At 43.8% G+C, this 288,358-nt stretch overlaps 1 protein-coding gene and 1 pseudogene across 2 annotated transcripts; both read left to right on the top strand.

Annotated features, from left to right (window-relative positions):
• The first annotated feature begins 107,398 nt into the window (after positions 1-107,398).
• On the top strand, positions 107,399-245,646 carry NEK7 (NIMA related kinase 7). Of its 2 annotated transcripts, XM_070384680.1 has the most exons (10): positions 107,399-107,678; positions 163,243-163,327; positions 178,655-178,795; positions 186,053-186,115; positions 187,549-187,659; positions 208,494-208,602; positions 209,485-209,592; positions 225,048-225,142; positions 229,175-229,288; positions 242,753-245,646. In XM_070384680.1, exons 2-10 carry the CDS (start codon positions 163,271-163,273, stop codon positions 242,861-242,863), a joined length of 909 nt encoding a protein of 302 aa, XP_070240781.1. In that variant the 5' UTR covers positions 107,399-107,678; positions 163,243-163,270; the 3' UTR covers positions 242,864-245,646. The 2 variants fall into 2 exon arrangements, with proteins under 2 accessions (XP_070240781.1, XP_070240782.1); XM_070384681.1 differs by lacking the exon at positions 178,655-178,795.
• A 14,762-nt stretch (positions 245,647-260,408) lies between these two features.
• On the top strand, positions 260,409-261,557 carry LOC102270775 (6-pyruvoyl tetrahydrobiopterin synthase-like; annotated as a pseudogene).
• The last annotated feature ends 26,801 nt before the right edge of the window (positions 261,558-288,358 follow it).

Raw genomic sequence — 288,358 nt, 5'->3', positions numbered from 1 at the left:
GCTGAAGCTCCAATACTTTGGCCACCTGATGGGAAGAACTGACTCATCGGAAAAGACCCTGATGCTGGGAAAGATTGAAGGCAAAAGGAGAAAGGAGTGACAGAGGATGAAATGCTTAGATAGCATGGCTGACTCAATGAACATGAATTCCAGCCAATTCTGGAAGATAGTGGAGGACAGAGGAGCCTGGTATGCTGCGGTCCATGCAGTTGCAAAGAGTAGGACACGACTTAGCGATTGAACAACAATGAAGAAAATAGGCAATGAAGGGAAACAGAGAAAATGAAATGGATGGACATCCATTAAAACCATATGGATGGAAGTTATTATGCCCCAGCGAGGAAAACCAGAACCAAAACCAACAGAAAAGCCTCATAGAATTTATGGTAAAATGTGACACAGTAGGATCATGCCATTTAGGGTTGTATGATAGAGAGGTTTTGGTTTCTCAATTGTAAGCTTGATGAGGTTGGGGCAGTGCCCATATTGGCTCACGGTATTACATCTAGGACCTACTGCAAATTAATAACTATTTGATGAATGAATAAGTGACCTGTAGAGTCAAAAGCTGTAGTCTCAACTCTGCTTAGCCTTCATCATGAGTTATGAAGAGCATGGAGACAGGGAAGCTTCCAGAGTAGCTCAGTGTGGGGAGGAAACTTGTTACTCTTTGTATTTCTGTCCTTTGCAGGAATCCTTCAATTTGTCTATCACTTCATGGCAAATAGATGGGGAAACAATGGAAACAGTGACAGACTTTCTTTTCTTGGGCTCCAAAATCACTGCAGATGGTTACTGCAGGCATGAAATTAAAAGATGCTTGCTCTTTGGAAGAAAAGCTATGGCAAACCTAGACAGCATATTAAAAAGCAGAGACATTACTTTGCCAACAAAGGTCCATCTAGTCAAAATTATGGATTTCTCAATAGTCATGTATGGATGTGAGAGCTGGATCATAAAGAAATCTGAGAGCCGAAGAATTGATGCTTTTGAACTGTGGTGTTGCAAAGGACTCTTGAGAGTCCCTTGGACTGCAAGGAGATAAAACCAGTCAACCCTAAAGGAAATGAGTCCTGAATATTCATTGGAAGGACTGATGCTGAAGCTGAAGCTCCAATACTTTGGCCACCTGATGTGAAGAACTGACTCATTGGAAAAGATCCTGATGCTGGGAAAGATTGAAGGTGGGAGGAGAAGGGGATGACAGAGGAAGAGATGGTTGGATGGCATCATTGACTCAATGGGCATGAGTTTGAATGAACTCTGGGAGATAGTGAAGGACAGGGAGGCCTGGCGTGCTACATTCCATGGAGTTGCAAAGAGTTGGACATGACTGAGCGACTGAACTGAACTGTCCTTTGCAGTGCTTTTCTTATTTGCATTCTTTTTTCCATGTCTTCAACCCTCTTACTCCTTTTTTTACATTAAAGGTATTTGCAAATGCTCGCAAAAGTATTGGTCTAAGGAAAACAACTTTCAAGATCCATGCATTGAATAGATTTCTGATAGTATGAACATGCACTTGGAATAATTAATTTTTTTAGATGTGTATAGCACTTTTACACTAGAGAATATTGCTTTGGTTTGAGAATTTTCACATTTTCTGTAAATAGAAAAAAATAATGATTTTCCTTTGTGGCAAGGACTTGAAAAAAAAATTATTCCCAAATAGGTCTCATTAAGACAACAAAATCAGCATATGTCCCAAGAGCTTCTCTGCACCATCTTGCAGGAATTCCATCTGTTTTTGACTTGGTGTAACAGTGAAAGCAATCTTTTAAGTTAATGCCTAGCAACAAGGTGATTTAGCAGACATGTTAAAACAATATGTTTTTATAAAGCTTCACTTGTCAGATTGGAGTTTGACTAAGAAAAATGGTCAAGGAAGATCTGGCCATTAAAACTAATGTTTACCTTTACAATGACTCTCTGTAACAGGAAAGGAAAGAGCCATCATAAACAGATGATTTAAAATGGAGAACACGTTCCTAAATGCTCATTTCATGTGAAATGGCCCCACACTTAAATTTATTGTCAGTGAAATCATGAGATGGGGCTCACTTGTGCTCCTGGTACTGTGCTCGATTCAAAGAATAATGTCTTGAACTTCCTCTTCTTTTTTGACCTCTTTCCATAAAGCATAACGGTGACTAAGCACCGACAAAGTCTATCACCATTTTTCAAGCCAACGGAGCATTTAATATAAACAAAGCTTGCAATTCTCTGCCGGTCTATGGGTGAAACCTTGCCAGAGTGTTTTATTATTGGCTCATGTTTGAAGGTAATCATTATTTTCTGCCTTCAAAATTATCTTAGTGAGTGCTATAAATTTAAGATATGCAAATATAGAGCAAACAGGTACTTATCTGCAAAGCAAAGTGGAGCCTGACAAGTGGAATAAGATTTATTACATAAATCATTTCTCAATTCACAAAAGGATTTAAGGCAGAGTGTTCACATATCTGGCTTGAAAATGAAAGAAATAATGCCCACATTGCTTTTTTTCCAAAAGAGGTAAGGATCAAATGACCTGTGTCAAGCAGTATGCAAATGCCAGATATCGTTATAATATCTGTAATTAAATAATACTAAATAAATAAAGCTAAATGTCTTCAAGTTTTTTTAATATGGACCATTTTTAAGTCTTTATTGAATTTATTACAATATTGCTTCTGTCTTATGTTTTGGTTTTTTGGCTGCGAAGTATGCGGGATCTTAGTTCCCCATCCAGGGATTGAACCTGTACTCCCTGCATTGGAAGGTGAAGTCTTAACCGCCAGAGCACCAGAGAAGTCCCCAGAAGTCTCTTAACTGGATTAGTTTACCTCATCAAGCCCAGAACCAAGTCCACCTGGTTTAGGTGTATCAAGGGAATTTTGGAGTGTTGGGGTATCAGCGTTTAGTTGAGGAATTAGATGAGGACTTCATTTAGTTGGATGAGCTTAGCTCAAAGTATCAGAAATCGTCAGCTCAGACTGACTAAAAACAGCAGGCTACTTGTTATTTTACAAAACAAATGGTCCAGAGTCACTGCATGAGTGTCCAGGGTCTTCCTCGCCATTCATTTTCCTGCCCGCCCTGAGAGCCTCACATGCCATCACATGCAATGGAAAAAAGGGGAGGATCTCCTGCTGCCTGTTTATAAGGAGCGAGGACTCTTTCCTCAAAGCCCCAGCCGACTTCCCAGCCTGTCTCCTGACAAGAAAAATGCTGTCACACACCCACTCAGTGTCAACGAGGAGAGGGCTCCGTGCCTGGCTCGACAAGCCCAACTCCACGCCGGATGTGGGTCAGGGCCCTTGAATGCCATGGGGAGCCTGTCGGAAAGGAAGGGGTGGGAATGAACACCACTAACTAACCAACTGTGGTGTTGGAGAGTCAGAGTCCCTTCTGCAAGGAGACCCAACCAGTCCATCCTAAAGGAAATGAATCCTGAATATTCACTGGAAGGATTGATGCCGAAGCTGAAACTCCAATACTTTGGCCACCTGATTCGAAGAGCTGACTCATTGGAAACAACCCTGATGCTGGGAAAGATTGCAGATGGGAGGAGAAGGGGATGACAGAGGATGAGATGGTTGGATGGCGTCTTGGACTCAATGGATGTGAGCTTCAGCAAGCTCCGGGAGTTGGTGATGGACCGAGAAGCCTGGCGGTCTTCCAGGGAAAGTGAAATGGGAGTTTCTTGTTTTTATTAACACAAACAGTGTTGCTGGTGGCCAATTGCTGAGATATTAGTTAAGGATTTCTCAGGGTCTCTTGAATTTCCTTAGAGTCAAGTGACGACTTCTCCAACTGCTCCCAGCATCGTGCTATGTTCAAGGCAGTAAAGGAGCAGGTGCTGGTCAGGTTTGCTTCTGTTTATAAGAATAAAGAACAAATGCTTTTTTAAACTCCCCAGCAGATGAGCCGTTATATCTTACTGGCCAGAACATCTCCTAGTTTTAAGGAAAATAGGGAAATTGGTATTTATCCTGTTACAGCAAAGGTGTAAGGAGAAACAGCAGCTGCCACCCCAAATCCGCCTCTTTGGTGTAAGGATGATCATAAGCTGGTTGTTTTTGAGAAATGGCAGACACAGATGAAGCTCTGAGAACTGAGCAGAAGGTAGCCTTTTTTCTATTTATGAGGGAAGTTCCCATCGTAAGTGTGCTTTTCTCTATCAGGAACTGGAGGGTGACTAGAACTCTAGAACTCTTATCCTTGGAGAAGGCACTGACTTAAATTTGCATAATGACCACATTCTTGCTTACTATTCTCTTCTGGGTCACACCTCCCCTAACAGGACTTCCTCTCAAACAGCATCCTTCTTTTATCCTTAGCTGGAGATGGTATTTAAGGGGAAGGCTTGGGCCATTTGGGAGAGTTCCTCATCCTTCCTGGGTCTCTCCCACATGTATAAGAGGTATACAATGACATGTACACCTATATATATATATTGGAAAAGACCCTGATGCTGGAGAAGATTGAAGGCAGAAGGAGAAGATTGAAGGCAGAAAGAGAAGAGGGTGGCAGAGGATGAGATGGTTGGATGGCATCACTGACTCAACGGACATGAGTTTGAACTCCGGGAGATAGTGAAGGACAGGGAAGCCTGGTATGCTGCAATCCATGGGGTCACAGAGTCAGACATGACTTAGCCACTGAACAACAACAACAATATGTGTTATTAAGCTTCTGTTTATCTCCTACTAATCTATTTTCTATTGGGGGGGGGGTCTCAGTCAAGAACATAGAAGGGTAGAGAGGAAATTATTTTTCCTCCCCTGCAGTGACAAAGTAGGAGGGGTTGAAATGTCTTGCTAGAAGAGGCTGAAACTAGATTCTGCCTTACGGTTAAAACTGAGGTTCTTGGGACCACCCTGGCAGTCCAGTGGCTAAGACTTTGCCTTCCAATGCAAAGGGTGTAGGTTTGATCCCTGGTCAGGAAGCTAAGATCTCACATACCTCAGGGCCAAAAACCCAAAACATAAAACAGATGCAATATTATAACACTCAATACAAGACTTTAAAAATGGCCCACATCAAAAAATCTTAAAAAAAAAAAAATCCTGAGATTCTTGTTATGGAATTAGCATCCTGAGTCCTATATATCAAGGCTAGAACCAGTCCCAAATTTTCAGTTTCATGTAAGTATTGACCACAGAAATCCCTTGTAAATGTTAGAGTTTTGTCTTCATCACTTGAGATGCCCACCAGAAGACCATCTCTCTATGTGGCAAATAACAAAAAATAATCACATCAAAGGGCTTCTCCTTGTCAGGAGAGTTCTTCAATGTGAAGAACTGGTAATGAGCTGGAATTTTACCCTACTTGCAGGGGATCAATTAGCCTGCCATTCACATGAAAATTCTGGGTCAGAGACCAAGGAATTTCTTACAGCAGCAACCACATTCCTGCTCCAGTGCCCTGAACCTCAGTTCCCACTGAGTGAAGAAAGTCAGATGACGCCTACATACTCCATGGTTTGGAATAGGACTTTATGGAACCAGAATCTTCTATACTGCAGAGTGAATCTGCCTGGCCTTTGCCCCCGTGGGAAGCATTATCTCTGCCTTCCAAAGAGGCTTGTTGGGAAGCATCCTTGAAATGTCAGTCTGAAACAAAAGCTCACAAGACATGTGGAAATATAAGAAACTCAAGGGAAATTGTCAACAGACTCGAGTCCATCATATATAGCCCTGTCTGTTCACTCTACTCTAATTGGCCTGAACCACTGCTGTTATAAGAATGAGCAGAATTGGCATGCAGAAGGCATATCAGTTTTGGAAGCTCACTAACTCTTTTTTTAAAATCTTTATTTTATATTGGACTATAGTTGGTTTTCCAACATAAAATAAAGATTTAAAAAAACCAAAACTATAGTTGATCTGGGCTTCCCAGGTGGCACTAGGTAAAGAACCAGTCTGCCAGTGCAGGAGACCTAAGGGATGTGGGTTTGATTCCTGGGTGGAGAAGATCCCCTGGAGGAGGGTGAGGCAACCCGCTCCAGTATTCTTGTCTGGAGAATCCCATGGACAGAGGAGCCTGGCAGGTTGTGCTCCTTAGGGTCGCACAGAGTGGGACACAACTGAAGGGACTTGGCACACATAGTTGGTTTACAATGTTGTGTTAGTTTCAAGTATACAGAAGGTGATTCAGTTGTGTGTGTGTGTGTGTGTGTGTGTGTGTTAGTCGCTCAGTCATGTCCTAGTGATCCCATGGACTGTAGCCTGCCAGGCTCCTCTGTCCATGGATTCTCCAGGCAAGAAAAGTGGGTAGCCATTCCCTTCTCCAGGGGACCATCCCGACCCAGGGATCAAACCCAGGTCTCCTGCATTGCAGGTGGATTCTTCACCCTCTGAGCCACCAGGGAAGCCCAAATTCAATTCTACATATACATACGTCTATTCTTTTACAAATTCTTTTCCCATTTAGGTGGAGTATTAAGCAAGATCCTTGTGCTATAGAGTAGGTCCTTGTTGGTTATCCATTTTAAATATAAAGGTGTGTCTATATCAATCCCAAACTCCTGAGTTATCCCTGCCCCCCCCCCATCTTTCCCCTTTGGTAACCATAAGTTTGTTTTCTAACTCGGTGGGAAGCTTGCTAACTCTTGTTTTAATGCATCCCAGGATGTTCATGTGCTTCCGTGCCCACCCCCTTCTTACCTCCCCGTCCTTCCAAGCACCCTGCTCCACGGCTCTCATCATGTCCACAGGCACTTTCACGAGCACCGGGGAAAGCTTTCCTTTCAAACTTGTATACTGAATAGGTTATTTGACAGAAAGACAAAAAGTTCTCACCTGGGTGAAGAGCATAAAAGGGACACTATAGGTAATGAGTAAGATGCAGATGAAATCTTCTGGTCACTGGGAGGTGAGAAACCACCAATTCTGTAAAAAGACGGTGAATGGTTTGGGGCAGGCCATGTAGGCCTGACTCAGATGGGTTGTGGATGAACCTGATTATAAAAGCTTCCCAGTGGGTCGCCTTCAGGTGAAAAGCATGGCTGCCCACCGACTAATAGTGGTTCTGGGGGCCTTCACTGGGGGCCCGGCGGTTAAGAATCCACCTTGCAATGCAGGGGACATAGTTCAATCCCTAGTCAGGGAGCTAAGATTCCACACGAAACAACGGGCCCGCCTGCCACAGCTAGAGAGTCCGTGGGCTGCAAGGGAAGATCCTGCATGTTGCAACTAAGACCCGATGCAGCTAAATTAATAAATAGGAAAAAGAAACCTTCCAAAAATAATGATATTGGATTTCTGTTGAAAGCATCATATGTTACCAGCTGGATAGGATTTTTTTTCCCTAAAGGCTGGAAATAAGTTTCAAAAAGTTAAATGGACTTCATTTCATTACAAGTACAGGCCAAATACTTTGTTAGTGATAACACCTGTGGTGAAAGAAAGTGATCCATTTATCCTTAAGATATTAACACAAGGAAGATCCTACAGGTTATACTGTAGAGAAGACCTTTGAAGATTTTTCTGAAGCATGTACGAAAAGCTGGCTAAAGAGCTTCCTCTAGAAATTTCAACAGTGCCAGAAGTTTAGGGTACTAGGGGAGCCAGGTGAACTGAGCTGAGGGCGGGCTCTGTGACATTGTTCAGGACTGAGGATTTAGTGGGAGCTCACCAACCAGTCTATCACGGTTCACGGTCAACTGCAAGGCCTTAACCAAACACTGGATCTGAATCCTGGTGTCCAAGCCCCTGGGATTTATCAGGAATCACGCATGGGAGAAGAGCGGTGCCTCTTCCAGGATTTTATGGGTGGCTTCCCGCTGTGGCCCCGGATGTCTGGGGCCTCACAGGTAGCTTTTCCACACAAAGTGGTCCAGGGTCTTGCTCTGAACGGCCATCTAGGAGAGGGCTTCCCTAAGGCTGCTGACTGATCTGACCTTGAGTATTGCTCTTTACAGCCGAGTCTCTTTCCTTCCTGCCCTCTCTGCCCTGCACACCTCTCTTTCCACCCCACGCTTCTGCCTCTGCTGGCTTTCCCTTGCTTGGACAGCCCAGCAGTCTTCTTTTCATCAGCAGAAGCCTACTTTTTTTTTTTAACCAACCTCAGACTCCCATTTCTACCTCCAGGACGTTCCTTACTGTGTCTTCCTCAGCATCGTGGTTACAATTTACTGCGTTATCAGCTCACATTTTCCTGTTGCTGCCGTTGGCACTTCTATCTGTTCTCTCTCTCCCCCACGACAAAGCCTCCGTGCCTATTATCATGCTATGAACTTAACATTTAAAAATCTTTTCCTTGCAAAGTGGATGCCTTTTAAGTCCACCAAGAGCCAGGAGGTGAGCCCCATAGCAAAAAAAAAAAAAAAAAGCCAGTCACCCCTCTGAGATCAACAGAGCATCTGAGCACAGCATCACCTTTGTGTGAGTCCTGCCCCCTGCTGTCTGCCAACAGCAGGGAGGTTGGGTGGAGCTCGGAGAAGAAAGGAAACTTAAAAGGCAGTTTCTTTGAAATATTCTTAGGGGGCATTCCACTTTTTTTCTCATTTTTTTTTTTTATCATTGAGTTTTTGGTGCTGGGTCAATGCCACCTATTTCAGGGCGGTGCTGTCCACAAGGGCAACAGACTGCAATGGCTTTTTTTTCTGGAACAATGTTCATATCTGCTCAGAAATGAAACTCTCTCACCTGCACTGCCTAGAAGGCGAAGGGAGAGAGAGATGTCTGTGAGCAACCCTGGGTGTAAAGAGAGGAGGAGAGAGCAAAATGTATTTGTTCCTCAGAGCGAGAGACCAAGGGAGAAGGTGTGCGTCAAGGTGTCATTCTCCAACTGGAGGTACAGAAGAATCATATATGGAGCATCAGTGCAAAAGCATACTGCCTGCCATGTGTGTGTGCTGAGATGCTTCATTGCGTCCGACTCTTTGTGACACTAAGAACCATAGCCCGCCAGGCCCCTCCGTCCATGGGCTTCTCCAGGCAAGAACACTGGAGTGGGTGGCCATGCCCTCCTCTAGGGCATCTTCCCAACCCAGGGATTGAACCAGGGTCTCTTACATCTCCTGCATTGGCAGGCAGGCTCTTTATCTCTGGTGTCACCTGGGCAGCCCCATTGCCTGCCATACTGGTCAACAAAGACCACGGCAGCCATCAAGCCACCATATTACAGTTGCCCCTACAGAGAGGCCTGAGGGAACTCAGAATGGGACCAGATGTCAGTCATCAAGGCAGCAGCCACTGCGGCCACACCCCCCAATCCTCCAAGTGCACCCTCAGAAGACTCGGGATGAGAAAGCGTGTGGCACTGGCCCCAGAAGGCTGAGGTGTACACCAAAGACATGGCCTCACTGAGCCCAGACTCTCGCATCTTCCCGTTTATAGAAAAGCACTAAATTCTTTAATTTGAGATGTGTGGCTTTTCTTAATTAATAGCAATCCTTTGCAGTTCCAACCACCTGGCGTTCGTCGCAAAAACTCCTACATAGGCTGGCTCCCCTCTCTGCCTCACTGCAGCATCCTCTCGGAGCTAGCTGAGATGCTGCGTCTCGAGCTTAAGTCCTCAGTTTTGTCTGCCAGATAAAACATAATCCTCAACTTTTAGGTTGTGCGTTTTCTTTCAGTCGACAGGAGCTTATGAAAAAAATTCCAGAGCCTCAACCAAGACCCGTCATGTAAGTGTATGTCGGGAGGGGTCAAGGTCAGGGTGGGGGAGGGGGTGAGAGGGAGAGCAGGAGTCCACACTTTTAAGAAAAATCCGGAGCTTTCTGGTGCTCTGTGATGACCTGGAGGGCTGGGATGGGGAAGGAGCTGGGAGGGAGGGGATTTATATTTATATGTGGCTGATTCACTTTGTTGAACAGCAGAAACTAACACAGCATGGCAAAGCAACTAGACTCCAATAAAAAAAGTGACCAAATGCCAACTCTGCATAATTAGTAGAAAGAAAAAGAAAAATCAGGAGATTTTTATCCAGAGAGTCTGAAGACCACATTTTAAGAAGTAGCATGATTTCTGGAGGCAGGTAAAGCTAGTTTAGTCACCTTCTAGCAGCACAGACACCACACGGAGCCTCAGTTTTCTGTCAAAGGAAAATAATATCAGCTCAGCTCACGCAGATGTTAGGAAGTTTAAAGCATGCCTCCTGCGTGGTTGGGGCACCTTTGGAAATATTACGGTTGTGACATTTTAGAAAAGGTAACACATGGACCTATCTGAAATAATCCTCTGTTTGAAGTGAGGAGACCTGGCAGAATCTGTTTCACATGGACATGTGTGTACAGAAAACTTCCAAACGTCTGGTCTTTCCTTTTTCTGTTTGTAGGGAGGCAAAAGCATGACAAATCCAACCGGGGGTGGGGGGCAGTTGGGGGAGATAATCTGCTTATTGTAAGCATCTCCGTCCGCTGTTTTTTCTTATTCTTCTTACTTTTCATGGAAATAATAGAGCTGAGAATTAGTTTCAAACTCAAACAGTGAAAACGCCCAACGTCATACTGGTTCTGAACAGGGGTTTCTTTAATAATGTAGAATTAAGGGGCTATTCTGGAAGGCCATAGAAGTCCTCTAAGAAAGCTAAATCCCAAAAGTGAAAAAAGCTATCACAAACCATCCTGCTTCTTTAGGAGCCAATTGTTACCTGACTTTATATGAGCTTTTAGATCCACAATAATGCCGCGTGATGGGACGCTCCTATGTGAAACCCAGCACTTGGAAAACTGGTCATTCGAAAAACATTGAGATTCTTTAGAAAAATAAGACGAGTTTAACATCAAATTCTCAGTTGTCCTAGTACATTTATATGACAATTTCCCAAAACCCAGTTTGTAACATATTCCCATGGACATTGCTTTTATAAAACAGCATAACTGATTTAGTTTTACAGTTTAGACAGTCCCGTGAATAACAAAAGTGTTAGTTGCTCAGTTGTGTCTGAATCTTTGCAACCGCAGGGACTGTAGCCCATCAGTCTCCTTTGACCATGGAATTCTCCAGACAAGAATACTGGAGTGGGTGGCCATTCCCTTCTCCAGGGGAACTTCCTGACCCAGGGATCAAACCTAGGTCTTCTGCATTGCATGCAGATTCTTTTACCATCTGAGCTACCAGGGCAATCTCTTGAATGACAAAACTCATTTTAATTCTGTCAGACAAAGTGATATTTTCTTTTATTTTCTATCTCTTGCTATATCCTTGCAGTTTCAAATACTTGTCATTTTTCTTTATTTCGTCTTGAGCTTCCGTATTGGTTGTCTTAGGCTGAGGGACAGTAATCTTCATAGGAAGCCACTGAATTCCTTGGGTCATTTTGTTTAGCTTCCTGGACCTTTTAAAAATAAAGTGATAGAATGTCATACCTTCATTTTGTTTTCTAGTGCATTTTGACAAAATCTTTTCCTGACAGATTATTTCTTAAATGCTGAAAAGCACCAACTACATTTATTTCAGAAGTTAGACTATAAATAGCAAAGATGAATTAACAGCACTTGATTGTGTATTTTCAGAACCTGCTTTCTTAGAAAAGATGAATTAACAGCACTCGATTGTGTATTTTCAGAACCTGCTTTCTTAGAAAAACATTCAGCCTGCAAACTGAATTGAATGTAAATGCATATGCTCAGAATATTCACATCGAAAAAGATCCTCAAAGGTCATCTGAGCCCTATTTTTATAGGAAAAATAGTTTTTAAATGCCAGTGTATCATTTTGGCCATTATTTATTTTTTTAAGCCTCACTGTTTACAGACCTCTTAGCCAGCCTCACTATTAACAGTAATTCCCTACCAAGAGAGTTAAACAGTTTTTGGACATCCCCAAACTGTCACTTCCTTTGCATTGTTTCATGTTATGAATTGTCAGAGATACGTTTTCTCTGTTTACTAACTGTATCTGATATTTAGATATTCTGACAGCAGATGTCATTTACCTTCACCAGTGTTTACACAGCTATTTAAGTAAGTAAAATATAATTTAAGTAACAAATATCAAGATAGCTTAGTGATGAGAGGTAAAACATTATTTAAAATGTTTTAAAAATAGCCTTTTTCTTATTTTAAAAGTAATACGTGTTCATTTTGGGAAGTTAGCATAAGGCACAGAGAAGAAAATAAGTTTACAAGAATAATTCCACTATCCTAAAAAACTCATACTTTATTAGCTTGATGTATATATATACACACACACATACATACAAGTACATACAAGTGTATATAATTTATCTACACATATATAATATGAACATATAGAAATATATCTATCCAATATTTTTGTGTATTTGTGCATGCACTAAATATACTTTTGACTTTAAAAGGTTGATACATGTGCATCTTGAATTATTGATAAACATTAAAAAAATTTACAGTGGAATATGGTTTTAGATACTAGTACCTAAATTTAAATAATGAAGGTCAGTCCTGAATTTTCCCCATTATAATATGGAATTAAATTCTTGACTAAGGGTCAGATGTCTATTTTATTGTATAAATAATTCCAAGTATTGTGTTAAAACCAACTAGAAAAAAGACTGCATCCATACACTGGTCATCATAGAATTTTCTGGTGCATCTCTGTTTAATGTAAGAAGAGATATTGTAGGTTGATTTTGCTTAATAAAGCATTATCACTAGATAAAGTTCTTATTCATATAATGTATTAATAGCCACAAATGGGCAGGTAAAATGAACACCTACATTAGAAATACAACATTCAAGAAAGATCCTTTAGATCTTAGAAAGATTTCATGGGTGTTAGAGATTTAGGGTCATTTGTTCTTTTTAATAAAAATCATTGAGTAAGTTGATTTTACTCACTTTTTTCTCATTACCATTTTTTTAAATTAAAAATAAAGTCCCTTGAAACATTTGATACCAGATTTTTCCCCCCTACATTACCTGGACAATCACATTATTTTTCTGTGCTAAGATATTAGAATAACATTGAGAGTGAAAACTGCCTATAACTTCTTTGCTCCACCACTTAAGTCTTCACGTTACTGAAAATTTCTGTCCTCTTTAGGGAAGGATCTCACTGCTTCTATAAACCTGTATCTCAACAGTCAGACACCCCTACAGCTTATGTTTGTCTTCTTCTCGGCCTGAGGAAACCATGATGTTTTCTGACAGATTCCCAGGTCAGATTCCAGCTGGCTTTTTCATCCTCCCCCTGTTTCCCCAGCTCTCTTCTGTACTTCTTTGCTGAAACATAATTCAGGAATAGGCTGGTTGTGGAGGTTCCTGAAGAGGCTTCTAGAGCTCCAGGCAAGGCTGGACTGAGAACAGCTGTATCACGCCCTCATCGCCACCTTTCCAGCCCACTCCCGTCCTTAGATACCCAGATGCTGGCTGGTGGAGGCTGGTGCTTGGTGAACAATGGCGCTCAAATGCAGGGGAGGAGGGGCTTAGATACTGAGGGATGGCAAAACCGTATATTCCGTTTCCCTTTGCTCCAGAGTTTCTTTTCTTGAGAGAAAATACAGGATCCTTTTGACAAGGAAGCTGTGAACTATCTCTGAAAGCAAAGTGCATATAAGACAAAATTTCCAGCCTGAGCTGGAGCTGTGATGGTGGCTCAGAGTGAGCTGTTCAGAAGAGAGTCCTAAGGATGAACACTGAAATAATGTTACAAATGCATTTAGGAAGTGTGCGTATGGTGACTGCGGGCATGAAATTAAAAGACGCTTGCTCCTTGGAAGAAAAGCTATGACAAACCTAGACAGCATATTAAAAAGCAGAGACATCACTTTGCCAGCAAAGGTCTATATAGTTCAAGCTATGGTTTTTCCAGTGGTCATGTATGGATGTGAGAGCTGGACCATAAAGAAGTCTGAGTGCCCAAGAATTGATGCTTTTGAACTGTGGTGTTGGAGAAGACTCTTGGAAGTTCCTTGGACTGCAAGGAGATCAAACCAGTCCATCCTAAAGGAAATCAACCCTGAATATTTACTGAAAGGACTGACACTGAAGCAGAAGCTCCAATACTTTGACCACCCAATGCAAAGAGCTGACTCATTGGAAAAGACCCTGATGCTGGGAAAGATTGAAGGCGGGAGGAGAAGGGGAAGACAGAGGATGAGATGGCTGGATGGCATCACCCACTCCATGGACATGAGTTTGAGCAAGCTCCCGAAGTTGGTGATGGACAGAGAAGCCTGGTGTGCTGCAATCCATGGGGTCACAAGAGTCGGACATGACTGAGCGACTGAACTGAACTGAATTGACTGAACAACAACAGGAAGTGGAGGATCTGGAGGACATCTGAGGAGAGTCTAGCTGACTGTTCACATAGAACGGATTTGGGGTCGCATCTTTGTAAACAGAACACCGTCACATCTGAGGAGGACATCTGAGGAGAGTCTAGCTGACTGTTCACATAGAACGGATTTGGGGTCACATCTTTGTAAACAGAACAGTCACTGTAGCTGCAAGCTGAATCATCGTCCTAAGCGTGGAGGAGAATTGAACTCATTTAATCACCGGTCTGTCAGAACTGAACCAGTTTTCCCAGCTCATGTCGGTAGAAGCTTTGTTTGGTGGTGTTGGGATTAGAGCTGTGTCTCCTGTTTCTTTGTGTGTTGCCTTCTTCAAGATTATTCTGTATTCATCTAGGAAGGAATTGTGCTGCTTATAACTTTTCTCCCTGTTTTCCCTTATTGCATTTGTCCAGATTCTCAAAGCATTAACCCGCTGCTGATCCAGTGTAGTCCGAAGTGATCTCTTTCATTGTCTACATAACACAGTGGTTATACTTGGTGATTTTCACGTAAGACAGACTCAGACCATCGAGCTGTCTGTCCCTCTTCGTAGTTATGTGGCCCTGAGGGAGTTAGCTTCCCTCTCTGTGCTCACTTCTCACATCTGTAACATGTGGGTAGCAAGACCACCTCACTTACAGGGCTGCCTCACATGTGTCACACGTGATGACACATGTGTCACACTTGATAACACATGCGTGTGTCAGACGTGATAACACATGTGTGTCACACATGATAACACATGCACTCTACATTGTGCGGCCTTACCATGTGATTCATCATTAGTGTCTCTGACGTTTTGTTTCGTGCCGCATGGCCACGTGAATTATTTCTTAAGTAGGAATTAAAAACAAGAGTAATAATTTAAAAACCCCATGCTTCACGTTTTATGCTGCTTCTGCTCAGTCACCTAGTTGGGTCTCACTCTTTGTGACCCCACGGACTGTAACCCTCGAGGCTCCTCTCTGTCCCCAGGATTTCCCAGGTGAGAATACTGGAGGGGGTTGCCATTTCCTCTTCCAGGGGATCTTCCTGATCCAGGGATTGAATCTGAGTCTCCTTCATTGGCAGGCAGATTCTTTATCACTGTGTCACCTGGTGAAAAACCCAAACGAACTTTCTGGCCAACCCTTTGAAACCTGCTGTGACATCTTAAATTGCTGGTGAGAGTTTGTCCCACTTGTGAGTTGAAGGGGTGTCAGTGCAGAGCAGGCAACGTGGATCTATAACCTCACGGAAGGACTTCCCTGGTGGTCTAGTGGTTAAGACTTCGCCTTCTGATACAGCGGGTATGGGTTCCACCCCTGGGTGGGGAGCTAAGATCCCACATACCTTAGGGCCAAAAAACCGAAACAGGAGACAGAAGCAATAGTGTAACAAATTCCATAAAGACTTTAGAAGTGCTCCACTTGAAAAAAATCTGAAAACAAAACAAATAAACGAAAACCTCACGAAGAGTCTGTAAACCTTCAGCGGATCCCAGACAGGCAAGCTAGGTGAGGTGTAGGTATCTCACAGAACCAGACTCAAACCATAAATCCCCACGTAGCTGCAGAGGTTTCCACAAAGTGGCATTCCATGCAGCCGGCAGCAGATATGATGTAAAGAGCCATCAGACGTTAGGAGGCCCCTCCCCTGAAGGACATAAACAAAGTGAGTTGGGAAACAAAACAGAAAGCCTGCCTGATAATCCTTAGCCACACACTGCGTCATGAAGGGCATCTTAGTTCAAGTGCAGGAAGGGTTGCCAAAAACGCTGAAGGCAGGCTGGCTGAGCCAAATTAGAGCAGAGTAGAAAATTTGTCATACCTTTGTAATTCACACGGCAGCCCATGCAGGCCAACCACAAGCCGGCCAGATGTTGGCCATCTGACTCTTTATGGCTGTGGTCTGTTTTTCCTTTAAAGCCCCCTTTCCTCTCTGTGTTCCCAGACACTTGGCATTTCTCTTGAAGTGCAACCCAAGTTGAATAATGAAGAATTAGCCCTCTTCTCCATTTTCAGGACAACATCTCTTTAAGAGAAATAGCTTGAAAGCTACAACATCCTTGATTGAATGTACATCACAGCAAGGAAATTCAGTCAAGTGACTGATAGTCTTGGAGTCAAACAGGCCTGGAGCAGAACCCTGGATCTGTCACTTCTGGGCAGTGTGAGCTCAGGCTTGAGATTTAATCTGTCTATGCCGTAGTTTCTTCCACAGTAAAATGGAGATAATACTAGTAATAATAGTAATGCCTATCACATAGGATTAAATTACATATTGCAAACAATAGCCATTATACTTGGTGCACTGTAAGCCTTCAATAAATATTAGTTGTTGTTGTTGTTCAGTCGCTAAGTCATGACTGACTCTTTGCCACCCCATGGACGGAAGCACACACACCAAGCTACCCGGTCCTCACCATCTCCTGGAGTTTGTTTAAATTCCTGTCCATTGAGTCAGTGATGCCATCCAACCATCTCATCGTCTGTCGTCCCCTTTCCCTCCTGTCTTCAATCTTTCCCACCATCAGGGGCTTTTCCAATGAGTTAACTCTTTGGATCAGGTGGCCAAAGTATTGAAGCTTCATCTTCAGCATCAGTCTTTCAAATGAATATTCAAGGTTGATTTCCCTCAGGATTGACTGGTTTGATCTCCTTGCTGCCCAAGGGACTCCCAGGAGTCTTCTCCAACACTGCAATTCAAAAGCATCAATTCTTTGGCCCTCAGTCTTCTTTATGGTCCAACTTTCACATCCGTACACGACTACTGGAAAAACCATAGCTTTGACTACATGACCCTTGTCAGAAAAGTGATGTCTCTGTCTTTTAATATGCTGTCTAGCTTTGTCACAGCTTTGCCTCCAAGGAGCAAGTGTCTTTTAATTTCATGTCTGCAGTCACTGTCCACAGTAATTTTGGAGCCCAAGAAAAGAAAATCTGTCACTGTTTCCATTTCTCCTCTTCTGTTTGCCATGAAGGGATTGGATGCCATGAACCTCATGACCCAGGAATAATCTCCTCCATTCTCCATGAAGACAATGATGACTTGGAAAATGGAAGGAAGACCCTACACTCTTCCTGTTGGTGAGAGAGCTGAAGTGAAGGCCAAAAGCTGGGCTGACAGAGTCATGGGTCAGAGTTAGTTTATGCAGAATGGGTCGTTTCATAATTTTGAATTTATTCTCATGTGTTAAAAAGTGGTGAATGTAAATCAGAAAACTCAGCTGCTGTTTAGAGCAAGCTTTCCCCTCACCACAGAAAGTGGAGCTCTCCTTAAGCATGATGCACCGGTGTAAGCAGTTTCGAGAGAGCTTGGGAGCAAGCTGGAGGTGTTTTCAGGGCAGGAAGGGAGTCTCCTACTTCGGTGATGTTGACTGTTGAACGTTGACACCTCTCCATGGGTAGCCTAAGGTCTGATGGCGCAGAGAATGATCCTACCTAGGGACATGGGGCAAGCAGCAGCCGTGATTGTTTCAGGGAGCAGAAAAACAGTGCACGTATAATGTGCTGTGCTGAGAAACATTTGCAGCTAATCACAAAAAATATAACATTCTTCCATACATTTTAAAATCTGTGGGCAGGGAAAAATGAATGCTAATCATCAGCATTACGTAAGGGCTCTTCTAGAAAATTCTGACTTCCTAACGCTGTCCCTGGAGGTGGGGCTCGAGAGAAGCCCAGCACGACCTAGTCAGGGAACACCCCAGGCTGCCTCGTGCTGTCTGCTCCATAGGCTCTCTGTCTTTATCTGGACTTCCTCGGGGCGTCTTCTAAAAATATATTTGCGTTTATTCATTTAGCTGTGCCGAGTCTTAGTTGTGCGCACGGGATCTTCGATCTTTTTGCAGCAGGCGGGATCTGTAGTTGTGGCATGCAAACTTAGTTGCTGTGTGTGGGATCTAGCTCCCTGATCAGGGATTGAACCCAAACCCCCTGCACAGGGAGCGTGGAGTCTGAGCCACTGGGCCACCAGGAAAGTCTCTTTCATGGAGTCTTACACCAAGCTTAGCTCAGTTGGTGAAGAATCTGCCTGCAATGCAGGAGACCCCAGTTCGATTCCTGGGTCGGGAAGATCTGCTGGAGAAGGGATAGGCTACCCACTCTAGTCTTCTTGGGCTCCCCTTGTGGCTCAGCTGGTAAAGAATCTTCCTGCAGTGAGGGAAACCTGGGTTTGACCCCTAGGTTGGGAAGATCCCCCGGAGAAGGGAAAAGCTACCCACTCCAGCATTCTGGCCTGGAGAATTCCATGGGCTGTATAGTCCATGGGGTCACAAAGAGTCAGATACAACTGAGTGACTTTCACTTTTAAACCAAGCTATCTGTGAGTCCAGATTTGCATGTGTCATTAGAACAAGTGATGATTGAGGTCTCGGAGTCGGAATGTGATTTTGAGGACCATGGGAGACCTGTTTTTCTCCTCAGGTGGTGTGAAATAAAGTTCCTCAGGTTCACTCAATAAATAGTTGTCAAGCATTTCCTCTGTGTCACACACTGTTCTATGTGCTCATGATATGCAGAGAATACAATAGAAAAACATCCTTGTTCTCCCAGTGCTGACATTTTGGGGACAGGAAGACATGCTAAAAATAAATACATAGAATGTATGAAAATTTGTTGTTTAGTCACTTAGTCGTGCTCTTTTTTACGCCATGGACTGCAGCACACCAGGCTTCCTTGTCCTTCACTATCTACCAGAGTTCACTCAAACTCATGTCCATTGGGTCAGTGAAGCCATCCAGCCATCTCATCCTCTGTCCTCTCCTTCTCCTGCCCTCAATCTTTCCCAGCATCAGGGTCTTTCCCAATGAAATAAGGATATGAAAAAAGTTCAGGGAGATGGTGAGTCCAAAATGTGTGTGTATGTGTGTGAATGTGCGATATGGATTTTGAGTAGGGTGGAGATTGCCTCCCTGAGATTATAAATATTTGAGTGAAGACAGAGGAGGTGGGGAGCTAGCAGAGCCGATGCTTGGTGGAAGGCCATCCTAGGCAGAAGACGCATCCAGTGAGAAGGTCCAGAGACCAGCCTACTGGTTTCCATGGCTGTGATAACAAAGGACCACAGACTTGTTGGTTTAAGACAACAGATATGTATTCTAATTATTCTGGAGGCCTGGCATCCAACATCAGTATTGATGGGCTGAAATCCAAGGGTGGGCAGGGCTGTGCTTCCTCCAGAGGCTTCAGAGGAGAAGCTTTCTTGCTTCTTCCAGCTTCGGGGGTGGGGCGAGGTTGGCCTTCTATGCTTCAGCTGTGTCACTCTCATCCTGAGTCCAGCATCTTCAAATCTCCCCCTGCTCCTCCTCCAATTGCCTTCTCTTTGTGTGTCGGCCCAATCTCCCTCTTAAAAGACTACATGTGATGGCATGTGATTGCCTTTGAGGCTCACCTGGCTTTCCCAGGGTCATCTTCTCATCTCCAAATCCTTAATCACATGGGTCATGACTTTGCCATATAAGGTCACATCCATAGGTTCCAAAGACCCAAATATCTCTGAGGCTATTTTTCACTCTGTCACAACATGGATGTGCTCCTTGTATTTGAGGAACAGTAAGAAGGTCGGTGTAGATGGCGCAGAATAAGCAAAAAGAGAGGATTAAGGGATGGGACCCAAGAGGCAGTAGGTCTTACGAGGGCTGTAGGCCATTGTAAAGACCTGTCCTTCCGCTTCAAGTGAGGCAGAGAGACATTAGACCTTTTGAGCCAAGCAGTGACATGAAATGACTTATGTCACAGGATGATCATTTTGGCTGCTGGGTTGAGAGTGGTCTGTAGTGGGGGCAAAGACAGAAGCAGGAAGGTCAGTTGGGGGTTTTTTAGGAAATAATCCAGGCAGAAGATGATGGTGGCTGGGATCAAGCTGATGAGAAAAATTGGAATTGGAGTATATTTTGAAGGTAGACCTTGGAGGACTTGCTGATGAATCACATGTGGGGTGTGAGTGAAAGGGGGGAGTCTAGGATGATTTCCAGATTTGTGGCCGGAGAAACTTCAAGGACGGAATTGCCATTAACTGAGGTGGGAAGTGCTGTGGGAGGGCTGGTTTGGAGGAGACCAGGAACTGGTTCCGGACATGTTAAATTTGAAAGGTCTCTTATAGTTCTAAGAGGAAGTCTAAGGGAGAAATGCAGGCTAAAGATATCGGTTTGGGGTCACAGTTATTCCCTTTCTTTGGGCATCCTAGTTACCAAGCCCACAGAATTTTCAGCAAGTGCACAGTAGCGGAGACGGTCTTGGTGACGTCACTGGACAAGAACATTATTAACACCAGGAAATGTGCTCATGTAGCCATCAGAACGGTTCATGATCGTGTGTTTCTTCCAAATTTGAATAAGGTGTTTGTCATCATGCAAAGAAAAATCAAGCACTCTAGACAGTGCACCTGATAAACACATTTCTGGCCAAGCCAAAAAAAGATGAATTTGGTGCTCATGAGCATGTATATGGTGCTGACAAGTAGGAGACAGATGAGTTTCCCAAGCCAGTTAATGAAAAACTGTGATGCAAAAACTGAGGCCTGGGGCATCCTGTGAGGTTGAAAGGTTGCGGAGGAACTGGCAAGTAAGACTGAGAAGGTGCCCTGGGTGTGATGGGAAGGAAGAGTGGTGTTCAGACAGACAAGCAAACAGAAGCTTTCAAGGAGGAAGTGTTGACTGCGCCCAAAGCTCTTAGACGTGAAGTAAGATGGAGTGATTAGAGAAGAGAAGAGGACAGGCTTGCAGAGATGGGGACACCCAATCAACCTTTGAGAATTTGCTACAAACAGGAGAGGAGACACAGTGGGCTCACTGGGGAGAGAAGTGGGATTCTTTGAAGTTTTTCCCAAAGATCTTTACTGATGATGAGAATGACCTAATATAGAAGGACACATGCATGACACGGGATAGGAGAGAGAAGGAATGGAGTCCAGCGTGGAAGCAGGCGGCATGGCTCCCAGGCAAGTGGTAATACAAGGAAACAAAGATGCTGGGAGGTGGCGGGGGCGGGTAAGGAAATTCTCACTGCTTCCGTTGTTACTTCTCTGAAACAGCAAGTCACCAGCTGAGAGTGAGCGTAAGAGAGCCGGTGTTGGAGTTAGAGATAATTATGAGATAATTATCTGGGAGATCAAAGTGAACGCATTAGGGATGTGTGAGTGTCGCCAGCAGCATATGGACCTTCATGAGCTTCATTGTCTTCAAAGACATAAAATTCAGAGTCCATGTGTGGTTGGTCTCCTGTCACTTCATCAAGAGAGCCATAGGTGTGGGTTCACAGGGAGGTGGATAGAACCTTCCATCATTAGAGCTGTGATTTGGACAAGCCATCATCTAACTGAAGAAACCAGCATGGAGTTGAGGGTGAATGCAAAGCAAATGATGCTGGTAATTGACCACTGGGTGAAGACTAGATGGGAGGGGAGTGAGGACATGAGAAGGTGAAGTTACCCTGGAAAGGTGGGCTCGATGGCATTGTAGGTGGTGCTGTGGAAGGCTGTAAAATTGAGGTTGTAGAGGGAGACAGAAGGCTGATTGCAAAAAGTGGCCCTGATTTTCTGTTCCTTCTTAGATCCAGGCTTCCCCTCCCACCAAGAGGAGTATTCCAGCCTCTTCTTTTTTTGGCTGGGTGGGGGGTGGGTGGTCAGCTTTATTGTAAAATAACTGACCAATAAAATTGTAAGATATTTAAAGTCTACTTGTGGGGATTTGATATACACTGTAAAAGATTCCTATCATCTAGTTAATGAACACACCCATCACCTCACATGTTTATCTTTTGGGGTGTGTAATATTTAAATTCTCAGCAAATTTCAGTTATGTAATATCATGTTATTAAATATAGTTGCCATGTTTTACATCAGATCTCCATTTTCTGGTAGCTCAGCTGGTTAAGAATCCACCTGCAATGCAGGAGACTTGGGTTCGATCCTGGGTTGGGAAGATCCCCTGGAGAAGGGAAAGGCTCCCCACTCCAGTATTCTGGCCTGGAGAATTCCACGTATAGTCTATGCGGTCACAAAGAGTAGGACATAACTTTCACTTTCACTCAGACCTTACTCTCCTCCCACCCCCTCCAAGCCCCTGGAAGCCACTTTCCTACTCTCTGTTTCTGAGTTTGACTTTTAGATTTTACATATGAGTGGTACTTTGCAGTACTTGCCCTTCCCTGACTTATTTTACTCAGCATCATATCTTCAAGGTCCTTCCATGTTGTTGCAAATGACAGGATTTCCTTCTTTCTCATGGCTAAACAATATTCCGTTGTATACACATTCCACATCTTCTTTATCTGTTCATCTGCTGATGGACGTTTAGCTGGTTTCCACAGCGAGGCTATGGTGAACAATGCTGCAGTGAGCATAGGAGTGCAGGTATCTTGTACATCTGGATTCATCCCTTTGGATATAAGCCCAGATGTGGGATTGTTGGATCATATGACAGTTCAGCATTGCATCACTGGTCATGACAGAGGTGGCGTGGAGCATGAGGTGGTGGAAGGAGAAAAGTTCAAGAAGCTGATCTTCTACGTGGATTTAAATCTCCCACAATGAAGGCATGAGTTGTGTGAGAATGTAGCAATGAGCCAGGAGCTAAAATCAACAAGAAATGAGAGCGATTACAGAGTCAGGGAGCCTGACACAAGGAAGGAAGAGGCTGGGGGAGTCTGGTGATGTGAGATTCAAAGCTGGGAAGTTCTTTATGGGAGAAAAGGAGAAAGTTCTGGGAGGACTCATGAAAAACAGTGAGGAAAACAACTCTTGGCCCAGTGGTGGTAGAAGGACTGTGGGAGAAAACCCAGCACCACTCGAGAAGGCTGCAGGGCAAACTGTGTCCTCAGGAACAAACAAGAAAATGAAGGAAACATTGGGAGAAGAGGGGACCATACCAGGGATTTTCCCCATGGCGGGCTGGTAAAGCCAGAGGCACAGTGAGAGAATTTTAGGAGCTGGAAGGGGGTGGGAGGTCATTGTACCTCACACCGAGGATCCGTAGAACCTGGTGAGGACTGTGGCTTAGGAGATGAGAGGTGGCCTGAAACTTTGGTGACGACTGACCTCAACCGGAGTGACGAGGGAGACCATACATCCCCATGTTCCTTGGGCAGTCTTGGCTTGTGCCTATTGTCGCAAAGTCCTTTCCAATGTAGATCTGACCTGGATAAGTTCTCTGATTAGGATAATTCATGTGGGTCTTTTAATAGATTAAGGGCATTATAACTTCAGCCCCCATGAGGCAGATGATGATGGTGGAGCCATGAGTGCTGGTGGGGAAAAAAAAAAGTGAATTCCCACATCCTTTAGATGGAGCTGAAGATAACTGGGATGGTCTCACGCCAAGTAGGAGGGAGTTCCCTCTTAATCCAAACTAGGGGAGTAGTCAAGGGTTAAAAGTGAAGTTGAACATGACTATATATATGAGTATTTATGTTTGTATATGGAGAAGGAAATGGCAATCCACTCCAGCATTCTTGCCTAGAGAATCCTGTGGACAGAGGAGCCTGGTGGGCTGCTGTCCATAGGGTTGCACAGAGTTAGACATGACTCAAGCAACTTAGCATGCATGCATGCATTGGAGAAGGAAATGGCAACCCACTCCGGGGTTCTTGCCTGGAGAATCCCAGGGACAGAGGAGCCTGGCGGGCTGCCGTCTATGGGGCCGCACAGAGTCGGACACGACTGAAGCGACTTAGCAGCAGCAGCAGTTGACGTACAGCAAGCTGTGCGTAGTTAACACCTACAGTTTGACATGCTGCGCCACAGTGCTGTGGACTGAGTTGTGTCCCTTTCTGATCCATACACTGACATCTTTTTTTTTCTTTTCCATTATGGTTTATCACAGGATATTGAATATAGTTCCTTGTGCTTATACAGTAGGACCTAGTTTAGCCATGCTAAATATAATAGTTTACATCTGCTAATCCCAAACTCTCACTCTCTCCTTCCCCAAACCCCCTCTCTCTTGGCGACCCCAAGTCTGATCTCTAGGTCCGTGAGTCTGTTTTTTGTTTTGTGAAAAGTGAAAGTAACACTGAAAGTCGCTCAGTCGTGTCTGACTCTGCAACGCTGTAAAAGAATGAAGAAGCAAAGCACAGACCATGATAAAGTCCTCAGTGTTAGACCTCTAATTGTACAGATAGAGTATGTGGTTCTAGGGCTTGCCCGTGTCTCAATGGGACCCATAAATGCATCAGGCATTATCTACCAATTAGAGGGTTTGTGTTTCTAATTGAAAGTGTGCACTGAATGTCAGGATGAGCAGAGAGAATTAAAATAAAACAGTAATTCTGAAGGGCCAAAAAATTAGCAAAACTCAATGGATATTTTAAAAGCCTGCATTTTCGTCTCCTGAGATCAAAAAGTATAGGGTGCAAATAGATACATGTAAATATTTTAAATAAAATAATAGTTATTATGGTGATAGAGTTCCATTAAAACATAAGGGGGTTATATACAACAGAATATTACAAGTTATTTAGGAAAAGGTACCAATTATTATAAATTAGTGGCTGTTCTTGGGAGAAGGCAATGGCACCCCACTCCAGTACTCTTGCCTGGAAAATCTCATGGATGGAGGAGCCTGGTGGGCTGCAGTCCATGGGGTCGAGACTGAGAGACTTCCCTTTCACTTTTCACTTTCACGCATTGGAGAGGGAAATGGCAACCCACTCCAGTGTTCTTGCCTGGAGAATCCCAGGGACGGCGGAGCCTGGTGGGCTGCAGTCTATGGGGTCGCACAGAGTTGGGCACGACTGAAATGACTTAGCAGCAGTGGCTGTTCTTTCTAATGTAGCAATGATACAAACTCAGAGTCAGCAGGACTGGGAGTCCACTTTCCTTTTCTGATCATAAGGATGGTTTCTCTTTAGCCATCTGTGTCCTCCTACCTGATTCTTTTATAATCAGCAGTATTTGTTTACAGATGGCTGAGTGGGATTTGGGTGGAATTTGTGGTCCCAAGAGAAATCTCTTTATACCTCTGTCTTGTTTAATAAGTCTCATATTATGACTTTGTTGTCTTTAATAATGGGCTCTGAGAATTAAAAAGCTCACGGACATGCTATTGAAATACCAATGGCGTTTTTCACAGAACTAGAAGTAATAATCCTAAGATTGTATGGAATCACAAAAGATCTTGAAAAGTGAAAGGAATATTAATAAAGAACAAGCTGGAGGTTTCATGCTCCCTGATTGCAAGCTATACTACAAAACTACAGTAATCTGAGTAGTATGGTACTGGCATAGATAGATCATAGATCAATGGATCAGAATAGAGTCCAAAAATGAATCCATGTTTATACAATCAATTAATCTACAACAAAAGAGCCTAGAATATACAGTAGGGGGAAGATAGTCTCTTTGGTAAGTGGTGCTGGGAAAACTGGATAGCTTACATGGAAAACAGCAAAAAGCAACTGAGCTTCTTTCTCATACCATATACAAAAATAAATTCAAAATGGATTAAAGACTTAACTGTACAACCTATAACCATGAAACATCTGTAAGAAAACATAGGCAGTGCTTTCTTTGACACTGATCTTAGCAATAGTTTTTTATCTGTCCCTCAGACAAGGACCATCAGAAGGAAAATTAAACAGATGTACCGAACCAAATTAAAACACTTTTGCACAGTGAATAAAACAATCAACAAAATGAAAAGGCAACCTGTTGAAGGGGAGAAGATATTTGCAAATGATATAGCTAACAACTTAATATCCAAAATACATAAAGAACTCAATATTTTAAAAAGGCAAAGGATCTGAAGAGACATTTTCCCAAAGAAGACATACAGATGGTCAACATACTCAAAAATGATGCTCAACATCACTAATCATCAGAAAATGCAAATCAAAACCACAATGAGATATCACCTCATACCTGTCAGGATGGCTATTATCAGAGAGGCAAGAAAAAACAAGAGTTGGTGAGAATGTGGAGAAGAGGGAACCCTCATGCACTGTTGGGATTGTAAGTTGGAACAACCACTATGGAAAAAAAGATTGAGATTTCCTTAAAAAACATTAAAAATAGAATGATCATACAATCCAGAAATTCCAATTATGGGTAGTTCCCAAAGAAGATGAAAACATGAATTCAAAAAGATATTGTCCTCACTATGTTCATAGCAGCATTATTTACAATAGGCAAGATATGGAAGCAAACTAAGGGTCCATCCACAGGTGAATAGATAAAGAAATAAAGAAGGTACATATATACGTATGTATGTATGTAAAACCTAATCTCTGACTGCATTGAATTCACATGTCTCTTACCAGCTTTTTAAAAATGGACATAATTCACGTATGTGCTATGTGATGTTCAGTTAACTCTGTGGTGTGGTGCGTGCACACTCAGTCGTATCTGACTTTTTGTGACCCCATGGACTGTAGCCCGCTAGGCTCCTCTGCCCATGGAATTTTCCAGGCAAGAAATGCTGGAGTGGGTTGCCATTTCCTCCTCCAGGGGATCTTCTTGACCCAGGGATCTCACCTGCATCCCCTGCGTTGCAGGCAGATTCTTTACTGCTGAGCCACCAGGGAAGCCCATAAAGAAAACAATGTATAATAAACAAATTGGTATTTAGAGGTATAAATGATTGGGCACACGTACACTGCAGTGTTGCAACTCCCCAGGAAGACAGAAGGAAGAAGCCGGTCCTGGCACTCGTGGGCAGCATCACCACACATGGTAGAGATGTGTCCTGATGAGCTGGGTGTCCTGTTCACATCTGTCTGCTATAAACAGCAGTTGCACCCACGGATGGTGCATGATGTACCAAAGCAGAAATCACATCTTTATAAAGTTGGAAATAAGACTGTAATACACTTTTTCTTTAGTATATATTATGATAATAACATATGTGGAAAATTCAGTTTATATGAAAGCTCTGAAAAGAAAGAAAACAAGCCTACACAAAAGACATACGATATCAAGACCAGTAACATTTGACTGGAAAGTGGGGTGTTTTCTGGATCCACCATTTCTTTGGAAGGAAAAATCCCTGCCACCCATCCATCAGAATTTTTTTGCATTTGCCTGTGGGCTATGCAAGACCTTGAGAAAGGAGTTAAGTTCAAGATGATTATAAAATCAAAAGGTTAAAGTTTTGTTTTGTTTTGTGTTTTAATGAACACAGGGTGATTTTTGAGTATGTGGATCATTCAAATGTTGTTTGTTTCTTTGAAATGGATCATACTCTGTGGTTCCACTGAAGGGCATAATACAGTTTTGTATTTTTTTGGAAATAAGCTTTAACGGCAATATATAATTTTCCTTCGAAAACCAACTTCCTATTTATGGTTTTGTATTTTAATTACTACAAGTTAATGTCTGATTTTTTTTTTAACATAAAATAGAGGGAAAAGGTAACATTAACCCCAGAGGATGGCTAAGATAGGTTTTTCTTTTTTCAATCTTTTGTGCCACAAATAAAGGAGAATGATTTACTACCCTGGGGGAAGAATCTGAAAATAAAAGTAAACGAAGCACTAAAAGCATTACTTTTTAGCACTTCTGTGGAAGTGGCTCTTGCTTTCCCAGTTAGACTGGCCTCCTCTTCGTCTCCCTGGGCGTCACGTAGCTTCCTCCTCTGGCCGAGAGTGGTGGGATGTGTCTCCCAGGGCGGCTTGTGGGCAGCCCTGGCCCTCAGTCCCTGCTCTGTAGGTGCTTAATTGGCTCAGCGAGAATAACTCAAGGTGAATTCTCCCAGAGCTGAGACTCCTGTTACAGTAGCCTCAGTGACACCTTTTAACGCTTGTGGTATTTTTCTCCTCCTATTTCAAAAGTGCTCAGGGATTTGCAGGATTGTGCATGGAACTCACCTCCGACTATGCTCATAAACTTTTTTATAGGACAGTATAAAACATTTAGGGCTTCTCAGGTAACGCTAGTGGTAAAGACCTCGCTTGTCACTGCAGGAGGTGTAAGAGAGAGACCCAGGTTCCATCCCTAGGTTGGGAAGATCCCCTGGAGGAGGACATGGCAACCCACTCCAGCATTCTTGCCTGGAGAATCCCGTGGACAGAGGAGCCTGGCGGGCTACAGTCTATGGGGTCACAAAGAGTCGGACACGACTGAAGTGACTTAGCATGCAGGCAGGCACAGGACATTTAAAAGCTCTACTCTTCTTCTTATGTAATTTATTTTTAAGTTTATTTCCTTTCCTGCAATATAGCCATCTAATACATATGTTTTCTTCTGAAATATATCCATCTAATATATATAAACTATGTATATAGATTTACGTGTCAGTCAGTTCAGTTCAGTCGCTCAGTCGTGTCCAACTGTTTGCGACCCCATGAATCGCAGCACGCCAGGCCTCCCTGTCCATCACCAACTCCTGGAGTTTACTCAAACTCATGGCCATCGAGTTTGTGATGCCATCCAGCCATCTCATCCTCTGTCATCCCCTTCTCCTCCTGCCCCCAATCCCACCCAGGGTCTTTTCCAATGAGTCAACTCTTCGCATGAGGTGGCCAAAGTATTGGAGTTTCAGCTTCAGCATCAGTCCTTCTAATGAACACTCAGGACTGATCTCCTTTAGGATGGACTGGTTGGATCTCCTTTCAGTGCAAGGGGCTCTCAAGAGTCTTCAACACCACAGTTCAAAAGCATCAATTCTTCCGTGTGTATCCACCCCTAATTATGCAAATTCTGTTATTATTTAGAATGAGATATATTTTGAGTATTTCAAGGCACTTAAAACATTTGACCTACAATTAAGTAAGTATTAAAAGAAACACAGAAGATCTTTCCCCCTTGTTCCAAGAAGCGGCACCTGCTGCCTTTCAGAACGAGGAGTATCCAAGTGCGGCTACTGACAAGAGTTTATCACTTTCCAGCTTCACATTATTTATTACTGACTCGTTTGGTGTCAGTCTCCCCAACGTGCATGTGGGCTCCAAGAATGAGACTTCATCTTTCTTTCTTTTCTGTCTGCACCAGGCGGCATGTGGGACCTCAGTTCCCCAACCAGGGCTGAACTTGCGCCCCTCGCAGTGAAAGCACAGAGTCTCAGCCGCTGGACCGCCAGGGAAATCCCCATCTCTCTTTTTCTTACTGTATCTGGGGAACCTAGAATGATTCCTGGCCCGTTTGTCAAATGACTAAATAAAAGAGTAAATTTTTTAGATATCCTTTATGCAGTGCCTTACTTTTTCTCATGTTATAAATATGTAAAATAACATTTTCCTCACAAGATATTATACAGATAAGGTGATGAAAATATTGGTTCCCTTTATTCTCCTCTAAGGAGTGGTTCTCCAAGTTGGTGATATCAACCCTGTGGAAGACATTTTGGAAATCTGGGGCCGGGGGAAGCTTTGGGTTATCACAGGGAGACACCAGCAGCACCCATTGGGCATTTCCAGGGAAGCCAGACGTCCCTCCTGGGAGAACCTCTCACCCTAAAAATGACCCCACGTCTTGCGTGACAGATAGGTCACAGTTCTGTATATAGTTACCAAAGCTAGAATCCAATCCAATTTTACAAATAAAAACAAAGTTTTTATACCTAATACAGTATTTTTACAAGTGCAACAATCATGAAAGTCAAAGGAAGACTGAAATTTTTAAAAATAACGATTTTCAATAGAGATCTCAGGAGTTACCATTGTGGTACTTTTGCTGGCAAATGGCTAAAAACAATAAGATCTCTAAACAATAAGATCTAAAATGAAAAATCTAAAATCTCCCTTCTCTAAAATCTCCCTTCTCCTACCGTTAGTCCCATACCTAAAGGAACTCCTTTTGAACAATTTCTGCTCTTTAGGTCTTTTATAATTATAATTGCCATTTTACACAAAGTAAACTTTACATCAACTTTCAGACAATATTTATTATTTAATACCACATTCTTTTCCTCTTCCTCATCTTCTATTTTGCTATCAATAGTTATTATTTTTACGTTAACAAAGTTTGTAATAGGTATTCTGTATTGTACATCTTCCACATTTGTTTGTTTTGCTATGGGCTTCTTCTTAATATCATTTGAAGTATATTTACATTGTGACCTAAATATTATACACTGGAGAAATAACTGATGTGAGTGGACAGGTAAAGAAAAAAATACAATTTTGTATTATCAATCCTCTGCTATTTCAGGCGTATAGAAATATTATTTTATCAGCTTCTCTTGCTGCTCTCTTTTCTGTATCTCATGCTTACTGGGTGCTCTCTTATGTTTTCCTAGAGTATCTGCATGCACTTTTTCATATGGCTGCATGGACTATGGTTTTCTTTTAGTCTGCTTTACAAATTGCCAAATATCTTTATATCTTTTTCTACTTCCTCTCTTAGAGTTGATAGTTTCTAATAATATCATCTCAAATGGGGAGAGGAAATTATTTCATAGTGTTCTACCACTCACAGCTGCTGAAGAGAAGTCTGGTATCCATTTCTTTGTAAGATACCAGATCTTCCACTCTGGAAGCTTTCTTGATTTGTATCTTTTTTATTAGACATTTTCTTCCTGCACGAAGATTATATGCGATTGTTGTTGTTATTGTTGTTTAGTTGCTCAGTCGTGTCCGACTCTTTGTGGCCCCATGGACTGTAGACGACCAGGCTCCTCTGTCCATGGGATTCTCCAGGCAAGAATACTGGAGAGGGTTGTCATTTCCTCCTCCAGGTGACCTTCCTGACTTAGGGATCGAGTCTCATATATCTCCTGCACTGGTAGTCAGGTTCTTCACCACTAGTGGCACCTGGGCAGCTCATAAGGCTTCATTCAGTTCAGTCACTCAGTCGTGTCTAACTCTTTGTGACCCCATGGACTGCAGCACACCATGCTTCCCTGTCTATAGCCAACTCCCAGAGTTTACTCAAACTTATGTCCATTGAGTCGGTGCTGCCATCCAGCCATCTCATCCTCTGTCATCCCCTTCTCCTCCCACCTTCAATCTTTCCCAGCAACAGGATCTTTTCAAATCAGTCAGTTCTTTGCATCAGGTGCCAAAGTATTGGAGTTTCAGCTTCAGCATCAGTGCTTCCAATGAATATTCAAGACTGATCTCCTTTAGGATGGACTGGTTGGGTCTCCTTGCTGTCCAAGGGGCTCTCAAGAGTCTTCTCCAACACCACAGTTCAAAAGCATCAATTTTTTGGTGCTCAGCTTTCTTTATAGTCCAATTCTCAGATCCATACATGGCTACTGGAAAAACCATAGCTTTGACTAAATGAATCTTTGTTGGTAATATCTCTACTCTTTACTATGCTGTCTAGGTTGGTCATAGCTTTTCTTCCAAGGAGCAAGTGTCTTTTAATTTCATGGCTGCAGTCACCATCTGCAGTGATTTTGGAGGCCCCCAAAATAAAGTCTGTCTCTGTTTCCACTGTTTCCCCATCTATTTGTCATGAAGTGATAGGACCAGATGCCATGACCTTAGTTTTTTGAATGTTGAATTTTAAGCCAACTTTTTCACTCTCCTCTTTCACTTTCATCAAGAGCCTCTTTAATTCTTTGCTTCTGCCATAAGGGTGGTGTCATCGCTATATCTGAGGTTATTGATATTTATCCTGGCAGTCTTGATTCCAGATTGTGCTTCATCCAGCCCAGCGTTTCTCATGATGTACTCTGCATAGAAGTTAAATAAGCAGGGTGACAATATACAGCCTTGACGTACTCCTTTTCCTATTTGGAACCAGTCTGTTGTTCCATGTCCGATTCTAACTGTTGCTTCCTGACCTGCATACACATTTCTCAAAAGGCAAGTCAGGTGGTCTGGTATTCCTATCTCTTTAAGAATTTTCCAAAGTTTGTTGTGGTCCACACAGTCAAAAGCTTTGGCTTAGTCAATAAAGCAGAAGGAGATATTTTTCTGGAACTCTCTTGCTTTTTTGACTAGACCATTCAGGTATGACCTAAATCAAACCCCTTATGATTATACAGTGGAAGTGAGAAATAGATTTAAGGGATTAGATCTGATAGGCACAGTGCCTGAAGAACTATGGACAGAGGGAGATTCAAGACATTGTACAGGAGACAGGGATCAAGACCATCCCCAGGGAAAAGAAATGCAGAAAAGCAAAATGGCTGTCTGAGGAGGCCTTACAAATAGCTGTGAAAAGTAGAGAGGCAAAAAGCAAAGGAGAAAAGGAAAGATATTCCCATTTGAATGCAGAGTTCCAAAGAATAGCAAGGAGAGATAAGAAAGCCTTCTTCAGCAATCAATGCAAAGAAATAGAGGAAAACAACAGAATGGGAAAGACTAAAGATCTCTTCAAGAAAATTAGAGATACCAAGGGAACATTTCATGCAAAGATGGGCACAATAAAGGACAGAAATGGTATGGACCTTACAGAAGCAGAAGATATTAAGAAGAGGTGGCAAGAATACACAGAAGAACTGTACAAAAAAGATCTTCAAGACTCAGATAATCACGATGGTGTGATCACTGACCTAGAGCCAGACATCCTGGAATGTGAAGTCAAGTGGGCCTTAGAAAGCATCCCTATGAACAAAGCTACTGGAGGTGATGGAATTCCAGTTGAGCTATTTCAAATCCTGAAAGATGATGCTGTGAAAGTGCTTCACTCAATATGCTAGCAAATTTGGAAAACTCAGCAGTGGCCACAGGACTGGGAAAGGTCAGTTTTCAGTCCAATCCCAAAGAGAGGCAATGCCAAAGAATGCTCAGACTACCGCACAATCGCACTCATCTCACATGCTAGTAAAATAATGTTCAAAATTCGCCAAGCCAGGCTTCAGCAATACGTGAACTGTGAACTTCCAGATGTTCAAGCTGGTTTTAGAAAAGGCAGAGGAACCAGAGATCAAGTTGCCAACATCCGCTGGATCACTGAAAAAGCAAGAGAGTTCCAGAAAAAACATATACTTCTGCTTTATTGACTATGCAAAGCCTTTGACTGTGTGGATCACAATAAACTGTGGAAAATTCTGAAAGAGATGGGAATACCAGACCACCTGACCTGCCTCTTGAGAAATTTGTATGCAGGCCAGGAAGCAACAGTTAGAACTGGACATGGAACAACAGACTGGTTCCAAATAGGAAAAGGAGTACGTCAAGGCTGTATATTGTCACCCTGCTTATTTAACTTCTATGCAGAGTACATCATGAGAAACGCTGGGCTGGAAGAAGCACAAGCTGGAATCAAGATTGCCAGGAGAAATATCAATAACCTCAGATATGCAGATGACACCACCCTTATGGCAGAAAGTGAAGAGGAACTTAAAAGCCTCTTGATGAAAGTGGAAGTGGAGAGTGAAAAAGTTGGCCTAAAGCTCAACATTCAGAAAACGAAGATCATGGCATCTGGTCCCATCACTTCATGGGAAATAGATAGGGAAACAGTGGAAACAGTGTCAGACTTTATTTTTTGGGGCTCCAAAATCACTGCAGATTGTGATTGGAGCCATGAAATTAAAAGACGCTTACTCCTTGAAAGGAAAGTTGTGACCAACCTAGATAGCATATTGAAAAGCAGAGACATTACTTTGCCAACCAAAGTCCACCTAGTCAAGGCTATGGTTTTTCCAGTAGTCATGTATGGATGTGAGAGTTGGACTGTGAAGAAAGCTGAGTGCCGAAGAATTGATGCTTTTGAACTGTGGTGTTGGAGAAGACTCTTGAGAGTCCCTTGGACTGCAAAGAGATCCAACCAGTCCTTTCTGAAGGAGATCAGCCCTGGGATTTCTTTGGAAGGAATGACGCTAAAGCTGAAACTCCAGTACTTTGGCCACCTCATGCGAAGAGTTGACTCATTGGAAAAGACTCTGATGCTGGGAGGGATTGGGGGCAGGAGGAGAAGGGGATGACAAAGGATGAGATGGCTGGATGGCATCACTGACTCAATGGACTTGTGTTTGAGTAAACTCTAGGAGTTGGTGATGGACAGGGAGGCCTAGCGTGATGTGATTCATGGGGTCACAAAGAGTTGGACATGACTGAGAGACTGAACTGAACTGAACTGAACAGATATTGGCAATTTGATCTCTGGCTCATCTGCCTTTTCTAAATCCAGCTTGAATATCTGGAAGTTCACAGTTCATGTACTGTTGAAGTGAACTCCCCAAGTCAGTAGGTGCCCAGTATGCTACTGGAGATTAGTGCAGAAATAACTCCAGAAAGAATGAAGAGATGGAGCCAAAGCAAAAACAACACCCAGTTGTGGATGTGACTGGTGATGGAAGTAAAATCCGATACTGTGAAGAGCAATACTTCATAGGAACCTGGAATGTTGGGTCCATGAGTGAAGGAAAATTGGAGGTGGTCAAACAGGAGACGGCAAGAGTGAGCACTGACGTTTTAGGAATCAGAACTAAGATGGACTGGAATGGGTGACTTTAACTCAGATAACCATTATATCTCCTATTGTGGGCAAGAATCCCTTAAAAGAAATGGAGCAACCATCACAGTCAAGAAGAGTCTGAAATGCAGTTGTTGGATACAATCTCAAAAATTACAGAATGATCTCTGTTCATTTCCAAGGCAAACCATTCAATATCACAGTAATCCAAGTCTATGCCCTGACGAGTAATGCTGAAGAAGCTAAAGTTGAACGGTGCTATGAAGACCTACAAGACCTTCTAGAACTAACACCCCCAAAAAAGATGTCCTTTTCATTATAGGGGGCTGGAATGCAAAAGTAGGAAGTCAAGAAATACCTGGAGTAACAAGCAAATTTGGCCTTGGAGTACTGAATGAAGCAGGAGAAAGGCTAGTAGAGTTTTGCCAAGAGAACACACTGGTTATAGCAAACACCCTCTTCCAACAACACAAGAGAAGACTCTACACATGCACGTCACCAGATGGTCAACACCGAAATCAGATTGATTATATTCTATGCAGCCAAAGATGGAGAGGCTTCATAAGGAGATGTAAACTGAGAGTTAAACTTCAGCAGCTACATGCGTGCATGTTTATAGATATACGTTTGGCTGATTATGCAAAGATGATGTGACTGGACAAGAGAGCGATACAGACACAGACGTGAGTGTCCCAGGTATGAGGAGCAATGCCCACACCTGACCTGACTCATGGGACTCAACCTCATCAACATCCGGAAGTAGATGGATCAGCTGATGGAGCCCTCGATCTGAGTCCTGGTTCTTGAACACAAATGACACTACAGGGACGTTTTCAGGATATAATTTTATTTCAAAATCTGGTGAGCTTCAAGGCAGACTTAAAGGAAAAAAGGAAAAAATGTTGGGGAAAGAGAAACAGGCCCTCTTGGCGGGCTCTGTTCTAACAAACACACATTAACTTGAAATGTGGGCTATGCTGATCCAAATGTTCTGAAAACATGAGAGGTGGGAAGGAGAACTGTGATGGGTTTGGGGTTGATAATCTGCAGCAAAGGCTGTGCTGAAGGCAAAGGCGACCCCTGATAGGAGGAGCCTGGGAGCTCAGTGAGGCGGGAAGGAAAAAGTACACAGAACCCATCCCCAGTCACAGTTTTGACTAGAACCTTCCCTAATGTGTTCAACAGTGTAAATCGTGGTTCCTTTTATTTTCTCAGCATGTTATTATTCCCCTGCATCAGTGTCTATTTTAAAGTCTTTGCTAAAAACTCTGCTAAAGTTATAAAATAATAAAGTTCAAAGCAAAAGAAAGAATGAACCGTTTTACTGTATTTACATGTACAGTCACACTTGGTGTTTATAATTCCACATGGACTTGTGAAAGGCTTAATATTTGCTGTATGTAGAAGTCCATGATTACTCGAGTGTTACTTCTCTCTGCTGCCAACATAAAAAGGATCCAACCATATTTGTAAAACAAACAAATAAATGTTACTCTTATAGAAGTAAAGGGAACAAACACCATGTAATGACAAAAAATACAGCTTCTACAAAGAAAACCAAAAAGGACCCAAACATACATGAGGTGTTATTTATACTCTATATTATTTATACTCTACAAGAATGTAGCATACATTTCTTAATGGCTTTTATTCAAAATCTCATGAGACCCTTTATTTTATCCACATGCCTTCTTCCTGCCTTCTTTTTCTTTTTTTAAAAAATATAAATTTATTTATTCTAATTGGAGGTTAATTACTTTACAGTATTTATTGGTTTTGCCATACGTCAACATGGATCTGCCTGCCTTCTTTTCCTTCCTTCCTTCCTTCCAAGATGAAAGACCTGATACTCTTCATCAGTGTGATCTGACTTTTCTTTTCTTAGAAGACTAAAGGAGAAACCTTAAAACAGCCTTAAAATTACTCACAGGACTCAAGGCGCATTGAACACAATCGTTTGAAGCACATTATTCATCCTTAAGTCTTGATAATGTGATGCTTTGTGTGTGTGTGATTTGTGTGCAAGTTGTGTTAATTATACATCATGTTTAGAAAAATACTCTTTTTGTTGAACAGTGTAAATGTCAGTCTCATTAGCTATCATTATTACCTGTCAGAAAGAAGATGCTTTCCATGAATGATAATTTCCCTCTAGAGTTCTGAGGGAACAAGTGTAAAAATTGTTTTTTATGTGTTCTTATTTTCAGTGTCAGTAACCTTGCCTCATTCTTTCAAAGTGTTTTCAAACCAAACTCTGAATTTGAAAAAGAAATAAATTGGCCTGATTATAAGCTACTTGGAGAAGGAAATGGCAACCCACTCCAGTATTCTTGCCTGGAGAATCCCATGGACAGAGGAGCCTGATGGGCTACAGTCCCTGGGCTTACAAAGAGTTGGACATGACTGAGCAACTAACACTTAGCTACTAGCTTGAACTAGTTCAGATTGACTCATGGCCTTATAAGGGAGCAGCAGTCTTATTATGGTAGGTCCTCCTCTCTTGGGCAACTTCATACTAATAATGGTAACTAAAAAATAGAGTCAGCTACCACATCCTCAGCTTTCACATCTGAAGATTCAACCAACGGAAATTTTGAAATTTCAACCCATGATTGGTTGAATCCATGGATGTGAAACTTGTGGATACTGAAGGCCAAGTGTATTCATTGTTCTAAGCCACTTAAAAAAGTAACTAATTAATCAATTTCATTAATGTTTATTGGCATACAGTTGCTTTACAATCTTGTATTCGTTTCTGCTGTACAGCAGATGAGTCGGCTATATGTATACACATATCCCTCTTTTGTGGATTTCCTTCCCATCTAGACCACCACAGAGCACTGAGGGGAGCTCCCTTCTGTGCTGTGCTGTAGCGTCGGTTCTCATTAGTCATCTATTTTATACTTAGGGGTGTATACTCATCAGTCCCAATCTCCCAGTTCATCCCAGCCCCCCAGACCTCTTGATAACTTTAAGTTTGTTCTCTACATCTGTGACTCTATTTCTTCTTTGCAAATAAGGGACTTGGGTGTCCGTAAACTGCCAGGGTCCAGCCCCGGCTGATCCAGGGTATTCGAAGGAGAGACGGCGTAGGCGACCTACTTATTTAAATATTTATCAAAGATATAAAGAGTAATAGAATGAGGATAGCTCAATGAGGAAATTCAGTGGAGAAAAGAGGCTGAATAAAATTCCAAAGCAAGGAATTTACGTCACCTACGAAGGCGGCAGGCGTCCTCCCATTCTCCTGAAGGAGAGGAGACACTAAGGCCTCCCCTGTCAGATCTTAGAAGCCCAGGCAAAATTAGTAGGCTTGACGAGCTTCCCCGCCTCAGAGGAAAAACTCAGCCAGAAGGTGAAAGAAAGAACGACATGGGGAGACCAAGTTTCGGTGAACAAGGCCTGCACTTTATTTTTCAAAGTAGTTTTTATACCTTAAGTTATGCATAGGGGATAATGGGGGAAGGGGTAGAGTCATGCAGTAAGCCAGGCTTTCTTCCTGCAAACTTATCATATGCAAAAGTTTAGGTGATTTGCATCATCTTCTGGCCCGGAGGCCTGTTAACATTTTAAGACCCTTTCTTCAGAAAACTTATTTTTCTCTAAAGGTGATTAGGCAGGCGCCACCCTCCAAAAGCATTAAAGTTGCATTCCTATAGGGCAAAGGTGTGGTGGGCTGTAACAAGAAACAGAATTAACTCAAGGGTCCAAGGTTACAAACATTAAAGCTACTACTTACACCAATTATATTAATCAATACACTGCCAGGGACACAGCAGGTAAGGGATATGGAGACTTAGCAGCAAACATTGGCCCAACAAGTGAAAAACCCTTCACCAATACAATTTCTAATCAATCTTTTAACTGCTCAAAGGACTCTGTATTTAGACAGTTTAGAACATCTCATGCCTCTCACAGTTGGGAGGCTCTGAGCAATCACATGTGGCCGGAAAAACCTATTCAGGCAGGCTAGAGGATTTCCAAAGGAGTTTGTAGGTTGAAACACTATCACACCCAGGAACTTCATTAACTGGAGCTATAAGTTAACTCTTTTTTCAGAGAGAGGTAGTGGGGGACAGCCCCCTGTAAAGTCAGAGGTGTAGGTGAGAGCACAAAGCAGAAAGTAGGCAGACTCTGGTTTTGGGGGTAGATGCTCGAGAATTTCCCGGGGGACTCCTGAGGCTCGATCCCGCCTTTGCGTATGCCGAGCCTCCTTCCTCGTGACCTTTGCCACGGGTGGAGTTCCTCACGCTGGCTCCCGGCAGTGATAGAATTCCAGCTGAGCTATTCCAGATCCTGAAAGATTATGCTGTGAAGGTGCTGCACTCAATATGCAATATGCTGGGAGATGGCTCCCGGCAGTAAACTATGGTGTTTGTTTGAGCTCCTAGAACCAATACCCTGCAGAAGTCAAGGGAGGCATGTAGTCTGAAAAGTGAAGGTAGAGGGGACTACAATCTCTGGTTTCATCCTGATTATCTCAAAGTACTAATTTTAGCTTGACTGATCTTTCTTTGGACCACTTCCAACTGGGCAGTCCCTATTCGGTCTAAATGTCAACGGGCTCTTGATAAGATATGCTTATTAAAAGGGCTTCCCTAGTGGATCAGATGGTAAAGAATCTGCCTGCAATACAAGAGACCTGGGTTCGATCCCTGGGTTGGGAAGAAACGGACAGCCCCAAATGATGGTATATAAGCTCCTCCAGTGTTCCAGTATTACCCCTGAAGCAGAGTTCCGAAGGATTTTCTGCTTTTCAAACAATTTACACATCCATTGTCTGTTTCTTTTGACCCCTAAAATACTATGCTTTGTAAGGATCAGCAAGTCCTAGATATTATCTACTTAAAGTCCACATTTTATGGTTCCACTGAGACCCAAAGAAGAAATAATTTGCCCAAGCTTGTTATTCCAGTTATTAGCAGAGAAAGTGCATTTTGAATGTTGCATATTTGATACACGGCAGTTTAGAAACATTTGCTGAATCATACTACTAGTCTTTTTGAAAACTTGGATACACCCCAAAGGCACAGAAAAGGTGGGGCCATCAATGAGATTTCATGAGTTAATGGTAAAACCAGGACTGAAAGCTTCGTCATAGTTCATTTTCTTTTCCTCCTCTCTCTCTCTGAACCTGCCATATAATTGAAAATCTAGATTCAAAAGAATATTTTCAAGGATAGAGCTTCTATCAGCTGTTGAGTGGGACCTGGGACAGAACAGCAACAGAACATGGAGCACTGGTTCTCCCTGAGGAATGCAGAACACCCAGGAAAGAAGGAACGTTATTTAGGAACTGTTCTGTAAGAGCTCTGACTACCTTGTTAGGACACTGTAATCTGACTGTAATGCCCGGTGGAATCTGCCAAGGGCAGGCATATCTACTTTAAAAAGTGAAACGGTTTCTAGGACTTTATCAATATGACAAAGAGTTTTCATTAAAAATGACTGAAACCACATATAAGATGGGTGATAAAATGCTCACTAATTATTTAAGTGGTATGCTGCAAATTTTAAACAACATGCAGGCAAAAGACAATGGGACTCTAGGGTAAATTTTCAGTCTTTTTAAGTGAATCAGGCAAAGCAATTAGCCTGATATATTGAATTGGCCAAAAAGTTTATTTGGGTTTTCCATGAACATCTTATGGAAAAACCTGAATGAACTTGTTGGCCAACCAATAGTTGTGAGACTCGCTCCTCTCCCTGGTTGATTGGAGACTTTCTGCATTTATGATTTCGTTCTGCATTCTTTCCTGTCTCCCGTCTCATGTTGATCTGTACCACGTTGGCCATTTCTCCGGAGGAGGGCTGACAAAGTGTTTATTGCTGGCTGTTCTCAGCCTGTGCTAGCGATTTTTCAGGCCAGACTTCAATCAGAAAATGGTAAGCAGTGCTGGCGGATGGGGGTGGTGGAGATTTAGCTGGCTGAGTGATTTTCCTGCTCCCTCTCGGGGTCAGCACCTTCAGCTCCCGCTCCCCCAGCACTGTAGCTTGACTAGGACTGTCACTGTTTCACTGGGACCCCCGCGCCCCAGTCCTGCCCTGAGCCTGGACTTGTGGGTTGGATCTGGGGAAGCAAATATCTCGCCCCACTGGCCAGAGGTTCAGAGAGGAGCATGTGAGCCGGGTTGGAAGAAGGAGAGCTCTCCTGGGTCTTTCGCTAAAATACAGAGAGGTCTGTCCTGCTTGCCGTTGGGGATCATGTAAGGAGAAGATGTGACCTGGATCCTGCATGCACCCATCTTCCCAACTCCAGGGCGGCCACTGATTCTTAAGGCGATTTTGTATAAATTTGAATGAAGTACACTTTCTCTTGGGCTTCCCCGGTGACTCAGCAGGAAAAGAATCAGCCTGCAATGCAGGAGTTGCAGGAGATGCAGGTTCTACCCCTGGGTCAGGAAGACCCCCCTGGAGGAGGGCATGGCAACCCACTCCAGTATTCTTGCCTGGAGAATCCCACGGACAGAGGAGCCTGGTGGGCTACATCCATGGGGTCGCAAAGACCCCTTCAGTCCTTCAGACAGGACTGAAGTGACTTAGCATGCACACACACTTTCTCTTAGAAAAGCTTTTTATGGTGGGTACATTATTTCTCCATAATAGGAACTAGAACAGATGTACTATTCTGTTCAAGTAAATGAAATGAAATTATTGAACATAAAATAAGAAAAATTTAGAATATTTAATCACAACAAAAAGGAACCCAAAGTTACTATAATATGAAAATTTTAAAACCTTTATACATTTTGCTCTTTGGGAAATCAAATTCTTATGCTGTTTGCTCCAATATCTGTTTTTTCTTAAGATGTTGTAGGCATTGAGATAGTTTTTAATATTTCTTAACCTTAAAAAGCAATATTCTCCAGTGGCATCTGAAGTGGGTAAACAATTTAAGGTCCTTTTTTCAATGTCAAGGCTGTACCGAGCCATTAATTGATTTTAAGGGAAAATGTTTATGTAGTTACAATGGTTCAAGCCATGATTTTGTTCAGTATGACATATCTTTCTTATGATGGTGATATTTCTATATCCAATATAGAAAAAAAATGGATTTTGAGACAATTTTGAAATATAGACGCACTTGACCAAGGAGTTCACAGTCAAAAATGGTCTTTTTACTCTCTTCCTCTCATATTCAGATTGGATAAGTTGGTATCAGTGTCAAGAGGCTGCAATTTGTTTATAAGCACCATTGTTTGACTTTTCTTCACAAATGTATTAACCCCTTGATGCCTTCAAGAAAATCAGATGTATTGAATTTGATGTTTGCATGCTGCCTGGTTAATTCTGAGCAATAAACTTAGAAAGGAAATACTTGAAAGTGCTACTTTGACTTGTTTTCCAGAACAGATACCTTCACTGATAACATCATAGTTTCTAAAAGTAGCGCGTCTCACTGCCAGCTGGTGTTTTGGTGTCGCGGTAGTGTCAGCTTGATTATCTCGTAGCATCGTCGATAAACGTTTCAAGTTCTGTTTACCCTTTAATGTTTCACTGAAGCTGAAAAATAGTCAGATAGCTCTTGGATAATATAAAATGCGGTGGTATCAACAAAGAAGTTACCTGAGGCTTTCATAATCAGACTTACATAATGTGCACTCACAAGTAACAAACAATGCCTAAACACTCTTTTCTGAGGACCTGCCTTTACACTCCTTTTTGATATCCATGCATAGTTGTGACACTAGTGTGCATGCTGGGCTTTTCAGAATAATTTTATCTAGATGAAATTTTCAAAAGTATTCTTCTGAAAATGCATATAATTCTTTTGGATCCATATGTATATGGGACTAAATATTTGTATTTTAGACATCTGCAAAAATCTAACAATGATTTTTTAAAGTCTACATGGCTTCCATGAACATTGGAGCTGTAAGAATTGAGAAATAATGCAAATTACTTTGTGTCACACAAAATAATTGTGATCATTGCATCTACTATAATTTTAATAATTTGGTTTTATATTTTACTTCCCAGGAGGTATATTATTCAATGTTGATATTTGTATTCTATGTAAATATTCTACTATATTATTATCAGTCATTGCTATTGTTATTACTGTTTAGTCACTAAGTCATGTCTGACTCTTTGCAACCTCATGGACTGTAGCACACCAGGCTCCTTTGTCCATGGGATTTCCCAGGGAAGAATATTGGGGTGGGTTGCCATTTCCTTTTCCAGGGGATCTTCCTGACCCAGGGATCGAACCCATATCTCTTGTATTGGCAGGAAGATTTTTTTTTTTTTTTTAACCACTGAGCCACCTGGGAAGCCCTCAGTCATTGCCTTGGTTTCTGCCAGATATAGACCATTCCCATTATTAGCCTCATATAGTCTCCTGGGTGGTTCTCTGAACACCATGATTGTCTTCCCCAAAATGGAATCGTGTGTATTATGAGTTGGACAGTGTGAAGCTCCCCTCATTAACTGCATGCAGCACAAATAATCACCTATTGTTTAGATCAGACACCACTTCAGAATCCTCCACCACTGCACCCATTCTTGTTCTTCAAATTATTTTTTTGTAGTCCCAAAGAATTTTTTTAAACATAAATGTAATACAGAATCTTTTGAGATAAACTAAAGTAATTAGGTGCATATGGTGACTGCGCCCATGAAACTAAAAGACGCTTACTCCTTGGAAGGAAAGTTATGACCAACCTAGATGGCATATTAAAAAGCAGAGACATTACTTTGCCAACAAAGGTCCTTCTAGTCAAGGCTATGGTTTTTCCAGGAGTCATGTATGGATGTGAGAGTTGGGCTACAAAGAAAGCTGAGCATTGAAGAATTGATGCTTTTGAACTTTGGTGTTGGAGAAGACTCTTGAGAGTCCCTTGGACTGCAAGGAGATCCAACCAGTCCATCCTGAAGGAAAGCAGTCCTGAATATTCATTGGAAGGACTGATGCTGAAGCTGAAACTCTAATACTTTGGCCACCTGAGGTGAAGAACTAACTCATTTGAAAAGACCCTCATGCTGGGAAAGATTGAAGGTGGGAGGAGAAGGGGACGACAGAGGATGAGACGGTTGGATGGCATCACCGACTCAATGGACATGAGTTTGAGTGAACACCGGAGTTGGTGATGGGCAGGGAAGCCTGGCGTGCTGCAGTCCATGGGGTCGCAAAGAGTTGGACATGATTAAGTGACTGAACTGAACTGAACTGAAAGTAATTAGAAGATAGGGTTATTTATAACCACTTTGATATTTTTTGTGTGTAGTTCTCCCAAATATTCTACTTGTAGCATCATTTTATAAAGGTTCAATTTTTTATTTGAACCTTTAGTATTATATAATAGCCAAATTGTATGGCCTGTACCTACTTAGCAGAAAACACATTTTGTTTAATAAGATTTTGCTTTAAAAATTTGTTTTGTTTTAAATCGTAGGTTTTGGTTGACATGGACGCAGAAGTGAAATTTCTATCTTCTTTCTGTAGACAGCATATGTCTAGGCTACATTTTGTTCAAAGTAGTAATTACAGAATTTTCCTTTTATTATAGATTTGCACCTAGAATTTTTGCCATATGTATTCAATATTCCAAATATTTCAAAATTTTACTTCTCTGGTAGCTTTTTGTGTTCTGTTTTCTGATCTTAAATTCAAAAAACACAGTTTTTCTGGTATCTGGAGAAAAATAATGTAATGGTTATTATTTTATTTAAAAATTTGTAATATTTTAAGATAATTACATATAAGCAGTTAAATTTTGTATGAGTGGCTTTTCTGTAATAACAAATAGCAACTTCTGTAATTATTAGATTATATGTAATATGGTCAATTGATATCCAAATAATACCTTGTGAGTTATTGGTGACTATTATTATTATATGGTTTGGAGTATAAGGACAGATTTAAGTGGATGTGTAAACTGAGAACTCATAAATGCTATTCTAACATTGTAGACAACAGACGGATGATAGAAACTGCAACTTGAAAAATGCAGTTCACCCCGTGTGCTCATCCTTCAACAAGAGATCTTTTTAAAAAGTTGAGATGTTTGCCAACCAATAGATCAGCCTAAAAATCAAAGAGGTGCACTTTGTTTAGGAGCACAGGGAATTTTAGATGTTGTTAGATCAACTAGTTTTTTTATTATTAATTCCAGTTTTATAAGTCAAAGTAAAATGGCGTGCGTTTACCCATATTGGAACAATATACTTCACTGCCATCTGCCAAAGAATTCTCATCATAAATACAGAAGCTGTCCACTGTCCACCTTAGAGTCAACAAAACTATAATCATAGAAATAAGGGGTCTATGATGTAACTAGTTCACATTAGATAAGTGGCCTTGTGCAGTGTGAAACTTGAACAACCATACATGACAGCCTTGTCCCAACCCCTTGGAGAAAATAAGTCTGTTAGCACCTGAGCTCTTTCAGTATTCATGACGGGTAAGCTACATTTGACATCTTCATTGTGGCATGATTTTGCAGGACTAAAAAAAAGAATTCTTGGCGATGTTCAGCTCTGGAAGTTGTACCTATGCTACTCTGCCTTGGAAACACAAAGTCCGTAAGCTGGCAAGCTTTTCTGTAATCATTGTAACCTGAAAAAATTTGAATTTTCAAACTTTGTTTTGAGGGGAACTCTTTTCCTTCCCTTTTTCTATTTGTGAACAAATTAGAGGTGCTTTGGAATAGAGGAAAATTCTGCTCTTTGCTTGGGTGTGTCCTAGAGTCCAAGGTTCAAGCACTGGCCCTTCTGCACCTATTAGGTGCCATTCATTTGTCATTCCCTTCATTTCAGGTCTGGGTGTGAGTGGGCAGAACCTTCCAGAGGACCCCTCCTGGTGAGGGTCCTGCTTCGGAGAAAGCAAATCTGATCTGAGGAGAGCTGCCAGGTCAGTTTCCTATGAATGGAACAATTTGTTGAAATGACATTTGCTGAATAAAATCTGATCATATATTTTTGCTCAGATGAGACATTAATGTAAAAAATACATATGTATATAGAACGAGATGGTTGGATGGCACCTCTGAGTCAATGGACATGAATATGAACAAACTCTGGGAGATAGTGAAGGACAGGGAAGCCTGCTGTTATACAGTCCATGGTGTCACAAAGAGTCAGACATGACTGAGTGACTGAACAACAGCAGTATATAATATACATATAAATGGTAGGTATACACTCTAAGCAATGAGGTGTTATTTACTGCACAAACGTACGGCACACCAGGCTAGTAAAGAGAGATCAGGTACCCAACCAATGGTTCTTGTTCTCGTCTGCAGTCGAAACCTTCTGGGACCCACATTCAAGGCAGGGAGACTTTCTCCAGAGAGGTGTGGTCAGTCGGTCTGCTCTTGTGCTCGGGAAGCTGTATGTTTTTAGAACCACAGAGAGGGCACTGATATTCATCCTGGAGACTGGGTTTGCTTTTTCCCAAGATTCTTCCAACTTGTTTTTGTCCCGTATCACAGACCAGTCTGCCTCTAAAAGCAATCATTCAATTCCCAAATGTTTACCATGTACATATTGTCAGCAGAATTATAGGAAATACAAATACGGATAAGATCCAGTTTTGAAGGAGGTTAGATTGGTAAAGAATCCACCTGCAATGCGGGAGACCTGGATTCAATCCCTGGGTTGGGAAGATGCTCTGGAGGAGGGCATGACAACCCACTCCAGTATTCTTGGCTGGAGAATCCCCATGGACAGAGGAGCCTGGCGGGCTGCAGTCCATAGGGTTGCAAAGAGTTGGATACAACTGAGCGACTAAGCACCCAGAATCTAGGAGGAGAGATAAAAACCCTGAAAACGGCAAGACTACAGGCAAAATCAGTTCCCTCCCAGGAAATCGGAGGCGCTTCTCCAAGTCCTGGATGTTTTATTCTCCATGTAGCGTCATTGGCAGGGCTCCCGAGCTGACGTTCAGAGATGAAGGAGCAAGTGAGTTATCATGCGCAGGGAAAGGAAATTGAACACAAGGATTCTTTGTCGTTAGGAACAGGTAGGAATAATTCCTACCTTGAATTAATGTAAATAGAGCTCTGTTTTAGGATTTAAGATTTCATTGACGCTTACTATAGACCCTTTCCATTATTGTTGTAACCTGAAAAAAACCTGTGGGTCTACCGTCCACATTATTTTAAAATATAAAAGTGCTGTTTTTCTGAATTGATCTATAATTTATAAGGAACATCATTATAATTACAAAGACGTATTGTTATTCTGCATTCATCGCGTGAGAATGGTCGCTTAATGCTTATGGTAATGCCGTCCCTATTTCTCCACAATTGATGTATCACTTGCCTGACCCAACTTCCCCACACACCATTGTTCTGCATTCTCCACACCCCTCACTTCACAGAGGAATGTTAATAATGGGATATGTTATTCAGCTTTTCATTTACATCCTCTGCGATGCCATGCTGTATAATTAATCACCATCACAAATGTTCTCTTGTCTATGCTTTATCCATATACACTCTTTCTGGGTCACTGAACTAATAAAGCCACATATTCTAAGCATCTTTGCAAATCGCAGCCTATGGCTATGAGGTAGTTAGTAAAATGCATAAGGTAAGCTTTGATTTGCAAGGTATTTTCCATCAGTTAAATACAGGGTATCTTTTCCAATGATGCATGTGCTAATATTAATAGAATCCACAGTAACAACCTGTGTTATGCTTAATAAATACTAGTGTTTCGTAGCTTTTAAATATTTATAAAATTGTTTTAAAATAAAGTTGGAGGAAAGATGAGACTCACCCCGTGCTCTTTTCCTCCAAATAAGGAAACAAGTTGAATATTACTTCTTAGTAGAAAATTTTATCTGGCTGAAGGTCAAGTAACCCACCAGGTGTTAAGAAAACCACGCTTGAGAGGATTTGTCTGGTGGTCCAGTGGTTAAGACTCTGTACTTCCAATGCAGGAGATACAGGTTTGATCCTTGGGTGGGAAACTAAGATCCTACATATTGCAAGGGTGTCCAAAAATTAAAAAAAAAAAAAAAAGAGAGAGAGCGAGCCACGCTTGAAAGATTTCAAGTGAGCTCTCTTCCCTCCAGTTGCATTTCTCTGGGTCTGTAGAACAGATGGATTTCTCAGGAGGTGGGTTACAAAGTAAGTGCGTTTTCTTACGTTTCTTTTGGAGAGTTGAATCTAGGGAGCACCCCCAGAGACTTGGGCCCCTCTAATCCTTTTTCCGCCATTAGTGACACTGACTATAATCTGGGCAAGAGTTTGTTATCTTCCAGCTAAGAGGGAAGAGCTACAGGTATGATACCCAGGATACAACCCAGGTCCAAAAATGTTAATGCTCGAGCAAGGCTGTTGTCAGTGTCAGAGGCATCAGATCAGAGTCAGCAACAAGGGTCAGAGTTTCAGGCTAGACAGAGGCAACAGAAAAATTGACGTTAGCAACATAGCTTGTCTGAGTGAGGTTTTCTGATTCACTCACTCACTCATTCTTTCATTCAGCCAACATCTACGATCACCTGTTCTGTGCATGGTCCTTCTCTGAGCGGAACTGAAGTTGAGGGGTGTGGGGGGCGGGGTGCAGGCAGGCGACATCCCGCAAGGTGCTTTTTGACTTGATTAGAAGCGTGACGGGAGCTCTCTGTTAGTCTGGTGCTCTAGAGAAGGAGAGCCTAAGGGCTGAGGGAACATGGGCTCCAAGAAGCAGAGATGGAGATGAGCTTAAAGGATGAACAGGAATTATTAGAATAGAAAAACTCACAGAAACATGAAAGCTCGGAAGCTGGACCCAGGACGGTTACGGCGGGAGGCCAGGGAGCAGGGAGGGGGAGTGTCAGGTTAGCACACCGCAGTGTGGGGCCCAGAGACTGGGAAATGAGGCCGAATCTAAACCCCAGACTTGCCTTTTCCTGGGGCTGCCCTGGTGGCTAGGTGGTAAAGAATCCGCCTGCAGTGCAGGAGACCTGGGTTCAATCCCTGGGTCAGGAAGATCCCCTGGAGAAGGGAATGGCAGCGCCCTCCAGTTCTCTTGCCTGGGGAAATCCCATGGACAGAGGAGCCTGGTGGGCCACAGCCCATGGGGTCGCAGAGATTCGGACATGCAAAGAGTCGGACACTAAGCACACACGCGGCTACGCTGTCGCGAACACGTCAACCCGAGCCTCAGTTTCTTTAACTGTCACAGGTAAACGATGCAAAGAAAAATATATGATAGGCGTAACAATACTGCAGTGGGATTGGGAGAACTAATTTTAGAGTTTTGCTGTTATGAAATTTATGACTTCATCCACATAACTGCCTGCCAGTGATTCGGAGATCCTTTCAGTTATGTTTTTGATTTGTTATGACTTATGCCCCAAAGTTAAAATTGTGATATCAATTTTCTATGTAATCAGGATTCCCATTAACACTGTCCATATGCATTCCATAGCATAGCATTTTGTAATGAATTTAGTCTAGGTTTCCCACCCCAGAAGATATTTTCCTGTGGCAATTTATGGAGTAACTAAATTTGAAAGCAAAAAGAATGTATCTCAGAAGAAATGGATTGACTTTGTCACTAGGGGGAGACCTAGCCAGGTTTTGAAACTGCCCCAACTTTCAGAAGAATTCTTTTCTTTCCTTGGTGATCGTGAGGAGAAGCGATGAGGTGGGAAAAGGCTTTGACAAAACTTGACCGTCCCTACAGGAGGATCGGGGGTTTTCTTTCTCTCTTCCCTTTTCTTCTTTTTCCCGCCTGTAACTGTTATGGCAATCCACTCCAGTATTCTTGCACGAAAAAAATCCCATGGACAGAGGAGCCTGGTGGGCTACAGTCCATGGGGTCACAAAGAGTCTGACACAACAGCACACACAAGCCCATGGCAACTGCTTTCTACATGGTGGATAATAAACCTTAGGGGACACAGATGCTCAGACAGCCTAGAAACAGCAGGTTAAGCCAAGACTTGTGGTGGGGCAAGGGGCCATTGCGTCCTTTCACAGGAGCCTCTGGGAGGGAGGGACGTTTAGTAAGCACCAGGATTTCTCACTGGCATTTTCAGTGACCATAGTCTGTGTTTATGCATCCTTGCACACTCTTTTCTATTATATATATTTTCTGTTAACTACATTTCTCGCTTCATCTTGAGCCATAAGCACTTCTGAAGAAGAAGGATGGGGAGATCTGGACCCTTTTGCAGAAGGAAAAAGCCAAGGAGTGCTGGGAGGAGAAAGGCATCTCACAGGTAACCTCCACGGACTAATTACCTGAGAAGCCAGCTCACAAGAGGGTGATACTCTTTAACGAAGAGACAGCAGGCTTAGACGGGAGTGGCACACCTGTTTACCTTTTACTTCTCTTCAGTCTATCAGTGTGTCTCATGTATAGAGGCTACTTGGAATAAAGCAGCAGACTTCTATTTAAGAAAATTCAAAGTATAAACATGAAATATAGTTAGTTATGAGGCTGGTTTAAAAAATAATTTTGGATACATAGTCACTATTAAATGCTTCGAATTGTACAGTGTATAAGTATCAACCTCTAGATTTCTTACCCAAGTGATAATTTATATTCAGCAACGTGGCATTTGCCTTACTGAGCACCTTTTCTGAAGTCCACGAGTCCCACTAGCATAAAGTTCAGGAGATTCAAATTATATTATGTACGGTTGAGTTAGGGGTCACTAGGAAACCAATGAAAATATTTTAAAAGAGTATTTTTTCTGATTATAAGAACAAGTGTACGGTAAAGAAATTTAAAATCATCTGTCGTTTTTTTTCAGGAAGTGATCACCACTGCTGGCATGTGGGGTTATTTCTTTTTCTCTCTTAGTCCGTAATGTTCTTTTTACAAAGTTGAATCTTGTTGTATGTACACTTTTGATTCTGATCATTTCTTTTCCCCAGAGAACAAGGTTCGTGGCTTCTACGCTCATCACTGTCTACGAATGGAGCACGTTTCTTGTTCTTCTTTGAAATACAAAGTCATTACAGAGTGTTTTGTAACTACATGGTAGTTCAGCCTTTTCCCTTATCATTAGAAATGACTGTAACTCTCCCTGGAATAGTGACAAGATGTTTCATGGCATGGATACATCACAATTTATTTACCAGTTTCCTTATTGTTAGATGTTTAGTTATTTCCAATAAATAATCCTGTAATAAAGGTTCATGAAATGTTAGCAACATTTTACTGTATTTAATAAGGATGATTTACATTGAAACCACAAAGCTATTTTTAAGTATAGTGAGATTAAATGATTATATCTTACAATAACAACTATAAGCCACTAACAGTGGAGCTACTAGAAGCTGAAGAGTTTCTGTGACATGTGACGATTCCTTAAAACCCTTTTCATCTCGAGAATTGAATATGGGCACCACATCAGATGGTGAGTGCCTTCATATTAAAACATGTAACGTAGAATGGGGCTTCCCTGGTGGCTGATCACCTCTTACACTTAAGAGTGTTTACACTGTATCAAGCACACTGCTAAGTGTTCTCACTCACATGAATTCTTAATCATTAAAATAACCCCATGACCATCCACATCTCTTCAAATGACCCAATTTTGTTCCTTTTAACGGCCGAGTAATAGTCCATTGTATATATGTACCACATCTTCTTTATCTGTTCATCTGTTGATGGATATGTAGGTGCCTCCATGTCCTGGCTATTGCAAATAGTGCTGCAGTGAATGTTGGGGTGCCTGTATCTTTCTGAATTACGATTTTCTCAGGGTATATGTTCAGCAGTGGAATTCCTGCATCAAATGGTATAATCTAGGAAAATGTTGCAGATGAACCTATTTGCAGGGCAGGAATAGAGGGGAGACATGGAGAAGGGACCTGTGAACATGAGGTGGGGGGTTTGGGAGTGAACTGGGAGATTTGGATTGCCATGTGTGTACTACCACGAGTAAAACAGCTGGTGGCAAGCTGCTGCAGGGCACAAGGAGCGCGGCTTGGTGCTCTGTGATGGCCTCGAGGGGTGGGGGGAGGAGAGGGGGAGGCTCGAGAGGGAGGGGGTTATATATATTTATAGCTGATTCACTTTGCCATATAACAGAAACTAATACAATATTGGAAAGCAACTATACTCCAATAAAATATGTTAATTAATTTAAAAAGTAATCCTATAGGGTATAGAATATTTTATTATTATTTAATAAATAATGCCTCCTGGGTATGGCTTCTGTAAGGATTAAATGAGTTAATACACTTATGAAATGAACCAGTACACAAAAATAAATATCATTTAACTACATATGCAAGTGGTACACAGGAAGAGGTCTAGATGAATCTATACTAAACTGCTAACCATGTTTATTGCCTGGGTGAGCGAAAGGGGGCTGATCCTGGAGGTAAAAGTCAAAGCGCACTTTGGGCTTATCATTAATCTTTAGTTTTTTCCTGAAAGAATGTCATCATGTTCTATTGATTTAATTGAAATTAATTTTAAAATATAACTATTTATATGACAAGAGAATTGTTTCTATTCTCGAGCTTTACAATCATACTTGAAGGCTTTGGAGTTTACTAGCTCCTCATTAGTTGTAGGAAAAGGATAACTGTAGAAAAATTTAAACTCCCAATTTTAGGTCTCTGAAAATTAAAGTCAGTAAAATTAATGAAGAAAATACCTCCAAATGAGTATGCTATTCTATGTCAAGAGCAAAAAAGGATTGTTTGCAACACTCTTTATATTCAGTTTTTACAGCAATTTGTGTCAGATGTCATTGACCCAGTAGTATAAGAGAATTTTGTTTTTAGGGAATTCCTTATGCCTTCCACAGATACTGCGTATTGAGCACTTACTCTGTCCCAGGGACTGTTTCAGTGAATCAGATAGCAAAGTCCTGCCTTCATATAAAGCTGGGGAGAGGAGTAATCAGTCAATTAGTCAGAGTACTCATGTCAGCTTGTGATCCGCTCTGAAGAAAGAAAAGGGTAAAGAGAATGATGTTGAAACTGAAACTCCAATACTTTGGCCACCTGATGCAAAGACCTGACTCATTGGAAAAGACCCTGATGCTGGGAAAAGTTGAGGATGGGAGGAGAAGGGGACGACAGAGGATGAAATGGTTGGATGGCATCACCGACTCAATCGACATGAGTTTGGGTGGACTCCAGAAGTTGGTGATGGACAGCGAGGCCTGGCGTGCTGTGGTCCACTGGGTAGAAAAGAGTAGGACGTAACTGAGCAACTGAACTGAATTGAAAGAGAATGAATGATGAGCCGGGTTGAGGGGGGAGGGCCGGGCGTGAACCACTTGACATCCAGCGGTCAGAAGATGGGGAGGCAGCTGAGCCGCGGCCCGAATGAGCTGAGGGCTGGAGTCCAGGAACGGCTGGACGAGGAGCGGTGCAGACAGAGGGGGCCATGAGTGCAAGATCTTCGGGTGGGAGCCTGCAGGACACGAAGAGTCCTGTGGTGTAGAAGAGCAGGAAGCAGTGTGTGGGGCTGAGCACAGTGTGCAGGAGAGCAGAGAAGAATCCAGAGACACAGTGATGTGGACTGCAGGTGGGGGGACAATGACTTCAGAGGCAGCCCTTCAGGAACTCCCTGCAATGAGCAGGTTGGGGTCTCTGGCTGCCTGTGCAGAGACGGGGCTTGGGGATGTAAAATATTTATTAGGGATCAACATCCCTAATAAATGCAGGAAGGAGAAGGCTGGGGGTGGGGCTTATAAATCTCAAGGAGCCGATGCCTTGCCCTGTTCAGTCACCAGGTCTGTGTATGACTGGGCAAGGGTGGCCACGGAGAGGCTGCTGCCAAAGATGTGGGTGGGTGGTCTCCAGGGCGACCACATGAGGGCATTTATTAATGTGCTCTGCATGCGTGCGTACATGAGTGCTCGGTGGCTTCAGTCGTGTGTGACTCTTTGCAACCCCATGGACTGCAGCCCACAAGACTCCTTTCTCCATGGGATTGCCCAAGCGAGGATTCTGGAGTGGGTTGCCATGCCCTTCTCCAGGGGATCTTCCCAACCCAGGAATGGAACCCAGGTCTCTGGTATTGCAAGCAGATTCTTTACTGTAGGAACCACGAGGGAAGTGCCAGTGTACTATAGGAATGGGTTAAGATTTTTAAGATCATAAGTATTGAAAGTTTCCTTGATAAAGGTGAATGGCCAAGCCCGATTGGTATAAAAACTTCTTAAAATAAGAATGGGTTGATGTTTCCTTGCCATGGTAAAAATATTTACCTATCTCAAGCTAAAATCCAAAGTAACAGTTTTTAATGAAGTATTAGAAGAAATCTCTATTAAAGCCAGGATGCCTGCTACCACCAGAATTATTTGGCGGTTCTCTGGAAATTCAGTCCAATGCAGTTAGAACAGAGAAAGAATGGAAACGTTAAATAAAGGAAAGAAGAGGCAATAGTATCATTGCTTGTGTGTGATGTGATTTTTTAACCTAGAAAACCCAAGGAAAGGGAAAAACCATCTTTAAAAATTGAGAAAATTCAGTAAGGAAGTTGTTTATCAATTAATACTATAAAATTGAGTAGCTTTCCTGTATGTGAGAAGTTATTTTTTTTCTGTAGAGAGCCAGGCTAGTGAGTATTTTAAGTTTGTGGTCCTACGGTTTGTGTTGCGACTAGTCACCTCTGCATTCGCAGCACAGAAACAGCCATGCGTGCATGCATGCTAGGTCTCTTCGGTTGTGTCCAACTTTTTGTGACCCTCATGGACTGTGGCCCGCCAGGCTCCTCTGTCCATGGGATTCTCCAGGCAAGAATACCGGAGTGGGTACCCATGCCCTTCTCCAGGGGATCTTCCCGACCCAGTGATTGAGCCCGTGTCTCCTGTATTGCAGGCGGATTCTTTCGTGTCTGACCCACCAGGGAAGACCGTGTTCCGGTGAAACTTAATTTAAAAAACAGGCAGAAGTCCAGATTTACACCGGGCTGGTCATTTGCTGACCCCTGCTATAGTCATGGGGGCTTCCCAGGTGGCTCGGGGATAAAGAATCCTCCTGCAATGCAGGAGATGCAGGAGACATGGGTTCCAACCCTGGGTTGGGGCGAGCCTCTAGAGGAGGAAATGACAACCTGCTCCAGGATTCTTGCCTGAAAAATCTCATGGACAGAGGAGCCTGGCGGTCTACAGTCCAGGGGGTTGCAAAGAGTTGGGTACAACCGAACAACTGAGCACACACCTCTAGAACTGGACAGCACTGTTTGTTATGTTTTTAAATTTCTGAATAGTGAAAAATCATATCCCCTCGATTTTTAATTGCTAATATTTGATATTAAGAGAGAAGTTGGACATTTTTTCCTTCTGCTCACTGACCATAGTTACTTTTTCCTAAATGGCTTTTTTATACCCCATTTTAAATTCATTTGGTTGCTCTCTTTCTTACTGGTTTATGCAAGCTCTGAATTAAAGAATTTATCTCTGGGTCTGTTATTTTCCTTGCAAAACAGGTAATGGTTTCCCAGCGTGTATAAAGAAATTATTTATTTTTCCTTGATGAGCTTGAGATTTTGTGTACGTCTTAGAAATGCCAACCCTTTATATCACGCAGGTCTCGGCAAAAAATATCACCTCCTGTGAGGCTTTTCCTAGTTGTCAGCCTAAAATAGGTAGTATTTCCCTCGTTATGTCAATAAGGAGACAAAGAGAAAGTAACTGGCCCAAGATCACAAAGCTCATAGGTAGCTGTACCTTGAGCCAGAATTTAAGCTCAACATCGTCTAACCCCCAAGGCTGTATTACTGTATTATCTCATCCCATCCTTTCAATGCCCACCTACAAGGTGGTAGGACTCCATTTTAGGGTTGGAAGAGCCATTTAACTCTTCTGACTTTCTGCGCAGAGTCATTTAGGATAGATCATGAAGGATACACAGATTCCTAGCTGTGAACATTTCATGCTTATGTGATGCTCATCGACCAGCAGTTACTTCTCTTGGAGAAATTCTCCGAGTTATTTTCTTATGATGTGTAGAATCTCCTTTACAATTCTGACATGCATTAACACACTGCCAACTTTGGTACCCATCATAGATGTTACACAGTGTTATGTGTAATGATTATTATTATTTGCCTTAGAAAGGCTATGATTCCTAGCTGGATTTAATAATTAATCCCCCTAAGTATAGTATTTATTATTCTGAACCTTATGTAGCAGCAGAACCATGATTTTCAGTCATTAAGAGTTTCTATGAAACTCTTTGGGAATGAATTTTCAGATTTGGGGAAAACAAAAGCCTGATTAATGGCATGTGCCTGCTAAATGTCACGAAAACAAAACATATGCTCCCTGCCAGTAAATCAAAATTACTGGTAGTCCTAGAAGAATGCATAATCAGAAGAGCAGGTGATATGTTAACTAATGTTTTATATTTGAGGCATATAAGATGAATTATTCATCTTTACTGACCACAGAAATCCGATTATGTGAGTTTAAAGGTTGAGGCTTAAGCAGGTCTAATTTGTAACTTAACAGTTCATTGTTGATATGCACAAGCAGCTAATAATACTCTATTAGCTCTTATTTCAAATAAAATGATAGGAGAATGAGGATTTGATAAGTTAGGATAATGCCAAGTATATTTATTGCTATTAGTCATCACACAGCATTTCTAAATTATTTCCCTTCAGATTAGTGTGTGTGTGTGTGTGTGTGCGTGTGCGCGCGTGTGTTATTTGCTCAGTCATGTCTGACTCTCTGTGACCCCATGGACTGTAACCCACCAGGCTCCTCTGTCCCTGGAATTTTCCAGCCAGAATACTAGAGTGGGTTGCCATGCCCTTCTCCAGGGGATCTTCCCAACCCAGGGATCTCCCCATGTCTCTTATGTCTCCTGCATTGGCAGGCGGGTTCTTTACTACTAGCGCCACCTGGGAGGCTTCCCTGGTGGCTCAGTTGGTAAAGAATCTGCCTGCAGTGCAGGAAACCCTAGTTCGATTCCTGGGTTGGGAAGATCCTCTGGAGAAGGCATAGGCTACCCACTCCAGCATTCCTGGGCTTCCCTGGTGGCTCAGTTGGTAAAGAATCCAGCTGCAATGTGGGAGAACTGGGTTCAATCCCTGGGTTAGGAAGATCCCCTGGAGACGGGAAAGGCTACCCACTCCAGTATCCTGACCTGGAGAATTCACAAAGAGTCGGACATGACTGAGTGACTTTCACTTCACTTCACTTCCACCTGGGAAGCCCCGACCTGTGCCGTGATTTTACTAAATTGACCTATATCCTGCCTTCAGAAAAAAATTGTTCGGTCACGAAGTTGTGTCCAACTCTTTGCAGCTCCATGAACTGCAGCGCTCCAGGCCTCCCTGTAACAACAGAAAAAAATTACGCAAGAATTTTCTTCCACTGATTTATTTAAAAAATTAATAAAACTAAGATAATAAAAATGGAGACACATGTAGAATATATTTTAATTGTGTATTAAATCTGCTGAGCAACTCCAATTGGACTCAGACTATTTCTGTCCTGATTATTTTGGACAAAAGCTATCAGGGCCTGTATTTAGATCACAAGCTATGCAAGGAAGGAATGGATTGTGGTGTTTTTGTATTTCCTTCTGTTTTCTGGCTGAAAAATTGACAGTGAGCCTTCATGGCATGAAACGCTTAACTATAACCCATGGCAACGCGACAGGGACCACTGGAGGCTGCAGATGTGGTTGTAATTATATGAGAACGTTCTGGCACGTTTTCTCTTTGTAGCATGGAAGTGTAACCTTAGAGATGGAGCCAGGGCTGCTGAAATGAGTTCAGGATCTGAAAAAAATTTCACTTCTCCCCCAGTGTTTAATTGAGGTTCAGATCCTCTTGCAGCCCCAGTTATTTGTCCTGAATTCCCTCAACCTGCTCAGCCCTAAATATGCCAGGAAAGCTAAGCATGGTTCAAATAAAGATATGATTTCATGATTTCAAGACCACTCACCAGCTTTTTGTTGTATTCGTCCTTTTTTTAAAAAAAAATTTTTTATTTATCTTTTTATTTGGCAATGCTGTGTCTCCACTGTTACTCGGGGTACGCTCTAGTTGCGGTGCGTGGGTTTCTCATTGCAGGGGCTTCTCTTGTGGCGGAACATGTCTTCAGTAGGTGAGGATCATGGGCCCGGTAGTTGCTGTTCCCAGACTCTAGAGCACAGGCTCAGTAGTTGTGGCTCACGGGCTCAGCTCTCCCTCGGCATGGGGGATCTTCCCGGATCAGGGATCGAACTCCTGTCTCTGCACCAGCAGGCTGATTCTCTACTGCTGAGCCACCAGGGAAGTGCTTTGTTGTATTCTTTCCTTTTTTAAAGTTCTGCAAAGGGCTTTAAAAGATGGAGTTTTTTAAAAAAATAGTCAGACGGGTACTAGGTATAACTTCTGTTCCAATCAGTTCGGTTCAGTCGCTCAGTCATGTCCAGCTCTTTGCAACCCCATGGACTGCAGCAAGCCAGGCTTCCTTGTCCATCACCAACTCCCAGAGTTTATTCAAACTCATGTCCATCAAGTTGGTGATGCCATCCAACTATCTCATCCTCTGTCATCCCCTTCTTTTCCTGCCTTCCATCTTTCCCAGCATCAGGGTCTTTTCCAATGAATCAGTTCTTCGCATCAGGTAGCCAAAGTATTGGAGCTTCAGCTTCAGCATCAGTCCTTCCAATGAATATTCAGGACTTATTTCCTTTAGGATGGACTGGTTGGATCTCCTTGCCGTACAAGGGGCTCTTAAGAGTCTTCTCCAGCACCACAGTTCAAAAGAATCAATTCTTTGGTACTCAGCTTTCTTTATGGTCAAACTCTCACATCCAAACATGACTACTGGAAAAACCACAGCTTTGACTAGATAACCTTTGTCAGCAAAGTAATGTCTCTGCTTTTTAATATGCTGTCTAGTTTGGTTATAGCTTTTCTTCCAAAGAGCAAGCATCTTTTAATTTCATGGCTGCAGTCACCATCTGCAATGGTTTTGGAGCCCAAGAAAATAAAGTCTTTCACTTTTTCCATTGTTTCCCCACCTATTTGTCATGAAGTGATAGACAAAGTGATGGATTCGTTTTTCAAATGTTGAATTTTGAGCCAGATTTTTCACTCTCCTCTTTCATGTTCATCAAGAGGCTCTTTAGTCCCTATTCACTTTCTGTCATTAGGGTGGTGTCAACTGCATATCTGAGGTCATTAGTATTTCTCCAGGCACTCTTGATTCCAACTTGTGCTTCATCCAGCCCAGCATTTCACATGATGTACTCTGCATATAAGTTTTATAAGTAAGGTGTTCCAATGGTCCCCACAAAACTTCAAGAAACAAAAGGATTCTGAAAATGCCCATTTGGAAATCACATTAACTGCTAATTGCAGCTCTTGTCATTGTAACCAAGGATATGGTGTCACTGTACAATTTCTGTTTTCTAGCCTCTGTCCTTTCTGGTTGAAGACACTCTCTGGTATCTTTTCTAGGGTAACTACCTGAATGTCTCAGGATGAAACAGGCAAAAGACCATATCTCTCTTTTCTCTCTGAGATGTGGGGGACCATCCAAAGAGTGGTCCCCCGAATTACAAAGGGAGCTGGGGTCTCTTTGTATCCTCAGGTGGAGAAGGGGACGGCTTGGTCCTGATTCTTCATCTTCAAAGGAGGTACTGAGACTGCGAACTGCAGAAAAGCCTTGAGTTTCCTGACCACACTGAAGCAATCCTGAACGCATCGTCTGCTGGTTGTCCCTAGGATTTTTGAGTCTGAGGACAGTGGCACTAGCCCATGAGAGATGAAATGAGAAATTTTACAGTATAAAACTATAAACTAAGCTAGCAGCACAAACGTGGAGCCTGTTTAAGACTTTTCCACTTGAGCCCAGGGATCCACATTGGCAGGCACTGGTGGAGACCGGTGACTCAGTCACTGTTTGTTTAAATAAAAACTTAAATAAAAAATTGTGAATGTATTCTTTGGGTAATTATATTTAGCACATGCCTAAATCTTGAGACTTAGGTCATAAGCCACTAGTTCAACCATCTGTCTGACCCTGTTCCACATTATGGTCTTAAAGCTGCCTGCCAGACCTGTTAGTAAAGATAATAAAATTTAAAAAAATCTGAGCTGGAGGGGCCTTACAGTTTGATGCTAAAACTGAACATTGCTTGACTCATCAAGATATTATAAACATCTGTGAATTCAGTGCAAGATCTCAGCGGAACTTAGAAATATGTACAAAGAAAAGGTTTAACAGCCTCCTAAGCTCTGAAAAATTATTCATGTTGGTGAAATTATGCTTTGGGCAAATGCTCTGTCTTCTCCTTTCTGATTCACTGACAATTTTAGCACTTTGGCTCAAAGCAGTCACACAGCACCGCTTAACCACATTTCCAAACTGTTTTAACTTTTGCTATAACTTTCAATCTAGCTTTAAGCTCAGTGATGCCAGGAAGTAGGAGGCAGTCCAAAGCACTGAAAACAGCAAGGAAATAGATACTAAAAGAAAGCTAATAAAGAAAACACCTGTGATGTGTTTAGGCTAAGTCAAGCATAAAACAACACCTCTGGAAAGATCAGAAAAAAATATGTTCAGTGCCTCAAAACTCATCAGCAATCAAATCTGTAAAACCGTCTGAAGTCCCAGATGCTGCTGCTGAGGGCATGGCGTTGTCTAAGAGGAGTGTTGAATCAAGCAGAGTCTGGGAGTTCCGCCTTGCACTTTCCGTGGCACCAGCCACGCCAAGGTGGATGGGCTTGTTACGTACAGACAGAGCAACACTGACCTCATAATCAGAGAGACAGCTCCCCTGATGGGAAGAACCCTGGAGAACATCTGAAATCAACCCCTGTCCCCACTGCAGTTAACCAGCTCCCACTCCATGAGGGGTTGAGGTGTAGCTTTTCTGTTAAAATTACACCTTTGTCCATTTCTCCCATAGTTGAAGAGGTTTTGCTTTAGGCATTTTGGTGCAATGCCATTTGTTAGCCAGAAGTCTATGGCATTGATATGTGAGCAGAAAATCGTATCTTTTTTATGATAACCACGTCCACAGTGTAAAGATTACAAGAAGGGATGCAGAGAAGTTAAATTGCCCAACATCAGAGAGAGATGGAGAAACAGATGCAAAATTAGATACAACTTTGCTTTCCTCGGGAGAAGGCAATGGCACCCCACTCCAGTACTTTTGCCTGGAAAATCCCATGGACGGAGGAACCTGGTAGGCTGCAGTCCATGAGGTCACTAGAGTCGGACACGACTGAGCGAATTCACTTTGACTTTTCACTTTCATGCATTGGAGAAGGAAATGGCAACCCACTCCAGTGTTCTTGCCTGGAGAACCTCAGGGACGGGGAAGTCTGGTGGGCTGCCGTCTCTGTGGTCGCACAGTTGGACACGACTGAAGTGACTTAGCAGCAGCAGTAGCAGTTGCTTTCCTCACTGTGGCCTGGAGCTTTTTGCTTCTTGTGCCACGTGACTTTGGGTCTTACATGGTTGCCACATGGAAATATCTGCTCTGTACGTCACTTGATGCAAAGTGCTGTTACTCTGTAAATAATGAGAGCTGAAAAGGGAGAATTTCTAAGTGGTCTTGGGTTCTGGCACACGCAAACAAAAATGGAATTACATTTTTTCAGAAGAGAGAAGGCAAGCCTAACCTTGGTTTCCAAAGAATGGCATAAATGCTGGGTGAATGGAAAAACAAAATGCAATTGTGGAAGAGGCAACGCAGAGCGTGGAGGTCGAGGAGCTGAGTTCCTGTCTGGCTCTGTTACTTCTCACGCGGCCAGCCAGCGTGGCCTGGGGGGACTGAGTCCGGTCAGTGACGTTGGAGAACCTCTCAGCGGGCACCCCCTGACCAATGATGTTTCTCATTGTCAACCAGAGTCCATGCTTGGCGCTAAGGTGTAGAGGGCCAAATTCAATATGTTCTGGCTAAATTACCTTAGAAAACCAGGCTCTCGGGCATTCTGAGTGGGTCTCAAACAGGAATAGGCAGAGTTCTTTGTTTACTTTTTCATTTTAAGAATCTATATGAAGTGAAATGAACACACATCACATACCCTTTACAGCCTCAGATATATTCACCACCTTGTGGAGCCATTACCACCATCCCCAGAACTTTTCATCTTGTGAAACCAAAATGCCACAACCGGACACGTCCCACTCCCCACCCCACCCACTGCCCCGGCACTGACGTCCACTTTGGCCTGTGAGTTGTCGCCTCCAGGGCCTCCACTGGAGTGAAACCCTGCCGTGCTTGCCAGTGCGCCAATGGGTCATTTGGAAGAGCTGGCTTTCAGTCTGAAGCTCTAGACAGGGTTCTTTAAAACAATATGGTCCTTGTTTCTGACCATGAGGTTCCAGGATACTCTTTTTAAAAAGATATTTTTATTGAAATATGGCTGATTTACAATTTTGCAGTGTTGTGTTAGTTCCAGGTATATAGCAAAGATTTTCAGATTTTTAGGTTCTTTTCCATCACAGGTTACTACAAGTTTCTGAGCCTACTTCCCAAAAAGCTAGTCTGTCTTGACTGCTCTTCTAACCCCAACTGATGAGCATTCTCCAGACATTTTGCTGCGTGTTCACATGTATACATACAATGTACACATATATGCAGAAAGATGTGTGTATAGAAATAGCCAAGAGACTTTGATATCAGCACTCTGATAAAATAATAGGGTTAATTACAAATGAAATGTAAAATCTTACCTGAGGGTCAGTTTTAAGTTCACCTTGCCCCTCCCCACCAGTTCCAAATAACTTGAGAGCCAGTGCAGACATAAGTGCAAAAAGCCCGCTATTGCTCTCTGCAGCAGATGTTGAGACATGATCTTGTTTGGAGCACATACACGAGTTAGCTCATGGTGTGATCCTAGACTCGGGAAGGCAGCCTGGGTAAAGTCCTGGGCAGGATCCGGTCTGGACTGATTAGGCCTCCTGGTGGCAGGGCCTGAGAGATGGAGCAGCTGATTAAAGAGGCTCATTCTATGGAGGGCTGCCCCGGGGGCTCAGACGGTAAAGAATCCACCTGCAAGGCACAAGACTCAGGCTCGATCCCTGGTTCAGGAAGATCTCCTGGAAGAGGAAATGGCAACCCACTCAGTTTTCTTGCCTGGGGAACCCCTTGGACAGAGGAGCCTGGCGGGCTATAGTCCATGGGGTCACAAGGGGTCAAACACAACTTAGCAACGGAGACCACCCAAGTTCCACTGATCCAGCCCTCATCCAGGAACCCCGTATTCACACCAAGCCACTTAGATGTTCTGTCTCCTCAATAAACGTCTTTAAGGGGGACAAAATGAACTCAACACCTATTGGCAGGCCAATCAAGATTTAGTGTTTTAAAATATGAAATACATTTTCCAGTTCATATCCTTCCCACTTGAGTTCTGCTGGCATCAGCCAATTCTCCCAGAAGATGATTGATCCTGAAGAAATTATCGCTGAGATCTGAGATGGAGTGGAGGATCCCGTCTTGACCAGCAGACACATGTCAGGCAGCCCTTGTTCTTGCCCAAATGTCATTTCTTCGGGATTATACAGTCTGCTCCATTTTCCAGCACAATACAGCACAGTTCGGGGAAGATACTGTGGTAGGGGCCAGAGATTCCAGGTGACCCCGGGAGCAGGTGAGAGAGAGCCTACCTGTGTGTCGTGAGAGAAAGGTTTGGAGGGAGTTGGAGAAGGGCCTCGCCTGGCTGGGCAGCCGTGTAGTTCCTCCAGCATCAGGGATTAATCATCAAGAAGCCCTCTCCAGGGACTCAGACGCAGTGGTGTCGTAAGAAAGGGAACTTCGATTTCCTGGCTCAGGCGTGAGCTGCATGAACCTTTCATTCATGGGAGGAGAAAGTGGACAACGAAAGCGTAAGGTGTAGCTTCCCCCGGGACCTCGAGATTGGCGTCCCAGACCAGTCTGCTGAGCTGCTGTCATCAGAGCCAGCCCACGGGTGGCTAGGAAAAATTTCATCTCTTTTGATTCATTCCAAGATGGCAATCTTATGTATATACTTTAAAAGCGCCTATAAAACGGTGTCCTTATTTTGGCCTCATAATTAAGTCATAATAGAAGGCTGCACTGCTTTACAAGGCAATATCCTAGTTCCTAAGTGGGTAAGAGACGCAGATGCTTGCCAAAAATTGTAATTTATTCTGACAAGGACACGCCACCCCTGCTCCCACCCTGTTCTTGATGAGAGAAACAGGTCTGGGCTTGCTCAGAAAGAGTTAAAATGAAACCCACGTGGGATTAAAGTAAAAAAAAGTGTAGCCGAGGCTGTTGGCGAGAGCAGAGTTAAACTGGAGCTGCCATTGGAGCAGGCGTTTGGATCATTTTGAAGAGGAGTTCTGGGTTAGAAAACAAAGGTTGTCTGGCTGTCGGCACTTGGTGTGTGACCAGTCCATTCCTGGCCTCCGGCAAACCACAGGAGCCATGTGAAGGTACCCCATCTCACGGAAAGAAAAGTGAAATGTGTTTTCATTTTTCCTCCATAAAAATAATTTTTAAAGTACAGTTTGGTTTCCAGACGGTTTTAAGAGCTAAAAGGCTCATGAGGTGGGGGTTGGGGGAGGTTAGGAATGGTCGTAACATTTAAATGTGCAAAAAGTTACCTTAATTTGGGGGACTTGCAGGAATTGTATATTTGATATCAGTTTATTTTCAGATCAATGCCTTAATTCTTAAAATATTCACATTCTGCAGAGCCCGGATACAACTAAATTATAAAATAAGATGTTTGAAAAGCATTTGTTTCCAGAAAATATGGTCCCAAAGGCCCATATTTTAGTAAACTTAACTTTAGAAGACCTGCTCCAAGCAATTAAACCTATGAAACTTAACAAAACCCAGGAATAAGGCTGCCTTCAGCTATACACTTAGAAATAAAAGATTTCCCCTAAAAACTTGCTTTATCTTATTCTGTTCTTGAAAACTATTCTTTAAATATTCTTCTGCATTAAAGACATGCAAAGTAAAATGATTCTAAAATGAGCTCAAGTGTATCTAAAGGAAAATGAATCCATCATTATTTGCACCCTTTCTCCTGGAAGAAGAGACGAGGCGACGTAAAAACAGAAAACAGTGGGAGGAATTCATTCCATGGCCTCAGAAATTGTGTGCATTTTCCCGGTAGCTTTTCATTACCAACAAGCACAATTCTAAATCATGTATATATTTTTCTCATTTGGAAAAAGAATGCATAAGTGAACTGTTGCCGAAAGTAAAATATTTGCACCTCTGAAAGTGGCTCTCAGAAAAGGTTAGTAAATCTAAGAACCCAAGGAGAGGTAGAAAGAATCTCAAAATGTCATTGACTTATTTATGTCTTCCAAGTGCATGACTGAGAAAATAACTGGCAGCTCTGCACACACCCGGGCATTCCCTAGAGTTCTCGGTTATCTACTGCTGCGTAACAAACACCCCTCCCCCCTCCCCCGCAAACATAGTGACTTAGAGCCGTGACAATGCTTTCTCACAGTTCTGCGGGTTAGCTGGTCTCACCTGGGCTCCTTCGCTTGGTTCCATCTGTTTCCTGTTCTCAGCTGGCACAGTTGGGACCCTTCTTGCAAGTCATTCCCTGTCCTGGAATTCTCCACGCCATGGTGGCCTAGAGGAGCACTCCAAGAGACTCAGGCTGGACATGATGAGGCCTTTGAAGACCTGGGCTCCGGAATTTGGCAGCACCGCATGGGTCACATTCTATCGGTCTTAGCAAGTCACAAATAGAGCCCAGATTCAAGAGTGTAGGGAAATAGACTCACCTCTGGGTAAGAGAGGCGCTCCCCAGGTGGCATTCCTGGTAAAGAATCCACCTGCCAATGTAGGAGGTTTGATCCCTGGGTCAGGAAGATCCCCTGGAGGAGGAAATAGCGACCCCCTCCGGTATTCTTGCCTGGAAAATTCCATGGACAGAGGAGCCTGGAGGGCTACAGTCCACAGGGTGGCAGAGAGTCGCACATGACTGAGCTAAGCACACTGGATAAGAGAAGTGACAAAGACAATGGTGAGGTCTGATACACTGGCATGGAGGGATCTGTGGTCACTGATTTCAGGCTGCTAACAAAGCCCCATAGACTGGGGACTTGTGGTCAACAGAAGCGTATTTCTCATAGTCTTGGAGGCTGAGAAGTCCAAAATCAAGATGCTGGCGGATTCAGTGTCTGGTGAGGGACCGTTTCCTGGCTGTTTATCTTTTGTCTGTAGCCTCACGTGGAGGAGGAGACAGAGGACCTTCCTTAGACTTCTTTGATAAGGGCTCTGCCCTCATGACCTAATCATTGTCCAAAGACTCCATCCCCTGTCACTCTCTCCCAAAGGCCCTATTCCTGCCGTCTCACTGGATATCAAGTTTTCAGCATATGCATTTTGGAAGGACATGGACATGCATTCTGTAGGCACCATCTGCCACGTGTGACTTGCAAGGTTTAGTATCAGGTCAGGCATTATAAGTGAGCCCCTTTTTTGACTAAATAGATGCTAATGGACTTGGAAACAAATTCATTGGTATTTTCCCCACCAGTGTCCACTGAGAGCTGAAGTATCTTGGCCCAGAAAGTGTCTGGCACACTGTATAGCTAACTAGCTGAATAAACAGGAGAGGCATTCAACGAAGAAAAGACATAGGGGTAAAGTTCAAGTCCTTTCCTGATAAATGCATGTATCAGAAAAAAAGCCCATGGCTTTCTTGAGGAGGCAGTGCAGTTGTTTGGACACTTCCACACTCAGAGTCGGACTCTACGCCCTTTCACATTTTCCTGTCAAAGCACAGTGTGTGCACGAGTGCTCAGTCACTCAGGTGTGTCCGGCTCTGTAGCCCACCAGACTCCTCTGTCCATGGGGTTCTCCAGGCAAGAGTACTGAAGTGGGTTGCCATTTCTTCCCCCAGGGGATCTTCCTGACTTAGGGATTGAACTTGCGCCTCCTATGACTCCTGCATTGGCAGGTGGATTAAAATTTTTTTTTTTTTTTTTTGCCACTGAGCCCCCTGGGAAGCCCGTCAAAGCACAGTGACAAATGGTAATTTTTGGTACATAGTAGCAGCTGTTTTCTGCTTGTGTGTGTGTGTGTTTGTGTGTAAAATGAAGAGCTGAGTTGTAGTATTTCCTGATGCCTGAAGGCTGCAGGAATCCAGATTTCTCAGCACACTCCTATTTGCAGAATACCTGAGTTGAGAAATTCTGAATGACTGAATGTGGCCCTGGTCACGTCACCTGCCCTGTCTCTGAAACAATAAAGCCAACACCCTTCCCTGCTTCCTCACAGGTTGTTAGGAGGATGAAATTACAGTACAGCGAATTTGCATGATAATATCCTAGACCTCCCGGAGTCTAAAGGTGGAAATGGCATCAGTAGGACAGAAGTATTTTTCTCAAATGAATGAAACTGTTGATGGAATGATGATCGTAACTCTCCCATTCTGACACCAATATATTTACTGTTTTGTCTTATGTAGCCCCAAAGCGACACACATCTGAAAGGAATGCCTGGTACAGTAGATGAATGTTCAGCGATTACAACCAATGGTCTCTTGTTGCACAGTGTCCAGCCAGTCCCTGACAGAAAGAGCCACATAGGTTTGAATGAAAAAACACAGAGCTGAACATTACAGAGACATCGTGCCACTAGGGTTGAGTCCCAGTAATAACTTCTATGAGCGAAATGGTTATGTGCCATGGCAAATGAAATCTGGTTTACATTTTATTTTACCCATATGACTTCTCTTTTCTGCTATTACTTTAATAAATGTAAGAGGATGACCAGAAATGTACATGTGTTTGCCGGCCAATGTGCCCTCCGAGAGAAGCTCATGTGAGCCTGCAGAGCAGTCCCAGAACCTGCCAGCCCCGGGCGGCTCTGGGATCCTTGGTTCACAGCCCGCTTAGATTCAGCATGCATCAGCCCAGCTTGGAAACACAGCCCTTCATGAGCATACCTGAAAACCAAACCGAACCTGCTGAACCAACCATTTAGAAAGTTGAGAAATTTCACACAAAAAAGAATGCAGTCCTTCCTCAGCTTGCTGTCTTCTCGCACTTTTTGTCCTCTCGTTTTCTTCCTCCCTTTACAGGAAACACAGGAATGCTCCCGTCCTTGTACGCAGGAGAGCAGTTCCACCCACGTGGAGGACATGCCAGGTCTCCAAATCCCAGGGGAATTTTTAGAATCAATTTTCCCAACAAAGGTTTCTCCCTAAAATAACCCCTGTGCTAGTTGATAAGTGAATAAAAATATCTCCACACTTTAGCATAATTTTATCCCAAGTTTCCACTGCCTGAGCTGATGTCTAGGTTCTGTTTTATTCACTGACAGTCCTAATGACATTAATAGGAGAGAAAATTAAATTGGGGATGATGCTCTTTTAAAATGTAAGATTGTCATCCAGCAACTTGTCTACATGTCCAAACTCTGCAGTTGTCCTGCAGAAACGGTCCCCTTCCTCCCCCACAGCTCTTCTTTCTCAAGCCTTGAATGCGGGCATCCTTCCTAAATCATACACAAGACAGAGGTCAGGGTGCTTCAGTGCCTGAACCTGATGCTCCTCCATTGAAAAACTTCTGAGCATCGAGTCCCATGCACCTGCTGGTCTTAGAGGAAGAGGCTTCCCTCCTCCAACTCACAGCTGATTCCTCCAGCTGCTCTCTTAATTTCACCAGGTCCTTTGTTCATCAGGATTATTGCATCCATTTCCCTTCTGACATAGTCAGCCTCTCTGTTTCAGCTGTTTCTCCTAAAATGCTCATTCAACTCCATGCACTGTAGTTCTCTCTCTCTCTTTTAGACTAATATTTTTGTTTTTTTTTTTACTGAAGTATAGTTGATGTACAATGTGGTGTTAATTTCTTCTCTACAGCAAAAATTATTGAGTTATATGTTTATGTGCATGCTTACTAAGTCGCTTCAGTCGTGTCCGACTCTTTGCAACCCTATGGACTGTAGCCCGCTAAGCTCCTCTGTCTGTGGGATTCTCTAGGCAAGCATACTGGAGTGGGTTGCCATTCCCTTCTCCAGGGGATCTTCCCCACCCAGGGATCAACCCCGGGCTTCCTGCCTTGCAGTCAGATTCTTTACCATCTGAGCCATCAGAGAAGCTCATATCCTACTCTTCAACCAAAACCAGTTTCTTCCCAGTACGTGACTTTCCCAGTGGCCTTCTTCAATGGCAGCCTTTGATTCTGTTATGCTAGGAATATTCCCTTATGCGTTCCCTTAGTGACTAACTTGCTTTTGAAGGCTGACACCAGACCCTGGCTTTCTCACCTTCTTGAAACTTTCCTGCTCCTGTAATACTTGGGCCATCAGGTGAACCCCTGCCCTCACCCCAGCTCCTCTCTGGCCCCAAGAACCCTTTGCTCCCCACCCCTCACTGCACCCCTCCACCATCCAGCGATGGCTCTGCCCTCGGGCTCACTGGCCTTTCTCCACCTGTCTGGTCTCTATCCTGAGTGAGGTCAGCAACCATTCGAGTGAGTCAGCTCACATCCTTGGTCTTCTCATCTCCAATCACCTGCTCTTCTGCCCCAGGTCAACTGGCCAGAGGCGTGGTCTAGCCCAGACTTCTCAGAGTGTGGTCCGGGGACGGGCTGCACCAGGACGGTCTAGGAGGCTTGATGAAAATAGATTCCAAAACCAACTAGTTCTGTTGGTTTAAAATGGAATAACATTTTCGGAGAAAAGGCCCTGGGATCATGCATTTTAACAGTCTTCCCACGTGATTCTTAGGCAAAGGGACTTTGAGGTCCACTGCGTGAACCTTGGTTCTCATCAGAAATGACCCCACAATTTGAGGTAATGACTCAGATCACATTCTTTCACTAGAATCTCCTGTCTGTCCAGATAATTTTCTCAACTGTTCTCACTGCAACTGCTCTTTATTGAATGAGGCTTCTCCTTTTGCTTTCTTTCTCAAGTGCTACCTTCAGATTTCTCTTTTCTCTCTCTTTAGCTTAGATTTTTATTAGTAATAATGATAGCAAGGACTTCCATGGTTCTCCAGGGGTTAAGCCTTGCAGTGCAGGGGACACAGGTTCGATCCCTGGTCAGGAAATTAAGATCCCACATACCACTGAGCAACCAAGCACTCAAGCCACAACCAGGAAAGACCGTGTGCTTCAACAAAGCCTGGACACAGCCAAATAAATAAGTAAGTATTTAATTGGGCTCTTCTGTCCCTGGCCCAAGGATCCTAGACTTGAACGTCTGTTTCCTTCATCCAGTTAAGGAAGTTTTTAGTTGAAAGTCTCCTACTGGTATTATATTCCTGTCGACTTCTCCCTTCGTGTCTGTTAATATTCACTTTATATATATAGATGCTCCTATGTTGGGTGCAAAATTAAACAAACGAGACTACTTTAAACTAAAATCTTTTGCATAGAGAAGAAAATCATCAACAGAACTGAAAGCCTCCCTAGTGAGTAAGAGAAGATATTTGCAAACAATATATTTGATAAGGGCTTAATATTGAAAATATACAAGAACTCACACAACTCAGTGTAAGAAAGCAATCTGATTAAAAAATGGTCAGAGGATGTGAATAGACATTGTTTTCAAGTTATACAGAAGTCCAGCAGACTTAAGAAAAGATGCTCAACATCTCTAACCATCGGGGAAATGCAAATCGAAAGCACAATATCGCCTCACGCCTGTCAGAATGGTTATTATCAGAAAGACAGCAAAAAACGCTGGTGAGGATGTGGAGCAAAGAGAACCCTCACCCGTCTTGGCGGGAATGGAAATTGGGCGCAGCCAGTATGAAAAATTGTATGGAGGGTCCTGAAAAAATTAAACTAGAGCTATCACATGGTCCAGCAATCCCACTTCTGGGTATTTATGTCAGAGAAAACAAAAACACTAATTTGAGTAGATACAGGCAGCCCGGTGCTCATAGCAGCATGATTTACAACCGCCAAAATATGGAAGCAACCTCAGTGTCCATCAACAGACGAGTGGATAAAGAAAGGGCTATGTACAAACTATAAGCCAAAAAAAAAAAAAAAATCTAAAGAGGCATTCAAGCAACTCTCAAAATTTCCTAAGGGTCTGCCATATACTGGGCATGGTTCCAGCCACTAGGGGCAGAGATAAAATTCACAGACAGGATTTGTGTGACCTATAAACTGGACTAAGATTTCGTTTTAGAGGATTCATCCCATTTCAAAATTAACTCAAGTATATAAACTTACATATTTAAAGAATACAACCAGCAAGTGCAACCATGAAGAGAAGATGCTGCTACTATATATCAGTTTTATTACAGTTGAACCGCTTTCAATGAAATGTGAGCTGTCTTAATGATATTCATACTGAGCAGCTCACTGCAATGGTCCATGTAGATCTTTGAGAATTTCCTTGGGTTATTTTTATTTGCTCAGAAGTATGCTGGCTAGCTTCTTGAAACAAATCTGTCTTAAAAAAATAAATGTTTAGATAGAAAACATAGAAGGCTGATTTTTTAAACTGAAGCTTTCTTTCTAAATGATTTATATGGATAAACGAATGTGTAGCCTTGTAAACTCTTGGGAGTTGAGGAATTGAGCATGAATATTAGTGCTTTCACTATAAACTAGCTGCAAAAAAAGGGAAGCACTATTTAAAAAAAATATGTTAGATATAAGAAAAGAAGACCTATTCCTTTCAATTCAGGGTAAACACAGGAGTGTGATTTAGCCATCTTTACCTGAACCATAGGGTTTTCTCCCTAGAAGTTTTGCTACTCTGTATCATTTTTTTCTAATTTGACTTCCTCCTTTACTCTTTTTTTCAGTTTTTAGAACATATTCCCCAACAAAATAAATAATTAAACTATGGATGAACTGTCAAAAGGGAACATTATTTTAATGCAACATTAACATTTTGGTAATTAACATGGAAGTTAATGCATTTAGCAGATGTAACAACATTAGACTTGTAAATTTTAATTAAAGCTAATGGCTCATGATGGCTGTAGGGAGCAGGCCTCCTCTCTAGATACTGAAAACATGTCTAATGTGATTAGAAATACTAATTGTAGAAAAAAGGATAGTACCGGCAGTGACTATTCTTCATTTCTTACAAAAGCATCAACTTGAAAGTCCTTCCAAATGAGGAAACTGGCAAGCAAAGAGAAGTTAATAGAAGAGGTGATGATAATATTTAAGGCAGTGAGTCACAACATACAGGTTGTTTTTGTGTATTTCCCTTTCTCTGTGAACCTACCTGAGATTATCCGCGCCCCCTCCCCCACCGCAAAAAGCAATGAAGATATTTGCTTATTTTAAACTAGGGACAAATATGTCATCTTCAATTCAGAGAGCTGAAGTTTCTAGTGGAAGTTTGTCATCCAAAACTATATTCAGGTGGCTCAGTCTAGATTTTTGGAAATAAGAGAGTCAGTTACTTCTAGTGTCAAACAAAAAACCCGTGCATTATAATTTTGATAGAATGATGAAAATGGTGTCTGATGCACAGCCACACTTATTAACCAGTCAAAAGTGTATCTAATATTTAAATTTAGGACTTCCCTGGCGATCCAGCGGCTAAGACTCCGTGCTTCCACTGCAGATGGCACGGTATCAGTCCCTGGTCGGGCATATCCTGCATGCCCCTCAGTGTGGCCAAAAATAAATAAATAGAAAATGTAGAATGACTATCCAAATTCCATGCCAGTGATTGGTGCTCAATATATAGATAACAAATCTGCCTATTTACCAGCGGGGCTCAAGATTCCTTTAATGCTTCCCAGCACCTTCCTTTCCACTAAGGCATCATTACTTATGGTTACTGATTCTAGACAATTAATATACTGCATTTCTTCAGCTCCAAGACAAACCTTTTTAATTTACTAGACTGTAAGTGTGTCTTGCTAAAACCATACTTGACAAAAGCAGGAACTCCATAAATATTAGGTGAATGAACGGAAACATTTAATTCTCTGAAATTTAAATAAATTTACAATTTCTATCTACATTTCATACAGTTTATTAATTATATTATATACATTAAGATTTTATATATACAATGATTACAGCTTTCTTGTTTGGTCCCCAAAAGCTGTCTTACTCTTTTTTTTTTTTTTTCTAATTTTATTTTATTTTTAAACTTTACATAATTGTATTAGTTTTGCCAAATATCAAAATGAATCCGCCACAGGTATACATGTGTTCCCCATCCTGAACCCTCCTCCTCCTCCCTCCCCATACCATCCCTCTGGGTCGTCCCAGTGCACTAGCCCCAAGCATCCAGTATCGTGCATCGAACCTGGACTGGCAACTCGTTTCTTACATGATATTTTACATGTTTCAATGCCATTCTCCCAAATCTTCCCACCCTCTCCCTCTCCCACAGAGTCCATAAGACTGTTCTATACATCAGTGTCTGTTTTGCTGTCTCGTACACCGGGTTATTGTTACCATCTTTCTAAATTCCATATATATGCGTTAGTATACTGTATTTATGTTTTTCCTTCTGGCTTACTTCACTCTGTATAATAGGCTCCAGTTTCATCCACCTCATTAGAACTGATTCAAATGTATTCTTTTTAATGGCTGAGTAATACTCCATTGTGTATATGTACCACAGCTTTCTTATCCATTCATCTGCTGATGGACATCTAGGTTGCTTCCATGTCCTGGCTATTATAAACAGTGCTGTGATGAACATTGGGGTACACGTGTCTCTTTCCCTTCTGGTCTTAAAATCTAGTGTCTTACAGTGGGTGGTGAAGGATAGGAAGTATAGAAAGTTAAGTGTTTCCATAACTAAATATTCTTTTGAGAATGAACTCTTCAAATAGTAAATTGGGCCCTGTACACAAGCAACTCTGAGTGAAACACTTTTACATGTCTTCACTGAGGGTGAAAAACTCAACTCAAAATATGGAGGACTCAACAGGATGAGCTGTAAATACCAAACCTGGAGGCAGGAGTTGCACCAAGGCATCCCGGTCTCTGAGACATAAGAGCTCACTCGTGTGTGTGTGTGTGTGTACACGCACACTCAGTCGTGTCCGTCTCTTTGCAACCCCATGGACTGTAGCCCACCAGGCTCCTCTGTCCAGTATTCTTGCTGGAGTGGGTTGCCATTTCCTGCTCCAGGGGATCTTCCTGACCCAGGGATCGAACCCATGTCTCTGGCATCTCCTGCATTGCAGGTGGATTCTTTAGGGCTGAGCCACCTGGGAAGCTCTCAAGGTTTACTCCTCACTGTTAAATCCCTCGTGGTGCAAAGTGTTGAGCTGCTCAGCGTGAAAACCTCTTCCATTCCTTACTTGTGATGGTGGTGTGGTCCAGATTGCAGAAATTACAGATTAAACAGAGACCATTTCAACTTCTTTTCACACTCCATTTTTGGCTTGGTTTCCAACCTAGTTGTAGACAGGCTAATTTGCAGGGCTATTGAGAAGTGGTAGCCCCGAGGTTTATTGTATATTATAAACCTAATGGAATGTTGGGAATGAAACCTTGCTTTCCAATCGGTTTCTCCAGGAGTCTTTAAACTACTTTTTAAAAATGACGAGAACTTGGAGCACCACAGAATCTGCTGGCAAGTGACCAGAGAACGTCTCACATTTCCACACATAAAACGTGGATTATGTAATATATTCGTTATGGATTTTAAGCCACTTTCAATAATAACAGTGACCCCCTAGGTCAGGTATTTTCTGGGTAATTACTAACTAGCTGGGTTAGCCATCCAAATCTCATAAAATACTGTTAGGATGATTTTATGTTTTTATAATCCAGAAAGGTCAACCAGTGAAATGAGGTCGTTCTCTGTTTTTTTCCTAGTGGTGAATATGAGCTTACACCTCACTTTAATCTCACTTGTTTTGTAAATCATGGACTCTTACCATCATTAGCCTCAGAAAAATATGATTCCGAAAATTTAAATATTTGAAAACACAGAGAAGGTAAATGATAAATTTACTGGTGGGAAGGAATTTTAATTCAAAACATGATCCATTGACCAATTCAGTACAGACATAGTGATTTTTCCAAGCCACCAATGTTTAAGTCTCCCCAAACTTCCGAACCTTCAGAGTGCTAATAACATATCAGGCTGGGAAATAATTTTACACCAGAATTGCCAGATATAAGGAATATAAACACAGATGCCCTACTAAATTTGAATTTCCAATAAATAAAGAACAGTTTCCTTTTTAGTCTAAGTATTGCATAAGACAATGGCTTCCCTGTTGGCTCAGACCAGAAAGAATCTGCCTGCAATGTGGGAGACCCAGTTTCGATCCCTGGGTGAAGATGCCCTAGAGAAGGGAATGGCAATCCATTCTAGTATTCTTGCCTGGAGATTTCCATGGATAGAGGAGCCTGGAGGGCTACTGTCCATGGGGTCGCAGAGTCGGACACGACTGAGTGACCAACTCTGACATAAGACACACTGAAATATTATGTGCTGCTTACCTGAAGTTTACATCCAAGTGGGCATCCTGGGCTGCTTCTGGCCACACCTCCTCATCCGGATTCCTGTGTCTCTCATCTCTGGCCTCTTAGCACTGGTTCATCCCCCAGGGGCAGGAGTCCAGGTGGGGTGCTTGTGGCTGGGGCATGAGGTGCTCTGGACGGTGATCTTCTCGTCTTTTCTCCTCCCAGACCCGCCAGACCACTGTTCGCACTGTCCTGGCTCCGCCCCATGTCTGCTCGGGCCTGTTTTTTGGCACGGACTTTGATGTCCTCTCTTCCCAGAGATTCAGGCAGCAAGTAAGAATAAACCCCTGCTCAGGACACCAAATCTGTCTCTAATGACACCCTTTCAGCCTTGCCAACCACAGGGCGAAAGATGCTTCAGAATTCCTGACCCCGAGACCACTCTACCTCCAATTCATTTCCCTCTCCTTTATCTCCAGGCTCCCGCCTCCAATTATGGGCTATCCAGACCGCCCCCCCACCCATCACCCCCACAACACATATATTTTTGTGAGGCATTAAATTACTCCCTCATCAAGCTTTGTCTCCCTGATGGCTTTTTTTTTTAATCCTTTTTTTTTAAAAATAAATTTATTTATTTTAATTGGAGGCTAATTACTTTACAATATTGCATTGGTTCCCTGATGGCTTGATCGCCTTCCTTTTGAGCTGGAAAATCTGGCTTGGCTGGGTTTTCTGACACAGACTCAGACCTATTGTACTTCTCAAACTGAAAACCTGACTACTGAATTTTTGTCTGCTTTCCCCTTTTATCTGCTTTGTGGCCCAGGTTGCCTATGGTTGAATGGGAGGGAAACCACAAGGAACAAAAAATGACTGTTGTACAATTTCACTTTACTGTGCAGCTACTCTTACAGTGTGATTTTTGGCTCCAGGTTTTTTCTCAAACCCTTCCATATCTTCAGATTGAATGCATGGTCTTCTCTATCAACCTACCAGCCGTCCAGTTATCTGAGTGACCTCACGAAAGTGCTTAGCTTTCAGTGTTCCTCCTTATTTGTAAAATGGAACATGTTAGGGAAGAGTTATTTAATATTCTGTCAAGTAACTCTCATGTGCTATGTAATATGCAGTATTTCATTACACACAATATCAAATACAACCATGCCTAGCCTACAAAGATGCCCACTTGAAATACAGTACAAGGCAGGCCTTTGAAATACAGAAAATGCTTGCAGGCTCCCTCAGTTCAGTTCAATCGCTCAGTCATGTCTGACTCTTTGCGACCCCATGAATCGCAGCACACCAGGCCTCCCTGTCCATCACCAACTCCCGGAGTTCACTCAGACCCACGTCCATCAAGTCAGTGATGCCATCCAGCCATCTCATCCTCTGTCATCCCCTTCTCCTCTTGCCCCCAATCCCTCCCAGCATCAGAGTCTTTGCCAATGAGTCAACTCTTCGCATGAGGTGGCCAAAATACTGGAGTTTCAGCTTTAGCATCATTCCTTCCAAAGAAATCCCAGGGCTGATCTCCTTCAGAATGGACTGGTTGGATCTCCGTGCAGTCCAAGGGACTCTCAAGAGTCTTCTCCAACACCACAGTTCAAAAGCATCAATTCTTCGGCACTCAGCCTCCCTAATCCTTTATAATAAAGTGTGTGATTCTGTATGGTGATGAGATTACATTACGTTGTGAGCAGTCACAGATTTTCAACATTATAAGGAATCTGATCATGTATTTGGTCAAATTTCCTCATTTCAAAACAATGCAGCTGTATTTTAAAAACATTTTAAATTGGAGTCTGATTGCTTTGCAATGTGTTGGTTTCTGTTGTACAACGAAGTGAGTCAGCTGTAAGTGTACACGTGTCTCCTCCCTCTTGAGCGAGCCTTCCTTCCAGCCCCACACCGTCCACCCCCAGGTCATCGCAGAGCTCCAGGCTGAGCGCCTGGTGCTGGAGCTCCAGGCTGAGGTCATCGCGCCTGGTGCTGGAGCAGCGTCCCAGGTCATCAGCTCTGAGCGCCTGGTGCAGCACGTCCAGCTCTCTATTTTCCACACGGTCGTGCATTTACGTTCATGCTACCCTCCCAGTTGCTCCTCCGTCTCCTTTGTTGTTCAGTTGCTAAGTTGTGTTGCCATGGACTGCAGCACGCCAAGCTTACCTGTCCTTCGTTGTCTCCCGGAGCTTGCGCAAACTCACGTCCATTGAGTCAGTAAAGCCATCTAACCATCTCATCCTCTGCCGCCCCTTCTCCACTCGCCCTCAATCTTTCCCAGCATCAGGGTCTTTTCCAATGAGTCAGCTCTTTGCATCAGGCGGCCAAAGGTTTGGTGCTTCAGCTTCATCAGTCCTTCCAACAAAAATTCAGGGTTGATTTCCCTCTCTTTCTCCCTCGCTTAATCAGTATGGTCAGATATATATTGTGCACTGTGTATAAAATAGGTAACTAATGAGAGCCCACTGTATACCACAGGGAACTCTGCTCAATGCTCTGTGGTGGCCTAGATGGGAAGGAAATCCAAAAAAGAGGGGACTTATGTATATGGATGGCTGATTCACTTTACTATACAGCAGAAACTAACACAATATTGTAAGGCAACTTTATGCCCATAAAATTAATTTTTAAAAAAGAGAGATACATTCGGGAAGTTCCAGAAATACTGCCCCTTCCTTTAAAAACATGTACTTTTAATTTTCATCAAGCTCATCAATTGTCAATGGAATCTGTCAACGTTTAGATCAGTAAATCTAAAGAAAAATATTAATTTTTCTAAGATTGAATATATGTTTGCAGAAAGTACACATCTATTTCCCTCTTAGCTTATAAAAATCTCATCTAAAAATTTAAAACCAGGGCAGAACAAATGGATTCTATGATTAAAACGTCTGTCAATGATTAATAATGATGGAAAATACACATATAATTTTATAAATAATCAAAGAACTCTTAGTTAAAACAAGGACATGACTCTTTAGTTTTTTCCTTCCAAACTGGCAAGTATTAGCACAATTAAAGTCAACATTGTAGGTGGGAAATATCGAAGTGAATCAGACACAAAAATCTTGCTCAAAAATTTGAGCATAAACCATTGGCATTATCCTAATCTTCCATTTCTTTTCTCCTCAGCAGGGATATTTACCCTCCTGGCTTCATTTACCATTTTACACCCTGTTTCAAAACTATTTATCACCTACATGTTCAAACCCATATAATCAACTGCCAGCCAGACATCCTGGGACGTGAAGTCAAGTGGGCCTTAGGAAGCATCACTACGAACAAAGCTAGTGGAGGTGATGGAATTCCAGTTGAGCTATTTCAAATCCTGAAAGATGATGCTGTGAAAGTGCTACACTCAACATGCCAGCACATTTGGAAAACTCAGCAGTGGCCACAGGACTGGAAAAAGTCAGTTTTCATTCCAATCCCAAAGAAAGGCAATGCCAAAGAATGCTCAAACTACCACACAATTGCACTCATCTCACATGCTAGTAAAGTAATGCTCAAAATTCTCCAAGCCAGGCTTCAGCAATACGTGAACCATGAACTTCCTGATGTTCAAGCTGGTTTTAGAAAAGGCAGAGGAACCAGAGATCAAATTGCCAACATCTGCTGGATCATGGAAAAAGCAAGAGAGTTCCAGAAAAACATCTATTTCTGCTTTATTGACTATGCCAAAGCCTTTGACTGTGTGGATCACAATAAACTGTGGAAAGTTCTGAAAGAGATGGGAATACCAGAACACCTGATCTGCCTCTTGAGAAATCTGTATGCAGGTCAGGAAGCAACAGTTAGAACTGGACATGGAACAACAGACTGGTTACAAATAGGAAAAGGAGTACGTCAAGGCTGTATATTGTCACCCTGCTTATTTAACTTCTATGCAGAGTACATCATGAGAAACGCTGGGCTGGAAGAAGCACAAGCTGGAATCAAGATTGCCAGGGGAAATATCAATAACCTCAGATATGCAGATGACACCACCCTATGGCAGAAAGTGAAGAGGAACTCAAAAGCCTCTTGATGAAAGTGAAAGAGGAGAGTGAAAAAGCTGGCTTAAAGCTCAACATTCAGAAAACGAAGATCATGGCATCTGGTCCCATCACTTCATGGCAAATAGATGGGGAAACAGTGGAAACAGTGTCAGACTTTATTTTTCTGGGCTCCAAAATCACTACAGATGGTGACTGCAGCCATGAAATTAAAAGATGCTTACTCCTTGGAAAGAAAGTTATGACCAACCTAGATAGCATATTCAAAAGCAGAGACATTACTTTGCCAACAAAGGTCTGTTTAATCAAGGCTATGGTTTTTCCTGTGGTCATGTATGGATGTGAGAGTTGGACTGTGAAGAAGGCTGAGCGCCGAAGAATTGATGCTTTTGAACTGTGGTGTTGGAGAGACTCTTGAGAGTCCCTTGGACTGCAAGGAGATCCAACCAGTCCATTCTGAAGGAGATCAGCCCTGGGATTTCTTTGGAAGGAATGATGCTAAAGCTGAAACTCCAGTACTTTGGCCACCTCATGTGAAGAGTTGACTCATTGGCAAAGACTCTGATGCTGGGAGGGATTGGGGGCAGGAGGAGAAGGGGATGACAGAGGATGAGATGGCTGGATGGCATCACTGACTCGACGGACGTGAGTCTGAGTGAACTCCAGGAGTTGGTGATGGACAGGGAGGCCTGGCGTGCTACGATTCATGGGGTTGCAAAAAGTCAGACACGACTGAGAGACTGAACTGAACTGAATGACTCACAATTACTGCAAATTCAGTACCACAGTGGGATCAGCCCACGTATTTGTTGTTGCTGTTGTTGTTGTTTAGTCCCCAAGTTGTGTCCGACTGTTTGTGACCCCATGAACTGTGGCCCACCAGGGTCCCCGTCCATGGAATTTCCCAAGGAAGAATGCTGGCGTGGGTTGCCATTTCCTTCTCCAGGCAATGCATGTATGTTGTTCTATAATTTTCTTTTCTTTACTTGCCCTTTCAGTGTGGGTGTTTTATTTTTCATGATGGTACATTTATATCATTAAAAGTAAGTATATCTCAGGACTTCAGTGGCAGTGCAGGGTTAAGACTTTGCCCTTCGATTCAGGGGGTGTGGGTTCAGTACCTGGTCAGAGAACTAAGATCCCACGTGTCCCAGGGCCAAAACAACAAAACAAAAAACAGAAGCAATATTGTAAACAATTTCAATGAAGACTTTAGAAATAGTCCATATAGAAACACTTTAAAACAATAATGAAAATATCTCAGCCCACTTGTGTCCCTTTTTGCTCTCCAGCTCTTCTCTGATCAGGCCATCATCACAGGTAGCCTGAAGTTTTGCAAGACCTTCCCTTACTGATGTCCTTGCACTTCTCTTGGACACTTTCAATCTTTTCTTCCCCTAGTTAGCCAAAGCTGCCTCGTAAAAAAATACTAAATTTAGCTCTCCCGTGACATGAACGCGCTGGTGGTCCCTGGGGAAAGTTTGAATTTTATTCCAAATGAGAAGGGACGCCATTGAAGAGATTCAGGCGGGAAAGGCACGCGTGCGACTCTCTCTTTTCAAGGTTGCTTTGACAGCTGTGTGGAAATGGATGAGAGGGCTTTAGCTGTGATTCAGATGCAGTGTGATGGAGGCTGGGGCTATGGTAAAGGCAGCAATGAGAGGGGGACAAGTTCTTGAAACAGCTCAAAGGTTTGTTTGTTTGTTTTTTAATGTGCACCATTTTTAAAGTCTTTGTTGAATTTGTTAAAATATTGCTTCTGTTTTTTTGTGTGTGTTATGATTTTGGGGGCACAAGGCATGTGGGATCTTAGCTGCCGAACTAGGGATCAAGCCTGCACCCCCAACACTGGAAGGTGCGCCCTCATCAGTGGATCACCAGGGCAGTCGCTCTCATAGGTTTAATTGACAAGCAGTTCTGATCGATTGGATGTGGGAAGTTAGGGAGAGACTGCAGTGGAGAATTATGGGAGGTGGGGAAAGGAATTAGTTTAAGAAAGCAGAAGTTTCATTTGGGGTATATTAATTGGGTCATGCCTCTAATACAGCAACCCCCACCCTTTTGGCACCAGGAACCGCTTTTAGGAAAGACAATTTTTCTATGGGAGTGGGGTAGCGGGGGTGGTGTCAGGATGATTCGGGTCCATTACACTTATCGTGTACTTTATTTTATTATTACTACATCAGCTCCGCCTCAGATGATCAGGCATCAGGTCCCGGAGTTTGGGGGCCCCTCATCTAGTACAGTCAACTAGAGATTCGTGTAGTAGACACTTGTCCACATAAATTTGGATCACAGTGGAGGAGTTTGGCCTAATCAAATGAACTTGGGACTCCACGTATTTAGAGCCCTAAAGATGGAAGATGGGGAAGATCGTTAGAGCCGTGGATGCAGAAATGGATCTGAGGGATTGCTACATGTAGAGACTGAATGATGAAGGCCTGTTAGTCACTCGGTCTCGTCCAACTCTTTGGGACCGCAAGGACGGTAGCCTGCCAGGCTCCTCTGTCCATGGGATTCTCCAGAAAAGAACACTGGAGTGAGTTGTCATTCCTTTTCCCAGGAGATCTTCCTGACCCAGGGATCGAACCTGCGTCTCCTGCATGGCTGGCAGATTCTTTACCAGCTGAGCCACCAGGGGAGCCGCATAATGAAGGAGGAGGCAGCAGAGGAGACCAAGAAGGGGCTGTCAGAGGGAGGAAAAAAGTGCTGCGAGATGGTTAAGTAAACTGAGGGGGGAAAAGCACCCGTGGCCTGGCAGCGCAGCGGTCAGGGCGAGTTTCCGGGTGAGGTGTTAGTACTAAGGAGGGAAAGCACCCGTGGCCTGGCAGCGCAGCTGTCAGGGCGAGTTTCCATGTGAGGTGTTAGTGCTGTTAATACTCTTTAACCATCGTAACGAGTGAGTCTCCAGCCTAAATGCCTTCTGTGTCTTCTCCTCAGCTCCATGGTGCGGTTCAAAACCCTTCCCGCGTCTCTTAAATCCCTCCCCTCCGGCCAGAGTCCTGTCTCCCGACGGGTCTCTGCAGCCACCCTGGCTGCTCTGCGTGGAGCGGGCCGTGCCCTCTCTCCTATCAAGGCCCTCACATGGGTTTGAACAACACCAGTTTCTCGACTGTAATCAGATGAGAAGCAGCATTCCATGGTGGTTAAGAAGGCAGACTTCCGTTACCCCCAGACTCCTAATTTTCCCTTCCCCCTTTCCCCTTCGTGTGTTTGCTTAGATGACACTGCTTTACCTAAAATAGGGAAACAACAGGGGCCTACTCATGGCACGGGGAACTTCTTTCAGTATCATAATAACCTACAATGGAAACGAATCTGAACAGGAACACATCTGCGTATGTGCATCCCTGAATCGCATCGCTGCACACCTGAATCCTGGTAAACCTTCAGAAAGAAGAAAAGAACGGCGCCTGAGAGTCAGCCCGCCAGACCTGGATCCTAGCTTGTGTTTGTGCACGTGTGTGATCTTAGAAAGTGCCTTTTCTCAAGTTCCCTCAGTTCTTTTTGTCCTTCAGGAAAATGGGGACAGTAAGAAAGCGAGAGTGAGGGATAAGTTGGGAGGTTGGGATTGACACGTACGCACTACTCTGTGTAAAACAGATAACTAAGAAGATCCTACCGTGCAGCATAAGAACCTGCTCAGTGCTCTGTGCTGACCCAAATGGGAAAAGAATCTAAAACAAAGAGTGAATATAGGTGTACGTATAACTAATTCCCTTTGCTGGAGAGCAGAAATGAATACAACATTGTAAATCAACTATACTCCAACAAAAATCTGAAAAATTGACTTCCTTTCTACCTCTTTGCCTACCCGACTCCTGGTCCCAGACAACCATTCATCTGCCTTCTGATACCCTACATTCGTTTTGCCTCTCCTAGAATTTCACGTAAATGGAATCACACAGTACTTTTCTGGGTCTGACTACATGTATTTCTCATGTTGCTTTTAAGATTCATCCATGCTGTTTAAGGTGTATGCAGTTTGTCCTTTTTATTGAAGGTTAGTATTCCATTACTGATAAACCATAATTTATCTATTCACTGGTTGAGGGAGATTTGGGGTTGTTTCTAATTTCTAGCTTTTACAAGTAAAGCTGCTGTGAGCATATAGCCAGGACATGGAAGCAACCTAGATGTCCATCAACAGATGAATGGATAAGAAAGCTGTGGCACATATACACAATGGAGTATTACTCAGCCATTAAAAAGAATACATTTGAATCAGTTCTAATGAGGTGGATGAAACTGGAGCCCATTATGCAGAGTGAAGTAAGCCAGAAAGAAAAACACCAATACAGTATACTAACGCATATATATGGAATTTAGAAAGATGGTAACAATAATCATGTATACGAGACAGCAAAAGAGACACTGATGCATAGAACAGTCTTTCAGACTCTGTGGGAGAGGGAGACGGTGGGAAGATTTGGGAGAATGGCATTGAAACATGTAAAATATCATATATGGAACGAGTCGCCAGTCCAGGTTCGATGCACGATACTGGATGCTTGGGGCTGGTGCACTGGGATGACCCAGAGGGATGGTATGGGGAGGGAGGAGGGAGGAGGGTTCAGGATGGGGAACACATGTATACCTGTGGCGGATTCATTTCGATATTTGGCAAAACCAATACAATATTGTAAAGTTTAAAAAAAAAAAGCAAGTATCATGAGAAAGATCAAAGTATCACAGGACCACAAATGATGTGGGGGTGTCCAGTCAGATTCTGAGGGTTAAGGAGCTGTGCAGTGCCCACTGGATGTGCATCTTACTAGCAAGTAACTGTGATTATTTAAGAATAAAATAAAAACATTACTTGTACTTTCAAAGTACACATATAATTTTTTTTCAAGTGGCTACTAAGCTGAATTAGGACATAAATACTAAACGGTTAAGATTTAATTACTTAGTGAAGTGAATCAGCAAGTGGTGTTTGTTTGATTTTTGTTGGTTTTTCAAGTTTTTTTGGGGGGGAGTTTGGGGTTTTGGTTTGTTTCTCATTTGCCAAGGTGCTTGTAAGAAAAAATTGCTGATACCCTTAAGGGCACCACAAAACGAGAAAATTTGGATATTCCTATTTATGGCATGCCCAGCGGAACACACCCTGATGCTGGGAAAGACAGGGCAGGAGAAGAAGAGGGTGTCAGAGGATGAGATGGTTGGATGGCATCATCAACTCAATGGACATGAGTCTGAGTAAACTCCAGAAAACGATGAAGGACAGGGAAGCCTGCAGTGCTGCAGTCCATGGGATCGCAGAGTCGGACACGAGTTAGCGACTGAACAGCAACAATCTGATACCAGCATCAGAACTGAGGATCAGTGCTCTTGACAATCTGGATTTTGACAAGCCTGAATCTACTTCGTCTCCAGGTAAATTCGTCTATTTGTTCAGCTGATACTGAAAACTCACTGTAAAGTGTAAAGTACTCAGAGGTGCTCACTGATGAATGATTCAAGACTTCCTTCCGAGTAGCCTTTATATCCTCCTGCACAAACATATTTCTTACAAATGAACTCTTAACTTAAAAGATCTTCCTTCTGTGCAACACGTAAAAATGCTCTGTCCCTGAAGAGAGCGTGAGAACTACTATTAATTCTACCACATTACCATTTTCTCCTTCCCCAAATTATACAGATTTATCAATAATTCAAGAAAGCATCCTGTGGGATGTACTAGACAATCGGAAGCTGTCAGAGCAACAGCGTTAGACGGCAGCTGGCTGACTTTTGGGCTAAGAAGGCAGGCTGGCCCTTCACTAGTAGGATCACTGTCCTTCACCTTTAAGAAAGACCCACTGGACGTGATGGGAAACCAGGAAGGAGAATTTTAACTTCAGAAACAATCTTATCCCACAGGATAAACACTCCTGGGAAAGTTCTACTGGCCTATTTTTCCTTTTACTTTTCTTTAAACTGAATCATATGCTAGCATTTTAAACAGGGAGACTCCAAGGACCAGAGCGAAGTGATGAAAATTTAATACCAGAAAATTCTAAAGTGATTATCTAAAGAATTATTGTGAATTTACATCATCGCCAGAAATGTGACACCACTGCCAAAGCATGCCAAGGAGGCATTGAAACAATTCAGACCCTCAATGGGTTCAAAGTTCCTTGCTGGAAGTTCTGTATGATTCCCAAGTTTATTATGATTTTTTTTTTTAACTGGAGAATAATTGCCTTACAGTGTTGTGAGGTTTCTGCCATACATATACATGCATCCCTTCCCACCCAACCCTCCCTCCCCCGACCCCATGTCCCCACTCTGGGCTAAGCTGCTTGCATCAGCTGAACCGAGATGGATGGACCTAGGGTCTGTCATACAGAGTGAAGTCAGAAAGAGAAAAATAAATATCGTATATTAATGCAGGTATATGGAATCTAGAAAAAATGGTGCAGGTGAACCTATTTGCAGGACAGGAATAGAGAAAGGGGCATAGGGAATGGACTTGTGGACACAGCACCGGGAGCGGAGGGTGGGATGTGCTGAGAGAACAGCATTGCAACGTATGATTTCTTTTGGTGAAACAGATTTGAATTTAGAGAAAAATGCAGGAAAAAACCACAATGTAGACATTCTCTCCTATTTTCTCCATTCTTCCCCCAGTAGGCTTTGAATTACTGGATTGTCGGGAAGACGGCAAAAGGAGGAGAGGGGAGAGGAAAAGGAAAGAGAACAAGAGAAGTGTGTAAGTGTGTTTAGAGATGGGGCCTAGAAGGAGGCGATTCGTGTAGAGGAAGACTGTGACATAGAAAACAAACTTATACTTACCAAAGGGAAAGGAGGGGAGGGATAAATCAGGAGTTTGGGATCAACATATGGACACTACTATATATAAAATAAATAATCAACAAGGATCTATTATATAGCACAGGGAACTAAGTATTTTGTGATAACATATAAGGAAAAAGAAACTGTATATATATATATATGTATACATATACATATATGTACATATATATTTAGAGCTTCTCAGGTGGCGCTAGTGGTAAAGAACCCTCCTGCCACTGCAGGAGACGCAAGAGACATGGGTTTGATCCCTGGGTCGGGAAGATCCCCTGGAGGAGGAAATGGCAATCCACTCCAGTATTCTTGCCTGGAAAATCCCATGGACAGAGCAGGCTGGTGGGCTATGGTCCACAGGGTCACAAAGAGTCAGACGCGACTGAAGCAACTCAGCAGAGCACAGCACACACGCATGTATGTATATGTACATCTGACTCACTTTGCTGTACACCTGAAACTAACACATTATAAATCAAATATACTTCAATCAAAGAAGAAAAGGCTGTGAGGATGGGCCTTCATCCAATCTGACTTCAGTTTGGTCTCTCAGTCATGTCCAGCTCTTTGTGACCCCATGGGCTGCAGCACGCCAGGCTCCTCTGTCTTCCTCTGTCTGCCAGAGTTTGCTCAGATTCACGTCCATTGAGTCGGTGATGCCATCCAACCATCTCATCCTCTGTCGTCCCCTTCTCCTCCCGCCTTCAGTCTTGCCCAGCATTAGGGTTTTCTCCAATGAGTCAGTTCTTCACATCAGGTGGCCAAAGCATTGATGGCCAATCTGACCTGTGTTCCTATAAAAAGAAGAAAATACCCACAAGAGGAGCCACCTAGAGCATCTGTGCACAGAAAGAAAGGACCATGAGAGGATGGCCATCCACAAGCCAGGGAGAGGCCTCTGTGGGAACCGGCCCCAGCACCCTGCTGGCGTCTTGACCTTGGACTTCCCGCCCTCAGAGCTCTGAGAAAATAAACTGCTGTTGTTTAATCCATCCAGTCTCTGGTATTTTATATGGCAGCCCTTGCCAATGAATTTGACATCTTAGAATGTAACGGTGGGTGGGGTACATTTGAAGTCTTACAATACTACTGAACCATTTTTCAGTCTGTTATAGAAGCCTTAAACAAACAGAGGAGATTCAGTTTCTTTCTTAAGGAATCAAAATGAAGCTTGGTTTTTTAAGAGTTATTATAAAAAAGTTATCAGTCTTGTTCACTGATGAGAATGCTGAATAGAATTTTGGAAGAGAAATGATAATTTTTCTACTTGCTTTTGTTTTAAATCTCTATGAAAAAACAGTGCTCTGAAAATTCCAGTGGTATATGATTTTTCTTAAATCCTTTAACAAGTACAGTGTTTTTTTGAGATACGCCCAATTTGCAGTGAAGGTTAGTCATTAAATTTGAGTTTGGTCTTTTAGCTATGTCCAGTTAAATTTTATAGAAATCTCTGATAGCTCTTTTCAATTTCATGACTTTCTCTGGCTTTGTATTTGCACAACATGTCCTAGTTTATATAAATCTTATTGGTTTTGGTGGTATTCTCCCAAGAAATGATACCCTTAGAAAAGAAAAACATATTTAGAGCCCTTTGTCTGTGGAGTCCTTATATCTATCTCAATAATGAAAAGAATTTAAATAAATTTGTATTTTGTAATTGACAAAAACATAAATGAAGTCCTTAAAAATGTTAAGGTCACATGAAGATATTATGAAGTATTAAGTGTTCCAAAAGAAGAAAATAAATGCTTTCTCATTTCTCTAACCAAATATTTGGTTCATAATGTAAGCTTTGTAAAATCTTGAATCAAATATTGTAATTCCTATGGATTTTATGTCAATGTTTTTCTACTGAGAATTCACTGGAGACCACTATGCTTAGTAATACCTTTCTCTGTTAATGTAAATTCTATATTTGACAAGGGGCCTGAAACCTGGGCTGTCCTCCTGAATCGTTTGTCAGGGAGGACTGTAAACAAGAAGAAGAGTTAACTCAGTGAGGTTTTCCTATAAATATTTTCGAGAATTACAGTAGGTCCAAGCCGTTAAGACTGCTAATACCAATTTTTTCTCTTATTAAAATCAGCTCTCTTTCTCCAAAACCTCTCTCCCAGTCATTCATCATCATGACAGCATGATCAGAAATAGGAGAACTGATCACACGCGCTCCCCTGAGGCAGGTGGTAACACAGCTCATTAATTGGGCAAGTGGGACAGATTGGAGAGTAATGCGGCTTCCTTGTCCCCCAAGTCAGTCAGCTGATGCTCACTGAGCACCAGATGATAACCAGGTAAGAGATGTGCTGTGCCAAGAGCAACGTGAAGCCATACTGTGTAGCAGGGATGGCATTCTTATACATTTCTTATCAGAGTGTCATCCTGCCTAATGGATAATAGAGCTCCCGAGTTAATGCAAACAACCGAGATTAACTGCTGCTATCGTTTAAAGCACGAACTTGAAACCCAATAATTACCCTTCTAGGATCAGTATTGAGTTTCAGTTATGCACAAGGGTATATACCATCTTCACAGCATACTTTTCAGATCCTGCACTCCCATTTACAGACACATCTTATAAATTCCATGTATATCTTTGAGTTGCCAGGAAATAAAGAAACTGTCTTTACGATTTGATTAGTATGTCCTATTGCAAAAAAAACTTAGAAATGCAATTCTTAGCCCCTGTTTTGCCTTGTCAAATTCAGCATTACTCTACCTGTAATTTACAAAAATTCCCTTTAGAGTGCCGCATGTGCTACTATTACCTTTTCAGAGTTGGTAAGAGCCATCTGTCATTATTTCAAAGGCAACCCCCTTGCCCCAGCCCTCGCTCGTGAACCATCATTACATATTTGGGACTCACACAAGGCAAATCAAAGAGTAGGAATGTAAAAATAAGTGTAATGTTAAAATTTGATGAAGCTAAGAGAATTGGCTTATATTCATAAGAGATGGGTATATTCATTGTTTGCTTGAAATTTGTCATAATAAAAATAAAAAATTTGGGAAGATATTTTGACCAAAAGAATATAGAAGTTACTTCACTACTTTTAGTGTCTATGGTTTTTTACTTCTCTTTTATTCAGTTTGGGCTGCACTAACAAAGTACCTTGATGAAAGTGAAAGAGGAGAGTGAAAAAGTTGGCTTAAAGCTCAACATTCAGAAAATGAAGATCATGGCATCCGGTCCCATCACTTCATGGCAAATAGATGGGGAAACAGTGGAAACAGTGTCAGACTTTATTTTTGGGGGCTCCAGAATCACTGCAGATGGTGACTGCAGCCATGAAATTAAAAGACGCCTACTCCTTGGAAGGAAAGTTAGGACCAACCTAGATAGCATATTCAAAAGCAGAGACATTACTTTGCCAACAAAGGTCCGTCTAGTCAAGGCTATGGTTTTTCCAGTGGTCATGTATGGATGTGAGAGCTGGACTGTGAAGAAAGCTGAGCACCGAAGAATTGATGCTTTTGAACTGTGGTGTTGGAGAAGACTCTTGAGAGTCCCTTGGACTGCAAGGAGATCCAACCAGTCCTTTCTGAAGAAGATCAGCCCTGGGATTTCTTTGGAAGGAATGACGCTAAAGCTGAAACTCCAGTACTTTGGCCACCTCATGCAGAGAGTTGACTCATTGGAAAAGACTCTGATGCTGGGAGGGATTGGGTGCAGGAGGAGAAGGGGATGACAGAGGATGAGATGGCTGGATGGCATCATCAACTCGATGAACGTGAGTTTGAGTGAACTCCAGGAGTTGGTGATGGACAGGGAGGCCTGGTGTGCTGCGATTCACGGGGTCGCAAAGAGTTGGACACAACTGAGCGACTGAACTGAACTGAACTGAATGAAGTACCATGGGCTATGTATGTGTGTGCTCAGTCGTTCAGTTGTGTCCGACTCTTTGGACTTTTTATGACCCTGTGGACTGTAGCCCATCAGATTCCTTGTCCATGGGATTCTCCAGGCAAGAATACTGGAGTGGGTTGCCATTTCCTGCTCCAGGGGATCTTCCTCATCCAGGGATCAAACCTGTGATTCTGGCGTCTCCTGCATTGGCAGGCAGGTTCTTTACTGCTGAGCCACCTGGGAAGCCATGGTGGGCTGAGTGGCTTATCAACCACAGCAACTTAATGCTTGAAGTTCTAGAGGATGGAATACTGAGGGCAGGTGCCAGCAGCATCAGGTTCTGGTGAGAACCTCTTCCAGGCAGTAGACAGACAACTTTGTGTTACATCCTCACACTGATTAGAAAGAGAGACTCCAGGTTCTCTATCCCCTTAGAAGGCAGCAGTTCATCACAGCTCCTCCTCCAGGACCTCATCCAAACCTAGTTACCTTCCAAAGACCCTGCCTCCAAACACCATCACACTGGGAATCTGGCTTCAACATATGAGCGCTGGAGAAACACACAAACATTCGGCCCATGTTAACTTCTTATTGTCTATTCTATCTCCTACTAATAAGAGAAATATAATGGATTTTTCATTATTTAAATTTTTAACGCGCCATTATATTTTCCTTTTAACTGGTTGTACTAAAGACATAAATTTTTGTCAAAGTGTTACATGCACATGACTGTTTAAAAATCAAAGAATTCAGAAAGGTTTAAAAGCCACAGAGCTCTGCCCTACTTTTTCTCCCAGTCCCATCTTGCAGACATGACCACTTTGAAATGTTTCTACTTTATCTCTTGGGCTTCAAAGATGGCTCAGTGGGTGAAGAATCTGATGGCATTTCAGGAGCTGCAGGAGGCATGGGTTCGATCCCTGGGTCAGGAAGATCCCCAGGGGGAGGTCATGGCAACCCACTCCAGTATTCTTGCCTGGGAAATCCCATAGACAGAGGAGCCTGGCAGGCTACAGTCCAAAGGGTCAAGGAGTGTTGCTCAAAACTGAGCATGCACGCATTCATTCATTATCTCTTCTTGTAGTTACAGCTGTAATTCTAAATAATATATGCTGATATTTCTTGATTGATCCATTTTAGGGTCTATTTATCAGCTTTCTGCTCTGATAAACAAGAATTTAGGTAAATTAACATCCGCCAAACATTCCCTACAATTTTAGAGCGATTATTCTTTCATCCATCTATTGATTTACTCAGAATGGCTTATTATTTCCCTATTCCAGGAAGCTTTTTTAGGGGCCTGGAAACATCAGCTAATAAAAGAGAGACAATAACTGCCTTTCTTGAGACAGAAAATAAACAGCATCATTAAGTAAATGATACATAGTATGTTAGAAGGTGATCAGAGCTGCAAAGAAAAGGTAATTGGGTGAAACAGGGTGAGACTAGGAGGTCTGCGGGAGGGTGGTCTTGAAGGTAAGAGAGACACCAGGGGCTGCAGACACCTGAGGGGTGAGCATTCAGGGCCAGCGCTGCCGCTCATGTTGGGTGAAGGACAAGAGAGGATGACGTCACGGGGTGGGGAGAGCAGCAGATATGAAGGGCCTTAGACTTTCTCTCTGGGTCACCTGCAAAGTCTCTGCGTGGCTTTGAGCGGAGACATAACAGCATCTTTCTTCCACCTTGAAAGGAATTCTCTGGCTGTGGGTCTGAATATTCTCTAAAGGGACAAAGAATGAAGCAGAGGGACCAGCTGGGAAGCTATTTTAGTCATTTAGGGCAGAGGCTGGTTAGTGGTGGAGGACGCGAGCAGGGAAGGTGTTTAGGAGGAGTCGTTTTCTGCACAGAATTTGAGGGACGACCAACAGAATTTCCTAATGAATCGGATTCAGGTTGTGAGAACAAGGGAGGAATAAATAATGCAATGAGTTTAGTCTCTCTTTAAGTTATTCTTGCAACTTGAAAGAATAGGCTTTTATGCCATGTTTCATCAGCGTAGTAGACGTCGGTCATCACCTCCGGTGACCTTTGAAATATCATATTTGGGGGGAGAGCAACGTGGCAATTCCCTCTTCATGCTAAGTGATGTTCCCTGGTGGCTGTGATAGCACGTGACCTAGTCTCAGCCAATCAGACGCACCTGCTCAGTCTCGGTTACAGGTGAGCAAAGTGAGGGAGAAGAAACAGCCTCTTCCTAGCCCGCACACGTGCAGTGTGTGGAAGACACTGGATGCCTGCTGACGGCAGTGGTAGTGGTGGTTTTGGGTCTGTGTGATCGAGTTCCTGGCACCGACTGGTAGTCGGTTGAGAGGCAGAGGCAGGTCCTTCCAGTGTTGAGTGGAGGCACTGAAGGTTTTATCATCCATCAGACCTGCTCTGCAACATGTTTTTTGGATATTACTTTTAGAAACAGCTCTGAGTCTGTCTTTTTTTTAGCTTTTCCAAAGCTAAACTCCTATTTTTAGCTTTCCAATACGATTTTAGTGATCTCCTTTCTTCTTAGTAAAGTCAGAGTCACCTTCCTTGGCTTGCATCTGACACCCTTGATGAATGCCGGCAACTAGACATGTTATTTTTTCACTCCAGATTTTCTAAGATGAGGATACTGGTACCCATGTCTTTCCTACCAGATGAACTCTCCACCTTCCCACTGCAGTCATCTGAACTTGAACTTGTAGAGAATCAAGGTGGATAACATTTATGATTTGGCACTTGAACCATAACTAAATCTTTTGTCCGTAAGTTAATTCTAGAAGTTATGTCAATGAAACTTAAACTTTATGGTTTCACCATATAAATCTTATTTATTTCAAATCCAGTTATTGCAGCATAACTACCTTCTGTCCACCCTAAAGGACATCAGCCCTGGGTGTTCATTGGAAGGACTGATGTTGAAACTGAAACACCAATAACTTTGCCCACCTGATGCGAAGAGCTGACTCATTTGAAAAGACCCTGACGCTGGGAAAGATTGAAGGCAGGAGGAGAAGGGGACGACAGAGGATGAGATGGTTGGATGGTATCACTGACTCAATGGACATGAGTTTGGGTAAACTCCGGGAGTTGATGATGGACAGGGAGGCCTGGTGTGCTGCAGTTCATGGGGTCACAAAGAGTCGAACATGACTGAGTGACTGAACTGAACTACCCTCTGTATCTTTTTTATTTATCCTTGAGTGTCTTGTTGTCACTGTTTGCTTCTTCTACTGTCAGCATTTATTTCTTTCTTCAGATCATCCAATACATTAAATCTAGGCGTATGATCAAATCTCTGGATGCTGTATTTTCTCCTTTATTTTTCAGTTGCTAAGACATGTCTGACTCTTTGCGGCCCCATGGACTGTAGCAAGCCAGGCTTCCCTGTCCTTTACTATCTCCCAGAGTTTGCTCAGATTCTCATCCACTGAGTCAGTGATGCTATCTAACTATCTCATCCTCTGCTGCCACTTCTTCTTTTGCCTTCTCTTTCCCAGCATCAGGGTCTTCTCCAATGAGTTGGCTCTTCCCTTCAGGTGACCAAAGTATTGGAGCTTCAGCTTCAGCATCAGTCCTTTCAATGAATATTCAGGGTTGATTTTCTTTAGGACTGACTGTTTTGATCTCCTTGCTGACCACAGGACTCTCAAAAGTCTTCTCCAGCACCACAGTTAAAAAGCATCAGTTCTTTGGCACTCAGCCTTCTTCATGGTCCAGCTCTCATCTTCAAGCTTTGGCTCCCATCAGGATTAACTGTCACCTGAGCCTGCTGTAAAGCTGTTTCCCAGACTTTCTTTCACCACTTTCCTTTGTTATATCCACTAATTCTTGCATTCTCTGTCCTTGCCTCAACTTTTTGTGTAATTCCCTGATTTTTAGGAGTATACTCTCAAATAATTCCATAAGAAAGGCCATGTGGGAGATAATTTTCTAAATCCCTACATGTCTGAATAGATATTTTTATTTTGCCCTTGTAATTGGTTGACTTTTTCTGGATGTAAGAGTACAGATTATAAGTAATTTTTCTTTGAGATTTTGAAAGCATGATTCGATTAACTTTTTAGCATCTACAATCTGAGGCCCTAGAATTCTCATTCTTTTGAATGTGACTTTTTGAGTGTGTGTGTGTGCACCTGTGTATTTCTTTGGGATTTTCCTGAGACAATACAATGACAAGTAAATAAAGGAGAATCTTTTTCTTGGATGTTAAAGGCAAACCTCCAATATAGCTATTCATAATAAAATTTTTGGTCTTGAAACCATGACTTAGTTTACAGCCTCAGAGGGTCCTTCCTGAGACAATTCACATTGAGTATATTATTTAAATGAAATAGTTGCCATTGAATTTAGAATTTGAAAAGCTAAGATTAGAAGTGATTATTTTGATAACTCTGATATAATAATTGAATAATAATCATTCCTCATGATGACTTGAGGAATAAAAAGAAATATTAAGTTAGAAACACAATGAAATATCTACACACCTGTTAAGTGAAAGTGAAAGTGAAGTCGCTCAGTCGTGTCCGATTCTTTTCGACCTGTGGACTGTAGCCCACCAAACTCCTCTGTCCATGGGATTCTCCAGGCAAGAATACTGGAGTGGGTTGCCATTTCCTTCTCCAACACACCTGTTAAAGGGGCCACAAATAAAAAAGACTAGAATACAAAATGTTGGTTTGGTTGTGGAGCATCTGGAATGCTTATTCACTGCTATTGGGAAGCACCAAAGGGTACAAGCTGTGAGATCCCATTTAATGAGAAAATCCAGAACAGGTAACGCTAATATAGGATGATGCAAATCAACCAGAATGAGAGGAATTGACTGGAAGGGGGCAGGAAGGAACTTTCTGAGGTGATGAAGGGTATACTTTGATTACACACTTCAGTTATATTTGTCAAAAATTATCAGTGTGTACGATGGGCATGAGTTTGAGTAAGCTCCGGGAGTTGGTGATGGACAGGAGGCCTGGCTTGCTGTAGTCCATGGGGTCGATAAGAGTTGGACCTGACTGAGCAACTGAACTGAACTGAACTGATCAATTCATATTTTATCTTTTACTCTATATAATCATACCTCAATATTGACTGTTAAAAAGGAAATATTACATAAATTAGTTCATAACTATTTCTTAAAGTAGAAAGCGATAATATCCAATATTTTATTCATTTAATTGACATGTAGTTAATTTACAATACGTTAGTTTCACTATGGCAGCATAGTGATTTGGTTTTATATTTATATATAGTCTTTTAAAGATTCTTTCCTTGGACTTCACTGGCGATCCAGTGGCTAAGACTGTGCTACCAGTGCAGGGGGGTGGGGTTCACTTCCTGGTCAGGGAACCAGATCCCACATGCTGCAGCAAGGAGCTCGCATGCCAGTGAAGTCTGAAGATCCTGTATGCCACAACGAGACCTTGTGCAGCCAAATAAATAAATATGAAAAACAAAAATTCTTTCCTTTACAGGAAATTACAAAACATTGAGTATAGTTCTCTGTTCTATACATGTAGGTCCTGGGAATCTCCATGATTTTAAAATAGGAGAAAACCAGGCACGTATATTTTCCCTATTAGTATAACAATAATATAAACCGGGCTTTACCTCATTCAGTACACCTAACAGCTAGGAGCTTCCCTGGTAGCTCAGTCATTAAAGAATTTGCCTGCAGTGCAGGAGATCCAGGTTCAATCCCTGGGGTCAGGAAGATCCCCTGGAGAAGGGCATGGCAACCCACTCCAGTATTCTTGCCTGGAGAATCCCATGGACAGGAGACTGGCAGGCTATAGTCCATAGGGTCGCAAAGAGTCAGACACAACTAAGTGACTGAACACACACACACACACACACACACACCCACCCCATAAATAGTGATGAGGGGGCTAAGACCTGGAATGTGTTGCATGTGGCTGTGAATTGTTTACAGAGAATAAGACACAGAACCCCTGATTCCCTGGTCCTGGTATTCAGCAGTGGAGGGAAGTCAATGCAGTCAATGCAACCCTTGAGGAAGAATCTGAATGTATGCAAACACCCAGGCTAACTTTCTGCTTGGGTCTGCTGCCCAGGACAGGTGTGAGGTCTCTCTGTAGGGCTGTAGGTTCCTCTATGGTTTCTGGATTTCAGGAGGGCTTCACCATGGTCTTCGACTCCCCAGGTCTTATTACCAAGGGTTTAAGTCTTAGAGCTGATTTCAGCTTATCCGGAGTGCCTGGAGAAGGAGCAGTGGCTCCATTCCTCCTGAACCCACTCGTTCCCATCAGCATGGACCCCTGTGCTCTGAAAGCAGAGGTGGACACGAGGGGCTGCAAAGGGGTGCACGTGGCACAGACTGCTGCCTGAGGCTCCTCTGTCACTTTCCTCTCTTTCAAGCAAGGGGGTTTTCATGACCTAGGCGTCAGTCTTCCAGGGATGGATTGATGACATGATACATCAATACAACCATTGATGGTTCGCTGGTGTTTCAGGTGTAAAGAGTTTGCCTGCCAATACAGGAGGCCTGGGTTTGATCCCTGGGTCGGGAAGATCCCCTGGAGAAGGGAATGGCAACTCCCCTCCAATATTCTTGCCCAGAGAATCCCATGAACAGAGGAGCCTGGTGGGCTACAGTCCATGGGGTTGCAAAGAGTTGGACATGACTGAGCACGCATGGAATGCAATGCAATACAACCATGATTACGGCTCCTTAGATTACAGGAATAGGAACTTTATTCAGACCAGCAAAGCTGAAAACCAGTGTACTGACCTGTGAAATGGAGAGACACACTGGAGCTGATGTTGGGCATGGCTAAGTCAAGGTCAGGGACCTGACTTCCTCTGTTTCCCAGCTCCGCTTCCCCACCTATCGCCTTCTCGATCAGGCAGGTTCCCCTGGACCCAGGGCTGAGAGGCACCTGAGAGCTGGGAGTTGGTTTTATTCTTAAGGGTTTGAGCCAAAGTCCAGGGGTCCACATTCATTTAACTTGCTGGAGTCACAAGTATTTTGTACCCTCATCTGTTCTGGGCATTTATTTTTCTTTCTCAGCTCCTCTTTGGAAATGTGGAGTTGTAATCAGCATTGGTATGTAAGTCTATTTGCTATCATCTAGAAGAATCTCTTTCTTTTTAAACTCCTTCCTGCAATTAAGTTACAAAGCCACTTGGTGGTGATAGATACTTTACTCATAACAGCCAATTACCAAACGAGATTTTTGAGGTCTAGTCAAGAGGGCTTTCCCATGATTTTCAGATTTCTAAAATTAAAAAATGAAAATCACAAACATTAAGTTTAGTAAAGTAAATTTAGTAAAGTAAATAATGTTAAATAGAACTTGAAATGGAATAAGTAGAAAAATTTGGTTTGGTAATTTCTCCCCTAATTCTTGTATATAATTTACTTTTAATTTGCATTCTGTACTCAGATTTTGATGAGACTATTTGTGTTTTTAAAAACAGAGATTTATCATTCGGCACCTTTATATCATAGCTCATTGATTCTTTTTTGGCTGTTGTTCAGTCGCCATGTTCGAACCTTTGCGACTGCATGGACTGCAGCATGCCAGGCTTCCCTCTTCTTGACTATCTGCATTCAGTGGGGTGTATCTTTCTTTTTCTCCTTTGCCTTTCATTTCTCTTCTTTTCTCTACTATTTGTAAGGACTCCCCAGACAATCACTTTGGCTTCTTGCATTTCCTTTTCTTCAGGATGGTCTTGGTCACCACCTTCTATACAATGTTATGAACCTCCATCCACAGTTCTTCAGGTACTCTGTCTACCAGATCTAATCCCTTGAATCTATTCATCACCTGCACTGTATAATCATAAGGGATTTGATTTAGGTCATGCCTAAGTGGTCTAGTGGTTAGACATCACGAAATATGAGAAACATTCCAACTTCACAGACCTTAAATGTTAAAAAAGAAAAAAGAAGTGTCTTAGGAGCAATGAAATGCTGTATTTGCTGATTGCAAAAGAGTCTTAGTTCATGGGAGGCACTCAGTAAATATGTCTGTGGAAGAAAAGAAGGAGGGAATAAGAAAGAAAGGAGGGAAGGAGGAAAGAAGATTGAGGGGAAGGGAGACAAGGAGAGGAAGAAAAGCAAGGAAAAGGGCAGAAAAGAAAATTACATAGTTTTCCCAAAGGATGGACATGATTCTGAGGCTTTCTTGATGAGAAATATTTCCAGTTTTCCTTTTCATGGCTGGAAATTTGATGCATTACATCAACAGTGATTTGACATTTCTGAGTTAGTAAAAATGAAGCCACTGGGTTGTGATCCCAGGCCGACGAGCTTCTGCATTCCTTTCTTCCACGTGGAAGGAGGGAAACCAGATGTGGCTGCCTCTGGACCTTGGTGCAGGGGCTGCGCCCTGCTGCCTCCTCCTCTCCAGATCTCACTTTACGTCACTTCCTCCGAGAAGCACTCCTGGGCTGACCGCCCACAGTAACGTGATTCCTTCTCAGAGTTTCTTATCTTTGGTTCCCTCCAGACTGTCTTTTCGTCCCCACAGGGGGCTCATTAACTAAGCTTCATGTATAACTCACATCCAGAAGCATGGATACTTTGACAGTGATATCAAAGATCAAAAACCATATAGAAATCAAAGGCATGCAAGCCTACATATTAATTACAAGTTTCAGATTGAAAAAAAAACCACAGTGGCATGCAGTAACATGGAATAATCTTAAACCTATGAAACTCAACAATTTATAGTTAATCCATGAAGATAAGGGCTTCCCAGGTGGCTCAGTGGGTAAAGAATCCGCCTGCAATGCAGGAGACTCAGGAGATGGAGACACGGGTTCAACCCCTGGTTTGGGAAGATCCCTAGAGGAGGAAATGGCAACCCACTCCAGTATTCTTGCCTGGAGAATCCCATGGACAGAGGAGCCTGGCAGGCTACAGTCCATGGGGTTGCAAACAATTGGACACGACTGAAGTGAATGAAGCACACACACACACACACACACACACACACACACGATGATAAACAGGACCAAGCTCTGTCCTAAGGCCAATGAGAATGAAGGAAGGATAAACTTGACTTATTCCCACATTTTCCTGGAGCTGGCCTGCTAATGGGCTTGTGTGCAAGCTTTCTGTGGCTTATGTGAGCTAATAGGTAAGCTTTTGTGATCCTAGCCCATCTTTCTGCTTTTGGACAAGCCAGAAAGGAGAGATTAGTTCCATTTTTAAATTTCACTGCTGCTGCTGCTAAGTCACTTCAGTCGTGTCCGACTCTGTGTGACACCATAGATGGCAGCCACCTAGAGAAGGATATTTGTGAGTCGACTTTGTAAGTTTATGAACTCTTTTCCTGCAGTGAGTTTTAGGCCATATCTTTCGTAAATCTCTCATGTTTTACTTTAAGACACCGTTACGACTCAGCTTTACTGGTGAAGGAGAACAGTGAGCCTGTTAGTGCATGATGGTCAGCCTCCTTTTGCGACCCTGGGATATGATGACTGGGAAACCTCCACGTGCTTTGTTACAGGCGACACCTCTGTTCTCCACCCCAGCCCCACCATCTACTCCTTCACCTTACATCACACTCCATCAACCCAGGTAGAAACATCTCAGGGACAAAACATGGATGAAATTCTATCCCAAAGCTGCACTGGTCTCAGGACTGGTCCATGAGCTGATGCTCCATCACAAGTGTGACGATCTCTTAGTACCACAGCCGATTATTCTCAGTATAGTCGAGAAACAGGAGGGCATTGGTTTTGATTTTTGTATAGTTTTGTACACATAGCTTCAAAGGATCATGAAACAGGAAAATACATAGGTTATCCATAAAAAAATTAAAATATGAGATTCTGAAAGTAATAAAAGTAGATTCTAGCCTTCAAGGGCTAGAAAATCAGAAAGAAAGGTTTGGAAAATAGATTTTAGTGACTTAATATAATCTCTCTGCCTATTTAGATTTCAAGATGGTATAATTGTCCATAATCTCACTAGCTAGGTATTAGTAATAAAAGTTTGGTAATGTAGTAACCACAGGAATGTCTATTTAAAATTTTATATAGGGAATTAACACCAGTCACTGACATGACATGATTAATTTTCATATTTTGTTCCGGTCATGTCTGGTTTATATTCTGACAGCTCTACAAACTTCCTATTGTAAAACAGTAAAACATACCTAACTATTTAGATGGGAGTTACATGACACAGGCTTGATGGAAGTATTAACTTCACATATTTTAGAACATGAATAAGTAACATTTTTATTATTTCTTTACCTTGAGAAAAAAGTGATTGCTTTTACCTTTCAACCTGATTGAGGGAAAGACAAATAAAAACAAAACAGAATTTTAAAAACTTGCATATTTTGGTTGTCCAAACTACAAATTGTGTGTATATGTATATATTCTTAAATAACTTTTAAGTTACTAATATGTAAGTAACTTGGAAAGTAATTTATATTTTAAAAAATAATAATATAAAATAAGTAGATATTTATACAAACAATTTAAAGTTCTGCCAATTAAATAAATTTATCAGTTATATACGATAAATAACGCTCATGGGCAAATGTAACAAAATTGTCCAATTAGGACTGTTTGAAGTTTCCATGGGCAATAGTCTGCCATTTGTCTTCTGCTCTTTCAAAGATCGAATTATCCCATAAGCTTATGGATAGATAGTGGCTTGCCTCCCCCAGTCCCTGAATGCTTATGCATTTAAAGTTTCTAGCCTTGAATTTTGGAGAAGGCAATGGCACCCCACTCCAGTACTCTTGCCTGGAAAATCCCATGGACGGAGGAGCCTGGAAGGCTGCAGTCCATGGGGTCGAGAAGAGTCGGACACGACTGAGCGACTTCACTTTCACTTTTCACTTTCATGCATTGGAGAAGGAAATGGCAACCCACTCCAGTGTTCTTGCCTGGAGAATTCCAGGGACGGGGGAGCCTGGTGGGCTGCCGTCTCTGGGGTCACACAGAATCGAACACGACTGAAGCGACTTAGCAGCAGCAGCAGCAGCCTTGAATTTTAAGGACCAGAACTTCAGCAAGTTTTTAAACATTACTTTCGATTTTTGCACCCAACATTCAAGCTTTGGAAATAATTGTTTTGTTCTGGGAAGTGGTGTCCCAGGCGCCTCTTACTCAACAAAATGCTAACTTTTACACAGAAAACCTGATTTCACAGTGTGATTAAAGAAATAAATTGCATTATTTGAATTTTTCACGACAGGTGATTTTTAATGGCAGAATTATGGAGGGTGTTGAGGGTGTTTATGATTAACTGATCTCATTGTCATAAAGACAAGCAGAGCCTGCTTTCAATGTATCTTTGAGTTTGATGTGGCATGATTCCAAATCTGGCTTTACTCACATCCTGTATTTCCAAATAGATGGAACACTAACCATGCAGTTGAACTGCTGAAGAAGTCATCACCGAGGTATTTTTAAATGTACTTCCGCTCTTAAGTAGAACAGCTGAAAAGAGATGTATATTTTAAGCAAAGGCTTGAGTGTAAGCAGAGATTAGAAAGAGGAGAACAACACTGGATGTGGCTTTTCACCTTTCCTATTGACTTTGTTAGGAATGCACTTGAAGACTCCTAGTCCAACGGCAGCCACTCCATTTATCTATGTGAAATACTAAAAGTAAGACGAAAGACGTCATTTCCCATTTCTTTCCTGCGTAGGGAAGAGACAACTGCTTCAACTGCTCAGACCTGAAAGAATCTGGTGCATCGCAAGGCAGAAGCGAGAGCACAGGCAGGTTCAAGGTGACAGAAATTAGAGAGGACTCTTCGAGATCTTCCCGTCCAGCTCTGTGAGGTCACAGGGTACTTGTAGCATCCCCCTTGCAGGATAGATACACACACACAGAATAGTCCAGAGAAACCGACATTCTTCAAATTCATCTTTGGGATTTGATTACTGTATCGCCAGGGCTCCCGGTCAGCATAGGTCTGCGGAACTGCCACCAGTGTGGAGGAAAGTGTATCCTGGGAAGTGGCCTCAGCTTGGCCCCACACCAAGAGTGGAGTGTACAAGTGTGAAAAGGGAAATCACGCCTGAGTGTATTTCCTTCATTGCTTTGACTCACTGCCCACTGCATATTGGCCGTTGGGCTTTTGTGCTGTGCTGTGCTTAGCTGCTAAGTCATTTGAAACTTCACGATCCCATGGACTGTAGCCCAAGAGGCTCCTCTGTCCATGGGGTGTTTTTTGGCAAGAATACTGGAGTGATTTGCTAATTCCTTCTCCAGGGGATCTTCCTGATCCAGGGATCAAACCCACATCTCCTGTGTCTCCTGCACTTTAGGCAGATTCTTTACCAGCCAACCAGGAAAGAGTAAAAAAAGCAGAGATTCAGTTAAATTCTGTTGGCCAGAGGCAATCACGATATAAACTGCTAGTTGTGCTGCTCCTTTCCTGTTTTGCAACCAATATAAAATATTACATTTCCCTACATTCAGTTCAGTTCACTTCAGTTGCTCAGTTGTGTCTGACTCTTTGCAACCCCATGAACCGCAGCACGCCAGGCCTCCCTATCCATCACCAACTCCTGGAGCCCACCCAAACCCATGTCCATTGAGTCGGTGATGCCATCCAACCATCTCATCCTCTGTCGTCCCCTTCTCCTCCTGCCCTCAATGTTTCCCAGCATCAGAGTCTTTTGCAATGAGTCAGTTCTTCACATCAGGTGGCCAAAGTATTGGAGTTTCAGCTTCATGATCAGTCCTTCCAATGAACACTCAGGACTGATTTCCTTTAGAATGGACTGGTTGGATCTCCTTACAGTCCAAGGGACTCTCAAGAGTCTTCTCCAACACCACAGTTCAAAAGCATCAATTCTTTGGCACTCAGCTTTCTTTGTAGTTCAACTCTCACATCTACACACGACCACTGGAAAAACCATAGTCTTGACTAACCGGACGTTTGTTGACAAAGTGATGTCTCTGCTTTTTAATATGCTGTCTAAGTTGGTCACAGCTTTTCTTCCAGGGAGCAAGTGTCTTTTTAATTTCATTGCTGCAGTCACCACCTGCAGTGATTTTGGAGCCCAAAAAATAGTCTCTCACTGTCTTCACTGTTTCCCCATCTATTTGCCATGAAGTGATGGGACCGGATGCCATGATCTTCATTTTCTGAATGTTGAGCTTTAAGCCAACTTTTTCAGTCTCCTCTTTCACTTTCATCAAGAGGCTCTTTAGTTCTTCTTCACTTTCTGTCATAAGGGTGGTATCATCTGCCTATCTGAGGTTATTGATATTTCTCCTGGCAATCTTGATTCCAGCTTGTGCTTCATCTTTACATTAAATATACATACATATATTTAAATGGAGTTTCCCCTGTGGCTCAGATGGTAAAGAATCTGCCTGCAATGAGGGAGACCCAGGTTCAATTCCTGGCTCAGGAAGCTCCCCTGGAGAAGGGAATAGCAACCCACTCTAGTATTCCTGCCTGGGGAATTCCATGGGACAGAGAAGCCTGGCGGGTTTCAGTCTGTGGAAACACAAAGAGTAAGATACAACTGAGCCACTTTCACTTCACTTCACATATATGTATATATGTGTACACACACACACACACACAAGATGTTGAAATGCTTCCTCAGTCTTAAAACTACTACAAAAATAGCCAGGAAAAGGCCACCGTCAGTATGCTGCTATTTTTAACCAGGAACTGTATTCTCCAAATACAGAACTGGATAACTGGGGCAGAGCAGAGTTGTCTTTCCATGACTTTGAATTCCAGGGGTTTGATGAGAGGATGAAATGAAGGCAGACTTTATTGTTTGAAAGGGTAGTTCATCTGCATGATCTGTTAATAATTCAATGCAAGAGGTCCTGAGAGTGGAAAAGCAGCTTTCAGATGTTTTTTCTGAGCATTCTCACAGTTTGGGAGAGAGAGGTTTTGTGTTACTGTACCGTGACCGCGGCCAGGCTCAGGGGAAAGGGATCTCCCTGGGGTTGTCTGCAGGCTGCACTTTGACCTCCTCCTCTTGGCCCAGGTTAGTCCAGACATTTCAACAGCTTGACTAAGCCTTGTCACCATTCCGCTGCCAGATTCAGTGGCTGCCAGGATCACTGGCAGCTTTGTACGCACACCTGTTGCCAGGGCTATGTATGAGTCAGGAAGGCTAAACCTTTCTGGTCTATCCCAGTGGCTAGGATCTCTTTCAAAGGAGAATTCTTTTTAATATGACTTCATCATCCTTCATCAGGAAAACATTTTTTTCTAGCAAGCTTCTCTCCTTACAGAGATGTTACATGGACTCTGAACCCGATATGGGACTATGGGACTACAGATCTGGGTTAACCTACAGGTTAAAAAGAAAATGGTTCTGATAATCAATACGGTCTCTACTTTTTTATTTTTAATTGTGTTGGGCCAGTAGAACTATGGGTTTCCCAGCTGGCTCAGTGGTGAAGAATCCACCTGTCAATGCAGGAGGCACAGGAGACACTCGTGGTTCTATTCCTGGGTCAGGAAGATGCCCTGGAGGAGGAAATGGCAACCCACTGCAGTATTTCTTGCTTAGAAAAACCCACGGACAGAGCAGCCTGGTGGTCCACAGTCCATGGGGTCGCAAAGAGTCAGACACGATTGAGCATGCGTGCGTGGCAGAGCTACATTAACAACAAAACATACAGACTGGGTGTTAACTGAAAGGTTTTAAGTGTCATAATCAAATATCATTTACAGAAAAGTCAATCTGCTAGTTAATGGTATGTATTGCCTGGTAATTAGGACTAAACACTAAGTAACACATATATAAAGGACAGTAATTACTGCATTTCATGGAGTCAGGCAAGCATTTTTGAACCAAGCTTGGTGGGAAACTTGGTGGGAGCCTGGGGGGAAGGGACAAGCAGTTAAAGCTGGACTCTGCTCTGATGATTCCTGGGACCAGAGGAGCCTCTTTGGCCAGAACTCTGCCTGCAATGCAGGAGACCCCAGTTCAATTCCTGGGTCGGGAAGATCCCCTGGAGAAGGGAAAGGCTACCCACTCCAGTATCCTGGCCTGAAGAATTCCATAGACTGTACAGTCCATGGGGTCACAGAGTCAGATACGACTGAGCGACTTGTACTTTCACTAATTTTCTCTGCTTTTCCATGAGCATCTGCTCCAGGCCAGGGGCCTAGGGCAGGGGCACAGACCTCTCTACCAGCAAAGAGGTGATGAAAAGTCATGAAGAGAAAGTGCATTGTATCTAGACAGTCTTCACAACTTCTGAAGCACTGTACACTATTTAGCTGTAGCTTTGTATCACTGCAGATGGTGACTGCAGCCATGAAATTAAAAGACGCTTACTCCTTGGAAGGAAAGTTATGACCAACCTAGATAGCATATTGAAAAGCAGAGACATTACTTTGCCAACAAAGGTCTGTCTAGTCAAGGCTATGGTTTTTCCAGTGGTCATGTATGGACGTGAGAGTTGGACTGTCAAGAAAGCTGAGTGCCTAAGAATTGATGCTTTTGAACTGTGGTGTTGGAGAAGACTCTTGAGAGTCCCTTGGACTGCAAGGAGATCCAACCAGTCCTTTCTGAAGGAGATCAGTCCTGGGTGTTCATTAGAAGGACTGATGCTAAAGCTGAAACTCCAATATTTTGGCCACCTCAGGTGAAGAGTTCACTCAATGGAAAAGACTCTGATGCTGGGAGGGATTGGGGGCAGGAGGAGAAGGGGACGACAGAGGATGAGATGGCTGGATGGCATCACCGACTCGATGGACATGAGTTTGGGTGAACTCCGGGAGTTGGTGATGGACAGGGAGGCCTGGCGTGCTGCAATTCATGGGATTGCAAAGAGTCAGACACGACTGAGCGACTGAAGTGAACTGAAGGTGAAGATGATGATGTCAACATTCTAGGCACCGGTAGAGCCATGATAGGAATCTTCCAGGGCTTCATGGGCTCATTTTGATCCATTTCCCTGTTAGTGTTCATAAGAAATATGTATTTTCCTTATATCAATGAAGTATCTAGTCTGTACACCAGAATGTGTACTTTAATTAGGGCTGTTTTATTATCTATCTATGGACATTTCTAAAAGGTGTTACAAAAGACAGTTTTTGAAAACCTTAACCAGGGTGAAATATCTTCACCCTGGGAATACCCCATTATTTTTCCCGCCAGGTGTGTATAACTGTGTATAACTCAAGTGACACTGTTCTTATTTGTCTGAGTTTGGTTTGGTGTGACTTGACAGAGCAATCTGGTTCAAATGCTGACTTCACTGGCTTCATTCTTGTGTACTTAGTTTTTTTAAAAAAGTATTTATTTGGCTACACCAGGTCTCAGTTGTGGAACACGGGACCGTCTATCTCTGTTGTGGCATGTGGATCCTTTTAGTTGAAGCAAGCGGGATCCAGTTCCCTGTCCAGGGACAGAAGCCGGGCCCTTTGCATTGGAAGCATGGAGTCTTACCCACTGGACAACCAGGGAAGCCCAACCAGGGAAGTCCCCTGCCTACCTTCTTACCCCACGTTCAATTCATCTGTAAATCTTGTTGGCTGTACCATAACAACATATCTGGACCTGACCATTCTTAACACCTCCACTGTAGCACAATGCTCTAAGTCATCGATATCTTCTACCTGATCCTTATAATAATCTTTTAACCATTTTAGTAGTTCCAGCCCTGAAGTCTGTTCTCCATAGCAGAGCTATTTTCTGCAAACCCAAATGGATTTGGTCACCCCTCCAATGACTCTTCACATCCTGCTTTATTTTTGAATGAATCACCATTTGACACTGTATGCATTTATTGGCTTATTGTATTATTATTGTCTTTTTTCTACAATGTAAAGGCCATGATATCAGGGACTTTGTGTCTTGGTAACTGCTTTACTTCTTAGAACAGTGCTTAGCAGATTTAGCCATACTTCATTAGCCATTGAAATAAAAGTCTTCTACTGAGATCTTGAATTATTTTCTCTCTAAAAATAAACTTTCTAAATGTTAATTCCATAGGTTTAACATTTCAAGCATTTGAGCTATAATCTACTCATTCTTGGCTCAAATCCATTGGTTGGGGAGCCAAACTAGTGAACAGGCCCTAGGAGTAATAGCAGCTACTCAATGAACACTTCTTCTATGCCAGGCTCTTGTGCTTAAGCATTTTGCTGTATGTCATTGAATTCTAGTGTAGCCCTAGTGCTGTGTTTAGTGGCTCAGTCTTGTCTGACTCTTTGCGACCCCAAGGACTGTAGCTCGCCAGGGTCCTCTGTCCTGGATTCTCCAGGGAAGAATACTGGAGTGGGTTGCCATGCCCTCCTCCAGGGGATCTTCCCCATCAAGGCATCAAACCGGGGTCTCCTGCATTGCAGGAGGATTCTTTACCAGCTGAGTTATCAGGGAAGCCCTAGAGAGAGGTATTATTACCACTGTCCTCTTACAGAGTGTGACTCCAGGAGAGGTGAAATAACTTGTCCTGCCAGGTCAGAGTTAACCTCCCAGGTGGCTCTAGTGGTAAAGAACTCGCCTTTCAATGTAGGTGACGTTAAGCGGCGCAGGTTCGATCCCTGGGTGGGGAAGATCTGGTGGAAGGCATGATTGGCAACCCATTTCAATATTTTTGCCTGGAGAATCCCATGGAGAGAGGGGCATGGCAGGATACAGTCCAGAGGGTTGCAAAGAGTCGGACACGACTGAAGAGACTAAGCAAGCTCACGCACCACCTGAGATTCAAATCAAGGTGAGGTTGACCCTTTCTAGCCGTGTCCGCCGGTTACCGAAGTAGGGAAGCGGCTGGATTCACAGCATTCCTTTTGCAGTTCCATGTTCTAGGGTTCTGGGATGTAATACATACCCCTCCACCCACCACCAAATACTCCTAGGACCAAGCCAGGTAGTTCACTTCTTAGAAATGTCCTAAAGGCCACTGTCCTCTAGGCTGGGATAAAAAACTCGATGATCCAGAAGAAAGCGACGTACCAATTCGGCTGACCGCTTGAACATTGGGTATTTAAAGTTCTCAAAAGGCAGCTGACCCCCGATTTGGAGGGAAGGAGGCCGGAAAGAGGGGACTAGGGCTGGGCCTGACCACAGGAAGGTTCCCCAAGACCTGCCTGGGCGCCAGCGGGGGACGTTGGGGCTCTGACGCTGAGGTCTGAGGGTATCAGCCAAGCATCTCGATCCTAGCCCGGCTTGGGGGCGGGGCCTGCGGCGCGGGGCGGGGCCGGCGCCCTCGTGGGCGGGGCCGGCCCAGCCCCGCCCCCTCCTCGGGGATGCCGGGATGTTTACACTCCTGACAGCCGCAGCCGGGGGAGGAGGCGCGGGAGTCGTGGGAGGATGGGCCGCCGCTAGGCTCTGGCTCCGGACGCGCCTCGCCGTGCGCAGGGTGGGTGCCCGCGCCTGCAGCGTCCGCCGGAGCGGCGCGGCGGGAGGTGGCCAGCGCTCCGGGCCTCGCTGCCACAGCCCCGGGCCCAGCGGGCCTGTCCGCGGCGCCGCCTGGCTGAGCCGCCCGCCCGCGCCGGGTCCTGCGCGGGCCGGAGGACGCAAACCTCTCCGCTTCCTGGTGAGTCGCTGCCGCTGGGGTCTTGGGCACGCGGGCCGGGGGCCCGGCCGGGTGGGGCTGCCCGCGGAGCCAGGCGGGGAGGGGAGGTCGGGCCCGCGCGCGGCGGCCTGGGGATCACGCCGTGGGTGGGTCGAGGAAGGGAGGCCGGTGCGGGGCGCGCGCGGCCGGGGGACTTCGGGCCACTCGTGGGCCGTGGGGAGAGCCTCGTGCCCCGCGCGGCCCGGGCGCCCGAGCCCGCCGCCGTAACTAAGAAACTCCGGCGGCCACGGCGGCGGCGCAACAGGTCTGGGTTTGGGGACCCGAGGAACTTGGCGAAGTCCCGCCTTCCGGCGCACGCTCATTGGCTGCGCCTCTTATTTATTCCTCGCGGATTGGCTGGGTCCAGCTGTCAATCGGCCACCGCGGGACTGGGCTGAACGAACTTCCAGGGAGAAGTGGGTGGTGGGAGCTTTGCAGACTGGCTTGCTGGAGTGCCGGGAGGATGACCGACCTTTTGGAGAATGTGCTTTACTGGGGCTCTGTCAGGACTAGGAGACGTCAGAGAGAATGATTGCAAGGCAAATAGCGAATGGTGGTAGTGCTAGTGGCAAAAGAAGAGAAATAAAGTCATTGAACGTTGAGGCCAAAAATCAGAGACGAAAGGGAGCTCAAAGGGAAAAAGGAGAAAAAGTGATAAGACTACATTGTCCCGTGTCAGGAAGGGAACACAACCTAGAGAAGGATGCTGCAGTGAGATTTAAGAGCTCCTGTCACCTCTTTCCTGTAAACTAGGCCTTGGGAGATAATGTTTCAAACAGATGAGTCTTGTTCTCGCCCAGCTGTACTTAGGGATGGATACTAAAAATAGTTATTTACAGTAAGATATGTTTCCATCCTTGAGCGTTGTTGGTGACAGAATTGAAAGAAACATTGCAGAAACGAAATGATTTTTCCTCTGCTTTGAGGCTACTGATCATAAGGATGCAGTTGAAACAAATACCCATAGTTTGTAGAGCACTGAGTGCCCGCCATAATTAGAACCACTGTTGGTAATTCCTCCTCCAAGGAATTTGCAGTTTATAGAAGTATGCATATTCCCTTCAGGCTACAGCTGCGCGTCTCGCCAGGTTGCGTTACAGAATAAAGTGAAGAATGTGTGCGTGATCATTCTGTAAGGGAGCGTGAGCTCTTGAGGGTGTGGTCGGAGAAGGGCTTAGCACTTTCCCTCAAAAATTTATAGTACCTTTGGGACATTCTGACTGAAAAGGGTGAATAGTTAAACGAGATACAGTTAACTCTGTAATGCTTGCGGTGACTCCTGGTAAATGCACGCCGAGTATTCTTGGCCGGAACCCTTGATGAAGGCCCGTGCAGCCAAAACAGGTTAACAGAAGACGTAAGGAATTTCATTTCCAGAGATCCAGTCCACAGCTTGCTTCACTCCTAAAACCGCAGCATCCTCAACTTGGCCCTGGACTGGGTGAGAGCTTTGAAAAAGTTTTAAACTGCATGGGGCCGACGGGAGGAGGGCGGCGAAATTAAAAGGCGAAGGTACCCCTAGTGGAAGCTGGTCGCTCTCTCTCTGGGGGGGTCGGGGGCTGCCCCGGACCTTTCTTGGAGGCGCGGGCGGCCCCGCCCCCTTCAGACGGACGGCCTCCGCAGCCAATGGGCGGCGAGGACGGCGCGGCTCCGGCTGTGGGGGGCGGGCACTTCCTCCGGCGCTCGGGGCCAGTGGGAGGGGGGCGGAGGTTTTCATTGGGGGGCGGGGCTTGCGAAGTAAACACTCAAGATTAGGGAGAGGAGGGGACAGTTGTGAGATAAATCCGAAAATGAGGATGGGGGGAGCTGGTCAGTTAAACACATAAAGTGGGGGGGACGGCGGCAGGTCCCTGGGATTCCCCCCCCAGGTGCTCGTCTCCTATCAAGGTTCAGCTGTACCTTGGGCTCCCCAGTTGGTGTGACTGATGTTTGTGGGGGTGCGGGGGGGGGGGGTTGTTCTTTGAAATCGTGTGAAAATGCAAACCGAGAACTCTTAAGACTCCAAATCCTTCAGCGTTTTTTACAGTTAATTTGGAGCGCTTTCCATAAACAAAAAGTGGTTTGCAGTCTCCAAAGTGAAGACGACCCCCCGGGTGCAGACTCATTTGCTAATCCGCACTGCTGTTCTGCTGGGGTCCACTGATCCCGATCGCACCTGCTGCCCTCCACGCCTCTCCACCACTCACAGCTTCTGGCTGGACCATCTCGAGAGCCCTTTTCCAGCCCAGTAAAGCAGCACTTACTGCAAGAATGAGGAAGGCACGCCTGGTATGATGGCTGCGTTCTAGTGGAGGAGGGGAGACTGGGGGCCTCGGTGTTAACGTCCCCGAATAATAGAACTCAGTTTTGCAGTTTCACACGACCAGGATGTGGGCTTGAGTATCTCACCTCTTACTCCCCTCCCTCTGTGTTTCTGGTGGTTGCAGGGGGCAGTTTGAGGCACTGATTTTTTCGGAATATTCACGTATTTTCTTCTTGACCATTGTGTATGTACTGAAATGTAGATTTCTCTTTTTCACTTAAATAAGTGGTCTGAGATGCCAGTCACTACAGTGAGACTTCTGCAGGCTTTTACATTTACAGTGAGCTTGTTCCTGGAACCAAAGCTGTTTTTTCTAGAAACTGTCTGATGTTTTAAAATGTATCTTTCTAGTATTACAAACGAAGCCACCCTTTAAGGGCATCTAGAGGGGACAGAAATGTTTACTTACTGCAGTTTTGGAAAAGAAGTTGCTTAATTAGATAGTAAGTCCCCAGAAATTCCTTTTAGGTTTTGTTTCATTTGATTTTTTTTTTCTTTTTAAATAGGCTTTGGTATTTAAAAAATGTGAAGTGTAGATGCACAAAGTGATACTCTGTCTGCATAACTAGTTTCACTCAAATTAAAATATTTGTCCCTTCAAATATTTGCTCAAGAGTTGTGTGGGTAGGTATTCTAGTACATCATATATAAAATATGGCAACAAAGTTAGTAATATACTAAGTGTTTTGGAAATGGCATGTATAATATTGTTTGCTTTGGCTTGCCTTATCAGCAGTTATTTTTCAGCATTTTTATAAATATATAGTAAGATGTTTTAAGTGTTTTTTCATGCTTTTGAAAGTTTCAACTTAATTCCTTCTCCCTTCAGTTTTAAAGGGAATTTATATAATAGTAATCAAATTTATTGGCAGGATACAACAGTTGATAATTTTTAAACTTATACATAGAACTAACGTAGGACCGTTCATTCTTAGAGTTCTAAAACCTGTAGACTGCTGATTTTCTTTTGGTGATTAAATAGTTTGAGTATCTCTGTGTATTATATATCTTCCGTTTTAAGGAAAACAGAATATATTTCATTGTTTTCAGTGAGCAGTGGGAATGAGGAGAACAGATAGGTGGCCTTGAAGCATTTATTCATGTTTTCAAGCAGGATAGCTTCTTTTTTTAACCTTTGTTAAAATACTAGCTCTGGCACAGTATTTATATAATGAACTGATACAACCAGCTGTTTGGCAATAGCTGTCCAGAGTGTGTTCATCAAAATAGTGTGCAAATGAACGGAACACAAAATTGGTATTTAATTGGTCTATCGAGTTTTAGAAATGTACGTGTTTTCTATTATTTAGTGGAAACAGCCCTTTCTGTGAATCTTGCTGGTGGCCTTCTATTGATAATCACTGTGAGTCATTGAAGGAACTTTTTCATTCCAGGTTGCTTTCATATAGAACAGGGGCTTGTAGACTTTGTCTCAGAAGGGTGAGAGAGTAAATATTTTTGGCTTTGTGAACCTTGTGGTCTCTGCAGCTACTGCCACCGCACCCACTGGCATACCTGAACAGGTGGGTGTGGCTCTTCCGGTAAAACTTTAGAGTCAGGCTGGAGGCCCCCTCCTGCCCTGGAAGGTAACACACAGATCTAAACCTGAGTCTAGGATTGGTGTTTGGGCTGGTAGGGATTTTCCAGGGCGGCATTTTAGTCTTTCCTGGTCCTTTGATCCCTGTGACAATCTCTTGATCTTCCCCAATCCTCTTAGAATAATGCTCAGTTATTCATTGCCAGATCTTGTGTGTAATCTCAGAGACCTCATAACATTTCAACCTCTGTTAGACTTTTAGGGATTTCTGCTGTTCTTGCCTCAGGGGACCCCCTCACCCATCCTGCGATGTGCCAGCTCTCAGCTTCCTTCTTGATGCTAAGCCAAGATGGACCCTGATGTCAGACATTTATCTTTGCTTAACCGACAGATAAGACTGGAAGGAATGTCTTTTGGTGTGTTTCTTTAGCAGTTTTTGTTCTAAGTCTTCTGGAATGGCTGCCTTTGCTGCCTTTAGAAAGAATTTCTGGCATGAGTAAGAGTATGCACAGATTTTTGTCTTTTTAGAAAAACTGACTTAGTATTTTTTTATAAAAGACTTTTTTCCAGTTTTTTTAAAAAAAAAAACAAACTTCTAAAAAGGGCCTGCATTGTAAGGAGAGGCTGCCATCTGGGTGTTTGGGACCTGGGGTGTGCTTGGGGGTTGCCTAACTCTTTCCTTGGCATTCAGTAGAGTTAGCTGCCACTGACCTGGGTGTAGATAATGGAAAGAGCTTGAATGCAATGGAAAAGGCAAGAGCTGTGAGCTTACACACGCTTTCCCAGCCCAGCCCCAGTAAGTTCAGGGTGGGCAGAAATAGTGACCCCTCAGGGTGGGGCCTGGGGCTTCAGGGCTTACTGCCACCAGCTGCCACAAGCCTCCTCTCTTTGTGTGACCTCGCTGCACAAATACAATTTACTGTGTTTACCCAATGTGAAAAAGACGGAGGCCCAGGTTTCTCTTCTCTGCTGTGACCTTGGCTGAGCTACTCGATTTGTTGAGACCATAGTCTTCCCAGCTCGGGTCCCATCATTGCTTGGAGGAGTAAGTGACCGCATATTTTTAGAAGTAGGGTAGGAGGCTCCGTAGTGTTAATTTCGTCTCACCTTTTCTCTAAGGACGTTTGGTGCTGGAAACCCGCTTCTTCTCTGTTTCTTCTGCCAGGAGACCTCGCTGCCTACCCTCTCCTGGCCCAGCTGTATTGGAACAGGTTCCTTCTGGCTCCGCTGCCATTTCTGTCTTCTCTGCCTTAATTGTTCTTCCCTTTTGCCCTGTGTTGTTCATATTTATAATTTAATTGTTCCCAATAGGAGTTAATTTTTTACTATATTTTCGGGGGATGGGGCAGTAAACCTTAGTTCCTCAGGAAAAAACCACAAGAGGCTTGGGGGTTATATTTTGGACCAAAAAAAAAAAAGATGAGAGCTGCAAAAAGATACTTAAATACTAATTGAAAAATGGAAAAAGTTAGAATATTCTTTCTAGTATATTTCTACTATGCTTCCAATTCTTTTTTTTTTATTTGTTGTTTTTCTCATATTCCCATGTTTACCTGGAAAATTACTCTAATTTCTTTCTGATCATAACCATAACAAAGCCACATATCATCTATTATATTATTATTGGGAAAACAAAGCATGTGGACATGTTTATGAAAAACTGCCATACCTCTGAGACGTGAGGAGTTGCAGCTCTTCCACCGCCTCGTCTGTCTAACTGCTGGGCCCTACAATGAAATAATGTGATGCGTTTGCGTACTGTCGTAAAGATACCCAGAACCAGACGGTAGGTAATTTATTTCAGGCAAATAGCACGTCCTTACTTTAAGTAGTCATGTTTAGGCATGTTTTGCTACTTAACAAATACAAGTAAATTGAAAGACATTGTACAAAGAGGATGCTTCCTGGTGGATTGTTTTATAGCAGTAAATTGATGTTTCATTCTCAATGTCACATGGTAACCTATAGATTCACTTCTTTTTTTTTAACATTAAGACACGTTTAGAAGAGCATGGTAATGGGAAGTATTCAGTGAAAACGGCATTTTTTAAAAACATTTTTTGTCTACATCTGAAAGTTTTAGTAAAGTTTCTCCAGTTGATAAGTATTTTGATGGTTGAATGGCATACTCTTTTCAGCTTCACTTTGTCATCTTGAGCCCCAGAGTGTTCAGGGCATCAGCCATCGATGATGAGTTGCATTGTATCAGGTGGTTCTCCCCCTAGTCTTCTCGTCATTCTCATCTCTCTCTCTGTCTGTCTCTCTCTCTTGTCGGAAGGCATGTATTACACCGTGCTCAGTGGTATTGGGTGGGTGGGTGGGAGGGAGTCTGAGCTTCTGGCAGTTGCCCAGCACCCAGCCCCCAGGGAGTGGCTGCTGCCTCTTCCATGAGCAGCAAGCCCAGGGCTGGGACTGCTGGTGCTGCCCTCCCGGGGATCCAGGACCAGACCTGGCTGCTGGGGTCAGGCCCCAGCAGCTCCAGGTCCTGGGCTCCAGCACGTAGCACCTCCTGTGTTAGTTTCCTAGGGTGGCCCCAGCGAGTTAACTGGATGGCTGCAGACAGCAGAGGTTTACACGCGCTGTTCTGAAGGTCAGAAGTCGGGTTGTCCACCGGGCCGTGCTCCCCGTAAGGGCTCCCGGGAGCGTGTGCCCTTGGCTCTCAGCCCACATGTTGGTGGCCCTTCTGGGCCCTGCGTGATGGGTGGCCATCCCCGTCTCTGACCTGCCTCATGGCCACCTTCCTGTGTCTCCTCCTATCCTCAAAAGGACTCCAGTCTTACTGGATTAGGGTTGTCTGATGACCTCATCTTTGCTTCTGATCACTTACGCTTAAAATTTAACAAGCATGATCTAAATACTTTTTGTTTTTTTCTTCCAGTTTCTTTACCACACCAAAGATTTTTAGATTTCTGGTCTTTGTGTTCTGAGCAGAGTATTTAAGGTTGTATAGGGATTGTATTGTATCAGCACTAGAGGGACGCGGGCACCCAGGCCGTCCTGTACGTACGTCATCTGCAGCTTGTATCTTACTGCTCCCCCAGAACAGCTGTTCCAGAATCAAGTTTCCACTCACCCTTATTTTGTGGTTTCCCTTAGGAGACCTTAAGTGCGTAATTCACTGAATCAGATACTTTGAGAGCTGGAAGGAAACCTAAAAAGTCGTCTAAACTGACCTTTTCGTTTAATGTGAGAATAAACTGAAGCCCAAGGATGTGAATTTGCTAGTGCACATTCCTCCACATTCCACTGCATTCCCTAATAGTCCACACTGCCTCGTGTACCTCTCTGTCAGGCTCTTGGTGGTAGGCATGGTGTTTTGTTTTTTACTTCTGTTGGGTTAGCAGTCGTGCGTTCTTCAGGCAACAAGAAGAAATGCCACATGGTCTTTTTAGAAAAGAGTTGCTAATTTAAAGCTTTATTTATTTATGATGGGAGTCGGGCCCTGCTGCTCACATCATTCCGCTCCGGGGGTGGGCAGCTCTTGGGGCAGTTTATGCTTAAGAATCAGCCCCTCCTAGCAAGCACAGACAGCCTCTCAGCTCAGCTGCTGGCCAGGTACTATCGACGTCACTGTTTATCATCAGTGAAAATAAATGAGGTAAGTACATATAAGTCTAGACATTCCCTGTAGCTCAAACGGTAAAGAATCTGCCTGCGAGGCAGGAAGCCAGGGTTCGATCCCTGGATTGGGAAATTCCTCTGGAGGAGGGAATGGCAATCCACTCCAGTATTCTTGCCTGGAGAATCCCATGGACAGAGGAGCCCGGCGGGCTATAGTCCATGGGGTCGCAAAGAGTCAGACATGACTGAGAAACTAACACACACACAACTCTGCGTAAGAATTGAGTAAAAACCGAAGAGGAAATTCGGCTTCAGCAGTGGAAGAGGGTAGTATCCCTAAGTGTTAGTGTTAGTTCTGTCCCAACCCAGTGGTCCCTGTGAGTGTGCTGCTTTGCTGGTCTCACATTTGGGGCATGTTCAGGGTGTTCTTCTTAGTGTGAAAACTCACCGCTGCCCCCGCCCCGCCACAGTTTGCTCTGCTTCAGGCCACAGCCCGGGGTCCCCGCAGAGACTTCGCTCTGCCCGCCCCTCCTGCAGCCCACGCTCACCCCGGGGCTTGCCACACCAGGCTTTCCTGTCTCTTGGATCTGGCCGAGCTGGCCCGCATTCAGGAAAAGTGCGATGACTCATCTGTTCCTCTTTCCATGACCGTCCTATTTCCATTGATAACACGGGCTGACTCCCTCCTTGTCCCTCAGCGCAGCCTTTGCGTGTGAGTGATGTTCTTAACCTGAGAGAGTGTGCATGGCCGTTTTAAAACTACTGTATCAGTAATTTTTTTAAAAAAGGCTCTTATTTATTTGGGCCACACCACATGGCGTGTGGGATCCTGGTTCCCTGACCAGGGAGTGAACCCATGCCCCCTGCCCTGGAGGCACGGAGTCCCAACCACTGGACCACCAGGGAAGGCCCTCTCTCAGTGGTTTTTTTGTTTATCTTTTTCTTTAATTTGGAGCTTACCAATAAATCCAGGTCCCTTTTCCCACCATTTCTACTCCCCCCACCTTAAAAATATATATATACATATATACGTGTGTGTATCATAAATAGTACCAGAAGAGGCAGCTTGACAAAGTGAGTTTTGAAGTCCTGGACTGAGTCTGGGTTCATTTTTGTATGCTTTGAGATGGCAAGCGCAGGGTCTCAGGGTGAGCTGGGTTAAAATGCACAGGACGTGGCCTAGGAGTCAAGGAGCTGGGCGTGTGATTAGTGGTTCAGTTAATGGGAAGGCACCTGGGCCGCAGAGATGCGCTCAGGGTGCAGGGCGCCCTGACCCCCTGGGCGTGGTGCTGGGTGGGCACGCTGCCGTCCGAGGCCCCTTCTGTTCACAAGGTGGGCTGTCAACCTCGGAATGTCAGTGTTTCCAGACTCAGCCCTGGACACCAGTTTTTCTTCATTGTGAAGTCTGGGGGGATATTTGCATATGCATTGCGAGATAGTTGGAAAGAGGATCCAATTGGCTGCCCAGCCCTTGACATTAAGCTTTCTCTGGACTGGGAAGGCACAGCCGCCTGCAGGCCTCGCCTCGGCCGTTGGCTCTCCGGGGATCTGCAGCAGCTGAAGGGTGATCCGGGGCTTCTGTCCACGCTGGGACCCTCCTTTCTCCAGTGTTCCCCTTCACTGTTCGCCCCACTTCCCCCCTGGGTCCCACCACTTCACAGGTTGAAGACAGAGATTTGAGGGTATCGGTAAGTAGCTCAAAGTGAGTAGACGGATCGTCTAAACACAGGTCTATCTTTGTGCCTGAAAACTCTCTCGGTTTTGATGAATTGCAGAAGATGGGAGACAGGCGTGAGCTGTAGTTTGTATCATCTCGCCTGGCTCACCTGTGCCTCCAGTCAGGACCCTGACTCACCTTTCCAGATTCGCTTCTTTACTCTCCCCTAAATGTTAGTTTCATCTGACAGCTCAACTCTTCATTTTTTGGTAAATTCTGTATCCTTTCCCTGTATCCTTTGCTCTCTGCTTTGTGATTTTCTCACTATTTTTATGCCTGTTTTTTTTTTTTAATCAGTTGTTAAATCTCTGTGGTTAAAAATCATCTTTATCCTTTAAGGCTCTGCTCATATGTTGTACAAAAAACACAAAGACCTCTTCCTTCTTTAGGCCTTCGGTGCTTATCCACTGGCCCCGTGGTTGTGCTTGTCTCAGCGTCCTTCCTGGAATGTGTGCTTCTGGAAGGTGTGAATCACGCCCCGTGCACGTCTGTGTTTCCTGCAGGGCCTGGGACCTTTCTTGTCCGGACCAGCAGTTCAGGGAAGGCAGGTGATGGCGCCCAAGCGCCTGTGTGAGTCCGAAGGCCCCGGGGCAGATCCCTGCGTCGGCAGAGGTCCTGGAGGGCTGAGTGGTGGACTGCAGGCCCCGAGGGGGCAGGGCAGATCCAGGGCCTCGGGTGAGGGGGGTTTACTCTGCGAAAGGGCGAAGGTCTGACCTCCAGGTGCTCACTGTCAGCCGGGGGTCTGGGCCTGGTGTCTGAACTCTGCACTGTAAAATTTGAAAGATTTCAGAGTGGGGTGAGGTGAGAGCCAGGACTGGGAGAAACTGGAGCATGCCAGGCAGGAAGTTGGTGGCAACCGGAGGGCTGTGGAGTCAAGATGGAGACCAGTTGGGCGGTTAGGTACGAATTAGAGGCTCGGCAGCCAGAACAAAGAAACAACTGAATTCCTCTAATTAGGAAGGACAGTAAACCAGGAAGAGGAGTCAGATGAAATTGATTTGAATCTGATTTGCTAAGCTGTTCACTCGGTATCCTTATGTTTGCCTTCCTTAGAGGCTGGCCTATTCCTAGTTCAAGGGAAGCAATTTGGCTTTCTGTAAAGGGAAAGGAACCTCTCTCTATCCATGAAAGGTGCTTTTATGTATATATTTGCTAAATTAATTCCATTATGATGTTCTAATAATCCCCTCCTGGGAAAATGTTGAACTAAGTTAATAAAGAAATTACTAGCTTAATACTTGAAATTATTCCCTTCTTAGGAATAATTCGTGTTGTGCTTAGTCTGACTCTTTGCAACCTTTTGCAACTCTTTGGACTGTAACCAACCAGGCTCCTCTGTTTATGGGGTTCTCCAGGGGATCTTCCTGATCCAGGGATCAAACCTGGATCTCCTGTGTCTCCTCCACTGCAGGCAGATTCTTTACCTGCTGCTGAGCCATCAGGGAATCCCCTTCAAATTGATGGAAAATTATCATTTCATTAGTGGTCATCAGATGCTGACATAGTAAAAACTTGTTCCACTTCCACACAGATACGTTTTATTTAGTTATCTTCATATTTTTCATTGCTGAAAGTTTGAGAGGATACTCAAAATGTCAGTAAGTATTTAAAAAAAAACATTTAAGGTATTTATAAAACACCAGGCCACGTGGACCAGCGGTACATTTGTATATTCATGAATATATTCAGGAAGAAGCACATAGGAAATTAACCTGGGAAAACACCCAGAGATGGTGTATCAAAGGCCTTGAACATTGCTCGGAAGGTTGGCCCTTCCCTCTCCTGTGATGTAATGGTAGAGTGTTACTTGTACCTTGATGTTTTCAAGTTCTGTTTTTAATAGCAGTGAAAGCTGTAGTGCTTTGGTACCTCTTTATTTGGTTCTTAGTTAATGGCAGGTCAGGAACTAGCATCAGAATAGAAGCAAGATTGTTGTAGAGGGAATTTGTTAAAAAAATTTGTTAAAAAAATGTCTTAAGCTTAGTTTGGCTTATGAGATGTGTGAAGAAGTTTAGTTTATATTTGAAAATCCAGACTTCAGTGATACTATAGTATACTTTAAAGTTACCAAGAAAAAGTAAAATTACCAAGAAGAGGGGCTGTTTTTTCTTTTTTTAAACAAATTCCCCTTTAGTATCCTCTGACTTTCTCCCCTTTTAAAATTTAGGATTGCATTAGATTTATTTATCTGTCTACCTGTTGATTCATTCAAGACCTTCTCCCCATTTGTAGGTAGGGTTTTCCCCTCGTTTCAAGTCCTCCAACTACTGTCTGTAGAATACCTTCTGATCCCTTAGTCTCCTGTGTGTGTGTGTTAGTTGCTTAGTCCTGTACGACTCTCTGCAACCTCATAGACTGTAGCCCGCCAGGCCCTTCGTGGGGTTCTCCAGGCGAGAGCACTGGAGTGGGTTGCTATTTCCTTCTCCAAAAGGAACTATAGAAAGAAGGAAAGTGAAGTCGCCCAGTCGTGTCCGACCCTTCGCGACCCCCTGCAGCCCGCCAGGCCCCTCGTCTGTGGGCTTCTCCAGGTGAGAGCTGGAGTGGCTGCCATCGCCTTCTCCACTTAGTCTCCTACCCGCGGTTCGGGCGTCGGTGCCTGCTCCGCCGCAGCTGGCTCGCGCCCTCCTGCCCCGCGGCGGTGGCCTCGCTGTCCCCACCCCGTCCTCTGCTCTGGTCGGCTCTCCCACTGCCCTTCGAGTCGACTTGCCGGCCGCCGCCTGCGTGGACCCCCTGTCAGCTCTGCTCCCGGCAGTCCCTGCCCGGCGTCTGGTGGAATCCTGGTTTCCTGATGTTGTGAAGTCTGTGTCTCCCCTGCGAATAACCTGAGAGGTCGCGATTGCCTCCCTTTTTGTGCATTTCGCGTTCTCAGCAGCAGTCGTAGACACAGTGACTGTGCCCACAGCGGCAGGACGAGCTGCGGAGGACCAGAAAGTAGGAGAACCAGGTGTCCAGGGAGGCCCTGCGTCTGCGCAGGGGTCTGGGGGCATCCTTTACCTGCAGCTCCGGCACTTTGTTCTCGGCCTCCCTGCCCCCATCTCTGAGTAGCTGTGGCTCTTCCTTGAAATGGGGTGAAATAAAGCACTGAGAGACTTCACTTTCTTGCAGACTCTTAGGACGGTTTATGTGTCATGGTGTATGCTTCCTTGTTGAAGGCAGGGAGTGCATGTCTTTGATTGTAAAGGGGTTTATTCACCTCTGCATTTATTGGAGCATCTAGTTTTTTTGCGGCTGTGGCTTTGTCCTCCTTCATAAACAGGGGGGTGATCATGGGGTTACAGGAGGAACAGACTTTGTCCCGCATGGTGTCGGAGGCATCTCACAGCTCTGTGCAGTCCCCTTGCCACTGGTCTTTTCGTGCCATCATGGTGCTGAGGTGTTCACCCACGCTGAGCACCATCAAATCAAAATGAGTGTCAGAGTGGTGTGAAATCCTCCAGTTAGCTGGGGAAAGGAGAGTTGAAATGCTCTGTTTCAAGGCAGAGGAGACAGTTTGGGGTAAAGTTCTCATAGTGCCTGACAGTGGGGAACCAGGGAGAAGAAATACTAGCCAGATCAGCGTCGAGTACAAGCCTGCTGTCTGCACAGAGCGCAGGGCGGCATCCTGTGTTCTCATGGAGTCTCCTTTCATCACAGCGACCCGAGTTCAGGACAAACCCGCCTCTGTCCCGGGCGGGGAGTGACACCCTGCTCAAGTCCTAGTTTGGTTGCCTGGGGGACTCCTGGTGACACTCTCCGGGGGCAGCTGGTCACCTGTGGCTCAAACACCGCAGCGGGGTCTGGCGAGGGGGCAGCTCCGGGGTCACTGGTGTGGAAAGGGGAGCGGGGTAGCCTCTCTGGGAGGGCACGTCCACGGCTCCTCACCTTTGCTCGTGTACAAGGGCTGCTGGTGCTGCTGCTAAGTCGCTTCAGTCATATCTGACTCTGTGCGACCCCACAGATGGCAGCCCACCAGGCTCCCCCGTCCCTGAGATTCTCTAGGCAAGAACGCTGGAGTGGGTTGCCATTTCCTTCTCCAATGCATGAAAGTGAAAAGTGAAAGTGAAGTTGCTCAGCCGTGTCCGACTCTTGGCGACCCCACGTACTGTAAGCGACCCCATGGACTGTAACCTTCCAGGCTCCTCCATCCATGGGATTTTCCAGGCAAGAACACTGGAGTGAGCTGCCATTGCCTTCTCCAGTGTACAAGGGCAGTTTCACTAAAAGGTAGGTCAGTACTCCATGAATCGTGGGAGAAACTAAAGGTTAACTTGTGTGTTGCTATCTGACTTGAGCTGTAAGTATAGCATGTAAGGTATTTTCTTGTGAAGACCTGAATAATGCAGTTTCCATCCTTTATATACCTGTGCTTTTTTTAAAAATCAATTTATTTTAATTGGAGGATAATTACTTTACAGTGTTGTGGTGGTTTTTTGCCATGTGTTGACATGAATCAGTCATGAGTGCACGTGTCCCCCAGCCTGAACAACCCCCGCCCACCTCCCTCCCCACCCCATCCCTCTGGGTTGTCCCAGAGTACCGGCTTTGGGTGTCCTGCTTCATGCATCGAACTTGCACTGGTCATCTATTTTACATATAGTAATAACCTGTGCTTTCAAAGTCTCTTACTGTCTGCCAGCTTGCTAAAATTTTTATCATTTCTTTAGTCAGAGGAGTGGATTTCTGCAGAGTCAGAAGGTTTCTGAAAACAAAACTTAAGTAGCTGTCAATCATATAGTTCCATTTTGAGTGTGCATCTGGCATCACTGTTAATCAGATCTTCAAACTTCTGTGAGTCCTTTATGTTTAAAGTCTCGGTAGCTTCCTCAGCATCATGTGCTTGTCATTCCTGCTGTTGATTTAAAATAGTTATCTTTACTCTTTGGATAGTATCTTCCTAAAGTATAGTGTCACACGACACGTGTGCCAGAGAAAGTAGATTTGTTTCAACTGAATGTAGAAGTTTGGTGTGATTGCGGTCTGGGTGCAGAAGAGCAAGAGGGGCTTCTGGGTGCAGGGCAGGGCTTCAGGGCAGGGGGCTGCAGCATGGGAGGGGGTGGGGGGGCACAGGGCAGGGCTGCAGGGCGGGGCAGCAGGAGCAACAGGATTTGGCAGAGTTTCCTGAGGATGTCTGCCCAGCAACTGCCTCACGGAATTGCTTCAAAGCCTGGTTGGGTTCTGTGACATCGAGGAGAATGTGACTGTAGTATCCCACTGCGCACACGGACCACGCCTCCTTTACCGCCCGTCTGCCCGTGGGCGTCTGGGCCATTTCCATGCCCTGGCTCCTGTGAATACTGCTGCAGTGAACACTGGGGTGCAGTGTCTTTTGAATTGTAGTTTTGTCTGGATATAACCAGAATATGCCCTTTGCCCATTCCACTCTTTAGGTTGTCCTTTTCTTACAAATTTGTAGGAGTTTTATTTTTATGTATTCTGGGTAGTAATTGTTTGCCTACTCTATAGTAACTGTTTTCTCCTTTGCTCATGGTGCCCTTTCCAGTGATCAGATTTAGTTTCTCAGTAGGTAAACCTTAAAATACACAATTTAACCATGACTTACTTGATAAGTAAGCTCATCGAGAAGCCTTAGTAGAAGCTAGGGCAGTTCCGTGTAACTGTGGAGCCAGTGGCCTTTCCTACCTGCTTTGCTCCATCTTTTCTTAATTTTCTGTTAATTTAAATTTGCTGTCAAAGTCTGCGCACGGTAAAAAGGAGGTCAGGTGACCCAGAGGTCTGATTATTCTGCCTCTTCTTCTGAGGGGCGAGGGTGGGCAGGAAGGGGGCAAGGCAGCAGTTCTCATGGACGTCGAGGGGCACATGTGATCTGTTTTGCTGGACACTAACTGTGTCCGTCTCACCTGATTTTCCATTGGGAATATCTGTTGTTATGACTGACGCAGGTCTCGGGAGAGTGGTGGGGCCTGGGTGCGGGTCAGTGGAGAAGTTTCTTGGCGGGGATGCGGGGAGACCTGGTGGGCGACCTGGCTTCCCTCCTGGGCTCCAGGGCTCCTCTCCTTGCCTGGTGTTGCGGAGCGTCAGAGGGAGGGGGTGAGAAGAAGGCTTTTAAAGCCACTTTGTAGTTTACCGCAAACTAGTCTGGGCAGATGGAGAAGGCAATGGCACCCCACTCCAGCACTCTTGCCTGGAAAATCCCATGGATGGAGGAGCCTGGTGGGCCACAGTCCATGGGGTCGCTAAGAGTCAGACACGACTGAGCAACTTCACTTTCACTTTTTCACTTTCATGCATTGGAGAAGGAAATGGCAACCCACTCCAGTGTTCTTGCCTGGAGAATCCCAGGGACGGGGGAGCCTGGTGGGCTGCCGTCTATGGGGTCGCACAGAGTCGGACACGACTCAAGTGACTTAGCAGCAGCAGTCTGGGCAGAAAGGAGGACCTTGGAGGTTCAGGAATAGTATGTAGAACCGTGTGTCGCAGCGGACATGTGCCAAACAGATGAATAAGCAGCAGTTAATAAGTTTTTTTTTTTTTAATAATAAGGATAAAATGTAAAATCATGAGTTAATTCAGGAAGATCTATTGAATTTTTCCTTTATTTAAATGAGCAGTGTTTTTCATTTTTTTTGTGATGATTGTTTGGTTAGGGAGTGCTTGTTACAGACAAAAGACTGTTAGAACAGATGACCTTACAATACATAATTCATACTCATTAAAGTGTTTCCAAGTCCTCGCTTGTATTCCATGGGGCCTTATCAGCTTTGTTATGATAGAATTCACTACTATGAATTATTTAGTATTCTATTATAGTATACTGTTCAAAAGCAGATGATCATGTGAATTTGAACTTGTTAGGTCCTGATTGTTTGACCTGTGTTCCATGTAACTTCTTGTTTTATAAATCTGGTTATTTAACAAGTGTGTTTATAGGACTTTCCTGTGTATTGGAGGTGAAAAAAAAATGAAGCGATCGAGTCTGCTCTTAAATAGGAGTTGCTGAAGGCAGTGGCACCCCACTCCAGTACTCTCGCCTGGAAAATCCCATGGACAGAGGAGCCTGGTGGGCTGCAGTCCATGGGGTCGCTAAGAGTCGTACTCGACTGAGCGACTTCACTTTCACTTTTCACTTTCATGCATTGGAGAGGGAAATGGCAACCCGCTCCAGTGTTCTTGCCTGGGGAATCCCAGGGACGGGGGAGCCTGGCGGGCTGCTGTCCATGGGGTCGCACAGAGTCGGACACGACTGAAGCGACTCAGCAGCAATGTTGTTTTTGGACCTGGAGGTATTGGACCCCAGATGCTTAGAGGACTGCTTCATTAAAATGCCCAGGGACAGGTTACTTAGAGGGGTGTTTCATAAAGGGTCACCTGAGTGTGAAGCAGGGTCGCCAGGCAGGTTAGCTGGGAAGCGAGTTTCAGCCAGGATGGCTCTGTGTCTGAGGCACACAGGCGTGGAGGAGCCTGGCATTTGGGAGACGTGACGATGGTTCATTAAGGCCAGAGGGGAGGACGTGTATGCGAGCCAGTAAGGAGCACGGCTGAGAAGAGAGCTTCATTCCTCAAAGGGTTTTAGGCGGGATTGTGACATACCATGTTTTTGTTTTAGATTGATCATGACAGTGGGTGTGTAGAGTAGGAAGTACGTTACCCAAGAACATTTCATAGATTGTAATAGTCGCAAGGGCTTGGGAGAAGCCGAGGGGGGTCTGGGAGGTAGACTGAACGGGCGGTGGGGACTCGTGGAGGTGAGGGGGTCGAAGGTGTGGTGTGGCCAGGGAACTGTATGCCCGGGCGACAGGCAGTGCCATTCCCTGAGAAGGGGATTCAGAGTAGGCTGGATTTGAGGGGGTTGGGATCGTAGGCATTTCTGCTTTGGCTCATCAGGCAGAGGTAGGGTGGGAAATGAGATTCCAGAGCTACTAGCTCATAAATCATCAGTATGTAGGAGGCAGGTTCTGTGCCAGCTGAAAATGCATCCTTATCGATTTAAATAATCAAGGGACTTGCCATTAAAGGAAACCTGAGCAAGCAAATCAGCAGAATTGCTCATTGATCATAGAGCAAAAGATGTATTTTGCGTGGAAATGAAATAATTTCCTTATCACGCCCTTATGGTGGTGACTCAGGTTGCTAGCTTGATTTATTTCAGGCAGATACTAGATTAAGTAGTAGAAAATAGAGTAGCCAATAATTGATAAAAGTAAGTCCCTGGAAATTGGGTCGTCATCCAAGAAATTGGAAGAAATCAATGTTCTCTTTAGTGTCACAGAATACTGGAGGTAATGGTCAACTACTGCAGAGAACAAAACCCAGTGTCGTGGCCAAAACAGTGTGTGCACAGCAAATGACTGTTCACGTGTGAAAAGGGAGTGATGGTTTAGGTTTCAGTGATTAGAGAAAATGTGTTGCATGTGTGTCCTTTAGAAAAAAAATACTTAGAGATGTACTATAGGAGTAAAATAAAATTAAAAAAAAAAACTAAGTTTGGGAGGGGGCCATCTTTGTACAAAAGCGCTGGGAATGAGCATGGGAGCAAATTACATGTAAAAGCAAGACTAAACAGGAGTTATTCAGGATTCGAAATAGTAAGAATGCCAGGAATAACTTAGGTGGGCTATGGCTATAGAACCTGTAATCTAAGAGTTTGGGGATGGGGTGAGCATTAGAGGGGAAAGTAATGGCATTGTCAGTCCTTGGCTGCCCTGGATTGGATTGTATGTCACAAGATGGATTTCATTTCTCCTTTGATGCTCAACCAGAAACTGGTCAATGGAGAACTTAGAAAACCTTGAAAGTCACCGTTAGCAGAATTTAAAACAGAGTGGGATATATGTTTGTTTTCTTGGGGTTCCCTGGCGGCTTAGACTTGAAAGAATCTGCCTGCAGTGCAGGAGACCTGGGTTGGATCCTTGGTTGGGAAGATCCTCTGGAGGAGGGCATGGCAACTCACTACAGTATTCTTGCTTGGAGAATCCCATGGACAGAGAAGCCTGGTGGGCTATAGTCTATGGGGTTGCAAATAGTTGTACGTGACTGAGCAACACACATACACACACACACATGTTTATTTTCTGAGTAGTTGGATAGGATTAAGGGCATGGTCCCGCATGGCAAGAGATGAAAAAAAATAAACATAAAGGAAACAATAAGACTATAAAAAACAAATATTAGTAAACCAATTTACATTAAATGTATTTAATATATTAAACATGTTAAATTTCTGTTTTAAAAGATGGACTCAACCTAAAAAATAATCCTTAACTACATCCTGTTTTCAGAAGATACCTTAGAGCAAAGAAACCCAGAAAGGTTAAAAAGGGAGGTCAAGATTTATAAGGAATACACAACAGAAAAGACAGAAGGTTAACAGTAAGAATTTCAAAGTAGAATTGAGTGAAGAAGCACCAGGTACAGCGAAGGGCAGGCTTCCACAGTTGACTCACCGCAATCAGCAGAGCCGTAACTGCAGAACGGGAGGTGCACGAGTTGCCTTCACAGCAGACTTTTCCGCCCAGTTTTTATATGTTTCATAAGATTAAATGAATGGGAATCTTTCTATTCATGCCCTTGAGTTAATATATTTTTAACACGAAAAATGGGACCAGAAGAGAACATTTAAATACAATATCAACCAAACTGTGTTCTACAGATTACCAGAGTCCTCCAAGATATTCATAGAAGTTCTGTGGAAGGAATTAGTGCCTAGACAATTCTAGAAAAATCTGTAGGGTGCCACCTTGGAGAGCCACAGTGCGCTCTTTAGCATATTAGGGTCTCCAGGAAGCTGAGCCCAGCATTAGTTTAGCCCAGTATTTGGTAGACACCTTTATGATCCGTCTCCTCTTTCTCTCAACTTAAGGGGATCTGGTGTTTTAAGGAACAGTTGGGAAAACACTGGTGAATACTGGTGTACACTCTGTAATCAAATGAAGACTTAAGGAGCAGTTGAAGAGCCTTTGATTAATCACAGAAGGTTTATCTGACCAAGAAAGGTTTATCTGAGCATATGCAGATGGCCTGATAGGAGAGATCTAGTTATGCAATTCATTACCTTGTTTGGTTCAGTGAGAAAACTTGATAAGCTTGCTAGAGCAGAAAAGCATTTAATGTCATTTGGTACCTCCCCCCCCCTTTTTTTTTACATTAAAAAAAAGCCTCTTAGAAAATTGGGAATATTGTTTGATATGGAATATAGTCATTATCATAATCTGTTGCAATTTCATAGAAGTTCGTCTTTATTGTTTCTTATCTGCTATATTTTAGGCTCTTTGAGAGAAGGAAAGTTAATTTTTACATTTTATTGTCACCCATTCTAATATAGGACCTTGTATTTTATGTATTGTATAGCAATTTGTCAAATAAGAACATTATTTGAAAGTGTATCCTTATGTAAATTTTAGATTAAAAATGGATTATAGTAAAAATGATTTTCCTTTATGTAAAATCTTTTTAAAGTGTGAAATATACGACTTCTCAAAACTGTTACAGACAGTCTTCAGGATGGGCCCCCATGCTTACTTTATTCATTGTCCAGCAAACCTTGACACTCTGGGATTTAAATCTTGTCTAACAGTCAAGTAACAGGGGCATTTATAGACATTCTTGAGCAGTAAAGGGGTATTTACAAGTACTGTTTTTAAAAAGGATTATCCTGGCCAGAAGGATTCTTCTTGGTAAAGCAGGATGCCTGAGAGGAAGACTCTTGTAATGGTGCAAGGTTCATTTAGGAAATCAGGGGATTTGGGGACCCAAGGCTGGCTCAGAACTCCCCAGGATGTGGTTGGCTTTTGAGCTAATTTCTCTATGGTCTTGAGGACTGCATTCCAGCTCATGAAACCCTAGCTCCGAACTGTGGCTTTACAGAGCTAGAGAAAATGTTCACATGCAGATTTCTGCAGTCTTTAGGAAGAAGCTGCAGTTACTGAGGCTGTGTGTGCGGGTGTGTGTGTGTGTGTGTGTGTGTGTGGGGACCAGGCACAGACAGGATGAGCTTTATATTGATTTATAGGAGTCAGGAAACCTGGAGTTCCATTCTTTTCTTCTGTGGCAATCTTGGATAAGTCATGTAACTTCTGTCTTTGGAGTTTTCTCACCTGTAACCTGGAAGTTATTCCTCCCTGCACTGTGATGTTTTGAGAAGTTGCCTGTGATAACATTTTAAAATTCCCAGACTCTGGGTATAAGAGGTCACTGAAGCATGTTGGTACTTATTTTACTGGAAGAGGACATATGAACATAGAATTTGGAAACCCTAAAAATCATGGGATTAAGAAAACATGAAGATCTTTTTTCCTTTTTCTTTTGGGTTTTCAAGTAAAAATTAAGCATGTAGTTTTAACTTAAAAATTTAAAGTTTTAAATTTAAAAGACTTTGTATTACAGAGAAAATTAATAGTAAAGTTGTGTCATGATTCAGAATCAGTATTTACATTGCTAGCATTTTGTTAGTTATTCTATTCAGTATTTACACAAAAATCTGCTGTTTTAACTGTGTAGTAAAGAGTAAAGTGTCCATGAGATCCTGCAGGCAAGAATACTGGAGTGGGTCGCCAGGCTCTTGTCTGGGGGATTTCCCCAGCCCAGGGCTCGAGCCCAGGTCTCCGGCACTGCAGGCAGACTGTACCCATCTGAGCCACCAGGACTGTGTAGCTCGGTGCAAACGTGACAGAAGAGGTTTGGACCAGGTTTCTTCTCTCTGTAACAATTTTCTGGAAGAATGGGGAGGTTTTTCCTCACCTGACAGATGGTAAAGGAAAGACATTGAGAAGGCAGCTGGACTTCCAGGCTTGTTTTTGCTGGATGGTGACAGAGTCTTAGCTGGAATTCATAATTTTTGTTGTTACCACATTTCCCATTTGAGCACAGCATCTTTTGTTGATGATTATGACTTTGTAATATTTCATAGTTGTAATAGTCTTTTAGGAAGATAGTCAAATGGTGTTTGGCTTTTTTTTATTGGTTTGAAGAATCACAATACAAAGCCACAAGGATTATTTTCTGTAAGAGGACATACGTTTTTTTCCTTTGAGAAAACAAATTCTCAGGCTTATTAAATAAATATGTTCATATAGTCATTTACTAGAAATAGAAGTGTGAATAAGTAATGGGCTTATAGCTCACACATTTTTCCATGTTGATTTATAATAGGAAAAACTGTATATAAAGTGTTTCATGAAATGATCCTCTAAATATGCATTCATAAAGTGATTGACCTCTCTTTTAATATAGGAGAAATATCTATATGGAAAAGGTTAAAAGGGAATAAGTTACGAAACTGAGGATGTCACCCGTTTTATATGGTTTGCCGCGTTAACTTTATACACGTAATAGTTCCCATGCTACCTTGATGAGATAATTATAAATCAGAATCTTAGAGCATCACATCATCTTTAAATAGTTCAGTAGAGAATAGCAAACCCAGTAGTATTAACTTGATTTTTTTTTTTGGGGGGGTGGTGAGGTCAAGCCTGTAGTTGAAACGTCTTAAGAACAAAGCAAAAACTATTCCTTCTTAGTATTTCAGATTTCAGATTAATCGGTCAGGGTTTGTTTTTCAGTAGGGTTTTCCTCCATGAAGACTCTGATGGAGGGCCTTTAGGAATGGCTTCCTCGGGCTTCCTCTCAAGGCTGGGACTGAACTACAGCAGCCCAGGCTCCCAGCTTGGAGCTGCTCCGCTTGAATCAGAATGTCAGGAAGCTCTGCGTTTGTGCAGCGCGACTTAACTTATTTCAGAGGAAATCAGAATTTGGCGGATGTTTGAGACTGGAAGGGACTTTGGAATTCAAGCCATCCAATACTTCATTCGATACTTGAGGTAACTGAGGCTCAGAGCCTTCAGTCGGACATTACACACAAGGTTGCTGGTAAAAGTGGGTTGAGTTGTATTCTCTGTGTCGTATTCAAATGCTCTTCTCCCATGGTTGTTACTTATGTTTGTGAGCGTCTCCTTAATAACATCACCCAAGAAGTAAACAGGAGCAGTAAAGTTCTGCAGAGGTAGGTTATAGGACTCTTAGATTTCATTCAGGGCTGTAACAGAGGAAATGATTATTTGAGAAATTTCTCCTCGGTGGTAGGCTAATCCACAAATTGTATTTAAAATATGATTTGTTAACGTTTAACAAAATGCTGTAAAGCAAATCAATTTCTGCATGAAAGGGGCTGTGCTTGAAGACCTCATTAAGCTTTGACAATTAATGAAATAACTACATTTGTTAGTACATTGGGTTTTATGTTAATACACTTACCTTTGACACATTAAACAGAAGCGTCAAGTTCCACATAGTCAACTGTAATGGACATTTTTGATATCAAAACTAAAAGTCCGGGGTGTCCCTGCTGGTCCAGGGGCTCCGTGCTCCCAGTCAGGGGCCTGGGTTTGATCCCTGGTCAGGGCGCTAGATCCTGCGTGCTGCAGCTCGGTGTTCACAGGCCACAACCAGAGATCCCGCATGTCCCAGCAGTGCTTGCGTGCCGCAGATAGGACCTGGTGCAGCCAAGTGAGGAAAACAGTCTTTAAGAAAGACTTTAAATCCCTTAAGACGTAGAGATGTGCGTAATCTGACAGCCAGCTTTCAGTTCGGAGGCTGTTCTTGGACATGATAGTGGTTTTGCCACTCTTGAGTTTTCTCTTTTGTTTAAGTCATGTATTAAATAATAAGTAGGTCTGTTTGGCCTCTGTTTCCAAGTGGGCAAGGCTGCTTTAATCTCTGCGGCTTTGAGCTGGAGAGAGGACAGTGGTGAGTAAGGGGGAGTGTGGGAGAGAGAAAGGCTGCCTGGTGTCAGCCCGCCTCCTCCTCACAGCCCACGGTTCTGGTCCTGGGCTATGACTTGCTCGGTTTTCTGGTTGGTGTGGCCTGCGATTTTGGTTTCTGTAGGTGTTACACATAGTTAAGTCATATGAAAAAGTCCTGCAGGGATTTTAGGTTTATTTTTTTGGAAATATTACTTCTGGTTTTAGATTTTAGAAACTGTTACTTTTCAGCCCTCTATCCTTTGTTCCATGATATCTACTCAGGGGCTTAACCATACTTGACTGTTTCAGGGAAGCGTAATCCAGCTAATCAGCAGCCGTCAGGCCCTGCAGCTCGTGAAGGCAGCTCGTGCAGGGAGACTGAGAGCCGTCTGTGATCACGGATTTGGTAGCCCTGAGCGATGGTGTCACTGACAGCATGGTGAGGCCCTCGGCGCCTGGGAGGGACCATAGAGGGGGCGCATCCTCCTGGCTCCAGGGGACACGGCGGGGCAGGGGGCCCCGGCTGCTGGGCTTTGCCTGGAAGCCCTGGCGATAGGTGAAGTTAGGACTTCTGCAGCTCAAAAACGGGCCAGTTTGGCAAAAAGCGTGGGGCAGGAGGCTCTGATTCATTGTCTGTGTGGCTGCCAAAGTGGAATTTGTGAAATGGAAAACCAGCTCTGACGCCCCGTCTGAGAACCAGCCAGTCTTCCGAGGCTGCGTGCAGTAGCAGGAAACCCGAGCCTGCCCTTGACTTTCCATGGGCTGCGTCTCCTCTGAAGCCTCTTCTGGGCTCGGAGCTCTTCCAGGGAAGGCTCCCTTTGTTGTTCGTCTCTTTATCCTTGGTACCCGCCAGCTCCACAGAAGGGAGTCAGTACCTTTCTTTAGGATAAATGGAACTGTAATTCCAGCCTAAGGAATTTGTACTTAATTTTAAAAATGGTGGAGAACAATTAGACATTTTTAAGCACAAGAATGATATGGTGAAGGTATTCTAGGATCTTTACCAACAATAGATTATTATGATGCAAGCCTTCTAAACATTATGCTCTGAAACGCCTCAGCCTTAGAGTAAATACACATTTGTAGTCTCAGATATTTGGGTAAGTTAACTGATGGAGCCGCTCCTTGCTGCTCTTGTTCAGTCACTAAGTCTCATCCTCTGTCGTCCCCTTCTCCTGCTCTCAATCTTCCCAGCATCAGGGTCTTTTCCAATGACTCGGCTCTTTGCAAAAGGTAGCCAAAGTATTGGAGTTCAGCTTCAGCATCAGTCCTTCCAATGAATACTCAGGGTTGATTTCCTTTAGGATAGACTGGTTGGATCTCCTTGCTGTCCAAGAGACTCTCAAGGGTCTTTTCCAGCTGCTCTTCTTAATTTTACCTGAAGTAGCATCTAGAGTCAGTTTTAACCACTGCTTTTTAAGTTCACCGAGACGGAGCAGGATTAGGTAGCCTTTATTTTTTTATTCCTTTGGTGGATATTTGAATGTCTCCTCTGTGCCTGCCACATTCGAAGCTTTGGCAGACACGGCGGTAATGGGACACAGAGTGTGTGACTGCAAGAAGCATTTTTAATGCTTGAATGACTGAGAACCCTAGAGGGGCTCAAAAATCATGTGAAGAGAACGTGTCAATAAAGAAACATTTTCCTTTGCGCTCTTCATATGTTTCTGAGGGACATCGCTAGTGGAAGTCTGGGAGAGTAGGGGCCTCCTCTGGCGGTCCTCAGACACTGTGAGCATTGGTGGTACCCGGACCGTTTAACAGTTTGGTATTTAATTAGCGTTAACTTTCAAGTGATTTAGTAGCAAGATACGCCCTCGCCAGATTTCAGTTCTTAGGAGCGCGTGTCAGTGTTATGGGTGCTTCGTGCTCCCTGGCTATTCACAATATACTGGGCACCCCAGCAGAGCGCAGGGCTGGGACTTTGTTCATTGGGCGGTTTTCACAAATGGTGAATACGTTATAAATAAGTGTGCGTAGTACTTCACTTCCTTAGACACTGGAGTTCTTCATAGTTATAAATCTATGATTTTGCCTCAGCGCCATTTTCTGAAGGAGCCTATTAATAAGCACCGTGGAGCTTGGAGCTTTGTTTCTTCAGTTGACAGGCTTGACTGACTTCTTGTCAACCTATTTGAGAGTTTTTAAATGGCTTTATTGGAAAATTTGGAATATATTGTCAATTTTAAATAGTCAAACTGCTTATATATTCAGAGGACTTTCATTATCTCTCTAGATCATTCAAAAATGTGTAATATTTGTGACTAACGGTTGACCCGAGGATTCTTAAACGAAATGGGTTTGTGTTTGCAGTGGCTTTACCAATTCCGGAACACACCCACACACAGCAGACACGATGGTGGCAGTGCCAGCAAGACTGCCCTTAGGCTCAGGACGTCACGACACAGTGCTCTAAGCCAGAGGAGAGCGCTGCTGGTGCTTCTGGGAAAGGCTGGTGACAGTGCCCTTTGGAAAGCTACTAGGGAAATCCGTATTAAAAACAGTGCCTTCACTCTGCTCTTTTCAAAACACAAACAAGCTCGCCTGTGAAGAGTGAGGGCACGAGTGTGGCCGCCTGCCTCTCCTGCTCAGCACGTACTGTACCATCCTGTATTTTTGCTTTTCTCAGAAGAGAACCATTTTGCTTAGTGATTCTGTTTTTGACCTAAACCCTGTATCCCCCGGTGGCTCAATGGTAAAGAATTCTCCTTCCAATGCAGGAGACCTGGGCTCGATCCCTGGGTCGGAAAGACCCCCTGGGGGAGGGCATTGCAACCCACTCCAGTATTCCTGCCTGGAGAATCCCATGGACAAAGGAGCCTGGCGGGCTGCAGTCCATGGGATCGCAGAGAGTGGGACACGACTGAGCACCGCGCTGGACTCATCTGTTTTTGAACTTGGTTCTGTCATGAACGGGAACTGTGTCCTCAGCTGAGATCAGCAAGGTTTTCTGGTGGGTGTTTTGCTTTACAGAAGTGTCTTCAGTGGCTGCCCCCTGTTATGTGTGGGTCAGCCTCGTGAAACTACCTGAGATGTAGAACTTCCGCTTTGCACTCCTCTGGGAGGGAGGAAATGAGTTCCCCCAATTTAGAATGCGCCCCAGCAAAGCTTTCTTGATAGCTCTTTTAAAGTCTTGTTCTACTTGCAGAACTCAGAATCTCATTTCTTGAACTATAGTGCTCTGATGTAAGAACAGTTGAAGTTCCAGAAATACCATGTCTTGACGTAGAAGGACGCAGCCTCCCCTGGCCATCCGTGAAGTGGATCCTCTCTGTGTGTGAGAACAGCCCCAACACCCCATCTGGTGGCGGGGGCCGCTGCTGGGAGGAGTCCCGCCTGCTCTGTTTCTTCCTCTTGTCTGCCTCCTCCCCAAGTGAACCCCCCTCCCCTGACCCTTGAGACTTCAGTGGGAGGATTCCTGGGCACCCCCACCCCCTTCCCCCAGACTGTTACATGCCCCTTATCACTTGGCCTTTTTCACGTGTCAAGTGGACCATGTTTACCGGCCCCCACGGTGAGCTTTGCCGACCAGGTTGCAGACGCCCCGAGGGGGCGGCCCTGTCACTTTTGTGCAGGCTGGATGCCCTGTGCCTAGGACGTGTCTGCTTATCATAGGCCCTGATAAATAGTGTCCGTGTGCTGACCAAGGAGACAGGAAAGCCATCAGAAACACTTAATCTGTGTCCGTGAGCATCAGTGTTCATGAAATTGGGTGAAACACAAGTCAATCTGAGAATGAAGAAGAGAAAGTTGGTATGATACGGGAATTGCCGAAAATCCTGAAAGTCACATTATGCCAGAAGATTAGATTTATAATCATGCTGACTGGCTTCCCATTGTGGATTTGAACGAACCTGAAAATAAATTCCCCAGGGCCTTCCTCCCAATCAGCTGCTTGGCTTTTATTTCTGTCCTGACTGTGCAGCTGTCCACGCATCAGCTGTGCGCACTGACAGCACCGCCATCTCCCCTGCAGCCCGCCGTGCGTCTGCCCGGCCTTACTGATCAGGTTCTCCTCAGAAGTTCACCGTGGTATCTGATTTCGGTGTTTCCTTTCTTGGAAAACGTGGCTCTCCTTCTCCCTGCCCAGGGTCTCATGGATTTGGAAACTATTTTTGTGATTGTTTACTGCCTGGCGTGGTGACCTTCTGATAGCTGCTGAGTTGTGGAAATAGGTTTGATGGTGGAGATATAAGAGGACAGGCTCTCAAAGAGGTTTTTTTCCTCTGTTTTTAAAATGTTCTTAATCATGCCCAAACTGATTTAAACATTAAAAACAGTTATTCTGAACTTTTCTCACACTAACGAGAGTTCTGGATAGAGCACAGAACATACGTGTGAGCAACACACTGAAAGTGAAAGTCACTCAGTCGTGTCTGACTCTTTGCAACCCCACGGACTACACAGTCCATGGAATTCTCCAGGCCAGAATACTGGAGGGGGTAGCTGTTCCCATCTCCAGGGGATCTTCCCAACCCAGGTCTCCCACATTGCAGGCGGACTCTTTACCAGCTGAGCCACATGGAAGCCCAAGAAGACTGGAGCGGGTAGCCTGTCCCTTCTTCAGCGGATCTTCCTGACCCGGAATTGAGCCGGCGTCTCCTGCACTGCAGGCGCTTCTTGACCAGCTGAGCTATCAGTAGAAGTTAATTTACATGTACATTTGCTGTTGTAATCTTAAGCTTTCTTGTTAGCTGTGAGGTGTCACCCAGGGAACTGGCTTCAGAAAGCTGCAAATTATTGAATTTGCTAAAGAAACAGATCTTTTTCACGTCGTCTGCATGTGGCGGTGGTTCTGTGCATCGTATTAATATGATGGTTGCTTAAGGCTTACCTACAAATTGGTGCAGGAACAACAGCTGATGAAAGGGACCAGAGTGGGGAGAGAGGTAGTGTTGTTACTTGTTTCACTGGAAACAATGTTGGTATAAAAAGTTATGTATAAATATACAGAGCTGGGTTTTATTAAAAAAAAAGGATTTGTTCAGTTTGATTGATGATTGGTTGCTGGTCGTCTTCCAGGTAACCTGTCATTTCTATTTCAATTTCCTGAGGCCATACCGTTGGGTGCATGCAGAAATACTGAGTGTGAAAATGAAAATCTGTAAATCATTTTCTCTGTTAAAACATGAACCCAGAATCTTGGCCCTCGAAGATACCTTATCTCAAAGGAGTTATGCGTTGCAGAGAAGAGAGAACTTACGCTGCGCTTCTTCAACGAGCCAGAAGATTTATGTCACCAGATCACCTTTCTAATGGTCGTTTTATTTAAACTTACGGTCAGTAAGTTTAGAACAGTAAACTGACTCATGGAAATTATTTTTACCTACGAAAGGATGTATTTGAGATTATTTCCGTAGCTATTGAAATGCTATCTTACTTCTTAGTTTCGGTTTAGTAATGAACTCAGCTATGAAGGAGTCTTGGTTGTGTGTTTGATGAAACAGAACACTAAATTCATTGAAGTAAATATTCTGATTTGTTGAACTTCCTCTTGCCTTTACAGTCGCCTTTAAAGGTTTGAAATGCCAGGGTACTGTGTGAAGAACAGGTGGTTGTCGTTTTATCTTGTTTTTTCAGTTCAGTTCAGTCGCTCAGTCATGTCAGACTCTTTGCAGCCCCATGGACTGCAGCATGCCAGGCCTCCCTGTCCATCACCAACTCCCAGAGTTTATTCAGACTCATGCCCCTTGAGTCGGTGATGCCATCCAACATCTCATCCTCTGTTGTCCCCTTCTCCTCCCGCCTTCAATATTTCCCAGCATCAGGGTCTTTTCCAGTGACTCAGTTCTCCACATCAGATGGCCAAAGGATTGGAGTTTCAGCTTCAGCATCAGTTCTTCCAGTGAACATTCAGGACTGATTTCCTTTAGGATGGACTGGTTGGATCTCCTTGCAGTCCAAGGGACTCTCAAGAGTCTTCTCCAACACCACAGTTCAAAAGCATCAATTCTTAGGCACTCAGCTTTCTTTAGAGTCCAACTCTCACACCCATACATGACCACTGGAAAAACCATAGCCTTGACTAGATGGACCTTTGTTGGCAAAGTAATGTCTCTCTTTTTTTAATATGCTGTCTAGGTTGGTCATAACTTTTCTTCCAAGGAGTAAGCGTCTTTTAATTTCATGGCTGCAGTCACCATCTGCAGTGATTTTGGAGCCCCCCAAAATAAAGTCTGACACTGTTTCCACTGTTTCCCCATCTATTTGCCGTAAAGTGATGGGACCGGATGCCATGATCTTAGTTTTCTGAATGTTGAGCTTTAAGCCAACTTTTTCACTCTCCTCTTTCACTTTCATCAAGAGGCTCTTTAGTTCCTCTTCACTTTCTGCCATAAGGGTGGTGTCTTCTGCATATCTGAGGTTACTGATATTTCTCCCGGCAATCTTGATTCCAGCTTGTGCTTTCACGAGCCCAGCGTTTCTCATGATGTACTTTGCATATAAGTTAAATAAGTGGGGTGACAATATACAGCCTTGATGTACTCCTTTTCCTATTTGGAACCAGTCTGTTGTTCCATGTCCAGTTCTAACTGTTGCTTCCTGACTTGCATATAGGTTTCTCAGGAGGAGGGCAGGTGGTCTGGTATTCCCATCTCTTTCAGAATTTTCCACAGTTTGTTGTTATCCACACAGTCAAAGGCTTTGGCATAGTCAATAAAGCAGAAATAGAGGTTTTTTCTGGAACTCTCTGGCTTTTTCCATGACCCAGCAGATGTTGGCAATTTGATCTCTGGTTCCTCTGCCTTTTCTAAAACCAGCTTGAACATCTGGAATTTCACAGTTCACGTATTGCTGAAGCCTGGCTTGGAGAATTTTGAGCATTACTTTACTAGCATGTGAAATGAGTGCAATTGTGTGGTAGTTTGAGCATTCTTTGGCATTGCTTTTGTTTGGTATTGGAATGAAAACTGACCTTTTCCAGTCCTGTGGCCACTTGCTGACTTTTCCAGATTTGCTGGCATATTGAGTGAAGCACTTTCACAGCATCATCTTTCAGGATTTGAAATAGCTCAACTGGAATTCCATCACCTCCACTAGCTTTGTTCGTAGTGATGCTTCCTAAGGCCCACTTGACTTCACATTCCAGGATGTCTGGCTCTAGGTCAGTGATCACACCATCATGGTTATGTGGGTCATTAAGATCTTTTTTGTACAGTTCTTCTGTATATTCTTGCCACCTCTTCTTAATATCTTCTGGTTCTGTTAGGTCCATACCATTTCTGTTCTTTATTGAGCTCATCCTTGCATGAAATGTTCCCTTGGTATCTCTGATTTTCTTGAATAGATCTCTAGTCTTCCCCATTCTGTTGTTTTCCTCTATTTCTTTGCATTGATCACTGAGGAAGGCTTTCTTATCTCTCCTTGCTATTCTTTGGAATCTGCATTCACATGGGTATATCCTTCCTTTTCTCCTCTGCTTTTTTCTTCTCTTCTTTTCACAACTATTTGTCCTCCGAAGACAGCCATTTTGCTTTTTTGCCTTTCTTTTCCATGGGGATGGTCTTGCTCCCTGTCTCCTGTACAATGTCACGTGCCTCCGTCCATAGTTCATCAGGCACTCTTTCTATCAGATCTAATCCCTTAAATCTATTTCTCACTTCCAGTGTATAATTGTAATGGATTTGATTTAGGTCATACCTGAATGGTGGTGTGGTTTTCCTTACTTTCTTCAATTTAAGTCTGAATTTGGCAATAAGGAGTTCATGATCTGAGCCACAGTCAGCTCCTGGTCTTGTTTTTACTGACTGTATAGAGCTTCCTCATTTTTGGCTGCAAAGAATATAATCAGTCTGATTGATTGATACATCTATCTGATATCTGATATAATCAATCACCACTGCAACACCGTGCAGCTGCCGCTCTGTCTTATTTTTAGTGTTGTTATTTGGTGGCTGTCTTGCAGGCTGGAAAGGAGTCAACACTGAGATTCGAAAGTTAAGCGGCAGAGCGACCCCCTGGACTGTGCAGTCCATGGAAAGTGATCAGGTTGGCCTGAGCTGCGCCAAGGGTGCTGAAGGCGGGCGGGGAGACTCAGAGATGGAGGCAGCGCTGAGGAGGCAGCAGCCCAGCAGCATCTGTCCTCCTGTCGAGGTCCTGCCCCGGAGCGGCGTGGGGCCTGGATGGCCCCTGTGCTTGCTTTGAGTTGGGTCGGAGCTCCTGAACCCAGGGCTGTCATTGGAAACAGGCATTTGAGAATCTTGCTGCCTTCGGTTAATCATAACGTAATTGGTCATTGATGTATAAACCAGTGTCTTATTCTTTGATTAGTTATGTTGCAAGCACAACTGAGGGAAAAAGAAGACACTTGCATATTTGCAGTGAGATGGACTAAGCGTCCCTCTGAACCCGGAGTGAGCAGGCCCAGGACACCGTTGCTTAGAGCGTCGCAGGGTCAGCTGACGTTAGGTCGGACTTTCCATTGTTAATCCTGCTTTTGGTTTTTATAACCTCTGGTTAAACATTCTTTCCAGGGAACAATTTGTATACAGATCTTCAGTGTGGGAACACATATCCTATGACCCACTTACAGTCCTCTTTAAACAGTCAGATGAACGTTAAGGGCTTTTAAGATGAAGTCAGATTTTATGTTTTAAGATATTTCACAATATTTATTCTCTGGGGATCAGCAACTGAAAATTATTTTATTCATTCCTGGAGTGGCTGCATCGTTTTTAGTACTATGCTCAGAATAGCTACTAAGCTCTGAGATACACTTTAAAAAAATAGAAAATGTAATGACTCGGTTAAACGGCTTTGAATATGTTTTAAGAAGTTATTAGAATGAATAAAGAATTTGTATCATTTAAAAGTTAAACTTTAGATTCCACTGATTTAAGAAAAAGAAGGGGTGGGTGTCGTCGTTTTGTGTTTACTTAAATTACTTGATCCATATTGCCGTTGCAGTACAAACAGACGTGTTAATTTGTTAATTTAAGAGCACAGTGCTATATTAGTCCAGGTTCTCCAGAGAAACCGAACCAAGAGGATATGTATATAAACACGCACTCAAGTTATACCTCTCTCTGTACATGTGGTTGGTTACCTTAATATGTAGCCTGCCATGTATCTAGCTCTGTACACACTCACACACACACACACACACACACACACACACAGATGCACACGTGTAGAGAGATCTGTCGTGAGGAATCGGCTCACATGGTCACGGAGGCTTGGGTGCCCCAGGTCTGCCATCTGCAAGCTAGAGACCCGGAGGAGCTGGTGGTGGTGTCGTGTCCGAGGCCGGAAGCTCCTGAACCAGCAGCTTGGGTGCTGTGAGTGGGCGGGCGAGTCTGCAGCCCTGAGGACCCGCGTGCGGCGGGGCGGTGCCGGCCGGGGCAGGGCGGAGGCTCTGCAGCTCTGGGACGCTCTCCTCTCCCCGCCCGTCTGTCCTCGGTGAGCCTTGAAGGGTGGGCCGATGCTCCCCCGCACTGGGGGCCGGTGTGCGTGTTGGGGGGCAGGTGGCTTAACTCCGCGCTCCGATTCCAGCCTCCGCTGGAAACCCTCTCCCAGATGTTCAGAAATCACGTTCAACCCAAGACCTGGCAGCCGTGACCCAGTCAACCTGACACAAAATGCACCATTCCCAGCACCACCAGTGATTCTTTCCTACGGGCTCAGTCATGCTATTTCCGAAAGTGCTTGTCCCCTGCCTGACTCAGATGAATCCAGAAGACAGTGTTCTGATGAGAATATTACTGTAGCACCAAGTTTTCTTCTCCTGGAGATGCATACAAGATACCCAGCGACGCCCTCGCCCACCCCCAGTGCTAAGGACTGCCGTCCAAATCCACGTGCGACCAGGAAAGGAGTGGGTGCCAGGCGGTCTCTGGAGGTTTCCGTCCGCTGGCGCAGACGTGGCAGATTCGCAAGACCCATCCGAGTTTCAGCGTGCCTCCATCTTCCTAAGTCCACTCACTGATACTTTCTCACAAGGCAAGCAAGCCCACTTCAACTATCAGAGATGAGGAGTTTTTATGCAATTAGTTTTCTTTAAGGCTTTTTGAATGACTTAGGCTTTAATAAAACCTGTGTTTATTGAATATGCTGTTTTCTGGAATGCTAGAATTAAACTAACAATTTTTCTAAATGAATAATTATCACTATAATTATACTTTTAGAGATTAAGCATTTTTTTTTTCCTGGAAATGTTTTGTTTTCCTTCTTCCTACCATTTATTAGAAGATTGGCCCAAGAAGAGAAGAATTTTTTTTTTTTTAACTTTGTTTTCTTTCCAGCAAGTGGGAGTTGTCAGAATATTGACTTTTCTAAATCAGTAGAAAGTTTTTGCTGTGTTTTCTGTTTAGGTAAACAGTAAAGGGATAGTCATGAATTTTTTTTTTTAAACTATATTTACTTGGTTGCCCTGGCTCAGTTTCGGCAGACAGGATCTTTGCTCTTCATTGTGGCATGCGGAATCTTTAGTTGTGGCCTGTGAAGTCTTAGTTGCGGCATGTGGGATCTTGTTCCTCAACCAGGGGTTGAACCTGGGCCCTTCAATTGGGAGCGGGAAGTCTTAGCCCTGGATCACCAGGGAAGTCCCAGTCATAAATTTTATGTAGTATTTTGTTTTGGGCTTCCCTGGTGGCTCAGATGGGAAAGAATCTGCCTGCACTGCAGGAGACTCGGGTTCAATCCCTGGGTTGGGAAGATCCCCTGGAGGAGGACATGGCTGTCTACTCCAGTATTCTTGCCTGGAGAATCCCATGGACAGAGGAGTCTGGCAGGCTACAGTCCCTGGGGTTGCAGAGTCAGATATGACTGAGCGACTGACATGCATGCATACAGTGCTTTTTGGACTTTGAGGGGTGTGGTGCCTTTGATATTATTTTATTTGGTGTGTCCCTTAGTATCTTTTATATTTTTAAGGTGTTTAGAAACAAGTTGTAACACATCAAGTTTAACAGAGATCACTTCTGTTTTAACTCGGTGGATTAGGACCCCTCAAACTGGGAAACTGGCACATGGAGGGGGCGTAGGCTGTCATTCCCCTGGGAGGGGGCATTTGGCAGAAGTGGAATTCCCTGCAGTGTGTAGCCCTGAGAGAGACACACCCCTTCTCGTGTGTGTCTTTTGTCTTGTATTCTTGCACATAGGGAGGTGCATTGGGAGCCTTAGGGGCACTGGCCTCCCAATATTCCACCTACTACTATATGTGAGAATTCCAGTTGCTCCATATCTCGGTTTTATTTTGCCAGAATTCAAAACTTTTAGCCTGTCTGATCCATATGAAAGTGTCCTTTTGTTAGTTTAATTTGCCTATCCCCGATTTTAAAGAGCTGATACTGAATATTTTTTCAGATACTTTTCTGGAAATTACTTGTCCATGTCTTTTGCCAGTAACAAAAATTGGCTTGACTTGTTTATCAAGCTCTGCACAAATCCTGGATGTTAGTTCTGGGTTGGTACATGTGTTACGAGTATTTTTCACGGTCTGTGACTTTTCTGCATTTTTCAATTGTGCCCCTTGATGCACAGAGATCACTTAACTTTCTCAGTATTTCCTGGTTCTTCTTTTTATCCTGAAGTACATCTCCTTCTACGTTGAGATCATAAAGATACGGGTCTGTTTTTCCCATTTAGCCCTCTGGCCCACCGTGTGTCATGGAGGGCGGTGGTCCCCTCCTCACGTATGTGCACGTGTGAGCGTGTGCGATGTTGCAGCGCCCGGGACCCGGCCACCTCGGCCCCGCTCAGCCACGCACCTGCGCACCTTCCGCTCGCCGCTCGTGCCTCTTCCGTCGCCGCGTGCACTTTTCGTGCAGGAGCAGTTCCGTTTCCGGCCTCTGTTTCTGCTCCCCTGGTCTTCGCTTTTTCCTGCCACAGTTACCTTTTCAGTATATCTTCAACTCTGTCTGCGCTTTGCCTTGTTGGTGTTTTTCGAAACTTTCTTGGCTATTTTTGACTCCCTGTTCTTGCATATTTTAGAATTAGTTTCATAGACCTACAAACACACACTTTTTTTCAGAAGTTTGTCCATCTCATCTAAGGTTTTAGATTTACTGATGAAAAATGTTCCTTTTTGTATTCTCTCTCTTCTCTCCCCCGGCCCCCCCACATTTCTTGCTCTGCTGAATTTGTAGTTATCCTTATTATTTTTCTCTGCAGTCTGCTTTTTTCCTCAATCAGTCTTGCCGTGCGTTTGTCAGTTTTTATTATTTTTTTTAAAGGAGCCAGCTTTTGGTTTTGTGGAATTTTACTGTCTTTACTTTCCATGTCATTTATTCTCACTCTTTTCTTTTTAATGTATTGGTATGACTTGGAAATTGAGTGGATGTGGGGAAACAGGGCTGAATTTCTCTGCCAAGGTTTCCATTGCGAGGGTCAGGTGGATGGTGGTGTTTAACAGCTGAAGTGCAAATAGTTGGAAGCAGTTTGGGGGAAGTTGTTAAGTTCACTTTTGGAGAGCAAGCTGGACCTGAGGTCTTGGTTTTGGTATTTGCTGTTGATAGAGATAGTAGAGGGCGGTGGGGAGAGGGAAAGCCAGAACGCCTGTAGGTCAGGGAGAGCCGTCCTGACCCAGCAATACCGCCACCATCCCTGTTTCCATTTAATTAAAAAAACCTCTGTACTTCCCAGCCAGCCCAAATGATCAAAGAATCCACCTGCCAGTGCTGGATACGCAAGAAATACAGGTTTGATCTCTGGGTTGGAAGATCCTCTGGAGGAGGAAATGGCAGCCCATTCCAGTATTCTTGCCTGAAAGGTCCATGGAGCGAGGAGCCTGGTGGGCTGCAGTGTGTGTGGTCGCCGAGAACTGGACACGACTGAGTGCACGAGCACCTCCACACGGTGCTCCCAGGCGGTTGTGCGTCTCTTTGTAGTAACGGACACATTTGTATGTTCCAGTCGAGAAACAGGACAAGGAATCATCTCCTCCTCCGAGGCCCCAGGGAGTGAAAGCTTTCGATACCCGTTTGTGGACTCGGTCCCACTGACTGCCTCTGAGTTTTCTGAGGCACACATGATGTAAGAGAAAAGCTCATCCTAGAGTCTGATTCTCGAAAATTACCTGTTTCAGCCAGTAAACATATTCCCCTGTTGCACTGAATTTTCTATTTTAATGTAAAGAGAGGGCAAAGATTGACTTTTTAAAACTCGATTTTAGTTTATGTTTAACATTTAAGCTGAGTATGAGCTGGTGTTTTTCCCTTGAAGCAGACATTTATTGATCTGTCATATTTAAGGAAGAAAAGTAACTGTCTTAAAACTGTCTGAGGTGCTTGCTTTAATGTCACCCCTGCTGTAGCTTCTGTTTCCAGAGGCATTTATCTTTACATTTTTCTTACTGTGAAGATTAAAAGTTAATAATTTGCTAATTAAAAGTAATTCAGACCTTTAGGGACCCCTGTATACTAGGAAAATGGTAAAGAGTTTAATGTTACTAGTTCTGAAGCTGAATTCTTCTGAGCCACTCAAAGGACATTCTTGTTTACAGATTAGTGTGTAAAAGCGGTGTTTAAGGTAAGGAGAAGGTCAGATGGGATCATTGCAGGCTTGTTTAGTGTAGCCATCAAGTGAAAAGTGGCAGGAGAACAGAATTCTTGAACGACTTCTTGATTTTGTCCAAATTTTAGCTGCCTAGCTTTGAAATAATAAGCGTATGTGGGAAATGATAAATTCACAGTTTGGAGTAAACGTCCCAAGAATAGCCGTGCAGTTTGATTTCGGAGGTGGACCTTACTGACCCTGGGTTCCCTCACTCACTGGCCGTGACAGATCTGTTAGGGATGCAGGTAGTGTCAAAGGACAGCGGTGGCACAAACATACAGGGCTTTGTTTTTCTCCCGTGATAGCGAAGCTGGACGCAGAAAGCTGCTGGCTGTGGTGTCCTGCCCAGTGGCTTCGGGCCGGGGTTTCCCGAGGAGAAACATGGCCGCTCCCGTTGGCGATGCGGCATCCCCTTTGTGGGCGGGAGGCACGCGGTCGGGGGTGGGGGGTGGGAAGCAGCTTTCCCTGGGGCAAGAGATTCTTGCTGGTGTTTGCACACCCAGGTCCCGTGGTCGGTCGGTCGGTCGTCCTCGCCGAAAGGCGGGCTGGGAGATGAATCATTGGTGAAAATCTGGTCTGATCAGTTCCGTCTTACAGTTGGAGCTAATAATTCATTCATTTACTTTTAGTGCCATTACTGAAATATTTGGATTTGAGCCTGTCGTCTTAGTATTTATTTTCCTCTATTCCAGCTGGTCTTTGCTGCTGTTTGCCTCCTCTCTTGTGCCTTTGTCAGTCATTCCATTGTTGGTGTTGCTGTTTCAGCCCTGCCCCCGTCACCTTGCTAATTATACACTCTTTCCGTGTTCTGTTGAGAGAGTGCCTGCCTGCCTGGGAGATTTCCGTGCTTCCCTGGCCTGTTAGAGCCAGCGTCAGGTTAGGACTCTATCACTTCATGGGCAGTGCATTGTCTCTTTTATAGATCTCAGTTTTCTGTGGAATTTCTCTGTTTTCAACTAATTTATAGAAATAGTAATCTTTATTTTAAGGTTTTGATTTTGATGATTCTAAGATCCGGTTCACTTTTGAGACCGTCTCTGTTGTCCACTCCCCCATCCCCCAGTGGTTCCCCCAGCTCCTGAGCTTGCCTGTCTGGTCTCTTGGCCAGCCTGGTGACTGTTCCTGCACAGCAGACACTGTGTATGAACACTCAGCAGAGGCCCTGAGTGATGTCACCTTCTCCAGGGAGGGTCAGTTTTCGGGAAGACGCGTCCCCTTTCACCTGGACTGGGGGAAGCTGGTCATCCTGGGTCTCGACTGCCGCGTGGGTGTTCACCCAGACCTCCGCCCCCAGGTGCTCTCTGAACTCCTGCTGTCCGCCCAGCACCGGGATTCTGCTGGGACTTCTGTGTTGCTTCTTGTCCTGTCTGCAGTGGCTTTCTCTCTGGTTTTAGGTTGTCATCCTGGACTTACTCTTACTGGCTGCCTTCCCTCAATTTTGTCCTTGTTCATGTTGAGTTGTTGCGATTCCTAGTGTTTAGATAGTAACTCCTGTGGTCTGTGATGTACAGACTCTGGTTTAGTGTATGATTTGGTTAATCTGTGGGCCTTTAGTGGCAGAGGGTTGTGTCTGCACGCGTTGCGGTAGGGAGGGAGTAGTGGAAGTGAGTCCTGCAGAATGAACCCTGTAGGGCAGCCACACAGTAGTTCAGTCTCCGGTGGCGGTGTTCAGTTGCTTGCTTGTATCTGACTCTTTGTGACCCCATGGACTGTAGCCTGCCAGGCTCCTCTGTCCACGGGATTCTCCAGGCAAGAATACTGGAATGGGTTGCCATTTCCTTCTCCAGGGGATCTTCCCAACCCAGAAATTGAACCCATGTCTCCTGCATTGGCAGGTGGGTTCTTTATCACTGAGCCACCAGGGAAGTTCAGTTTTAACTTTAGTATAAATGTAATAGGTCTGTATCTTGCTTTATCTCATTGATTCACTTTATTTCTTTGATAAACCCAGAGTATGTAGCGGAGTACTTAGTGGAGTGGGCAGGCTCCAAGGTTAGCGGAGAGGGTTTCAGATTAAAAGGGCAAATGTAGTATTTCCCAAGTACTGGATGTTCACTGGGCCAAAGTGTGACAGACATGTGCTTTAGCTCAGGGGTGGGCAGACTACGGCCTGTGGCCAAATGTGGCCCCAGCTGGTTGTCCTGAATGAGGTTACACGAGAACACAGCCCCCTCTTTGTTGGTGGATGGTCCATGGTGGCTTTGCCATCAGGGTTCAGTGACTGATACCAGCTTGTGACCCTGGAAATGTTTGCTCTCTGGCCCTTCACTGAGCAAGGGTGCCAGTCCCTGCTTTAGATCATCAGACTTAAGTAACTGAACTCCTTCATAGAACCCTTCATTAATACGCTATGAAATTGGCCGCCACTGAAAAACAAAAGCCTCTATCTTTCTTGTTCAGTTCAGGTCGTCGCTCAGTCGTGCCCGACTCTTTGTGACCCCATGGACTGCAGCACGCCAGGCCTCCCCGTCCATCACCAACTCCAGGAGTTAACTCAAACTCGTCCATCGCGTCCTCTGTCGTCCCCTTCTCCCGCCTTCGGTTTTTGGGTGCTGCTTTTTTGTGCTTCTGTCTCTCCTATGTCTGAATCTCACCCTGCTGATACTCTGCTGGGAGAGGGCGAGTGGCCCTGGCAGGCAGGGTGTCTGCCTGGGGCTGTGTGAGCCTTGAGGAAGTAGCAGGACTAGGCGGTGCGCCTGCCCTCCCGGGCCACAGACAGGGACCGTGGGAAGGTCGCCCTGAAGCTTTGTTTCAGAGTGCAGCAGAGACTAGACTGGTGTGAGGCCCTACCGGTTGGGAGCCGTCAGCCTGGGGGAGCCCTTTGTTCGGCAGGGCTTTTAATAACGCGCGTGGCAGTGCAGAGAACAGCGTGGTTTAGATTCAGCCCCGAGCTGAAATGGCACGTCTGAGGATACCTGATTACAGTCATCCGTCTCGGGCCTCCGGGCTGCTGACTCTCCCTGGCTGTGCATGGAAAGTCAGAGGTACTTGCGCCAGGTGTCTTTCCAGACCAGAAAGAGCTCAGGCGTGGCCTCAGCAGCGCTGAGGTCCGCATTGGCCACCCCGGTGCACACAGGAGCCGGTGTTCACACGATCAGTTGTCCTGTTCAGGTTCAGGTGTCCTCGGGAGCACAAACCAACACGGCCTCCACCTCTGTTCACTCAAAGGGCTGCCTGGGCACCCCGGGAGCCCGGCGTTCCCCTGCCAGTCTCGGGGAAGGTGCCGAAATCCGTGTGGAGGCTCCATGCTCGGCAAGGTGTGATCTTGGGCTGGAAGCCGATGATGGTCACACTTCTGGAGTGCGGTGTGCATTCCTTGTCCCCCCCCGCCCCGACTTCCCTGGCACCCGCTCACTGGGGGTCTCACCAGAACAGCCTCCCAGGTAGTCTCCGCTGGGATGGTCTCACTGGAATGGCCCCACTGGGCTGGTCTGGCCGGGAGTCTTGGCCTGGCTGGTGGAGGGGAGCGGCGTCCTCCCCAGTCTCCCTCTTAGCTAATGTCACTCTCACGTGGGGAAGGAAGAGGGTGAAGGAAAACACCAGAAACAAAAATTTGTTGTGAAAAAAATCTTGCGGCTGCTTCTGGTTTTGAGCTAGACTCGGCACATTTGAACCACAAGTGCTTTTAGAATAAAATAATATGAAGTTTGCATGCATTCACACATTGCGTTTATAATCATTCTCTCCCCGCCATTGATTTCCAAAGTTCATTTAGGCTCTCAGAGATGGTAATCCTTGTGTGAAATTGAAGGGGGCTGCAATAGACGGCGTGGTGCGCGCCCACATCCACGCTGGGGCGCACCCGCGGAGCCGGGGCCTCAGGTTATTGTGGTTCACGTTCGTCCGGGGCCCCGCCTCGCGAGCCTAGTTTCTGGAGCCATCATCCTGGGGCGTCCGTTGCTCTCATGGGTTATTTTGAGGGGCACATGTGTTGAGTGATGCAAAAGAGAGTAAAAGCTTGGCACCTTCTAACAGAAACTGTTGACTGGGAGCGAAGGTCTCCCTGACGTGACCCGAGTCCAGCTCCTCCCGCGTTGGAGGAGGTTGGAGAAGCCTCATAGGACACCCCAGCACTCAGGGATCTCGCTGCCTGGGGGCAGCAGGAGTGTGTGCCATGGGGCCTTCCATCTCCGCTGAGAACGGGGTTCCTGTTCGCTCGGCCACTCTTGCTGCCATTCTGAGCCTGAGAGCCCTGTCCGGGGAGTGGGGACCGCAGTGAGGGGCGCTGAGGACTGCGGCCCCCGTTCCCGGAACACTTCCCCACCAGGACAGGCTTGCGGCTGAAAGGTTGGGAGGACCGCCCGTGCCCCGCCCCTGTGTCCGGAGCAGGCTGCCAGTGATGAGAGCTCGGGAAAAGCAGCATTGGTGCCACCCAGACCCTGCCTCGCTGCCTCACCGGCTCCCGTCGGCCTCCCTCCTTCCCGCGCCTCCCTCCTCCTTGCTCTTCCCTCTCTCCTGGTTTCCTTCCTCAAGCCTTTCTTTCTCAGAGGTCGTCTCCAGGAGCGCAGTGGTGGGTGCACCCTGGTGACCCATCGAGGGCTCAGAGATGAGCGCACGTCTTAGCCGTGATCGGTCGCCGTGCTAAACTGGCAGAAAGGAAGATGCTTGATGGCTCTTAGGCTCAACAGCTTAGACCTACCTACTTGTTACTTTAAAAATCAAACTCAGATGTTTCATTTGTAAGTATGGTCTGACATGACTCTTCCAAACATTGTAATTTAGGGAATTAGATCATACATGTTTTTGAAAGCAATGGATGATCCGCTTAGATCTGTTTTAAACAAGGAGGGGGGAGACATTCAAAAGAGACTTCTGTGGTCTTTATGTTCCTTCTAATTTTACTTAAAAAAAAAAACATTCAACAATAACATGTTAACAACAGAAATCCACCCTAGAGTCTGGAGCTCCTACTGGGGTCGCTCCCGCTGCACCTCCCCAGATCACTGCTCAGTGTCCTGGAATAACTGCACCCCAGCCCCCCGCCCCCGCCCGCGCACCCAGCCCGGTTTCTTTTTGTTTGAGTCCAATTTAGACTCACACAGAGGAGCGTCTGAAGCAGGCTGGGTGGTGGGCCCGGCCTGTGGGGCAGGTTTGGTGGCCAGAGTGCTGGTCACCCCCGCTGCAGTGATGCCCCGGACACCAGGGCAAAGCGGGACACAGCCTGTTAAGTTCCAACGCCGTGTAGTTTGCAAACCAAGTCGTGCACCGTCCTCCTCTGTGTACCTTTTATGTATATGTTCTTCAGCGGAGAGATGCAGGTCCCACTCCAGACTGATCAGCTGGAATCAGGGCCCGGGAATCAGGGCATCGGGCCAGACAGCTAAACAGCAGCAATAGCACAGGGGACCTGGTAGCCAACTGTAGCTGAGAACTGCTGATTCACAGACTACATTCAGGACTGATTTTGTTCAGAATGGTCTGTTAGAAAGTAAGTCTCATTTAGGTTTAGGCAACTCTTTGCTGCATGCGAATCAATGCATAATTAAGAAGTGAAGGAAATGTGTTTACTCACAACCTACACTGCACATTTTCTGACCTCTTATGTATCCTTGAGCACTGTCTTGGGTTTGAATTAATCCGGCCTCTACTGAGTGGTGGTGTGTGGAGCCTGTTGCTTATTAGATTTGCTGAACTGGGAAAAAGTAGCAAGTAAAAAGATGACTTACTGGAGTATTTCTTTTTCTTTAGAGACATTACATTTTTTTTTTTTTTTTTTTTAATGTTAGCAGTATGAAACAGCAAAGATCCTAGGAAGAAGAAAGTTTATTTTTTTCAGGTTTGATATATTTATTCAGAGGGTGAGTCAACTGGAATGAAGCATTTTTTAGCATTATGAAATTCAGTGTTAGAAAATCTTTTTCCTTGCAGTTCTGTTACAGTTGTATAATCCTAATGAGTTTCTTTCATCTGGAGTTGTTCACGCACTCAGGCATTTTGAATGATCTCTGATGTAATCGGCAGTAAAGACTGTGGTGCAATGGTAGCTGTGATCAGAAACCTCTGACATCACATTTTATAATGGATTTAGGAGAGAGGAGGAGGAACGGAAGAGGGTAAAAAGTGAGGACTTACTTAGTAAGGGATGTGTGTTATTTTATTTGACAAAGACACAGTTTTGGATTTGCTGAAAACAAACCAGAAAATTATCCTGGAGAATATATTTGAAGACATTTACTTTTTGGCTTTTTTGAATTCTAATAGCATGCTCTGTTGTCTTTTGCAGTTGACGGTTAAAAATGTAACTTTAGTATCAGAATTAAATAATAAGGTAGAATCAAAGTATTAGGTCACAGACAGCTTGTGTTCATTAAATTCATTGGGAAGTGACTTCTAGTAAACCCAACAACACTGATTTCAGTAACTCAGTGGCTGTGAGAAGTGATTAGTTGGCCCACGTGTGCTCATTATGTTTTTGGTTCATAGGTCCCTTGATTAATCTCAGGATTCTGTTTCATGTGCTACAGAGTTTTGTATATAAAATGCTTCTGTCTCACACATGAGTGTATATTAGGGACGAAGATAAGATCAAACCAGCAGGTGTCACAAGAACCATAGTGAAAACATTGGCCCTGATTGTCTCAACCTTTATTTTGTTACTTTTCAGTGATTCTTTAACATAAAACGTGTTAAAATGATTTTTCAGTGGACACTTCTCTGCCTTCTCGTGTCAAACCCTTCTTTTCAGATGTTTTAGGGAGCGTGTTTGAAGTGTAGCAGTGGCTCTAAAAAGATTTAGTTCAGAGAAGGACGTGTTTACTGAGTGTACTGAACTTTCCTTCTTTTCACTTTCTTGGAAAAAAGTTCACCGTGAATTACTCCATATCCAGAAAGTTTATATTTAACTACTTAAACATATCTCTGGCTGGCTGTGTTCTACTTTTTTCCATATTTCACTCCTGTTGACTAGTCAGCAAGCATATGCATTTTATAGGAGTAAGGAATAGGAATTCATAAACAAACTGTCCTCATACTGGGCTTAATTGTTCAGTTTTAAAATTCAGCACTTGCATTCTTATTATCTATTTTATGTTAGGCCATTTCTGAGTCACTGAATAATCACGGGACGGTAATGTCTGCCTTTCCAGAAAAGCAAAAGGTTCAACACATTTCTGTTTGCCATAATTTTTATTAGAAATTCTCTCTCTTATTTCCTTGTTTCTCACATGATGACTTGACAGAAATACAAATCCTGTAGGCAAATCCAATCCCCTGTCTTTTATGATGATCTTACTAGAGTAACAAAGAAAGAACGAGGAAGGAGCAGCTTCTTGAGACCACAGGGAGCTGTACGGAAGGCAGACTGATGGCAGGTACTGTTCGTTTTCTTCTCAGCATACCAAATAAAGACCTTCTGTTTTGCAAGCAGCTTTATTAAAATCTTAACGTTACCCAGGTAATTTCTTTGCTAGATATTTACCTGTGTGAAGTGAAAACTTAAATGTGAACCAGTACGCAGATGTTTACAATGGCTTTATTTGTAACTGCCCAGAACTGGAAAACAAGACAAGTGTCCTTTAGTTAGAGAATGGATAAGCAAACAGTAAGAATGAGCAGACTGTGTGCAGCAACACAGATGCGTCTCAGGTACACTGGGCTGAGCGAAGGAGGCCCAGCTCAGAGGACTGTGTTCCGTGTGGCTCCATCTACACGCTCTCCTGGTAAAGGGAGGATGAAGGGACGGAAGACAGATGAGCGGTTGCCAGGAATTGGGGCGCATTTGACTGTAAAGGGACACAGAGAATTGCATGGGCCAACAGACCTTCTCATTTTGATTCTGGTGGCAGTTACAAGGCTAACTTTGTCAAAACCTATGAAAATCACACAGGAAAATGGAAATTTTCCTGTATATAAATTATACTATAATAAAAAAGCGCTAAAATAAGTTTTAGACAAGATATATAGACTGGCAAGGTAAAGATAGTGTTAATTTGTCCCTTTGGCTTTCCCAGACATCATAAGAGGAACCTTAGAGCGCTCTATCTCCACGCAGCCTCTGTCTCTGCGGCGGTCTCCACGTGCTCGGCCCTGCTGCCACTCTTATCTGTTGGTTCATGCCGATAACACTTACTTAAATGTCTGCCAGATGTCTGCCGTCGCATTTATGATTCCTTCCTGCGTCTTCTGCCTTCCCTCCGAGAGCGTTTTCATCCTGTCTGTCCCGTGCTGGTTTTTGTTTGTGTAGTCTTGTTTGCTAGAGTGCCTGATTATTTTTGGTTACCTGTCTGAAATTATATGTTTAGGATTGATAGTAGAAGTGATGTGAAGCCTGAGATAATCTCTTTCTCCAGGGTATGTTTCCATGTGTTTCTGCCAGGTGCCTGGGGGTTTAGCTCTGTGTGTATGCCTGCGTGCTCTTTGCAACCCCATGGACTGTGGCCCACCAGGCTCCTCTGTCCATGGGATTCTCCAGGCAAGAATACTGGAGTGGGTGGCCATTCCCTCCTCCAGGGGATCTTCCCAACCCTGGGATTGAACCCCTATCTCCCAAATTACAGGCGGATTCTTTACCCCTGAGCCACCTGGGAAGCCCATTAGCTCTCAGAAATGACCTCAGTCCAATTTCGGGGGATGTAATGCCCTGAAGGTTGTCCCAGCCCAACTGGCGGGGTTGTCGCCAAGCCCCGGTGGTGAGCTGTGGACTGCACTGTTTCTCTAGTCTGCAGGGGTGGGGAGTGCCCTGCAGCCCCCCACAGCCAGTCTGTGCTCAGTGGGGAGTGCCCAGATAGTAGACCCCCGTCTCTGGGTTTTCCTCCACCCCTCAGGCACTGGTCCCTTAACTCTTCCCTGTTTCCAAACTGTGATGCTTTAAAGCAGATTAAAAAACATTTGTATAACTAACTGTCCTCCTGGGGGTAGGGGGTTGTCTGAATTGTCCTTTTGCCATTATGGAAGTGGAGTTTGCCTGTATTATTTTTTATACCCATACATGTAATTCAAATGTGCTTTAAAAAAGAGAACAACAACTGTAACTTGCTATTTTTGATTTAATATATTATGAATTAATATTAGAATTATAGATGACTATATATTTACTGTATGTTTAATTCCGTGCCAGGTGTCGAGGGGGTGCAGTGATGTATAGAACAGACAATTTCCTACCCTTATCTGGCTGATATTTTGGCAAGATAGGTAGCTTAAACAAGTGCGTAATTATCTAATTGTTAGTTATAAAAACAGTGTACTTTGAGTACATCTAACTTGGAAATTGTCTCTGAATCTTGCTTTTTCGTTTCACGTTGTACTGGGTACATCTTTAACTACCATTGCAATTTTTATAAGCGTTTGGTCAGCCTAGGGTTCCATTTTCTGTATTTACTATAATTTCTTGAGACATTTTCATATGGTTGGACCATTATGTTGTTCATAGTTTTCCTTTCTGATAAATGTCTTTTAATATACATTCTTGTATGTAATCCAGAATTCAGTCACTGATTTATTTCTTTAGGATTGAGTTGTGGGATTAAGAGTACTGAGTAAGAGGGGATGAATGATTATTAATGTTTGTTTCTGTATTGCTTTCTAGAAAGGTTATTACATATATATAAGGATTACATGTAATTTAAAAATATGTGTCATTTTGAAAGGTTATCAATTGCATACTTTGTCATTGTTTAAATTTGTATTTCTTTATCAGTGATATTCAACATGTTTTATATTTATTTCTAATGTACATTTCTTTGTGCCTATAAACTATACACAGTGTTAAGACAGGACATTCTGCTTTATGAATGAAACTGTGGTATTAGATTTAAAACTAGAATTAGACCTTCTACTTTTTTCCCTAGTGCTATAATTTTTTTATTTATACTTGGATTGCCATTTTAACTTGCCTTTGTTGAGAATACTTTTGTAAAAGTTCTGTAATGAGTAGCAGGAAGTAACTTCTGAAGTCTTTAATAAAATGAAAAGTATATGTTAGTTAGAGAAGGAACCATATAATTGATCATTGTTTATCTTAAATCTCTCTTCAGATTGCTGCTACATAGTTTAATATTTAGGATTTTGTACTAGGTCCACACTAGTTGCAGAGAACCTGGGTAGTATGATGAAACTGTCAAAATATATGTGTGGAAACAGAAGGAGAAAGATTTTTAATAAACAGAACCTATACATATCCATTATTATGATTTGTATTTACTAAAGCTTTAAGTTAGAAATTGAAAGATTGCAAGATTGACTGGCCTTTATGTCTTCGTTGTTAGGTAATTTTTGTTGCAGAATGAAGGAAATATTTTTCTTTAGCTCAGCATTTTTTACCTATAATTACCTTTTTAAAATTTAATGGCTAGTTATGTTTTTTGACCAACATCATGATCACAAATAAAATTCAATAATTATTTTCTTACAAATATGTATTTAAGTCTCTTCTTTTTATATTCTATTACATACGTTTCAGTACCATATTTTACAGTTGGCAAAAAGTCAGGTTTGTGTTTTGAAATGTATGATTTTTAAGTCAGTTTCTGTAAAAATTAAAAAATTTTAAAGGTGAAATTCATTGAGGATGTCTGCAGACACAATAAAGATTCTCATTTTGTTGAAGATTTTGTCTAAGGTGAATATATTAACTGAAGTTATTCATTTTAAGTATTATGCAGAAAAAAGTATATAGTTAGCATGATTTAATTTCCTTTTAACTGTCTCAGGGCTTTGTATTTTATACTTTTATTAAAATATGGGAACTAAGAAAGATATTGTTTTCACTTAGGGAATGGTGCCATATTTCAGCGTTTAAATTAAGATGGCCATATCATACTGTGTCCCTGAGGGCTGTATTATTTATTATATATATAGTATTTTGACTTTTAATAATTTTCTTACCAAGGTCATGTGAATTATGAAATTTCAGTTCACTGGCAGACACAACTGTGTAAAAATAGTTTGTTACTCAGCTTTTATATCTTGATATTCAGATTCCTAATTTTGTAGTTTTCTTTTCTACAAAATATGTGACTACACACAAGATTTTGGGAAGATTGTTTTACTTTAATGTGTACGGAGGTTGTGAATCTACATGAAAATATTTGTAGTATTTAAACATCTATTTATGATAGAAACTCTCAACAAAGTTGGTACAGAGGAAATACACCTCAACATAATAAAAGCCATAATGACAACCCGAAGCTTACTTCACACTCAGTGATGAAAAGCTGAAAGCTTTTCCTCTAAGATCAGGGATAAGATAATGCCCACTCTTCCCACTTCTATTTAGCATAATATTGGAAATCCTAGGCACTGCCATCAGACCAGGAAAAGAAATACAAGCACCCAGACTGGAAGGGAAGAAGCAGTACTGCCCCTGTGTATAGGTTACATGATATTGTATATAAAAAACCCCAAAGTTCTCCACCCCAAAATTATTAGAACTAATAAATAAATTCAATAAAGTTGCAGGATACAAGATTAATATACAAAAGTCTATTGCATTTCTATACACTAATAAGGAAACTATCTTTAGAAAGAGAAATCTTGAAAATCCGTGTACAACTGCATCAAAAAGAATAAAATACTTAGGCATAAATTTAAGCAGGTGAGAGACCTATACTTTGAAAAGTATAAAATATTGATGAAAAAAATGGAAGATGATACAAATAGATGGGAAAATAAACCATATTCATGGGTTGGAAGAATTAATATTGTTAAAATGTCCATACTACCCAAAGCAATATAGAGATCTAATTCAATTCCTATTCAGAATACCCATGACACTTCTCACAGAATTAGAACAAATAATTTTAAAATTAGTGTGGAACCACAAAAAAATGGGATAAATAAAACAGACATTAATGCTGTTAAAACAAGATTTGGTATTGCTATACTACCTAAAGTTGGCTTCCCTGGTTAATCAGACTGCAGAGCATCTGCCTGCCAATGCAGGAGACCCAGGTTTGATCCTTGGGTCTGGAAGATCCCCCTGGAGAAGGGAATGGGAACCCACTCCAGTGTACTTGCCTGGAGAATCCCATGGGCAGAGAAGCCTGGCAGGCTACAGTCCATGGGGTCACAAAGAGTTGGACATGACTGAGTGACTAACACTTTCACACAAAAGACCCCCAAATAGCCAAAGCATTCTTGAGAAAAAAGCACAAAGCTGAAAGTATCATGCTGTCTGATTTCAGACTATGCTGTAAAGTTACAGTAATCAAAACAGTATGGAACTGGGACAGAAATATACACATAAATCAGTGGGCTAGAATACGGAGCCCAGAAATAAACCTGAGTCCCTTGGACTGCAAGGAGGTCCAACCAGGCCATTCTCAAGGAGATCAGCCCTGGGATTTCTTGGAAGGAATGATGCTAAAGCTGAAACTCCAGTACTTTGGCCACCTCATGCGAAGAGTTGACTCATTGGAAAAGACTCTGATGCTGGGAGGGATTGGGGGCAGGAGGAGAAGGGGACGACAGAGGATGAGATGGCTGGATGGCATCACTGACTCGATGGATGTGAGTCTGGGTGAACTCCGGGAGTTGGTGATGGACAGGGAGGCCTGGCGTGCTGCGATTCATGGGGTCGCAAAGAGTCGGACACGACTGAGCGACTGAACTGAACTGAACTGAACTATATGGTCAGTTAATCTATAACAAAGGAGACGAGAATGTACAGTGAGGGAGGGACAGTCTCTTTTAGTATATGGTGTTGCAAACACTGGTAAGCTACATGTAAATGAATGATCTTAGAAAATTTTTTTATACAATATACAAAAATAAAGACCTCAATGTAAGGCCTGAAACCATAAAACTCTTAGAAGGAAGCAGAGGCAGTGTGTTCTTTGACACTGATGTTAGCAATATAGTTTTTGATCTATCTCCTCCAGTGAGAGAAACAAAAGCAAAAATAAATAAATGGGCCCTAAACAAATTTAAAAGCTTTTGCACAGAGAATGAAATCAAAATGAAAAGAGCCTACTGAATGGAAGAAAATATTTGCAAATGACATGTCTGATAAGGGGTTAATCTCCAAAAATATATAAAGAACTCATACAACTCAGTATAAATTTTAAAAATGAGCAAAAGACCTGAATAGAGTGATGATGTGAAAGGTAAGTGGGCTGGGGGAGGTCTGGTCCTACTTTGGAGAGGATTTTTAGCATGGATATAGCGAGCACAGAGGCCCTGAAGCCAGGGAGGACGCCAGTGGTTTCAGGGACAGAAGAGGGGTTCGTGTTGATGGAAGGGAGTCAGCGAGAGAGACTGGGATGACCTGCTGTGGGAGAGGTGGCTGGAGATGACTTACAGGGAGGGCCCTGCAGTATTTGGCAAGCACTTGGGATTTTAACCCAAGAGCAATGGGAGCATCATGAGTTGATTTGTGTTTTTCAAATATCAGTGCGAAGAGAATAGTGGAGAAAGAGAGGCCACTTCATAGGATATGAGAGTAATCCCTGGCAGAGATACAGAGATACCTTGTAGGGTTGTATTAGTGGCGCTAGAAGAGCATGGAAAATTTTCAGAAATGGTATTTCCTGATGTGTTGGAGTGGGGAGCAGAGAGATGATGGAAGGGGACAGTCAGGATGAACTCTAGGTTTTTGACTAGACCAGAGCTTCTGAAAGTGTGGTCTGTCCGCTTTGATGGGCCATGGGGGTTAGGAGTTGGCTGGGGTCCTTGAAGTTCATTCTTGTGGTCTGCACAAAGGATTTTGTAATACTAAGACGTTTTTGATACAAAGAGCCGACTCATGGGAAAAGACTGGGAAAGGTTGAGGGCAGGTAGAGAAGGGGGTGACAAAGGATGGGATGTTGGATGGCATCAGTGAGTCAATGGACATGAGTTGAGGAAACTCTGGGAGATAGTGAAGGACAGGGAAGCCTGGCGTGCTGCAGTCCATGGGGTTGCAAAGAGTTGGACATGACTTAGTGACTGAACAGCAAGTTTGTAAAAGCACGGATGCCTTAGCTTAAATTGGTGCAGCGGTACCAAACTACTAGTCTTTGTCTTATCTACCTGTATAAAAAAGACGAGTTTCCTTTTAACTTGTATTTGATGAAGCAGTTAAAGAGTATTATTTTTGGTCGCATTTTGACCTTTGAGCACAAGTCCTTGAATCTGCGTGATGCAGCGGGAGGCCGACATGAAGCCCCATGGCAGCAGATGGGCTTGTGTCGAGGAGGCGCGTCTGTGCAGTTGTTGGAGGAGCCGCCCAGCCGGCTCATGTTTTCACCGGACACTGTTTTTACTTGAAACAAAAACCGACACTCAAACTTGGGACTTCTGTAGACGTTTGCCTGTCATTTAAGGGAAAACAAGTGCCATTATTTGTTCCTCATGATTAAATTTGAACTTCTAAAGTGAAGGTTGGAATTTTGGAAAAATTATATTCATCACTCTGACCTTGACATCTTCCTGGTACTTGAAGATTTCTGATGAGATGAGTGGTAACACTATTGAGTGTGTTTATGAATGTTGTATAATGAAATGGTCAACATTCAGTGGATCTGTGTAACTCACGGAGCTAAAGTTTTCCAGGTGACATGCACGGGTGTTATAAGATCGTGCATGAATAGAGGATCTATTTAGAGGGCAAGAGAGCCCATTAGACTTTCACATCAGAGTACAAAAGTTCATTGATAAGTTTTGAGAGTCCATGTTGCAGTTAACCTTTACAAATCTACCACTTGTAAAGCTTGCTGTAGTGCTAAAGAAGAATATCCACAGTGGGTATTCCAGCTGTGTATCTGTAAGACCACATTTATAAAAATACACCTCAGCCAAGACAACATATCTCAACAACTTGAATGTAGAAGCTGCTGCTTTTCTGAAGATAGACATTAAAGAAATTAACAAAATGCAAAACAGTGCTTCTCTTCTAGCTAGTATTTGCAAAGTTAGCTATTTTTCATAAAAATGTGTTATAGTCATATAATTTATTGCTCTTATTTGTAAAAGAATTAGTATGTATTTTAAGCATTGCTCTATTTTGATTTCTAATATGAGAAATAGGGATATTTATGACCCGTGTGAGCAAAAAAAAGGGGTCTTTGGGATTCTCAGATAAAGAGGTCCTGAGATGCAGAAATTTGAGAGGTTTGGGCTGGATCAGCTGAGTAGGTGGTGATAATGTAAGGAGAGAAAGATTATTAAAGAACTTAGCAACTTTTTTTTTTTTTTTAGAAATGGCAGATGGAATCTTCTGTTCAAAAACTGTGACGATTCTAGGTGGTCATTTGGATATTTGTGTTTGTGGTTCAGAACTCAGAACAGATGAGATAAATTTCAGAGTAATCGTAGATGGATAGTAATCAAGTCATGGGAGTGGAAAGGATGACCTGAAAGAATGTAGGTTTAAAAAACAAAAAGAAGATTCATACCGTACAGCACTTGGACATAAATGTTAGATTGAAAAAGGAACTCAGAAAAAGGAGTTATTATATGAGAGTACATGGGGCACAGAACATTTCCAGAAAGTGAGAGAGTTGTGTTGGCTGCTGGCTGAGGTCAAATCGGAGGACCTTGGTGAGGGCCCTTATCACCTCTTGTCTGGATTGTTACCGTCGCCTCTTGACAGGTCTGTCTTGCGGTTGTGAGCCCCTCTCCTCTGTCATACGGCAGGAAAGATTGTATTTCTGAAAGGGCACTTCCCTCCCTCGGCTGCTTGAAACACGGCACTAGCTCTCTGATAGCAGTTGAATAAAGGGGATATCATAAAAGTTAGCCGGACTCCCCCCAGCTATCTCTCACCACTTGCCAATTTTAATTTTACTTACATGATGTTGTGCTCTGCTTTTGGATATTTTGATGTGTTCTTTCCTTTCACCAGATTTCCTGTTTTCCTTGCCTTATCTAACCTGTGAGAGTATCTCCTCCTTATTTAAAACCCGGTTCAGGTAGCACCTTCTTTGGGCAGCCTTTTTTGATGGAAGACTGGTTGCCAAATTTGTTGAATTTGATCATAATTTTACTCACCATTGATTTTAGACTTATTAAACTGTAGCAGTTATTACTTGATGTTTTGATAGAGATACATTCATTCATTTATTCCGTAAATATTCGCTCAGCACTCATTTTGTGCCAAGCATTGGCCTAAGCTGGGAGCAGAGCTGTGGACAGCAAACACAGGTCCCTGCAGCCTGGGACTCACGATCCAGAAGACCGAATGTATGTCTAACACTTATGCATTAAACGTCTTTATTAACGAGGGGCTTACCTGAAAGATAATATATAAGCATATACGGCCTTTGAAAATATGATAATATCAGATCAGCATATAAACACTGATATTTTCTTTTTCAACAGAAGCAGTTAGAATCAAGTGACACTTGGAGACGTGTTAGATATTATGCAAAGCACATTTTTTTGCTCCTTGTTCATTGTATTACCAAGCCCATGTGCAGTATGGGAGGCCCACTCAGGCTCCTTTACTGAGCGGGGCTGTTTGTCTGGGATGCTGTAGCAGTGACGCAGACTGCTAGTCACTTCTGAGATGTCTTTGAATTTTATGTTTCTTTTTTTTTTCATTTTGCCTTCTTTTCTTTATAATTTTATTTGCTTAGGCATTGCACACATCAAGAGGTATGATGAAACCCACTTTGTTATAATCTAGCTCATTTCTCGTAGCGTCTTCTTACAGTTAGCTGAGCTGTGGGCTATTAGAATATGCTGCACAAAGAAAGCGTTCTGTGACTAAGTAAGTTGAATGTGAGTGAGGTTTTTTGTTTGCTTTTGTAGCTGCAGGCCCGCCTGGACCCTTTGGTGTGCTAGTACTCACTGTGGCCCTCTAAGACCGCTTCTTACAGCAAGGAGTGTTTCATAGAGGTTTCAGACCAGGAGGCCTTTTCTTTTTCCTGTGTTGTCTCATGTAAACTGTATGGGGCACTAGATGTCAAATACTGGTTTTAATGATATCGATTTATTTTTTTTTAAGTCTTTATTGTGATGTCACCTTGCTTTGAAAAATGACAGTTTCTTGATGTCCTGAAGTGTGCAGTTTTGAGCAGTAATCTGTCCTGCATTAGAATTATAGCAGCAAGTCGTAAGACACCATCTTGGATGTGTAGTTGGCTTGTAACAGTTTTTCTTTTCCTAAGCTGGAGATACTGTTTAATTTATATTACCTTTTGCAAAAGTGTCCTTGTTGCTTATACACATTTTAAATAATCAGTGTAGCCTTAAGTCATTGTTTCTTGATTGTTTAATGATTCAGATTTCACACTAAAAGGTATTCTAATTCATTACTGGGATTCTCATTCTCCTTCCTTCTTCTCTCTCCCTGAATCCAACACTATATAAAGTTGAATTGAACAATACATAAACATGATTATATATCATGACTAAATGGGAGTTCATTCCAGAAATACTGGCTAAACATTTGCCAAAATAAATGTTCAAAATTCAAAATTAAAGAGCCACCAAAATTCAGCATTTTAAGAAAGTGTTTAATCAGCTCAGACACAGAAGAATTTGTTGAAAACCTAACATCTATTCTTTATAAAATCTTCCAGCAAAGTGAAAATAGAAGGGCACTATCTCATCCTGATAAATTAGGGCATTTATGAAAAATGTCCATCTTACATCATACTTAATGGTGAATGACTGAATGCCTTCGTCCTCAGATAGGAACAAGAAAAGGATGTCTTTGATTCTGTTCATTGTACTGGAGGTTCTAGCCTTTGCAATAAGACAAGAATCTACAAAAAAAATCTACTTGAACCATTAAGTGAGCTTAGCAGGTTTGTAAGATAAAGGGTCAATATACAGAAATTATTTGTATTTCTGTACACTATCAGAAAATTGAGATAAAAATACTTAATAGTATCGAGATATATTTAGGAAATAACCTGAAAAAAAGATGTGAAAGACCAGTTTGGAAAGTGAAAGCCGTTCTTGAAAGAAATTAAACCTATTAATAAGATATCCTATGTTTATGGGTTTGAAGACCCAATATTATTAAAATGAAAGGTCTCTCTGCAGATTGATCTATAGAGTTCTTGTAATCCTAATCAAAATCTCAGTAGTTCTTTTTTTTTTTAAAGTAGAAACAAACAGACTGGTTCTAAACTTTATATTAAAATCAGAGATATGATTAGGCATATATCTAGACTTTATAATAAAGCTACACCAGACATTAGTATAGTATATATATGTGCAGTCATTTGATAATATGTTGAGGCTGGTATAGTAGCACTGTAGTGAGATATGGGAGGATAAAGGATAATCTTTGCAGTAAATGATTTGAAGTCAGTTGGATAGCCATGTGGAAAAACTAGCTGAATATTGACTTCACCTTACATTGTACAAAACTTTAATTCCAGGCCAATTGCAGATAGGAATATGAAAGGTAGAGCAATAAAGCTTATGTTGGAAGATAATGTGTGCAAATTTACAACAGGAAAATAATTCCTAAATATTTAAGCATTTTGTATACGAAAGCATTAACCGTAAAAGAAAAGATTGGTTAATTAGAACTTGTTAAATTTCAAAAGTTAACAAGTTAATTAAAAGATGCCATTGGGAAGGTTTTTAAAAGACAAGTCACAGGATGGGAAAAATATTTGCAATACAAATGACCCATGTCTAGGACCTTTTTACAGGTTTTTAAAGGGCATAATGAAGTGGAAGTGTGTTTTAGTTTCTCTATCTGTTGGTCCTAACGGACCCTAGTTTTTTAACCCACAGATTTTAGTTATGAAATTACACTTAGGAAGAGCCTAGAGACACTTGGTGGTGTGTAGAGTCAGGAGTGGACACGGGTGTTTGCTGTGCTGGGTTCATAGCCCAGCTCTTAAGCTTGTGCAGGACTTGGCGTATGGTCTTCAGCTTGTGTTTACTGAATTAACGGATGGACACCTTATAATTGCAAGGAACGTCTGCATAAGTCCTCATAGGAGGACTGGCCTTTTAAACATAGGCCTGGAAATCACAGGAAGCAGTTCAGTTGGACCTGAAGAGCACAAGTGCTCACGTGTGTGGAGTGTGAGATGAGGGCGATTGGGGAATCTAAAGCACTGCTCATGGCTGCAGGAAGCTTTCCATGGTGCTTGTCTTCTCATGCTGGGGAGGGAGTGGGGGAGCCTCTGTGATCTATGGAGAAGAGAGGATTTCATCGCACAAAACAGGATTTTCTAAGCAGGAAATGCTGCTTTTGAGAAAATGAGTTGAGACAATGACTGTTTGTGTTAGCCAAACAGAGCTTGGATTTACCAAATGGCAGGTGAGAGCAGGGAATGTCTTAATGGCCATTTTTGAAGCATTGGGCTCATCTCAAGTGTGGACCGTGCCGTGGTAATGATTGCATTATTTAAATTTTGGCTTGACCTTTTTTGCAGAGTTCAGAAGTTCCTGTTGCTTCAGACAATGGATGAGCAATCACAAGGAATGCAAGGGCCACCTGTTCCTCAGTTCCAGCCACAGGTAACTTGTTCTAATAAACCCTGCCTTGAGACTGTGTGTGTGTGTGTGTGTGTGCATGTGCACGCGCGCTCACAAGCGGATACAGGTACAGTGAGGAAGGAAGCCGAACCTGTACAGTTCCTTAGAAATAAGGTGCTGAACATGCTGATTATGAGCTTCCAAGCTTAAATCAGAATTGTTTCCAATATAAAATACTGTTTTAGAATATTAGTTCTCATGGACATATATTAAAAAAAAATGGAGGCAGCTTTGCTTTTGACTTGAATGACCTGCAGGTTTGGGAGCTCCTGCTGGGCTCAGGGAGGAACGGAGGCGAGGTGGTGCCTGTGTTCAGTCTGCCTCCGCTTCAGCCTGGGGTTCCGCATTGCCCACAGCGCCGTCCGTTACCGTGGCTTCTCTCGTCCTCTCTGACCAGCAGTGTGTTTCTCCTGTTATGTATTAGCTCGTTCTTTTGTACCATAGGGTGAAGCTAAAGGAAGGTTTCAGCAGAAGGTGTACACACACTATTGAATTACTTACTGTGCTGATTCCCTGTGGACGCTCGCCCTGAAGCCCCAGCGTACGATGACGTGTCTGAAATCACGTTCACCCCTGCACAGCTGTCATTCATAAATTCTGTTTCTCAGTTCGGTGTTGGAGGCATTGTACAGTGTCCCAGGTTTACTCCGCTAGGCTTTTCCAGTTCTGCTTGATAGTCATTCTGGAAATGAAGAATCCATAGGTGTTCTTTCGTGGTCTCTTGGTATTGGTATGAGGGTGAAGGTGGCCTCATAGAGAGAGTTTGGAAGTGTTCCTCCCTCTACAGATTTTTGGAATAGTTTCAGGTGTTAACTCTTCTCCAAATATTTGGTAGAATTTGCTTGCAAGGTCACCTGGTCCTGGACTTTCGATCGCTGGGAGTTTTAAAATCACAGATTCAGTTTCAGTACTTGTGATTGGTCTTTTACAGATGTGCTTTGCAGTGAGTGAGATGCGTTTAGGAGGCTTGGGTTTGCACAGCTGCTTCCTCAGAGAGGTGCGCACTGTGAATTTCCAGGCAGGGTTAGTGTTTTCCAAACTTATTTGACTGTGCACTGTTTTGTAAGCACATCTATTGGCTTCTCTCAGAATCCGTGTCTGTGAGGCACAGCCCAGGAAATACTGCCATCTTTTCTGTGAAGAATGGATGCTTTTGAACTGTGGTGTTGGAGAAGACTCTTGAGAGTCCCTTGGACTGCAAGGAGATCCAACTAATCCATCCTAAAAGAGATCAGTCCTGGGTGTTCATTGGAAGGACTGATGCTGAAGCTGAAACTCCAATACTTTGGCCACCTGATGCGAAGAGCTGACTCATTGGAAAAGACCCTGATGCTGGGAAAGATTGAGGGCAGGAGGAGAAGGGGACAACAAAGGATGAGATGGCTGGATGGCATCACCAACTCAATGGACATGGGTTTGGGTGGACTCCGGGAGTTGGTGATGGACAGGGAGGCCTGGCGTGCTGTGGTCCATGGGGTCGCAGAGAGTCCAACACGCCTGAGCGCCTGAGCTGAACTCTCTGCCTGTGTGACTTTTTACCTTGCCTGACCCCTCTTCTCCCTCTCCAGAGTTTGAAATCTGCCCACCCTTCAAGGACCGTCTAAAATGCTGTCTCCACTGTGAAGCTTTTTCTGATTTTGTGAATGTCATATTTTTTCTTGGAGCCCTGACGGTGCACCCTTGGTAACATGTTTTCTGGTGTTTCTGAGCCCTGTGTCACTTCACATGGACATAAAACCTCATCTTTCCCATCGGGTTAGGATAGGAAACCTCTCTCCAAACCTTGAGGGTTTGTGCTCTGTCTTGCTCTTTCTCGGTGCACTGTGACGCTGCAGGTCCCTCATCGCAGCAGGGGCTCGGGAAGGACCCCCGACTGAGCCCGCCAGGGTGCCTGTGGCGAGCGTGTGTCTGCATAGCTGAATTTTACGTTGTCTCCTCTGTCACACTTGTCCGAATTATCTGGACTGTCTTCACAAAAGAGACCCTTAAGAGCTTAAGTAAGGCCAGTATTTTAATTTCAAGAGGATTGTTTTTTCAAATCTACCATCTGTATTTTATATTACGGTCATAAAATACCCAAGATTATGGTATGCAGTTTCTCCTAGATGCAGACATGTCTACGTGCCAGTTGCACACACACACACACGGATATTAGTGTTTTGTATATTGTTTCTGTGCAGACGGTAAAAGCAGCACTACTAAAATTAGGTAGTTATGTCATGATTTTGAAATTCTGTTTTGAGCAGCTCCAAATTCCAAAGGAAAGGAAAAGCAGCACTTTGATTTTTGCTGCTGCTGACTCACCAGCCAGGAGGCACAGTTTCCTGGGACCCACAGCTGCCACGCAGCACGAGTCTAAAGCTGCGTCCGTGGCTCTGTGTCTCTTTGACACGGTTCCCTTCATGCGGCCTCTGCCCCGCAGTGGGCAGAGGTACCCCACTGTCCTGGGAAATAGGCCGGTGTTGCCCATGCAGGCGGGGGGCGGCGGGGGGACCCCTGTCTCTGCATCCAGACTGATGGTGGGAGATTACCTGACAAGAGTTCACAAGCGTTACTGCTGATTAAGTCTTTGAAAAATGTTACCGCTCTCAGGAGCAGGATTTTAAAAAGCTGGCAAAGGACAGCTTCCACTCCAGGTTGACAACCTTCTTTTGTTTTGTTCCACACCATTGGCCCGAACAACGGGGTGATGAGGCAGCATACGGTTAGCTGAGCGACTCCTTCCGCTGCTGTGATGCTGATACGTGTCTGCACACAAACAGGAAACCGAGGAAGTCAGGTTTCTCAGTGTCAGATCCCCACTCTCTGTGTAATGACACGTGATGTCTGTTCTCAGTGTGTCTGTCTTTTTCTTGTTCTGAGGTGAATACTCTAACCCTGCCATGCGTCCTGTGTGGTCTCATTTTTAGTGCCGTATGAGTTTCTCTATTAATTTTTGTTGTTATTGTCATTCATTGAACTTAGGGAATTTTTTTTTTTCTATCACCTTCCATTTCCTTCCTGTTTTCCTTCTTTGACTCCTTCCACTAAAGTCTCAAAAGTACTGACGGGATATTTTGACTAGATTTGCACGCTGTTATGTTCACGTTGCTTTTGGACTCTTGTTTTTGGAACAACGAATTTATTATAGCTTAATTTTAAAAAATGCAGACTGTATCATTGATGGTGACACAGAAATGGTAAGATATTTACATTTTAGTATGAGGCTAATTTTAAACGATGGAAGTCTGCAGCTAACATTTTATGACTATTTTGATTTCTGATCATTAAAAAGCACTCTGCTGCCTTCACTTTTTATCATAAAGTTAAATATGAAACAGTTATAATCAGAGCACAATTTTAAGAATTCCTGGGTGTGTCTAGAGGGTGGATTTATTTTAATTATGATCATCACCAGGACTTAGGTCATACCTACTGTTTGTAAACTTGAAGCTGTTACTGTTTGTAACCCTTTGGCTCCCTGTGAAGGCGGGAAAGCATCCCAGGGGTACAGGCAGGAAGAGGGGCCTTCCTCGTTCTGGTTGCTGGGAAGGTACGAGCGTCTTGTCAGGGAGTAGCCAGTAAGCGGTGAGGTTGGTTAAAGCGGCCATCCCTTTAAGCTTCCCAGCTGGAACAGACCTCTTTGCCCCAAGGCTGCTGTTTCCCGGCATCCTTTCCCGTGGAGGCTGCTGGTTCTCTGGTGATTTTAATAATAAGCTGTGCACATGAGAGTTGGGAGTCAGGGCGCCACCTCTCCATCCACAGAGCCTCTTCCAGCCCGTTAATCCTCCTTGTTTTTGGGGTGACGGGGGTAAGACCTGCTTCCTCGAGGCTCTGCCTCCTGAAGGAAGGGCGCTCACCTTCCTTGTCGCTGTTGCCTCCCCACCTCCTCGTGAGCCCTCACACTAGCTGGATGCTTGACCCCCAGCCCCCACCTTCCTTCTCAGCATCCTCTGGCTTTTGTCCAGGGCAGAAACCCTGCTGCTGAGGGAGTTCTTCCAAGAGCACCCACCCTCTGCTGAACACTGTGAACATGTGTTTCAGCCACAGTAAGTCCCCGACACACAAACGAGTTCTGTTCCAAGGGTGTGTTCGTAAGTCCAACAAAGTTAGCCTGGGTACCCAACTAACAGTCACCCATAGAGTACTGCACTCTACTGGGTTTATAATACTTTTCAGGCAAATAATGCATAAAAGCCAAACACAGAAAGTAAGGGAAACAATTTTAACTTGACAGTACAGTAGTGCAGCACAGCAGCCGGCCCAGCGGCTGGCATCCAGTGGACAGGCAGGAGAAGTCACTGATGGAGGAGGGAGGGGGTGGGAGGCAGGAGAGCCGAAGGGCCGTCAGCGATGGGCGACGGTGGGCAGGCTGCGATGCCGCTCACGCCTGGCGTCCACGGCACAGGTTCTGCTTCCTCGCTGGAACTAGAGGCAGGTTCTCATCTTGGAAAGTTTGCAACTTGAAGTTCATGTGTAGGGGCCTTGCTGTATTCCTGACACAGGCTGCTGACTTTACTCCTTAAGTAGCTCCGGAATCTGCTAGTTCTCTGCATCCCGACTGTGCCTCCTGTTAGATTTCTGCCACCTTTTGCCTGGATTATTGTGGAACCTTCTGAACCAGTCTCTTTTCCTCTCATTTTCCTATTTCTAGTTCAGTCTTCACACTATAGCAAGAGTCATCTTTCCAAAGTGTATATTTTATCATTATTTGTTGTTGTTGCTTAGTCACTGAGTCATGTCTGACTCTTTGCAGCCCCTTGGACTGTAGCCCGCCAGGCTCCTCTGTCCATGGGATTTCCCAGGCAAGAATACTGGAGTGGGTTGCCATTTCCTTCTCCAGGAGATCTTCTCGACCCAGAGACTGAACCCGCCTCTCCTGTTTTGCAGGTGGATTTTACCGCTGAGCCACACTTCTGAGAGACGTTGATTTCTGGGCGTGAGGATGGGTTCTGCATGTTCTTGTGCGATGCAGAGGGTCTTACGTCACAGGGCTCCTTTTTCTTCTCCAGCCGCATGTTGTGTCTTTCCCTATTTTGGATGCAGATTCAGTCATATCTTGCTTATACTGAGCTCTCTTTCAACTCCATATTTCAGTTACTTTGATCACAGTCTCAGGAGCTGCTCAAGGAGATTTAGTCCCTAATGGACTGTAATCAGCATAAAGGCTCATCATAATGTATGTGAGCTCCATGGCAAACGTCATAAGAAAAGTGTTATCCTAGAGGAAGCATGTAATTTGGAAGACAGCAGAAAGATTACTCTCAGAAAAATAATGACTACTGGGTAGTTTCACGCTGATATACTTCTAATAAATAAGAATATACTATACCACAGTGCAGTGTTCACGTCTGTAGACCATACTTTATGTGAATGAGTACTAGGTCATGGGTATCCAGATATTTGTTGGATGAATGAATTAATCTCTAAATGAAAGCTTCATTTTGATCGCCTAATTATCTTAATATTGTATGGATTTTAGTTATTGAAAGTTACTTTAGGAAAAGGCTTGGTAATGTAGACTAAAAAGAACTCTGTCAAATGAGAAGTGACATCAGAATATTTAAAGCTTGATTGAGTTTTGAATTTAGATTGGTTGTTCATACTTAACGTATTTAGGGCTAGATGTTTCTCAGCTTTGAAAGGAAATCCTTGAGAAATTTAGATGATTTTTAAAAGAATGGGAATACAGTAAGGGTTCTCTCATCTGCTGTCTTGGACATTTCTGTTTGAATAGTCTGATGTGTTCAAAGATGGTGTTGTTGTTGTTTGGTTGCTAAGTCGTGTCTGACTCTTTGTGACTCCATGGACTGCAGCACACCAGGCTCCTCTGTCTTCCACTATCTCCCAGAGTTTACTTAAATTCATGGCTATTGAATCAGTGGTGCTGTCTAGCTATCTCATCCTTTGCTGCCCTCTTCTCCTCCTGCCCTCAGTCTTCCCCAGCATCAGGGTCTTTTCCAGTGAATCAGCTCTTTGCATCAGGTGTCCAAAGTATTGGAGCTTCAGCATCAGTCCTTCTAATAAATGTTCAGGATTGATTTCCTTCAGTATTGACTGGTTCAAAGATGAGGTTTCAGTTCAGTTCAGTTCAGTCCAGTTGCTCAGTCATGTCTGACTCTTTGTGACCCCATGAATCACAGCATGCCAGGCCTCCCTGTCCATCACCAACTCCCAGAGTTCACTCAGACTTATGTCCATCGAGTCGGTGATGCCATCTAGCCATCTCACATCCTCGTCCCCTTCTCTTCCTGCCCCCAATCCCTCCCAGCATCAGAGTCTTTTCCAGTGAGTCAACTCTTCGCATGAGGTGGCCAAAGTATTGGAGTTTCAGCTTCAGCATCAGTCCTTCCAATGAACACCCAGGACTGATTTCCTTTAGAATGGACTGGTTGGATCTCCTTACAGTCCAAGGGACTCTCAAGAGTCTTATCCAACACCACAGTTCAAAAGCATCAATTCTTCGGTGCTCAGCTTTCTTTACAGTCCAACTCTTATATCCATACATGGCCACTGGAAAAACCATAGCCTTGACTAGATGGACCTTTGTTAGCAAAGTAATATCTCTGCTCTTGAATATGCTATCTAGGTTGGTCATAACTTTCCTTCCAAGGAGTAAGCGTCTTTTAATTTCATGGCTGCAATCACCATCTGCAATGATTTTGGAGCCCAAAAAAATAAAGTCTGACACTGTTTCCACTGTTTCCCCATCTATTTCCCATGAAGTGGTGGGACCAGATGAGGTATACATTAATCAAAATAGCTTGCCAGTTCTATTTGGAACTGCATTCAGAGCCTGAAATGTAGTTTTAATAAATTCAGTGATGAAAATGATTCCATTTTTGAGGATGAATTTGATATTTGGAATATTTAGAAATCCTTTGGAGCCAAGTTTGTACTTGGCGGAAAAAGTAAATTGTCTTGGTATTCTTCTTTCGATCAAAAGATGATCTCTTCTTAGGTGAGACTAGTGGTTTTTATGATTCACAAACCGATTACAATCCAAGGAGGGATTTCAAATGGATTTTCAGTATCAGAAGCCTTTCTGGAAATAAGTCCACATGCTCCCATTGTGCCTGTTTGAAGGGCAACGTTGAATGTGTAGAATCTAGTATGTTTGTTAGGAATCAGTTGTATCATTTTACAATTAGGATTCCTTTACACTTTGTCTCCCTTTATACCGTTATTATGGAATGTTGTGACTTTCTCGCGTACCTGTGGGTATGCTTCACACAGCTCTTTCATGAAGTGTTCATGAAACAGATGTTAACCCTGATTTTGAAGTTTTGCTGAATACTTCTTTTTCCAGGAATGCTTGTATGCACTGCATTTAATTATGCCTTCTTTTCCTCCCTTGACCGGATCTCGTTCAGTGCAGAAGAGGGAGGTGGAAGGGGAGGACTTCCTAGGAGAGTTCTGATGGGGCACCCAGTAGGGGGTCGGGGGGCACACGGGGTCAGTGAAAGCCCACCCCAGCTCCCAGCGCCAGCCGAGGGGGAGCAGGACGCAGGGCTGCATGGGCCTGTGATGAGCGCAGTGAGCAAAGAGGGCTGAGCTTGGCGCCGCGCGGGCCCCAGCGTTTACGGGGATCCCGTCTGAGGGACCAGGAGGACACAGGAGAGCTGGATGTTTAGTGGGGTGGCTTAGGGCCTGAGCCCTGACTTTGCACTGCCCCGTGTAAGTGCTTGGATTCCCCCACTTGTTGGCTGCGTGCTGGAGGGAAGGTACTGAACGCCTACCTATGCCTTGCTCTTCCGCCCTGTAGGTTAGGGGAGCACTAGTTTGGAGAAGGCAATGGCACCCCACTCCAGTACTCTTGCCTGGAAAATCCCATGGATGGAGGAGCCTGGTAGGCTGCAGTCCATGGGGTCGCTAAGAGTCGGACACTACTGAGCGACTTCTCTTTCACTTTTTACTTTCCTGCATTGGGGAAGGAAATAGCAACCCACTCCAGTGTTCTTGCCTGGAGAATCCCAGGGACAGGGGAGCCTCATGGGCTGCCATCTCTGGGGTCGCACAGAGTCAGACACGACTGAAGCGACTTAGCAGCAGCAGCAGCAGTTTTTATGGAGCCCCGCTGTGGAGCCTGCAGGTGCTGTGCCCGGCACGTGGACAGCACTCAGAGGCCAGGACGAGATGCTGGCTCTCAGTGGGTGAGGACGCGTGCAGCAGAGACGACACAGCGCTCTCGGTGCACAGGTCTCTCTGCCGTGCCTGTTTCTGTGTCGTGTTCCATCCTTTGTCACACCTCTGTTACCAACACACCCGCGTCAGCGGCTTCCCTCTCCCGTCGATGTGCTCAAGCCCCGAGCCCACGAGCCGTCCTTGGCGTCCCTCTCCCCTCGCCCTCGTTCATTTCCCCCAGTCCGAGTCCTCGGGGTCCACCTGAGGGTCGCGTCCCGGCCGCACACTGCGCGCACCTCGCTGTCGCCGTCAGGTCCGGCCAGGCCAGGCCTTCCGTGCTCTCCCCGCTCTCCCCATCTCTGGCTCTCCTCCTCTCCCTGCCTTTCTCCGCGCAGGGTCAGGGTCATGAGTTCAGAGCCTCTCTGTTGGAGACCCACAGCCCACACCCATGCTCTCAGCGTGCTCACCTCTGACCCCGGCCCTTACCCGCAGTGTTCTCCACCCTCCAGCCAGTGTTCTTCAGACACACCTAGCTCCTTCCTCCCTGAAGACCTTTCCCCCAGGGCTGCTTTCCGGCACTTTCTTTTCCTTCTGGTCTTTTAATCTTTTAACCAAAATGTCACCCCCTCCGCGGGGTCATCCCAGTAACACCCAATCCAAAATAACCATCGTTCATTTCCTATTATATCACTCTATTTTATTTCTCTGCATAGTACCTAAATATTAGATATTAATCTTGCTGCTGCTGCTGCTAAGTCGGTTCGGTCGTGTCTGACCCTTTGTGGGGCATAGACGGCAGCCCACCAGGCTCCTCTGTCCCTGGGATTCTCCAGGCAAGAATACTGGAGTGGGTTGTCATTTCCTTCTCCCAGATACTAATATTGCTTATTGCCTTTTTACTGTTTTTGGATTACATGTTTGTTTAAGCCTGTCGTCTATTAATAACTGTGGAATAAATGAATAAATTGAAGAAAACGTCTTCCACTCGTCTCTGTCGCAGTGAAAGGCTTCTGCTCGCGGTGTGAATTTGACCAGCTGCAGCTGCTGGAGCTCACGGGGCTGGTGGCAGGGTCTCTGTCATTACCCTGGTCCTGAAATGCCAGGACAGGTAACCGGTATTTTTGGTTACATAATTTGTATATAGTAATTATCATGCTAGGTAGTATAACTAATGATGGTTAAATGATACAAATACCAGGTAGTATAACTAATGATGGTTAAATGATACAAATACCAAGATCTTATAAATGTTTAAATAATTGGTTGAATTTGATCACTCATTTTTCTTATGCTGTAGTGAATTCTCTCCTTTGTTTGATAAAAAGCCAGTTATAGTGATTAATGGTATATCATTCCAGCTGACTTAAATCTGACTTTTAGTGTCTTTAGGAATAGGTTACTTTTCAAGTAGCTTAAGAAATTTTAGGGAGATGATTTTTCAAATGGGAAGAAGAATGACTAATTAGATTGCTGGCACACGTGATGTTTTTGTTTTAACATGTTTTTTAAATTTCTGGTGAGGTTAATATAGAAAGTAGTGTGTAAGAGCTCTGTGTGAGATGTTGTCAAAAGGGCATTCCAGTTTGTGTAGTTGGGAGCTGAGTAATGTCTCTTTAAAGATCATCCATAGAATGAGCTTCATTGCCAAATAAAATTGAAGGGCATTTTTAAGTTTCGTTACTTTCAGATTTTGGAGAAATTTAATACTATTAACTTAAAGTATAGTATTTGTTAGATTACAGAGTTGGTAAGATGAAAATCACCAGCAAGAGACGAGTTTGCAGTAACAGTGAAAACCTTATTAATGGTGTTAAGTATTGTTAATCCTGGCTTGTACATTAGATCGCTGATAACAGTACCTCTAGGAATTGTCAGGACAGGATTTTCTCCCTGGAGAGTCTGTTGAGTCCATGGCGGGGCCCCTCTAATTTCCCCAGAGAGAACTATTATCATCATGTTACCCTGAATTATCTTACTGCTCATTAAACGTTCTTGCCTTCAAATTTAAAAGAAATTAGAGAAATTAATTTAGTCCTGGGAAATCGTTGTTTAACGAGTTTGCACCTGTGAGAGTATGAGTCGGGGGACAACAGACTGCGTTTTACTTTGAAATGAAAAGTATTTATGTGCAGGAGGGGACTGACACGTAGAAGTTAATCCCAATTAGTTAGCATGATCTGGTGGTTGGTAATTACAGGGCATTCAGATCAACAGGAGTTTCCTTAATGAGAATGCCGGACATTTAAGGGGTTACATTAAGCCTCCTTCACTCAGGTTTGATTTTTTAGTCGTCATATGTGATTTTGAGTATTTATTTTGCTTTTCTGAGATTTTAGGATTTTTTTTAACTTGTGGATTCACACATCTCAGGAGATTAAGTACAACTCACCACAAAAATGTACCGCACATACTTCCAGCCCCTGGATAGGAAGATCCCCTGGAGAAGGGAATGGCAACTCATTCCAGTATTCTTGCCTGGAAAGCCCCATGGACAGAGGAGCCTGGTGGGCTACAGTGTGTGGGGTCGCAAACAGGTCTTACATGACTTAGTGACTAAAGCACCATCACTGGGTCAGGCCTCAGACGGCAGCGTTCAGGGCCTCGCATATCACCCCAGCGGGGACAGTGGCTTAGCACTCAGGTCTCCTGACCTGGCGGGGGTGCAAGGCAAGTCTCGTCTCACCCGGTGGAAGCTGTTAAGGGCAGAGGGACTTCTTTCAGCTATGTTCACCTATAAGTAGATACTTACTGTCTGTTTCATGTCATGCCACCTTCGTGGCATCTGGGCACAAGCTTGGTTTCTGCCTTTGAGAAGCTGTGCTTGGAGGGAGAAATAGACACATGTAAACAAATAATTAAAAGCCAGTGAGATCCAGAACCCAGCCCTGTGCCTGAGCTTGCACAGCTGTCTGCAGAGTTGACTGCTGCTGAAGACTGCGGGCCCAGGGCAGGGGCCCCTGAGAAGGGCCATCAGATGGGTCTCCACGGTGAGCAGAGGTGGGCCACATGTGCAGAGCACAGGTCCCCAGAAGGCCGGGTCACTTGGACGCTGTGTGTGAGGGGTGAGCTGCTGCTGGACTTGGAGGCAGACGGGAAGGATGGTGGGGAGGCCGGGGCAGGTGTGGGGTGTCTGTGAGACCCCCCACCTCCGGTGTAGGTGGGTTCAGTGTGTGATGAAAGAGACAGAGTGGTGTTTAACTTTCATCAAAGCTGAAAATCCTTTAAATGACTCACATTATTCCAGAAGTCATTTCGTGGGGCTCAAGACACATAGCCTGGTGGTGAAGGGGCTGCAGGGCCTGAGACCCATTTGTGCACTGCATGGAGAGCAGGGCAAGGCGGTCGCAGTGATCTCAATGGCTTTATTTTGTATCCAATTTGCATCTCAGTATTTTGCTGAGTTATTTTATTCTCCAGCATAACTCAGGTGCTAAGTTAAAAAATATGGGGAATTGGACCACATCCAAAAAAAAAAGAAAATACAGCTCTTCCCTAAAAATAGTTCTTTACTTGCATGGGCACTGGCCTGATGATGTCATCTCTTTTATTTTAAGCACCTCATACAGTGCTGTTTACCTGGGACATAACTCATCCACGTGCAGCAGGGCACCGGCCACAGCGTCTGAGAATCACCGGCCAGGTGTGTGTCACCTGCCTGGCCAGGTCTTAAAGGAGACCACCTTGCACCCAGGCTGATCTTTCTGCAGATCGCCGCAGCATGCCCGAGCCTCGGGGTGGGGGTGCCGGGATGTGCAGCCCCACTCCGTCTCACGTCTGCTCCTCGCGTCTAGGCCTGGCGACAGGACACGGGAGCAGATAAGACAGGCTGTCAGTCAGCTGCGCTGCCCTTTGAAGAAAGGCCACGGGGGGAAAGGGTGCCGCAAATGGGCTGTGAAGCTTACATACACTGCCCACTGCTAAACAGATTACGTCTAATGAAGTGTCTAATGCCCAGGCCGCATCAGCCTAATCCTGGGTGGCAGCTCATCCCTCCGCTGCCAAAAAAACGCCGCCCTCTGGCCCTCACTCGCCACTCCGGTGGCCACGCGCAGGGAGGCGCCCGGCCTTAATAAACCCAGACAGTGTGTGATCTGACATGCAAATGTAGGTCATTGCATATGTAAATGTGTGATTAAGCGCCTGCATGCCAAAACACATTAGCCGTCCTCCGCGCTCAGCATGCGGTCGTCACAGCGCCTCAGCAGCCCCCGCGCACGTTTGTCAGTTACCGCGCGGACAGGGGACGGGGGTCCCTGGCAGGCCTGAAGTGCGTGCAGGGGTTGCGTGGTAGCGTTCCCAATGAAGAAGCCGAGTGTCACCCTGGAGACCGACACCTTTTCATCTGGAGAAGGAGCGCTCTAGGTGTTTGGAAGAGAGGAAGGAAACCCACCTCTTCCATGTTGCAGTCTGTCCTAGTGTGTAAATTAAACAAAAACAAAAACATTTGGTAGAAAAGCTTGGACAATTGAAAGTCTCTCATTAAGTGAAATGAAGTTACGAAAGCTAGAAGTTGCTAACATCCACTGACTATATCTAAAAAGTGAGACTTCGTAAGTTTCCTTTGTTAAGTAGGTGACAGTTCCTTGATGGATCAGTTGGTAAAGAATCCGCCTGCAATGCAGAAAACGCAGGTTCAATTCCTGGGTCAGGAAGATCCCCTGGAGAAGGGATAGGCTACCTGCTCCAGTGTTCTTGGGCTTCCCGGTGGCTTAGCTGGTAAAGAATCTGCCTGCAATGAGGGAGACCTGGGTTTGATCATTGTGTTGGGATGATCCCCTGGAGAAGGGAAAGGCCACTCACTCCAGTATTTTGGCCTGGAGAATTCCATGGACTCTATAGTCCATGGGGTCACAAAGAGTCGGAGAGGACTGAGTAACTTTCACCTCACTTTACAGTGACAGTTGTAAATTCATCTCAGTGACCACAAAAAGAAATCTTATACTTGAACAGCGTGGCAAGTAGTCTCCCTTTATTTTATGATTTCATTCCTACTTTTTATTTTCATTTTTGGTATGTGTGTTTCTAGTCCCATTTCTGTTTTATTCATCAAAAGGCCTAAAATTGAAAATGCTGTGGATTATCGCATAGGGTACCGTAATATTTATTACACTGTAGGTGGCTGTTTAGTAACCCCCAGAGGATGGCTAACCCTGTGTTGGGAACTGGGGCTTGGGCATCAGCTAGCTATAGATCCTGGTGTGATAACATCTGCCTGATAGGATCATCACGAGAATTGAATTAAATAGCATAAAAGTACTAATTTATAGGACCAGTTACATTATAGGTGCCAAAATGGGACCTTTTTTATTGTAGTCGTGTTATTATTCTATTCTGGCAGTTATTTATGGTTTATATTCACATAACGAATTTGTGAAATTTGTATTCTGATTGTTTTGCATGTCTTAAAGGAAGAGTGGTATTTTTCTTATTTTGGACTTTTCAGAAGAAAGAGAAGCTATGCACAGTAACAAGTTATTGCTACTTTTCCCCTCTTTTTTGATAAACGTGCATTTGAATGGCAGTGAAAGTCCAGCAGAATTTTACAGTTTTTTTTTTGCTAGCGTGATAGATACAGTGACATGAACAAGGTCGTATGTATTAGGGGTTAATGTAATGCCCATATATATGTCAAAGCAGCCCTTTGCATACGTCATGGGGTCATCAGCCCTAACTACGGTTTATTTGAGGACCGTTGATTTGAGTGCAAGCTGCCTTGGCGCGTTTAGGAACCCGTGCGCCCTTTGTTTGCACCAATAGGTGTTTAATGTTCGGCCTTAATCAGGCCCCACAAGAATGTCATGTTTACTTTGAGTCGGCCCAGAGTAGAGAAGGTCCATTTGGATGTGAGCAGAGTGGTACCAGGCCAAGAAGGGTCTACTTATCAGGAATCCTGGGATCTGGAAGAGGCCCACGAGTGTTTGGCCAAAAAAGGGAAGATGGAAAAGCGCATATGATGGCTGAGCCGCTTCGTTATATTTCAGTAGACTGAGATGCTGCAGGTAGAGCGGGAGTGACTTGAGGCACTGCAGAGGCAGCCTTCCCGGGGCGTGTGTAGTGGCCTCTGCGCTGGACAGCGATCGACCCCGTGGGTGTGCAGCTCAGGTCTGTCCTGTGGCCGGGTGATGGATGACTGAGTCCGTAAGCAAGGAACAGAAGAATTACAACAGTGGATAGGACACATCCACCCCCAGAGGGGCCCGCCATGCCTCCTCCCAGCCCCGTGATAGGACACATCCACCCCCAGAGGGGCCCGCGGTGATGCCTCCTCCCAGCCCCGTGATAGGACACATCCACCCCCAGAGGGGCCCGCGGTGATGCCTCCTCCCAGCCCCGTGATAGGACACATCCACCCCCAGAGGGGCCCGCGGTGATGCCTCCTCCCAGCCCCGTGATAGGACACATCCACCCCCAGAGGGGCCCGCGGTGATGCCTCCTCCCAGCCCCGTGGTCCGCTCAGCACAATTGAGGCCCCTTTTGTGTCCACATGGGCTCTTTCCGAGCAGAAACACTTCTTAGGATACATCTGCTTCCCTGGGGGCTAGTCCAGTGCCTGCCGTCTAATGAGTACTAAAAAGTGTGAGTTTCAAAAAGAAATGTCTTTTCCCATGAACAGCAAAAAATATATTGTTTAAAAGGTATTTATGTTCTAAGTGACAGAAAGAAAGAAAGACCGTGAAGTTGCTCAGTTGTGTCTGACTCTTTGCGACCCTATGGACTGTAGCCTACCAGGCTCCTTCATCCATGGGATTTTTCCAGGCAAGAATACTGGAGTGGGTTGCCATTCCTTGCCATTCCTTGCCATTCCCCGTCAGTGGCTCTGACGGGGTGTTGATAACAAGAAAAGCAGTGCCCGGGGTGGGGGTGGGGTACCGGGAACCTCTCTACTTTCCTCTTAATATTCTGCTTTTAAAAACTTAGGTCTTAAAAAAAAATGTAATGATAAGGTGGTGGACTTGCTGCCCCTGGGACTGTTCTTTGCAGAAGTTAAATATCATCAGGAAGTTTAGAAGGTTTTCATGTGCTAGTTGGCAGGGTGACTGTGTGTGTGTGTGTGTGTGTTTATATAATATGAATAGTTTGATAAATACCTGTCAAACAAATGACTGTCTGCAGGTTTACCATAGAAATCACCTACTTAAGTGAAGACAATTGACAATTGTGTGCATACTGTGTGATTGAAAACTTTCCTGACTTTTTTAATTACAGAAGGCCTTACGACCGGATATGGGCTATAATACATTAGCCAACTTTCGAATAGAGAAGAAAATTGGTCGCGGGCAATTTAGCGAAGTTTATAGGGCAGCCTGTCTCTTGGATGGAGTACCAGTAGCTTTAAAAAAAGTGCAGGTAAGATGACTTTAATTCTATAAATCCATGTAAAATTATATTCTGTGAATAGTAAATAGAGAAAAGTATGTCCTGAACGATTGGGTCATGACAGTCTCGAGTTGAGAATGATGGGAAAGAATAAAAATTGTCCTGTAAACGCTTGCATTAAGTGCTGTGTATGGTGGAAATCACTTTTTAGTTGTAATGCTACTTTTAAAATCGAGCTGGCTCTGTTCACCCGGATTCAGTCATGACTAGAATGATCTTAGAAAAGCTTTCACAGCTCTCGGTTTTAAGAGGCAGATTGGAGTTGTCACCATGGCTCCTAGCTGGGCATGTGGCTACACGTCGTAGCCTCAGCTACAGGCCTCGAGCACGGAAACCCGGCTCGCGGAACGCACTTCCTGAAGCCAGGACTTGGCGGGCATGCTCCGGGGCAGGTCTCCGTGCTCAGGGAGAACCAGCCTGGCAGTAAAAGACAGAAAACCAAGGTGAACTTTATTTACCGGAGAAGAGAAAGTGAGACAGGTGAACGCAGGGGATTGCTGTCCTGCTTACCACGCCCACGCTGCGTTGGCATCGGCCCTGGCCTCCTGCCCTGGCTGTGCGGGGCTCCTCAGGCATCTGGGTCTGCCCAGCTCCCCTGGCCCGGCCCTGCCCTTCTGCCCTGCCTGTGTGCGGGCTCCTCAGGTGCCCAGGTCTGCCCAGCTCCCCTGGCCCAGCCCTGTGCTCCTGCCCTGCCTGTGTGCGGGCTCCTCAGGTGCCCGGGTCTGCCCAGCTCCCCTGGCCCGGCCCTGCCGTCCTGCCCTGCCTGTGTGCGGGCTCCTCAGGCGCCCGGGTCTGCCCAGCTCCCCTGGCCCGGCCCTGCGCTCCTGCCCTGCCTGTGTGCGGGCTCCTCAGGCGCCCGGGTCTGCCCAGCTCCCCTGGCCCGGCCCTGCGCTCCTGCCCTGCCTGTGTGTGGGCTCCTCAGGCGCCCGGGTCTGCCCAGCTCCCCTGGCCCAGCCCTGCCGTCCTGCCCTGCCTGTGTGCGGGCTCCTCAGGTGCCCGGGTCTGCCCAGCTCCCCTGGCCCGGCCCTGCGCTCCTGCCCTGCCTGTGTGCGGGCTCCTCAGGCGCCCGGGTCTGCCCAGCTCCCCTGCCCGGCCCTGTGCTCCTGCCCTGCCTGTGTCTGCCTCCTCAGGCCCTGGTCTGCCCAGCTCCTGGCGTGGCCCTGCCCTGCCCTGCCTGTGTCTCGGGGCTCCTCAGGCGCCCGGTCTGCCCAGCTCCCCTGCCCGCCCTGTGCCCCTGCCCTGCCTGTGTGCGGGCTCCTCAGGTGCCCGGTCTGCCCAGCTCCCTGGCCCGCCCTGCCGTCCTGCCCTGCCTGTGTGCGGGCTCCTCAGGTGCCCGGGTCTGCCCAGCTCCCCTGGCCCGGCCCTGCCGTCCTGCCCTGCCTGTGTGCGGGCTCCTCAGGTGCCCGGGTCTGCCCAGCTCCCCTGGCCCGGCCCTGCCGTCCTGCCCTGCCTGTGTGCGGGCTCCTCAGGTGCCCGGGTCTGCCCAGCTCCCCTGGCCTGGCCCTGCGCTCCTGCCCTGCCTGTGTGCGGGCTCCTCAGGCGCCCGGGTCTGCCCAGCTCCCCTGGCCGGCCCTGCCCCGACGGGCCCACTGCCTCCCCTCTGGAACGCTCTCGCCTTTCTGCCTCAGAGTGTTCGACGTCCTGCAGTACAACTTCTCTTTTTAGAGAGAAGGTCTCTTTTGTCGACACTCGGCTGTAGACTTCCTGTTTTATCCTGCTACCTGGTGTCGTTTTCTCTGTCGAGTCCTGTGAAACCTCGGTGTGCTCCTCCTCTTACTATTTAATTTCATGAAGGATCAGTGTCCTTGCAGCAGCCTTCACCAGCAGAGGGGAACAGTTTTCCCTTGTACAGTAAATGTTTATGAAAGTGTTTACAGGACACACGTGTCAGAGGTCAAGACTGGAACAGGTGCCCTCATACCCACCACGTGGCTCAGATACAGCCGTCACTCCCTTCCCTCGCAGGTCACCATGTCCTGAGTTTTGTGTGTATCATTCCTTTTCTTTTCTCTAGATTTTTCTCCATATCAGTATAAATTCTGAATGAATCTGTTTGCTTCTGCATTTTTGAATGTACATAAATATTGTCACGTGTTGGTGTGTGGCTACGCTTTAATCTTTATATGTACAGTATTCGGTGTGTGGACATGCATGTATGTGTGTGGTATTGCCTGTCGTGTGTGTGGTATCCGTTCTTGCGTGCTGCTAGTTTCGGGTGTGTGCGGTTGTGTGCTGTTGCAGTATTTCTGTCGTGTTCATGTCAGATGCTGTGTGTCTCCTGGCGCACACATGTGGGACTCTGCCTTTTGTATGTGCCTGAGATGAAAGCAGTGAGCCTTCCTCTCTGCTTTGTTGTGTTGCAGTTGGGACCTCTTCTAGTTTAAGCACAACTCCCTCTACACATAAGAGAGGAATGATGCTGCGAAGATATTCTTAGCTTATGTAATTAGGGAACAGTTATCTTAAACCTTTACAAGAAGATATTTGCATTTCAGACATGTTGATTTTTGTGATATATTGCACTTGTGCTGAAAAAGAGAGACCAGGGTTCTTCCTTTTTAATAAGCCACCTCTGCAGCTTAGTATGAAAATGTTTTAAAATACCATTGACCAGACTCCTTTCCTGTCTGAAGAATCCTAGCCTCTCTTCAGAAACTTCACCGGGAACCAGATATTGGATTTCCTTCTGCAGTTTGTTATTTTAAGGCTTCTTACTGGTCTGAAGGGCTGCGTCACTGTTGCCAGCTAATCCAGGACCCTTCCTGGAGGAGGCCCTCTGTTGAAAGTTGCATCTATAATTCGTTGCTCTGCTCACAGATATTTCATGAGACCCTGCAGGAGCAGTGTCCAGACTCCTCCACGTGGTTCTCTGGGCACTTCTGTGCTTTGTCCGCGTGTCAGGTTTCAGTTTGCCGTGACCGGCTTGCTGGAAGCCCTGGTGACTTTCCTGGATGTCTGCCTGGTACCTGCGTGTGCAAGGGAGGGAGTGTGTGCTGAGTGCCCTTTCCTTCTCGAGATCATACAGGGATCGGGAGCCTGCGGTGGTGACAGGACTATCGGTCTTTTGGAGAATTCACCCCGTCCCGTCATGGTTTGTTCTCCCCCGTTATGGTGCTCCTTAACTGGGGGGCACGGGCAGGCCTTGCTGCCCTATCCCAGCCTCCCTTCCTGCTGCTCCTCCAGTGGGAGCGGGCGTCTGGTGTTCAGTGGTTAGTGCCGAAGGCTTTGAGAACCAAGATGAACAAAATAACAGGACTCAGGGATCCCAGTGCAAGTGCAGCCAAGACACGTCTGAAACAGTGAGAGAGGAACCACACGGGAGCAGCCTTGAGGAGCCCAGAGTGAGAGGGAGATTGAAAAAGTCTTCCCAGGGCACTTGGCCTGGGTCTTAGAAGTGCAGGTGTATCGGAAGACTAGCAGCCAGCTGTTTTGATCTTAGAACTGCAGGTGTATCGGAAGACTAGCAGCCAGCTGCTTCGATCCGGCCCATGCAGTGTCTGGTTACACTCAGCTCTTCCATCGTTTGGTCGTTGATTCTTGTCTGCCTCTTTGCAGCCCTGTGGACTATAGCCACCAGGTTCCTCTTGTCCATGGGATTCTCTAGGCAGGAATACTGGAGTGACTTTCCACGCCCTTCTCCAGGGGATCTTCCCAACCCAGGCATCAACCTGGGTCTCCTGCATTGCAGGCAGAGTCTTTACCATCTGAACCACCAGGGATGCCCCATATTTGCTTATATTTAATAGCTATTTTAAAGCATTCATCAAGAAAATCAGTTGCAAGTCAAATTTTCCATAATTCAAGCTTTTAAAAAACTATCCCCCTTTAAAGCACATTAATGCTTTTTTACCTGTGTTAATTTTCGATTCTACATTCTGCGTATTTTGCATGCAGTCCTGATTGCAATTAGGATTTTTATGCATTTAAAAATTTATGGATAGTAGTTTCTTTTGTAATGGATGCAGTGATTTTAATATATTTCTAACCCTTTGTGGCCATATATGCAGTCTCTTTTTCAGAGTTCACTGTGATTATGGAATTCATCCCAGTTAAATATTTGGCTCCATCTTTGTCCCTAGTCTTCCAGTCTGCAGAGCCTTTTTTCTTTTTTTCTTTTTACAGTGTGTTCTCAGCGCCTTGCTCTTATTTTCCTGTGCCGCTCCCAGCACCGCGTTGTCTCTGCCGAGACCAGGAATCCTGGTTTCTCCCCAGGCCAGCCAGCGGCACCTGGTGGGTCTGCTCTCAGTGGCGTCCGGGCCCTCACTGCGCTCCGGGGCTTCTGTCTCAGCTGGCCACATCCCCTCTCCTGTCTCCCTCATGCTGTCTTCCCACCAGACCTTGTCTCTGACTTCATCCTGACCACAGCACACTGGCCCACATCCCCTAGACCTCTTACTTCAGGTCTGACCTCAGTTGTCTGCTTATGTTACTTGGACCTTTGTCAGCTATGAGAGCAACGTGGATGCTTCCGTTTCAGAATCGCCCCGTCTTGCTCAGCCCTGGGCAGGGTTTCTCTTCGCCAGTGTTTCTTCATTTCTGCTTTCACCGGGAGTCCCTGTTCCACGCCCACAGCCCCGAGGGGCACTGCTCGCCTCTCTCTGGAGATGCACTCTCCTGCACGTCCTACTTGGATGTGTTTTAGCCACAGGATAAGCAGAACCCAAACCAGCAGGCCTGCCTGACTACAGTGCTGGCGGTGGAAGTGCGTCGGCCGGCCGTGTGCTCAGGCGCAGGGGAAAGTGCCCAGGAAAGTGCCCACCGTGCTGCGTGCTTTCCGTCTTGGCCGCCCTCACTCCCCTTCCCCCGCCTGTGCTCCAGGGGGGCCCTTTCTCCTCTGTCGCCCGGTTCCCTCCTCCCTGCAGTCTCACCCCTTGCTGTCCTCACGATGTCCCCGTGGCCACTGCTACTCCAGCACCCACAGCGTTGCCCTGCACAGGCTCGGGTCCCGCTCTGCCTGGGGTCCCCTTCTCCTTCCTTCCATGGCGCCTCCTCCCCCGTGCCTTTCGGGGCAGGTCTCACCCTCAGGGTTTGGCTCAGTTGTTGCCTTTCCCTGACATGAACGGTGGCGTCTGAACCCCTCGAAGCCCTGACTAAACTTGGCTGAGCGTCAAGCTCTCGGGAAGTCCGAACAAAGCATGGATTTCCGGTGGTACCTCTCCCAGGCTTTCTGGTTTTAAGGACGTGGGGCTTCTGGTGCCCCAGGAGGCAGATCACTGTAGGTAGGCTGAGCAAGTTAGAAGGCGTCCCCGTGGAAACAGGGGTTTCTTTTTTTTAATAAATGACGCAGTCAGGTATCCAGTTCCTTGCCGTCCTTTGCCGGGACCTTGGAAGCCCACGAGGAAGCATTGAGGCCTGTCTCTGATGTGCCCTTGGGACGTGCAGGCGCCTGCAGAGAGGGGCCGAGGGCCCTGGGGAGCCCCTGCGCCCGCCGGCCCGCCAGCCCCGCAGCCCTGGGGCCTGTGTGTGGAGCGCGGATTCTCCTTTCTGTCCAAGCGGCTGCAGCCCTTCCCCGAGGGTTTCCTCCTCCCGCGCTGTCTTCCGCCCTTCAGACAAGGGGTCGGTCTCCCTGCCCTCGGCGAGCGCGGGCCCGCAGTTGGCGGCCGACGGCCGAGGTTCTCCCCGCGGCAGAGGAGAGGCCGCCCCCTCGGTCAGCCAGGCCGGGACGGGCGGAGGAGAGGGGCCTGGACCCTACTGCCGGCCGGGGCTGCGAGGACGGAACCCGGGCGGGAGGGGGACCATGCGGGCGAGGGCGGCTGGCGGATGGGGGACCCCAGAACAGGACTCGCCGCGAGCCCTTCATCCAGGCTCCAGTGGGCTCGGACTCCTGACTAGGATTCCATTTATGCAAGATAACTTAGAGTAAGATAGGACACTTTGTCAGACTCCCTTAGTGTTATTTTTAAGTACTTTCTTTACTACATTCTAAGTGTTTTTTCTTTTGCTAGATGCCCTTTCAAGGACATTTGTGTTAAGTCACTTGAAGGCCTTTTTCTTCCTGAAGATATAAGTGTTACCATTTCTGTTTCATCAGTTGTGAATGATTCTGGCTAAACTTAAAGATGACAAAAGAAAACTTTTAAAATGATCCAGAGATTACCAAGAGCTTATCAGCCAATCACTTACCCCAAACACTGCTTTGCTCTTCTCAAATGTAAATTAAAAAACCCGCAGAAACTTGGATAGAGCCGTGAAGATGCTTTCTAGAGACAACCCTGTAAATAGTTTATGAAAATCCAGATTTTGTTTTTCCCCATATCTGTTGTCTTTTCCTGCTCATGGAATCAGGTTTGAATCTATGTCTGGAAGTGATTTAAGCTAAAGATACAGTTTTTATTTTTGTCTTGAAATGCTGCCTAAGAGAAAAAGGAAGATAAAATTCTTTTGAATTTCCAGTGAAATGTATCTATGGCTCAGAGTTTAGTTTTGCCTTAAATGTGCCAGCATTACTTCATTCCTCACTGTTTGGAAGTCACTTTTGGTACTGAGAATTCAGTTAAAGATAGTTTAATTTGTAGTTCTAAATTAGTTTAATTATAAGTATTTTTAAAAATATGTAACCATGTAAAGCTTTTTTATTGCAGTGTGGTTGTTTTATAATGTTGTGTTAGTCTCTGCTGTACAGCACAGAGGCTCGGCCTCATGCATGTCGCTCCCCGTGGATTCCCTTCCCGTCTAGGCCCCTGCGGAGCACTGGGTAGAGCTCCCTGTGTGCAGTGGGTCCTCGTTGTCTGTTGTACACGTGGTGGTGCGTACGTGTCAGTCCCAGTCTCCCATCCCACCCTCCCTCTTTCCGGCTTGGTGTCCATGCGTTTGTTCTCTACATCTCCGTCTCTATTTCTGGTATAAGATCGTCTATACCAGTTTTTTCAGATTCCACGTAGATGTGTTAACATACGATGCTTGTTTTTGCAGTTAATTTTCCACATGCTTGGAACATTGAAAGATTTCTTTGATTGTATATTTTAAAGCACTTTGTATTATTTATGAAATATGTAGCTGTTCTCTTTTCCCATTTTTAATACTGACTGCCTCTGGAGGGAAAAACGTATACTCTCTAGTAGTAACGTGAGATAAATTACCTGTCGATCTCCATAGCTCCTAAATGCTAATTGGAAAGTGAACTTCTAAATGTGTGTGTAATTATGTGTAGAGCATTACAATGGACTTACATGGTAGTTTGAACCATGGATTACTGTTTTATTGAGTAATACTGAATTTTATTTTTAGATATTTGATTTAATGGATGCCAAAGCACGTGCTGATTGTATCAAAGAAATAGATCTCCTTAAGGTAAATAACAAATGAACTGTTGACTGTTTTGAACATAACTGAGTGGGTTGATAAAAGTGATTTATTAAGATTTCACACTTACAAGGAAAACAGTTCTTGAGATGTAGCTATGCCACACTGAATTCAGATAATGTATAAATTGGAAATCAGTATATTGCCTTTTGGATTCATTGTACACTAATTAATTGGAATGTTTGGTAGGATTAACTCCCTCCCCCATTTCAAACTAGAAATAGACATAAACATAAAACGTGGAAGAAATTTTTTTCTTGATCATCCCAATTAGACATATTCTAAATGTTAGATAATGCAAATGCATATTTGGTGTGATATATTGAGAATGTGAGCTGATCCAAGGGGTTCACATTATAAAAATAGTATTTCCATATCTTTTTTCCAGATTTAGAAAGGGTGGTGTAAAGAGTATGTCAGCTTCTCGCCCACTCAGAGAACAGGTCTGAGGTTTGAGTGCCTTCGCACTGCATTTGTTACAGTGAAGTTTCTGTTGAGGAATGCTGTGGCTTATGATGTGTTTTTAACTTTTGGATAAAGCTTGGATGATATTTATGCTGTCCATTTTTGTTTGTGCCCAAAATGAATCAGATTTATTAAAAAAGATAAAAAGTAAGCTCAAAATAAGCCATGCTTCCCACTGTCGACTTATTGTAGTTATTTCCTGGGACGAGAAGAAATAATGTATCATCACAGAGAATGTGGGAGGAAACCTATCTTCTATAAGTAGGGAGAAGAAAAACCTGTGTATACTCAGGGATAATTCATGAATAATTTTCTTTGAGAAATGATTTGTCTTATGTTACCTTGGTTAAAGATTGAATGAAAAGATTGTTAGAAAAGATTGTAAATATGTGTAGACTAATACGTATATTTCTACAAGGTGATTTTTTTTTAAGATAATTTAATAATCAGCCCCACAGATAGGTTCAGAGTATTCGTAGTATTTGATATAAAGGCAGTATTTAGATATAGTAGATGTCAGAGTTTTATCACTGGCTGAAGTTATACTAGGATCAGCCTTCAAAATAGTAAAAAGGGAAAGTGCACTTACCATTGAGTGCCTCTAAGTGATAGTTACCATTTAGAAGGATATAGTTTTTAACAATTGGCTATTTAATTTGGTCATTCATTTATATGCACAGTTTATATATTTGTTGGGCATAGCGGTACTTTTAAAAATTTTAGGTGTATAATGTACTCTATGATTTCTAAGAATATTACTAAAAAATAATTGTTGTATAGTTTAAATGATTATAAAACTTATTTCAAAATTTACTAGATGAAAGAAGAATACAGTCATGTTACAATTTCTGTAACTTAAAAATGAAATGCAGTCACTAATTTTATTCTTGTTACAAAACTGTAAGTGACTCGGGAATTTACAGTAAGAAGACTTTTTGATGCCTTTTTTTCCTCAGCAACTCAACCATCCAAATGTAATTAAATATTATGCATCATTCATTGAAGATAATGAACTGAACATAGTTTTGGAATTAGCCGATGCTGGTGATCTATCCAGAATGATAAAGGTAAGGTTTTTTGTTTGTTTGTTTTTTTAAAAAAAAAACTAAAGATTTACTTTTTTTTGAGAGTTGTATGTTGCATGTACAGGCACATCAGATGCTTTAAAGACCTCACCACGATGCTTGACATTTGGTAGCCATGTAATCAACGGTAGGCCATGGTGGTGGTTGTGATTATGAAGCTAGGTACCTGGGGAAGTGGTCCCCTTGGATGCATGAACACTCCAGACCCAACTTGGAAATAGACCGAGGGTGTGTTGTGTATCAGCTGAAGGTACAGCTCTGCAGCTCGGCTTCTCCACGCTGGTCACCCTCCGTCCCACATGTCTGGGCGTCAGGCCGAGGGGCTGGCAGGGCCTGTGGAGCAGCCTGGCCGGGCCGCCCCTGCTCGTGGGAGGGACGCGCGGAGAGGAGAACGGGCCTCGCGCGCAGTCTTGGGTGTCACACCCTGATTTGACGCCTTAGAAGTCATTTAACTTTCTTTTCTGGAAGTGTAAGTGTTGGTCGCTCAGTCGTGCCTGACTCTTGCGACCCTGTGGGCTACAGCCCGCCAGGCTCCTCTGTCCATGGAATGCTCCTGGCAAAGATACTGGAGTGGGTTGCCATTTCCTTCTCCAGGGTATCTTCCCGACCCAGGGGTTGAACCTGGGTTTCCTGCATTGCAGGTGGATTCTTTACTGTTTCAGCCCCTGGGTTGAATTTCACTGACAAGTTACAGAAACTGCCTAATGACAGTAGCCTAAGAACTGGTTATCCTTGGCCTTGGCCTAACTTAACGTCTTCTATGTGCCACCTTTCCCCCAAAACAGACTGACGCTAGAACCGACTTCATGGGGTCATTTTAAATGATCAGTTAATTTATACACACACACACACACACATATATTTATATGTATGTATGTATGCACATATACACTCACAGCAGAACTCCGAAGAGTGCCTCCCATAGGAACACGATGTCAGAGGGCCATTGCTGTGTTATGTGTTGTTACGTGTATTTCTCCGTTGTATAAAATCCCGGGACTGACGTGGCAGCTGTGACTTCAGGTTCTCAGGCCTGAGACGTGAGGGGAGACAGGCACTCGGTGGCTGTGTTTGTGGGCACGTCACTGGATGCCCGCTGCCACCCCGTGTCTTCCGCTTCACGCCGTCAGCCGGAGTGGCGTCTTAGGAACATGTGCAGGTGTGGGGAGGCTGGCCTGCGTGCTCTTCATTTGGCCGTCCCTGTGCGAGCTAACCTCCTCTTACTCTGCAAGCGGAGCCAAACAGTGCAGAAATGAGCCAAGACCAGCGGAATGAGAAAGCCAGTGCTGTGAGCTCTGAGCCTGCTCCAGCAGAGGACCCCCTCCCTCACCAGCATGTGGCAAGGTTCCTGGGCAAGGGGAGGGGGAGAATTCCTCACAGTGGACAAGCAGTGGAGCTCGGGTGTGCCCCGATGGGTGGCCGTGGCATGCTGAAGCCGCCACTGAGCCCACTGCAGTCGGGCATCTTTGGTGACTGGCTCACGTGTGTATTTGGCTTCCTCTGGTTGGTCCCAAGTTGGAGGCAGGGACAGAAAGTGGGGAAGCTGTCAGTTACTGAGTCCTGGCCGTCTGGGGCTAATTGTTAACAGGAGTTATTGTTTAGCTTCCTGGATTGTCACGAGAGAGAGCAGGGTGACCTCCTGCAAGTTGAACGGAGCAGGCTGGCTTCTCGGGCTGCTTGCTAGAGTGGAAGGGTTGGCTTCCTGACCAGGTTGCTGCGGATTGTGGTTCGAAGGTCTGTTTTTACATGTGCTCTGCCCGTTGTCTGTCTGTATATCCAGTCTCTCAGCAGATACTTGAGCACAACCGGTAGTCTGCCACGTGGCGTTCTCGTAAGGGGGTTTTAGAAACAGTGTTAGGTGCTTTGCATGCATTATCTGTTTACTCTTTACAGTGGTTTCGGGAGGTAATTTTGACACCTAGAGAAGAGAAGTATCATTACTAGTAAATAGAAGAACTCTGAAATTAGGTTTGTCTGATGCAAAAATCCATGTGTTTTCCTTGAGAGGCCCTTAAGAATTTTTGTATCACAAAACTCCTTTGAAAAAATCAGATGAAAACCTTTGACCGTCTCTACCTGGAAAATGCTGATGCATACGCAGTTTGCATTCCATTCCAAGCCTCCGCAGATGTTCTGATCAAGGTGTTTGTGGATTTGCTAGCAGCGACCCTGCTTCCCAGTGTGAATTTAGCATCAGCCACTTAAACACTGTCCTATCAGTAAACTTCTTTTAGGCCCAGTTTCCTCATCTGTAAGATGGAGAGAGTTTTACAATTTCTAAATATAAAAAGTCTACATAAAAGGAAGGTAGTGTTCTCATTATCACAGAACACTATCAAGCTGACTGTCCCATGGTAGGATGACTCACTGCTCGTCAGCTTTCTGTTTTAGGGACTTCCCACCACTGCCACAGAGAGTTAACCACCAACAAAAATGTGTCTTTGCAATTTAATTAACAAAGAAAGAAATGCAAATACACAAAAGAAAAATCTTAGAAAAACAGCAGTCTATCAAGATGAGACATATAAAAGCAGCTGTAAATGATCCCTCCCAGAGGACAGGGACCACAGGGAGGGCCCTGTGTGGACGTGGGGTGTCGCAGGCCCCCAGGACTCAGACAGAGACCCACGCTGAAGATAAGAAACTGGATCAACAGGAGTCCAGAGATAACAGGTCCACAGGCATGAACCAGATCAACCGGAACGGAGGGCAGAATTCTTTGCTTGACCCTTTAGGAGTAAGAGTTATTTAATTACTTACAGGGAGGGAAAGTGGGCAAGTCCCTATTGGGCAAATGCCTGCTGAAGCAGATAAAAGAGACCATTTCAGTTGTAGAGTCTCACCCTAGACTGAGTGCTTGATGACTGAGGGGTTTGATGTTAGAGTTTGCTTTCTTGTTTAGTCTGCTTTTCTTCTTTCCCACTTAAAGGCTGCCGTGCCTGGCCTGGGGCCAAGGCGTGCCTGCGCCTATAGCATTTACCTTGGGAGAATACTCCTGTCCTGCGACCACTGGAGAAAAGCAACTCTAGACCAGAGCACCTTACAGAAGCCCTGTTAACCTCTGTTGTCAGCAGACTCAGGTTTCTCTGGCCAGGTGAAGAAGGAAAAATTTGTCAGTGTGAACTTACATTTTTTGTGGTGATGAACTCAGCTCCGTGTTTAAACAAATTTGTCACAAGTTGACATTACCAAGGAAAGTTTTAAGCAACTGACTCAGTGGATCTAGTAAGACAGATTGAGAACAGAATTCTGTTTGGTAATGAGTAGTAAGTTAACCATTTATAGAATTGACAGCTGTACCCTTAAAGCTTCCATCCTGTGCATCCATCGTGTAGAAGATGATACGGGAAACTTTTTTAAAAGAAAAAAAAAAACTTAAAAAAAAACCTTTTTAGAAAGCATCAACTGATTCCTAGTGAGACGCTTGCAGAGCCACTCAGCGTGCTTTGGTGGAAGACGGAAGCGGTTCTTCAGAGGGTTAGCAGCGTCGTCCCTGAGGCCCCCCCACGGGCTCTTCTGTCAGCCTGTCCTGGTCTTGTCCTTCATCAGAGTGGCCACCAGTTCGCCTCTCAAGATAGACGACACTCTGGTTCTGGTTTTCCAGGTCCTTGGAGCGCTTCTCAAGGCTGAAAGTCGGATTATCAAATCTGTAGAGCTGATGGTACTCTCAGCACAGTGACTATAACAGAAAGCTTGCGCAGTGTGCAGAACGGAAAGTTTGACTGTGCAGTTTCACATGAGTGGAATGTCTTCACATCCTGATTATAGTCCTGGGAGTCTTTTGCAAGATGATATTTCAGACCTGATCAAATGCCTAGTTGTATTGGGAAGGAGTAATTTATTCACTTGGGAGAATCTGCTTTTCTTGTGGAATCTCCCCAGGTCCTTCAGCAAATAAAACCACTCTGATTGTGGATTGCTGCATTTCAGTTGAACACCGAGTTGTGACTTTTCTTTTCATTTGACTTAGTAAGCCTGCTGCTGCTGCTAAGTCACTTCAGTCGTGTCCGATTCCGTGTGATCCCATAGACGGCAGCCCACCAGGCTCCCCCGTCCCTGGGATTCTCCAGGCAAGAACACGAGTGGGTTGCCATTTCCTTCTCCAATGCGTAAAAGTGCAGTTGCTCAGTTGTGTCTGACTCAGCGACCCCATGGACTACAGCCTACCAGGCTCCTCCATCCATGGGATTTTCCAGGCAAGAGTACTGGAGTGGGGTGCCACTGCCTTCTCCGCTTAGTAAGCCTAGAGTTTACTTATTATTTTTTTTAATATATAATGTCTCTCATTAGTTTTCTCAAGTGGTGAATATCCTTAACTTTCCTCCCTATGTTCTTATCTCCCAGATTAAGCACTGACTTTTACGTGCATAAAGCCTTTCCAACTTTATAATCTGTCTTTACAGTTCAGTTCCGTTGCTCAGTCGTGTCTGACTCTCTGCGACTCCATGGACTGCAGCGCACCAGGCTTCCCTATCCATCACCAACTCCTGAAGCTTGCTCAAACTTATGTCCATCGAGTCGGTGATGCCATCCAACCAACTCATCCTCTGTCTTCCCCTTTTCCTTCTCCCTTCAATCTTTCCCAGGACCAGGATCTTTTCCAATGAGTCGTTCTTTGCATCAGATGGCCAAAGTATTGGAGTTTCCGCTTCAACATCAGTCCTTCCAATGAACATTTAGGACTGATTTCTTTTAGGATGGGCTAGTTGGATCTCTTTGCAGTCCAAGGGACTCTCAAGAGTCTTCTCCAACACCACGGTTCAAAAGCATCAATTCTTCAGCGCTTAGCTTTCTTTATAGTCCAACTCTCATATCCATACATGACTACTGGAAAAATCATAGCTTTGACTAGACAGCCTTTGTTGGCAAAGTAATGTCTCTGCTTTTAATATGCTGTCTAGGTTGGTCATAACTTTTCTTCCAAGGAGCAAGCATTTTTAATTTCATGGCTGTAGTCACCATCTGCAGTGATTTTGGAGCCCCCCAAAAAATAAAGTCTCTCACTGTTTCCACTGTTTCCCCATCTATTTGCCATGAAGTGATGGGACCGGATGCCATGATCTTAGTTTTTTGAATGATGAGCTTTAAGGCAACTTTTTCTCTCTCCTCTTTCACTTTCATCAAGAGACTCTTTAGTTGTTCTTCGCTTTCTGCCATAAGGGTGGTGTCATCTGCATATCTGAAGTTATTGATATTTCTCCCAGCAATCTTGATTTCAGCTTGTGCTTCATCCAGCCCAGCATTTCGCATGATGTACTCTGCATATAAGTTAAATAAGCAGGGTGACAATATACAGCCTTGACGTACTCCTTTCCTGATTTGGAACCAGTCTGTTGTTCCATGTCCAGCTCTAACTGTTGCTTCTTGACCTGTATACAGATTTCTCAGAAGGCAGGTCAGGTGGTCTAGTATTCCTATCTCTTTCAGAATTTTCCACAGTTTGTTGTGATCCACACAGTCAAAGGCTTTGGCATAGTCAATGAAGCAGAAGTAGATGTTTTTCTGGAACTCTCTTGCTTTTTTGATATCTGACAGTATATATAGAAAAATATATACTGATACATGTATTCTTTTTCAGAAACATATCACAGTGCATTTTATTATTGCTTCATTGATAAACAGTTGGACTATTTCCATTGTTTAATTTGTTCAAGGAAAGCTCTACTACAAAACCTTGTGTATTTTAATACAACAGTCTCATACACAATTTAACAGACAATTACAGATGCTTCTATAAAATAGCTGAGTAATAACATATGTATTTTAAATCATAACAAATACTGCCAAATTGTTTTCTCAAATAGTTATACCAATTTGTAACCTTTAAAAATATGCTCTTTAATTCTGTATTTACCGGACATTGACTGTGTGCTGTATTCCTGTTATATGCCTTCTTGGAATTCATTGTCTAGGAGAGAGAGGCATTTGTCTGATGCTCAGAGAACTGTACAACCAAAGTTGTAAGTTTTATAAGGTTGTAGGATAAATTAGAGTGGTAGTTTACAACAGAGAGCCTAATCTAGACAGGGAGCTTCTGACGGCGAGAGGAGAACTTGAAGCACTGGTGTTACATGACTGTGATGTAGGTGCTTAGTCTTAGTGAGCTCCAGTCTCCTTATCTGTGAAATTGGGTTAATAATTATCTGCCTTACTGTGTCCTTATAAGGGCTTAATTGTATACATATGTATATGTAACTGTGCCGTTGGAGGAGACTCTTGAGAGTCCTTTGGACTGCTAGGAGATCAAACCAGTCAGTCCTGAAGGAAATCAACCCTGATATTCAATGGAAGGACTGATGCTGAAGCTCCAATACTTTGGCCACCTGATGCGAAGAACTGACTCATTGGAAAAGACCCTGATGCTGGGAAGGATTGAGGGCAGGAGGAGACATGGGTGGCAGAAGATGAGATGATTTGATAGCATCACTGACTCAGTGGACATGAATTTGAGGAAACTGTGGGAGATAGTGGAGGACGGAAGAGCCTGGTGTGCCACAGTCCGTGGGGTCACAAAGAGTGCACACGACTTAGAGACTGAGGAACAATGGTGTATACATGTATTTGTTTTTGTAGGTATATGTACAAGTATGGCACCCCACTCCAGTACTCTTGCCTAGAAAATCCCATGGACGGAGGAGCCTGGTGGGCTGCAGTCCATGGGGTCGCTAAGAGTCAGACACGACTGAGCGACTTCACTTTCACTTTTCACTCTCATGCGTTGGAGGAGGAAATGGCAACCCACTCCAGTGTTCTTGCCTGGAGAATCCCAGGGATGGGGGAGCCTGGTAGGCTGCCGTCTATGGGGTTGCACAGAGTTGGACACGACTGAAGCAACTTAGCAGCAGCAGCATGTACGAGTATATGCACATACTTGTAGTTACCTGTGCTGTCTGAATGTGTGACAGCTATTCGATAGGTATTACTGGAATGTGCGTTACTCTGTTTAAATGCTCTGGGTATCGCCTCTCCCCTCTCTTTTCATCACTCTTCACAGATGACAGCCCGCCTCCTCTTCACAGGGAATGGGCATCCTCAGTCAGGGATGCCTTGCCCTTCTCAAGGCCTCACTGCCGGACCACCGTGGCCCTGTTGCCGCTTTCCCTGCTGGGCAGGAGGCGCTCCTGTGTGTCCCCCCACGTGGGTTCTTTGTCCTGTCTCTGCCACGGGTATCAGAAACCTCAATCGTGTATTCTCGGACCTGAGTGCATCTTCCTGTGCTGGCATTGAGCACACTCATGTCCACATGCACACATGTCCCTCTTCACGCATTCACTGATGCATCTGAGAACCCTGTCTCTAGCGGGAAGACAGAAGGACAGGCGAGCTGATGTGCAGGATGTCCAACGTCAGTCAGCACCGCGAGGAGGACGAGGTCAGGTTCAGAGAGGGCGCTGCTGTCTGGACAGGTGACAAGGGCGGCCCTGCGCCTTCAGTCCTGGCGTTCCTGCTGCCACCAGGCTTCTGCTTCCAGCCGCCCACGTCCTGTGTCTCCCCACCGTTGGCCGCTCCCTGCCGACCCGGTCTCAGACACCCCCGGGGCCCGCATGTATGGGCTGTGCTCCTCTGCCTGAGCCCTGGCCCCATCCTTCCTCCCGGCCCCACTGCCCAGAGTCCCCCAGCGCCTCAGTTTTCTCCCCGCCTCTCTGGACACTCCTGATTCTTCTTGACTGTGTCCTTCTCTTCCTCCCGGTCTTTTCTGGCTGAGCTTTCAGAGCTTCAGTCCAGGGCTTTCGCGGTTTGCTTTCCCCTCCTTTCTGGGCTGGCCTTGCTCGTTCCTGTGCATCACTGACTCCCTAGGCTCCCGGGAATCCGGTTCTTGTCTGGAGCGTGGAGCTCTGTCTGCACCCTGAGCGCATCGGAGCCCCCGCGTCCGCGCAGACTGCGGTGCCCCCCAGGGAGACCCTCTGGAGCTGGCCCGCGCTCAGAGTTGTTTCCCTCCTTCCGAATGCTGCTCCGCTTTCTCCATCAGCTCCATGTCCACCCTCTCCCCGAGGGAAGGACCGGCACCTGTCCCCTGGAACGCGACATCCGCTTCTCCGTCAGTCTCTAAGAGAGGTGAAGAGAAACAGAGAAGAAAGGCCTCTGCCCCAGACCGCCCTGGCGCCCCCGGTGAGCCCAGGAGCCGCGGGGTCCAGAAGAGACCCTGGGGAAGGCGGCCTGTGGCCTCCGCAGAGTCGGCGCTCCGCGGACACCTACTGCGCTCGGCCCCGCCCCCCGCCCCGGGCGCTCTGTCCCCGGGCTGGGCGTGTGTCCGTCAGTCCTGCCGCTCCCCGCCCATTCACCACTTCCTCAGGAATGGTCTCTTAGACCAGGACCAGGGATGGTGTCTCAGGACTCCTTGCACCGTCGTGCACTTGCTTGTGGGGCGGTTTTCCTGTCTGGATTTCCCGTGTGACCTTGTTGAGTGTGGGGACTGCCTGCTTTGCTCCCTGGGCTGCTTTCATTTTCTAGGGAGCGCCTGGCTGATGGCAGCAACTCAGGAAATGTCTGGGGACGGTGTGTGTGAGACCCGAAGCCCTCTCCTCTGTCCGCCCCTCTGTTCCAGGGGCCCGTCGGGAAACGTGGCTGGTGGCTCTTGCCGTTTCACACTTCAGTCCCACGAGGACTTGCTCACATCCAAGTGGAATGTGGCAGGGGAGGAGACAGCGTTCTGATACAGGAAGGGGCTTTTTGGCCCTAAGAAATGCTAATGTTGTTTCCTCAATCTTCTAATTTGTGCTCTATGCCATTCTTTATATAAGACTACATTACCAAAAAATAAAAAATGATAGGGACTTCGTTTATGAAGGAGTGTGGCAGTGACTTGAGCTTTGCAAAGGATAGCAATAGATCCGATCCGAGGAGCGTGTTCATTTCTTGATGGTACGTGATACGTAAATCGCTGTGCATCACAGTACCCCACTGTCTCAACGCTCCCGCTTAATTGGGGTGGAAGTGGAAAGATCGCTCCTGGTCTGTGTTCCAGGAAGGAACCTCTGGATAGCATTGCATCAAAGATTTTTACAAGTAAATAATTAATTGGTTTAGAGCAGGCTGACAAATATAATTAAGCAATTTACAGCTGAAATATTCAGTATTTCTCTAATTAGTGACAGAGGAGTACCTGAGGCTGTGGTCAGATGAAATACTTCCCAGATGAGTTGTAAGATGAAAGGAAATCCAAAATTTTTCATCATGTATTTCTTTATCATCAGTAATCAGAATTTTAAAGGAAAAGATTCTTACAGAGTGGCGATTGGGTTACAGTTTATCCAGTTGTGATATATATGCTGTACATTTTCTTTACTGTATCCTAAATTTAACCAGTACATGTTCCACTTTGTAGTATGCCTTATTAATACTATATATTTCACTTTTCTGTTGCTTAGAAACATATTTGGTGATGGAGACTTAGTATAGAGGAGATGAGAGACTAATCTCAGAACTATATAAACACGAGCTTTGTTCATTTCACTTTGTCAGTAGAAATAGTCTTAAAATGTATTTAAAATTTTTGTAGTCCATTTTTCCAAAATATATTATTTGAACTATTTATAAGTTCCTATATTTATAATTGCTTTTTAGAAAGATTGAGTCAGAAGAGAATATAAGTTTATATAGTTCACGTATTTTTTAAAGCTATATTTTACTAAAATATCAGTAAAACAAAATATAACCCAGTATAATAAATCCCTTGAAGGGAAACTCAGAAGTTTTTTAATCTGCCAAAAAATTGTCATACTGCACCTCACTGGCTAAGAGGAAAGTGAATATTATTGTTACAGATGTTTTTTAGTGACACACGCAATACAGATAATTTAAATTGAACTCTGTTCTGTGCCAAGAGTTTGGCACAATTTAAGATAATTACTTAAGGTTATCTCTTCCCCCCACCCAATTTTGTTGAGCTGTAATTGAAATACGTGACTGTGTAGGTTTAAGGTGTGCAGCATAATGGTTTGACTTACCTGTATGATACTGTGACATGAATATTGCAGTAAGTTTAGTGAACATCCACCATCTCATCGAGGTACACTGAAAAGCTAGAATGTTTCACTCTCAAACCCACCTGAGAAAACACTTTGGGTGCTGGTTTTCTCTTCATTACAGTCAGTTCGTGGTGCAAGCAAGTGACTTTTCTGAAGGAAACACTGCTTGGATCTCCTTCCCAGCTGCTTATCTAATAGAACACCCAGGTTCATAATGTGCTGTGTGGGTATGCCTCTCACAACACACAGAACGCCCAGTTCACATAGCTGCCTTTTTTGGAAGGTTCAGTTAGCCCGAGTGCATTTTCAGTGCTGGGACACTGCAGGGAGATATGCTGGGTGTGAACCAGCCAGTTGTATCTGCCTGCAAAAACACTTCTCACCCAGGAAGAGCTAGAATGTTTCACTCTCAAACCCTCCTAAGAAAACACTTTGGGTGCTGATTCTCTATTTGCTGGTCAGTTCTTGGCGCAAGCAAGTCACTTTTCTGAAGGAAACACTGTGCTTGAGTCTCTTACTCTGAGCTCGTCTAATAAAGTCCCTAGGTTGATAATGCATTGTATGGGTATGCCACTCACCACCCAGAGAACCACCAGTTCACACAACTTCCTTTATGGAAAGGTTCAGTTTTTCTCAAGTGTGTATTCAGTGCTAGACAATGCTGGGTGTGAACGTGCTAATTTGGGTCCGCTGGCCAAAACAGTATTCTCACCCTCTAAATGCCGAAGTGTTTCACTCTCAAATTCACCCAAGAAAACACTGTGGGTGCTGATTCTCTCTTTACTAGAGTCAGTTCTTGGGAAACAAGTGACCTCTGCAGGAAAATACTTGATCCCCTTACTAGGAACTCATCTAATAGAACACCTAGGCTCATAATGAGTTGTACAGTTGTGCCACTCACCCCCAGAAAACAACCAATTCATACAGCTTCTTTCTTGAAAAGGTTTAGTTTGTCCAGATTGTGTATTTTCAGTCTGGGACATTGCAGGGTAATATGCTGGGTGGGCGGAGCAGGCAATGGCACCCCACTCCAGTACTCTTGCCTGGAAAATCCCATGGACGGAGGAGCCTGGTGGGCTGCAGTCCTGGGGGTTGCTAAGAGTCGGACACGACTGAGAGACTTCACTTTCACTTTTCACTTTCACGCACTGGAGAAGGAGATGGCAACCCACTCCAGTGTTCTTGCCTGGAGAGTTCCAGAGATGGGGGAGCCTGGTGGGCTGCCGTCTATGGGGTCGCACAGAGTCGGACACGACTGAAGCGACTTAGCAGCAGCAGCAGCATGCTGGGTGGGAATCTATCAGTTGGGGTCTATTGGGACATACAGTGTGCTCACCCTGGGAAAGCTAGAATGTTCACCCTCAGAGCCACCAAGGAAATCACTTTGGGTGCTGATTCTGTAGTGCAGTCAATTCTTGGTGCAAACTAACAACTTTTCTGAAGGAAACACTTTTCTTGGATCTCCTTACTAGCAGCTCATCTAATAGAACACCTAGCGTCCTAGTTCCTAGCAAAAAAGGAAAACTTTTTTTTTTCTTTTGATGAGAACCCTTAGGCTTTACTCTCCCAACAGCTCTGCTGTATCAGACAGCAGTGTTGTCTGGAGCATCATGCTGTGCATCGCACCCCTGGTACATACTTACCTTAGAGCTGGAAGTTTGTACCTCCTGACCCCCTTCATCCAGTTCCCCCTGTCACTTAACCCCTTGCCTCAGGCGACCACAAATCTGATCTTGTTTCATGTGTAAGTGACATCATGCAGTATTTATCTTTCTCTGTCTGACTTATTTCACTTAGCACAGTGCCTTCAGGGTTTGTCTGTGATTTTGCACATGACAGGATATCCTCGTTTTTTATGACTTTATAATACTCCATTGTATACATACGGCAACTGCTTTATTGGCCAATCAGTTCAGTTCAGTTGCTCGTTTGTGTCTGACTCTTTGCAACTCCATGGACTGCAGCACGCCAGGCTTCCCTGTCCATCTCCAACTCCCAGAGCTTGCTCAAACTCAAGTCTGTTGAGTCAGTGATTCCATCCAACCACCTCATCCTCTGTTGTCCGCTTCTGCTCCTGCCTTCAATCTTTCCCAGCCTCAGGGTCTTTTCCAGTGCTGCGCACTTAGGTTGTTACCATGTCTTGGCTGCTGTAAATGATGCAGCAATAAACGTGGGGGCGCAGGTATCTTTTCACGATAGTGTTTTCGTTTCCTTTGGATATGTTCCCAGAAGTGGAACTGCTGGATCATATGGTAGTCTTACTTTTAACTTTTCAAGGATCCTCCATACTGTTTTCCATGGTGGCCGCACCAGTTTGCCAGCCCAACAACTGTGCACAAGGGTCTCTTCCCCACATTCTCACCATGTTTGTTGCCTGTTGTCTTTTTTTGGTGGCCATTTTAACATGCATGAAATGGTATCTCATTGCAATTTTGATTTGCGTTTCTGTAATGACGAGTGATGTTGAGCATCTTTTCATGTTCTTACTGGCCATTGTTTTATCTTCTTTGGAAAAACGTCTACTCAGGTCTTTTGCTTGTTTATTAACTGACTTATTATTTTTAGTTTGGTTATTTTTTGCTATTGAGTTGTGTGGGTTCTTTCTATATTTTGGATAGTAACCCCTCATCAGATACATTTGCAAATATGTTTTCCCATTCTGTAGGTTGCCTTTTTGCTTTTTGATTGTTTCTTTGCTGTGCAGAAGCCCTTTAGTTTGATGTCACCGTACTTGCTTGTTATTTTGCTGCTTATGCTCTAGGTTGTCATATCGAAAAAATCATCGTCAAGGAGCTCTTCTGTGTTTTCTTCTAGGAGTTTCAGTTTCAGGTCTCACATGTAAGTCTTTAATTTGTTTAGAGTTAATTTTTGTGAGTGGTGAAAATTAAGGTTTCAGTTTTATTCTTTTACATGTGGATGTCCAATTTTCCCAGCACTGTTTATTGAAGAGACTGTCATTTTTATATTGAGTATTTTTGGCTCCCTTGTCAAATATTAGTTACCTGTAAATGCTTAGGCTTATTTATGGGCTCTCAGTTCTTTTCCATTGGTCTGTGTGTTTGTTTTAAGCCAGCACCATCCTGTTTTGATTTCTGTAAGTTCATAATGTGGGTCTGTCAGGAATTGTGATGCCTCCCACTTTGCTCGTCTTTCTCTGTATTGCTTTGGCTTTGGGGGTGTTTTGTGGCTCCACATAAATTTTTGAATTGTTTTGTCTACTTCTGTGATAAACTCCATTGGAATCTTAATGTGGATTCTGTTGAATCTATAGATGGCTTTTGGTAGTATTGACATTTTGATAATATTAATTATTCTGTTTATGAACATGGGATTCTTTTCCATTTATTTGTGTCTTTGATTTGTTTCTTCATCTTGTAGTTTTATGAGTAGAGGCTGTTTACCTCCTTAGTTTTAAGCTTACTCCTAAATATCTTATTGTAAATGGAATACATTTAATTTTTTCAGATAATTCACTACCACTGTATAGAAACACTACTGCTTTTTGTATGTTAATTTGTTTATCCTGTGACTTCACTGAATTTGTTGATTAGAACTGCTTTTTCGATAGAGTCTTTAGAATTTTGTTTACCTATAAAATGATGTCATCTTCAAACAGAGACAGTTTTACTTCTTCCTGCTCAGTTCTGATGCATGTTATGTGTTTGTTTTCTTGTCTGATTGCTCTGACCGGTTCTTCCAGGGCTGTGCTGAATACAGGTGGAGAAAGTGAGATCCCGCATCCTGTTCCTGAGTTAGGCCCTCTCTTCTTAGTCATAACATATTTAGATACAGATTTATTCTTAAATCGTCAACTTTATATTTTCTATGGTTACCACTTGTGTGGCATTTCCTTTAACTTTGGTAGGAGCGTTAAGACTTTTCCTTTATAAAACATAAACTTAAAAAAAAAATAAAATAAAACATAAACTTAATTTTTTGTATTGATTTTTTTTTTTTTTGCTGTCTGTAGAAATGCACTTTTTATTTGTTTTTAATTGCTAATTATCACAAACTAGCCGCTTAAAAGACAAACATGTTATCTCACAATTTGGAGGGTTAGTGAGTTCACATCCTGGTTTATGGGTTCTCTGCCCAGGACGCTAGAAACTGAAATCGAGGTGCCAGCTGGGGCCACGATCTCACCTGAGGTTTAGGGTTCTCCTCCTCGTTGACTGGATTGTTGGGAGAATTCAGTTCCTTGTGGCTGTGTGACTGATGTCCCTGTTCGCCTCGAGTGTCAGCTGGGAGCCATCCACGAGGCCGCCTGTCCATCTCTGCAGCTAGCAGTTTGCTCCCTTATGGCCAGCAGGAGAGTCTCTGGCTTTGAATTTCTCTGAGTTCTTTGAAGAGCTTACCCAATCAGATCAAGTTCACCCAGGATAATCTCCCCAATGATTAACTCAAAAACTGCTGATTAGAGCCGTCATTACATCTGCAGAATCCTTTCTGTCACATAAGATAACCTAATACGGAGGGGACAGTTCATCACGCTCATAACCCAGCTCACATTCAAGGGGAGAGGTGGGTACACCACAGACTTTGATAAATTACTGAAAACATCAACAAATCTTGGAGATAATTATTATCTTTAATTGTTACAACTTGTAAATCTTGTTCACCTTCTTAGTGTGGTTGTTTGTTTTACATCTGCAGACATATTCTTATCTGTTCTTATCCAAATTTAAATGCTGTACTGGAAAGAAAAGCACTTAGAAATGTCTTCTACACTCTTGACCTTTGGATCCTTAAAGCAGTAAAGTCTCCCCAGCAGTGCCATCTATCTTTGTTGATGGTGATTTATGGCTTGGAGGGTACAGACATGTCCATTTCAGCATCTGGCATAAAGTGTGCCGCCCGAGCCAGACCACAGGGAGAATGGCTAGTTCTCCCAAGCACAGCCTGTTTCCTGCAGGGTCTCTTACATAAGGTTGCCACCTATCTTATGTTATCTTATGTCTTCAAAATTATTCAGATGTCTTAAGGTTGCAAATTAGTGGCGCTGTCTGGAAAAAGCTATGCAGAACTGAATATTCTATACGTAGGTACCTACACATCATGCACGTACACCTGTGTGTGTGTGTAACCAGAAAGGCTTATGTCTGTGTGGTATGCATGTGTAGGTATGTTTTACAGCAGTATTTTCATAGAAGCAGTATTGCTGATAAAATTGCCCTTGGGTTTTCTTTGAAACCTAAGACACTTGGTGATGAAATAATATTGAACTTTCAATGTATTAAAATTGAAAATTACGTGCCATAATGTAAGCACAGTGAAAAGGGGGGTAAGTTTTAGAACTGTGTGTAAGTTTTGAACTGTGTTTACGTAGGAAAAAATTAGAAGGGAACTCTTTGCTCCTACTTGAAGGTAATGCTGGTGGAAAGTTGCCTTTGTGAATTTTATGCACACAGACAGCGGTGCTGGTAGGTGAAGACGAGTAAGGGAGAAGGGGCTCAGACTTCTGGTTCATTTTCTTTCGTTCATATTTCTACTGAGAGACTTTTACTGGCTCCTTATTGTTCCACTGTTTTCCTTGTCCATTAAGAATATATTTCCGTATTCTCTCTTCACTGTTGTCTGGTTTAATATAACCAGAAAGACGTCATCAGAGAGACAGGCGCTCTCGTTTGCCTTTGTAGCCTTCCACGTCACCCTAAAGATGGACTTGCCGCTTTTTCGTCTCACCGTCCGTCTCTAGTCCTCTAATGCAATAGAGGCAACGTGTTAAGCATTTTCAGATATTTATTTCCCCATCAGCTTTAGGCGCTTGGAAGCTTCCATGTTATCCACACGGCAGCAATGCAGTATGATTCCTCCTAGTAATTCTGATATATTCCTACCTTTTTTCATTGATTTTTAAGAACTATTCCAAGCTTCCTTGATACTGATACACCAACATTTAGAAGGAAACTTTTTGGGGTTAGGGGAAGAACATTGTGACTTTATAGGAGCTCATTTTTCTTGTTTGGTAAATAAGGTTTTCTCTTTTTTTACCCCCAAGGCTCAATTACTCAGGAAAAAAAAATCTTACATGTTTCACATTTTCTACCATAAGATAAAATATGTTTTCCACTTCTATTGTTAACCTGTATGATTTTGACTTTGGGGAATGGATGGATTACATTGATAGTCTATTAAATTATAATTAGAAGTAGCTGAGTACACTTAGCTTTCTGACATTTATAGGAAAGGAAAAAGAGAATAGAGCTTGGGTGGGAAGTATTTTATCAAAGAGGATAAAATTAGATGCAGGTGTTGTTTTTTTGTTTTGTTTTGTTTTGCTTTTTAGTGCTCCCCGACTGCCAGGCCCATTCTACTAGCATCTTCTAAAGCAACTTAGGATACCTGAATTCTATTCAGAGTGCCAAGGGAGAAAATGTTCACACATTGTAGATTAGTATCACATACCAAAAGTCTACATAACTATTTTACCCGTTTATACCCAATGGCAAGTACATGTGCACTTCATGAGACCTTCTTATGCCCTTGGAAGAAAAATGTTTCCCTAGAAAGATTGATATATAATAGAAATCACACTTAGAACTGCCAGTTAATACTTTCAGAAGCATCCTGCCTTTTCCATCATCTAGTCTCTGCATTTAAATCTTTGAAAGAAGCACTGTGAAATATGTAGTCTTATAAAAATGCAATATAATTACAGAGATGTTTGGGAACATAATATTGCTTCTGTTGGTAAAGGTTTGATCTAATTACCTTGTAATTACCTTATTATAAAAATCTGACCTGTCATCTCATGTGAAGACCATTCATAGGATTAACTGGACCTCTGGGGATCTCAGAGGTCGTATGATTGTTATTTTTGCTTTGTTGTTATTAGCTGAAGATTTAAAGGACCGGACATACTAAAATCTGTTATTTTTCAGTGTGAAAATGTGCCAATCAGGCATTTGTTTTTTGTGTTTTATTCGTAACTGAGATATTTTAGAGGCAGCAGGAGCAACTTAACTCTGTTCATTTCCAAAACTGTTTAATATAGTGAGAAAACCAAGCCCCAGCAAGGTTAAGTGGCTTCTTCAAGGTCACACAACCATTACTGCCAAGCCTCATCATCAGGTCTGTTATGAAAGGTGCATATGGATTATGTGAGTGGCACATTAGACGTTTGACGACACTCTCGAGCAGGAAGTAGTTCCTAATATTGAACATAAATCCCCTACTTCCTCGTGTTAGATACTTGGAAGAGATGGAAACCGGCTGGTGCCTGCAACGCCAGTTCTCATATAGCTTCATTATTTCTTACTATTTAATTACCGTTTCTCCTAATCCTCTTCAAGAACAACTTGCCTCCCAGGATTGTGTGTGTTGTTCTTTGGTTTTGTTTTTTAACTACAGCAGTACGTTGTTTCCCAAGGGTGTTGGTTATGTGCTTCCTGGGACCAGCTGACACCGTCCCGCGTCCCCGTGGAACAAGTGACCAGGAATCTCTAGCTGGTGAAATAGCAGTACACTCAGCCAGGGCCTGTGTGACCGTGCGGGCCGCACAGTCATGAAGCAGACCCTGCGGATCTCGGTGTTTTGTCTGAAATGTCCTTCTTTATACATGAACATACCAAACTGTAGGGTTAGATGTTTTGATACACTACAGAAATCAGCTTGTTTTTTTGATCCAACAAGATAATTTTCTGTTCTTTCTCTGTTGATGAGTTTATACTGTGTAATAGTGATAAAAATTTTTCCCAAGATTTCCCAAGGAGGAATGCTGGAATTGCAGAACGTAGAAATAAGAAATGTATGTTCTGCTTGGAGTGGGAGTGTCCAGACTGAGGAGTGATTCCTCCCCAAAACTGGTACTTGATAAGCAGTGTCTCCTGTATAATTTGGTTTTGGGGCCTTTAGTTTGTAAGAGAATGTTTGACAGTGAAAAAAAAAAGCTGTGCCGATTTTCCAAAACACCTTTGCGTGGAGGCAGGCTGCATCAGCTAGCCTCACCTTAGTGACACTGCGTGTTTTACCAAGGATGCTGAATTCCACCTAGGTGAGATGTTGGTCATCTTGTTACAAATAAGTGAGAGAACAGTATAATCTGATGTTTGCATATGCGTTTACAAATACACTGGTTAGCTTTTTGTTACATCTGGTTTTCTTTTTCTGATATGAATACTGTTCAGTGTTTGTTTGAATGTTGAAGGAGGTAGAAAATATGCTCTTAAAATAAACAGTATTTTAAGCTTTGCATAAAAAAAGATGAACCCACTTTAAAAATAAAAAAAAGACAATAAAAATTCTGTCCAAATGATCAGGTATATCTGAGTGCTCATTTCTGTCTTTCATGACTTTTTAGATATTTTATTTTCAGATATAAGAGGTTAAAATTCTGTTTTATAACATAGTAAAAGTGACTTATCTTTTAAATTTTTTTCATAGAAATCTTTGTTAATAGTAACCCTTTAAAATGATTTAGCTTTATTAAAAACATACCACATGACAAATAAATGTACGTTTTTATTCCTATGTATTGGTATTACATTTACTTCCCCCAAATCTGAAGCTGAATTGTCTTTTTTCAGAGAAAGATAGGATTTTTGAACAATAATGCTATTTGACTAGATAATTACTTTAAAAAGATATGTATATTTTAGAATAAGTAAAGAAAAGGTTGTTTTTTAAAAATATATTGGCATTATGTGAGTTCTTGTTTTATAGTGCTAATATAAATTTTACCAGAATTCAAATTTTTATTGCCTTTTTTCTATTCATCCTCTTAAGAGATAGCCAACAGTGCCACCATCAGAACAGACAGGCTCTTCTCATCATAGGTATTGGTTTTTCTGGGGAGGAAAAAAAAAAAAAATTTTTTTTTTTTTTTTACTCAAGGCTGGTTGAAAAACTGTATGTTTAAATAGACATGGAAAAAATATTGGGAGATAACCAATGACATGTTAAAACTGCTTTTATTTTATGATTGATTGAATCAAATTCATAAAATTACCCTTCAAAAACATTTTACTAGTTTGGATACTTACATTTGGCCAAGTCATTCTGTCTAGCTAGCATTATATTGATGCCAGTTCATTGTTAAAATCTTTAACTTGTTGAAAGAAACAGTCCTTGGCCTGATCACATCTTCCATTTTGAGGGCAGTTTTCTCATTGTGCCCTGTTTTTAATATACAATTTATTTTTTAATAACAGAACTTTAAAGGTAAACTGTCAGGTTAATTATAATTATGATGATTTCAGAATCTATATTGAAGCATAAAATTATTCTTTCATGGTCTGATACTTACATGATATGGTATATTTATTTTTGAATGAAAAGAAGCCTGTTCCCCATCTTCCTGTTGACATCAAACGGTCTTCTGATATGCTAATCCAGCGTCAGGGAGAGCACATAGACAGGCTTTATTTGGACTCATTCCAAGTCTGAAAGAAAATTATGTGTCTAAAACTGATTTTGCAGTGTTGCCCTCATAGACTGAAAACTGATGCTGATGCAGGCTACGGTTAATAAGATTTAACACTGAAACATGATCTGGGAGGTTTTTACCATTTTAGTAATAACCCTGATCTGCTTTTTACCTGGTCATCTGATTGTTACTTATTTTTTGTTTTTTTGCTACTGAGGTAGTAGTCATTGAAGTTGCTAATAAGTTCGTTTCTGTAGTACGAGTTACGATAAAGATTACCCTGAAGTGATTTGCTTTTCCTTGAAGAGCTCTCCTTTGGTGCGCTGAGTGCACGTGAGTCAGTAGACCTGATCCTGTGCTGAGCGCGAGGTAGGCACGCTGGCAGCTCTCTTTCCCTGTCTTGTTTTTCCTTTCAACCCGCCCTCACCTGCTCACAGGGGCAGGGACTGACAGAGTGTGTTGTGTTGGGATCATCTGAAATACCATTTCTCCATATTCAGTTACAAAAAAAATCAAAACAGTTGAACTTTCTAAAATGTCACGTCATCAGATAAAGTGCATTAAAGCACATGTTTAAATGTTGATGTCTATGTAAACATTAAAAAGTTAAAATTGTCTGAAAATTTGTTTAAATGCAATACTTTTTCATGTTGGTCATTTACAAATTTTGCTAAGAAACCAGTTGCATTTTTGGTTTTGAAAAATAATTTTTATGTAAAGAATCCTTACAAATCCTATGAAATGAAACTAAGGACTTTGTTCTTGAATTAGCATATTATTAGTATATTCTTCCAGCACGTATAATGCAGAAAAATGGGCACACATATGTCCCTTGGGTTTTGCAGTTACTCCGTTACGGCCCCTCTACGCATGATGGTGCGGTCTTTCCAGACTAGGCTGCTCACGCTCAGCTTGCTGCCCTGGTCTTCCTCTCATGTTTTGCTCCCATGTTTAGTTTTATTTGTTCAAAGCAAAGTGCAGGTTTGACTTGGAATATGCAGTGGAAATATTCATGAAAGTTTTCATGCAATTCCCTCTTATTTATTTAATTTTTAATAAATTAAGTGATATTTCAAATCACCAAGGGTGGTTCAGTATTTAAAAGGAATTCTACTTCACTACCTTCTGTCAAGAGAAGCCCTGTCTTGTAATGAACATAATTACCTCCAGGTCTCTAGACTTTCTTACTCTGGCTATTCTTAAATTTGACATCCTTCTTTTTGATAAGAAATCACCTTATATGGATGTTAAAATTTTGAAACAGGTGGACATCACAGAGATGTAGCCTGATACGGCCTATGCTGACTTTAGATACAGTCGGGAGAAATTTAAGGTAGGATATCAGGTACAAATCCTGGTATCATTTCACTATGAAAAATCATTTGTTTTTTAGCTTCTAATAGATGAGAATAGGTGTTTTTCTGACTTAAGTCAGAATCTAGTTTGAAATTTTTTTTTAATCTTCTTTTTAATTTTTTAAACAGCATTTTAAGAAACAAAAGAGGCTAATTCCTGAAAGGACCGTTTGGAAATACTTTGTGCAGCTGTGCAGTGCGTTGGAGCACATGCATTCTCGACGAGTCATGCACCGGGGTGAGTCCAGGCTTGTGAAGCTTTTCATGTTGTTGTAAAGGTCACAGGGCACTGGGCAGTTTACGAATAAATTCCTTCCAGCCATTGTGTTATCATGCTTTCCTAGGTGATTTATTTCCAAATTATAATCTTACTAATACTAGAATGATAAGCCTTTAAGTAAAGCCGTACTTGGTTTTAAATAAGAATGAGAATTAGTTATTTTTCTATTTAACTTTTTTTTTTTACTGATTATGTTGGTAAAAGTTAAAAAAAAAAATAGATGCAGGAAAGCAGTTGAATATGCATAAGTAAGAGTTGTTTTTTTCTTTTTAGTGAACAGTATACCTTATAGCTACTTAGATTTTTAATGTTCAGCATTCTCTCGTAATATATTCATGATTCTCAGTCAAATGGTCAGACCAAATGTATGAAGGTTACATCACTGAGGCATGGATCCCTTCATTTTGGGATGTAAAAAATTTCAGTACAGTTGACATAAGCAATTAAAATAACATCTAAGTAATTATCTGCATCTGTTTTGATTTTATATTTTATGTAAACATGTCAATAAATTACTGTTTAGTAGGATGTTTAAAACTGATAGAAGGGCACGCATTTATTTTGTGCTTTGAATTTCACAGAAGTTCATTTGAAAATGAAAAAAATGCATTTTAAATGAAAATTAATAGTGCTTATCATCCTGTATTGATGATTGTCTATCAAAGGACCGAGAACTCAGAAATACTAGGATATGTGAACATTACTCAAAATAAATAACTGGTTCAGAATTCAAACTGACTTTTTAACTGATATTTAAAGTTCTACAATGAGAAGTATTTTCAATCCCTTGAATATACTTCCACTGACATCATTTTTCACCCAGTGCCTTTTAATCCACAGATATAAAACCAGCTAATGTGTTCATTACGGCCACTGGGGTGGTCAAGCTTGGAGACCTTGGGCTTGGCCGTTTTTTCAGCTCCAAAACCACAGCTGCACATTCTTTAGGTAAGAGACACAATATAATTTCAGTTATCTATCCGCTTCCCTCCACCCCACCCACGTGATTAAAATATAAGGGACATACGAATTATATGCCAGCTCTTACTGTCTAAATACTAATCAACATTTTAAAAATCCTCAGGTCCTGAGCTGAAACCTATCAGGTAAAATGCGTCCATTCATGTGACACTTGGACACTTCTCTTTGACCATCAGGCAGTCACTTAGTAAAAGAAAATGCCAGTGAACAAATCTAGTTTTAACTGTTGGCATGGACCCTCCCTTTTATTTTATGTTTGATAATATTAAGACAGTATGAAGAATAAACCATATCTTAAAGACCTCACCTGACCATTTAAAAATGTTAGAGTAGTTTGCAAATTTATTCAAGTAGCGTTCATGGTTGTGATTACTCGGGGGTGGGGGGGACCTACAGATGATTTGTGGCTCAGGAGGAAATACTCCCCTAAAGTGTAAAAGTACAAGTAGAAGACACTTGTAATTTACTGATTCTAGAGCGGATAACATACCAGTGTCCTTTGTACCTAAAACAGAACTGAAGGTAGCTAGTCCAACTTTACCTTGATGTAAACTGGTTTTCCATTAACATAGCAATTACTGGGAAGAAATAATTTTTAGATTGAATAACTTAAAGGGAATGATAGAGTTTCTCCTAAAAGTTTTCAAATCATAGTTTCTTTGTAACATAAGACAAAATGGTAACCATCAAATAAGAATTAAGATAAAAATAATTTGGCTTTAATTTAATGATACCTCATCTTTGGTGTCATAATTTCATTGAAAACAATTGATTTTTTAAAATTAAGTTACTGGTTTTAAGTGAGAAATAAAAATTAAATGGTCTAATGAGGAATGAGTTTCACTAAATGACAAAATAATAAAACGAGCCAAATTAAGTGACTGGACATTTTTAAAGCTTTCTGACTTTTGTCGCTGAGGCTCTTTGAGGCCTTGAACCTGTCACTTGATTCTCCTGCGTCCAGGATGGCCCTTAGGAAAGATAACCCACGTTGACTTTGTCGCTCACCTGAACGGAATGTCCTAACAGCACTCTGTCAGTAATCTCTTATACTTAAAAACGCTGGGTCATCATTACACACACACACGCACGCACGCATGCACAACTGCATGTGCCCTTAGCTCCTGCACAGGCATGTGTACTGTGTACATGCCGCTCTGCTGGCTGTCGCTCTGCACACACGTGTGTGTGTTCCTGCACACGCGTGTGTACTGTACATGCTGTTTTGCGGCTGTCACTCTGCACGTGCTGTAGTTGCCTGACCCTGAAGATCCAGCATTATTATGTGAAACCAGTTTTGGTTTCACAGACCTTACGGTTTTGGAAGTGTACTCCTTTAGCTTGCCCGCCACTGCTGCTTACAGGTGTTCTCAATGGGTTTACAAATGCATATGCATCTCTAGGTTTAGGTGACGTATTATTCCAAAGTATGTCATTATAGGGAGCAAAATTTTAGTAGAAGAATTAAGAATTGCTAATGTCAGTTTTTATCGAAACCAATTAACTTAGGGTCATGTAGTTGTATGTAGTTCACATGTGTGTGCATCTGCACACACACACACACATGAATTGGGGATGCCCATCATCATAAAACACTCTGAGGCACACCTGAGGCACAGCCAGTGAGGAAGTAGCAATGAGACTGATTACTTTGACAAATGAATCAATAGGAAAATAATTTCTTTCCCAAGTATTTTTGTTTTCCATGTTATTTTGAGAAAAGTATTCTTAACATAAGAAAACATCTTGTGTTTCTGCCTGTCTTTTCTGTGAAGTAGAAATTTTGATGGTTTGAAACTGAAGTTCACTAAGCAAAGTATGTTAAATATCAAGAATTAAAGTTTGAACTCTAGCCCAGCAAGGTGTTTGGACCCAATAAAAATCTTATGTAGAAGGATCAGGAAAAACTCTTTGCTAACAAAGAATATGTATAAAATAACAAGGATAGAAATTATGACACAGACTTAGACAAGTTGACCTTAATTTTTGCTTTTAAAAAATTATTGTCCTCCTGTGTTACTGACTTTTGTTTTTAAGAGCAAATTTGAAAGATTGTTTTAAAAATAAATACTAAGGATATATGATACAGCACAGGAAAATTTAGCCATTATTTTGTAATAACTTTAGGTAGAGTATAATCTATAAAAATACTGAATCACTATGTTGTACACCCGTTATAAATCAACTGTACTTCCGTTTAAAAAACTAAAAATAAAAGATTGCTTTTAAGAATTGGTTCCAAAAAGTACTTGAAAATGTGGTCACCTATATAAATTTATTTTGCTCACAGAAAATTTGATAAACTCTATACTTTATGTTGATTTTTTTTTTTCTGCTTTTGCTGAGGATTAAATCTGTAGGGTATGATTTACTCACAGTTCAGGTCTAAATATTATGAAACTACAAATAAAAGAGATCTGTATGTTCATAAAAGAAAATTCCAGTAAGTTTAGTTTGAATGAATTCTATTCTGAAGCTAAATTTCATTTAATTTTGTAAAGGAGATTTTTTTCCAGGAATTTAAGTCCATAGGACAGAAATACCAAGGATTTCTAGAAACATCTTATAATTATGCATTTATATTTTGTTTATTCCAAAATGTCTTTTTTTCCAAAAATCAAATTATTTTCACTTATTTTGACTTAATCATTATAAGGAACACTTACAAAGTTTTTTGTATTTAACAATCCTTAAGAGATTATCAAGTCTTTGAATTTTTTAGTTGTCTCTCCAGTTTCTATCTCTAATATGTATCATTTAATTCCATAACATGTCAACCTGCAGTATAATCTCTGGTTCTGTCACATTTTCTGTAGCAGATAAGGTTGTATAGACAGTCATGTTTCCAGCCAGTTTTCAGAACCAAGTTTTTAACTTAAAAGTACGTCAACATGGAGCAATAATAATTCTTTAAATTTGGGATTAAAAATTACATATCAAAGATAATGTTGCTGGATGTTCAGATCATGTCCAGATCTTCAAAACTGGAGGGAAAAAAAAAATCTCAGAAGCCTTTAGTTTTATTTCTGCCCCCACCATACACACCGTCTCCCAGCCTCTCCACTTTCTTTTCTGTCCCCCTCAGACTGTAAGCACTTCCTCTTTGGACTAGGAAAGGATCCTTCTGTGTTTGTAATATTCCTTTTTAATCCATTATGGTTACCATATTCCCAGCAGAGAAAAATCCTTCTTTAAACACATTATCTGATTATCTTACTTCGTGCAAATCTTCACCTGTTCTCTGTGGCCTAAGGACTGTCATGAAAAGTCCTTGGCTCGGCATTTGGGGTCGTCTGGGGGGGTGTCCTCTGGCCCGCTCCCTCCTTGGCTGCACGCCTTTGTCCATGGTGTCCGCCATGGTTTTCTTCTTGCCTTGTTGTGAGTGTGGGACAGAAGGACGTTTGTAGAGGATGGTGGATTTCTGGATTGACCTGCCCGCTGTGCTGTAGGACCTTGGTCAGGCCATTTATTCACTTTTCTCTGGTTCAGTTTCCAGGTTTCTACGAGTAGAAATGTGGGTAGTAACCGTGCTGTGTTCACCACCCCTAGCCTAGTCATGAAATGAAGGTAAACGTGTTTTCTGAGCACTGTGGTGTGCTGCATAAATGCCGAGTTGCCTTTGTGACCGTGATGGTGGTGTGGAGGAGACAGAAAAAGAAAGGGGAAGCAGAGAGGGAGGCTATGAGCAATTTATTTCTGCTCTTGAAACAGCTGCACCGATTCATTCAGGAAAAAAAGGTGCCATTCCAGGGTCTGGGTATGTAGGCAAGTCCTCCTCTTGATGGTTCTCACCTTGTGGTGGGAGGAAATAGATGAATAACACGAAGAACTAACAGGATTTGTTAGCCTGCACATGGAGTGACCAGCAGGGGGAGTATTTTAGAAATGGCACAGCCCCTGCCAGGAGGTGGCATCTGAACGGGGGTGAGAGGGTACAGAGAGGCCCAGGGAGCGACATCCCAGGCTGACCGGGGCGGGCCAGACGAGGGGCTGAAGCAGGGTGGGCGCTTCTGCAGGCGGTTTGCGGGACGGGGGCCTCAGCCACACGTGGGGGTGGCTCGCCCCTTCCCCAAAGCTCAGGGGCCAACCCTTCAGCATTGGCGTGAGGACCCAGCTGTGACCTTCCCCTGTCCTCGGGGTCAGCACGCCCAGTGTGGTCTACTCTCCTCGGGGGCTCCCCTGTGCTGGCCGCTTCTTCTGTGGCTCTTCGACGGCCCCTTAGCATGTGCTTCACAGAGCTGAGCAAAATCTAAACGTCTTTGTGCTTGCCAGCCCAGCACGCGCCACGTTTATCCCTGTGTGTGGTCTGAGCTCTCGTCCCCTTTCCTTTTCTCCGTGGACTCAGTTAAGTCAGATCGTCATTTAGTGCTTGTGTATGCAGTTGGACAGAGGGTGTGGCTGGGAGACTCCGAGTTGGAATATGCATGTCCCGATGTATAAACTTCACTCTGTTCTTTCCTGTTGTTTACCAACCGCACAGATGTAAGACTTGTTGGAAAATGAGTTGTGTGTGTGTGTGTATCTCTGATTTTATGAGGAGGGCACGTCTCCCCCTTGAGTCAAGCTCTCTCGATAAGGGGCTCCCAGATTTCCCGATAGTGCGCCCCTGCCCCCTACGCCCCAGCTGTACCGTGACCCCATGGGAATCTCACTGCACAAAACTGAAGTGGAAAGTCCCTGTTACAACCATGGTTCCTCCTGATACTGTCTCTTCTATTTTGTGTTACTAAAAATAATGCTATTTGCAATGCAGTAAATTGATTTCACAACTCATTAATGGGTTATAACCCGCAATTTGGAAAACATTAGTCTGTGTTTACAGTACTTCCGGCTGTTCCATTTACTTAAGGACTGAGCCCTGTTTTTCTGCCTCCTGTTAGGCAGTCTGCTGGCCGGGCCAGTTCGGGTGGTCAGACAGGACTCAGTCATTCACGGAGCTGCCGGTGCTTATGAGGGCGGGACTCACATATGTGACTGTCCTGCTCACTTCGCAGTCTTTGGGCTCCCTGAGGCCCGGGGGTGGGTGCGAGCTGTGGCTGCAGATCCTTCGCCTTCCAGAGTCCAGGAGCCCGAGGCCCAGGGGTGGGCGGGCTTGCACGCGGGAGGCAGTGAGGTGCTCCTCCGCCCGGCCTTTGGGCACGCTGCATCGGGGCCTGGTGGCATGGTCCCAACGCCACCAGGTCCCCGACTTGCCCCTCACCTCCACCTGGGGTCACCATGTCCCACTCCGCACGCAGCTGAGGAACCTGGGGGGAAGCGCCATTTGTGCCTGCCCTGCGCTTGCCTGTTCTCCGTGCCCAAGCCTCAGAAGTGAGCAGGATCCGGAGGTCTTTCTTCATAACCCTCCTGTCGACCCGCAGCTGGGGCTGACATTTCCGGGGAAACGCCCCTTCGAAACTGGAAACTAAAACCTGTGAAGTAGGAACATGGCCGTCAAGGTGTGCGTTTCCTCTTGTCACCTTGGATTATTTTAAAATAATCCAAATGTATGATTTTTAAAAAAAATATATGATTGTTATTCAAGCCATATCAAACTACCCGTCTTTCCTGTGATACCGACCCAGAGGAATCCTCTCTTGCTCCTCAGTACCAGCAGCCATTGTGGCAGTGAAGATGGGCACAGCAGTTTGATATTTGCAAGCAGTTTGAAGGCACCTTTTCTCCTCTGTCCCGTCACGTTGTGTGGGGGTCGGGTGGCGATCCCTGAGCTCACTCTATTTAATAATGAATCTGCTGCCCCTGACACACCTCCCCTAGAATTCCTGATCCTTATCGTGTTTTTGTTTTTTCCTGTTTTTCTTAGACTTCTTACCTTGGAACACGCTGTGTGACTCACTTACTATGCCTAGTCCTTTCCTTCTCCCTCCCTCACCACATGTATCTTCACGAGGACCGGGGTCTCCGTGGTTTGGGTTCGTACCTCCTGTGTCCCAAGTGTATAGTAGAGGACATAGAGTAGATGCTCAGTACCTCCTGAGTGAATGAATTAGAGGCAGGCTGGGCATCAGAGTGTGGATTTAACTAAATCCGTCACAAAACACAGGTTAGAGCACGCTGCAGGAAGCAACAGCAGTCAGCACCGAAGCATATTATTTCTGTGGTTATCCAGAGTCCACTGTGGGCCCAGGTGGCCACCCTGCCTCCACGTGGTCACTTGGCATTTCAGGGGCTTCCATCTCGTGTGATCTTCACAAGGGGAAAAGATCATGGAGAATTCACTTACTGGCTCTCAGTTAAATCTTTCTGCTTGAATGTAACACAGGTTGATTCCCATTCATGTTTTATTGGCTAAAACAAGTCTCGTGTCCATGCCCATCTTAAAGGAGTGGACATAGTAATTCCCCCGTGTGTCCAGGAAGAGGAGAACCAGAAGCAGCGAGGACCATGAGCTGGAGGGAAAACACCTGGGTTTTTTTTTTTTTTTGTATGATTTGTCCTCTTTCTCTCCTTGTTTATTTTTGTGACATATTTGTAGCTATTGCACCTGAAGAGTACTTAGCTCTCTTGATGGGATTGTATGGTGGTAGGGGAGGAGGAGGGAACCATACATGGCTTTGGGGCGTGTCCATCATTCTGAATTAGGTGATTCTGAGCAGACGGATTATTTTTAAATCCAGAATAATTCATGAGGTATGCTAGAGTCTTGATCCCTGGTGAGTTTTCTCTTTATCAATAAATCTATGATTTTCCCTCCTGGACATACACATGATCAGTTCAGTCGCTCAGTCGTATCCGACTGTTTGCAACCCCATGGACTGCAGGCCTCCCTGTCCATCACCAACTCCTGGAGTTTACTCAAACTCATGTCCACTGAGTTGGTGATGCCATCCAACCATCTCATTCTCTGCCATCCCCTTCTCCTCCCACCTTCAATCTTTCCCAGCATCAGAGTCTTTTCCAGTGAGTCAGTTCTTTGCATCAGGTGGCCAAAGTATTGAAGTTTCAGCTTTAGCATCAGTCCTTCAATGAATATTCAGGACTGATTTCCTTTAGGATGGACTGGTTGGATCTCCTTGCTATCCAAAGGACTCTCATAGAGTCTTCTCCCACACCCCAGTTCAAAAGCATCAATTCTTTGGCGCTCAGCTTTCTTTGCCCAACTCACATCCATACATGACTACTGGAAAAACCATAGCTTTGACTAGATGGACCTTTATTGGCAAAGTAATATGCTGTCTAGGTTGGTCATAACTTTTATTCCAAAGAACAAGCGTCTTTTCATTTCATGGCTGCAGTCCCCATCTGCAGTGATTTTGGAGCCCAAAGAAATAAAGTCTGTCACTGTTTCTACTGTTTCCCCATCTATTTGCCATGAAGTGATGGGACCAGATGCCATGATCTTTGTTTTCTGAATTTTGAGTTTTAAGCCAGCGTTTTCACTCTCCTCTTTGATCAAGAGACTCTTTAGTCCTTCTTCACTTTCTGCCATAAGGGTGGTGTCATCTGCATATCTGAGGGTATTGATATTTCTCCCAGCAATCTTGATTCCAGCTTGTGCTTCATACACATGATGGGAACCTTATTTTGGCAAATTTAAAACATTTATAAGAAAAATTTTTACCAAGCTTCAAACATCAACTGTGAACTGAGTGCCATGTAGCATGTGACCTGCTTTCTCTTCTCTGTTCCTAATTTGAGTCTTTAAAGCGGTTGTGATTACCTGGTTTAGGGTCCTTAGCAGTCAGTGAACAACCAGTGTGCTTTTAAATTATACAAGATCATCATTTTATCCTTTCATTTGTCTTACTGTAAATATACTGGCTTCTCCCTCCACCCCGCCCCCCCCCCAAAAAAAAAAACCCTCAAAGACTGAACTGATCCCATCCCCAGACTGTCCAGTGAGCTTGCAGAGGTCATGGATGCTTCAGGTCACAAGCTTTTCCGTCTCTTGGCCTGCAGCTGACTCAGCACGTGGACTTGGCCCAGGCGGTGTGTGAATCGTTAGCGCATTCATGTCAGATTCCTATCGCTGCCCTAACAAATTCCCACAAATGTAGTGGCTTAACACAACAGAGATGTACGGCTTTTACAGCTCTGTGGGTCAGGATTCCAGCATTGCTCTCCCTAGACTGCCATCAAGGCGTCTTTGGAATTGCTCTTTCCTGGAGTTTCAAGAGGAGACTTCTCCAGGTTGTAGGGAGAAGCCAGGTCTTTGGTCTTGCAGGACCAAGGACCCTGTCCCTTTGCTGTGTCACCTAAGTATGCGTGTCAGCTCCTAGAAGCAGCTCCTTGTGGGCGTGACCTCCACCTCCTTGCTCCATCTTCACAGCCAGCGTGGCAGGTGTAGACCCTTGCACATGGCATAGACAGTCCCGGGTGGTCTCCCTGTTTTCAGGTCCATCACCTTCCACCTGCAAAGTCCTTTTGCCATGTAACATGACGCACATGGGTGTAACCCCAGGGATGAAGATCTGCCTGCTCCCTGGTTTAGTCCACTTGACAGTCTTAGCCCTAAAACCGGATGAGGTGATATGGTTTTGGTCAGAGGTTTCGATTGATATTTATATTACTGAAATTCAGTGCTTTCTTTTTTAGGCACATGTTTTAGCATTAAAATTTCACCTTTTTTTTTTTATTATACACCTTTATTGGTGATCAGATCAGATCAGATCAGTCGCTCAGTCGTGTCTGACTCTTTGCGACCCCCATGAATTGCAGCACGCCAGGCCTCCCTGTCCATCACCAACTCCCGGAGTTCACTCAGACTCATGTCCATCAAGTCAGTGATGCCATCCAGCCATCTCATCCTCTGTCGTCCCCTTCTCCTCCTGCCCCCAGTCCCTCCCAGCATCAGAGTCTTTTCCAATGAGTCAGCTGTTCGCATGAGGTGGCCAAAGGACTGGAGTTTCAGCTTTAGCATCATTCCTTCCAAAGAAATCCCAGGGCTGATCTCCTTCAGAATGGACTGGTTGGATCTCCTTGCAGCCCAAGGGACTCTCAAGAGTCTTCTCCAACACCACAGTTCAAAAGCATCAATTCTTCAGCGCTCAGCCTTCTTCACAGTCCAACTCTCACATCCATACATGACCACTGGAAAAACCATAGCCTTGACTAGACGAACCTTTGTTGGCAAAGTAATGTCTCTGCTTTTGAATATACTATCTAGGTTGGTCATAACTTTTCTTCCAAGGAGTAAGTGTCTTAATTTCATGGCTGCAGTCACCATCTGTAGTGATTTTGGAGCCCAGAAAAATAAAGTCTGACACTGTTTCCACTGTTTCCCCATCTATTTCCCATGAAGTGATGGGACCAGATGCCATGATCTTTGTTTTCTGAATGTTGAGCTTTAAGCCAACTTTTTCACTCTCCACTTTCACTTTCATCAAGAGGCTTTTTAGTTCCTCTTCACTTTCTGCCATAAGGGTGGTGTCATCTCCATATCTGAGGTTATTGAGATTTCTCCCGGCAATCTTGATTCCAGCTTGTGTTTCTTCCAGTCCAGCATTTCTTATGATGTACTCTGCATATAAGTTAAATAAACAGGGTGACAATATACAGCCTTGACGAACTCCTTTTCCTATTTGGAACCAGTCTGTTGTTCCATGTCCAGTTCTAGCTGTTGCTTCCTGACCTGCATACAAATTTCTCAAGAGGCAGATCACGTGGTCTGGTATTCCCATCTCTTTCAGAATTTTCCACAGTTTATTGTGATCCACACAATCAAAAGCTTTGGCATAGTCAATAAAGCAGAAATAGATGTTTTTCTGGAACTCTCTTGCTTTTTCCATGATCCAGCAGATGTTGGCAATTTGATCTCTGGTTCCTCTACCTTTTCTAAAACCAGCTTGTACATCAGGAAGTTCACGGTTCACATATTGCTGAAGCCTGGCTTGGAGAATTTGGAGCATTACTTTACTAGCGTGTGAGATGAGTGCAATTGTGCAGTAGTTTGAGCATTCTTTGGCATTGCCTTTCTTTGGGATTGGAATGAAAACTGACCTTTTCCAGTCCTGTGGCTACTGCTGAGTTTTCCCAATTTGCTGGCATGTTGAGTGATACATGTTTACTTTTCAAGGGAAAAAATATCACACTTGTCATAATCAAAGTTTCTAGCAAGAAAGTTGTTTTCTAGCATTACTATTAATTTATTAGCAGTTTTGTTTTTCTAAATTATTTACAAATGCTTATTTAATTCTCAGGGGGTGTCTCTCTTTTGTGCTTTTGAGTACATCATGGACAGGAATATAAGAGATAGTAATTTTAACAAAACTTAGAGAAACCACCATGAAATATAACATTATGTACTCCAAAGGTGTATATAATTAAGAGTAGTTATCTGTTATTCAGGCAAATCCATTTGCACCAAAGTTGCATTTATTGTATACAGTGAAGTGTTTCCTGTCTCACTGCTTGTTCTAGTGAAAAGAAAAGGAAAAAAAAAAAAAAGGCTTCATCATGTTCTAATGCGGCATTTTACTTGCTTTCTTAATGTCTCCCAGAAGAGCAAAGATGGAGAATTTTCTTTTTGCGTGTACATGTGTGATTTAGTTATTATATATGCTCGCTGCACCTCCTGAGGATGGAAGGGGTTTTTACAAAGCACTGGCTACAATGCTCTGAGACTGGTCCTCATGCTGGACAAATATTTGAAACCCCTTGGGGGCAATTGTGATGTCGTTGTTGTTTGTGTTACAGGATTGTTTGAACTCCTCTTTGCTATTCAGAATGAGACAATGGTTCTCTGATTTTGTGATGCTGCCAGCAGGGTAAACGCATGGCCGCCGTTCAGCCAGCCTCAGAATTTTCACACTGGGGTCTCTTGAGTGTACAATTCATGTTCCCCACACTATTTCCGAGTGTGATACATCCTCTGATTGCAACTTAGAAAATTAGTGTTCTTGAACCAGGCATGAAAGCAGTTTCATTTCTGGTGCCAAGTGCCACCTGTGGTCACTCGCCTGTTGTTCCCGCACCTTCCCTAGCACCTCTCTGTGGGCTCTCCTTGGCTGGTCTCCCTTCAGTTCAGTGTGGATGGAGCCGTAAAGACAGCATATGCTTGGTCAGTATTGAAGGCTACTTGCACTAGTTTATTTTTAACTTTCAGTCCTTTCTTGACTTAAATCATCACGCTGGGAGGAAGCTGTTATCTAATTGTAAACTGTGCATGGTTAACCTCTCAACTACCATCACAAGTATTTATTTGAAGCAGAGGAGCTGCAGAGAAGCACTGATCTCTGACCCTTACCCGTGGCCTTTCGTGTGTACATGCTGAGACTTGTAGAAGAGTTCTCTGCTTCTTAATTTGGAAAGATTCAGATTTTTTTTTTCCCAGTCATGTTTCACAGTGGTCACTTTTAACAAAATAACTGTTAAAGTGCAATGGACAGGATGACCTGGCTGGATTCTAGGTCCATACCTTACTGGCTTTGTCACCTTTGGCAGATGACCTGACTTCCTTATGCGTCCTGTCTACAACAAGACAATAGTGGGAATATCTCATGCAATGGCCCCCATTTCTCTAGCCAGTGAGCCCCATGAGGGGCTTAGCCTTTTCTGTCTCGCCAGCACCTTGAACAGTGCAGGGGGACCTGATAAACATTGTTGAAAGCTCAGCAAGATAATACACATGATCCATTTAACACAGTGCCTGGACAGAGAAACAGTAACTGTAAAATTATCTGGGTTTTAAATGTTATCAGTTACACTGGAAAGAAGAAAAATTTATTTAATAAATGTCTCTCATAGAACAAATATTAATCTACTTCTGAGACATTCTGTACTGACCTGAGATAATACTCCTTACAATTAAGTAAATTTGGCCTCTCTCCATGAAGTCTGCCAACATAATTTCTGGGTTGACATACGAGTATGAAGGAAAAAATGAAAGTTAATTCCTATTCCCTGAAGTTGTGTGGGGGGTGGTGCGCACGCATGTTTAAATCAAATTGATGTTTAAGATGAGTTGTGTCCTTTCAGTTTTCCCAACAAGGAATGTTCCAAGCTTTCTTTTCTGCAGTTTATTCTAAGAAGCAACATTTCTAAACTGACTTGTTTGTACCCTAGTCAGCTGTCCTAGGTGATAGTTTAAAATAGGAATATATTACTTTTCTCCACTTCACTTTTCCTATGGGCATTTGTACAATTTTTAAGAGGGCTACCGAATTTAGAGCAAAGGGATCTCAGAAATGAGCTCATCTTCCTCATCACTGCATCTTACAGATAAGGTGAGTGAGTAGAAAGAGAACTTTAGAGGTCCTGGCTAGCTCATGGCAAAGGTAAGATGTGAAACATATTTCCTGACCTCTGACTGGTTTTTCCTTCCCTCCCTTAAACCAAACAGAAAAATTAGCAGCCCAGATCTAACCATATAAAAAGACATCATTTTTTCTCTTTCAAGTCTTTGCAGCAATGGCAGTGCTAAATGTTTAGCTTAGCTAAACTGTTGGGAAAATTCTGTATGTAACTTATTCTGATGAAATGTAAGTTATTAACTATTTTAGTCATATATTCTGTAATAGCAGTTTAGCAGAATTCTTTGGCTCTCTTAACATATTGTAGAACTTGTGGACATCAGTTTTCATTTGTACAGGGATACATTTTCAAACGTATTTATTGTTAATAGAGTGCTTTCCGTGTAAAACTCTTCTATATAGCTAGAATAAGTCAATTAACGTAATGAAAAGTTTTAAAAAATATATATTTGAATGACTGTCTTAGTATGTTTTAAAGGTCAGATAGCATTTTCATTTCTTTAACCATTTTTGTCTGGTCTCGGCCTTTCTGCTTTTTGTGGCGTTTTCATCCATTCCTCGCTTCTCCTGTCGGGAGGTTGAAATGACCCAAGTTCTTGCTGTGGTGAATTCCGTTCCCGTCGTGCGGGCCCGCGGTGGAAGGGCGAGCGCGCCGCGCGTCCCGCCCTCTGAGGCTCCTCGCGCTCAGGGTGTCGCGTGGTCCCTGTAAGGTCTCCTCACGTCCCTGCGCACCTCCGCCTTGTACAGCTGTTAGGGAGTCTCCACATGCTGGAGGCAGCACAGCTGTCAGGATTTTGTTTTTTTAAGAAGGGTTTTTAGGAAATAATCATATATTCATTAAGTTTGAAACATGGAGATTCAACGCATCTCACCTTCTCCTAGTGCTTGAAATTCTGCGGGCTCCCTGTCAGGTGGAGGGGGCGAGGGTGGGTCCTTGCTGGGCAGGGACCCCGCCTGTGCTCAGGTCGGTGTCCAGGACAGGGCGCCCGGTGGAGAGCGGCGCCCCGCTCGGCGCTGGGCGCGGCCCCGTGGCACCTTCCTCCTCACTGCCGACGACGCAGTGTCGTCACCTGAGGTGTCACCCAGCAAGGCGAGTCGCCCGCTCAGATTTCCACTCTGAGATGGGAGCAGGACACACAGAACAGAAGGAGGAGGCATTCTGGGCTAAGTGCGGTTCTACTGGTCGCTTATAGGCCGAGTTGGCTCCTTCCAACGTGCAGAGAACCAGCGTCGAGTGGAAGCCGCGGCTCGGGCTGCAGGTGCAATGGTTGCCCGTGACCCCCCGCAGCGCCCCGGAAGCGACTCTTCTGTGCCTTGAGCGCTTTCCCCGTCTCAGATGCAGTGTCCTGTAGCCCCTACCGTCATCCGGCCTCCCTGCCCCTGGGCTCTAGAGCCGGCAGTGGGCCCTGTGCAGCGGCCCAGGTGTGATGCCAGGGCAAACGCGAGCGTTTCTTCATCCATCTTGCACATTCACCTCAGAGCCCTGAGGTATAAGCAGGTTTCCCTGAGCTAATCACCTTCGCTTCTGGTAAACCCTGAACCTTCACGCCTCAGTGTTTTCCGTCGCCTCCCTCCGTGGATTCCGGGGAGCCCCTCTCTGCGGGTCACGGCTCTCCGCCCCGGGCCCTGGACCGGGAGCCGAGGCACAGCCGCTTGTCACCCGAGCCGCACCCGCCGCCTCCGTCAACCGCGTGCGTCCAGTCGGTGTCGCCGCTGAAGACGGGCGAGAGGGCAGCCGCGGAGCGAGTGTGTGTCCGACTCTGGGATAGTGCACGTTCTTCACACCTAGCCGTTTCCACAGGTTGTCTGGCTTTTCTCCTCCCGACGGGAATCGGCAACTTTACTCGTCTTCGCAGGAAATGCTGCAGTTAAATCATTGATGTCTCGTCTGCCTCTGATAGCATCCGAACGTGTCATACTTTATTTCAGTGCCTTTTATCCTCCTGTTTGCACACTCCTTTTTTCATTTCCTCATTTTTATGAATACCTCCCCTTCCATCCATTCTGATTAGGGCCATCCATTAGTAGGAAGAAGGGGTTCCAGTGTCTCTAGGATTTCCTGCGCAGGGATGGTTCCGTGGAGTTTTCGCCTTTTAGCCCAGTGTCGGCTCGGCTCACAGCGTGTGTAACGCCGTCCTTGGGGAGGAGGATGTGTTTGCGCACGGCGCCATGACTTTGTCGGGTCCACCCTTGTTCCCTCTGCCCGAACACCCCTGTTGAGCATCCCGAGTTACACTCTCACGAGACCTACTGTGAACTCCTAGAGAGTTCTTGGGAGAAGAGGGAGAAAGAGCTTTTCTCTGTGAGTAGCAGCACAGTTTGGTAGCTGTTGCCTCAAGCAAGTAAGATTTCTAAATTTTGTCTCAAACTTCGATTTTCTATTTAGCAAAAAGCCTTAGGCAAAATGAGGGTGAAATAATAGCCATCTAAGTTTGAGATTTAAGATTCTCCCTTCAAAAGTTACTTAAAAGTTTCTGCCCTTGAAAATATAATGTGAATGTCTTATTTAAGACATTTAATAAATATTAAATATATTAAAAAGAAAGCGTATTCAAAACAAGCTAACATCGAAACAAACCCCAAATTATCCAGGGCACCTTGTGTCTATAAAGGTCTCAGTAGTAATAGCCTGAGACGTTCTTCCAGAGATGTCATTGTCCTTTCACATATGTTATTATATAGCCCTTTGATACACAAAATTCTGTTTTATTCTTTCTAAAGTGGGAGTTAAGTAAGGTACTGACGGTTGGTGATTGTATTTGTAATTTTAAGAATCACAATAGTATTCTAAGGTATGTTTCTGTAAAAGTTGATAGGTATGCTTTATACACACTCCACCAATTGTTATGTGTTACTATGTATTTTAAAATCACTATATTGTCATGCTTATTTGGGACATACAAGCCATGTTAAAAATTAAGAATGAAACAAGTGTGAGCCACTTAGTAGATTTTGTTAGAATTCTTTCTGTACTCCTTAGACTCTACCTGAATTAAAGAAAGCAAGTGGCACTCACCACCTCCGTTTTAATGTGGGACAGATGTAAGTGTGCTATTCAGGATCAAGGAGAAAAGAGGACATTTAAAGGTTCTGGAGTATGCCCAGAACAGTGTTCTAATCTTAATCAATTTTTTTGATGCCATTTTAATCTAAAATTTTGGATGTAATTTCTTATCACAGCTGCATCTTCATTTTTGTCCTCCTCTTGTTCCGTCTGCTTTCTTTCTGCAGTGGGTACACCTTATTACATGTCTCCAGAGAGAATACACGAAAACGGGTACAACTTCAAGTCTGACATCTGGTCCCTTGGCTGTCTACTGTATGAGGTAGGCAATGCTGGTAAATTCCGTACACTGACGTGCTTTTACTTACTGGAGTGTGTTTCCCCTGTCCTTTTAGTATATAGTTATTTTTTTTCCTAGGTGGTGTTTAAGAATTAGCTTTTTAATTATGAGGAAGTTAATTCATTGACTTAGTAACTGGTTTTATAATGTAGTTTAGTAACTACACATTTCTACACATTTATTTTCTCCAATATAATTTTAAATTGTTTCCTTTTGATCGGAGTTTAATTTCTTAAATGTTTTTTATGTTAATGTTGCTTCATAATCTTACTATAAAAATATACATTTGAACATCTATTAAAAAAAACCAACTTGCCCATGCATAGCTGGAGAGATAACAGTGGAATGGATTTAAAATATGAAAGCATGGTAAATATCTTTATCAATTTTTTTTAAACTTTTATGTAGAGTAATTCAGCTTTCAGGATAGTTTATAGAGAGATAATTCTTCTAGGTTATTCTTCTAGTTTAGTTTCTGTGAGTAACACTTTGTATTGGTAAAGCTCGGTGAAATTCTCTCAACTGTTCTGCTGGTGATAATTTATCAAAGAAAGATGGAATTATGTAGACAGGTCCTCTAGCAAGTATTGCAGTGTGACAGTTTGGGTGAATAGAGGAAAGCATGCTCTGAGCACGTTTGATACTCGTTATAGAGTAATGGTGTCAGAGAAGGCTCAAGCCAGGGACTTCTTTAATTGAATGGTAATTTTCTTCGGAATGTGGGCTTCTAGTCAGTGCTGTTCACTAAACATTAGCCTACATCTACTCTTTTAATAAAATAAAATGAAGGAAAATAATACATGGAATCCTTTTCATATTTTAAGACATAGAAAGGAAGTCTAAAGTGGATATATAGAAACCAGTGTATTTGTTACTATTTTCTGTCTCCTGTCTTTTGGCTTAAATAAAATATGATGAGATCATGTATTTTAATTGTTCCACCTTTACTTGGAAGTAGAGCATCAGAAGGTTTTTTAAAATGTGTGTCATAATCTTTAATTATTGTTTACAGATTGAAGGTCAGACTTCCTTAATGTAAGGAACCTGAGATTATTGTGTTCTTCCTACTAAAATAACAACCACTTAGGAGCTTTTAAATGTTCTTAAAGAACATCCCTGGGATAATTTTTTTAAGAAAAGTTATGAATTAGTGATAGAATAAAATACATGTTTGTTTGTATTCACTGTTCACATGAGATTAAAAGAGGTTTATGCTCAGTAATATTATATTCTGTTAATAATTTGGTACAGTGTTGCACTGATTTGACTATGTTGTTATTACAAAGTTTAAAAGGCACTTTGTACATTTTAAAATATTTTATACCTACTTAGGCAACCTTAGATTCTTTCAGGCCATAGTCTAATAAATTATCAAAGCAACATTTTCCCTTTATATACCTCAAAGTAAACTGCAAATTGGTTTCCACTAAGGACAGTAAATTTAGCAATGAAAAAGAAAAAGTTCTGTTGTTATTTGAGAAGTCTGCATAATTCTTTTAGAACCAGGAGATTCCCATATCAAAACTGAAATAATCCTTCACATTATGAATTTGCCTTTGAGAGGCAGCATCCCATTTTTATGTATACTTTAAATGATAACCAAAATAAAAATTATTTCTTTGGATGCTCCTACATTCATGCGTATTATGTGTTGGGAATGATTTTGAGTGAAAGCATTTAATGTGTTAACATTAGTTTTCAGCTCAGAGCATTTTCCCAATTGTTCCATGCAAGTCATTGGGAAGAACTAGAATTTTTTCTAAGGATTTAATTTACTTTGATATTGTATCTCTTTCTAATATAATGTTAATAAAAATGCCCAGAAGTTTATCTTTAAGAAAACTGGTCATAGCATTTCCTAGACATTTTCTATTGTATCCCACTAAGAATTTACCATTCACAACGAAGGAGTGGGAATCCTTTTTTGAAAATGTAATTTAAACTCAGCAAATTAGACTTTCAAATATTTCTGAAACCTCACACACACACACAAAACTGGCAGTACAGTTTTAATTGATATGCAACAAAGTAGACTTTACTAATTAAAATCAAGATGCTGTGCTTTGGCTACACGGACCTTTACATGGAAAAGTAGGTTTTACACATTTCCTTTATTGTTCAGTGCAGCAATCGCATCCTTCCAGGGTTGTAGGTTGGTGGCTTACAGTTCAAAAAAAAGAGAGAGCTGCCACCAGCCCCGAAGACAGACAGTGGGCTCTCGTCCCTCCGACACCCCTAGAATACTAATCAGGGAAGTCGGACCCTGGAGGTCAGGGAGCAAGTCAATCATTCTAGCGATCGTCTCAGTGTGGAGGATCAAATTAGCCTGAAAAATTCAGCTGCTGGGAGGAGAGGGCGAGCAGCTGTCAGGGGCAGCATCGAGATGCACTAATGAACCAGATGAATAGTGCAAAAGCTTGAAAATAAAAACAGGACAGTTGACATTTTTCATCTGTCAAAGCAGGAGATGCATGAAAATATACTATTCCTGTTTAACTCCTTAGGGGACGTTCAGATTTTTTTTTTTTTTAACACTGCAGTATTGAGACAAAAGTACCGTAATGAGCTCCTGGCACGTGATAACGAACACACGTACATTTACTTAGGGTTTTTGCAAACACAAGGAGACAACAGTTTACACACAGTGTTTTTTTTTTAAGGGGGCATCTTAAAAGATTCTGTTTTATCACAGAGTGTCCTCGTATCTTAACAGAAGACGTAATTATTATCGTAACCGCTCTTCTGGAAATGTCCTCTCGGATGGAGCATTTTACACGTTTAGGGACACACACCTGGTTTGGGGATCTCTCATCATGGGGAACACCTCTTCTGAAGGTGGTTTGGCAGGAGTTGCAGTGAAGAGCTGGTGGGCAGCTCTGCAGGCCCATATCCCCCAGCCCCGCGGTCCAGGCCGGGAAGGAGTTAAGCTCTGCCGCAGCCCCGACAGATGAGAGCCATTTTCAGCTCATCCCATCCCTGCTGACGCCCACCGAGGAGCCCTGCTCGGCCCAGCATGTTGCACGCACGCCCGGCCTGTCTGGGGAATGTACACATTGTCCTTCCAAAATCAAACTTATTAGCACATGTAGAAAAGGGTGACTGACTTGGGGGCAGCCTTGCACTCCGTGTTGTAGTCGCGCTGCTGCGGTTCAGAGATTTAGGAGGTTTGAACAGGAGGCGAACATCCTCAATTGAATCTTGAGTTTGTAACCCCGCTTACTGCAGTCCTTGCTCGCACTTGAAATGTCAGGTTAGAACCTGGTCTTAAAGTTAAATTTGATAATGTCTTTTTTAAAGTCCTTCATTCTTCGAGTGTTCCCCCCCCGACCCCGCATAAAAATCCCATTTGGATGCCTTGAATTAGTGGCCATGACTCCTAGGGCTTTTAAGCACGTTTAGTGTTTCTGAGACATTGTCACAAAAGGAAAGGAGTTCTGATTCACTGTGAACTAGTTTGAGTATCAGAACATTCAGATTGAGAAGACATTTTTTTATTTCAGAATAGCCTTTTCCTGCAGAGACTGTCGTGAGAGATAAAATGCTGTGTGTACCGGTCCCTAAACCATTCCTGGATTATACTGCAGTTGACTCGTTTCATGTTTGTTGTATTTTAACCACTGAATGGTTGATGTTACACCATTCACGTCTGTTTGGTCATGAGATACACTAGTTGTTCCTATTGCACTGTATTTACAAAGAGTCCTAAGTTATATTATTTTTGTAATACTGTTAATGCTGCATAAGTGTGTGCGGGTGTATATGTAATTCTATGCTAACCATTTCTCCCTTCTAGGAAAGTTTAAATGTTAAAAATAATAACCAAAAATTGAAGTAAGACATTTTAGGACTTATGAGCTAATTCTCTGAAAAGGATGTTCATGAAACGCCAAATGCCTGGAGAACTTTATTTAAAATGTTTGTAATTATCCCCTCCCCTCCAGTGTCATATGCTCGATGAAACCTCCTTTAAAGTTAACGTGTAAGTGTATCAGTTTCATTGGGAGCGTTTTGCAGATGGCAGCATTACAGAGTCCTTTCTATGGCGACAAGATGAACCTGTACTCGCTGTGTAAGAAGATAGAGCAGTGTGACTACCCGCCTCTCCCGTCAGACCACTATTCAGAGGAAGTAAGTCATCTTTCAGTTCGTGTGTCCACGTTGTTCGTTTTGGTAATGCTTGCATTTTATTTGGGGCCCTTCTCTATCCCATGATGCACATGCTGAGTGTAGGTGGCAGAGAGAACACCTTCATTCCACTTTCGTTCTCTCGGAGGCTTGGCTGTTAAAGAGCTGCCCACAGTTCATCCATCAAATGGAGAGGAACCCCACACCTCATGCAGTGTCACAGTGGGTGTAATGGGAACAGTGGCTGACTTCACCGCCTCCTGGACACGGCGCCCAGGCTCTGGGTGACCAGCACGTCCAGTGTCCCTCCCCATGCCCACGGTCTCAGAGCAGCTATGACCTCCTCTTCTGGCATAACCTCCCTCCTGCCTTTGTTTTCCCAGAATGGAAGCAAACATCTCTCAGCCGCATCTCTCTCAGCCCTGTTCCTTCAGCTTTATCCGTGCTCTTTTCATTCTCACCAGGCCAGTCCCATCACCACCTCCCCACTGCAGTCAAATTTCTATGGGAAACGTTTGAGGTCATCACTGTAGACGTGGTAGCAAAGTGCCTTGGTAGGAACTGAAAGTGTTAGCAGACGTTGCCCAGTGAATATCGGAGCGTGGGTCCCTGCTTGCTTTGGGAACCCGTTGAAATGAGTTGTTTGGCCTCCACCTGACATCCAGTGTTCTCCTGAACAAAACATCTCCCATTTTTGCCTAATGCATCATGATTTTTACCAGTATTTGAGGAGATACTGCGGAATAGCAGTGTCTCAGGTTAACTAATGTGTTCACATAACTCTTTGGACAGCTCACTGGGGACCCACCCAGAGAAACTACGGTGTCAGGGACCTGCTCATGGGCAGCAGAAGTTCTGCCCAAGGAAAATGGAAAGGGGCAAAGGGAAAAAAAGGAAGCAATTACAATGTTCATCTTTCAGTTGGTCTTATCACTCTATTTCAAAATGAATGCAGTTGGTTCTAGTTTTATATAAGGAAGATTGAGTCCATGTAACTTGAATAACAAAATCTCTATAAAGAATTTTTAGCATATGGAAAAAGCACTCATGGTCCTAGTATGTTGAAAGTACTTTCCCCCTGATCGTTTGACACTGATCGTCAGTGACGCTTGGATGTTTTGTTTCGCAGCACTTGTGTTCAGGCGCTTAGAGTAAACTCTTACAAGACAGTGCTGGTCATTTCAGAAGCGTTATCTTTATTTGATGTTAATGCTATTATTATGTTGGCCATTTTTAATTACTATTTTGGGTGTGGAATATAAATACGGCATTTCACAAAACCGGCTCCAGCACTCTGCCCACATCGAGGGAGGGTGTGAACAGTTGTGCAGGATGATGGCGAGGGTGTCAGGGGCCGCTCTTTGTTGTGTCATTCACGCTGTCTCCTCTCTTCCACGAAGCGCATGAATATTTCACGTATCTGCATCCTCATCCGCTATTCCTCTTGACTAATTTTCAGACCGTCTGCATTTGCATTTCACATGGTAGCTGATGAGGCGATGCCCGCGCAGCAGCGGAGCCTCAGCAGGCGGTTACCATGGCGACCTCCAGCCGGATTTTAATGATGATGCCGCTGGTGGTGGTTGAAGTCGGCCTGCCTGCAGGGCTACTTCACTGCAGCTAAGTGTGAAGTTGGATTCGCGGGTTCTCAGCCAAGGGGCACATATCAAAGTCTGGCCCAGACAGAAGAAGGTCTCACAGTTGGGAAAGGAAAAGAGAGTCCACTTTTTACTTCCCTCCATATAGTTTACCAGTCTTGAAACGAGGTATAAAGCAAAACGCGTTATATGATGTACTTACCAAAAGAAGCTAGTATGGTCCTTCAGATTGGTAAATTCTGTGGCTGCACAGCAATAAAATAGAAAGCTGAAGTACATAGGTAAACAGGGAAACTAATTCTTATGGAATAAATGAGCTACAAAAAATATAGAGTAATGATCTTACTTTAATCTGTTCCATCATGTAGAGAAGTTCCCAGAACAAGAGCTTTGAAATGCAGATGTGCTGATAAATATTTTCTCTCCATAAGCAGGAACTCGGTTTGTTTGGATGATAATTATTCAGACTTTATGGTAGCAACAAACCTGAACAGATGCCATACTGCCGTACTTCACCCGAGTCTTCAGTACTCCTTTATATAGTGTGCCTTTTAGATCTTCTAAAAGTCCAATTTTCTTTCTTTTTTAGTATGGCAAAAATTTAGGAAACAGTGAAAAGTGAAATATAGTTTTTAAACAGTAAACTTTTAATTAAAAGACCAGTCCATTAGGTGCCAATTTTATAACTCAGATGGCAGCTGATGCTGTATCTGTTGAAAACTGAAACTTTTAAGCAAAATTAATTTCCTACCAGATACCTGTTTGAAAGCTTACCAGTTTGATTTAGCTACTGCTAAATTTTTAAGGCCCCTGCCTGAAGAGGAGACATACAGGGAACATTTTTGTTCATGAGAATAAAAGCTGTGCCTCCAACCAGCCTCGACTGGTAGGAGTCCTGAGGAGCTCTATGAGGTCTATTTCCAGATACAGGCGTTCCGTGGGGAAGAGCTCAGAGCTTAAGAGCTTGGGATTTTTACATTTCTTATAATCTAAGACATAGATTCACGTGAGCGTTAGAAACCAAAACTGAGAAGTATTGCTAGTATTCTTTGGAAAAATAATGTTGTCTGTCAGATCTTTCCTGTTGAACTGTGCTGTTGTAATTATGTGCAAATGATTAGGGTTCTCGATTGAAACATCTCAGCTGCACATGACTGGTATTTAGAATGTGTATTTTAGAGCTCCCTAAAATAATAGCTTTATGATTTTTGGTGATCAGTATTCTTTTCTAGTAGTGATCTCATCCATGTATAATAGGGAATTACTGTACTTAATAATAGAAATACTGGGTTGAAAAGGTGGATATTTTCCCTGAACTCTCTTAGTTTTAATTAAATTTAGTATTGTTGGTAATTCAGGAAGATCCCCTGGAGAAGGAACTGGCAACCCACTCCAGTATTCTTGCCTGGAGAATCCCATGGACAGAAGAGCCTGGCGGGTTAGTCAGTCCACGGGGCCTCAGAGTCAGGCATGACTTAGCAACTAAACAACAGCAACAAAAATTGTTGGTGATGAAGAAATTAACATCAGTGCAGCAAACAATTTTTGAATATTTACTGTGTCCAGGGAGTCCTGATTCCCCTGGGCCCTCATAGTCTGAACTGGGTTGAGCTGCCCAGACGTTCTGGTCACAGCACCCTCTCTTCTTTCCTGAACTCCACCATGCAGGTTCTACCAGAAGGCCCAGGAATTCCCATCTTTCTGTGGGTGCTGTTTCCTCTTGTTGACATGCCCCACCCCCTGTGCCTTATCAGGTGAACTCATTCTCTTTAGAACAAAGCCTGGCCGTTGCCTCCCTCTTAAAGTCATCCTGCTCCCCTTTCTCCACTTCTCAGGCCCTCTTCCCTTAGCAATCACACTGCTTTATAATTCCTTTTTTTTTTCCTTTGAGGTATGGTTGATTTACAGTATTATGTAAGTTTCAGGTGTACAGCATAGTAAGTCACAATTTTTAAAGGGTATTTGTCTTTCTCTTCCTGACTTACTCTCGTACCATAATACCCTCCAAGTTTATCTATCTTGTTGCAAATGGCAAATTTTTTACGGCTGAGTTGTACTCCATCGAGTCTGTGTATCTAGTCTACATGGCCCGGTGGCTCCACCTCCAGACCTGTCTAGCTCCTGTGCCTGAACGGCAGTGACTCTTTTCATCTGTGTGTCTCTAGGGCCCAGCACACTAAAAAGGTTCAGTGATTGATCAATTGACGGAGAAAGTGAGTTAAAGGCATAAAAGAGAAAAAGAGTGAATGAGCCAATTAATGTCAGTGGAATGAGTGAGGGAATGTTCTTACAGAACCCTCTAGGTAGTGAGGAAGAAACTACTCAAAAGGCAGGTCAGGACTGTGATGTTTCTTTTATTGATACTACCTGCAAGTGGTTTTTTTCAATCTTGTAAACAAGCTATACCATGTCTAGAATGCCCACGTCCATTTACTAGGAAACAAGACGGGTTTGTTCCCCTTCAGCTCCAGTGTTTAGTTTCTCTGGGAGACACTGGCGTAATCATCAGAATTATACATTTTTCACTCTTGTTTACTAAATTATCTCAGGAAAATCTAAGATTAAAAAAATAGTGAATAGTCATATTGAAAATCATTTAGAAAGTGCACACCGTGGTTCTCTATTGAGCTGGTTCTTTTTAATCAATATCTGAAAGTCTGAGCATTAACACCACACAAAATATATATTTGTCTTTGCCTTTTTTTTTTTTTAAATTAAAAAATCCTAGCTAGCCTAAATAGAAAAGACACAGGAAAAGTTGGAGAGAGTTGTGCCTCAGAGGTTTGGAAGGAAGTTCTGAAAAGTTGAGTAAAGAGTTTGCAGATGAAAGTTAAAAATGGAATTGAGTAGAGAGAATAAGAGTGATCTTGCTCTGTGAAAACAGAGTAGGAAGAAACTGAAGATTTGAAAAAGTACTTGGTGAAAAAGAAATTTAAGCACCTATTAAAACATGGTGAGATGGTTCAACCTTTTTAATGAGGTGGATGGTGACCTGAACTGTTAGGCAGATGCTTATCTGTTTACTAGTAACTTTAAATCTATTAATGTAAGTGACAAAGACCTTTGCAGAACACAGTATTTGTGGTTATCTTGTAATTGTATTTTTGAAAGCTTGCTAATTTAGTAGCTCTTATTACTTTTATAGGTAAAAAAAAAAGAAGCAAAATATAATTTTGGAATTAGAATTATTAGAACAGTAGTCATTTTTCACATTATTTAATGCCTATCTTGTACATTAAGTGTTTGTTTTGTGGCTTTATATCTCCATCCCACAGATGGAAAAATTTCTGTTTCTATTAAAACTCAGTTAATGAGACGACTTCTCAAATAATGCAATTAATCCTTTCAAATATCAACCTAAAAGGTCTAGTAGAGAATGGATGGAGTCTCATAAATGCTCACCTCAAAAGTCGTCCTTTTTCCTTCCTTTTTATTACTTCTTCCGTTATGGTTTTCTTCCTTCTTAGACGCTGTCCCTTTCTCCCCCTCCCCGCCCCCCTTTAAGTTAGAGAAATGGAAGGCAGGACAGGAGAGGTTTTCCCAGGACAGCTCAGCAGTACACACTGGACCTGTTCTTCCCCACCACTTCACTCAGATGAGTAAGAATTTCCAGCATCATTTTCACGATTCCTTTTTTTAAAACAAACTGAAGCAGCATTGTGATTGACACGTTGCGTTGCAGCTGTGCAGCAGAGTGATTCAGTTATATGCATGTATATTTTCCAGATTGTTTTCCATTATAACCTGTGACAAGATATTACGTGTAGTTCCCTGTGCTATACAGTAAATCCTTGTTGCTTATCTGTTTTATATACAACAGTTTATATTTGTTAATCCCAAACTCCTAACTGACCCCTCGTCCTCTCCCTTTTCCCTCTGATACCTGGACGTTTTTTCTTTTTTGAGGAACCTCCATACTGTTTTGCATAGTGGCTGCTCCAATTTACATCCCCACCCACAGTGCAGGAGGGTTCCCTTCTCTCCACACTCTCTCCGGCATTTATCTGTGGACTTTTTGATGATGGCTATTCTAACCAGTGTAAAGTGAGACCTCATCATGGCATTTTTCATTATTCTTGAGATTACATAAGTATTGATTTTTTTTCCCCAGAGTATTTACAATATAAGGATTAAAAAGCTTGGTCCTTGCTCTGCTTTATTATATATGAATAACAAAATAATATATTTTGAGTTGAACTAAACTGACCTCAGATAGTTATAGGTTATTGCAGAGTATAAATATATGGCTTTAAATAAAATTGGAATACTGAGGTTTTTTTTTTTTCCAGTGTGTGAAATCACCATTTTCTTTCACCCACATAAGAACTTTGTTGCTAAAGAAAGAAGGTCTGCGGCAGTATTTCCATTTCACACCTGACCAGACAGGGACCCAGCAGTATCAGAGGGAACCCTAAACTCCAGGGCGCCCTCTCAGCACCCATTGCTTGTGCCAGGGCAAAGGAAGCACCCGAGGGGGCTCTCGGGTCACGTGTGGTCCCTTCCCTGCGCTCTGCTTCCCTGGGGGCGCTGCAGTTCGCTCAGAACACCCTTCCGCCTGGTAGTGACTCAGCCACGTCACACTGAAGGGAAGGAGGGAGGGAATTTTGCAGAAGGGCAGGAATGATTTTTACATATCGGAATATGTGGAAACAACTACATGTTTCAAATAAGGTATCAGAAATATTGATCCATAGCTGTGCTGAACAAAAAACAAAACCTTTTACAGTGTGTTGTAATTTTACTGATGCTTCATTTCCCAAATGGTTACCCTTAAGGAAAGTACCGAATGAAAGCTTTAAAAACCATAACTGGTTTTTTGTTTCAAATCATTTATTTTCGGCTGTGCTGGGTCTTCGTTGCTGCGCAGGCTGTTCTCTAGTTGCAATGGAGGCAACTCTCCAGGTGCAGTGCGTGGGCTTCTCCTCGCTGCGGCTTCGCCTGTTGCAGAGCTCGGGGGCTCCAGAGCGCAGGCTCGGCAGCTGTGGTGCACGGGCCTAGTTGCTGCGCGGCTCGTGGATCTTGCCCGGGCCGGGGATCAAACCCACGTCTCCTGCATTGGCAGGCGGATTCTTTACCACTGAACCACCAGGGAAGCCCCATAACTGGTGTTTTAAGCTGGCACTTACAAATAATTTCTCTTTATATATAAAATTCAGAATATGCTTAAAGAGGCTTTTTAAGAAAGTTGCCTCATTAACAAAAAACATGACCTTTGTTTTAGCTTGGAAAAGAGCTACTTTACGTAAATTTTTTAAAAAAGTGTCAGGTACAGACTTTTTTTGCATACTTTGAAATTTAAATCTTTTTATTCATTTGATCAGTCTAATCATTCTATAAGAATATTTAAATGAGACACTATAGGGCACAAGTAATATTTGGAAGTACATCTGTTTTCACAAATATTTCTCTAGTTCTGATAATTATGTAATTCATGCTAAGTTATATGAGAATATTTTACTTTATTTCTTAAAAAAGTTTTGACTACTCCAGGTCTTGGTTGTGGCATGCAGGATCTAGTCCCCGGACCAGGGATCAAACCTGGGCCTCCTGCCTGGGGATTGAGGCGGCAGTAGACCACCAGCGAAGTCCCAAGAACCTTTTACTCTAAAATGTAGGAGGATATCTAATAATAATAAATATAATCTCTAACCGTGCCATTATTTATTGAAGTTAATACTAATCACCTCAGACACTATTAGGAACATTTGATTTTCCTTCCTGAAAACCGTTTTAGGAAGTTTGATACGCCCACCATTTATAATATCAGTTGACCACCTTCCTTCACTCAAAGTTGCCATGTAAGAGTACATCTTTAAACTTTGAATGTTTCATTTTTGTTTAAAAAAATATATAAGCAGGTCCTTTGTTCACTTATGCTTCTGAAGCGACACTGGGGACTCGCTCCTCTAAGACGAATCCAAAGCGGTGCCCTACATTTCACGCATCCTCTGGGATCCTGTGAAACCATTAGCTTTCTGTAAGACGCTTCCGTAAGTTTTCAGAAGACACTGAGTGATCTTCAGCTGCGGGCTGAAGCCATCGCGTCACCTCGTAAGGATTCTGTGTAGGAAGGCTTTCTCCCCTCCCGCCACCTCCCAAGTCAGTCACTGGTGACACTTTGGCCTACACATCGAATCCGCCTCCTCGTTTTGTATAAACATCTAAAGCTTGGACAGCCAGTGTGTGTGGATGCATTAGACCCACTTTGGGGGGCTGCAGTGTGTCCTGGGCTCAATGGAAACGGGGTGTGTCCGGGAGGCGGATGCATCGTAATTGGTCTCAGAGGGACGGGGGTGGGGTCAGAGAGCAGCAGCGCCCAGAGCCCATCCTGCATGCCTGTCGGGAGTCGCCTGTCGGGAGTCATGTCCCGACCCAGGGCCAGGCTGCACACAGCACGCTCGTCTTCATCTGGACATGGCTGATCTCCCGACAGCGGGGACCATCAGCACTCCCCTTTTAATATCTCTGGTACCAACCTATATGCTTTGGTATTTCTTTACAAACATATCGATCAGTCTGTATTAGCATTTTCTTTTTTTTATTGAAAATATTCATTTATTTCCATATGACTTATGACTTCATAATCCTTTAGAAATGTCAGAGCATTCATTTTATTTTTACTTTACATGACTTTTCTCATTTAAATTTTGTGTTGCTTTTTAAATTTCCCTTAATCATCTGAATTAAAGTTTTTTCTTCTGATTTTGTAAAGACTCCTACAAATTCAGACCTTTACTTTTTACCTTATTTTTAGCTTGTTCTATAAAACAGTTTAAAAACAACACAAAGTACATGTTTTTATAAACATGTAAAGTAATGCAAATTCAAGTTTTCTTAAGATAATGTAAACTATGAAATGTCTTTACTTACATGAAATGTTTTACTTATTCCTGTTTATTTTTATTAACCTAATATCCACTGATGTGGGAATTACTTCTACAAAGTAATAAATGGGAAGCTAATTCCCTCCATTCAAACACAAAATTTCTTTGAGCAAGTGATTACCTGACAATATTATGAGAAATTAAAGCCTGACATGTAGGAATATATATAAAATTTTTTAAACTGATTATATGAACAGATGTCTTCATTAACCATACTTAATAATGTAGTACTTAGAATCATGTCAAAAGGTTGGATAGTCGTTCAGGATTTTTAAAGTAATTTTTTGCAGAGGTTTTCAGGAAGATAAAGGTTTTATTTTTTTTTTTTTTTAATGTAAGACTAACACTGAGAGCTCACTAAGATGATTATTCCTTTTTGATTATGTAATGTCTGTCTGATAGAACACGTAGAGGCTTTTTTTTTTTTGGATGCGTCATGTCACGTGTAAATTCCTAACCTGGTATAAAAAAATGGTTCCATGTGAAAACTCAAGTACATTTTCTCTGGAGGTAGTCACTGTCACTTTAATGAGTGAGGTCACTCTAGTCAGAATATGAATCTGAAAAGTTTTGTGTCACGTAAGGCCCTTGTCTTGATGTTGGGCAGAGCCCTAGAGAAGATTTTTTGGTCTGTTTTTAGATGGGAGCTGGCTCTGAACTGTGAGGGCGACCCATTCACTTTAGGAACCAGACGAACCAGCGTCAGAGCTGGCATCTTCTGAGAGTCAGACCGCCTGTTGTCGTTGTTGCTCAGTCTCCCATTCGCGTCCGACTCTTGGCGACCCCGTGGACTGCAGCGCGCCAGGCTTCCTGGTCCTTCACAGTTTCCCAGAGCTTGCTCGAGCTCATGTCCACTGAGTCCGTGATGCCATCCTACCTGCCTGCCTTTGCCTGTTAGAAGGTCACCCACCTTTGTGCACAGGTGGCTGTGCGGGAGCCTGCAGACCAGGTGGGGTTTCCCTGGGGTAGGAGAGCAATAGTTTTAAAAGTCAGGTGTCTGAAGCCAGGCCGCTTCGGTTCCCATCCGGCCGGGCCCCTTAATGCCTCTGTGACCTTGGGATGTCGCCCCCTGCACGCCACCCTGCAGAGAGCTTCTGAGTTGGATCCAGTTGTGAGAAAGGGCAGAACTAAATCAGCAACAGCTTTCAGGAAATGGTCCTCTCTCTGCTCTGGCACCGGAAGCAACTTCAAAGCCCCAGAGTTACCTTGTGACACATGGAGATGCCTTTTATCTGAACATGTTCAGGAGATGGGGTTCCAGTTGTCCCCTGGAAACTTAGAAATAACTGCCAATTCCTAGGAGCACCTCCATCTCAGCAGTGTGGCCTCCAAACTGCAGAAAGTGCGCCCAGAGCACTGAGTGAGACAGCCGGCCACGTTTAGCTGTTTAACAATTAAAGGCTGGGGGCTGTCAAGCAAAGGGAAGAGTTTTTCCTCATTCTCCAATTAATGACTGCTTAACCCCAACTGCCATCTCTCAATGCCATTCCTATATTCTGCTATGTGGGCGACTGTTTTATCCTTGTCTCCATCATGTCAGAAGCACATGTAACTCTACCATGTCCCAGAGATACTGTCCTTTCGTATACATTAAAGAAGGGTGAGAAGTGACCTTACTTGCAGAACTTAAAATTGTTACCTGGTATGACAATTTTGCATTTTTAAAAATCAAAATTATTAAAGGCATAAAACTTGGCCCATGGCCGTTTGAAACATAAAAGTAGTTATTTGTTGTGTTTTTTTCCCCCCATTTCCTTTGCCAAAAGACTATTGAAACTGGCTCCCCCTTCCCCCAGCCCCTGCTGGGTTAATATGTCTACTGAAATGTATCTTTAGAATAACCAATAGTTATCAAATATCAGAGAAACGTCCCTCAAACTAAGAATACGGGTCTGGGTAAATCTCCCATAACATGCTTACAGTCCACCTTTTTTCATAAAGGATTTAAGCTGACTTACAGTAGAAGACACAGGTTAGTGGTTATTAATACAGAAACAGAAGTCAAGTTCAGAACCAAGGGCAGAAGGGCATGTAAACACACCTTCCCTCTCAGCCAGCAGAGTGGCTGCAGCACATCTGCCTGGTTTCGAAGGAAACAGCAGATCATGTTTTTAAGGACGAAAGTATACCTTCTCTGTCCCTCAGAGAAGATGGAGTTTTCTCCTGCTGAATTATGATGGGAAACAGAAGCAGATCATGTTTTTAAGGATGAAAGTGTACCTTCTCTGTCCCTCAGAGAAGATGGAGTTTTCTCCTGCTGAATTATGATGGGAATATCACCTGTAAGGGTCTGTGAGTAATATATCCGGCGTTGGCTTATCCCAAGTTACTAGGATGAGTGGGGCTTCCCTGGTGGCTCAGCAGTTAAGAACCTGCCTGCCAGTGCAAGAGACGCAGGTTTGATTCCTGGGTTGGGAAGATCCCCTGGAGGAGGAAATGGCAACCCGTTCCAGTATTCTTGCCTGGGAAATCCCATGGACGGAGGAGTCTGGCGGGCTACAGTCCATGGGGTCACAGAGTCAGACACCACTGAGTTGACTAAACGGCAGCATAAGGATGAACTATATTTCTTACTGAGTCTTCCCTAAATTCCCGTGCTGTTAGCGCGTTTGACAGGAACTATGTATCATACCTCTCAATACTCTTCGGAATCACATTTTTGAATATTCAAACCTTTGAATATTCGCTCCACCATTGTGTATCCCTTGACAAGGACTGTGGTGATGGGTTCTGTTCTGCTGATTCAAACAGCAAGGCAGGCTGACACCTTTGATCGAAGCTGAAGCGTCTCACCACTCTGCTCATCTGCTGGAAGTCAGACCAGCCTCCAAGTACCTGCATGAAGTCCCTGAGATGTTAGTGTCTCTCCTCTGGGTAACCACTTCTCATCCCCCAGTATCCACCGTTTTCTCTCAGAACCCAGAAACTCATCTCTTCAGTGGAACTCAGACACACCTTAACCCAGTAGCATCCCTTTCCAGTGGTCGTGATTTGAAACTAAACAGTGATCGTCTGTAATCTTGGCTGCTTTCTCCTCGTGGCAGAAACAAGTGAGGGCCGAGCATCCGCTACAGTCGCTTGGAAAGTGAACCGTATTCTGAATTATTAGGCAGGAAAAGTAAGGTTTCTTGACCAGCCTGAAGGGTGTGGCACTTTTGTTCAGTCAAAAACCGGCTATTGCATCTGCTTGGATCCTGGTTACATAGAATGAGTGTAGGACAGTTACCCTTTCTGCTCCTTTTATCATTTTTATCTCTGAACAAGATTTCTGACCGCTAGGTAACCTGTTGGAAAACAGTGTCTTTTTATATATAAGTTTCAGTATAAATACTTTTCCTCCTGTCTTCTATTGTGTGTACAACTGAATGTATTTGTTTTTATTTTAATGGGTAAAATGCCAACACCCTCTTTCTGATTCAGATCACTGTAACACAAAGGCTTGTGTACGCCATACCCCTTCAGGATGTTGAATGCTTCCCCTGTGCCACTGCAGACAACAGACCATGACATCCTTGGACCCTCCCAGTAGGTCTGCTGTTATCATCGGCATCTTTGAACTCCCAGAAGTGAAGCTGACTGTGAAGCTTCATTCTGATAGAATCACATCACTTGAGGGTTAGCACTGGAAGAATCCTTACAGGTCGTGTGCTCCAGCCTCTGTCCTGAATTGATGTAGAAACAAACCTCTCCAGACAGTGCCTTGAGCCTGCGGGCATCCATGGGCTCCTCCCTTTCCATCCCCTGGGGGCCTCCTTACACATACCTTCTTTCCAGCTGACTCTTCTCACTGGCGGTGGGCTTCTGTGCTGTTAACACACTCAGCCCACAGATTTTAGCATTAGTTTCTTTTTCCTCCAGATGAAAAAAATCTTGGTGGAAGTTGAAAACTCTGTAATTTGATAATTTAAATTGTCAAACAATAATTTGATAATTTAACTATATGCCACTATGTCGAGAAAGAGTAATGCAAGTTTTCAGAGTTATGAGTAATTTACAAAGACATACTTAAATGCTAGGGCTTCCCTGGTGGCTCAGATGGTAAAGAATCCACCTGCCAATGCAGGAGACCAGGGTTCAATCCCTGGGTCGGGAAGATCCCCTGGAGGAGGGCATGGCAACCCGTATTCTTGCCTAGAGAATCCCCATGGACAGAGGAGCCTGGTGGGCTACAGTCCATGGAGTCGCAAAGATTTGGACAGGACTGAGCGACTAAGCACAGCATAGCACTTGAAGGCTAAGGAGTCTGGTCCTTCCTCTTGATTTGGCTTGTCGTGAAAGACCATATTGTGAAGACATGTGGTTCCATGAATCACAGCAATTAGAATTAAGAATCAAGTGCCCTATTCTTCAGTCATTGGCTCTAGGGTCAGATGGAAGGATATTTTCTTAACGAAATATACTTTTTTCTGTGACGTAAATAAGTAAACCTCAGTCCTCTCATCTATAACATGAGGACATAAGTGCAACTTCATACAGTTGAGAGAGCACTATTTGTTACTTACCTTGCTTATAATTTATTATTCTTAGTTTGAAGGAGTGCTTTTACTATAATAAAAAACATTTGTATAAATTCCGATGTACAACAAGCTGGTTATGAAAATTTAAACGTAAAATGAACGTTGTTGTAGTAAATTCTAGATCAATGTGTAGAGATCTATAGTCATTAATAACTTGAGACATGGAGTGTAAAACTTACTGTCTCCCGTGACTGCCATCCTCCAGTCAGACTTTGCTGAAAGATAATCAGGTCACCAGAAAGCCACTAGATGGTGGAGAACACTCTTCTCTTGACCTGAACACTCACCAGTAAATATGCTTCTTAGAGCCTTCAACTAACTAAAGTCACTGATGGCGGTCACATATTTCCAGCCAAATATTTAGCAGCACACGTGCATTCCTGGTAAACCCAGAGCTGTGCAAAGCGTGTTCCTGTACCTCACCACCCGGAGTGGTTCCTGAAGCAGGTTGTGTTTTCTTCTCCGCAGCTGCGACAGCTGGTGAACATGTGCATCAACCCAGACCCTGAGAAGCGGCCGGACATCACCTATGTGTACGACGTGGCGAAGCGCATGCACGCCTGCACCGCCAGCGCCTGAGCGCGGCCGGCGGAGTGCGCAGCTCGAGTGTTCTTGAGCAAAGCGCACCTCCTCCTCCTGGGTGTTAAAAGAGTCCTACTTCAGAGCTAACGTGCTTTGAATCCTTAACCAGTTTTCATCTAAGCTTCATTTTGTACCAATTTAAGTCACCTTCCCGCAAACCCCAGTGACTTTGGAGTAGTCAGATTGCATGTTAGGAGAGCAGACGCAACACAGTGGTTCTTAATGGCGAAAGAATTTGTAGAATGATTGCTCGTTTTTGTGCTGATCAGTCGTGTCCAGGTAAACTCTCAGTGCCAAACACCGGCAATCTGGCTTGGCCCCATCGGGATGAAGCCCGAGGATGGTATCTGAGCGCGCGCCTATGTGCTCTCCGGTCACACGTGGACATCTGAGATGAACACAGTTTTAAACTTCTGTGACTATCTTATTTTTAGAGGTTTGAAGTATGTGTTTTAGTTCTTAGCATTGTAACTTTCAAATAACAATTCTTAAAGCTAAATATACACATGAACTGTATTTTTGTTCATGAACTATTTGAGAAATTTAAAATCCTTAGCTTATACATTCAAAATGCGACTATTAAATGTGAAGAGATTTGGGGACAAAAATGTGAGTCAGACACTGAAGAGTTTTTTGCTTTGTTTTAGTATCTTTGATATTCTCCTTGCATTAAAATGGTATAAATGAATCCATTTAAAAAGTGGTTAAGGATTTGTTTGGCTGGTGTGATAGTAATTTTCAAAGTTGCACACTGCCCAAGGCTTTTTTGTGTGTTCTTGCTCTTTGTACATTTGAAGACTATTATTTGAATAATCCTGCAGTACTATACTTCAGTTCCTTTATGAATTTAAATGCTCTACTCATGATTGTGCACTATAGTATATAGCATATGTTTTTATTCATAGAGTTTATTGAAATTCTGATTGGTCCCCTTCTGAAAGTTTTTTATATTCAAGTTACTTTCCTATTTATATTGTACATGAGTTTTATCCACTAATGTTTCAGATGTTCTGACAACATTATAGCCTTAAAAGAATATTTGGTATGCCAACACTTTTCCTGGAAGGAAAACATTTTTTTAACTTTTTAAAATTTGGGCTACCCTGTGTGTGTGTGCCCTGTCTTGTTAGAAAGGAAGAGGGGTTTGTGTTGTCCTGCGCCTGTGAACGCTGATGCCGTTTCAGTTCATCCGACAAGGTTGCAGATTTAGGATATGTTTAAAGAAGTGAAAACTAGCCACTACCGCAGCCGGAAGTTTTATGAGCTAAACATCTCTGTTGAGAAGCTTCTAGCTAAGTACTGTGTTTGTGCCCGAAGCTGCCCAAGGCGGTGTAGTTTACTGGAGCGGGCAGAGTTCAGTACCCGCCGTCCTGGAGACGTTTGCCCTGGACGCCTGCGCGTTAGCGGTGATCCACTCCCACACGGCCGTGTGGCCGTCACCACCTAAGGACCTCCTGCCGCCACGGAACCCGCCCAGTAACCCTGCCGACGGGAACCCCTCGTGCTCAGAGAGCACCTGCCCTCAGCCCATATAGCTGCTGGTTTTGTTTTTTCCATAGAAGTATTTTTCTTACAATCATTTGAATACTTTTATTTGTAAACATTTAAAATGTACAAAGTGTAGACGTCTTGTTTTTCTAAATTTAATCAGCTACAGTATCAGTTGTGAATTAGGGTGATTTATCCCAGTGCAGGCGGGGGAGAGCTGGCGGCTCTGCACCCCAGGCTGCAGGGACACCCAGGGCCCCCGGCATCCCCACGCGCGTCTCCAGAGAATTGTCTCTGTTGACCTTAGTGTCCTGTTCATTTTAATGTAATATGACTGATGGAGATGAGATGTCCTCTACTTGGAACAAATGTGCTCCTTTTTCTTGCAATCTTTAAAAGTACATCCATCTAAAAGCCATTAGCTGGACCCCTCACAGGACTTCTAAGCAGAGATTTAAACTTTTAAGTGAACCTATCTGCTAGAAGGAAATTGGGAAGAATTTAATGATCAGGGTAATCTATTATTGTTTTCTACATGTGGAAACTTTCTGTCTTGGATATTTTATCTTTTTTTTTTTTAATCTCAGTGTTCACATTTTTCTGGAAGAAACCACTGTGCACAAAACAAATTTTAATTCTGAATATTTCAAAGAATTGTGAAGATGAGAAGTTTTAATGTTTTATAATCACCTATGAAATGTTCTCTTTGTATTTCTGTTTATAAGTAAATTTTGTATTGATTAAATAAAACATTTGACTTGAAATGAGGAACAGTAAATGAAAGGTACATCTGATTTCTAACTCTTATTCAGACTTTGGTACCAGTTCCCCAGGGCACACAGTGGGGTGACCTTGGTCCGCGTGCTGAGGCCTAGGAATGGGGGACGAAGGGTATCCCTGTATACATAAAGTGCTCAGCAGTGTGCACTGATGGTGAGTTCAGTGAGCTGTGACGGCCACTCCGTGACTGCTTACCGTCCTGCATAGTCTCCATTACAAAACACCGTGCTTGTATGCGTATACACTGCAGGTGTTGCTGTTAACATTTGCATATTTATTTTAACCAAAATGTTATTCATATTAAATGTTTTTTCTTTAAAATGAATGTATTATGTTTATATCCCACCAATGAATAATCTTATGCCTCATATTTCAATAGTACTGTAATATGAACTTTTGTGAAATACTTTTATTTTGTTATGCTTCAAATACACATACTACGAAGACTCTGTTGTTAGCTTTGAAAATTGTATAATATCCTAATATAAATAAAAATATAAAACTAAAAATAACCATAAGTTTTTCACGTATCTGTGATTCCCTGCCCCCGACCCCCACTAAATTCTACTGCTGTTTATTTCTCTCGACAGTCAACCTACAGAAACAGTTCTTAATTCGTTTCCATGAATTACTTCTTTATCCTTTTGGAGATGGCTAAATATTGAAACAGTCGGGGGGTGACCATGGAGGGCTGACAGACCCTAAGAGGGAGGTCTTTCAATATGCATTAAACTAAGGCACAGCTTCACAGGTCCCTCTTCTCTTTGATACATCATTTGCTGTCTTTGAATAAGAAAAATTTCTCAAAACTTGAAAGTGTCTAAAATTGAGGCAACAGATTATCTTCCTGTCACTGTAATATACCCCTACTGATGGTACAGATGGTTTGAATGTTCTTTTCACATAATAAGTAACAGTTGCTGCCATGCCTGGAAACTCTGAGGCTGAAAGATCTTAATGGGATACAGTCTGCTGGGCTGGTGGTAGAGTGATCCGTACACGTCAGGATCACATTCCAAACGGGTGAAGAAGAGCCGGCTTTATAACCTAGGACCTTTATGAGGAACTTGTAGGCCCGCTGTATGTGTATGCACGATCATGCTGCTAAGTCACTTCAGTCGTGTCCAACTCTGTGCGACCCCATAGACGGCAGCCCACCAGGCTCCCCCGTTCCTGGGATTCTCCAGGCAGGAACACTGGAACGGGTTGCCATTTCCTTCTCCAATGCATGAAAGTGAAAAGTGAAAGGGAAGTCGCTCAGTCGTGTCCGACTCTTAGCGACCCCCTGGACTGCAGCCTACCAGGCTCCTCTGTCCATGGGATTTTCCAGGCAAGAGTACTGGAGTGGGGTGCCATTGCCTTCTCCGATGCACGATCATAAGTCACAGGAAATTTTAGGTTCAAGATAGTGTGGGACTAGTTGAGGTTTTATTTCAAAGTACGTTAACTAGAAAAGCCAGTACCAGCCATAGATGTTTAAATGTGTCATTAGTTGGTATAGCTATCTTTACCAAACTGATACAGTAACTTTCAAGTCAAAATGATGACATAGAGACAAAGATTGCCATCACAAAACCGTATCAGAAAATACCCTCGGGGTGGACTTCCCTGGCGGTCCAGGGATTAGGCACCCGCCGGCCAATGCAGGGGACACAGGTTCTTTACATGGGCCGGGAAGACTCCACCCCTCAGGACAGCTGAACCCGCGTACCACCACTAAGGAACCCAAGTGCTGCACCTGCTGAAGTCTGTGCGCCCAGAGCCTGTGGTCCCCAACGAGAGAAGCACCGTGGAGAAGCTCACGGGCAACCCCGCTCGCTGCAACGAGAGAAACCTGTGCAGCAGCACTGACCTAGCACAGCCAAAAACGAATCAATAGTTACGTAAGGAAAAGTCCACGGGGCCTTGCCTGGTGGTCCACTGGTTAAGACTCCATGCTCCCGGAGCAGGGAGCCCAGGGTCGATCCCTGGTCAGAGAATCCGATCCCACATGACACGGCTAAAGATCCCACATGTGGCAACAAAGATGTGGCGCAGTGAGACTTTCAAAAATATCCGCAGAGTTGTTGCATTATCTGTTTCTAATTACATGTGAATTCCTGGTACAATTAATGGTGAATTAAACTGGAATGATTTTTCAGAAAAAGATGTGAACGTCTGTAAAGTTTATTTTTAATTGAGAGGTTTATCTGAGCTTCTTTTCGGTCTTCTTACACACCCATCTCACTCTTCACCTGAGTCTAAATCTACTTTTAATCCTTAAGAGAAAAATGAAAAAGAATGTGAAAGTGCACATTTGTAACCAGGGGTTTTTAAGTAAATTATTTTCACTGCAAGTATTACAATGGCTAGAAAGTAATTTCTTTTTTATTCTTTCCAGAAGCATAATCCTATTCATATATTATTTCTCTAATCCTTACTTTCTCAAGTATAAAGTAGGGATATGAATTCCTAGTTCTACAAGAGTTAAATTGCAGTGCGTTTAACGAGGGGCTGAGCGCAGTACCTGGTACTTAGTGATCCCTGCTAAAAGGAGCTGTTGTTACGCCATATACATCTTTTCTGGCTCCAGTCTTCACCTACTTTTGCCAATTCTCTCTCTCCTAGGCCTATGGGACTGGTGTTCCAAGGGTCTCAAATTCTCCCCCAACTTCAGGCCAGTGCAGCTTAGAAGCTCTTCCCTCTTACCAGAAGGAAACCCAGTAATCGGCCATGGTAGTCACTCAGTCCTGTCTGGTGACTGACTCTGCTACCCCACAGACTGTAGCCCACCAGGCTCCTCTGTCCATGGAATTCTCCAGACAAGAATACTAGAGTGGGTTGCCATTCCCTTCTCCAGGGAATCTTTGTGACACAGGGATCAAACCCGAGTCTCCTGCTTTAGAGGTGGGTTCTATCATCTGAGCCCCGGGGAAGCCCACACTTCCTGTTTCCACCTGGAGATACTCACGTGGCATCCTACACTCTCCTTTGGTGCTGACCCCACTGCCGCCAAATGGTTACTTGTGTGACTTGTTTACTTGCAGCCTCCTGCTGGACCCCAAGCTCGAGGAGGACAGATATTCCTGTGTTGTTCAGGGTGGTGCTGTGCCCCCCAGGAGAGCCCCCCTGCCATGGTGTATAGTGAAGTGAAAGTCGCTCAGTCGTGTCCCACTCTTTGCGACCTGTGGACTTGTATAGTCCATGGAATTCTCCAGGCCAGAACACTGGAGTGGGTAGCCTTTCCCTTCTCCAGGGGCCCTTCCCAACCCAGGGATTGAAACCAGGTCTCCCTTATTGCAGGTGGATTCTTTACTGTCTGAGTCAGCAGGGAAGCCCAAGAATACTGGGGTGGGTAGCCTACCCCTTCTCCAGGGGATCTTCCTGACCCAGGAATCAAACCAGGGTCTCCTGCATTACAGGTGGATTCTTTACCAGCTGAGGAAGCAGGGAAGCCCTATGAATTAATCAGATCAGATCAGTCACTCAGTCGTGTCCGACTCTTTGCGACCCCATGAATCGCAGCACGCCAGGCCTCCCTGTCCATCACCAACTCCCGGAGTTCACTCAGACTCATGTCCATCGAGTCAGTGATGCCATCCAGCCATCTCATCCTCTGTCGTCCCTTTCTCCTCCTGCCCACAATCCCTCCCAGCATCAGAGTCTTTTCCAATGAGTCAACTCTTCACATGAGGTGGCCAAAGGACTGGAGTTTCAGCTTCAGCATCAGTCCTTCCAAAGAAATCCCAGGGATGAGCTCCTTCAGAATGGACTGATTGGATCTCCTTGCAGTCCAAGGGACTCTCAAGAGTCTTCTCCAACACCACAGTTCAAACACATCAATTCTTCGGCGCTCAGCCTTCTTCACAGTCCAACTCTCACATCCATACATGACCACAGGAAAAACCATAGCCTGGACTAGACGAACCTTTGTTGGCAAAGTAATGTCTCTGCTTTTGAATATGCTATCTAGATTGGTCCTAACTTTCCTTCCAAGGAGTAAGCGTCTTTTAATTTCATGGCTGCAGTCACCATCTGTAGTGATTTTGGAGCCCAGAAAAATAAAGTCTGACACTGTTTCCACTGTTTCCCCATCTATTTCCCATGAAGTGATGGGACCGGATGCCATGATCTTCGTTTTTTGAATGTTGAGCTTTAAGCCAACTTTTTCACTCTCCACTTTCACCTTCAACAAAAGGCTTTTTAGTTCCTCTTCACTTTCTGCCATAAGGGTGGTGTCATCTCCATATCTGAGGTTATTGATATTTCTCCCGGCAGTCTTGATTCCAGCTTGTGTTTCTTCCAGTCCAGCATTTCTCATGATATACTCTGCATATAAGTTAAATAAACAGGGTGACAATATATAGCCTTGACATACTCCTTTTCCTGTTTGGAACCAGTCTGTTGTTCCATGTCCAGTTCTAACTGGTGCTTCCTGACCTGCATACAAATTTCTCAAGAGGCAGATCAGGTGGTCTGGTATTCCCATCTCTTTCAGAATTTTCCACAGTTTATTGTGATCCACATAGTCAAAGGCTTTGGCATAGTCAATAAAGCAGAAATAGAGGCTTTTCTGGAACTCTCTTGCTTTTTCCATGATCCAGCGGATGTTGGCAATTTGGTCTCTGGTTCCTCTGCTTTTTCTAAAACCAGCTTGAACATCAGGAAGTTCACGGTTCACATATTGCTGAACATGGCTTGGAGAATTTTAAGCATTACTTTACTAGCGTGTGAGATGAGTGCAATTGTGCGGTAGTTTGAACATTCTTTGGCATTGCCTTTCTTTGGGGTTGGAATGAAAACTGACCTTTTCCAGTCCTGTGGCCACTGCTGAGTTTTCCAAATTTGCTGGCATATTGAGTGCAGCACTTTCACAGCCTCATCTTTCAGGATTTGGAATAGCTCAACTGGAATTCCATCACCTCCACTAGCTTTGTTCGTAGTGATGCTTTCTAAGGCCCACTTGACTTCACATTCCAGGATGTCTGGCTCTAGGTCAGTGATCACACCATCGTGATTATCTGGGTCATGAAGATCTTTTTTGTATAGTTCTTCTGTGTTTTCTTGCCATCTCTTCTTAATATCTTCTGCTTCTGTTAGGTCCATACCATTTCTGTCCTTTATCGAGCCCATCTTTCCATGAAATGTTCCCTTGGTGTCTCTAATTTTTTTGAAGAGATCTCTACTCTTTCCCATTCTGTTGTTTTCCTCTATTTCTTTGCATTGATCGCTGAAGAAGGCTTTCTTATCTCTTCTTGCTATTCTTTGGAACTCTGCATTCAGATGCTTATATCTTTCCTTTTCTCCTTTGCTTTTCGCTTCTCTTCTTTTCACAGCTTATTTGTAAGGCCTCCCCAGACAGCCATTTTGCTTTTTTGCATTTCTTTTCCATGGGGATGGTCTTGATCCCTGTCTCCTGTACAATGTTACGAACCTCAGTCCATAGTTCATCAGGCACTCTATCTATCAGATCTAGTCCCTTAAATCTATTACTCACTTCCACTGTATAATCATAAGAGATTTGATTTAGGTCATACCTGAATGGTCTAGTGGTTTTCCCTACTCTCTTCAATAAGTCTGAATTTGGCAATAAGGAGTTCATGATCTGAGCCACAGTCAGCTCCTGGTCTTGTTTTTGCTGACTGTATAGAGCTTCTCCATCTTTGGCTGCAAAGAATATAATCAATCTGATTTTGGTGTTGACTACCTGGTAATGTCCATGTATAGAGTCTCCTCTTGTGTTGTTGGAAGAAGGTGTTTGTTATGACCAGTGCATTTTCTTGGGAAAACTCTACTAGTCTTTGCCCTGCTTCATTCCGTATTCCCAGGCCAAATTTGCCTGTTATTCCAGGTGTTTCTTGACTTCCTACTTTTGCATTCCAGTCCCCTATAATGAAAAGGACATCTTTTTTGGGTGTTAGTTCTAAAAGGTCTTGTAGGTCTTCATAGAACCGTTCAGCTTCTTGAGCGTTACTGGTTGGGGCATAGACTTGGATTACTGTGATATTGAATGGTTTGCCTTGGAAACGAACAGAGATCATTCTGTCATTTTTGAGATTGCATCCAAGTACTGCATTTTGAACTCTTTTTTTGACCATGATGGCTACTCCATTTCTTCTGAGGGATTCCTGCCCACAGTAGTAGATATAATGGTCATCTGAGTTAAATTCACCCATTCCAATCCATTTCAGTTCGCTGATTCCTAGAATGTCAACATTCACTCTTGCCATCTCTTGTTTGACCACTTCCAATTTGCCTTGATTCATGGACCTGACATTCCAGGTTCCTATGCAATATTGCTCTTTACAGCATCGGATCTTGCTTCTGTCACCAGTCACATCCACAGCTGGGTATTCTTTTTGCTTTGGCTCCATCCCTTCATTCTTTCTGGAGTTATTTCTCCACTGATCTCCAGTAGCATATTGGGCACCTACTGACCTGGGGAGTTTCTCTTTTAATATCCTATCATTTTGCCTTTTCATAGTGTTCATGGGGTTCTCAAGGCAAGAATACTGAAGTGGTTTGCCATTCCCTTCTCCAGCAGACCACATTCTCTCAGATCTCTCCACCATGACCCACCCATCTTGGGTTGCCCCACGGGCATGCTTAGTTTCATTGACTTAGACAAGGCTGTGGTCCTAGTGTGATTCGATTGACTAGTTTTCTGTGAGTATGGTTTCAGTGTGTCTGCCCTCTGATGCCCTCTTGCAACACCTACCATCTTACTTGGGTTTCTCTCACCTTGCGTGTGGGGTATCTCTTCATGGCTGCTCCAGCAAAGCGCAGCCAACTGTCCTTACCTTGGACGGCTGCAACGGGCGCAGCCGCCTATGAATTAATAGCCCATGGCAAAAGAGATCAGTCAATACACATGAAAAATGATGACATAAGGTGCCAGAGAAGATGCAGAAAATGCACCCTTCTGCTTGTTGGCAGTGTGAATTGTGATCATTTTTAAAAGTTGGACTGCAAGGAGATCCAACCAGTCCATCCTAAAGGAGATCAGTCCTCGGTGTTCATTGGAAGGACTGATACTGAAGCTGAAACTCCAATACTTTGGCCACCTGATGTGAAGAGCTGACTCATTTGAAAAGACCCTGATGCTGGGAAAGATTGAGGGCAGGAGGAGAAGGGGATGACAGAGGATGAAATGGTTGGATGGCATCACCGACTCAATGGACATGGGTTTGGGTGGACTCCAGGAGTTGGTGATGGACAGGGAGGCCTAGCGTGCTGTGGTTCATGGGGTCGCAAAGAGTCAGACACGACTGAGCAACTGTACTGAACTGAATCTGGATAGATGGCAGAATAGAAGGACCTTGAGCTCACTTCCTCATTCCAAGATCACACCTAACTGCTGAACAAACATGGATTAAAAAGATCTGAACCTAACAAAAAAGATATTCTATAACCAAAGACATAATGAAGGAACTGCAAGCCTTCCCACTGGCTTGACTGCAGGAGCTTCACAGGACAGGGGAAACAGACTCCACTCTTAAAAGGGGTGCTGGGACCCAGGGCAAAGCAGTGATTTCATAGGCATCTGCTCCAGACACATCTGCTGGTGTCGGAGGGTCTCCTAGGGACGCAGGGGGAAGCTGTGGTTCCCCTGGAGTCCCAAAAGCTGGGCAGACATATAAGGGAGGGTTTATCTACTCAGACTCATACTGGAGGCAGACATTTTGCCTTAGTCCAGAGCAACAAGATCTGGTCCCACCCAACAGCCAGGGACCAGGCTCTGAAACCACCTCACCCGTGAGGGGCAGACACCAGAAACAAGAAACCTTGTTGAGTTTGGGGTTAGTAGATGCAAACTCTTAACAGAATGGGAAGAAGAAGGTCGAGCTATAAAGCACAGGGAAATGTATTCAATGCTCTGTGATAAACCATAATGGAAAAGAAAATGTGAAGAATGGATAGACAGACGTGTACCTGAATCACTTTGCTACACAGCCAAAGTCACAACATTGCAAATGAGCTGCATGTCAATTACATCAATAAATAAATCCCTAGAGACAAACGAAAACGAAGACACAGCGACCCAAACCCATGGGATCCCGCAGAAGCTGTTCTGAGAAGTTTTCAGTGATACAAGCCAAGGAGAAAAATCTCAAACAACCTAACCTTACACCTAGTGTAACTGAAGAAAAATTTACAAACAAAACCCAAAGTTAGAAGAAGGGAAGAAATCATAATGATCAGAATAGAAATACATAGAGTCTTAACAAAGAAAAGATCAGTGAAACGAAGACCAGGTTCTTTGAAAAGATAAACAATATTTGTAATCCTTGGCCAGGCTTACAGGGAGAAAAGGGAGAGGGCCCAAATTAAAGGTTAAAATTAGACACAACTGATAACATGAAAACACGAAGGAGCCTGAGAGACCACTGCGAGCAACTGTTTGCCAATAAAGAGGACAATCTTGAGAAAACGAATGCATTTTTACAATGGTACAATCTCCTAAAACTGAACCAGGAAGAAGTGGAATATATGCACTGGCCAACTACAATTTCTGGAATTGAATCAGTAATTTAAAAAGTTTCAACAAACGAAAATCCAGGACTAGATGGCTTCACAGGGAATTTCTACCGTATATTTAGAGAACACCTATCCTATCCTTCTGCAAATCTTTCAAAAACTTGCAGAGGAAGGAGCACTTCCATTCTGTGAGGCCACCAGTAAGTACCCTGATACCAAAACCGAAAGGGATCACGTAAAACGAAGAAAATTACAGACCCATATCACTGATGAATGTAGATGCCAAAATCATTAACACAGTATTAGCAATAGACTCCAACAACACATTAGATCATCATACACCATGATCAAGTGGGATTTACTAAGTAGGATTTATCTCAGGGATGCCAGGAGTTTTCAATATGCACAAATCTGTGTGATACACACATTAACAAACTGAAGAATAAAAACCATATGATCTGCTCAATAGATGAAAGTTTTTGACAAAATTCAACACCTATATATAATGAAACTTTTTTCACTCTCTTTCACCCTTATCAAGAGGTTCTTAAACTTGACATTGGCTTAAAACTCAGCATTCAAAAAATGAAGATCATGGCATCCAGTCCTATCACTTCATGGTAAATAGATGGGGAAAAAAGTGGAAACGGTGACAGATTTTACTTTATTGGGCCCCCAGATCACTGCAGATGGTGACTGCAGCCGTGAAGTTAAAAGACACTTGCTCCTTGGAAGAAAAGCTGTGACAAATACTCTGGCCACCTGATGTGAAGAGCTGACTGCAAGAGGATCCAACCAGTCCATCCTAAAGGAGATCAGTCCTGAATAGTCATTGAAAGGACTGATGCTGAAGCTGAAACTCCAATACTTTGGCCACCTGATCAGAGAGCTGACTCATTGGAAAAGACCCTGATGCTGGGAGGGATTGGGGGCAGGAAGAGAAGGGGACAGCAGAGGATGAGATGGTTGGATGGATAGCCGACTCAATGGACATGAGTTTGAGCAAACTCAGCAAGATGGTGAAGGACAGGGAAGCCTGGCATGTTGCAGTCCATGGGGTCACAAAGAGTCAGACATGACTTAGGGACGAAAAACAACAACATAATAGAAACTCCCCAGAAACATATGAAAAACCTATCACTACCTGATATGTAATGGTGAAAAGCTGAAGCGTTTCCTCTAGGATCAGGAACAAGACAAGGATGTCAACTCGTGTCACTTTTATCTAACACAGTCCTAGCCATGGAAATCAGAGAAAAAAACAAAATGAATTGAAACTGGAAAAGGAGTAGAACTGTGCAGGTTTGCAAAGGATATGATTCTACACATAAAAGTCCTCAGGATGCTACCAGGAAACTGCAAAAGTGCGTCAGGGAATCCGGCAGATCTGCAGGATACAAAACCAACACACAGAGATCTCGCACTTTTGTACACAAACAATGCAAGAGGAAAAAGAGAAATTAAAACAATCCTATTTACCGTCACAACTAAAAGAAAAGAAAAGCCATATACAAGTCCACAGTTACCATCATCCTCTGGTGAAAAGCTGAAAGAATTTTCTCTAGGATGCTGAACAACAGGATCACGAATGTGCCCCTTCTCACCCTTGTATATCATGTAGATCTGGAAGTCCTCGCCACAGTAACAGAAGAGAAAAAAATCCACATTGCACAGGAAGAAGCAACCTTGCCATTGCTTGCAGACGACATGATGCCCTGAATCTCTAAAGAGGCGAACAATAAGCTGTTAGAACTCATCCCTGAATTCAGTGGGGGCTTCCCTGGTGCCTCAGGGTGAAGACTCTGTTTGCCTACACAGGAGATGTGGGTTCGATCCTTGGGTCAGAAGATCCCCTGGAGAAGGAAATGACTACCCACCCCAGTGTTCTTACCTGGAAAACCCCATGGACAGAGGAGCCTGGCGGTCTACAGTCCACAGGGTCGCAAAGAGTTGGACTAAAGAGTTAGTGACTGAACAGCAACATGAATTGAGTAAACTAGGAGGACACAAAATGACTACTGAGAAATCTGCTGCATTTCCACACACTAATAATGAGAGAGCCGAAGGAGAAACTCAGGAAATGATCCCATTTACCACTGCATCAAACAGAAGAAAATATTTTAGGAAGAAACCTCCTTGAGGAGGCAGAAGTCCTCTACTCTGAAAACTATAAGATGCTGATGAAAGAAATCAAAGCCCACACACAGATGGAAAGAATGACTTGTTCTTGGAGGTAAAGAATCAACATTAAAAAAAAAACAAAACCAACATTGTTGAAATGCCCACAATACTCAGAGCACTCTACAGGTTCAATGCAATCCCTATCAAATGACCAGTGGCATTTTTCACAGAACTAGAATATAAAAAATTTAAATTTGTATGGAAACATAAAAGACCCTGAATAACCAAAACAATCTTTGGAAAGAAGAATGGAGCTGGAGAAATCACGGTCCCTGTCTTCAGACTAGACTACCAGCATACAGTATTCAAAACCACGATGGTGTGATCACTCACTTTTAGCCAGACAGCCTGGAGTGTGAAGTCAAGTGGGCCTTAGGAAGCATCATTACGAACAAAGCTAGTGGAGGTGATGAAATTACAGCTGAACTATTTCAAATCCTAATCGATGATGCTGTTAAAGTGCTGGATTCAATATGCCAGCAAATTTGGAAAACTCAGCAGTGGCCACAGGACTGGAAAAGCTCAGTTTTCATTCCAATCCCAAAGAAAGGCAATGCCAAAGAATGCTCGAACTACCACACAATTGTGCTCATTTCGCTTGGTAGAAACGCAGTGCTCAGAATCCTTCAAGCTCAAACTACTGCACAATTGCACTCATCTCACATGCTAGTGAAGTGATGCTCAAAATTCTCCAAGCCAGGCTTCAACAGTACGTGAACCGAGAACTTCCAGATGTTCAAGCTGGATGTAGAAAAGGTAGAGGAACCAGAGATCAAACTGCCAACATCCACTGGATCACAGAAAAAGCAGGGGAATTCCAGAAAAACTTCTGCTTCATTGACTACATAAAAGCTTTTGTGTGGATCACAACAAACTGTGGAATATTCTTAAAGAGACAGGAATACCAGACCACCTGACCTGCCTCCTGAAAAACCTGTATTTAGGCCAAGAAGCAACAGTTAGAACTGGACATGGAACCATGGACTGGTTCAAAATTGGAAAAGGAGTACGACAATCCTCTATATTTTCACCCTGCTTATTTAATTTATACGCAGAGTGAATCATGAGAAATGCCGGGCTAGATGAAGCACAAGCTGGAATCAAGATTGCTGAGAAAAATAGCAATAACCTCAGATATGCAGATGACACCACCCTAATGGCAGAAAGTGAAGAGGAACCAAAGAGCCTCTTGATGAAAGTGAAAGAGGAGAGTGAAAGAAAGTGAAAGTCACTGAGTCGTGTCCAGCTGTTTGCAACCTCATGGAATAGTCCATGGGATTCTCCAGGCCAGAATACTGGAGTGGGTAGTCACTGGCTTCTCCAGGGGATCTTCCCAACCCAGGGATCAAATCTAGGTCTCCTGCATTGCAGGCAGATTCTTCACCAGCTGAACCACCAGGGGAGCATCTAGAGAAGAGATTGGTGGTTGGCAGGGAGAAGGGAAGCAGAGGAGAGTTAGACTGGGAGTTTGGGGTTGGCAGATTCAAAGTATCAATACACAATGTGGATTAAAACACAAGGTCCCAGAGAAAAGGGAACCCTCCTACACTGTTGCTGGAAGTGTAAATTGGTATAGCTACTATGAGATGTTACTGCTCAGCTGTAGCCCCCCAGGTTCCTCTGTCCATGGGATTCTCCAGGCAAGAATACTGGAGTGGGTTGCCAGTCCCTTCTCCGGGGGATCTTTCTGGCCCAAGGATTGTACCTGTGTCTCCCACATTGAGGGCAGACGCTTCACCATCTGAGCCACCAGGGAAGCCCTAGCATATGATTTATCTAGCATGTGACTCAGCAATTCCACTTCCATGCCTATATCCAGAGAAATACATGGTTTGAAACGATACACACACCCCAATGTTCACTGCAGAACTCAATAGCCAGGACATGGAAGCAATCTAAATGCCATCAAGAGAAACGGACAAAAATACAGTACATATTATTACTAGGCCGTAAAAAAGAATAAAGTGATGCCATTTGCAGCAGCACGGATAGGCCTAGAGATGGTCACACTGAGGGAAGTAATTCAGGCAGAGAAGAATAGCATATGCCGTTGCTTATTTGTGGAATCGAAAACAGTGGTGAACTTATTTACAAAAACGTATTTAAATGAACTTATTTACAAAATAGCAGTCTCAAACGTGGTTACCAGGGACAGTGGGTGGCAAAGAGGAATAGATGGGGAGTTTGGGACAGACACATACACACTGCTATATTTACAATAAAGAAGGACCTACTGTATCACACAGGGACCTCTGCTCAATATTTGGTAATAACCTAAATGGGAAAGAACTTGAAAAAAATAGATACATGTATATATATAATTGACTCACTCTGCTGTATACCTGCACTAACATATTGTTACTCAATTATACTCAAAACTTAAAGATTTTAAGATTTAAATTAAAAATTAACTTTTAGAAAGGAACAAGGTCTTATTGTATGCCAGATGGAACTATATTCAATATTCTGTAATTAAAAGACTCTGATGCTGGGAGGGATTGGGGGCAGGAGGAGAAGGGGACGACAGAGGATGAGATGGCTGGATGGCATCACTGACTTGATGGACGTGAGTCTGAGTGAACTCCGGGAGTTGGTGATGGACAGGGAGGCCTGGCATGCTGCGATTCATGGGGTCGCAAAGAGTCGGACACGACTGAGCGACTGAACTATAATGAAAAAAAATTAAAATGAATGCATAGATAATAGATCATAATGGACAGAGCTGAAATAAATCGAGCCTTTAAAAAACACACAAAGAATATATCAGTGAAACTGAAAGCTCATTCTTTGGAAAGATAAAAATTGATAAACCTTAGCCAGACTCCTCACAAAACCAAAAGGAGAGGCCCCGAATCAACAAAGGTAGAAATGTAAAGAAGAACTTACAGCTGACATCGCAGAGATGCCAAGGACCCGAAGAGAATACTGAGAGCAGTTATTCGCCAATAAAACGGACAATCTAGGGGAACGGACAGATTTTCACAAAGCACAACCTCCCAAGACTGAATCAGGAAGACCTAGAAAATATGAGCTGACCAATTACTGTTCCTGAAACTGAATCAGGAATTTAAAAGCACCCCACGAACACAAGTCCAGGACCAGATGACCTCACAGGGGAATTCTACCAAATATTTAGAGAAGAGTTAACGCCTGTCCTTCTGCAACTTTTCCAAAAAACTGAAGAGGATGGAACACTTCTCAACTCGTTCTGTGAGGCCACCATCACTCTGGTACCAAAAATCAGACAAAGAAACCACACACGAAAAACAAAATTTTAGGCCCATATCACTGGTGAACACAGTTGCCAAACCCCTCAACACAACACTAGCAAACCAAATCAACAATGCACTAAAAGGATTATATACCACAATCAAGTAGGCTTTATTCCAGGGATGCAAGGATTTTTCAATATCGGTAAATCAGTGCGATACCCCATATTGACCAACTGAATAAAAACCATATAATCCTTTCACCAGAGGCAGGAAAAGCTTTAGATACAATTTGACATCCATGTATAAAAAAAAAAAAATGTCTCCAGAAAGTGCTGGGACTTCCCTTGCTGGTCCAGTGGTTGAGTGGTTTCCCAGGTAGCGCTAGTGGTAAAGAACCTGCCTGACAATGCAGAAGATGCAAGAGACGTGGATTCGATCCCTGGGTTGGAAAGATTCCCCTGGACGAGGGCATGACAACCCACTCCAGTATTGTTGCCGGGACACACATCAGGGGATTCACTGAAAATGCATTTGGTTGAGAATCTACCAGCTAATGCAGGGGACATGGGTTTCCAGATCCCTGGTCTAGAAAGATCCCATATACAGCAGAGCAACTAAGCCCGAGCATCACAACTGCTGAGCCTGCACTCTAGAGCCTGTGAGCCCCAACCGCTGAGTCTGCGTGCACCAAGAGCTGAAGCCCACACACCACACCACTGAGCCCACAGGCCTGGAGCCAGAGCTCCGACATGAGGGAAGCCTCTGAAATGAGAAGCCTGCACGCTGCAACCAAGAGTAGCCCCCACTCATGGCAACTAGAGGAAGCCTGCATAGCAATGAATATCCAGCGCAGCCAGAATACAGTATTTTAAAAAAATCTCCAGAGAGTGGGGACATAGAAGGAACATACCTTAGAGTAATAAAGGCCGTATATGACAAACACACGCAGCAGTGAAAGGCTGAAGGCGTTTCCTGTAAGATTGTGAACAAAATGAGGGAACCCACATTGCCACCTTGAGGCAACGTATTTTGGAAATCTTAGCAGTAGCAATCAGAGCAGCAATCAGGAAAGAAAATCAAATCTGGAAAAGAAGTAAAACCATCACTGTTTGCAGATAACATGGTTCTACACGTAGGAATTTCTAACGATGCTACCAGAAAGCTGCGAGCACTCCTCAATGAACTTGGTAATGTTGCAGGACACCAAATTCATGCAGAGCCATCTGCTGTATGGCTATACACTAACAACAAAAGAGCGGAAAGAAAAAACTTAGCGAGCAATCCCATTTACCACTGCGTTAAAAAGACGAAAACTTCCTAGGACTAAACCTACCTGAGGAAGCCACGGGGGAGGCTCCGCCCACGCCAGCCTGGCGGTAGGCCAGGGGGTTAAGACGCTGGCCAGGGTGCACGGATGTCAAGCCATGAATGGCCCAGGCTTGGGTCCTCGCCCACGGGCACAAGTGTCCCGCCTCGTCTCTTTGGCACGACCCATCACCCCCACAGCAAGTCTCTGAGTGATGAGGAAGACTTGAAACTGTTCGGGAAGTGCCACAACAACCACACTTTCAAGTAAGTGAGGTGAAGTGGAAGTCGCTCAGTGTGTCCGACTCTGTGTGACCCCGTGCAAGAGTCCGTGGAATTCTCCAGGCCAAAATACTGGAGTGAATAGCCGTTCCCTTCTCCAAGGGGTCTTCCCAACCCAGGGATTGAACCCAGGTCTCCTGCTTTCGTGTATTCCTGCAAAGGTGTATTCTTTACCAGCTGAGCTACCAGGAAGACCTTTCAAGTAAAGGTGGAACAATCAAATGACCTCATCATATATTTCCTGTAAGCCAGAAAGACATGAGACAGAAAATAGTAACAAATACACTGGTTTCTATCTATCCACTTTAGACTTCCTTTGTATGTCTTAAAATATGAAAATGATTCTGTGTATTATTTTCCTTCATTTTACTTTATTAAAAGAGTTACCAAGATATAGGCTAATGTTTAGCAAATATTGACTGAAAGCCCACATTCCTAAGAAAATTATCTTTCAATTAAAGATGACAGAAGTCCCTGGCTTGAGCCTTCTCTGACGCCGTTACTCTGTGAGTGTAAAACCTGCTCATAGGGTGTTTTCTTCTATTCACCCAAACTGTCGCACTGCAATACTTGCTAGAGGACCTGTCTACATAATTCCATCTTTCTTTGATAAATTGTCACCAGCAGAACGGGTGAGGGGGAGAATTTCACCGAGCTTTACCAGTACAAAGTGTTACTCGTGGAAGCTAAGCTCAGTGATAACCTTCTGCTTCATTACCTATAAAGTTGTGCTGACAGTACCTGGAGAAATTGGTCCTGTGACAGGAATGGTCCTGAATTTGACTGACCTCCAAGAGTATACGGAAGAGGCAATTATGAAGTATCTGGGTCTGGACGTGCCATATTTTGCAGACATTGTAAGCACAACAGAAAATGTAGACATTTATACCTGGGAAAACCTCCAGAAATTTCTTCCTGTGGGAGTTCTTGATAAAATAAAAGTGTACGAAACCAACAATAATATTGTAGTCTACAAAGGAAAATAGCTCTTAGAGGTTAATCCTAGAGAAGGATTTCATTTCTACCCATACTTGAGGAAGACCTTTATGCCCTGGAATAATTAAGAAGCCCTAACATGACCACTCACCTCTACATTGTGTTCTGAAATCACTGAGTGAGACCGGTTCTAAAATCGGTAACGTATTCTGAGTACCATTTAAAGAGTCCTTCATCTATTGATTAAAATCATTTAAGCAAAATGTTTTGGTGTAGAGTCATTTGAAAGCAAAAGAAATCTGCTTTTGTTTTTCCATTATCTCATTTCTAGTATTCATTTTTTTTCTTGGTATAATGTAAATGGAAAAAATGTTTATAAGACTTACAGTAGGTGAACCTTATAAAAAATAAAATACTGGTGACCACGAAGTCTGGGAACACAGACAATGCAGTGTCTCTTAGTAGACTGGGCTCCCTTGATCACCTCTTGGATATGCTAAAGGTGCAAATCATTCAGGGAAAATTAGACACACAAATCATACGAGACAATGCGCTGTAAATGGAGGCACAGGGACCAGTGGGAGGGCGGTTTTAGTGTGCACTGTTCATTGCACATTTGCTGACTGAGTTATGAACTGGTAGTGAGGCATGCTGAATATATCGTGGAAGATCAGTAAGCTGCTTATGTATATTTGTCTATATTTTCATACTTTATGGCTACCTGAATCATTTAAACTCAGAAGACTGAAGAATAATCACCTGTATTAAACCTGGTCAAAATAATCAGCATGAAAAGGATATATTATCCTGTAAAGCATCTCTTTACAAGGTAAGAGAAACCCAAGTAAGACAGTAGGTGTTGCAAGAGGGCATCAGAGGGCAGACACACTGAAACCATACTCACAGAAAATTAGTCAATCAAATCACACTAGGACCACAGCCTTGTCTAACTCAATGAAACTAAGCCATGCCTGTGGGGCTGTCCAAGACGGGCGAGTCATGGTGGAGAGGTCTCACAGAATGTGGTCCACTGGAGAAGGGAATGGCAAAACACTTCAGTATTCTTGCCTGGAGAACCCCATGAACAGTATGAAAAGGCAAAATGATAGGATACTGAAAGAAAAACTCCCCAGGTCACTAGGTGCCCAATATGCTACTGGAGATCAGTGGAGAAATAACTCCAGAAAGAATGAAGGGATGGAGCCAAAGCAACAAGAATACCCAGCTGTGGATGTGACTGGTGACAGAAGCAAGATCCGATGCTGTAAAGAGCAATCTTGCATAGGAACCTGGAATGTCAGGTCCATGAATCAAGGTAAACTGGAAGTGATCAAACAAGAGATGGCAAGAGTGAACATCGACATTCTAGGAATCAATGAACTGAAATGGACTGGAATGGGTGAATTTAACTCAGATGACCATTATATCTACTACTGTAGGCAGGAATCCCTCAGAAGAAATGGAGTAGCCATCATGGTCAACAAAAGAGTTCAAAATGCAGCACTTGGATGCAATCTCAAAAACGACAGAATGATCTCTGTTCGTTTCCAAGGCAACCAATTCAATATCACAGTAATCCAAGTCTAACTTGGGGATTACTTGCCCCAACCAGTAACGCTGAAGAAGCTGAAGTTGAACGGTTCTGTGAAGACCTACAAGACCTTTTAGAACTAACACCCATTCCTTTTCATTATCAGGGACTGGAATGCAAAAGTAGGAAGTCAAGAAACACCTGGAATAACAGGCAAATTTGGCCTTGGAATATGGAATGAAGCAGGGCAAAGACTAATAGACTTATGCCAAGAAAATGCACTCGTTATAGCAAACACCCTCTTCCAACAACACAAGAGAAGATTCTACACATGGACATCACCAGATGGTCAACACCGAAATCAGATTGATTATATTCTTTGCAGCCAAAGATGGAGAAGCTCTATACAGTCAATAAAAACAAGACCAGGAGCTGACTATGGCTCAGATCATGAACTCCTTATTGCCAAATTCAGACTTAAATTGAAGAGAGTAGGGAAAACCACTAGACCATTCAGGTATGACCTAAATCAAATTCCTTATGATTATACAGTGGAAGTGAGAAATAGATTTAAGGGCCTAGATCTGATAGACTGCCTGATGAACTATGGACTGAGGTTCGTGACATTGTACAGGAGACAGGGATCAAGACCATCCCCATGGAAAAGAAATGCAAAAAAGCAAAATGGCTGTCTGGGGAGGCCTTATAAATAGCTGTGAAAAGAAGAGAAGTGAAAAGCAAAGGAGAAAAGGAAAGATATAAGCATCTGAATGCAGAGTTCCAAAGAATAGCAAGAAGAAATAAGAAAGCCTTCTTCAGCAGTCAATGCAAAGAAATAGAGGAAAACAACAGAATGGGAAAGACTAGAGATCTCTTCAAGAAAATTAGAGATACCAAGGGAACATTTCATGGAAAGATGGGCTCGATAAAGGACATAAATGGTATGGACCTAACAGAAGCAGAAGATATTAAGAAGAGATGGCAAGAATACACAGAAGAACTGTACAAAAAAAGACCTTCACGATCCAGATAATCACGATGGTGTGATCACTGACCTAGAGCCAGACATCCTGGAATGTGAAGTCAAATGGGCCTTAGAAAGCATCACTACGAACAAAGCTAGTGGAGGTGATGGAATTCCAGTTGAGCTATTCCAAATCCTGAAAGATGATGCTGTGAAAGTGCTGCACTCAATATGCCAGCAAATTTGGAAAACTCAGCAGTGGCCACAGGACTGGAAAAGCTCAGTTTTCATTCCAATCCCAAAGAAAGGCAATGCCAAAGAATGTTCAAACTACCGCTCAATTGCACTCATCTCACACGCTAGTAAAGTAATGCTCAAAATTCTCCAAGCCAGGCTTCAGCAATACATGAACCATGAACTTCCAGTTGTTCAAGCTGGTTTTAGAAAAGGCAGAGGAACCAGAGATCAAGTTGCCAACATCCGCTGGATCATTGAAAAAGCAAGAGAGTTCCAGAAAAACCTCTATTTCTGCTTTATTGACTATGCCAAAGCCTTTGACTGTGTGGATCACAATAAACTGTGGAAAATTCTGAAAGAGATGGGAATACCAGACCAACTGACCTGCCTCTTGAGAAATTTGTATGCAGGTCAGGAAGCAACAGTCAGAACTGGACATGGAACAACAGACTGGTTCCAAATAGGAAAAGGAGTATGTCAAGGCTGTATATTGTCACCCTGCTTATTTAACTTCTATGCAGAGTACATCATTAGAAATGCTGGGCTGGAAGAAGCACAAGCTGGAATCAAGATTGCTAGGAGAAATATCAATAACCTCAGATATGTAGATGACACCACCCTATGGCAGAAAGTGAAGAGGAACTTTTTAAAAAGCCTCTTGATGAAAGTGAAAGAGGAGAGTGAAAAAGTTGGCTTAAAACTCAACATTCAGAAAACTAAGATCATGGCACCTGGTCCCATCACTTCATGGGAAATAGATGGGGAAACAGTGGAAACAGTGTCAGACTTTATTTTTGGGGGCTCCAAAATCACTGCAGATGGTGACTGCAGCCATGAAATTAAAAGACACTTATTTCTTGGAAGAAAAGTTATGACCAACCTAGATAGTATATTGAAAAGTAGAGACATTACTTTGCCAACAAAGGTCCGTCTAGTCAAGGCTATGGTTTTTCCTGTGGTCATGTATGGATGTGAGAGTTGGACTGTGAAGAAAGCTGAGTGCCGAAGAATTGATGCTTTTGAACTGTGGTGTTGGAGAAGACTCTTGAGAGTCCCTTGGACTGCAAGGAGATCCAACCAGTCCATTCTGAAGGAGATCAGCCCTGGGATTTCTTTGGAAGGAATGATGCTAAAGCTGAAACTCCAGTCCTTTGGCCACCTCATGCGAAGAGTTGACTCATTGGAAAAAACTCTGATGCTGGGAGGGATTGGGGGCAGGAGGAGAAGGGGATGACAGAGGATGAGATGGCTGGATGGCATCACTGACTCGATGGACTTGAGTCTGAGTGAACTCCGGGAGTTGGTGATGGACAGGGAGGCCTGGTGTGCTGTGATTCATGGGGTCGCGAAGAGTCAGACACAACTGAGTGACTGAACTGAACTGAAAGCATCTCTTATGTTCAGTTTTTCCTAGTTAATCCCATTTTGTTCTGATCACTAATTTTACCCACTTTAAGTTGACAAAACAAGAAAAAAAAGAAAGCTACCAAGGAGATAAAAGACCTCTCCTCTGAAAACCAGAAGATGCTAATGATGGAGACTGAAGCTGACACACAGCTGAGAAGACAGACATGTGCCTGGCTGGGGAGAAGCACGGATGTGAAACGCCTGCACTACCAGACCAGCCAAGGCAATCCTTATCTAATGACCAATGTCAGTGTTCATTCCACAAAACATTTACATTTGTGTGGAAACACAAAAGACACCAACTAGGCAAAACAGTCTTGGGAAAGCAAAGTGGAGAGGAGGAATTGCACTCCCTGACTTCAGACTATACCACAAAGCTGCAGTAATAGAACAGCTTGGTAATGGCACAAAAGCAGAACTATAGATCAGTGGAACAGGATAAAAGTCCAGTAACAAACCCACACATTTAAGGTCATTGAATCTACAACAAAGGAAGCAAGAACATATACAGTGGAGAAAAGACAGTCTTTTCCATGAGTGGCGCTGGGGAAAGTAGAACGCTACCTGTAAAAGAATGAATCTGGAACAGTCTCTAGCACCACATCCCCAAATAAACTCAAAATTGGTTAAAGACCTAAAATTAAGACCACGTAGTAAAAAAGTCTTACAGGAAAACCCAGGCAGAATACTCTTTGATATAAATCACAGCAATATCTTTCTAGATCCTGCTCCTAGTGTAATGGAAATAAAAACAAAAATAAACCGGTGGGGCCTAAACAAACTTAAATGTGTTGGCACAGCAAAGGAAACCATACACAGAAAGGAAAAACAATCTACAGGCTGGAAGAAAATATTTTTAAATGAGGCAATGGACAAAACCATAATTCCCAAATTATACAAATGGCCCATGCAACTCAATGACAGAAAGACAAAATGACCCAGTCAAAAAATGGGCAGAAGACCTTCGTAGGTATTTCTCTAAAGAAGATATATAGATGGCCAACGGGTACATAAAGAAATGCTCAACATTACTAATATTAGAGAAATGCAAATAAAAACTACAGTGAGGTACTAAGCCTCGCACCAATCAGAATGGCCATCATTGAAAAGTCTACAAATAAATTCTGGCAGGGGTGTGGAGAGAAGGAAACCCTCCCACACTGTTGGTGGGGGTGCAGATTGGGTCAGCCACTGTGGAAACAGTATGGAGGTTTCTCAAAACCTACAAACAGAACCACCACATCATCCAGCAGTCACACTCCTGGGCATATATCCAGACAAAAACTATAACTCAAAGAGATACAAGGACACCTCTGTTCATTGCAGCTCTATTTACAATAGCCAAGACACGGGGAAAACATGCGTTTTCATCCACCGACTGATGAATCAATAAAGCAGATGGGGTCATATATACTATGGAACACTACTCAGCCATAACAAAGGATGAAACAATGCCACTGGTAGCAACATGGATAGGCCTAGAAATTACCATACACAGTGAAGTAAGCCACACACAGACAGATATCATACAATTTTACTTACATGGGGAATCTAAAAAACATTGTAGAAATGAATTCATTTCTAAAACAGAAATCAACTCACAGAGTAGAAACAAACTCAAGGTTACCAAAGGGGTAGAGGATACAGCAGGTAAATTAGGAGTTTAGAGTTAGTGTATACACTCTGCCATCTATACAACAGTCAACTGAAAAGGACCTACTGCTGAACCATATGGGGAACTATGATCAATATTTTGCAATAACCTGTAAGGGAATGGAATCTAATATAGAGAGAGAGACTGCTGAATCCTAACCACTCGACCACCAGGGGTTGGAATCTGATTAAGAATATATATACTTAAAAATATATGTAGAACTGTCTCACTGCGCTGTATACCTGAAACATGCATTGAAAATCACCTATACTTCAATTAAAGCATAAACTCATACAATCTACCATGTGTAGTGGAAACTCTAAAAAAGAAGAAAAGAAATTTTAAAGCAACCTTTAAATTCAAATATAACAGAAATTATTAACCAACAATCAATCTGTATATATATATATGTTAACCAAAATCAGGCAGCAGGATGAATCATTTAAATTGGAAAATTTTCCCATAATAGTTTCTGTAAATGTGTTCTCTCCATAGTATTTCTAATATGTATGCAGATGTCCTGCCATCAAATATTTCCCCTCAATAATCTATTCATTTAGTGCAACAATATCCCAAGAAAGTTGTTTCCACTTCTTAGAATATTAGTTACTCTTGTTTGTTAGTGTTCTGTTATTTTCTGTAAAGTTAACATTTCACCTCTGTGCTAATATTTATTCATCTAAGAATGTGCATCAGCCAGATCATGAAACTCCTATTGTTATTTTCTCGAGCAGACATCCTTCTTTCTTTCTCCCACAGGTCAGGGTATGGATCTTTCTTCTTCTGCTGTCTGCAAAATTCCCTCCCCGTAGGCACTTCACACCAGCACTGTAGGAAGATTGGCACATGATGCAAATCGACTTTTCTGAAGTTATTCTATATATATATATTAAAAAAAAAAAAGAATACACTGCTTATAGTGATACACTTTCACAAGCAATATATCCTAAATTAAGAAGCTGTAGTCTTCCAGGGACTTCCCTGGTGGTGCAATGGTTAAGACTCCATACTTCCAATGCAGGGGGCCTAGGTCTGATCCCTGGTCAGGGAGCTAGAGCCTGCATGCACACATCACAGTTTGAAGAAAAATAAAACAAAAAAAGCAGCCATGGTCTTTTACAAGTGAAATTCCTGTAGTGTAGGGAACCCCAGAGCAGGGAAAGGCCTCTGACCCTCACTAGCCAGAAACATACATACCAACACATCCAAGCAGCAGGGCATCAAATTAAAGTTGTTTAAACCCAAACATTGCCTGGAAGGGGAAGCTAGACTTTCTCTCCCGCCTCCGCCACCATCCAAGTCTGGACCGCATGCCATCACCCGAGTTCCCTACTGGTCACCCGACCTGCGGTTTTCCACGCAACAGTCAGCACGAACTGTTTATCACAGAACTCACAGCACTTCACTTTCTCAGCTCGAAATCCTTCAGTATCATCCAGTTGCCCACAAAATACAATCCAAATTGCTCCGTGGCCTAGGAAGGCCTCTGAGTCTCTCTCCCACCCACTCTGCCACGGCCGCACTGAGATTCTTCTATCTGTAGAAGGCGCCTGTCCAGGCCCCTTCAGGAGCTCACAGTCTCTGCTTTGACAGAAGGTAACTTCTTCCCTCCCAGGCTTTTCTGTAGTCAGCTCCTTCCCATCATTTAGGCATCAGTTCAAGGTCTCTCTTGAAGACGCTGTCACAGACCACCCTGGAGTATGTCACACCCCCTCACACGGGCATCCTGGCCTTAATAATAGTCACTTCCATTTTATCCTCTTTACGTCTTTAAAGCTTGTATCACATTCTGGGGACGTCTATGGTGGTCCTGTGGTTAAGAATCCACCTTGCAATGCAGGGGACAAAGGTTTGATCCCTGGCTGGGGAACAAAGATCCCACGTGTCTCGGAGCAACTAGAGCATATGCGAGTGGTGAGCCCCAACTAGAAAGTCCACCTGCTACAGCTGAAATATCCCACATAACACAGCGAAGATCCCACGTGCCATGGCTAAGGCCTGGCACAGCCAAATTTAACATTAACAAACAATGTAACACATTCTGGAATCATCTCACAATCTTCCTTGCTTGTGATGCAAGTGAGTACACGCCTTAGCCTGGGCGTGCCCCAGGAGCTGTTAGAGATAGCCCCCCTCAGACACAGGAGGCTTGTTCTGGGAGGTGATCAGATGGAACCAGACCGAGAGACTGGAAAGGCTGCAGGAAGAAAGGAGGAGCACACAACACACAGCGTTCCCTCCAGTTCATCCCCACCGAGACGTTCTGGGCCACAGAACACATCCCTGGGGTCGCCCTCCTGGGTAGCGACAGAGGGTTTGGGCCCTGGCCTGCAACGTCAGCTCCCTCACTTTCCAGCCATGCACGCTTGGGGACCAGGCAGATTCTCCCAGGCCTCCTTCACTCTCACCGGAGAGGCGTGCAGGGCAGGCAGTGAGAATCAAACATGGATGCTGAGACCGCACGCTGGAGAAACTGGCCGGCCAGCAGCAGCTGAGGAGCCGGTAGCTGGGACATAAGAGTGTCCAGCGCAGAGGGCTCACCAGAGGACTTTTCTCCTTGCTAAAGCTTCACGGTCTAGACAGAATCTGAACACTTGATTACCGTGGGATGAGGGGTTTTCATTTTACTAATAAAAAGGATTTGGCTAAGTGGAATTCTTCACTGAAGAATACAGCGTGAGGGCTGAGGAAGTGTGGTGACCCAGCCACAGAAGACACGATGGAGCAGAAGGGGTCAGGGAAATATGAAGAAAAATGCCTCTTTGCAGTTTTGCCAAAGCTGGGGTTGTTGTTCAGTCACTGAGTCATGTCTGACTGTGTGGTCCCATGGACTGTAGCCCGCCAGGCTCCTCTGTCCATGGGATTTCCCAACAGGAACACTGGAGTGGCTGCCATTCCCTTCTCCAGGGGATCTTCCCAACCCAGGGATCGAACCTGGGTCTCCCGTATCACAGGCGGATTCTTTACCGACTGAGCCGCCAGGGGAGCCAAAGCATAAGTAAGTCCTTTGATGTATTCTGTGTGGTTCCTTGCGGTTTGCTGATGGGGATTCTCAGCAGAAACAACTTGAGGAAAGTCTGTTAGCGTTTATGTTGGATGCAGCCCTTGGTGAATGAATGAATGACCTGGAAATGGAGAAAAGGGGGCCTTAGCAGCACCACGAGGGTGAGGGAGAGGTTGACAAAAAAGCTCACAAAGCCCTCCTTCGGCATCTGGGAAGATGTCTGTTCATTGTGGTCAAGGAGATAGGAGATGGAGGTACTTACATTTAATTTGTATTCAATAGAGGACATTCTAAGTTCCAGACATGATGCTTAGATATATTCCCTATATTTGTTTCTTTATTTTTGCAAGTTGCCATCAGTACTTCATTAAGTGGCTGTTAATATTATCTCCTGCTAGCTCAGATGGTAAAGAATCCACCTGCCATGTAGGAGACCCAGGTTTGATCCCTGGGTCGGGAAGATCCCCTGGAGAAGGATGTGATAACCCCCTCCAGTATTGCTGCCTGGGAAATTCCATGGGCAGAGGAGCCCGGCGGGCTACAGTCCATGGAGTTGGAAAGAGTTGGACATGACTTAGTGATTAACACACTTGTGCTTTTCAATATATCTCCATTTTAAACAAGATTAGACAAATTAATCTCAAATGTTGACTTGTTCAAGGTCACACAGCCCAGAAGTAGGTGGAAGAAAATAACCTCCTGTCTGCAATATACTCAAATATTTGTGTGAAAAATCAGTAAATGAGAAAAATGCTGGACAAGAAAAAAAAAAAAAATTTGGGAAAGAATATTGAGATGTTGACAAAACTCAAGGGAAGTGGTTCATTTAAAAGAATCATGGCTGGAAAGTATTGATTGTGCCTGAAAGCTGACTTACAAATTGGATGATCATCAGTTTCAATTCACATCCTACTCCAGTAAGATCGTGAAAACAAGTGCAATTCTCTACTTTCCTACCTATTACAGCAGTGTCGTTTCAAAGTTTGTTGGGTTTTGTGAGTTGTCAAGTATCTAGGGAAGGACTGATTTATCCTAATGCTTAAAAACAAGCATAATGTATTTTAAAAAATCAAATACAAACGGGCTATGGTGTAGAAATCTAGAAGTATCTATGAATGCTATTTGACATAATCACCTGAATGCCGCAATTTCAGGCTGCACTGTGTTCATGTTTCTGGAGAAGGAAATGGCAACCCACTCCAGTATCCTTGCCTGGAGAATCCCATGGATGGAGGAGCCTGGAAGGCTGCAGTCCATGATGGGGTCGCAGAGAGTCAGACACGACTGAGCACGCACGCACGTGTTCACGTTTCAGAGTAATCGCGCCTTAATCTTAACCTTAGCAGCATTTAGAAACACATCTTGAAAAGGACACAACCGCCTCATAATTTCACTCGCCAACACAAAGGCAGTTCAAGGAAATTCAGGGAAGGAGGAGGTATGACAAGAATATTCTGGGTTCTGGCTGTCAGATTCATTTCCCTCCTAACCCTCAGTCGTGCGCCAGATACCGCATTTGGGACGGGCGTCCTGCTGCGCACGCCCCATCATAACGAGGCAGTAACGAGACAAATTAGGTGCAAATCTCATCAGTGGGGTTTTCCCTGCTTCTCTTGATTTGTCAAAACACTTTCTCGTGGAAAGGCACCAACGGAAACAACCATTTTCCCCTCTGTGACCGAGACAGCACGCTTTGGGCTGGGTGCTGGCCCACAGAGCCCAAGAATCCCTTGACTATAAAGCCCTTGGCAATTCTCCTGTAGTTCTGAGAGCCAATCTCTTTCTACCCCGTTTCACTCTGTGCTCCGCGCCAGGCTCTCTTCCAGTTAAGGATTGAAAGTGCGCTCTTATGTACACAAAAATCAGGTTTATATCTTTGTACCAGAAAATGAAGCAATTATTTCGCCTTCCAATAGATCCCGCGTCCTCGGCGTTGGCACTGGGGCTACCCACTGTTGTCAGCAAGGCGGGGACGCCGGTGGAAGGTTCATTAAACAGAGCCCCGCTGACACTGACCATTGATCCAGCAGCCAGCGCAGGCGCTTCCGGCCTCAGCGCTTCCCCCTGCCCCTCACCCCGCTCCAGGGACAACCAATCAGAGGGAACGGCCCTCATGCCAGCGCTTTGAGAGGCAAAGAGCAGTTTGATTTCAATTGCCAACCTGTCCACCAGCTTGGGAAATCATATTTCAATCTCCTGAGGGCAAAAAGGACGTGTCACCTGCGTGCGTGCATGTGTGGTGCCTTCTCATAGGCTAAGCCACAGGAATTCACCTGGTAACTTAGAAATGAGGAATTCAGAAAGTACTCACTCTGAAGAGGCTTTAGTCTTCTTTAGACATACCTTTATACCCTGGGACCTAGGATTACACATCAATGCCAGGGTTGTAAAATAAGCGTGCTTAAATTTGCTCCGAGTCCTTACAGAAAACCGTGTTCCCTTTTTTGTGTGTGCCTTTGGTGACAAAGTTTGATTTTTTTAAAACCTCTTTCTGCTAAATCATTGACCTAGGATGCTTATTGCTTTCCATAAGATTTTTGATGAATGCCATTTTCTCCAACTTGATGCCGTGAGACTCCGGAAGTGATTAGAAATCTAGAAACCAATCTTACTGTGGTATATCCAGGACACCCTTTCTCCGTCTGCCTTCTCCACTGTATGGTTTTCTCCTAAATGCATCTTCTGCCAATTAGCTAACGATGTGCCTTTTGGTTCCACAGGTGTGACCACTTTAAAAACAGCGACATGCCAGCTCCCCAGCTTCAGCAGGTGGACCCTCTGCTCTGTGTCTGTAGAGAATTGAACTGATCGTATGATGAGACTTTCCATGTTCAGGGTATATTATTCCACAGTTAAAGGACAGATTCTTTTAATTCACCCCACCCTCTCCTTCCCACTGTGTCCACAATACATTCTCTACGTCTCCCTCTCTGTTCCTGCCTGCAAATAGGCTCATCTGTACTATTTATTTTTCCTTTGTCCATGGAATTCTCCAGGCAAGAATGCTGGAATGGGTTGCTATTCCTTTCTCCAGGGGATCGTCTCAACCAAGAAATCGTCAAGCTCGGGTCTCCCGCACTGCAGGCAAATCCTTCACTGTGAGCTACCAGGGAAGCCGGCTAGATCCCATATATACAAGTTAATACATAATGCTTGTTTTTCCCTTTCTGACTTACGTCACTTTGTATGATAGACTCTAGGTTCATCCACATCATTACAAATGGCCCAATTTCCTTCATTTTCATGGTGGGATGAACTGAGAGGCAGAAGCACATACTCTGCTGTGTGTAAAACAGACGACTAGTGGGAAGCTGTTGTACAGCACCGGGAGCTCAGCTCAGTGCCTGTGATGACCTGGGCGGCGGGCTGTGGGGCTGGGAGGGAGGCTGAAAGGGGAGGGTGTGTGTGTGTGGGGCGGGGGTTGTGTGTGTAGCTGATTCACATTGGTTTACAGAAGAAACTAATGCAACATTGTAAAGCAATTATATTAAAAAAGAAAACAAAGAATCTAGCAATTCTTTAACACTATTCATTTTAAAACACCAAGCATGCATTACTGTTCAAAACCCTTGTCTCTCTGTGTGGTAAATAAACCCAAAGTCACTCTGATTATAGAAGGAATAGCAATGATATATAGCACGGGGAACTATACTCAATATTTTGTAAAAATCTATAAAGGAAAAGACCCAAAAAAGAATATATGTGTATAACTGAATCACTTTGCTGTACACTTGAAACACACCACTGCAAATTAACCATACTTCAATTTATAAAAGAAATGATACATAATTCAGCAGTTCTTTGAGGAATTCTTTTCCTTCCCCACCACCACCCCACCTCCGCCGCCACATAATGGTTCCTCCGTGGGCACTAAGCATTTTTTAAATCCAAACTAATGAAAACATGGAATTGTATGTATCTAACCTTTTATGCAGAGAAGGCGATGGCACCCTACTCCAGTACTCTTGCCTGGAAAATCCCATGGATGGAGGAGCCTGGTGGGCTGCAGTCCATGGGGTCGCAAAGAGTCGGGCACGACTGAGCGACTTGACTTTCGCTTTTCACTTTCATGCATTGGAGAAGGAAATGGCAACCCACTCCAGTGTTCTTGCCTGGAGAATCCCAGGGACGGGGGAGCCTGGTGGGCTGCCGTCTGTGGGGTCGCACAGAGCCAGACATGACGGAAGCGACATAGCAGCAGCAGCAGCCTTTTATGTGACGTTGTACATCCTATCTCCCACGCAATTTGAGTCATTCACCTATTTCATGAGAAGAGATTAAACCTTGTCATTTCTCTAACTCTGCACTTACTTTTCAGTGATTTTTAAAGTCCTCACTCTTGATAATGTACACACTATTTAAATAGTTCTTGGCCTTCTATTAAGATTTTTATATTTTAAGTCATAAATGACCTTTGATTAAACTAGAACAGGGTCTATAAGATGACTTGGGAGAGTGGCCAACAGAACATTGTGGTTTTTCTAGAAGTTCCCAGTGTCTATAAAGTTTTATTTTAGTGCTGGCTATGAAGATGAAAGACCTTGATCGCTGCAATGAAAGAGGAGCCCGTGCTGTATCAATAGTCCATGCATTACACGGCTCACCCTGAGAAAATTCCCCCGTGTCCTGCTAACAGAAGACCAGATTAATCACAGGAAGCACAACCAAGAATTCCAGGGGGACTTCCTGCCTCCAAGGCTACTCTTTTCTGTGACTTTACTTTACATTAATCACTTAGGCTGGTGACTCTCAACCAAGAAGATTTTGTCCCCTCCCCCCCGGACACTGTCAATAACTGGACACATTGCCTAGGAGTAATGATGAGCGGGGGGAGGGTGCTGCAGACACCCAGTGGGTGGCATCCAGAGACGCTGTTAATGTTACAAGGCACAGGTCAGCTCCAGATGTCAGTAACATAGAGGTCGAGAGATCTCAGAACGCTGGAGAGATACCATGAAACAGGGGAAACTGCGAACTAAGATGACTTCCTACATGAAGACCGTGGCCATGAAAATGATCAGACTGAGAGCTGTTAGTTATATGATATAGAATAATTGTCCTTAAAAGTTTTCTTTTACTAAAGTCAAATAGAAGGCTCATTCTCTAAGTCTACATGTATAAGGACTCCTCAGTTCAGTTCAGTTGCTCAGTCGTGTCCGACTCTTTGCGACCCCATGAATCGCAGCACGCCAGGCCTCCCTGTCCATCACCAGCTCCCAGAGTTCACTCAGACTCACGTCCATCGAGTCAGTGATGCCATCCAGCCATCTCATCCTCTGTCGTCCCCTTCTCCTCCTGCCCACAATCCCTCCCAGTATCAGAGTCTTTTCTAATGTGTCAACTCTTTGCATGAGTTGGCCAAAGTACTGGAGTTTCAGCTTTAGCATCATTCCTTCCAAAGAAATCCCAGGGCTGATGTCCCTTAGAATAAGGACCCCTACTCCCTTCCTAATTCATCATGTAGATTAGGATGCATTTCTACAATGAGACATGGTGTAGTTGAGAATGCAAAAGGAAAAATAATATATGATATAGCTGAGAATGCAAAAAAGAAATTTTTTTTTTTTTGGTCTTCCAAGCTAAGTCAATAGCATAAGCAATAATAGCTTTGTCCCCCTTGTAACTTGCCTTTCATTCCTGTGAGATATTGGTGACAACCAAAGATAAGCATATCTCATTTCTTCGGAAATGGCACCACCCCTCTAATAACTTATACATGTGAAGTTCAAATACAAAATATGATTTTGAAGTCAAATAATAAAAAATGTGCTTCGTTTCTTGAGAAGTTTGTGACCTGCAAATCCATTAGTCAACATATTATAAGTTTCTATGCAGTTACATTTCTGTGTAGTGCTGACACTGAGCAGGGCTCTGTGGTCTTTGCCCCTCATGCCCTTTGTCTCTGGAAAAGCCTGTGCGCTCGTGCTCAGGTGCATCTGACGCTTGGCAACCCCATGGGCTGTAGCCTGCCAGGCTCCTCTGTCCATGGGATTTCCCAAGCACGAATACTGGAGTGGGTTGCCATTTCCTCCTCCAGGGAATCTTCCTGACCCAGGCATTGAACCCACGTCTCCCGCATCTCCTGCATTGACAGGAGGATTCTTTATTACTGACCCACCTGGGAAGCCCCAGAAAAACTTTAGCCAAAGGATAAGTTTAATCAGAGAGGTGGGAAAATGCAGAAATAAAGGTAAACAGTCAAAGGAGACCAAGTAATAATATAGTCATTAAGCAAAGTCAAGGACCTTTACTTCCTTCTCAAGGGCTACAGATAATCTTCTGAGCCATATCCTGTGAGCTGGCTTATAAACACTAAAACTCCCCCAGGTGGAAGAAGTTAACTGCATCATGACAGACTGGAGCCATGACCTTAGCTGCCACAATTCTGAGAAAAGGCCTCAAGAAATGAAAAAAAAAAAAAACCCAAAAACCCTGCAACTGAAGACTAACTGTACCTGAAACAATCAAGATGACGCTGGTCAGACCTTCTATGACCAATATGAACACGACTGTCGGAGCTGACTGTGTTGTTTCTGCACGTCACCTCCTCCTCCTGTCTATAAAAGCTGTTGCCCTCTGGGCCGGGTGGGTGGGAGGAGGGGGTCATCAGCCTTTGGCATCCGCCCTCCCCTACCCCCCTGCCAGTTGCCAACATCCTAAATAAAGCAGATTTTCCACCAACCTGGCCTCTTTAGTGGCTTCTGAGCAGACAGCAGCCAGACCCCACTTCCGGTTACACTAGTTCATGAATAACCCATTTTATGAAACGAGACAAAAGTTGTCAGCCTTCTGTATTTACTTCCACAGTCACTTGTTCTTATTACCTTCTCCACGTTACTTGTTAGATATTCATCCCCTCTGTCGGTTTTTGCTAATATTGTAGAGCTGCTTGCCCCTTGTAAAAAGTAGTTTCTGAGTGCTACTCCATCTCAGTAGTCAGAAGTTACTTATACATATACATTATATTTCTATCGAGCACATGTTTTCATTAGAAAAACTGATTTACAAACTGCTTCTTCTGATTCAGAGTATAGTTTGCAGAGTTAATATAGTAGAAGGTGAATGGCTGTAACAAGACCTCTTATTATCTTATACTTGTTCTATAGATTTCAGCTGGTTGAAGATTCTAAATCCTAGTTTGTAAGTAAGCCTCATTAGGGCAGAAATTAGGTTTACTTTGTATACTGTTGTAGCTTTAATATTTAGCTCAGTGCTGGCCCAAGATGGGACTCTATAAATATTTATATTCATGTATTGTTCCTCCTGGGTTTCCCCGGTGGCTCAGTGGTAAGGAGTCCGCCTGCCCAGCCGGAGATGCGGGTTTGATCCCTGGGTCAGGAAGATCCCCTGGAGAAGAAAATGGCAATCCACTGCTGTATCCTTGCCTGGAGAATCCTATGGACAGAGGGGCCTGGCAGGCTACAGTCCGTGGGGTCACGGAGGGAGAGACACGGCTGAACAACTGAGCACGCGTACAGGCATTGTTGCTGCTAGAACAAATTATCTCAAATTTGATGACTTAAATACAAATGCATTACCTTACAGTCTTGTAGGTTGGAAGCCAGTCGTCATGAGTCTAGTTGGTCGAACATCAAGTCTGGGCAGGGCTGTGTTCCTTCTGGAGGCTCTGGGGGAAACCCTTCTGGACTTTCCTGCTTCTAGGACCCCAACAAGCCCCCTTTTCTCCAGCATCAATCCAGCCAGGCACACGACGTCTATCTCATACCACCCTCGCTCTGCAACCCAGAACGGCTCTCTGCTTTTAAAGTCTCATGTGATTAGATTGTGTCCACCTGGATAAGCCAGACAACTCCCTCATCCCAAGATCCTGGATCTTAATCGCACCCGCAGTCTCTTTTGCGGACTCTTTACCACTGAGGCACCTGGGAAGTCCCCTCTTTTGCCAAATAAAGTAACATATTCACAGGCTCCTAGGATGAGGGTATGGACATCGTTGGAAACGTACCACAATATCTGTTAAATAAAAAGGACTTCTAGGACCATCTCATTACTTTTCAGTTCCAAATCCGCTCATCTGCTTCTAATCCTGTGTCGAGCCCCACCGGCACCTCACTAGGCACAGCCCCTTCCAGCGGGCACTGAGGCCATTCTGCCAAGAGTCCCTCGCTTTGGCTGACCTGGCTCCTTCTCCCCCTGGGTGCCCCTGCTCTCTGTTCTTATCTCGTCACCGGGTCTCAGGGCTACCAGCTGTCATCATCCCCAGTGGACGGGAACGAAGGAGCATTTTCCCAGGCGACCCATGAAGAAGTGGAGGGAAAGACACCAAGGGAGAGCAAAGCCTCTCTGCTCTGAGCTGTGCCCGGCGCGGGCACACCACAGCCGGCCCGCTGGCATCCACCGCACGCTACTGTCAACATTGATTCACAGCCCAGTGGAGCCCTGGCAAGACCCAGTGCTGCATCAGGGTCAGAATCAAGTTACAAACACAGAAAGGTGCTTCAAGCTTAATAAAGAGATCCTCTTGGGTTTGATTCATCCTTTCCTGACAGTATATTTGGTTTTCCTGAACCAAGCAGATCACAAGCAACAGATTTTGCTGTTTGGTGCTGGAAGCAAGCACAATGGCAAAAGCAAGGAACGATAGTTTATCTGGCCTTTCTAAAACGGTGAATGGACACATGTGTGTTTTAATGATAGTTTATCTGGCCTTCCTAAAACGGTGAATGGATACACGTGTGTTTTAATGATAGTTTATCTGGCCTTTCTAAAACGGTGAATGGACACACGTGTGTTTTAAGTTCTGCTTCAGGTGCTGAGGATATGGAAGTAATATGGAGCATTTTAAAAGCCTTTATGGAATCTGTTACAATATTGCTTCTGTTTTATGGTTTGTTTGTTTGTTTTTGCCACTGCACATAATGGGATCTTAACTCCCTCGCCAGGGATCAAACCCACAGCCCCTGCACTGGAAGGCAAAGTCCTAACCACTGGACTGCCAGGAAAGTCCTCCCAAAGACACGGGGACTAACGGTCTGGCTTATTAGAAAGAAGTAAAGTCTGCAGAAAGCAGGTAGCAAAATGCCAAGAGCATAGCCACGAGACAAGGTTGGCAAGCTGGCGGCTGGAGGTGGCTCTGTGTCCATTACATCACTGTGTATTGTCGTCAAGGAAAAGTAATCATTATTCCACGTACTGTTTCTCAGTAATAGAGAAGCACATATTACTGAGCAGTGCGTTAGCCACCTGGAACTGTCCTCGGCACTTCTCACAGCGACACCACAAGGTTCTTACTATTATTATCACTTTACACGTGGGAAAATTGAGGAGGGTTTACAGAAAGGTTAAGTGTCACGCCTCCCAGGAACAGATGGGGAGTGGCAGAGACAGGGTTTAGAACCCAGACATTCTGGGGCTACAGTCTACACCCTACACTTCAGGCAACACTGTAAGGAAATGTGTACTATGTTCCAAAAATGTCACATAATGTGGTTAGAATAAAAAAGGGACATCATTACTTCCTGATAATTCATAGAGCTATACATCCCTAGGGTGAGTGTGCTTTTCTGTAGATATTAACCGTGTGCTTCAATTTTTAAAAGATGAATATCATGGTGTCTCAAAGACCACCTCTAACTTCTCTGTAAATGTTATAGAAAAATGTATTTTCCTGCTGCTGCTATTGGGCTGTATTTATAGATAAATGGAGCAGAACCAGGGAGAGCACGGAGAGAGGCTGTTGGTGTCTGTGAGGAAGAGGTGGGAGCTTCCGGGAGGAAAGAGACTCCATAGGAATTATGCTCCTTTATTTATTTTCCATGTTTCTGATACTTTGACATCTGGGGTCTTGGTGACCCTGGAGAGACGGCCGCTCCCAGGTTCAGACAGTTCCTAGAGACACCACATGACTCCCCTGCCGGCAACACTTTCATGGGCAAAGTAACCGACCCAGCGGCCACCCCCAGCTGCTGCTTTACCAGGCTCTTCCAGAATGCGTGCTCAATCCTGTCTGACTCTTTATGACCCCATGGACCACAGCCGGACAGGCTCCTCTGTCCGTGGGCTTTCCCAGGCAGGAATACTGGAGTGGGATGCCATCCCCTCCTCCAGGGACCTTCCTGACCAGGGAGTGAACTTGTGTCTATTGCGTCTTCTGCACTGGCAGCAGATTCTTTACCCCCGAGCCACCAGGGATTGCTGGAGCCCTACACCCCAGAGTTCACTGACCTTATTCTGATTTAATCCTGCTTAGGCTTCCCAGGTGGCACTAGTGGTAAAGAATCTGCCTGCCAATGCAGGAGACACATCCCCGGAGTAGGAGATGGTAACCCACTCCAGTATTCTTGTCTGGAAAATCCCATGGACAGAGACTGGCGGGCTACAGTCCATGGAGTTGCAAAGAGGTGGACACGACTGACTGAGCATGCGTGTGCACACACACACACACACACACACACACACACACTCATAATCCTGCTCAACAGCTCACTTTACCTCCTTTCTTTCCTGAAAGTGAAAGTTGCTCAGTTGTGTGTGACTCTTTGCGACCCCATCAACTATAAAGTCCATGGAATTCTCCAGGCCAGAATACTGGAGCGGGTAGCCTTTCCCTTCTCCAGGGGATCTTCCCATCCCAGGGATCGAATGCAGGTCTCCCAAATTGCAGGCAGATTCTTTACCAGCTGAGCCACCAGGGAAGCCCAAGAATACTGGAGGGGGTACCTATCCCTTCTCCAGAGGATCTTCCCAACCCAGGGATCGAACTGGGGTCTCCTGCATTGCAGGTGGATTCTTTACCAACACAGTTCCTGAAAGAGCTGCAATAAATGTTCTTGCCCAGGAGCCCCCCTGGTTGACTCCAGGGATCTCCTTGTGGTCCTGTGTGGCGTGGTGTGACCCCTTCCCATGGGAACTGTGAGCAACAAACCATCCCTCCAATGACAGCTGTGTCCTGATCTGTCCGTCTCACCCTACTTGAATAAGGATAGAACTCACATTTTAAAACATACCCTCTGCTGAAGAGGAAAAAAAGGGGACTGGGAGGAAACTTACCCTCTGTTCACTATTTCCACCACATATTTTGCTAACAACTTGTGATACACTAGAGTGAGTAAGTTTCCTATAAAACTACATTTAACATCTTTTGAAGACCCATTATGGACAAGTCAGTTCTAGACACTATGGACATTCCAAAACTGGATAAGTCACGGCTTTTGTTGGTAAAGACTCTTCTTCAACCATGGGTGATAACATCATACACTGATAATATACCCTGGGCTTCCCTCAGAGCTCAGTTGGTGAAGAATCTGCCTGCAATGCAGGAGACCCCGGATCAATTCCTGGGTCAGGAAGATCCGCTGGAGAAGAGATAGGCTACCCACTCCAGTAGTCTTGGGATTCCCTTGTGGCTCAGCTGGTAAATACACTACAAGGAAGAAAATGTGTGCTATTAAAGGGGATCAAACGAAAGACTCTGGAAGCTTAGAAGGAAGTAAATGACAACTGAAACTTGTTAGGAAGGTCAAGAAAGATGTTGTGAAAGAGAGAGCTTCATGGGTTATGGGCTAAATTCTCCTGAACTGAGGAATGAAATGAAAGGCGAATAAGGACACATGTAATATATATTCAATATTGAATATAAGGGCAGGTATTTTTTGCAGGAAGTGTCCTGTCTTTACACCCAAGAAGCACGCTCGCCTCTGCCTACAGTTTACTGGTACAGAACTGTGGTCCCCCTCACCCCAATCTTAGACAATTAACTTAAGGGTAAAGTCAAGTATTGGGTTGGCCAAAACATTCATTTGGGTTTTCCATAACATCTTACAGAAAAACCGAAACAAACATTTTGGGCAACTGTGTGGATCACAACAAACTGGGAAATTCTGAAAGAGGTGGGAATACCAGGCCACCTGACCTGCCTCTTGAGAAACCTGTATGCAGGTCAGGAAGCAACAGGTAGAACTGGACATGGAACAATAGACTGGTTCCAAATAGGAAAAGGAGTACGTCAAGGCTGTATATTGTCACCCTGCTTATTTAACTTATATGCAGAGTACATCATGTGAAATGCTGGGCTAGATAAAGTACAAGCTGGAATCAAGATTGCTGGGAGAAATATCAATAACCTCAGATATGCAGATGACACCACTCTTATGGCAGAAAGTGAAGAAGAACTAAAGAGCCTCTTGATGAAAGTGAAAGAGGAAAGTGAAAAAGTTGGCTTAAAGCTCAACATTCAGAAAACTAAGATCATGGCATCTGGTCCCATCACTTCATGGCAAATAGATGGGGAAACAGTGGAAATGGTGGCTGACTTTATTTTTGGGGGCTCCAAAATCACTGCAGATGGTGACTGCAGCCATGAAATTAAAAGATGCTTGCTCCTTGGAAGAAAAGTTATGACCAACCTAGACAGAATATATTTAAAAGCAGAGACATTACTTTGGCAACAAAGGTTTATCTAGTCAAAGCTATGGTTTTTCCAGTAATCATGTATGGATGTGAGAGTTGGACTATAAAGAAAGCTGAGTGCCAAAGAATTTGTGCTTTTGAACTGTGGTGTTGGAGAAGACTCTTCAGAGTCCCTTGGACAGCATGAAGACCTAACCAGTCCATCCTAAAGGAGATCAGTCCTGAATATCCATTGGAAGGGCTGATACAGAAGCTGAAACTCCAATACTTCAGCCACCTGATGCGAATAACTGACTCACTGGAAAAGACCCTGATACTGGGAGGGATTGGGGGCAGGAGGAGAAGGGGACGACAGAGGATGAGATGGTTGGACGGCATTACCGACTCTATGGACATGAGTTTGAGTAAACTCCAGGAGCTGGTGACGGACAGGGAGGCCTGGCGTGCTGCAGTCCATGGGGTCGCAAAGAGTCAGACATGACTGAGCGACTGAACTGAACTGAAAATATATTTATTTATTTATTTTCAAAGAAAGGACCTTCAGAAGATCAGATTTGATGTTTTGTTTTAAATAACTGGGAGGGGGATTTTGACTTAAAGCAGAATTGTACAGAAGAGAAAGCTTAGTTTTTAAGCAGTAGCCATTTGCCTGGCTCTATTCAGAAGCTCCCAGTGGCCGCAGGCTGGCAGAGTACACAGCAGCCATCAAAAATGATTGCTTATGTGGTCCAAGAGCCTGATAACACAGAGAAATAGAAATTCCTGCTAGAAAACGCTATCTTCCCAAACCCAGAAGAGCCACAGATTTGCTGGCGAGCGAGGGCTGCTGTTGTGGGCTCTCTTCTGCAATCCGCTGTCACAGGGCTCCGGATTCGCCTTCCTCCCAGGCGGGGGTGTCACAGCCCATGATGACACCCCCTCGCTGCTCGGCGAGCCGAGCCATCGCGTCGTCAGCCGCAGGGAACAGGGGCAGAGATCACGAAGCGTGGGAAGAAAGACACGCTTTTCTACCCACCTGCCTCCCCACCCGCCTCCCCTCTGCCGTTACAGCCAGCACGGAAAGGGGGTTTTGAAGTGACGGTATACCAAATTGCAATCAACAAACAGAAGAAAACTTTATTGATTTCTTTGTTCTTTGAAGACCTAAGAAGCAGGTACAGGAAACTGTGAACAGCATTATCACAGGGCTCAGTGAGGCAGCTCTCGGAGCAGAACTGAGCGGAGGAGGGAATTTACAGATCACCGGCTGCCCAGAGACGACGGGGCTTTGTGTACGTATCTCTGAATATGGAGAAGTCGAGCAAAGAGGCATTCACCCTTTGTTTTGCGGGGTGGGGGCCTAGGAGGCGCCTGAGTTCTTCTTTGATTCTCCCACCATTTGTGTCTGAGTTGCCACGCTGGCCACTGGCATCCCCTCCCCGCCCCCCTTTAACATGTAGGTACTTTATTTATTTTGTCTGGCCACTGGCATGCTCTCCCCCGCCCCCTTAACATGTAGGCACTTTATTTATTTCGTCTGGCCACTGGCATCCCCTCCCCCCCTTTATCATGTAGGTACTTTATTTATTTTGTCTGGCCACTGGCATCCTCTCCCCCCCCTTTATCATGTAGGTACTTTATTTATTTCATCTGACCACTGGCATTACCTGCCCCGCTTTAACATGTAGGTACTTTATTTATTTTGTCTGACCACTGGCATCCTCTCCCTTTATCATGTGGTACCCCCTTTATCATGGCATCCTCTCCCACCCTTTAACATGTACTTTATTTATTTTGTCTGGCCACTGGCATCCTCTGACCACTGGCATCCTCATCCCCCATCCTGCCCCTGCCCCGCTTTAACATGTAGGTACTTTATTTATTTTGTCTGACCACTGGCATCCCCTCCCCCCCTTTATCATGTAGGTACTTTATTTATTTCATCTGGCCACTGGCATCCTCTCCCCACCCTTTAACATGTAGGTACTTTATTTATTTTGTCTGGCCACTGGCATCCTCTCCCTGACCCCCTTTATCATGTAGGTACTTTATTTATTTCATCTGACCACTGGCATCCTCTCCCCCCCTGTCCCCGCTTTAACATGTAGGTACTTTATTTATTTTGTCTGACCACTGGCATGCTCTCTCCCCCCCCTTAACATGTAGGCACTTTATTTATTTCGTCTGGCCACTGGCATCCCCTCCCCCTCTTTATCATGTAGGTACTTTATTTATTTCATCTGGCCACTGGCATCCTCTCCCCACCCTTTAACATGTAGGTAGTTTATTTATTTTGTCTGGCCACTGGCATCCCCTCCCCCCCCTTTATCATGTAGGTACTTTATTTATTTCGTCTCATTTTGGCCGCGCTGGCCTGCATTTTCTCTAGTTGCAGCGCGGGGGGTGGGGGGCTTCTCTAGTTGCGGCTGGGCGCTTGGATGCCCTGCAGCACGTGGGGTCTTAGTTCCCTGACCAGGGAACAAACACATGTCCTCTGCATCGGAAGGCATATTCTCTATCCACATTCCCTGGACCCCCAGGGAAGTCCTGGGACTGGCATTCTGAACAACAGCCCTCAAGCCAAGGTCAACCTCCCCTGATGATTAATTGCACTGTTTTTTTGCATCTGTGTCTCCAATGAATCCGTACACTTAGACGAGATCAAGGGGTTTGGCAAATCCTCCACTACAGATTATATACATTTTTCTAAAGCATGGAGAATTTTGTGATGACGAATCTCACTAATGTAAATCCTTCAGATTCACAAATGTAATCCATAAATAAGTTAATTTGTATCATTTTTAAGATTCCACCTGTAAGTGATAGGAGATTTGTCCTTCTCACAGATGTCACGATTGCGTGGGAAGGCATCATTAGGGGACAGGATCCGAGCAGAGGCGGCCCTAGGAGGTCAGTCCTGCATTTTATTCAGCTAAGAATGGCTGACCTCTGGGATTCCAGCTTCATAAATTGCACTTTACAGGACTCTCAACAATTGTCTTCAAACCTACTCCAAAAGGCCTCTAAAGTTGAAATGCTATATTTCATTTCTGACACTTAATCTATGAGGATGTCCGTGGAGAGCTATTATGCCTTTAAAATAATTTACGTACGTTCTAACGATGGGGTCCATACCGAGGGTGCTATGAGAAAGCTCTGGGCTTTACAAATGGGTTCAATAGGTAGGTTGGACGCAAACTTTGTTAGGAGTTACTGGAGAACTAGAGTTTATCAGACAAAAGCAAGCAGTTTATTCCAGTAGTTAATACGCTCCGAGTGTCACTCATACATGAATGCCACCCTTTTTACCATCAGCTGAACATTTCTCATGGGCTCCCCAGGGGGGCTAGTGGTAAGGAACCTCCCTGCTACTGCATGAGTTGTAAGAGACACGGGTTCGATCCCTGGGTCGGAAAGATCCCTGGAGAAGGAAATGGCAACCCCCTCCAGTATTCTTGCCTGCAAAATCCCATGGACAGAGGAGCTTGGAGGGCTACAGTCCATGGAGTCGCAAAGAGTCAAGCATGACTGAGCTCACACACATACACAAGGTTGACTTTTTTTTCCTTTCTCTGCCACCTAGAACTCTGTGACTCCCTGAGTCTCAAGTTTCTTCATTGCAAAAGTAGAGATTTAAGAAATAAAGCTATTTCAGGTTTGATTGCAAGGGGAAGATAAGCCCTTTCTACCTTTTGTACCGATAGCAAAGCTAGAAATTTACTTGCCTTCAAGATAAGTCGGGCAGGAATAGCGATGTGGACATTAAGAGAGTGGACGTGTGGACACAGGTGGGGAGGGAGGGGAGGACGGGTTGGGAGGCTGGGACTGACGAGTGTGCACTGTCGGGCGTGAAATGGATAGCTCGTGGGGAGCTGCTGTAGCACAGGGAGCCCATCTCAGTGCTGTGTGATAACCTGGAGGGTGGGGTAGGGTAGGAGACAGAGGGAGGCTCCCAAGGGAGGGGATATATGAACACAGCTCATTCGCTTTGCCCGACAGCAGAAACGAATGTAACATTGTAAAGCAACTATATTCTAGTTAAAAATAAAATAATAACTGAGAAGGAGCTACTGCATAGCACAGGGAGCTCTGCTTAATTATTCTGTAACAACCCAAATAGGAAAAGAATGGACAAACGTATATGTATAACCGAATCACTTGGCTGTATCACAGCACTGTTAATTTAAACTGTGCATGTGTGCTCAGTCATCTCAGTCGTGTCCAACTCTTTATGACCCCACGGACTGTAGCCCGCCAGGCTCCTCTGTCCATGGGATTCTCTAGACAAGAATACTGGAGTGGGTTGCCATTTCCTTTTCCAGGGGATCTCCCTGACCCAGGGATTGAACCTGTGTCTCCTGCATCGCAGGTGGATTCTTGACCTCTGAGCCACTGCTGAAGCCCTAATATAAAATAATAAGTTAGAGAAAGAATGTAACAAGTGCTCTGAGTGTACAAAACAAGCAGCTCCCTAGGACTTGGCAGGTGGCTCACAACACCAGGAGCATCAAGAGGGCTACTCCCAGCTCGCTCCACCCTTTGTTTCCTGACCATCTCCACGCTCTGCCACCTGAGCTGGAGTCAGAAGGAGGAGGAGTGTTGTGTCCTGGTGAGCACACACACATCTCACCTGAAAGCCTCTCATAGACTCTTAGGTACCTGTTTTCCTCCAGCACGTGCCCCTCCCCCCCAACCCTAATATGGTGCCAATAACTTTCTGATCACACTTCCAAGAGTTGGAATATTATTTTATTTGTCCACGCTTTTGGACAATTTAGTTTTTAGTGATATCAAGTACATTTGAGGGTAGTTATCTAATTATTTTTCTCTAATTATGAGCTATACTATTTGGTAGAAATACTCTGCATGTAGCTTCTGGTTGGGCTTCCCTGGTGAGCCCCAGGGAAGCTGACCCCAGCTCAGTTGGTAAAGAATCCACCTACAATGCAGGAGACCCTGTTCGGTCCTTGAGTTGGGAAGATTCCCTGGAGGAGGGCATGGCAACACACTCTAGCATATGTGCCTGGAGAATCCACATAGCCAGAGGAGCCTGGCAGGCTGTAGTCCATGAGGTCACAAAGAGTTGGACATGACTGAGTGACTAACCACAGCACAGCTTCTGGTTAAAATCAGAATGAAGATCTTGTTTCTCTTTCGCTACTTATATACTTTCTGTGAGGGGCATTTAGGATGTATTTGAATCACAAGACAACCTGTGGTTCTGTGTTTTCACAGCATACGTGAGTCTAGGAGTATTTCTGGGCATCATTTCTATGCCAGCACGGCCAGCGGTAACCTGACTGTGAATGGGAGTGACCGAGACCCATGCGGACACAGCCACTGAGCCCAAACTCTATTCCCAGCTGCACTTCCTCTCAGCTGCATCCCAACACCACCCCACCTGAGAAGATGTGACCAAAGGCACGCTGGCTGGAGAGAGACAGTGGTCTCGAGACACTTCGGTAACAATGTTCTACTCTTGTGAGTTAGAAAAAACCCAGACCCAGGGATGATGTCTCTAGATTATTTAGCCCCCTTCTCAAGCTTTGGAGACGTCAGCCTTATCCAGTCCCGACTGTCAGGGGCCTGCAGCAGCAAGCCCACGCCTCACGTTAGAGCCCTGGAGAGCTGATTTCAGGTCACCGCCCCGCTCCCTGCGTCCCCACCCGCTCCCCGCTTCCCCACCCCCTCCCTGCCTGGTGCCTG

The sequence above is a fragment of the Bos mutus genome, chromosome 16 (assembly GCF_027580195.1).
Source record: "Bos mutus isolate GX-2022 chromosome 16, NWIPB_WYAK_1.1, whole genome shotgun sequence".
Lineage (NCBI taxonomy): Eukaryota > Metazoa > Chordata > Mammalia > Artiodactyla > Bovidae > Bos > Bos mutus.
Note: the sequence above shows the minus strand (reverse complement) of the source record. Positions and strands in the feature narration are given on the sequence as shown.

Excerpts from the sequence above, each read along its gene's own strand:
- NEK7 (XM_070384680.1), top strand. The coding sequence starts at position 163,271 with ATGGATGAGCAATCACAAGGAATGCAAGGGCCACCTGTTCCTCAGTTC. Across the intron at positions 186,116-187,548 it reads AAGAAATAGATCTCCTTAAG|CAACTCAACCATCCAAATGT; the intron begins GTAAATAACAAA and ends TTTTTTCCTCAG. Across the intron at positions 229,289-242,752 it reads CAGACCACTATTCAGAGGAA|CTGCGACAGCTGGTGAACAT; the intron begins GTAAGTCATCTT and ends TCTTCTCCGCAG.